Below are 288358 nucleotides of genomic sequence, written 5' to 3'. Positions count from 1 at the left end.
ATTAGCACGTTGTCTTATGGACCGTCTTCAGCACTTTCAGAGAAAATGCGAATAAAATATGTAAATTTAAAGAAAGATGTACGGAAACTGTAAAGGATGTATGCATACTATGGTGCCCGTAAAGTGACTTGTTCGGTTTACTTAGTTTTGTCGTGGCCACGACATAACTCGTGGGAATGTGATAATATGTCGTGGCCACGAGATATTAATTTGTGGGAACATCATATTAACTCGTGGGAACGTCATATTATGTCGTGGCCACGAGATCACTTTGTCGAGGTAAAGACATCCTTATGTCGTGGCCTTGAGATGCTATGTTGAGGGAACAACATCCATTTCTCATGGCCACAAGTTTAATGCGTAAACAAACCTGCGTGACCATAGCAACCCAGGATTATCAGAGACGGAATCATTAATATTTTATTTTGAATGAAGAAATTATTATATTATTTATACATATAACATTTATGCATTTACATTTTATGCATTTATGACATTTTATGTTAATGTCGAGCATTTACAGTATGCTATTATTTACAAAAGTATTCAGAATGTTAAGTAAAGAGATCGAAATTGAAGCAAAAAAATGAATATAAGCGAAATAAAAAATATATCCAATAATAATAGGCTAATAATAATAATGTACACATATTACGTGGGAAATATTATCAGTTAATGGACTTACAAGACTGTAGGATGGATAAAAAAAAGTTTTTATATTTTATTATGCACTTTGTCATATTTATTTATGATAAACTTCATTTGAATGCTGACGATCACATGTAATACAGCCTGGTAGCAAAAAAGTGTATGGTTAATATAATAATTACTTAATTCGAATTCGAATTCATTTTGTAAATTGCAATAGTATTTCACAGTATTAAAATTTTGTTGATCAAGGTAATGTAATTTTGCTAAGCATACAATACTGCTTAATGATTTGAAAATGAGTTACATCTAGAGATGTAGAGAAAATCCACTGATATCTGACAACCAAAACAAAGATCCTTGATTCATTAGCTTCTTTGTTTCGGAGTGATCAGGAAGGAATTGACAAATAAATATAGACCTACTGTTGAATTAATTCAAGTTTGAAATGCCAAAAAATCTGGGCGAGACCAAGCTGTTGTATAGGCCTTACTAGACTGACTCTTCGACATCTCTTGATGAGTGAAGAAACACCAAAATGTCAGTATTGTAGCAATAACTTGTCTGCAAAAATATGTTTTTGGTTTGCCTAGTTTTTAATGTCATGAGACAATGAAAGGCAAACTTTGAAAGACTTATTTTGTAAGATGGACCCATATATATGGCCACCTCACCTCGGCCAGATCATCCAGATGAAATTTGCCGCTGGCTCTGATGTTTGTATAATGGTTAAACATGAGATGTAATTTGTTCTGGGATAAATTTAATGGACAGTCTTTTGTCTCATTAATCTATTATTTGTTCCAGAGCAAATAGTTTGGCTGAGAGCAAAATCTCATTACGTTATATTTTCTGTAGCTTAACTTCAGTGCTGTATTTCAGAGCGCTGCCTTTTTACTTTGGACTGAATTACCTTTCAACTTTTATGATTGCTGTTGTTGTTGTTTATTAAATATGATATAATATTTGATAAAAATAATTGTAGTATTTAGTACTGGGAAAAAGTGTGTTTTCCTGATGGTAATTTCAGTTTCATTGTTCCACCATTAGATGGCGACAAGAGTTTTTATGAGTGAGTCAGCGGTAAAGACTTTCATATTGAAAGAGAGTGAAACATAAGTTATTTTTACTTTTAATTACAGCTTGTAACTGAGCAGCGCTGTCATTGGAAATCACCCTTAACAGATGAAAGGACAGTACGACAAAGATATCGCTTTCCTCCGTGGACATTAAAACTAATGTTAGATTGTGAAGATGAGATTGAGCTGAAGAATGAATGCTGTATCAGATGCAGGTAATCACACTCGCTCAGTCCATCTCTCTCTCATAATACTCAACTCTACATAATACAGTGAGCTTTTAGTATTACAATAAACTTTTAATGAAGTAACTGAAGCAGGCCCGGCGCCACAAGGGGGCAAAAGGGGGCAATGTCCCCTCAGATCTGACTTGTGCCCCCTCTGTTTCACTTTTGTATTCATGGTTAAAAATAAAATTTTCAACCTTTTGAGTTAAATAATAATTTAACCTTATCCCCATGGGATTTAGAATGTTCAGTGTTGTGACTCGTGACATTACTGCCAGATTCAAACGTCTTTCTCGTTTGTTGGCGCTGAGCCAGAGACGGAGGAGCTCAGCGCTGTCATATCACAACTATGCAGTGTTTTCAACCTCATAATGTTTATTTTAGATTTCATACATTTAAATAGGCTACACATAACCACTGGTAAAACAATAGCCTACATTTAGAGTCTGTGAAAGCAGCAAAAACAATCTATTCAAATATAATTTGCCGACGTGTGTTTTTCATATCAGATAAACACAGTGGAATTAGGCTTACTATAAAGTTTACTCTATTGTTATAAAGATTTTTAAACGACCAAACACACTCACTTACACATATTTGAGAATCGGAATATAAGATAATTGATGACATGGTAAGTTTGTGAATATTTCGAATAAAAAAGGAAAAACGAAATGAAGGATAGCCTACATCTGTTATACAGTGTTATTATTGTGGCTGCGGTGTTTCACGTGACAAATATGACGCGTTGCCATGGAAACATTAAGGGGGAATGTTCTAAAATAACTGTCGCCTTGAAAAAAATCTTACTCTCGGGAGTCATTTAGAATATTTTAAACTTAAGTGTGAAAGGGTTAATTATTCATAATAAATGATGCTGGCTTATCTTTTGTCGACTGTGTGATTTCCTGATGTGGGTATTAAGTCACATGGAAAATACAGTTGTTTAAATTTAAAGCAAGGGGCGTGGTTTTATCCAACCCCGCACCATTCGGTGTCCTTTGAGCAAATATCTGAACGTGTGATATTATCAGCAATTCAGTTTCAGCTAAAATGTGAATAATCATTAATATAATCTAAGTGATCTAACTGCAAAATTCAAAGAGAAAGAATGGCATGAAAGGTTAAGGAGATTCAGTGCCAAATCAAGGAGACTAGCTGCAGCTCTTCTAAAAAGGTAACGTTATAGGACATGATCTATCATCATTAAGTTACACTGTTTAAAATTTGCTGGTCTCTGGTTACCTGCAGTTGCATATGGAGTGTTTTAGGGAGCGCTGTATTTAAAAATCTGTCGTAGCAAAGCGAGATCTCAGTGTGTATTAATCATTGATGGTGTAATAAAATTAAGCCCCCTTAACAATTTCACATGCCCCCTCAGTCATTTCATCCTGCAGCCGGGCCTGAACTGAAGGTTTATTTGTTATTAGTGTAACGCTTGCTTGAGCGCTTGTGGGTGTTTTCGGGGCTTTAATTTAATATTTATTGAAATAAAACCCTCGAATACTGACAATCTCTTTTTCCCACTTTATTCTCTGGTTTACAAACTCCTCACTTCTCCCTTTTTCCGCCTTCCGCCCCGTCAGAATAAAAGTCCTCAAAACAACAGGCACTTTAACATGGGGCATTTCTAACACAAAAATACATTTTTTTAATTTTACCTCTTACACTACTTCCCCCTTATGAAAAGAAACGTCCTCATTTCCTGAAAGAAACACAACAAAATCATACATATGTAACAACGTAAGCTTTCCAAACCTTTGCAATTCCAACACAAAACACATTCAGGTACAAAAATAAAAAAATTAAAATATTCCAAAGTTTCAACAACAGTAAACTTTTACAACATACAAATAACAACTTAAATGTGTTATTGTTCTGACCTAATTTGACATTCTTCCAATGTGTTTTCTACCATACACTTCAAAATGCCATACTCTGAAACGTATTAGCAAATGGGAAGGAAAAACTATAGAGATAAATGAAAAAGTAAATAAAATAATTATAATTCCCTATAACGTATTGGAGGACACACCGAACGTCCTTACCTTGTTGTCATGCCCTCTGCTGGTTTTTCAAAAGAGATTTCTACTGGCAATGTAGCTCTAGACCCCTCAGACAGTTCATTCTGAACAGGAGGTAATGTACCATCCCTCTCTTGTACATGTTGTATGGGTCTTACAGACTTGGGCAAAGATGAATCTTGAAAAACATAAGGTCTGGACCCTGATAGCGCTGTAAGTGGAGGGCATCCACTTTGATGGGATATCAGAACTGGACGTGGTTCAGGGGACCACACAGAGCTGTAAGGTTTTAGCCGATTATAGTGAATCACTTTAGGATTTTGACCTAGGATCAAGCAGATCTAACACTTTATATGTCGCTCCAATGTCACCTGTGGATGAATCCAATATGCTCAAGACCCTGTATGGTCCAGTCCATTTTGGAGAGAGTTTGTGTCTTGACATAGCTGGAAGATCAACCCATACGAGATCATCAGGCTGATAAGCTGTATGGCGGATATGGCGGTCATAGTAATGCTTTTGCTGTGCTCCAGCTGTCTGGATATTGTCTGCAACAGTGGTGAAAGCAGAACGTAATCGACCAAGCATAGAATGTGCATATTCCTTTGGGGTTCCTGGGGTAGCTCTAGAAGTTGCTGTGGGAACACCCAGAAGAAAATCAGCAGGAAGGCGAGCTTCTCGGCCATGTGCTAAGAAGAAAGGCGTATGTTTGGTTGAGGAATGAACACTTGTATTGTAGGCAAATTCAACCTGTTTTAAGTGGTCATCCCATTCCCCACCTTTAGTATACAGATATTTTTACATTGGGAACACCATTGTATAATGTCCCTAGACATGTGGGGCCAGTAGCATCTCACTAGAGCACGTTGCAATGTCTTTTGTGCACTGAAATGTCTAGAGAGTGAATGACCATGCAAAATCTCAAACACGTTACGCTGCAGTGCAATTGGAACTACAACCTGCAGAATCTGTTCACCTGGCGGGGGTCTGACTCTTCGACAAAGGATATGATCTACAAAGGCTTGCCTTGCAAACTCTTTCCAGAAATGCCGAAATCCATTAGCAGCACCTTTGAGAGTTGCATATGGGGGTTGTTTCTGCGTTAACACCCATTCAGCTACAATGCTCAAAACAGGGTCAACTTCCTGAGCATGCATCATATCGTCATTATCCATACCCAGGCATGTAACACTGGAAAATGCAGAAAACGCAGAGTTTGAAGGCTCAAACCCAGAACCCACACCAGAAGAAACAGGCTGTGCAGAAGTAGGATGTGATTCGGCTACCTCAGTCTGCGTTGAAGTAGAAACAAAATGGACAAGCTTGATCTCCAAGTCATTGGAAACACTGCTCTCCCTGTCAGGTCGACGAGACAAGGCATCAGCTTTGGCATGTTTGTGACCATGTCGGTGCTCAATGGTCCAGTCATAGAGGTCAATCTCCAGAGCCCATCTTGCTCAGCGCCCCGTTGGATCACCATCCAAAACCATTCTTCTCAGATTAAGCAAAGGTTTGTGGTCAGTAATGATTCGAAAAGAATGACCCATGAGATATTGACGGAAGTGACGAATGGACCAAACAATAGCCCACAACTCCCTGTCATATGTTGACCATCGTTTCTCAGTAGGTGTCAAGATGTGGCTGCCATAAGCGATGACACTTTCTTTGTTGTCAGCATGCAGCTGAGATAGAACACACCCAATGGCTGTGTTAGAAGCATCTGTGAGGAGTAAAAGCTATTTTGAAAAATCTGGGTAAGAAAGAATTGGAGTATTTGTAAGTGCATGTCGCAGGGAATTGAAAGCTTCCTGTTCTAACTCAGTCCAAACAAACAACCTCGCTTTCTGAGTTAGAGCATGCAGTGGCTGTGACATTTGAGCAAAGCAGCGAATGAAATGCCTGTAATATAAACACAGGCCTAAGAAGGCTCGAACTTCTGTAGGATTTCCAGGAGTAGGCCACTCCTTAACCTTCTGAATGTTTTTTTCATCAGGCTGAAGACCAGCCGAAGACACAATATGGCCCAGAAATGTCACTTGCCGTTGAGCAAAAGAACATTTAGGTGGTTTCAGCTTTAAGTTTGCTGCTTTCAAACGCTGGAAGACCTCCCTCAAGTGTTGAATGTGCTCTGCAAAATTCTTGCTGTAGACAATGACATCGTCTAAATACACAAGACATGTTTTCCAGGAGAGACCCTGCAACACTAGCTGCATCAAATGTTGAAAAGTGGGCGGAGCATTGACAAGACATATTGGCATCACTGTAAACTGATATAAAGAATGACCAGTAGTGAAGGCTGTTTTTTGCTTGTCCGCCTCATTCAGCTGCACTTGCCAGTGCATCCAAGGTGTCATCTGTTCTTGGTAGAGGATGGGCGTCCTTAATGGTGACAGAATTAAGGCCCCTATAATCTACGCAAAAACGCCAGGTGCCATCTTTTTTCCGCACCATAACAACAGGTGCAGCCCAAGGGCTATGACTGACTTCCACAATACCTTTTGCCAACATGTCATCCACCTGTGATTGAATCACCTCTTGCATCTGAGGAGAAGTACAATAGGCACGTTTTTTAATGGGAACTGCATTGTCGGTATTGATTTTGTGTGTGACTATATTCGTACTACCAAAATCTGTAGTTCTGACTAAACAAATCACAATACTCATGCAACAGTGAGTGTAGTTTGTTCACCTGAGGGTCAGAAAGATTCCCACTCTGAACTTCAAATGGAAGAGGTGCCTGTGTAGAAGGGATGGACACATTACATACATAATCTGAGTGCTGAACAACATCATCTTGGTTTATTGGAGTGAATTCCCAGCTGCATACCTGGTTGCAGTACAAAGGGGTTGGATTCATGACTCACACTACAGTTTGACCATTTTCAGCTACTGTAAGAGTGCGTGCAACTGCAATACCATCCAACTTAGACAGATATGGCTCGAGCAACCCACTGTAACCATCTGCAAAACCTGCATTAACAGCAAATGGTATAAGCTGAGCTGTACAATGCATCTCACACTGGGGAGGAATGGTAGTAGTCACAGTAATTTGAGCTGTGCAATGTGCAGGGGCAAGTTGAGATGTGCTTAACAATTGTAAAGTCTGATCATAAAGACAACATAACCCCTTACCAACATTCAAGATAACCTCATGCTTCAGGAGAAAATCCCAACCATGTATGATACCCTGACTCACGTTTCTGATTACCTGAATGTCATTCTGTAATGTCAGTGCACCTAATCTCAGGTTAACAGTCACAGTTCCCAGAGTTTATAGATTCTGACCAGTTACAGATTTTGACAATAAAATTACCCTTTAGTGGTCTTTTGCACAATGAAGGAATTGCCATACGGGTAGTTTCATTAATGAATGAAATTCTAGAACCAGTATCTATCATGATGTGCATGTCAGTACCTTCAACAATGCCATTGATGTGTGCTGTACAAATGTCCTTCATGTTTGTAGCAGGACAGTGTTCAGTCTCTGGATGGCTGGTGTCTGTAGTTGTCATCTGTATTGAGTCGTGTGTGGCTGGTGATGAAGTAGCTGATGTGTGGCCCGCCGCATCAGCTAATGGAAGTTTCCCTAACGATAGCTGCGATGATCTGGATAGATAGTGGACCGTGGACCACTCTGATGATCCTGGCTGTGCTGCTGAGGTCTGTAATGATAGTCGTCAAAGGTGACACGCCTGTGATGAGGGCTTAGACTGCGTCTCTGTAATGACGAGTTGTTGGAAGCCATGGTGTCACGATGTTGTCCCTGTATGTAATCCATGTAGTGGTCGGTGTTGGCTGCAGTGGAGTATTTTGGAGAATAGTAATCCTCAAACCTCTCCCTGCGATGCGGTGATAAGTCCACTCTGTCATTATGCTGGTATGTGTTGTCTTGTTGTCTGTAAAGGTCTCTGCGACGGCTGGGAGATCTTCTGTAAAAGCCAGGTGATGGAGGACGAGCCTCAGGATGTTTGGTTGATAAACGATCATACGATGCACCCCATTCCGTGGCATATCTTGTTGGAATAACATGCCTTTTTGAACTATGACGATGTGGTGATGGGGTTTGATGAGATCGGCTGCGTTGATCATGCAGTTGCAGTTTCAATGCTGAGACATCCTTACTTAAATCTTTGACTGTGTTTGTAAAATCAACAACGGCTTGCTTCAAAAAAAGACTGTCAGTTTCAGAAATAACATTCACTGTCTGGGCCATCGAATTCTCTCTCACTGTAGACGAAACTGGCTGTACCAATCTGGCTGCTGTACGTGCCCGTTTAGCTTGGGTAGCAACTTGGAATGCGTCTTTGAACGTTTTTACACCCCTTTCATGGCATTTGATCTGGAGTTGTTGATCTAAACCCGCCAGAAATCGTGACAGTTTCATGTATTCTGATGCATTCTGTTCGAAATCAGGAAAAACTTATTTGACCAATCTACATATGTCTGCTGCATACACTTCCATTGGTTTCATTAGGCAATTTATGACGTGAATTTGGAAATGTTTGAAACGATGCTATGACATCCTTCTGGCCAAACGCCTCTTGTAATTCTTTTTTCGCTGATTTGAACGAGTGGTGAATTTCAGATGGAAAATTGTCCCAAACAATGAACAGTTCAGGTGGCAGTCTAGTAGGCAACTCTGCTGCTAACATTGCATCCAAATCAACACCACTATCTTTATAGCAAGCCTCTTGAATCACCTCATAACGACGAGCCCACAGCTGAAAGGACTCAGTGCCGTCGTTGTGAAATGGCGGCGGTAAAGGAATGTCTTTTGGGGAAGTTTGTGTGTGGCGCGGCCGCGAGGTATGAGCACTGTTCTCCCGCGACGCTTGGGCTTCCTCGTCCGACATCTCGCAAGTTTATTAACAGCACACCGATCTTAACGGAGTCTTGTTAGTATCACACAGATGTCCACGCCGCGCTTATGCAAAGCGTCGTCGAAAACAAAGCTTAAATAAAAAAAAAAGAAACTCGAATATCCGACGAAAACCACCGCTGCCACCAGTGTAACGCTTGCTTGAGCGCTTGTGGGTGTTTTCGGGGCTTTAATTTAATGTTTATAGAAATAAAACCCTCGAAGACTGACGAGCTCTTTTTCCCACTTTATTCTCTGACTGGTTCACAAACTCCTCACTTCTCCCTTTTTCCGCCTTCCGCCCCGTCAGAATAAAAGTCCTCATAACAACGGGCACTTTAACATGGGGCATTTCTAACACAAAAATAAAATGGTTTAATTTTAACTCTTACACTAGTTATAAAGTGTTATAAGTTAAAGTGTAATTTAAATGTTGAATTTACAATTTTTACAATTATTGTTACATTTGGATTTTTCTAATGAATCCAGCAATAAATTATTGTATTATTTAAAGTGGCATTTCTTGTCTTGTTATAATTGTATCTCCTACTATATTATAATGGGAAGTCAAATAATGAAAAATAATAGTCTCCAAACTATATAAAACTGACAGAAAGAGTGCTTTGTGCTTATTTGTTGCAGTCTTACATGATCTCAAGACTCTCATACATGTTAATATAATAATTTCTCCAGTCTTTCATGTTGGGAAAGAAGAAGTGATAGCTGTCTTAACCCATGAACAGCATCTCAGTATAGAGTGCATATACTCAAACAAGACAGTGGTTGATGGTGTTGACACTTCTCTTCCAGCTTGCCAAGGTCAACCATCTCATGTCTCTTTGCACTAGACGAGATATCCAACACTGCAGACATGTGCAGTTGTGTAATGTTCATTTTACATGGGTCTGGGGTCTTTTCCTTTTTACAGTATGCATTTTCGTCACACTTTATTAGCAACAAAATGTATGGAGTTTTCATTGTAACTATTGGTTTAACCATTATCTTGTGATCTGGTAATTTTCTTTTTCTTTTCCACAAAAATGCTAGTTAATGTTATCGCATTGGACAACATCTTATTGACTTTGCTCTCATAGGATATAACAACTTCACAATTTTTTTTCCCCTACATTAATTCTGGTGTCCAAGGTCAAAAATTAACAAGGAGCACCCGGACAGCAGAGTGACATTTTTGTAATGCATTTTTAAAAGAGTATTCAAACAGTCTTATAGATAGAAACTGGCAGCAGAAATTCACGCTCCAAATAGCAAGGTTTCTGGAATGAATTAGCAATTTTTTACATACAAACTGAACAATGATTCAGTTTTGAACTCATCAGCTCTCTCTCACTGCCGAAGAAGTCAGCTCTGCCGGGGGTGGAGGTCTGGTCCCTCTTTATTCCAGCTGATGATCTCACTCATGTAGGACCATGTCACTTCACTGCAGGCCTTTGCTTGTCAGTCACCAGCAAACATGTCATCTTTTGCTGTAGCTGATGGCTGCTGATGTTGCAGTATGTTGCATATACTTGTTGCATCTAATTCACAGTAATGCATATTTTCTAAAATATAAATTAGGCTGATCCAGCACAGCAACAAGAAAATTAAAAGTGCGTTTAATTATTATCCAGAGGCAAAGAAGCAAAAGCCACACAATTGATTGTATGTATTTTTGTAGATTAATAAAACCATTACTGTGATATTTCATGGGTTTCACATTATCATGATAATACAGTAGACTATTATTGTTTGTGTCGCTAGTCTTCTTGTGCCTCCGCAGGAAATTCATACAACATTGATATGAGATTAAAATGTCATAACTGGCAACCGCAGCACCTAGAATAGCAACTTCATGTCAACACTGGGGGAAAAAATAGAACAATAAAACACAATCTAGCATCAGGGCCTGAATCGAATGCTAGAAGATAATGCAGGCAAGTGTGAGAGAGCTTGGGGTGGATAGTGCGCTGGTTGTAGGCTGAGGGGGGGGGGTTGAATGCTGCAGTCCAATGCAGCCATTGGCAGTGTCTCATGGAATAGATTCAGCCTAAGAAAGAGTGGAGAATTTGAGCTGACATGTTCTTTTTTTCTGAATCGTATCATTCTGAAAACACTCACTGCTTGATGACGTAGAGAATATCTGCATGCAACTGTTGATGCTTATGTTGTACATCTTTATGATATGCAATTGTTTGCTGTGTGTGCATATGGCTGTTTACAGATTATTTTAACTTAATAAGAGCAATAATTGAATTAAAGTATCAAATTAATCAAGTTTTCATGCCATATCAGTTTTCAAGCAGTTTCTTTCTTCTGTATATGCCAGTGAGGCTTGGATGTTGACAGCTAATCTAAATAAGGCAGTTGAACCATCATATAATGTAAGAATGTCAGGTTTCATTGCAATTCTGACCCGAAGCCATGTAGAAATGTCATGTGGGAAAGTGTTTGTCTGCACCCTTTGAGAAGCGCTGCTATTGCTTCAAGGTAATTAGCAATAATGTTTGAACTGGGGTCGTTATAGTTATTGTTGAAATTTGAATAAAACTAAATGTCAGTAATGATTTAGTTCATCTATTTTGTTAGTCAAAATAATACATTAATCAGGTTATCCAGAGAAAAACCAAACACAAAACAACGAACAACAACAACAAAAACCCCACCAACAACATTTGGGACTGTTAGCCACACTTACAACAAAATAAAAGTAATTTATTTAAAAGAAAGATTTGTTAAAAAAGTAATTGTTTGTCGATACAACTTGGTTCGACATTTTGTTACCTGACAAATTAAAAATCAATTTGTGAGTTAAGTGTCAAAAAGAGTCCACATATTATCTGGTGCCACTGATGGCATGCTATAAATGTGTCTGATATAATATTGACTTACAGTGGGTATAGAAAAGAACCCCACCCCCACCCCGCCCCCCACTAAAAATAATCACATTTTGATGCTTTGCAGCCTGAAATGAAGATGGACACAGTTTTTGTTTAATCCAGCTGTATTTACTCAGAGTAACTTATAACATCCAAGTGAAAGAAAGAACACAAACCTGTCAAAAATAAATAAATATATAAAAAACAGTATCACTGAGTTGGAAAAAGCCCCTCCCCCTAAAAATGACTAAAAAATATTTTCAATGGCATACAAATTTTATTTTATTTTTCATTTTCAGCAATGAGGCAACAGTTACAGATATTTAATAATTTGATTTTAGAGTTTATTTAATGCTGCATCCTAAAACATCACTGAAGCCTTGGGTGTGAGTGCAGAGAAAACATAGGCTAATGAATGCATTAGCATTACATTATTGAGCAGTTCAGTTCTCTGCCATTTTCATAGGCCATCTACTCCAGAAGCTGACATGTTGGAACGCCTCCAAGACTTTAGCACCGTTTTGCTGATAGAGGCGGAAATCAGTGAGTTTGAAGTGAAATTCACATGCTAGATTTGCTTTTCCCCCGCCTCCAAAACTTTTTCTCTGAAAGATGTCAGACAAGATACACTGGAATACATTACAGTGATGTGCCATACCTTTTATTGAAGGCCCAAGGCTAACAATTTGGCTGGCCTGAAGCCAAAGCGTATTGTCTCTACCATGTCTGCCAGCCTCCAAGGAGATCAGCTTCCGCTGGACATACAAGACAGACTGTTATTTTGCTGCTTACTGACTGAGTTCAAATGATGCAAGAGGGACTAAGCCTGCACTTTTGCAGGAAAGGACGGTCCAAGATTGTTTTGCTTCCACCTTGACAAAAACATCAAACTTTTACAAATGTAAGCCCAGTAACACTACCTGCTATGTTAAAGCTGGGGCCTGGGTAAGTATTTATTTCAATGCTATGTTTAACTTCTATTGTTAATTATAATCTGTTTTTCGTTTGTTTCAGCAGCAATAAAGACTATAAAATCCAATACTGGTTTTACGAGGCTTTGTTTATATTTAAATAACCCAATGAATTTGGTAAAGCAATAAAGGGAAAAAATAAAAATAAAAAAAATAAACTGTGTAAACAAACTTTTACAATGTCAAATCAAATGCTTCAAAATAAGTGACAATGTGTAATGAACTTCTATTTTCACAAGTGTTAAACACACTTTAGGGAATTAAATTGGAAAAATGTACAAATGTACAATGTACAACTCAATAACCAGACCTTACACTTTTAGATTTCCCCACTGAAATAATCATTACATTCGGTAACAAAACTCACTTAAGTGGGCCCACATTCACGATCTCACTCACTCACACACCCTACGTTGCAGGCCTGAGGTTTCTCCAAGAACGCGACGGGTCCCGCGGTATGATGAAACGTTGCAATTTTGACAGCCTCAGCAGGCTCCAGCTCTCCCACGCAGCAACAGAGGAACTCCGGGCTTTTCTGGTCACCCAGAGCGCTATCTGTTGTGACGATATGTCCCTTGTTGACAGAGGAACTCCGGGCTTTTCCAGGTCACCCGCAGCGCTATCTGTTTCACGTTTCTCGAAGTTGAATGTCGATCCGACTCGTGCTAATAACCCCACGAGCACATGGAATGAACGTGCTATCCGTGAGTGTAATCTGGGCTAAAATGTCACCAATACTTGCTAAATAAAGGTGTTATTAGCAAAATACAAATCACTGATGAAGTATTCACTCTAGATATACAGGATTATCGTGTAGAACATCCTTTTTTTCCCGAATAACTTCATACGCAATTTCTCTTGTCTCTCCGTTCTCCTTCCTCCTTCTCCTCCCTCTCACATGATACGTGAGCACGTAAAATAAACCAATAAACATAATATAATAATATATATTAATTTATAACTATATGGATATACATGAAAACACTATAATGAAACAGTATAAAAATAAAATACACATTATAAATGTAAATAAACATATTAGGATCAAACCATAATTTAGCCTCTTTTTAGTCTCACCGGGCTACACTCTCCCCCTTCTAAATGTTTGAGGTCCTCATCAAACTTTTGGGCCTTTGGTGTTTAATTCTTTTCTTCTCATGTTGTCCACTGCATTTACTACAAGTAGCAAAAGAGTGGCAACAAACAGTGTTACAATTACTTCTCTTACCATCTGAAACAAAATTGCATTGCACTGGCATACCATGTGTAATAGTATACATTGGGCGGTTTGTAGCTTTACCCAACTCATCATAACTGAGTTTAACTACCGGCTTTATTTTCCTTTTAGACCTAATTTCTTTAGAAGGCTCTAGACTATTTGGACTCTTTTCACCATCAGGTTCTTCAGGAAAAGCCAAGGTGTTCCTTTCTACCACTGGAGTGTTAGGTCTTTCCACTTCTCCCATTGTTTCATTGACAAGACTTTGCCTTCTCAGATTTCCATCAATATTCTCCTGCCCAGGATCTTCAACAGTATGTGTTATTTTTCCCTCACTGTAGTCACAGCTCCTGAATGACTCAACCCCTACAGGAATGGACACCCGTGGCTGTGGTATAGATCTCAGATTCAGAGATTCCGAAGCTCTTCCAGGGTCTCCAGAGGTATGTATGCATCAACATCCTCATGATCTACAGATACTTCATCTTTTTCATAACTTCTTTCCACAGGCACATCGACTGTTCCCGTCTCACTGAGAAGATTTTGTTGATGGGTTTGGGATCTTGTCGCTGGAGATACTTTCTCTTCCTCTGTCTCTTCTGGCATTCTTACCAGGTATCCGATAGGCAGAAGATGATTTCTATGTACTGTCTTGACAGTTCCCTTGCCTTTCTCAGGTTTTACACGGTAGACAGGTAAGTTTGGCATCTTACTGATGACTACATACGGTAAGGAACTCCATTTGTTTCCTAGTTTGTTCTTTCCTGAAACTCCTAGATTTCTCATTAGCACTCGATCCCCTTCTTCAAGTACTTGATCTCGAACCCTCTTATCGTGGAGTCTTTTGTTCTTTTGATGGCTCCTGTCTGCAGCCTCTGCAGCTACTTGGTAGGCTTTTTTAAGGTCTGTCCTCAGCTTAGATACATATTTCTGGTAAGTTTTTTCTTCGCCTTCGGATGCAACAGAAAAACAGAGATCAACTGGGAGTCTTGCTTCTCGTCCAAACATGAGGACATAGGGCAAATATCCAGTCACATCATTTCTTGTACAGTTATAAGCATGTACTAATTGACTGACATGCTGACTCCACTTATGCTTCTGTGACTTGTAAAGAGTCCCAAGCATCGACAACAAAGTTCTGTTGAACCGTTCTGGCTGTGCATCTACTTGGGGATGGTATGGAGTCATTCTTGATTTTTGAATCCCCAACATCATCAGCAAATCATGGATTAACTTGCTTTTAAAGTCACAGCCTTGATCCGAATGTATATGTGCTGGTAATCCATAATGAACAAAGTTCTTTTCACATAACACTTTGGCTACCGTGAGAGCTTTTTGGTCTTTCGTCGGAAAAGCTTGAGCGTACCTAATGTAGTGATCAGTGACTACAAGGATATTAAACACTCCTTTGGAATCATGCTCCAGGGACAAGAAATCAATACAAACAAGATCCATAGGACCATTGCTGGTGATCTGCTTCAATGGTGCAGCTCTTTGGGGTTGTGTCTTATGAAGAATACACTTTCCACAATTCTTCACATACTGTTCAATTTCATTTGACATCTTCGGCCAATAGAAACAATCTCTTATTAAAGCAGTGGTCTTATCTACCCCTAGATGTCCAGTTTCATCATGCAGTGACTGTAAGACCATTAACCGATACTTCTTTGGTAAAACAAGCTGGAGACACTCTTCATGCTGTTGTCGCTGTACTACCCGGAATAATAAGCCTCTCCTTACAGTGAGTTTGGATCCCTCTTTCTGTAGTAGGTGTACTTCAGGATCCTTGTCTCTGGGCAGTGATGACAACTGCCCTTTTGACACAGCATGTCTTACTCGCGCAATAGCAGAGTCTTCTTCCTGAGCTTTTATTAAGTCATGAGTACTCAAATGCTCAAGAGAAGTCTAGTCTGGTAGGAAATGCATAACATTCAGGTAATACTTCAGGGGACACTCCCAGCATCTCTACACACTTTTGGATACACTTTTGGATACTCACTGTTTTGCACAGGGCCTTGACACCAGAAGGTGATATCTCTTGCCACTTTTGTTCTTTTGCAGTTGAAGAGAAATTTCGCGACAGAGCATCAGCATCAATGTTGTTATTTCCCGTTTTATACTGTATGTTGAAGTTGTATGTGGACAGTGCAGCTAACCACCTGTGACCAGCTGCATTGAGTTTTGCAGTGGTAAGTATGTAAGTAAGTGGGTTGTTGTCTGTTCTTACTGTAAATCTTGCCCCATACAAGTAGTCATGAAACTTGTCTACCACTGCCCACTTGAGTTCTAAAAATTCAAGTTGATGGACAGGGTAACGTTGTTCAGAGGGCTTCAACTTACGATTGGCAAATGCTATGGGCCTTAATCCTTCTGGGTTCTCCTGGTTTAAAACTGCTCCCAACCCATTCTGGCTGGCGTCTACATGCAGAATGTAGGGCTTGGTTGGATCAGCAAATGCCAACACAGGTGCATTAGTTAGACACTGAATGATCTTCTGAAATGCCTCTGTACATTCTTTCGTCCACCTATCCCCAAAGGCTTCAGACTCTTTGAAATACATCCCTTTGCTTTTTGCAGCTTTCTTACCATGTTGAGTAGGCAGATATCCCTTGGTAAGCTCAGTAAGGGGTCTGACTATAGCAGAATAATTAGCTATGAAACGCCTGTAGTAGCCACAGAATCCCAAGAATGATCTAAGGGATTTCAAGTCAATGGGTTGCTTCCAATTGGTCACAGCTTCAACCTAAGCTGGATTAGTGGCAATACCCCTAGGTTAACAGAATTGGCATTTGTCGAGTGAGAGTTTGAATCCACTTTCTTCCAGTCTATCGAGAACTTTTAACAGACGTTCCTCATGTTCTTCTAGTGTTTTGCCGAACACTATGAGATTGTCCAAGTACACAAGTACTTCCAGCAGATTCATGTCCCCTACGGCCTTCTCCATTAATCTCTGGAATGTAGCAGGGGCTCCAGAGATTCCTTGCGGCATCCTTTCGAACTGAAAGAACCCAAGCGGGCATATGAACGCGGTCTTGTCCTTGTCTTCATCAGCCATCTTGATCTGATAGTAACCGCTCCGTAGATCTAAAACAGAGAACCACTTGCTGCCTGTAAGACAGTCTAGCGCCTCGTCAATCCGTGGAACTGTATACTGATCAGGGATGGTTCTTGAATGTAGGGTCCTATAGTCGATACACATTCGCACCGTGCCATTCTTCTTCCTAGCCACAACAATGGGGGAAGCATATGGACTCCTTGACTCTGTGGTGATTCCAGTAGCCAACAACTCATGAAGATGGCGGCGTATATCATCAATGTCGGCAGGGGCCAGCCTGCGGGATCTCTCTCGAAATGGTGTGTTGTCATTCAGACGAATGTGGTGTTCCACTCCTTTAGCAGATCCCACATCCCATTCATGGAGTGAAAAGACATTTGGCCTCTCAGACAGTTTCTGTGATAACTTATCCTTCCAATATTTTGGAATTGTTGAATCTCCAAAATGAAAAAAGCATGGATCTATAGGTGATCCTCTTGCTGAATTGTCTTTCTCCACACTAGTAGCAACTTCAGTGGTGTATCCATGCGCTACTACTGAACCCACAGGAATACAGACTTCTTTCTTCGATATATTCCTTAGCAGTACAGGAAATCGGTTCACTTGTATGGCTGATGAGGGAATAATAGTAGGCTTTACGAGAACCTCAGCAGGACTACTTAAAGACGATGGTTGATCAACGACTAAGATACTCTTGTCAATGGATTGCATCACCTTGACTTTGCAAGTAGCTTGACACTCACGTCTTGGTGGAATTCGGACTGGACCTGGACCGGGCTATTGAATTTCAGCCACCACATCTTCTGAGTTTGTTTGTTCACTGAGTTTCATTGTGGGTGTCTTTGTGTTCGGAAGATTTATTGGCATTGTGCGAACAATGTCTACTCCAGCAGACTCTTTACAAAGCTGAGCTAATCTCTGGAACATACTGGCATTGGTACCGATGAGTAATGGAACCTGTTTGGGTCCATGAGGCTCTGGGCACACTAAGGACAATACACTGATGAACTGCTACACTCCTGTCAACTTCTCTGGAAATTGCAGCTCTACTTCAACATAGCCACGATAAGGGAAACTTGCGTCAATCAAACCCCATACAGCTAGTCCAGAAATGGGTTGAATTGGAGTATCAATCAGGTATTTATTATACCATTCCTCAAAAAAAAAAAAAATGGTAACCACCGATCCACTGTCCAGCAAAGATTGACAAGGTGTTCCATTTACTTTCACTGGAATTACAGAAGATGGTCCCACTAGTCCTTCAGGGATATGTGTGGTTGGTTTGACTTTAACTGCGCTTCTTTTCACAGAACAGTTGTGTTCCTCTACAGGAGCCTCCTCAATCCTTGGTTTTCCTCTTGCTTTTCGCAGAGATTGAATACGTTTCTGAATCATCTTCTTTTCATTTACAGGAGCTCTGCATTTTGAAGCAATGTGTCCGTCACCCCCACACCTGTAGCAGAAGTAATCTTCTGAGCTTTTAGGAGATTCAGCTACTTTTGACTGGGTGAACTGCACTGGACACGCTTGGTTTCCCGTTGGATTTGTCTCTTGCACCACATTAGTTGCTGGTTGTACAGCCAGCCCTTTCACTTGCTGTTTTTTCACTTCTTTCTTCAGAGCTTTTACTTCACAATTTTCATCATTGAACTCTGATACTTGATTGCTTTTCTGTTTCTTTCCAGAAATCACATCTTCCTTTGACTTGACTGTTAACTCTGCCACCATAGTTTGTAAGTCCTTGATCTCAGTTGCCAGCTCTTGAAAGGATGAGCCTTTGGAATTCTCACTTCCAATTTGCACTTGACGAACTGTCGGATTAGATTTTTGTCTTTCAGCTTCTCTTACCTCCTCTTCCCGAATCTCATGTAGTAGATCTAGGAAATCAGGTGGGTTATCCTTTCGTTCCCTTAGGCGTAACTGAAGCAACATGATGTCAGACTGGGTCGCTCCTCTGATGAGTTGCGCCAGACGTGCTTTTCCTGCCAGCTGGGCAGGTAGGCCTCCTCTTTGTATAACTCGGATCAAAATTTTCTCAAGTCTCCTCAGGAAATCTGACAAGCATTCCCCATAACGTTGTCGTAATGCTCTGAATGTGAAATATAGATCTTCACCCGACTCTGAACTTCCAAAAGCACTTTCAATAGCTGCGATGCTTCGGAGTTTGTAAACCTTACTGCTTGTATAATCTCCAAAGCTGGTCCTCGCAAACTCTCCACTATCCTTAACTTCTTTTCTTTTTCGGAACAATCACTTTCCTCTACCATGAGCATGGCTTGTTCCATCCAATTTTCTAAATTATCTTCTCCAGCAGGAGCTACAGCAAATCACCTACAGCTCTGATGTCGGGTGTAGAAGCATTCAACAACTTAGGCGAACTTGATTCTTGATTTTCTTCTCTTTGTCCAGATTCATCAGGCGAGACGAAACTTTCCCCTCCACCATCCAAAGCAGTAACCTCCATTCTATTAGCACTCAGGATCCATGGATCAGATCCATCAGCAGGCAATACATCAAGAGGGAGTCTCTCTGCATGCACTTTCTCACGACATTCACAGAGCACTATCAAAGACTGTGACTCTTGGTTATACATCCGTCCTCTCACTCTGACTTTTCCAAGGGCTTTGAGGGAATGCATAGTTTCTTCAAGCTTGGAAACATCTGTTTCTTCTGGAATTCCACTCACAATGATTGCATAATTTGGGTCAATGCCTTCACCTCGGCACCAACGTTTCAAATCAGGGATGGAGAAAGAAGTCCGAAAATGAGCCATAGTTAGATATGGGTCACTTAAACTGTCACTTGTACTATACCTTATAACTTAAAATTTGTTATATATTTTTTTCTTTCTTTGAATTACTATTGTTGCTGCTGAAATAATAAGGGAAATCTATCCCAGCGGTGCCTCCAATTTATGTAACCCCAGTAACACTACCTGCTATGTTAAAGCTGGGGCCTGGGTAAGTATTTATTTCAATGATATGTTTAACTTCTATTGTCAATTATAATCTGTTTCCGTTTGTTTCAGCAGCAATAAAGACTATAAAATCCAATACTGGTTTTACGAGGCTTTGTTTATATTTAAAAAAACCCAATGAATTAAGCAATAATGGGAAAAAATAAATAAAATAAACTGTGTAAACAAACTTTTACAATGTCAAATCAAATGCTTCAAAATAAGTGACAATGTGTAATGAACTTCTATTTTCACAAGTGTTAAACACACTTTAGGGAATTAAATTGGAAAAATGGACAAATGTACAATGTACAACTCAATAACCAGACCTTACACTTTTAGATTTCCCCACTGAAATAAGCATTACATTCAGTAACAAAACTCACTTAAGAGGGCCCACATTCACGATCTCACTCACTCACACACCCTACGTTGCAGGCCTGAGTTTTCTCCAAGAACGCGGCGGGTCCCGCGGTATGAAGAAATGTTGCAATTTTGACAGCCTCAGCAGGCTCCGGCTCTCCCACGCAGCAACAGAGGAACTCCGGGCTTTTCTGGTCACCCAGAGCGCTATCTGATGTGATGATATGTCCCTTGTTGACAGAGGAATTCCGGGCTTTCCAGGTCACCCGGAGCGCTATCTGTTTCACGTTTCTCGTTTTGAATGTCGATCCGACTCGTGCTAATAACCCCACGAGCACATGGAATGAACGTGCTATCCGCGAGTGTAATCTGGGCCAAAATTTCACCAATACTTGCTAAATAAAGGTGTTATTAGCAAAATACAAATCACTGATGAAGGATTCACTCTAGATATACGGGATTATCGTGTAGAACATTCTTTTTTTTCCGAATAACTTCATACGCAATTTCTCTCGTCTCTCCGTTCTCCTTCCTCCTTCTCATCCCTCTCACGTGATACGTGAGCACGTAAAATAAACCAATAAACATAATATAAAAATATATATAAATTCATAACTATATGCATATACATGAAAACACTATAATGAAACAGTATAAAAATAAAATACACATTATAAATGTAAATAAATATATTAGGATCAAACCATAATTTAGCCTCTTTTTAGTCTCACCGGGCTACACAAAAAACAACTCCGATGTAATATGCGCCTTGTGACAGAATGTCATTGAATCGGAACACACTAATACATGGAAACTGAGACAATGATTGTCACTCTAAACAATGAGCAATGACATTTGTTCATTTTAAAGAGAATCACATATTTTGCTCTTTTGTCCACTGTCCAGAGAAATATTAGATAATGCAGCATCTATCATTTCTGCAGAAAGGTGTACAGCTCTCGGGATCCTGTAGCCACAAGATAACAAATTCTGGGAATGAAGATTGCAGTGTCTGTGCTAAGAGATCTTTTATCTCACACCAAATCTGATTCAACTTTAACTGAACTTGTAAAATCTAACAGTCTCAAAAAAAAAAAAAAAAAAAAAAAAAGCACATTTGCTTTAGCCCATATCCTCTTGGGAAATGATTGGACACATATGCAAGTGCACTCACTGTCTGTTTCTTATGCTGGAGTGCATCTACTTTTTGGTTTCTTATAAAATGGATGTCACATGCACATGTCTGTGAGTTCACCAATACTCTGACCCCTGATAAGTCATTAATCGACAGTGTTGTAAACCGCAATGATTCTCAGTTTCTGAGAATCATCTCTCTTATTTTAGAATACATTTTTCAGGGTAGTAAATGAGCTGACTAGGCCTGTCGATAAATCAATTAATCGCACAATAAAAAAAAATATATATATAATTATGATACTTTCGGCTACTATAATTTTTTCCATTTTTATTTAAAAACTGTAACATGTCATGATGTGGGGTTAGTCTGGATGTCCCGGGAATAAAAAAATAATGTCTCGCTAGAGTGGCCAGCTTTGGGAAGCACCTTTCTTTTGCTTGTGAATGTTTGCGTCTCAAGTGATTTTGCATTGTACTTGCACAACTGCTTTATTTTAATACCGCATAGCATATTTTGCAAGTAACTTCATTGCCCTTTCTGTCGAAATGGGCCTACTTTTCGCTCGCTTCATTTGGCTTGCTCAGCAAAATATGTCTGTAGGTGTGTAGTTGCGTGTGTCAACGCGGCCAGTGAATAAACACACTCACACACACATGTTTTCTTTTTCCTTCCAAAGCGCTCGGGCAGTTGTGCTCCTGAGGTGTCGGTCGTTGCTAAGCATCCATCAGCTGCGATCTCCGTTACAACAAGGACATTTCAGTAATGTATTTCCACCACCGTAAAACCCTTGCTGTAACTCTGCTACAATATTTATTAACGAAGAAAAGTAAAAAACTCTGCAGTGTTTGGGTTCACCCCATTTTTCAAAAAACAACGGGGAATTTCACCCTGAGGGAAGCTGATTGGCTTGGTTCTTTTCACATGACCTGGTGCGCTTGCGTCATTCTGAAAAGCAGAGATGTTTTTCACGTCAATGCGGTGCAGACACGCCTGGAAAAAATGTGCGTGCGCGTTGTTACCACGTCGCTTCCATTATGAGCGTGCATACTACATTTGAAATAATGAACTTGAGCACAAAAAAGACGTGATATGTGAACGGCCCCTTCATCGGTCAAAATGTTTACTTTTGGTTAACGATTAAACAGTCAAAATGAGCATCCCTAACTGGCATATAAACATAATATAACATACAAAATGAATTAATTTTAAGCCACACAAAGTAAACATGTTGGTATTTCTTGCTCTGAATCTGTCATAAAATAAAATTAAAGTTTATTCATCTTTGAAAAGGTGTACCCCTGTATTATGCCATTATCATTATATTAGTTGAAACTGGTCTTAGAATGACAATATTATCGTTTGTCGCGATAATTTCTTGGACCATTTATCGTCCAGCAAAATTTGTTATCGTTACAGGCCTAGAGCTGACATTTCAGTAAATGACTCAGATTATAATGCATTCTTTGGACTGGGCACCACACAACATCTTAAACTGTCTGGATGATTGTGAGCGATGGAGATCAGCCACAAAGCACCAGAACTGACTCCACAACTAAAAATAGAGCATCACAAGCTTTGAAGACAATGCAATTAACTTGAGGTAAAAGTGAGAGATGCTGCAGCAAAGAGTTTGGATTCATAGTGCTTGCATTGTGTTGTTTAAAAGATAAATTATCTAGAGAGACAAACAGTTTAAAATGCTGGATCCACATCGGAAATTTGGGATTCATAATTTAAAAACCTGCAGGTATAGAGTTTTTAAAAACATATAATGTAAAATGAATAACAAATATTTAATTTTATGCACTATTTCAAGGTCACAAATCCAATAAGAAAATTTGTCCCTTTTGTATGGTGGCCGAGAGAGCTCAACGCACTGCAATTTAAGAAATGCATTCAAATAGAAAAAACACCAGCAAATAAAAAAAACATCTTCATCAGTTTGACAACACAAATGTTGCAAATCCTCACAACACATGCATATAACGAAACGCGCTGTAAATCCTCACAACACATACATATAACGAAACGTGCTGCAAAATCTCACAAAACATGCATATAACGAAACGCGCTGCAAAATCTCACAACACATGCATTAACGAAACGCGCTGCAAATCCTTCACAACACATGCAAATTAAGAAACGCTGCAAATCCTCACAACACCTGCATATAACGAAACACATTGCAAATCCTCACAGCACATGCAAATTAATTTGCACTGCAAATAGCACTGACCACGATGGAAATGTTTCAAGGAGACCCCAAAAAGTGTTGGACCCAGCTGGGATTTGCTTATCGTGCAGTGGCTACTGGTCAGTGGAGTTGTTGGTGAACTGAAAGGTGAGGTTTTTTTTAACACCCTGATTGCATGATTCCTTTATATGTTGGATATTATTCGCCTAAGTAAGCTGCATAATTACATGATTAAATGTAAAACGTTACTTAAGATGGCTAACATTAATATCTTCAGCTAAATATAATTTCAAGGTTAATGAAAATAAATTTGCAATGCTTCATTAATTGTTTCTTAATGTGCATGTGTTGTGAGGATTTGCAGCGCATTTCGTTATATGCATGTGTTGTGAGGATTTGCAGCATTTCTTAATTTGCATGTGTTGTGAAGGATTTGCAGCGCGTTTTGTTATATGCATGTGTTGTGAGGATTTGCAGGGCATTTCGTAATTTGCATGTGTTGTGAGGATTTGCAACACTTGTGCTGTCAACTGATGAAGATATTTTCTTCATTTGCTGGTGTTTTTTCAATTTGCATGTGTTTTCAAGTTGCAGTGTGTTGAGCTCTCTCGGCCACCGTACTTTTGTTTTTTTACCTAAACTCCACAAAAGCTCATGTTTTTGCTGAATAAATGCATTATATACAGTATATATATATATATATATATATATATATATATATATATATATATATATATATATATATATACTTACTGACTTACTATATAACTTACTGACCACAAATTTATATATTGTAGTGTATATAATACATATTATTGTTATTATTATATACATAAATATTATGTGATCCCTTTCTCTTATAATTTCCAGTTTGGCTGGAATCAAATTTTGAATAGGGAATTATTCAAAATTTGTTCTTCAAAACATCTGTCTCTTGCATCTGTGAAGAATGCCAGAAGACTGCAAATATTCTATTGGATCATACAAGATCTGTAACTGTCCCTGTGCATCTGACACCCACTTTCTTTGCATGTTAAATTATGCAGTGCGTATCTTTTATACTCTCATGAGCTAAAAGAACATAAGACATCTCAGACCTGATGGAGAGGGATGGGTGAGGAGAATTAGAACTGACGTGGCACTAATCGCTCTGTGAAAGGCTGTGAGCTCTGAGTGCTGCCCAGTTTACTAAAACATTTGCACTGCACTAGCCTCAAATTTACAGCAACATACTGTATGAGCATTACGCAAGAAACCCACCTAAGAAAGGTTGACATAACTGGGATATAGGACACAAAATTAGCTTGTTATTTGGTGAAACAGCATAGGGGGTGTACATATAAATTGTTTTAGTCTATGTGCTTGACAAGTTTGTTTTTATCATGATCCAGGTTAAACAAACCAAAGCTGAACCTAGGTTAGACAAGCCAACAGATTTAGGCTTGTCTCATGGCTTAATCAAACCAGTGTTTAGCTGTATTTCGTGTATTCAGTGTTCAGAAATTGTTAACAATTGTTTAAAGTATTATTATTATTATCATCATTATTATTATAGGTATTGTTCAGTATTTTATTTATTTATTTGTTTGTTTGTTTGTTTCCAGAGTTACTAGAGTACGTAATGGCAATATTTTGGTGAGCCAGAGGACATCAGGCCAGGGGCGCTGGACTGGGGGTAAAACCAGTACTGATTACCGGGGCCCCCAAAGGAAGAGAGGGCCCTTGAAAAGTCTGGAATATATATTTTTAAAGGGGGGGGTCCATTAGGACTGCCTATGCATAGGGCCCGGGATCTTGTGCAGCGCCCCTGCATCAGGCCAACCAAAAGATGACACAAATTACAGGAATTACATTTTTGGAATGGGTTTATTTATGCCTATTCACAGAGCTTGATGAGGAAGTGGAGATTAAAGGGGTGGTTCACGCAAAAAAAGCATTATTTTTCTCATAATTGACCTTAATTCCACACCGCTCTGTCCCTTCTCTGTGAAATACACTGATCATTTCCTGCTTTTATGAAGCCCCTCCCTCAGAAATAGGCGATGGACTATGATTGGTTTGCTAGCCCAGTGTGTTGTGATTGGCATCTTACTCCACCCTCACCTCAGAGGCATGTGCTCTGGTTGTATGGTAAACAAAGGCGTTGTTAATATTGCTTATCAGTTAAAGCCAAAATTGAGAAGCAGAGGATATTATTGAAGAGGATTGTGTAGAACCTGTGCAAGCACGGCTTTTAATGGTAGGCCTATGTTTTTGTTTGTTGTTGTCTTAACTTTTAGATATGCTTTTGTAATTGCTACTGCTTATAGTGGTTTTTAATATTTGCTTTTTATTCTGATTAAAGCTTTAATACAGTACAGCAACTGCACTGGTGTCCATGTTTAATGCTTCTTAACCGCTGCTTTAGAACATTGATTTTGGAACTTGTGAATCCATTAGAATCATTAGAAGACAGATTCACGATTCATATATGAATAGATTTTTAAGTGCACCAGTTTTCTCTTCTTCTTCTCTAAAGCAGCGCAGCATGGCCGCGCCCCTTTCCTGCCTTTTTCTGAGGGCGGGTTTATCAATTTTTGTGATGTCACGGACCCGTGAAGTAAGTTTTTGTAGTCCCTACGAGCCATTTTTGTAGGCATTAAAAAGCCAGAATTTTAGACAATATTTTCGTTTGCACTGGACTTTAAGCTTTGTAACTTTGTAGATATTGTTTATGCTCAAACAGCAACGTTACACACTAACTAAAGTTAAAAAAGTGAAATTGCAATCAAGCACCCCTTCAATGCATAAATACATTTAAGTCTGATTGCAGTTTCATAATGAATAATGGTTACGGTTGATCTGAAGAGGTTCAGCTGAAAACATTCATCCCCCCAAGATTTTACCAGCCCTGACATTATTACTAATAATGTAGTCATTTCACTACATACTGAAAGCCACAGAATACAAAGTTACTTACAAAGACCTTCTATAGAACAGCTAGCTACATAAATGCTATTTACCAAGTTGGTGAAGTCATCTGACATTTAAAAATCAGCCAGCCATGGAGATGGTGCAGACAGCAAGGCCTTTAAGGCATTCATGAGGGACAAGCTAATTATTTTCCATTACAAAGCAATAGCTGAGTTTGAATGCGGCTTGTTTAGTCTAGCAAATTAGTGAGCGAACGAGAGTTTGCGATTCAACATTCCACCCAAATTTTAATGCGACAATCACCAGTCAGCCAGCGGATGCTTTGTTTGCATGGGGAGCTAGGTACGTTTGAAGCGAACAAATTAATGGTTGCCAATTTATCTCTGTAAGTGAGAGAACACATTACTTTTTAGGGGTTTATTTTAAATTCTGCTTCTCCCTCACAGAGCCACAGAAAATACTTTGTGCTGTTTATAGCCAAACGAATAGAAACACGTCTCCACTACATCCATCTGAACATGGCATCCTACCTTTACAGCAATATAATGCCAGAGACAATAGAGCCCATTTCATTTGAACTCAAAATTACTTTTATTTGGCAAGTTAAGATTTCTTTTAAAGCGGAGTCATTGGAAGGGATTGAGGGTTAGACTGCAGTGGAAGAGTCAGCAGCGCTGGAATTATTGCCCTGTCAGATCACATCAGCAACAGAGGCATGGGGGTGGAGTGCCGACCAGTTCCCACTTCACTCGTCCTCTTCCTCATTCAGACTACTGCAAACTCTTTCACTCGCTCATTCTTTCACTCAGTAACTTTCACTTTATCATTCACTTTTTTCCTCTCTCCTTCTCTCCCTCTTGGTTTGTCTCCATTCAATTGCTTCTTTCACTCTCACACCGTTCTTTACACCCTTGTTCATGATACATTGACGTTCTTTGGCATTGATGCATTGTGGGTCTCAGCCACTTGCAATCAATATTATGTAAAGTCATGCTATACTGCAAAAATCTTCAGAATTGGTTCAGACTATTTGAACTGCAAACAGGATACAGAATTACAAATAGAATGTGGAATGCATGGATGTAGGTTTAAAATCAGCTGATTTATGATTATGATCATGTGACACTGAAGACTTGAATAATGACTGCTGAAAATTAATTATATATATAGTCATGACTGGACTGTGTTTTTTATTTTTTGCACCCACGTGAGCCAGTTTCTCCCTCATGTGTCCTTATTTGGTCGTTCCTGTTCCTGTTCTCATTATCCATTAATTAGTCATTCTGGTCACCTGTGTTCCTCCCAGTTGCCTCGTTAAGTCATGTATTTTGTTCCAGTCTTTGTGTTTCTCCTTTGTTGGGTCTACCAGTTGTGTACATGTGTCTTCCTTCCCTTCCAATTGTGGATTTTCCCCTGTGTGTTTAATTTAATAAAAATTTAAAATTAAATTAAGTTTCATTAATCCACGGCTCCTTTGTTCCTTCTTGCAGCATATCGTGTCAGAAGACCTGGCCAAAACAGTTAATTCTGCATGTTTTCCTCTCCGTTTGTTCTGCATTTTCCATTCAATGTTTTTTGTTTCCATATTGTTTCCTTTCCCATGGATTCCCTCGCTGCAAACTTCACCTACCTTGCCCATCATGACCTTTCCCAGAGCCTCTCGGATCGTCAGACAAGGTGCGAGAGCCAGCTACAACACCGGCCGCAAGGGAGAAAGCTGCAGACAATGAGACTGTGGAGAGGAGCTCCACCCCCTGAACTGTGACTGAGGGCAAGCTAATTACAGATCTGAGACTGTGAAACTCAGAGAGGGCTCCCGTTCCTGAGTTTAGCTCAGAGAAAGTTCCTGTTCCCATGTCTGGCCCAGAGAAGGCTCCTGTTCCACTTCCAACTCAGAGAGGGCTCCTGGTCCCAAGTTAAGCCCAGAGGCTCACAAATGAATGCCCACCTACCCTCTACTCCCTCTTCCAGCTCTGTCGTCTGGAATTCTCTCTGTTCGCCCTTGGTCCACCATCAATACAGTGGAAGCTCCGTGGGTCTGCCATACTGAATGGTCACAGTGGCTGCAGAATCCCTGGTCTCCGCCTCCAGCTTCTGAGCCCAGCAGCTCCACCATGTCTCCTATCTCCCTCCTCTCCGCCGTGGCCCATCAGTCCACTGGCTCCACCGGTCTCCCTTGTCCCTCTGCCTCTGTCAGGCTCCTCCATCCCTTCAACTTCTCCTTGATCCTCTGACACTCCAGCTCCACCGCGGCCTTCTGGATCCTCATTGTCACCCTGGCTCATCGGCTCTCCATCTTCACCTCGGGCTCCTCCACCACCTGCTCCGCCGCTTTTGTTCATTGTCACCCTGGCTCATCGGCTCTCCATCTTCACCTCGGGCTCCTCCACCACCTGCTCCGCCGCTATTGTTCAGCCCCCTGGAGTTATCAGCCCTTTCTCCTCCATGGCTCCTCCCTCCGTCGGCTCCACCCAGGGTTGCCATTATGGCTGTGGCCTGGGTCCCATTTGGCGCAGCATGCTCCAAGTCCCTCCTGTCGTCTCACTGGCTTCTTCCTCCATCTGATCCACCCTGGCTCCTCCTGTTTCCTCCTTGGCTCCTCCCTCCATTATCGTCACCTCCCTGGACTCTGTCTACCGGCTCCCTCCGTCCTCCTCCTGAACTTCCTCACATCCATCTTTCCCTCTGTTGGTTCCATAGTGTGAGGACGCGCCTTTCCAGGAGGGCGGTGAAATGTCAGGAAAGGACTGTCTTTATTGTGTTTTGCTCCCTGTGACCAAGTTTTTCCTTCATGTTCCCTTAACCTCAGTCAATCAGATTGTTTTCAAATGGAGGATATTCAAGACCACTGTTACCAGTAGCGGGTCTTGTCCATAAAGTTAGGTGGGGCAGATTCTGGGTAGTAGGATTAAATTATTCGGCAATGCAAAAGCAGCATTTTCAAATTTATCCACTCTGGGACCCGGTTTCAAAAAACATCGGTTTCACTCCAAAACTCCGGATCCGTATGGACGAAATGCCTATCCGATAAAAAAAATTGTGCATATTCACAGAAACGCGTCTCCGTGTGGATGGAAAAAAGTAAAAAAGAAAAATCGCGGAAACCCTTAATTTGTTGTTTCCCTCTCAAACGGCATTGGATTATTCAGGCGCCACTGATTGGTACAGCCTATCAGCAATTTCTTTCAGCTTTCCGCCAAAGACTTCATGACATTTGATTGAATTGAAGTACAGTACACACACACACACACATACACACACACACACACACACACACACACAAACACACACACAGAGTTGTCACACATAGATTGTGTATGTGAGAATGGTGTTATTCAGCTGAAAGTATTTTCTCCTGCCTTCGCCTGTATGTCAATGTGAGAGGAAGGGGCTTAATACTGTCACTCAAATGAGCTGAATTTTATTTTTCCTTCTTTGTACGCTGACCTAAACACAGCTGATTTGCTGATTTTCTTTAATCATTATTATTTTCTCTTCTTTGCTCTATGTTGCGTGTATAACACGGTCAAGTTCAGAGGTGTATCAGAACAATGCTATATTGCCTTGTTAGCTGAATTTTCTTTTCTGATATTACACATTAATGTAAACTGAGCATGTGCTTTGATGTTCTTGAGTGTGCGGTGTGTTTAACACAGTCAGGTTCAAATGTGGGTGCAAAAAATCCATTAAAACTCTAGCAGAGGTTTGTCAGAGCGTTGTCAATGTGCTATTGCCTTGTGGGAAGTGAGAAATACGGTGGCCGAGAGAGCTCAACATGCTGCAACTTAAGAAAACACAAATGCAAATTGAAAAAACACCAGCAAATGAATAAAACATCTTCATCAGTTTGACAACACAAGTGTTGCAAATCCTCAAAAAACATGCAAATAACGAAACGTGCTGCAAATCCTCACAACACATAAATTAACTAAACGTTCTGCAAATTCTCACAACACATGCATTAACGAAACGCGCTGCAAATCCTCACAACACATGCATATAACGAAATGCTGCAAATCGTCACAACACATGCAAATAAGAAATGTTGCAAATCCTCACAACACAAATATTTTTTGCAGAATGCTGAACACGTGTACAATTTATTATGGTTTCAGTTTATAAAGAGTTCTACGTTGTGGATGAATATTTTCATGTTCATATGGACAAGTTGCGCCTGACTGTTCCAGAACCGGTCGACCAACAAAAATCACTCCCAAAGCAAGACGTGTAATAGTCTGTGAGGTTGTAAAGAACTGCAATGCCTTTCTCACACTGGCTAATGTTAATGTTAATGTTAATTTTAATGAGTCCACCATCAGGAGAACACTAAGCAACCATGGTGTGCATGGCAGAGTTGCAAGGTGAAAGCCACTGATTTCCAAAAAGAAAATCACTGCAGGTCTGCAGCTTGCTAAAGATCATGTGGACAAGCCAGAGGACTATTGGAGAAATTTTTGTGGACAGATGAGACCAAAATATGATGTTCTGGACACATACTAAGAACACATACTTCCTGGGCCAGGATGACTTACCATCATTGATGGAACAATGAATTCTGAATTATACCAGCAAATTCAAAAGGAAAATGTCAGGACATCTGTCCAAGAACTGAGTCCCAAGAGAAACTGGGCCATGCAGCAAGACAACGTCCCCAAGCACACAAGTCATTCTACCAAAGAACGGTTAAAGATGAACAAAGTTAATGTTTTAGAATGAGTCAAATTTTGGACCTCAATCCAATTAAAATCTTGTGGAAGGACCTAAAGCAAGCAGTTCATAGTAGGAAACCCACTAATGTAGCTAAAATAGTTCTGTACTGAACAATGGGCTAAAACTCCTGCAAGATGTTGTGCAGGCCTGATCAGCAGTTACAAGAAACTTTAACCTGCAGTTACGCAGAACCTGATTTTACCAAGTGAGAAATGTTCCTGGGACAACATCATTATTGTCCCTGGAACAACATTGTGATTAACCAATCAGATTTGAAGAACCAGTTTATAGATTTTGTGAAGTTTATGCTTAAAACCACTGTTTGGTGCTTGTACATCAGTGTCATTCATCTATCATTTCTTCTGATTTTAGGGATTACTCGTGGTTAAGGTTAGGTTTAGGTGTAGGGATATGGTCAAGAATAAAATTATGGAGTAAAATGTTGTTCCAGGGTCAACAAAATATGTTGACCTAGGAACACATCTAACTCAGCAAAATCAGGACGTGCTGCAGTTACTGTTGCAAAAGGGGGTCAGACCAGATACTGAAAGCAACTATTCACATATAGTTTAATCGCACAGAGATATGTAACACTGGATATATATAAGCACATATATATATATATATATATATATACATATATATATATTCATTTATTATTTTTTTGGACTTTGGAACCATTAGAAATCAGTATACCTCTAATGTGGACAATATATTTTGTCACAGTAGTCTCTAGATTCTAACAGCAAGCTCACGGCACTTCCTTGACCCATTTTCTACATTTTTTTAGTTCACAAGACAGCAAGGTAATACATTCTCCATAACATTCCTGCTCTAAACCCCTGTGTGGATAAAAGTTACACGAAATTGAATTTACAAATGCTCTGTCTCCTGCTAACCTTTCTCTCACACTTGGGCCTACTGCTCTCACATTATGAGCTCTAAATGGCTCATGGCACACAGGGCACAGTCTACACATCACCTGTACACCATGGAGTACTGTGTTATTTTCTTTCTAGCAAGATATGTGACAGTAATGTGGTCTATTGAACGAGCTAATATGAACATTAAATTCTGCTCAAGAGATATGGAAATAAGTTCATAATCATACAGAGGGCAATGCGATGGTAATATCTGGAAAATAATTCTGCATGGCAAAAATCCATTAGTTGCTAACTTGGTGTCCGATGAAGGGGATTGTGGGATTGAGCAGACCTCCAGTTTTATTTAGCTTATAGCTGACTTCAATTCCTGACACAGAAAAACTTAAAAAAATAATAATAATGTAAATTCTTTAGTCTGACTGAAATCATACCAGTCAATCCACGTGTGAACTCTAGATTCCCCATAATCATGAGTGATTCCTATCTGTTATGTATTCTGTGAATCTCCCGTTTGACAACCCTGATGAGAAGTAAACGATCTATCTTATCTCAGTGGAGATGTCAGGGATACCACAAATGTGTTGATCGGTTCCTCATCACTGTGCTGTGCTGATTAGTAAGAGCTCTCAGCTAGATTCTGTAATTAAACACAGAGTGCCATGCGATAAACACAAGCTCTTTGCTGTATCTGAAGATCAGAGGCTGCAGTTATCGAGTTTAATGTAAATTGGAGCAAACTTGTATTCGCAGCAGGGTTTACCACTGGTTATGAGCAGATGGTGTAGTATGTGCAGCAGGTAAGAGGTCAGGGAGCTATTTATTTATGTAGCGACTGATGGGAGTGTTTAACAAATACACTAACTGCTGAAGTTCCTTTCATTTTTCTAATAATAGATTGTATTGAGATTTGTTGGCAGGCACTTTTTATCTAAAGTGACTTTAGATCACAGTCCTTCTAAAGAACTCTAATGTTAAGTAGCTTACTTCTAGGGTTATTAGACCAGATCCTTAACCACCAGGGTCACATTTACAAGCTGTAAGGCACCTAATCAGGCCTCCAATCACGGTCAAGGTAATGAGTGTCTGAACTGGACTGTAGTGGAGATAATGATGGAAGGGCTGAAGGTTTAATCGAGCATTAGGGTCAGTGATAAAGACAAGGAAAAATCTTATACATTTAGCTTAAATCACATGCAAGTTCTTGGAATCTGCTCTTTATACGTGTGATGTTTTAATATGGTTCTTATACCATTGTCAGGAAAAGTTTAATGACTCTAAACCGACTCTAAATTCTGTGTGTGTGTGTGTGTTCATATACATTTTCATATATAACAAATATAATGTTTAAAATAAAAACAAACTGAATGTGTATAACAATATAATAATAATATTAATAATAATAAAACATTTGTAATTAGGCTATTTTTAAGTTTTTGTGACACCACACCACATATCATTTTATAATTTTTTTTGTTTTGTTTTTTTAAATGGAAAAACCCTCTAGATTATCTACTTTGTTCTCCCTGTAGTTTTGCATGTTGATTACACTACATGACTTTCATTCGTTTTGGAAAGTTTTCGGATATTAATAAGCAGTTTTGTATTTACACTGACATTTTATATGAATTTTAATTCAGAAATTAAAAACACGCTCATCATAGAAGAGGATGCGTTCAAGTCTTTGTATGTATGAATTAAATTTTAATGTATTTTTAAATACATTACTAGATAGGCCACCGAAATGAATGTTTTTTTCCCATTAATGTAGTTAATGGAGCAATTTCTGGAGCTCTTGCAACCTTGATGAAAAGCGCTCATAGCTTGAAATTCCACTGACCTATAAGTAATTCTCTTTTGCCTCTGAATTTGCCTTTGAGAATAAGACCCCATTCTGAATGCCAGGGTGAGCCGAGCTCGCACTTCTCTATGACAGTTTCCCCTGGGAGCACTTTGACGCAATGACTTTCCAAATGAGCAAACTCTTCACACAGACGTACAAGCAGGCATCTCTTAAGGGGCCCGATCCGAAGTAAAACAAGGTGGAACCTAAAAGGAAAAGTAGATAAGTGCAATGAAACCCTGAGTTCCCTCTGTGACCGTCTGGAGGTGTGCAATGTTGAGGTCATGTAAGTATGTGTTTTGCCCTCTATTAATCACTGAATCACAGAGCTATTTCAAGTTTTGACAAATCCTGGGAGCAGCTGGTATTCATCTTCCAGGTCTGCTGCTTTCTAGACAGCATGCAGTTGCCCAGTTTCCTTTTTTTTCATCTCTTAATGTGTTCATTTCTAACCCTGGCCCATCTCAGTAAACAAAGGGCAGACTGGCCTGTGCCAGTGTCAGTGCAGCAATTCCCTTCTGCCCTGTTTTTCACTATTTTTAAATCACAGCTGAGTGGACCAGGTGGGAAGGATGACAGAAAAAAAAAACCTTTCACCATTACCGTCTGTGCATTTCAGAGGGCAAACATCCCCCACCGAATCCCCAAGGAAATAAAGGTGGTCTAGTCCTAGATACATTGTGAATATATTATTTATTTATTCCCCTTCCTCTCTAATTTGGCCTTTGTACATTAAATGCAATGTAATCATAAATAATAGAACTTCGCAATAAAATGGACATTACCTCCAAGTGTAACAGCTTATTGAACATTATTGAACATATAAAGATTAAGATCAATAACATGCATTTAAAAATTTCATCCTGGTTTTAAATGTATGCATGTTCCTCACACAAATCTCTTATATGACTTCTGAAGGCTTTGATAGCACATGATTCAGATAAACCATTTTAATGATATCTTGATGGTACTTTTTTTTTAATTATTATGGAGATTGATAGACCCAGTCCTCGTTCACTTCTTTTATTTGTAAAAGATAAAGCCAATATTCCCCAAACAATGGTCAAATGGGTCTGGGCCAACATCAGGGTGAGTAAATAATGATTTTCATTTATGAGTGTGCTTTTCTTTTAATAATTTGCAGCTGTGCTGAAATCACAAAGTTAATCTTCTGTCAGACAACTATAGCTATGTCACTGCATATTGTGCCGAGCATGGTGGGGGCTCCTGTTCTCACGTTCTAAAATGAATTCTATTAAAGGCATTTTTTCAACACTCCAAAGCATGCACAATGAAAATGAAAGGCGTTGTAAGTTCTTTCATTCGATGTAATAACACCACTTACTCACCACTTAAACTAAATTATTATGATGATTGCAGATACAAAACCAGCAGTGAGGTCCTAGTGGAAATTCTAATTTTGGATGATTCATTCAGAATTGCTATTCAAAGTTTTAATACACTGAGCCATGTTATTGAGACTGCTTGGTTATTGCTAAGCATTTCATTTAATCCAAATTAGCACAGTGTACCTGTACAAATTTAGTGTCCTGAAGGTGCATTGCGAGAGAGAGTCAAAAGTTACTGTCAAAGTTCAGTACCTGAAAAAAAAAGTACTTTCAAATAGATCGACACGTCACGTGCACAGGTCTACATGTTTTATTCACACAGCAGAAGGCATCAAAGTAATTTTACTGCTAACAGCAAGTTAGAAGTTTTGTGCTCCAAAATTTTCGTGGTACCTGTTGTGGCCTTGCTGTTGCCTGCTGCTATTAAAATTGCAGGGTAAACTTACTCTGGCTCTTACTGCAGGCTTGCCATACACTCTTTTACTTAAGTTACCCTCAGGTGCATGAGTTGTAGGGACTCTAAAAGGCCACAGACTCTGGCAGCTTTACAGATTACTATGAACTGAGTCTCTGAGTTTGACGAAAATACACTGGTGGCAGAGGCTCAACCTGCTTCAGTGCAGGGCCAGTTGATTATTCATGACCTCTGCAAATATCATCCAAATGCCAGAGAGCTTCAGTGGAGGGCACGGCCTTGTCACGCTTTGTAATTTTAGTAAAACAATTAAAAATAGAACTAAATAAAAGAAATATGTCTTTCAATACCCTTATGATATAGTTTTTGTATGATATTAAAAAAAGCTGTAACAAGTATATCTGAAAGTAATATGTTTTTAGTATGTGGTGATATTTGTAAATTGCCATTTCTTTTTCTTTTTCTTGTCTACCTTCCTTCACAACTATTGATGTTTTTGCAACAAAATATATATATATTTTAATGCATAGAATTAGGGGTGCACAACATTAAAGTTCTGTCAGATATGTGTTAAATGAACAGTGTAAAAAATTATTATTTAATTTATAAATTGAAAATGAAGGTAAAGCATTAAAAATATATTTTAAAATCATTTTAAATGCTGCAAGTCACAACATTATAATATACAATATAAAAATATTATAATCATTATGATGATCAGTATTCATGGATATTCATTTTGAGATTTTTTTAAAAAACACATTAAACAATGTTATTACATTGTTTAAATGTTTATTAAAATGAACTAGTGAGCGTTATATGACAGTGAAGGTAATTTGGATCCAGTATTCAGTATATTGAATGATATACATTCAGTTTCAAGTACAAATACAAATGTGTGTTTGTGTGTTTGTGTGTGTGTATGAAGAGTAGTGGCGCATTAAGTCTTTGTGGGGCCCTAGGCTAATGCAGCTTTTGGGTCCCTCCTACCCAGTAAACCCGTAAACTCCTGCAAAGTCCAAGGTTCCAGTAAACAATTCGAACAGTAAGTTCAAAACAACGCTAATACAGGAGAAAACATGGCCGATTCATCAGGTCAATTTCATCTCAGTCCAACTATTGCAAATAGTAAAAGGTAGAAAGTATGATTTCTAGCTGGATGTTGTGCTTACAGTTAATAATCACGTCTTTGCATTCAACCGAACTGATCTGCAGAAATCAAAACACAAGCCCCGAGCGACTAGGCGGCAGAGGATTCCGCTTAGTCTTAAAGCCCATGTTGCCCATTAGGATAACGCGGCCCAAATATATATATATATATATATTCCTGTTCCTTACGAAAAATATTGACACTGACATGACACAAGTAGTTTTTTAATTTCTTCCAAAGCAAGAAGTGTTAGAATGTAATGTAAGTGTGACCGAGACAGGATTAGGATTCATGTGCAGAGTAAACAAATTCCACAAATCTATAATCCAGTAATCAAAATCCATTGAACAGTTCCAGCAACCAACACAAGAATGAATTATCCAAAAGCAGAGTGCAAAAAGGGCGACAAGGTCAGACAAAAATTCAGCACACAGAATGTCAGAGTGCACATATGGAGCTCATACATATGGATGACTGTTAAGTCTGACATGTGCTGCTTTCCATGTTCATTTATTGCAGCTCATCCAATTGCTACTGCTTACAAGAAAGGTGGCTTACATGACATCAGGACATTTGAGCATCCAGGGAGGTCTATAATATCTGGAGAAATCTATCTGTTAACTTTACATGTGAAAAAGAAGAAGAAAAAAGATCATAATGGCAAGCTTTGAATGGTTTTCAGTGGAGTAAGATGCTTTTTTGTAGTTACAGCATCTGCCAGGACCAATCAAAGTCTTGCTAACGGGACAACACAATCATTAGTTATTGAAGGTGTTGTAAAGTGTAGTTGTAGCACATATACAGTTTTGTATTTATGCATAGAAACTGAAATGTAAATTATTAACACTGACAGCATCTAAAAAGGTTATTTTTGGCTTTCGAGATGCAAAAATAATTATCTTAAGTGAATAGAATTTGGAATAAATTGAATTCATATCTTTATTTAATTCTATTTAATTAATGAGCTTGATTAAATCTGTTCAATGCTATCATGTTTATTTAACACATTTATCTGATTTGAGATTATAATTCTGTACTGCATGATTTCTAGTGCCATAAATAAATTGTCATTATTTTTTAAGATTAATTAAGTTTATTTATTTATCCTCATCATTTAATTTTTATTTTGTTTTTTTGAGCGGCATCTGTGGGTAAAAAGACAAAAAAAATAAAATAATAATAATAAATGTATACATTAAAAGATTTCTATGTACAGTAATAGTGTGTTGTAAACAAAATTAGAGGTGTGGTAAGATGTCTTTATAATAATAAAACAAAAATATATTGATATAATTTTATAATTTTCTGAAACATGTCCATATACAAATATATTAACAAATGTACAAAAATGTATGTGTAAAAGTTACACACAAAGACTTTGTTCTTCTTTTGCTCTTCCAGAACCAGAGCTGTGATAACTGGGAGATTTTACTAAACATTCTGAACAGACATTTATGCTGAGGTAAAAAATAAATAAGTTAATAAATTTAAAAAAAAAAAATTAATAATAATAATAACAATAATCGGCATTGAAGAGATATAGCTATACAAAGCTATACACAAAGGTGAACTTATTATGAAAACAATGAGGTGTAAGAGTTACTAATACATTTAGCCATTATGGTTTTGTTCCTCTGAAATCGATCCCTAGATATGGCTTGTTTTTTCCACTATCACATCTTCAGGGAGTGAGCTGGCTCCTCTCTGAGCTAGTTTGGCAGCTGGCTGTCTAATTACTCCATTCCTAATGCGTGTACTCCACAAACACACAAGATTTACAAATGAGACACCTGTAATTGAAATTGAGCTCCATCAGGGATTTATACTGTACACCCATTTGTTTGATGTAGTCCTGGAGGAGATTTTTCTGCTCAGGCCTTGTGCAGTTCTGGGGAGGAACTCTCTTTAAACAAATATAATGCAAATATTCGACTCAATGTACAGAATCCAAGAAAGCACATCTGATGTGGCTCTGCTATTAAATTCTGGATCAGTATTAAAATAAATCATATATTGTTAAATGCTATAGACAGTATACAGTGGCATGGCTTTCCATATTCTTTTTTCTACTTCTGTATCTTCTTTATAGCTAAAAAGCTCTAAAGTCTTTGCACTGGCTCCCGGTCAGGTTCCGAGTTGATTTTAAAATCCTTATGCTCACATATAAGGCACTTCATGGTCTGGACCTTCAATATCGGTCTGTACGTTTAACTTTATATACACCCAAGCGTCATTTATGGTCCTCACAAGCGGGTTTATAGTTCCACAGACACGGTTGCAATCTGTAGGTGACAGGGCTTTCTCTTCCTGCGCTCCTAGGCTTTGGAATGCAATCAGAGATGCACAGAACTTAAGTATTTTTAATCTTTGAATTGGTTGTCATGTGTGTTGTATTTTTTATTTTATTTATTATGTAAAGCACCTTGAGAAACTGTTTTAAAGGTGCTATATAAAAATAAAGTTATTATTATTATTATTATTATTATAGCTACTCTAGATGGTATAAGATTTCTTTTTTTGTCATGCAAATGATGTCTTCAAATTAACTTTAAACTCATTCAGTTTCTTTTTTTTAGTGGAGACACTCAACTCTCTCTCACACACATAAAATTACTAGTTTAAATTATGTGATGTGCAACAAATATTAAGGTTTTATTTTATTTTTTTATTTGAATTTTTTACTGTATTTTTGAACAAATAAATGCAATCTTGGCTATTTATTTATTTTGTTTTATTTTTGTTTTATCACAGTTATATTGTAGTTTATTTTTATGCTGTATATATTTTAAATGTACCTGTGTTGTCCATGGTTTAGTTTTTTAGCCTGCTAGTGGATAATGATAAAAGTGGCCAATGGCTAATTCAATTGAATTAAGTTTGTGAATAAAGCATTTTTTAGATGTTCTGAAAGAACCTCACTTATTCAAAAGACCTTGTGAAATGGTCTATTCATCTAAGATTCATGGTAAAGATCCATTTAATTTTAATGTTTACCATGCACAGTCCAAATATCCTTTATTTTTCTTAAGAAAGCTTTTACCTCCATCCAGTTTTAGTTGTAATATTTTGATGTGAATCCAGCTGTGTGCCTCACTATGTGTGCTCTGATGACTGACGGAGGACTTTGTTTTACATACCACTTCATTCTAAAACACACAAGCGAACCACCTGCTTGGAAATCCTGCATTAATTATGCCAGTCTTCAAAGACGCAATAATGTGCATTTTGTTTAAAGCCATTGCCAGCCCGCTTGAGCAGCTAACACAAATGAGCTCTAATGATAATTGAGACAATCACAGTCTTCCTTTCTGGAAACGTAATGGCATGTTGAGATGAGATGTTACAACTTCTGTTACAAACTTCTGAATGGCTTCTCAGGTGAAGAATGGGTTGTGCTAGGCATTACGATTAATATCAGACATGTATAAAACATCAACTCTTCAAAAGTTTAGCTGGCCTACAATTTTTAATGTAATTACTATTAGTCATACTTTACGTTGAATTATTTTATTCCACATTTACATTACTGAGATTGTTTGATGGGTTCTCTGCCATTACTGTTATATAGAGTATAATGTAACTTTTTTTCCAGTTATTTAGACCAAAATTAGTTCCTACCAAGCAAGTTTAAGTAATATTTACTTAATGTAAATCTGCATTCGGCACTTTTATCAGCAATCATTTAGCATGAAATGAGTACTTCATCTGCAGACATAGGAATAATCTGATACAAGGTGGCATCCAATACTGTGGGATCAATCAAGAGAGAAAAACAGAGCAAAATCTAATGAAGTACAGTACTTTCATACAGCACTTTCTGCCCCCCACAGTCACGGCATTAGGCTGATTTATCTTTTACATTTTATTACACTGAAGTTTCTCCGATGCACTCTAACCAGAGGCCATTTATTATATTCCCATTACTTTTGATGCTAAAAAAAAAACTACGAAAATGACTGCAGTATGAGTACAGATTTATGAGCAAGCTGCTATTGCTAAACTAAAGATGACATCAGTGGATATTAAAATACTTAATACAGTAAAATTATCAGAGTGTTTTAGTTGTACTATTAAAGTAATTGAATTAAATTCCTTAACCGTGGAAAATGGTAATTGCATTCTGGGGTTAATAAGCTGCAGGAACATCAATATGCAAGATACCAGCAGTGGTGTAGTGGTGCCTGGAGTGGAAAAGTGGGCATACTCTCAATTTATGCTCCTATTTTTTTTTTTAGTGGCCCAGCAAAGGATGAATAGTAATTTGCAAATTGTTGAAATTTGAACCCTGACACAGGGCTGTTGCTATCATTCATTTCGTAGGACAGAATTTTCATATATAATATTTTTTTATTCCCCCCAGGTTTTATTATTGTTAGTAGTAGTAGTAGTATTTTCTTATCTCTTACTTTTAATTGGCTGAGAAAGCAAATACACAACTGGACAATAACCATTAATTTGTATTCTATAATATTCTTCCTATATTTCCTATAATGAAAATTTGTCATACTTTTTAAATTTTTATCACTGAATAAGGCAAAAGATATAGGCTATTTCGTAGTTTCTATAGCCAGTTGTGATAAATGAGCACTGCATTATTTAGGTGCATTTTCTTTTTTTAACTTGGAGATGATTTGAAAAACACATAAACCACATATTGTCGCAATCATGTGTTTGCTGTCTTCATGTCTCATCAGTCAAAACATTTCTTTTTATTAAGCTTAGCTACAGCTTAGCTTTTTCATTATCAACATGGATATTAAAATCACCAACAATTAAGACTTTATCTGCAGCCAGCACTAACTAATCTCAAATTCTTTGATAAAGTTTGTATGGGGGCCTATATACAGTAGCCAGTCCAAACGTCACAGGGGATTTATCATTAAATTCTATAACATGATAATATTCATATTCATAAAGCAGCATCGCAGAGATTGTTTACATTGATAGATGCACTACATACTGCAATGCAGTAATTTCACTGGAATGATTTATTTAGTACCATCTGTTATGTACAGTGTCACACATTTCGCGGTTGAGAACTGATGCAATTTACATATGACAGCAGCTACATAAGGAAACATTATCCCATGAAAATTAATTACATTTCAATGCAAATGAAGCTAACTTATAGAAAATTCAAATTTGAATATCAGACCATATTTTCACCACTCACTCCTCATCTATTTCCTCTCCCTCTCTTCAACCGGGTGCTGTTTTCCTCTCTGTAATGTAATTCAAGCTTGTTTGTTAAAGCTGTGTAAAATGTAAGAACTTTTATGTAAATAGGGCATAATTAAATGCATGTTTTACCTACGGCAACAGAAGAATTCCAAGTTAACCCTCTGGATACCATTATTATTTTTTTTGTGCAGATTAGAGGTCAGACAGCAGAAAGACTTCACCTCATTGCATTCATACATGAGTAAACACAAATAAGATACTTCCATTTTAATCCAAGCGAACTTGACAGTTTTTCACTCTGCCTTTATTTTGCCTTGCAGATGCAAATCAATTCCTAACAGCTTTCTGCAGCTCTGTTCACATACAACATGCTTGAATTGCAATATCTGAAGGGAAACCCATTCAAGAGGAACGGTGATATAAAATTACTCTTTACATGCCATCATCAACTAATGACCTTTTCATAGGAAGGATTTTTTAGGTTCTCCAGAGAACATCCCTAAAATAGAGCTTCTTATTAGATCATGTGTGCATAAATCTAAGGGCTCACTGCTTCTGCTAAAAGAGTCAGATGAGGAAGGAACTTTTTTTAGTGTCCTACTTAGTCATTGATGCACTAACGCCACATGCATTCTGCTGCAACCATGGCAGAGGGGAACATAAGCTGACTTCATTTGATGGTACATCTTAATACAAGTTAATATGTTATTAAATGGATCTCTTCTTCCAGCTATTCTTATCATATTTTCATTCATGCTGTATTCTATTGCCAGGATTTATCACAGGTCCTAGGGAGATAGACCTTCTTGATTGAAATGAGGTACCTGTTCTGATAATGCACACTATTCTTTTATCTCTGTTAAAGGAACACTCCACCGTTTTTTGAAATAGGGCTTATTCACATTATTTCCTACATTTAAATAGGTGGGCAAATGCATTTTTGCGTCAGTGCATGCATTGTTTTAGTTTGACTGGGTCGGCGTTAGCTTAGCTTAGCACAATGAATGGAATCCTTTGTTGCCAGCTAGCATGGCCTGAGTAAAAGTGATCAAAAAAATTAAAAAAACCCACCTAATTACTCCTTGTGGCCTGCGTATTCACAACGAGTACAAATAGCGATCCAGATTAACACTAGGCGATTTCCTAGGCAGATATTGACTTGGGACTATATTATGGGGAAGCACAGGCGAAGCACTGCTGCTTAGGCGAATCACTGCTACTTCGGCGCAGAGATATCACGCAACACATGAAATCCCACGACTTCCGTCAACATACCGCCGTGAATAGTAGCTGCCTGGCTATTTTCCTTACAGTACACGAATGGCGATGAACATGGCTGATTTTGAGAGAGACGAAGAGGGTGACTTCTCAGACAGTCAAGAACCAGAACCATACCTATTTGAACCAGAGTTTACAGAAGACGAGCTGCGTGCTTTGGAAATAGAACGACAGGAGGAGGAGGTTGCGATCGCTCGTGATGAGAGCCAACATGAACTGGTGGTGTGAATGTAGGGGAATATGCCAATCTATGCCGACGGAAATAGAGTGTCTATGCTGTAGAGAGTGGGACATGTTTTTGCCATTGATGACCAGGCTCAACACGTCAGATCAAGATGAGCGTGCCCGAAGTTGTGTCACATCTACAGAGGATTTCACGGCGCTGATCCATTCTGCAGTACTCAATTTTTTTTTCCGGTGTGACAAAGTGTACTGGAAAAAACGCCCCACGCCGAATGGACCAAATGGACAGCTGTCCACAGAGTAAGTGATTATTTTAATCATGACGCATGTATAGATCGACCCATATTATAGCTGTATTCACATAGAGTTGATGTTTTCACAGGCAATATAGGTTATATAGGAAGAGAAATAAAAGACAACTTACATGTGCACTTTGTTCTTCCTGTGTTTTCAAAGTAGTCCTCTGGTGCAAAATGTTCTTCGCAAACACGATACTGCTTTATTTTGTTGAGAGGCGTTGAACTACAGATCTCCAGAGCTGCTAGCCATTTATTTCTCAGTTCCACATTAGGTGGAATTCTGTGAAACATTACATTCGTGTATGTCCTTTGCTTGTTCTCACAACCTTTTGCTATGCAGGTAATAACCATGTTTGCTGTAACTTCTCAAAATAAATCATCCAAAAGCGAAGACACTCGGTGCAGGTCACGCCGGTATGTTCTTCTTCTTCTGTTTTTTTTGACGCGTTGCACGCCGGTATGTTGACGGAATTCGTGGGATTTCATGTGTTGCGTGATATCTCTGCACCGAAGTAGCAGTGCTTCGCTTAAGCAGCAGTGCTTCGCCTGTGCTTCCCCATAATATAGTCCCAAGTCAATATCTGCCTAGGAAATCGCCTAGTGTTAATCTGGATCGCTATTTGTACTCGTTGTGAATACGCAGGCCACAAGAAGTAATTAGGGTTTTTTTTTTTTGGTTTTTTTGATCACTTTTACTCAGGCCATGCTAGCTGGCAACAAAGGATTCCATTCATTGTGCTAAGCTAAGCTAACGCCGACCCAGTCAAACTAAAACAATGCATGCACTGACTCAAAAATGCATTTGCCCACCTATCTAAATGTAGGAAATAATGTGAATAAGCCCTATTTCAAAAAACGGTGGAGTGTTCCTTTAAGCAACACAGCAAATGAGAACAGTGTGGTACGCCTGGGATGTTTTATGGAGTGGGTTTTTATTTATCACATAGGATGACTGACAAAAGTATTCAGATCTTTAAGCAGATTATGAAGCAGATAAAGAAGTGTGTATACTGGTACGATGTATTGTCATATGGTGGAAAAAATGGTGATGAAATCCCATAGACCTGAATTTGAAAGAATCGTATTTAGAATATCATAAAGACATGGATGTGGCTTCTTTTCAGTAAAAACTACCCCAAAGGCATAACGAATGCCCTGACAACCACCTGGCACCAGGGATCATATTATTCTGATTTTAACAGTTTGTGTGACACATTTCAGAACAGACTTTTTTTGTGGATCTGTCAGAATGTGACACAGGCTTTGCAAAGAAGCTAAAGGATGAGGAATATATTGGACTTTAGCCCACAAGTAAGTGCTGTTGATCATTTCACATGCAAATAGGGCTTTTACAAATAAGGCACATCAGCAAAAAACAGCATGTTTCTTTCTAAGGGTCAGAGACAGTAGAACATGTTAATGAGAAAAACTTTTCTCTCTATTAAAACTATCTGACCAGGTTATTCCCTTTTTCAAGAGAAAGCAGGCCAAAATATCTACTTTGACATGAATTCTAAAACCATTTAAAATCACTAAAGTTTGTAATTCAGTTTTGATGAGTGGGTTTCAGAAAAAAAATGTTTTTTTTTCCAAACCTAATCCTTGAGGCACATATAAATATATTTAAATCTGATTGAATATTAACCCATTTTGTTAAATATGAAGATAACAAACCAAATACTTAAAGGGTTAGTTCACCCTGAAATGAAAATTAGCCTTTGTTTTACTCACCCTTGAGGCATCCTATGCAGGGGCGTGTCTAGAGCATTTTCAGTGGGGGGGCCATGCTGGGGCACTGCCTCCTAAATTCTACAGTATATTACATAAATCCTATTGATTTTATTTTATTTTTTTTAACTTGAATAAAGTTACTTGTAAACAAATGCAGTAATAAAGCACATTTTTGATTAATGTATTTTTTTGTCATCCCTGTCTATATCCATTAAGTTACATTTGAGAATAAATTATTTTTTTATTTTTTTCTTTGAAAGAAACTCCCTATATCTTTACTTCTTTTCATGGCTTGGCACTGCTCTCGTCCCTGCCTTAAAAAAAAAACCATGTATGTGTGTCTGTTATTCTCAATCTCAAAAAACAAATTTCAAATTGTGAATGAAATGCACAGAATGCATCCATGTCATTTCACGTGTAAATGACTAAGATAGGCCTGACAATTTAACTGACTATCTAACTGACTTACTCTCATGCATTAATAAGTAACGTGTCACCAGATAAATATTATTATGGAACATTCTGTGCATATTGTCATTTGGTGCAATCTTGCTATGTGGTCACTGTCACAAAATAAACTGATACAAAATATGCAAATCACCATGACTGTTTATTTTTTGATAGCGCCCAGCGTATTTTACTTTTATTGTGTTTTATTAAACGTTGACTAAACGATTGAAATCATTCGATTGAAATCAACCATGACCAACGCGAGTAGAGCCTGACAGGGTAAAAACATTGATCTGAGAAAACCATACAAACATAAACCATACATAAAGGCAAAAATAGATTTGTCAAGTCTGCCTAGGAAAAGCAATTATTATACCAGCAAACTCAAAATTGGATTAAAAATTAAACTAGGCTATAAATACTTGGATTATTATATTATTATGTTATTATATAGTGTTTATTTACTGATAGACAGTCAAAAAGACAAATTAATCAATATTTTATTTATAACAAGGTTTTGTTTATTTATAAAATAATAACACGCCACAGATCCTGAAGAAACAGTAACAAAAACACAGTGACAGAAATGTCAGAAATAGCGTATGGGGCTGTCACGTGATTAAGGAATGATTTGAACCCAAAGACTTGTCAGACAAGAGGTGAGTTAATCACAGACTGAAGATCCAGGTAAAGAATTAATTAATCTTTTCTGTTTCTTTATAGCATTTTAGTTTTGTATTGTTTGTAGTGTGATCATTGTTTGTGTTAGTACTAGATGTGTTGGGGAAGTAACACGTAACATTTTAATTACATTTTGCTAAAATGAACGAAATGACTCGAAAAAAAGATTCGTTCATTTTGCTGAACGCGACTCAAAAGTCCGAGTTGGTATAATGATCCGAGCTTCCCATCACTAGTGTCTCGACTTTCCACACTGGATAAAGTAAAAGTCCAAGTCCACGATGAGCGTTGTTTTTCTGACGACGCTGCACTTGGCCAATCGAATTTCCTCCTCTGGCCACCTCTGGCCACCACGTAGACCCGCCCCTGATCCTATGTGTATATGTCTTTATTCTTTGAGGCGAATCCAGTCGGAGTTATATTAAAAATGGTCCTGGCTATTCCAAGCTCTATCATTGCAATCAGTGGGTGTTTCTGTTGAAAATTCCACAAGATGACAAAAAATAGCAATAGGACATTAGTGGCAGAATAGGGGGCCCTTTTTCTGAATGATATGGGAGTTAGAGCTCCAGATTAAGCATGCCACTGGTCTCTCTTCATCTAATGTTAGATTAATTGCTATTCTGAAATAATTTAAGCACCTCATATTTTCTTTAAAAGCCATCATGGCAGAGCCCTGTTATATAGAGCAACCAAAAATGTCTGAACTCGCTATTATTTCTCCATGTTGCTAGATGCATATAATACATAATGTATTTCCTGTAATTGACTTGTTTATTTCCTAGATTCCACTTAATATTTGTTGACCTTCCAGCAGCAATGTCTTAATTATTGTGATTTCTTTTATCCTGTGTCAGATGTCAGTGAAGGGACATTTTGATGATCTGACAGCACTGCACCTCTGTAGAGAAACAAAGAACTAAAATGGCCAATTAGTCACTTTGATGACTATTTAAGGGGGGGGGGTTGGGGTAAATGTTAGACTCTGTTCCATGTTTGTGTATGTTTTGCTACCCATGTGTTCCCATGCTCATATTTGGTCCTTCCTGTTCCTGTCCCCATTGTGTTGATTTCATTCCAGGTGTTCCCTGTTTGTTTTCATTAGTCCCAGGTGTTTCTCGTCCTCCACTATTCAAGTCCTGTATGAATGGTGTTCCCTGTGTTCAGTCTAGCATCCGATGTTGTAAATATCTTCCCCAAAGTTCCTGTGTTTTGTATTCCTTTGTTTTCTCAAATTAAAGTCAAGTTCTGAACATTCTCCAGCGTCTCCTCGTTCCTTCCACCCTGTGAAGTGTGACAACTTTTATTTTTAATAATGACAAAATGTTGAAATTTACATTAATGTTAACAATTTGTGAAGTATTGTGTATTGAAACTTTTTGCCATTTTTTTCTGTTGGCGATTTTAATTATGATGTTTTCATACCCTACACTTTGCCCACCCACTTAAACATTTCTGGCTAGACCCCTGCATTTGAACAGTGCCTGATGCTGAGGTGGAGTTGGAGTGCATGTCTGAAAAGTCTCCTGTTTAATGTGGTCGTAAAGACGTTCTGCATCTAAATAAACACAGTTCTTGTCAAGAAAAAAGGGACAGAAGCAGCAATTGTGAATGGAGTGGCCAAACCTAGCTCCGCCCCTGCATTAATCGCGTGTGTTAACATGTTAATTTTTCAGAACTAATTATTATATTACATTTTTACCACATATTTTTGGTTTATTACAAAATTTATTTTATTCTGTGTTTTATTTTATTAGTCAAATGCTGGTGCGAGTGTTGTTTTTCTCAGTCACATGGCTTTCTCAGCTCAGGTGATCGGCTCAGCGAGTGAGATGGTGGATTTCCAAACATCACCAATTTTTTTTCCCATAGTAGCACAGCCCCATGATCTGGTGTTTGTTCCTAGAGCTGTTGGCCTAGAATGTTTAATGTATTCCTTCTCTGCAGGTTAGATGATCTCATTGTGTCAAAGTTGGGCTTTGAGCAGTCACACTAAAACTACCACCAAATGCAGCATGGTACTATTTTGGCTCTTTGCTCTCTCTCTCTATCTCTTTCTTTCTCTCTTGTTCTATATATCTAGAAGTCAACCCTTTTTTTTCCTGAAATGTTTTGCCGATGCAAGGCAGGCTCAGTGGTGGCAATATGAAAGAGTGCCTGCAGACCTGGCACGGAGAATTAATGGCGTGCCTGGACTAATGTATTGGCTCCTCACTTGGCAACCAGTGCTGGATGAGAGTCAGGAAGGGGGTGCAGAAGGCGCGGGCCGATATGATTGATGTCACAGATCATTGCAGAATTATACTGCAGTGTGGCTGTATGGCCAAGGAAATGTGGGACTCGCTCAGGGAAAATCACTGATGTGGATAAGAGATCAAAAAGGATTAATAGGGTCAAACAGGGATTCATGAGAGATTGCTACTGTCAAGAAGTATTTCTGATTCTGATTTAACTTCTCTTTTAACTCTTATAATATATCACCAATTATTATTCTAACATATCATCTAACATATAATCTGTATTACAATATATATTTATGATATATAATCTAATAAATAATCTTAGTCTTATTATTATTCTCTTATTGTTACTTTGAACAATAATAATTATTATTATAATAACCATAATAATAACTGAATACCTCTACAGTATCTCAAATGAAGACACAAAACAACTATAAATCATTATTATTAATAATAATTATACTAATATCTGAATATATTTACAGTATCATGCAGAATGCATATTTATTATAATAATAAAAATAACAACAACAACTGAATCCCTCTACAGTATCTCAAATATAAAGCTGAAAAACAAATTGTTTTTTAAATAATTAGTTTGTTATTATTATTATTATTATCATTCATTAAATGAAAAAATAGGTTTGTATATGGTTACATTGCTCACTGTAAAATTTGGAAATCAGATACGTTGTATTGTAAATGGAGAGCCAGAGCGTTGAAGATGCAGTTCTCTGAATGAGCTCTAGGGAGCAGCACCACACACTGTTCCACAGGTGCACACACTGCAGCACAATGCAGCAGCAGCAGCAGCAGCAGCAGCAGCAGCAGGTGAAACTACTCCCTCCCTCCACAAGCCTCTGCTCTGCAGCTCTCTTTCTCCATGTCCTTTCCCCCCTCACTTCCTCTATCATGTTATTTTCCTCTCTTCATACACCAGCACCATCCCTTAGTCGTTTCTTTTAACCTCTCCCTTTTTTTGTTTCATCATCTTTTTTTCTGTATCCTGCATTCCCTCTCTTTGGCTTGTCTTTGTGTGACATGAACATGTACAGTAACAGTAACATGCTTTAGGTGGTGATGTCATGGCTTGTTAATGCTCCGTGTGCAGAATTCCCTTCATAATTGATATTTTTCATACAGGTTAATACACTAAGGCCCAGTTTCACAGACAGGGCTTAACCTAAACCAGGATTTTGCCATAGCTCAATTAGGACATTTAAGTCATTTTTATTAACATGCCTTATAAAAAAGAATTACTGGTTTGCATCTTAAGACAAAACAAAGGCACTGACATGTTTAAGATCAACCAGTGCAAGTTTATTTCAGTTGAAACAACTCAGATTTACATTTTAGTCTAGGACTAGGCTTAAGCCTTGTCTGTGAAGCCAGGGGTAATTTTAGTAAGAAACTCATGCTAATAATTTATTTGCAAGAAGATGGGGCAAATAGATTTGTAGTCACTTTGTTGTTTTATTTTGGTTTTCTACTAAATAAAATGCCATTTAAAAGAACTATTTATAATTAATAATTTAAGAAACAGCAGAGACCAATTTATATTCCTGTTTCTGACTGTTTAACAAATCATCTTCACTGCTACACTTGAGAAAAAAAGGAGTTGTTTTGTCTAGCTTTATTTACTGTACCTTAAAGGTCCACATTCACACATGAATGAAGTAGACAGAAAGCATGGTGATGTTCACATGTTGTACTACAGTGGATGAAAACGTGCTCATTAATCACTGCTGTACAGAGTCCTCCCACCCAATGTCTCGGACTAAAAATACCAGCAGAGGCATCAGAGAATCACATTTGAAGAATGAGATGTCTATTGAAAAAGCTGCCGGAGAAGCTAATTACCTATTCAGGGCTGTCATTGCTAATCAACACTGCTTTATGACTGTCATTGTGCCATTCATACTGCTGGCTGTGCAGACATCACTGCTACCCATAAACACTGCGTAATGGTTTCATTTAATTGGGTCCTGAACTTTCAGCCAAACGCAGAGATAGAGAGTGATTTGCCTGAATAGGGTCTGATAAGAAATGCTTATGTGCAGGTGCGTTGCACATAAATGCTGGACTCATTCCAGGAAGGGACTCTGTGAATATAAATATTAAATCATACAGCAGTGCTGCCTTAATGGGACCGCTTAAGAGTTTGGAAGACAATCCATCTCAGTTGACACTGAGTCCAAGTTACACCTAAAAATAAAAAATAAAAATAATTTACATTTATGTGTTTTGGCAGAAGCTTTTTTCCAAAGTGGCTTACACTGCATTCAATGTATACAATTGATAATTTCTTACATTCCATGGGAATTAAAAAATGAGTTGAACACGAATTGTTCTTAGAGTGATATACATGCCATGGGTGTAGTGCATTGGAGAGATCATTCAGAAGTCCACATGATGTTGAATGCTGTCAAACAGCAGTCAGGACATAGTGAATGAGCAGATGAGAACTAAACGTAAGGTCATAAAGGTTAGTGGACTAGGGTGCAAAGCAATCACCCACACCCAAATGTGAAGGTGAATTTCTGGGACCTGAGAGTGATAAACCTTGAGAACAAAATGACCCTGACCATTTAACCTCTTTCATCAAAGATGACTCTGGTAAACTGTAATGTCCTGCATGTGATGAGAGTTCATATAACACTAGAGTGCAGTGTGAACAATGACACCAGCTGAAGTAAACATGATTGGATATGGTTCCATTGTTGTGTTTCACAAAGCGCAGTCTATTGGTTGTATACAATACGGTTAAACATTTTTGGGTAAGAAAGAGTTTTATTATGTTTTTTATCTTTTAAAGAAATTTATTTCTTGTTTATTTATTTGTTTATTCAGCAAGAATGCATTCAGTTGACCAAAGTTGACAGTAAAGACATTTCCAATTTTTGTTTTGTTTTTCATTTTTAAAAATTATTATTATATTTTATTATTATTATATTACATTTGTATTATATTTCTATAAATCAAAGAATCCTGAAAAAAGTGATGTGGTTTCCAGGAAAAACAACACAAAACAAACAAACAAACAACAACAAAACATTAAAACAACTGTATGTACAGTAGTTTTGTGCATTTTTGCCCCATAGGTAGATGAATAGAATTCACAATAGTATATATATACATTTCCCAATTACAGTTAATAGCTGTACATGTGCTTTTGTTGTTTATATAAAGTTGCTTTAAGCAGCACAACTGTTTTCAACATTGATAATAATACATGCAAATTGATTATTATGATATTAGAATTATTTCTGAAAGATCATGTGACACTTTTTTCACTTTTTTTTAAAGCCTGGAGTAATGATTACAAATTCAGATTTGAAAACATTTTTAAAATAGAAAACCTCTGTATTAAAATCTAATAATATTTCAAATAATAACAATATTTAATATTTGTTTTTTGTTGAAAGAAATACAGCCTTGGTAACTCACGCTAAGAAACTGCATCTTGATAGTAAAAAAACAGCATGGTTTTGCAGCGTACAGTGTCACAAACAGAATGAGATGATCCACCCAAAAAAAAAAGTTAATGAAAGATAGCTATGCAGTGGTATGACTGTGGCCTCCAGAGCGGAACCCGTTCAGGGTACCATGGCAGATCCGGGGACTCGGGAGGCTATGGCGGAGCAGCCTCTGAGGTCACGGCCCCAGCCCCCACCTCGGCCTCTATGGCTGGAGCCTTACCACCCTTCAAGTCTTCAAGTCATTCCACAGATTTTTAGTGGGGTTTGAGTCTGGGCTCTGACTAGGCCACACAAGGACACACAAGGACACATTTTTCTCCTTTAACCACTGTGTGCTCAGTTTTGCTGTGCTCTTTGGGTCTTTGTCATGTTGGAAGGTAAACTTTCTTCCTATTAACAACTTTTTGGCAGAGGACAGTCAGAATTTGACTGTATTTTGCCCCATCTATTTTTCCTTTTATCCTGACAAGTGCCCCCCATAATAAAATGATATTAGCACTTCCATGCTCTACTGTAGGAATGCTGTTATTTTGATGGTAAGCTGTATTTGATATCTGTCAGACATATCGTTTGGTTCTGAGGCCAAATAATTCAATTTTAGTCTCATCTGCCTCAGAATCTTCAAGGTGCTTTTTGTAAAAGCTCAGTCATGACTGCATGTGGCCTTTCTTGAGTGGCTTTTTTCTTGCAACCCTCCCATACAAGCCACATTTGTGCAAAATTTGTGATATTTTTGTCACATGCACACAATGACCAATCTTCTGAGTTGCTGTAGGCGTCTTGGTTGCCTCTCTGACAATATTCCACTTGGCTCTTTCATCCAGTTTGGAGTGACGTCCTGATCCAGGATCCTGATCAAATTGAAGGTGATTAGCTACACCTGACTGAGTTTACAAATCATTTTAGCAAGGGGGGTGATCCTTTTTCCAACTCAGTGATTCTGCGGTTATTTATTTATTTATTTATTTTCTGAAATGTTGGTGTTTTTCTCTTTGTTATACAGTAAGTTGGACTAAATACAGCTGTATAAAACAAAAACTGCAAAGCAACAGAATGGGATTATTTTAAAGGGGGTGATTCTTTTCTGTTCCCACAGAATGCATGCATGATGTGATAGGTTGAGTTTTTTTTTAATTTATAGACAAGTAAATGAATTTGCATATCTTTGGAAAAATTTGTTATGATGCACTTCAGATGATACAATGTTGAAATGCTTGTTGAACGTACAGTTAAATAGTAGTATTTATATATATATATATATATATATATATATATATATATATATATATATATATATATATATATATATATGTATATATATATATATATATATGTATATATATATATATATATATATATATATATATATATATATATATATATATACTACTATTTAACTGTACGTTAAATATATATATAATATGTATATATATATATATATAGTTTTTTAAATTTTTTTATTTATTACCAAAGTACTTCTAGCATACTTTTAAAAAATACATAAAAATTTAATTTAGTAAATTTTTTATGCATTTTAAGTAAGCATGTTAGGAGTACAATTGCACTATACATATAAATATATAATCTGAATTTCTAGTAAATTATTAATACATTTAAGAGTACTTATTTTTCACCTGGGTTTCCATGCTCTAGTGCTTTGTTTTTTTAGAAGATGCAGGTTTTTGGTGAAGTATAATGCAGATTCAGTGAATACAAATCATGCAAAATGTCTGACAGTATATATTTTATCATTAGTGATTTGAAGTGGTTCAGCAGAAGGGTGCCTTGATGATACAATATTCATGATATGCACCATCTACTCTAATAATAGGGCTCGACTACAAAGCTTAGTTTCATGTTTTGACCCTGATTCTGCATTGAATCAGCTCTTGCTTTTCACAAGAGCAAATAAACACATTATCATGCTGCTGTTCGAATAAACAGTGTTTTTGATACTGTATATGCATTTCTGCATTTGAATTGATACCAGTGTGTGTACGTACCCAGCAAACATGTCAGATTTTTAACCATGTGTATTTCTTTGTAGTAAAAAAGAAGCCATTACTTCAAACGAAGCAAAAGAAAATCTTGATTTACAGTCTGTAAAAAAATAATGAGCTGCCTAAGGGATGCACCTCTACAAAACAGAAAGAAAAGGCCCTTTCCTTGCAGACGTGGAGCCTTTTTTTCCTTGCGCATCATGAGGACAGTAACATTAATAGGAATCAAGGCAACAAAACAGCCAGAAAGTCACAAAGTTGATGCTTTACTCTTTTCTCTCTTATTATTATTATTATTATTATTATTATTATTATTATTATTATTATTATTATTATTATTATTATTATTATCTCTATTCTATTCAAAACAGAAAAAAATGTTTTTTAATGCCCTGGGAGAGAGTATACCCCAAATGTTCCCCAACTGAAGAGAAGTCTTAAAAAACTTCAGAGCTATGCAGTGATGCGGTACAAGCAGTCTTTAGGACAATATATATATATATATATATATATTTTTTTTTTTTCACATAGTGTTTAGTTGTGTCTTATTTCTAAATTGATGTTTTAGTTTTTTTCCATCCTTTTTTTCTCCAAATTATCATTTGCCTTAAGGGCTGCTGCAGATGGTATTTTTTTCTTCCTCTTCAATGAATTAAGAGAATTAATTAGAGGATTTCAATGTGAATGTGGGAAGAGATGTTTTTGTACTCCTTTCTGTGCTAGCACATGTCTGATGGCAAGTCATTAACTGCCAATCTAAAAATGTTGGAAAATTAGCTCTTTATTACTTCTATTACAAGTAAACTTTGTGGTTAAGAAAAGCTGATGGTCCGACACAGTTAGTTTGGGAATGCTTTGAGGTTCGATCAATTAACATTAGTTCATGCTATAGGAATCAACTAAAAAAACAGCATTTATTACACTAGATTAATGGTAATTATTTAATTATTATTTTTTGTTCATAAATCCTGTCCTAGTGATTTTTTACGTGAAACGGAAACAAACAAACAAACAAATAAACGTATTAGTAATCAGTTGCTAGTAACCCTAGTATACTCTTGATTATTGAATGCTCTAAAAATGTAAGTAAGTGCCTAATGTTAGCCAACTGAATCTTGTTAAATTCCATTATGATTCCATGCTTTTTGAATCCCATAATTTTTGGGATGCTGTTTGACCTGGACATTTCTTGGTGCTTCCAAAGTGTCATACATCTCATCAACATGAATGTCTCTCATCGTCTCGTTCTACTCTCATCCTCTCTCTCTCCTTCACCTCCGCTCTTGTGTGAGTCTGCTCAATATCTGCTCACAAGAATCTTGACAAGTGCTTTTGATTTTCTGCCAGTGCTTTAGAGAGTTGTAAGTTCATCTCCTTGCCTACAAAGATGACTCAAATGTGAGAAAGATTTCAAGGATGTAAGAGGACATTTATTTTAAAAGGGTATTTGCCCTGTGACTAGTTTCGCAATTAGTTTCAAGTGTTGTAGTTTAATGGTGGAATTCCTTCTAAGCTTATATGCTATAAACACACATTTTATATAATGATTAAAAAATAACCACTGTTTAGACCATTTTCTAATTAAATTATTCCATCCAGAACTATCATGAGTGGCCACTTTAATGTTTAATGGTGTTTATACAACAGATAGTTCATAATGTTGGTATAGATATGAAGTTCTAAAACTTTTTCTGTGGAATACAATATTTTTCATTTAATGTAGTCCACATAACTTGACTATATTCCAATACAAGTTCTAAAGCAATGTGTGAACATTATTCATAAGCAGTAACCTGTTAACTCTGTCTGAAACATTATAGGAGACATATTATACTCCTTTTTACAATATGCAATATAACGGTGCTTTCACACTAGCACTTTTGGTTCGCCCCCATGTTTGATTGACATCAGAGTTCGGTTCGTTTGGATGATGTCAACGCTGTCTTCCGAACTCGGGTGCGCACCTGTGGACCGTACTCGAGTTCGCTTAAAAAGGGTTATCTGGGGTTCGCTTCATGTGAACTCCGGAACGCTTCGCTGCTCATGTGAATGCAATCGTACCAAATCGCTGAAGTGAACTGCTATTAATGACATATTATTTGATAAAAATGTGTGTTTGTGTGCGTGACTGATGTGCTGCAAACATAAAGCTGTAGGCCTACAGGTGCTGGTCATATAATTAGAATATCATCAAAAAGTTGATTTATTTCACTAATTCCTTTCAAAAAGTGAAACTTCTATGTTATATTCATCCATTACACACAGGCTGATAAATTTCAAATGTTTATTTCTTTTAATTTTGATGTTTATAACTGACAACTAAGCAAAATCCCAAATTCAGTATCTCAGAAAATTAGAATATTGTGAAAAGGTTCAATATTGAAGATACCTGGTGCCACACTCTAATCAGCTAATTAACTCAAAACACCTGCAAAGCCTTTAAATGGTCTCTCAGTCTAGTTCTGTAGGCTACACAATCATGGGAAAGACTGCTGACTTGACAGTTGTCCAAAAGACGACCATTGACACAAGGAGGGCAAGACACAAAAGGTCATTGCAAAAGAGTCTGGCTGTTCACAGAGCTCTGTGTCCAAGCACATTAATAGAAAGGCGAAAGGAAGGAAAAGATGTGGTAGAGATAAAGTGTATAAGCAATAGGGATAACTGCACCCTGGAGAGGATTGTGAAACAAAACACATTCAAAAATGTGGGGGAGATTCACAAAGAGTGGACTGCAGCTGGAGTCAGTGCTTCAAGAGCCACTACGCACATACGTATGCAAGATACGGGTTTCAGCTGTCGCATTCCTTGTGTCAAGCCACTCTTGAACAACAGACAGCATCAGAAGCGTCTCGCTTCAAAAAGGAGTGGACTGCTGCTGAGTGGTCCAAAGTTTATGTTCTATGATGAAAGTAAATTTTGCATTTCCTTTGGAAATCAGTGTCCCAGAGTCTGGAGGAAGACAGGAGAGGCACACAATCCACGTTGCTTGAGTTCCAGTGTAAAGTTTTCACAGTCAGTAATGATTTGGGGTGCCATGTCATCTGTTGGTGTTGGTCCACTGTGTTTTCTGAGGTCCAAGGTCAACGCAGCCGTATACCAGGAAGTTTTAGAGCACTTCATGCTTCCTGCTGCTGACCAACTTTATGAAGATGCAGATTTAATTTTCCAACAGGACTTGGCACCTGCACACAGTGCCAAAGCTACCAGTACCTGGTTTAAGGACCATGGTATCCCTGTTCTTAATTGGCCAGCATAGAAAATCTATGGGGTATTGTGAAGAGGAAAATGCCATGTGCCAGACCCAACAATGCAGAAGAGCTGAAGGCCACTATCAGAACAACCTGGGATCTCATAACACCTGAGCAGTGCCACAGACTGATTGACTCCATGCCACACCGCATTGCTGCAGTATTTCAGGCAAAAGGAGCCCCAACTAAGTATTGAGTGCTGTACATGCTCATACTTTTCATGTTCATACTTTTCAGTTGGCCAAGATTTCTAAAAATCCTTTCTTTGTATTGGTCTTAAGTAATATTATTGTGGCATTTTGAGTCTTGTCTTGCTTGTTTTTGTGTTTGTCCTGTCTTGCCCAAACTCAGATTTCCTGACCACTGAATCCCACTGCCTGGAAGCAGCTCACCATTCTCACGTGTCAAGTCTCTGGTCTCGTGAGTCTCTACCTGGTGACTAGACTGGTGACATTTGAGTTTCACTTGAAGCTATGGGTTTTCTGTGTCTGCCTGGTCCTTCCTCTGGAGCTGCCTCCTCTGTGTTTGAGCCTGTGGTCATCTCGGACTTCTCCTGCCCGTATTGTGGTCTGCCCTGCCCCTCTGTTTGAACTTTCACTGCAAATTCCTCCAGCTGTTCCAGTCTACGTTTTGTTAATAAAATACCCTTGTCTGCTCATTCTGCATTTAGGTCCCATTTCTTGCAGATCCCTGACAGAATGAACCAGCCAACTTGGGACCCAGCAATGAGCATCCGTATTGTTCCTCCTAGTACTGCTAAGGGGAGACTGGAACTCCAACAGCAGGGCCGGGAGGTTTGTTCACTTGCCCAGTTTTTCTGGACCATGGCAAGGGGCTTGGAGTACCACTCTAAAGGAGGCTTTTAATCTCTGCTTGGATAATCCCCTACCACAATGGGAGATGGAGCAACTAAGAGGTATAGATTATTGGAAATTTTCTAAATATTTGCACCATCGCAAGGACTGGCAGATTCTTACACCCCCAGAGTCAGCCTGCAGGGACCATACCACCTTCCCTCCCATGCCAAGTCAAATTCAAGACCCTCTTCAGTCTCCTACATTAAAGTGTAGACTGAGGAGAAAGAGAGTGGTTAAGACTGCTGTACCTGTTTCCGAGTCCACTGAGTTAACCACTGTCAGTGCAGGAGCGATTACTACAGAGGACCCTAGGGCTATTCCAGTCTTCTCCAGTCATTCCTGAGTCAGTCTGCAGTGACCAACCTGTTCCTCTACCTATCCTGAGTCCAGTCCCAGATCATCTTCTGACTCCATAGAAGTGTAGGTCGAGAAGGAAGAGAGCTGCCCAGAACACTGCATCAGTAGCAGAGCCAGTTGAATCTGCTCTTGCCAGTCAGTCCAGAGCCGGTTGTGCCCACGCCAGTCAGTCCAGAGCCGGTCGGGCCCTTGCCAGAAGCGGCAAATCATGCACATTTGAGCCCTCAAAGATGTAAGAAGAGGAGGGTACACATTGTGCAGCCAAATGCTCTTTCAGAGGTCCCATGCACACTGCTCCAGGAGGGCCTGAGTCCAGAGTTTGCCAGTCCATTGACCCAGGAGGGTCCTAGTCAGGTGCCCCCGAGTTCAGTGGTTCCAAAGGACCTGATTCTGATGTGGCCTCCTCCAGTGGTCCAGGGGGACCTGACTCAGTTGGTCCTGTATTCAGTGGTTCCAGAGGTATACAGTCTGGAACCAACCCCTAACTGGTACTTCACCAGCTAAGGCTGTGTTGAAGGACCCTGAAACCGCACAGACTGAATTATTTCCAAGACCTGTTTTGTCCAAGGTGGACCGTTTAATCAGCACTGCTGCCTCAACAGAAACTGTTCTTGACCTGGCCATGGAGGTCATTCCAGAGCATCTCACTCTGCCCGTTATGGTAAAGGAGGCTACCTCAGAACAGCAAGCCAGTCCTGTTGTGCCCACTGAAACCAATCCTCTTTGTCATGTCATGCTTTCAGAAACTCTTCCTGTTCTGGACATGGAGGCTCTTCCTGAAGAGGCCATGGAGCCCTTGTCTGCTTGATTTGTTTTCACCTGATCCTTATGTCTACTGCTCTATATATTGGGTTCCCTTTCCTTGTGTCTCTGCTGGTTCGTTTTTGGTGTTTACTTGTCTCTTGGCCCAGAATTTACCCCTTTGATCTTGACCATTATTTTTGATCTCTTATCTAGTTATTTTATATCCTTTTATGTTTTTAGTTTGGTCTAGTTTAAAAGAAAGCGATTTTTTCTGTGCATTCTAATCTAGTTTTGTTTCTCATTTGATTTAGATTTTCATCTATTCTTGTTTAAGTGACTCCAGTTTTGGATCTTGTGTGTTTTTCTTTTTTTCTAACTCTTGGATTATATCATTGGGTAGCTTTGGTTTTCTTTTGCTTTGTTCTAATTTTGTTTTCAATTGTCTTATTGTTGTGGCATTTTGAGTCTTGTCTTGGTTGTTTTTGTGTTTGTCCTTTCTTTCCCAAACTCAGATTTCCTGGCCATTGAACCCCACTGACTGGAAGCAGCTCACCTCTCTCACGTGTCGAGTCTCTGGTCTCGTGAGTCTCTACCTGGCGACTAGACTGGAGACATTTGAGTTTCACTTGAAGCTACGGGTTTCCTGTGTCTGCCTGGTCCTTCCTCTGGAGCTGCCTCCTCTGTGCTTGAGCCCGTGGTCATCTCGGACTGTCTCGGTGGTCATCCCTCCTGCCCGTATTGTGGTCTGCCCTGCCCCTCTGTTTGAACTGTTTCACTGCAGATTCCTCCAGCTGTTCCAGTCTGTTTTGTTAATAAAATACCCTTGTCTGCTCATTCTGCATTTAGGTCCCATTTCTTGCAGATCCCTGACATTAAGGGGCAGTAATATAATAATACGATCCAATTGCCATGTCACCAAGTGTGCAAAATCAGATGTGCTCATTTTCTTAGAAGCTAGCAGAAAAAGGCTTACCAAAACAAAGTTACTGGGCTAATCTTTTTCACGCTTCCTTGGTTGGTAGATGCATCGCGGACCTGGTTATAGCAATTAAAACCTGGAAAAGTCCAATTTTCATGATATCACCTTTTAAGTCAATTGAAGATCTCTAAGTGAGTTGAACAGTTCAGTTCAGTGTTCCATTTCTCGAGTTTGACTCACGGAGTGATCCAGTCATAGTGGATTACAGTTCACTGGAGTCAGAATCAATAGAGTCATGTGGACTACTTTCATAATACAAGAATGTGTATAAGTAATGAAAGAATTACCTCTTCAGTCACTCTCCAGCTTTAATTCAGAAATATGACGTTTACATTAATAGCTTCAGTAGATTTTAATTACTTTAAAATAGCAGAATATTTTATAATAAATTATTCAATTTATTTCTGTGTAATTTATTCTGGTTTAAAAACAAAAAAAGATTTAAAACGTATTTTTGATGTAGTCACCTGCCCCAATGCAGTCTTCATAATGAAAAGATAAAGACATCAATTTGAAGATTCAAGAATGAAGTTAATCTCTGCAGCTGATAAACACACTCAAGTCAATGATATTACTTATTCAAAACAAAGGAAAGCAAATTGGACATTGATCATTACGCATGAGAAAAGAGATTAGTGATGTCTAAACACCAATAAACAAGATAAAGGACTTTACACTACTCACAAGGAATATCAAAATATTTCAAAAGCAAACAGAGCTGCAATTGTTCAAAAGGTAAAGAAACAAAATAGAAAAATCACTATGCACGTCACATCATATAATATAGACATTTTAATTGGCTCACTGAAATGCATTTTACATAGTTTGAAAGGATGAAATGCCATCGGCTTGCAAATAGTGCCATGTTTTCCAGGACAGCAAAGGTCACAAATAGTTGGCTCCATTTTCATTTGGGTTATTCATGAGGCTGTCATCTTGAGACATTTGCTCTCTCTAGATGGGCTTTTCATAAGTAATTTGCGTGTCTGACTCCTAAATAAAGGTGCAATGAGATTTTGCATGAATTACCTTTGCATGTTTGTTACAAAGGCTAGGACAATTTCAGCTCCATCTCCCTGCATTACAGTATAATCATTCAAATCTGCATCTAAAACATATATAATTTAATCCATCACTGCAACATGTAAAAGTCCTCAGCTGCTCCCTGTGTCCAAGGGAACCACTATTATGGTGAAAGGCACACAAGGGGGTGCATAACCAAGGTTGCGCAGCAATGCCATTACCTGTATTAGTTAGGATGGCAAAATAATTTGTATTTATAGAGAACCTGAAGTAGGTGTGTCTTAGAAACATGTTTTTTATCTTACAATAATAGTCTACTTAGTAGTTTAGTAGTAGGTGCAGTAGTATTTTATATCAGCTGTTCTCAAATACTTAAAATTCATGGTGGTTTCAAACCCATTTAGTTGTGTCTGTGCAGATATAATTGTTTTCCATTGCTAACTAAATCGCTGCTGATGGTTATAGATTGCTCTGTCTCCACTCTCTTCACATACACTGCTGCACTGCAACAAGTGCTTCACAGTACATCAGTAAAGTTTGATCAACTGTAACCATTTTATTTGAATGCATCACTCTTAAGCTTATCTATAGAACTAAAACCAGAAAACAGTGTTTCTGTGTGCAGGGGAACAGCGAGAGTATGAAAAATCTAAATAAAGCGAGAGTGGAGACCAAATCTCAGTGAGATTAAAATGATTTCCCATTCATCATATGACTCTCAACCTTACAATATCAAAACAACAATGCAACAAAAGCACCAAGGCTGCATTGATTTGATGAAAGAATACAGAAAACAATGGTATTGTGAAATATTATTGCAATTTAAAATAACTGTTTTCTATTTTGTACATTTTAAAATGCTATGTATTCCTGTGAAGGCAAAGCTAAATTTCAGTCCAGCCTTCAGTGTCACATGATCCTTCAGAAATCATTCTTATTTGGTGCTCAAGAAACATTTCTTATTATCAAAAGAACTTCCTGGCAAAGGCAGTGTAAATAAAATGAAAACATTTAATTGGCCACATGCTATGGACCAGAAGTCTGCAATGTGGCCATAATATTTGTCTATAAAATCAGACACCATGGGCATTTTTTATAAGGGTATTTATTTTATAATGATATTCCTTCACATATTTTGGGGAAAGCTCAGAATTTGTCATCACTGGCTTCACAGGCATGTAATTGTGTTGTAAGCTTACATTTTATTATTGATTTTTAGAGATTAAAGATAAGGATATTGGTAGAACATTGCTCTGCACTTTTATTACTTAGCTCATCGGTCTAATATTTTTTATAATGTTCGCAAATAATTATTCATTCATTTCCTAATACAATATTTCATACATTTTGACATGCCATTAGTCATAACAGGGGTTTGTGTTTCTCATGATCTGGTGTGGTGTGTGTTTAGGCTCTGTGTACACATGTTGTGCTGCTCTTGATCCCCATACCTCATCTCCTTGTGAAAAAGACAGGTCAGGATTGATCGCTGACTTCTGAAATGTCACCAGTGGTACTAAGATTTGAAACAAAACTTAAACCCAAGACCACAATGATGAAGTTTCCACTGGGTCCGAGCCCATGAGAGAGAGAAGTGAAGGGACATATATGTTGGCCTGGTTGATTGCTGAGCTGTCTCTTTTAGGTTGGGCTGTCAGGTTATGGAGGAGAGACTGGAGCAGGGATCTGTTCTGTCATCTTGCTCAGCCTGTCGTCATGCTTCATTAGCGGGGCCTGTCAGATGGCACTTGTAGGTCTCAGCTAATCACTGTAATGGTTGTTGGAGGCCTGACATTCGCTGTCTGACCACCACCTATATCCCCATGTGCCTACCTGATAAATGTTTGGATCCCGTGATCACTGATTTAAGACTTTCGTCATTTTTTATTGAGTCTTCCATGGACATGGTAAATATTACAGATTTACACGTACTGTCAGTTGATTAAGAATTTTAAATATGTTTTAATTACTTAATATTTTCAGTCTAATTTATTGGCCACTCACACAGCATTCTTCTTCTTCTATAAAATTTATTACAATTTGTTAATCTCCTTGATTTAAATAAAATATTATTTTTATTAATTGCACTCAATTCTTATTCTAATATTGTTATTTATTTATTATTAATATAAAAATAATATTAATTATTGTTATAATTTTTATTTTTATTACTGCTACTGCTCATAATAATAATAATAATAATGCAATGTTTTAATATTATTAATAAATAAACATGTTAATATTTTTTTATATATATATATATATATTTTAATTGTACCAAATTATGCATTCAACTGACAGCCCTAATTTGCACACACACACTACAGCTCTTTATCTGTTTAATTAAACTGATCTCTAATATAACGATTTGGGTTTGGCTTATGGGTTGATTTTGCAAAAATGTCATTTTCCCAGAAGACCTTGCTGCTGACTGAGACGGAGATGAAAAGTACTGGAGACTAGCTGCTCTGCTGTCTCAGCACCTCGTCGGTGAGCCAAGAGCCAACCCCCGCTATATATTATCGAACACAATATAATGACCAAAAGCAGCAGCAGTATTCGCTTAATCAATGCTTGCTCTCTTCTCCCAAAGGACTTGTTAGCTGTAAAATGCTCTTCTCCACTGTGGATGCTGTCCAGGGGCCGTGCTCTAATATCTGGGTGTCGCTGCAAGCTGGCCCCCACCACACTGACCCGATAAATAATTGCCGCACTGAGCCACGGTCTATTTTTAGGTGTGTTTGTGTGTGGTAGCAAAGGATAATTCTTTGGTTTTAGGACTATATTGGCTAGAATTAGAGAGAGAGAGAGAGAGCGAGAGAGAAAGCAAGTTTGGAAGGGAAGTGATTGAGGTCAGTTTGAACCCATTATGAAGAAACCCTGTCATCATCACACCAAAAAGAAAAGAAGTATGAGTAAATGTAGCAAAGACACCTTTGAGTTTGATGGCTTTAAAGCACACTAAAGAGAATGGACTGCTTGTGTTCATCTTGGACATTAAAATATAGGTGGGCAAGCTGCCTGGTCTGCCTCATGTAGATCTCTGGAGATTTACGGCTCCATAAAGCACCACTGTGGGGCTTTGCAATCTTTTAAATTACCTGACCATCAACAGTGGCTCTGTACTTAGTGTTCAGAGTGAGTGTTATAGATTTGTGGCCCGGGATCATTCATCAGGTAGACAGAGTGCTCCTGTTATCTGAGGAGGGTGGATTCCAGCCTTCCAACTTTGAAAATAATGCATGAAATGACAGCTTTTTACCTTGGGTCGAAAACGTCTCTAGGTTACGTATGTAACCCTAGTTCCTCGAGGGAACGAGACGCTGCGTCGAAGCGCTTTGGGGAACGCGTTCAGCGTACGCGACTCTGAATATCGTGTGTAATCAGTCCAATGGAAGGGCGTGACGTCACCGACGTGGTGACGTAAGCGACCAGGAAGCTATAAAAGCACGTGCCACGCAGCTGGCGTCAGCTTCGAGTACCAGCAAGCGCCGGCAGGGGTGCCGGGGGTATGGCTCCGAGACGCAGCGTCTCGTTCCCTCGAGGAACTAGGGTTACATACGTAACCTAGAGACGTTCCTCTTCAGGAACTCGAGCTGCGTCGAAGCGCTTTGGGGAACGAGTCCTAACGCCGCCAGACTACCAAACCCCTGCCTGGTGTGTATCCGAAGAGCACAGCTCAGGACAGGAGGACAGAAGCGCCTGGAGTGACTGGCATATCTAGGCCATAGAACCTAACAAATATAGAGGGCGTGGACCACCCCGCAGCGTTGCAGATGTCCAGCATGGATACACCTGCTAAGAAGGCCTTAGAGGCCGCCATACCCCGAGTAGAGTGAGCCTTGGCTCCCGACAGCGGGGGACGACCAGAGGACTCATAGGTGACGTTGATAGCCTCGACTATCCAACGACTAATAGTCTGCTTAGAAGCAGGAGAACCCCTCTTGGGGGGACCGTAGCACACAAGCAATTGGTCAGTTTTTCTCCACAGGGCAGCTCTGTGGACGTATGCGTCCAGTGCTCGAACCGGACACATACAGTTTAGCTTCGCCTGGTCGGGCTCCCGAAAGGGAGGAGGACAGAAGGCCTGCAGCACTACAGGTCGTGGTGTAACAGAGGGAACCTTGGGAACATATCCTGCTCGAGGGTATATGAACGCTTTAGTCATGCCTGGTGCAAACTCAAGATAAGAAGGGGCCATCGAGAGGGCCTGAAGATCTCCTACTCTCCGCAGAGAGGTAATAGCCAACAGAAAAGAGGTTTTAAGTGTGATATGTCTGTCTGAGATATCTTGAATAGGTTCAAACGGGGGTTTGCACATAGCCTCTAACACCACAACCAAGTCCCACGGGGGAATACGGGACCGTACTGGAGGTCTCGGCCTCAGTGCACCGCGGAGGAAACGTGTAACTAGGGGGTGTCTTCCCAGAGACTGACCGTCGAGAAGGGTGTGGTAGGCCGCAATGGCCGCCACGTAGACCTTCAGAGTAGAGTGGGTCAACCCTGCAGAGAGCCTAGCCTGTAGAAACTCCAGAACTGTACCAACTGGGCAGTTTGCTGGGTCTAGCTGGCGGTCTCTGCACCATGAAGTGAAAAGCTTCCACTTCAGGGCGTACAGTTTCCTCGTAGAGGGAGCTCTGGATTGGAGTAGGGTCTCCACAACCTCAGTTGAGAGACCAGCTGCTACCAGTTGTGCCCCCTCAGGGGCCACACCCACAGCTTCCACAACTCCGGGCGAGGGTGAATTATCGTGCCCTGCGCCTGTGAGAGTAGGTCTGTCCTGATCGGTATCTCCCACGGAGAGCCGTCGAGGAGCGAGACTAGATCTGAGAACCATACTCGGCCCGGCCAGAACGGGGCTACTAATAACAGACGGACCCCGTCCCGGCGTACTCTCGCCAGAACTCCCGGAAGCAGAGCGATAGGGGGAAAAGCGTACAGACGAAGCCTCGGCCAGGTCTGTACCATAGCGTCCAGTCCCAGAGGAGCTGGATGAACTAGAGAGAACCAGAGGGGACATTGTGACGTCTCCTGAGTCGCAAAAAGGTCTACTTGAGCCCTGCCAAACACTCTCCATATCTGATCTACCACCCGTGGGTGAAGTCTCCATTCCCCGGGCCCCGGCCCCTGCCTCGACAGTATGTCTGCTCCCATATTTAACTTCCCAGGAATATATACTGCTCTTAATGAGAGGAGTTTGTTCTGGGACCACACCAGGATCTGGTGCGCCAGCTTGTACAAAGGGCGCGAACGCAGACCGCCCTGGTGGTTGATGTAAGAGACCACTGATGTGTCGTCGGTGCGCACCAACACATGGTGACCTCTCAGGTCTGGGAGGAAGTGCTTCAGTGCACGATAAACTGCTAGCATTTCTAGACAATTGATATGCCACGTTAGATGGCGATCGCTCCACAGACCACGGGCAGGGTGGCCACTCATGACCGCACCCCAGCCGGTGAGGGACGCGTCCGTCGCTAGTGTCACACGGCGACAAGGAGCTCCCAGCACCGGGCCCTGATTCAAGAACCAAGGTTTCTTCCACATGTCTAAGGCACGGAGGCAGTGCCGCGTGACCTTGATAGTGCGAAGCGGATTGCCCCTCGGGGAAAATCCCTTGGTCTTGAGCCACCACTGTAGGGGTCTCATGTACAGCAGGCCAAGAGGTATCACGTTGGACGCAGCTGCCATCAGACCCAACAATCTCTGAAATTGTTTGACAGTGAGTGACTGGCCTTCTCTGACTCTCTTGACTGAGATGAGGATCGACTCGATACGAGCAGGGGACAATCGTGCCTGCATCGCGGTCGAATCCCATACTACGCCTAGATAGGTGGTTCTCTGAGCCGGAGAAAGTACACTCTTCTTGGCGTTCAGTCTCAAACCCAGCTCCCCCATATGTGCGAGAACGACATCTCGATGTCGAACCGCAATCTGCTCTGACTGAGCTAAAATCAACCAATCGTCGATATAATTGAGAATGCGGATGCCCTGCGTGCGCAGGGGGGCCAGAGCCGCATCTACACACTTTGTGAACGTGCGGGGTGAGAGTGCGAGGCCAAAGGGAAGTACTCGATATTGGTAGGCTTCGCCCCCGAAAGCGAACCTCAGAAACTTCCTGTGTTGAGGAAGGAGGGAGATATGAAAATATGCGTCTTTGAGATCTATCGTGACCAACCAGTCCTCGGACCTGATCTGAGCTACAACATGCTTGATTGTGAGCATTCTGAACTTCAGTCTCATAACTGAACGATTTAAGACCCTCAAGTCTATAATCGGACGCAGCCCCCCATCCTTCTTTGGAACTATGAAATACCGGCTGTAAAATCCGGACTCCCTGTCCTGAGGAGGGACCACCTCGATGGCCCCCTTCTCTAATAGGGTTTCCACTTCCTGTTCCAGACCCTGCCCAGGGCCCACTATCGTGTGAACGACCCCGTTGAATATAGGCGGCACGGAGCCGAACTGAATGCGGTAGCCTTTTTCTACTATATGCAGGACCCAACGAGATACATTTGGCAGTAGTTTCCACGCTGCTAAATAATCTACTAAGGGAATCAGTCTCTCGAGACTGACCTCTGGTGTAAGAGACCCCCGCAGGGGCGGCGAGCGTCCAAGCCCCGCTACGCGCACGGGCGGAGGATACTGAGAACGATGCTCGCCCGGGGCCGCTGCGCCCTGGAGCACTGGCAGGGTTGGCAGAACGACCCCTAGAGGGCACTGAGGTGGGACGGGCACCGTGGACTGCGGTGTGTACCGTTCTACCCCAGCGGAGGCTGCCCTCTGAAACCCCTGGCCATTGGCGTCAGGGTTTCTTGGCCGAGGACTTCTTAGCTTCGATAACCGCCCTTAAATCTAATTTGGGCTTAGAAGACCTCGGCCTAGAGCGTCGCTGAGACTCTCGTTCCCGACGCGGAGGAGCACGAGAGGCGACGCTCTGTTTCTGGGCCTCGCGGTGTGAGGAGCTAGGGTGCGGCTGGGGCATCTCCTTCCCAGATGCCCCGAGGGAGCGACGAGGGAGGAACTTATGGAACGCCGCCGCCTGTTTGCGGGCCTCCTGGAACCTGTCGACGACAGAATTAACTGCGTCGCCGAACAGGCCAGTCGGCTGGATCGGGGCGTCCATGAGGCAGACCCTGTCCCGTTCTTTCATATCGGACAGGGTCAACCATAAGTGCCTCTCCGCGGCCACCATAGCTGCCATGGACCGCCCAATCGCTCGGGCGGTCTCCTTGGTGGCGCGGAGGGAGAGATCAGCGGTCCTTCTTAATTCAGAAATATCATGGGACTTGATCTCCTCTCCCTCGTCTAGCTCCTTGAGCAGGTCGGCCTGGTACGCCTGTAACACCGCCATGGTGTGCAGACACGCACCAGCCTGACCTGCAGCCGCATACCCTTTGCCCACCAAAGCCGAAGTTGTTCTTAGTGGCTTTGAGGGCAATGAGACGATGCCGCGCCAGGGGACAGATAGCTCGCAAGCGTCTGTTCCACCCGGGGCATCGCTCTATAACCGTGCTCTCCCATCCCCACTACATTTCCGTAGTAATCAGACGAGGGGATGTAGAGGCGGGCCGAGAATGGACGTTTCCATGACCTGGCGATCTCATCATGCAGGTCGGGAAAAAATGGAAGGCCCCGGCTGGGAGGTGGCTGACTCGCGCGCAGGAAGCGTTCTTTCAGCTTGCTTCTCTGCGGTTCGGTAGACTTTTCGGCGGGCCAATCGATACTTAATTTGGCCACCGCGCGAGTAACCACCTCTAAGAGCTCCTCATACTGTAGCGAGTGGGGTGGCGAATCCCTATCGAGCGACTCCACATCGACCTCCTCGGAGGAAGAGAGGCGGAGCGTCGATCCCTCACCCTGAGTGGAAGGAACCGCTGTGCGTGCTTCCGACTCTAGGGATTGGGTGCCGGATCTGGCAGAAGTGGAAGGAGATAGGGACTGGCCCGTCTCCATTCCCTCTACCAGATCGACTTGCGAACCCCACGAGTGCAGCCGCCGTTCTGCCTCGGCAGAAGCGGGACCAGCACCGCGGGGAACGCTGGCGAAGGCCCCCTCCTCGAAGAGGGCCCTCCGGGAACGAAGCAGCCGCACCGACATTCGCTCACAGTGCGGGCAGTCGGCCCCCTCGAGAGCCGACTCAGCGTGCTTCGCAGAGGTGGAAAGAGTACAAAAATATTCTACTCAAGTAAAAGTACCATTACATTAATGAAATTTTACTTAAGTACAAGTAAAAGTACCAGTCTAAAAATCTACTCAAGTAAAAGTAAAAAGTAGCTCATTTAAAATTTACTCAGAGTAAAAATTACTTAGTTACATTTTAACAGTGGGAGGGAGTCAAAAATGGGACAGGCCAAGGGTGTCAAACTCAGTTCCTGGAGGGCCACAGTCCTGCACAGTTTAGATATAACCCTAATTAAACACACCTGATCCAGCTAATCTAATCATTTAGGTTTATTTGAAAACTACATGATATGTGTGCTGGAGCAGGGTTAGAACTAAACTCTGCAGGGCTACGGCCCTCCAGGAACTGAGTTTGACACCCCTGGGATAGGTCTATTAATCTCATACTAGTTGTTTTTAATTAAAAGAATCAGTTATTTAGAATAATAAAACATTTGGGCTGTTACCAGGCAAATTAGTATCAACAAACTCATCTTTTAATGCAGAGGAAATGCAGAATATTCATTGGAAGTGGCGTTTAGATGTATTACACTGTTTAGTGCAGGACAAGAATGCATTTAACCTGCAGTTACCAATGCATGAATAATGTTTTGATATACAAGACATAAAATGTTGAATACTCATTTGAAATGATAAGAAATTAATTATTTAAAAAAAATCAAAAGATACTTTAAATGTGAAATTAAAATGGCCAGTATGTGTCAGCAAGTCACTGTTAATAAGTGAGTCATTGCGATTGAACCGAATCATTTAAACGGTTGATTCATTCAGGAACGAAACACTGTCACGTTGCTCAGAGACGCAAAACTGTGCTTTGGTGGCTGTGTTTGGAATTATTTTCTGTTGTAGAAATAGAGCTAAAAAAGGCAATATGGTGTCTAAAACGCAAGTCTCTTAATTAACTTGTTTACTGAACTGTTATATATATGTATGTATATATTCATGATGATTTTTGGAGGAAAAGATGGCATTCTTTGTGTGATTTTGATTTAATATATGAAATTATATAAATATGTGAATTTTCTGCCCCTATATCTTCAATTTTGTGATCATTCTAAATGGATTTTAGGAGACTGAATCACACAGTGAAAGATCGCACTATAAATGCGCGCGCACATCATTAAAACAAAAATAGCACACTCCTCACCACTGTCTTTTTGGCTAATTTGTGCAAAACCTCATGCTAAAATGTCAAAGCTTCATTTTAACCACCAATGCAACGATGCAATTATTTAGCTTACCTCTACATTCTTGCGAAGGGTTGATGTCTTATCGAGATTTTATAAGCTGCTAGTTTGGTCTTCCTAGGCAAGTACAGCTTACACTGCATAATAGAGCATACATATGGCCCGGGGTTCACTTCATTTCCTTCGAGTTCAACTTCAGAATATGACAGGGTTTCGTTTTCAGCGGTGTCTGCACCACTAATGCCTGTTTTGTCCGTCTGCATCTTTCTTGTGATTTTAGCGCCAGTTTGCCCTCCTGCCCATTTACTGCCGTAGTTTCCAGGGAGCGATTTTTTTTTTTTTTTTTTTTTTTTTTTACTCAGTAATTAATGTGTTTTAAAATGTAGCGAAGTACAATACTTCAAACAAAATATACTTAAGTAAAAGTAAAATTACAGATTAAAAAAATTACTTTAAAAAGTATTAGTACACAAAAAAGCTACTCAATTACAGTAACGCGAGTAAATGTAATTCGTTACTTTCCACCTCTGGTGCTTCGAACCCAGGCAAACCATGCACAGGTTGTGTGTATCCCCACCCGTTATATATCTCGGGCAGGGAGGAACACACAGCCTATAACGCGATTTGGAATCGCCATCTGAGTGCTTAACTTTCGCCTTGCTTTTGGCATGTCTAGGAGCTCTTTTAACTGGACAGACAACAGTAAATAAGACTCACAAGACGGACAAATGACATTCACACACAGAGCGCTTGCTGAAAGACGCGAAGCTGACGCCAGCTGCGTGGCACGTGCTTTTATAGCTTCCTGGTCGCTTACGTCACCACGTCGGTGACGTCACGCCCTTCCATTGGACTGATTACACACGATATTCAGAGTCGCGTATGCTGAACGCGTTCCCCAAAGCGCTTCGACGCAGCTCGAGTTCCTGAAGAGGAACTCTTAAACTTCTCTTGAAAACTTTTGCCAGGGAAGCAAATGATAATTTCCTCCAAACCTGCTGATTCCAGTTTATTTCCAGCTCAAAGACTATGATATATGATAGCATGTAACTTATTTTAAGTTATTGTCATTTAATTTGAATCTTGAATTGACGGGGCACTGGAGATAACCCGGTCTTATGATTCTAACATCTGAAATTTGACAGGTTGTGGCTCAGAGGAATATGTATCACTTTAAAAGGCTAGTTCATCCAAAATGAAATGTGTCATAATTTACTCACCCTATAATGTCATTCTAAACTGTTTTTGGGTGAACAGTTTCTTTAAATCTTATAGATTTTAGGTTGCAATTTTACTTAGCTGCAATTTTAAACAAGCTAATAGATTAGTACAGTTAGAGATTTGGAGCAATGCAATCTGCATTAAAGACTTATAAAAGTTTTTATAAGATCTTAATCACAGGCACACTGCTTAATGACACTCAGCATTTAGATGCAATGCATTTGGCAGCAGTGCAAAATCTACATTCTCATCTTCAATATAAAAGACCTAAACACAGCTATTCATTAGTGTGGTATCATTTATTTACAGTAACTATCCTATTGGCAGATTAATGAATTGTTGGAACAAAGAAAACCAGCCACACTATTCAGGACGGCAGTTATTCACCTGCCTGCCACAAATAAAAATGGTGATCATTCTCATTTTATAATCACTATAATTGCAAATCTCTCACGCAGTTTCGATTAATGTAGTTATTTAAAAACAGTATTTCGCTTTTTCAAATAGAGAAATGGGAGGGAATGGGAGGGGTGTATTGCAAAATGGATTCATATTCACATAAAATACTAAAATCAAAAACAATTTGTGAAAAATAATATAGATTGCAACGGTTGGTGAAACTGTGTGACAGTATGTTTAGTATGTATTTAATTGGATCCATCTTAACTCTTTCCTTAAATTGTTCTTAAATATTAAGTAAATTTTCAAGAAGATATTGACTAGATAATATATGGATGGAAAACACTTTTAGATAAAAATATTCAAAAGTGTCAGTGGAGTTGGACCCTTTAAAAATGTATAATAATATACACTTTATGTACTAATATGTACCATTTTGGGACCGAATAAGGTTAAAAAATATACCTTTTGGCTTTTGTACCTAAGGGTACTGGCCAGTGACAGAAGCCTTTTTTTAAGTGTACATAAACATTGTGTATAAATAATATATTACAACTTTCTCCGTGGCTGCATTCATATGCACCTATTCTTTCAACTGTCACACTTTGCTATTTTTATCTAGGCATTTGTCATTTCTAATGTCTCTATCTGTTTTGAACTGTTTACTCATTACCACACATGGATTGTATATTTGAACATTTTAATAACTTCATGACTGGTCACATTGAAAATCTATAACAATTCTATTCTGAGGGCAATTCTGCATAGCTAAAATGTACGTCCTCCACATAGTGTACACCATGCAAATAAGTTTTTAAATAATTGCAAGGATGAAATGTTTTATTCCAATCTTGTGTGCATCAGATTCATGCAATGCAAAAAAAAAATAAAAAAATAAAATGGCTTGTGATAGAGTTATTCAAAGGATTGTCCTTGTGATGTACTTTTGGAATTAAAAAGCATCTGCTAAATGAAAAGTAATGCAAATAAATAAATGATATAAATGGCATAGTCATAAACAAGTCACATACTCTCTTGCAGCTGAGAGAGAGCAAGGAACTTTCCATATTTAGCCAGTGTCTTTAAAACACAGTCCTAGCCATGGCATATTCCTGATCTCAGAGCGCTTTAGCCACCCTTCATATTGACAGTGCAGTATCTGACCTTCAGCAACTTACCCAGAAGGCCCATTATGGGACTGAAGTGTGTCTGAAGGACACTATGAATAGGCAACCACATCTCCGCTCCCAGGAGTATGCCATACTTAATTACTCTCTCCGCACAGCATATGCTGCTGTCCTTTCTGCACTGACCCAAACCATTTCTGATCACCAGGAAGTTGCCACCAAATTCCCTGTGCACTTTCATCATCTCATGTGACTCGGTTCCTCCTTGCTAAGAACATGTCTGCCGACAGCTGTGCCGGTGCAGAGACCACACTCCCAAATCACCAGCTCTCGTGTAATGAGCCTGGCACTGGAATCCTCCAGACGACAAAAATGAGGAAAGGGAGGAAAATTAGTTTTACTGTACAACAACAAGGGGGAACACAAAGACAACTGATAATCATAAATAGCTTATTTTAGAGAATAGCTTTTATTTTAAATAATATCAGAATATGACTCGCATTATGTATTTGCAAGGAAATCATGCTGTGTTTTTAATAAAAAAGGATGGATGGATTCATGCATGCATGCATGTACTGTATATATGTATATGTATTATTCATTCATTCATTCATTCAGTTCTTTGTTTTTACAGAATGAATTGAATGTGGAAATTTGAAGTAGATAAAAATTATTTTCATGTGAAATTTTTACAGCTAGTACACAGAAAAAGATAGTGTACAAACAATTTTCAGAAATTGCTTGAACATATTGCAGTAAATTACTGAAAAATAAATTAGTGAAATTGGATTTACATATAAAACAGACTCCAGTAACTTCGATTCGAGCATTTTTTTTACAGTGTAGTTTCATTTGCAAATAGGAAATTATTAGGTAAAACTTAAGAATAAGATTCCATTAGTTAATGTTATTTAATGTATTAACACGAACAAACAATGAACAATACATTTATTACTTTATTTATTAATGAAAAGTCTGTTATTCATTGTTAGTTCATGCTAATTCTCAGTGTATTAACTAATGTTAAGCACATCTTTTGATCTGAATAATGCATTAGTAAATGTTGAAATTAGCATTAACTAAGATTTATAAATGCTGTAGAAGGATTGTTTTTGCTCAGTTTATGTTAACTAAAGTAGTTAACTAACAGTAACTAATGGAACCTTATTCTAAATAAGGTTTTAAAATTCTAAAGTCACTTTAAAGTTACCAATTATTGTATTAAATAGTTTTGAATTTATATATATATATATATATATATACATATATATATATATATATATATATATATATATATATATATATATATATATATATATATATATATATATATATATATATTGGTGCTTTGACACTTTTTAGTGTGTTCCAATGGAAAATGTGAGTTTAGGACATATGTAGATGATTAAAGTTTACTTTTTAAAACTTACCGATTTGGAAAAATGCTATTGGATGTGACTGAAAAAACATTCTGGACAACATTTTTTATTAATTTATTTATGCACATGGTAATTTTGCATACTAATTATTATAAAAAATAAAAATATTAAAAATAGACTTAAAATAAGTCTATTTTGGAAGTAGCATTCAGAATCCACTTATTAAAACATCTGATCTATACATGTGCTTAATTAGGAACAGCACAAATTAACAAATTAAATTGTTGATTAAGTTAGGGACATGTTACTAAGAGGAAAGGCGTTATCTATTTCAGAATCAGAATCAGAATCAGAATGAGCTTTATTGCCAGGTATGTTCACACATACGAGGAATTTGTTTTCGTGACAGAGCTCCGCAGTGCAACATAACAGCGACAGAACAAAAAACACAATAAGGAATAAAAAATACAAAAAAATACAAATAGGTGGGTAAGGATTGACAATATACAAATTGACAATGTATGGCAGGTATATTAAAAAGAGCATTTATGTATGTACATGTATATTATGTGGAAAAATTGTAACTGTACGCTAAGTATGTGTGTTTGGATAAATAAGTGTATGTGTATATAAATATAAATATAAGTAGTATAGTGTGTTCCATGTATGTACATGTATATTATGTGCAAAAGATTTACGTGTACGCTAAGTATGTGTGTTGGATAAAAAGTGTAGTGTATATAAATATAAATAGTGTAGTGTGTCCCACAGTTATTATCAGCTGTTCATAAGATGGATTGCCTGAGGGAAGAAACTTTTCCTGTGTCTGGTCGTTCTGGTGCTCAGTGCTCTGTAGCGTCGACCAGATGGCAACAGTTCAAAGAGGGAGTGTGCTGGATGTGAGGGGTCCAGAGTGATTTTAACAGCCCTTTTGCTCACTCTGGATAAGTACAGTTCTTGAATAGATGGGAGGGTTGTACCGATAATTCGCTCAGCAGTCCGGACTACCCTCTGTAGTCTTCTGAGGTCCGATTCGGAAGCTGAGCTGAACCAGACAGTTACTGAAGTGCAGAGGATGGATTCGATGATGGTGGAGTAGAACTGTTTCAGCAGATCCTGTGGCAGGTTAAACTTCCTCAGCTGGCGAAGGAAGTACAACCTCTGCTGGGCCTTTTTCACAATGGAGTCAATGTGAATGTCCCACTTCAGGTCCTGAGAGATAGTGGTGCCCAGGAACCTGAATGACTCCACTGCAGTCACAGTGCTGTTCATGATGGTGAGTGGGGGGAGTGCAGGGGGGTTTCTCCTGAAGTCCACGATCATCTCCACTGTTTTGAGCGTGTTAAGCTCCAGGTTGTTGAGACTGCACCAGACAGCCAGCTCTTTAACCTCCTGTCTGTAAGCAGACTCGTCACCGTCCTGAATGAGGCCGATGAGTGTGGTGTCATCTGCAAACTTCAGGAGCTTGACAGAGGGGTCCTTAGATGTGCAGTCATTAGTGTACAGGGAGAAGAGCAGTGGGGAGAGAACACAGCCCTGGGGAGCTCCGGTGCTGATTGTACGGGTGCTGGATGTGTATTTTCCCAGCCTCACTAGCTGCTGCCTGTCTGTCAGGAAGCTGTTGATCCACTGACAGACGGAGGTGGGCACGGAGAGCTGAGTTAGTTTGGGCAGGAGGAGGTTTGGGATGATCGTGTTGAAGGCAGAGCTGAAGTCCACAAACAGGATCCTCACATAGGTCCCCGGTCTGTCTAGGTGTTGCAGAACATAATGCAGTCCGATGTTTACTGCATCGTCCACAGACCTGTTTGCTCTGTAGGCAAACTGAAGAGGATCCAGCAAGGGTCCAGTGATGTCCTTCAGGTGGGCCAGCACCAGTTTTTCAAATGACTTCATGACTACAGACGTTAGAGCCACAGGCCTGTAGTCATTTAGTCCTGTAATTTTGGATTTCTTTGGGATGGGGATGATGGTGGAGCGTTTGAAGCATGAAGGGACTTCGCACAGCTCCAGCGATCTGTTGAAGATCTTTGTGAAGATGGGGGCCAGCTGGTCAGCACAGGATTTCAGACAGGCTGGTGTAACACAATCTGGGCCTGGTGCTTTTTTCCTTTTCTGCTTCCTGAAGACCTGGCGCACCGCATCCTCGCTGATCTGTATTGCAGGTGTGGGGGAGAGGGGGGATGCAGGAGGTGTGAATGGTGAGAGCGCTTGATTGGAGAGGTGTTCAGGGTGGGTTGCAGGAGTTGTGAGTGGTGTGAACAGTTGTTTGGAGAGGCATTCAGGGTTGGTTGCAGGAGTTGTGAATGGTGAGAGCGGTTGATTGGAGAGGTGATCAGGATGGGTTGCAGGAGCTGTTAATGGTGTGAATGGTTGTGTGGAGAGGCATTCAGGGTTGGTTGCAGGAGCTGTGAATGGTGTGAACGTTTGTTTGGAGAGGCATTCAGGGTTGGTTGCAGGAGTTGTTATTGGTGTGAACGGTTGTGTGGAGAGGTGTTCAGGGCAGGTGATGGGTGTTCTTTCAAACCTGCAATAAAACTCGTTCAGATCGTCTGCCAGTCGTTGATTTTCCACAGTGCTGGGGGGTGGTGTCTTGTAATTGGTGATCTTCTTTAGGCTTTTCCACACTGATGCGGAGTCGTTCGAAGTGAACTGAGTCCTTATTTTTTCAGAATAATTCCTCTTTGCCACTTTGATCTCCTTTTCCAGTGTGTATTTAGCCTGTTTATACAAGACATTGTCCCCCTTCACGTAAGCATCTTCTTTGGCCTGACGGAGCTGTCTGAGTTTTGCAGTGAACCACGGTTTGTCATTGTTGTAATTTAGTTGAGTCTTGGTAGGAATACACATATCCTCACAGAAACTGATATATGATGTTACGGTCTCTGTGAGTTCATCCAGATCGGTGGCAGCAGCTTCAAAAACACTCCAATCAGTGAGGTCAAAACAAGATTGTAAATCCTGCTCTGCTTCATTAGTCCATCTTTTTACAGTCCTTAATACAGGTTTAGCTGATTTTAGTTTCTGCCTGTAGGTCGGTATAAGATGAACCAGAAGGTGATCAGAACGTCCCAAAGCTGCTCGTGGAACAGAGTGAAATGCATCCTTTATTGTTGTGTAACAGTGATCCAATATATTACTGTCTCTTGTGGGACAAGTAACATGCTGTCTGTATTTTGGCAGTTCACGGGAGAGATTGGCTTTATTAAAGTCCCCAAGAATGATTAAAACAGAGTCTGGGTGTTGTTGTTCTGTCTCTGTGATCTGCTCAGCGAGTTTCTGTAAAGCTGAGCTCACGTGCGCTTGAGGAGGGATGTAAACACTAACCAGAATGAACGAATGAAACTCCCGCGGCGAATAGAACGGCTTGCAGTTAATGAAGAGCGTTTCGAGATTTGAGCAGCACGTCTTCTTTAACACAGTTACATCTGTACACCACCGTTCATTGATGTAAAAGCATGTCCCGCCGCCGCGCGATTTCCCCGTTGATTCTGCGTCGCGATCCGCTCTAAACAGCTGAAAGCCCGGCAGATGGAGCGCGCTGTCCGGTATGGTGTCATTCAGCCAAGTTTCCGTGAAACACAGAGCAGCAGAGTGGGAGAAATCTTTATTTGTCCGAGAGAGCAGAAGCAGTTCGTCCGTTTTGTTGGGTAGAGAGCGGAGATTTGCCAGATGGATGCTAGGCAACGGCGTTCGAAATCCGCGTTTTCTGAGTCTCACGAGCGCTCCCGCTCGCTTTCCCCGCCTGCGCGTCCTCTTGAAGCGTGTGATCAGGGCAGCCGCTCCGCCGACAAGAATGTCCAGCAAAACATCAGAATAGTCGAAAACCGGTGAAATATCGGGAGATGTGTGTTCCCGAATATCCAGCAATTCGTCCCTGGTGAAACTGATTGCAGGAATATAACTAAAGACAGGACAAACTAACAAAAACACAAAAACAACTGCAGAGCACGTCACGGAGGCAGCCATCCTGTATCGGCGCCACTCAGACCAATTAATTCTTTTATTAATTGTGCAGATATAATACAATGGGTGGTGCGCACCTAAGAAAACGGTATCTGTGCAGAGGCTTGTCTCCAGACATGTCCTCAATGGAGTTTCAGTAATTGTTCTTCCACTATACAAAAGGTTCTACATTAACCTTCCTCTTAGGCTACAGTTCAGTACGCACAATAAGGGGAAGTTTTCCGTAACAGTGTGTATGTTTCAATGTAATTAAATTAAGCTGAGATAAGCTTTCTGCTGTCAAGGATCTGTGTAATCTAGAATCATAAAGGATTAAAGCTAAACTCAAACCACTCAAAGTCAAGAATTCAAAGATGTGTGCTGATTGAATTGAATCTCTCTGCAGATCAGGGCACATCCAGATAATTTAAAATGTCATATTGTATGGAGGTTACACAAAAGAAAGTTTATTTTCCAATTAATATTTGTCCTTTTGTTTATTCAGGATACATAGATGAGTAGTTGAATCATTCATTCAACTGATTTGTTCAATGCATTGATTTGTTCAGGAACTTAACCAGTGTATATTTTTACAAATGGCATGGGGACATGCGTCACAGGTATTATCGTGATGTATGTCAGCAGCAAACACCAAATAATAAAACAAGGTAATATAGTAAGTGGTTGTGATACTTTTGTTTAAACAAGGTGTTATAGGAACTAAATGGCTAGATCTAAAGTCTAAGATTTCTTTGTGTGTGCAAACATAAGAAATGCCGTAATTTTGATGTTTTAAATGTCTCCAAACCCCTTAACAACTAACCTTCTGCTTCTGAATCCCATCAAGCTGTCTCATTTACCTCAATAAATTAATTGCACAAAAAATATAAAATGTTTTCTATTAGTATAACAATCCATGCAAGTAATGTTATATGGGCAGGTTTTAACTACTGCACTATTTTGTGCACTATTCTGCATTTTCTCCTCAATACTGTGCCACTTTTGAGATTTTACAGTGGCATGGATTTAATTAAATCATCTCTGCCTCTCAGAGTAAAGAAATATCTGACATTCAGCACTTTAGAAAGTCAACTTTAAAGATCTGCATCTTCAGATGATTGCTAAAAGCAATGCATTAGATTCAGCAATTTGACATAGCAGTCAATGGCAACTGTCAGTGAGTGTGGATATTGCTGACAGCTGTATTGTAACCACATCAATGCATTTGCGTCTGTGAATACTGGCTACATAGGGCCTTTTCAAAAGAATACATGAACTCAGGGTAATTATTCTGGACTGCATTACCTTGAATGTAAAGTGTATGTGATACATATAGAGAAGAAAAAAAACGTACATTTCGGAGATTAAAATATTTGAGCTGTCCTAAATGTCGACATGTATTTTCCTGATTAGCTTAGATCATAAATCCTGCCCAAGCCTGAGCTGCAGATGTCAGAAAGCAATCGCTGCACCACTGTGATACATAGACCAGCAATATATATATATATATATATATATATATATATATATATATATATATATATATTTATTTATTTTTTCCTATTTAATGAGAATAGAAGGTCAAAAGACAGTCAAAGGTCAAACCTGTCTATGATTCAGGAAATACACACACACACACACACACACACACACACACACACACACACACACACACACACACACACACACACACACACACACACACACAGACAAGGAGAAAGACGATAAGCAAGCCAAGCCTTTTTGTTGTTGTTTTTGTTTAATTTATTGCCACAGAACTTGCTTTGATCTGCACTCGAACCGATGAATATTTTAGCTGAAATTAGATGCTCTTTTTTTCTTAGATGAGACGGCTCCATCTTGTTTAGGTAAAGTCATTAGCATTAGTAAGGTTTAGGTAAGGCCATGTTGTGTTTCATAACAATGCTCTGTAGATGTGCACAATAATAGTTAAATATCTCAGAAATATTTCCAGTTGTCGTCTCTAAATGTGTGCATTACCATCTTATCTAACCTACATCAAAATATAGGTATTCTGTCGCTTGAACAGTTGTGTTCTCTATCTAGATGTGTGTTTGGGATACTAAGGGCAAATATTCTCCCGCTATGTTGAGCCTGTATTGATCAGTGAGTTTGGCGTCTGGTGAAGAGACTCTAGGCTGAGAACCTTGTGAAGTCATCAGTCATAGCAGAGGACACAGCAGCAAACAGGACACAGTAAACACCCAAACCCTCTGGAGATGAATGTCTCGGCTGGGCTGAAAGTCCCCTGGAGAGAGACAAAGAATTGCTTGGTACCCTGCATGTAATTCAGACTTCTTGGAAGTGAGTAAAGAAAGTGAAAGACAGCAGAAAATCAGCCAGGGAAATGTAAAGCATGTGAATCACCAATGTAGTAATTAACTTTAAATTGAACTATGCGATTTTTTGAACACTCCCACGTTGTCTTTTGAATCATACTTATGATATTCAAGTAGGAAATGACCTCGGTCCTGTCTTGGATGCCACATTTGGTATGCAGTTATGAATTGCCTGTATCTCTTCAGCTGTCATAGAATGTACTCCAGCTGTTCTGGGATGGACTTCAAAGATAACAATTTAATCTTTATTTTACTAGCACATTAAATGATTTAATACTTTATTAAATAAACATTTCTCTAGTGCTACATCTACTTCTAGTTGCCAGAAAAGGATGAGCTCATCCTGGTGAATCTTGAATGAAAATTAGATAGTAAGTAAATCAATTAAATTAATTCAGTTCTCCTTTTTATGTTCTGCAGAAGAAAGAAAGATTTGGAATAACATGAGGGTGAGTAAATCATAACAGAACCTTCACTTTTGGGTGAACTATCCATGCCTTGCAACAATGTGTAATGGGTAAACTTGATTTGATTTAATAAATAAGCCCAGGCATTTATTCATTTTATACCTTTGATTACATTGTTGTTGGGGTAAAATGTGTGGAAATTTTGCTGAATGGTTAATGGATCAAGTAAAGATTCTCTCTGAGGCAATGGTTGCTTGGGTTTTGGCCTCCAACAGACAGTGCACAACACATCAAGCACAAGTTTGTGACACATTGTTTTTCAGCTCCCCTCACTGTTCTCCATCTCATGAGTGAGTAAGGCAGTTGTGATCCTGCCTCATCAGTAGCACTAATGAGTTCTGAGTCCCTAGCTTGACCTAGTCTCATAAGATTACAGTCAACAGCTTTAACCAAATCCTTTCACTCAACTTCTGCGGGCTGATTTTCAACAGAGCCAGTCCAGTCCTTCAGCTTCCCTTAGAACTTTCATGTGCTCTTGTTTTTATTGTCACAGTAGGACATTAATTGTTGGAAGTGTCTCCATTTTACAATGAGATCTTGAAAATAAAAGGCATTGAATACTGCTGGTGGCTTAGTGGAAGGTCTTTTAAATATATTAGGGTGTTAGTGTGCAAACTGTAGATTACACAACAGTCTATGAAGTTGGAATTTAGTTTTTATTAACTATCAAATTAAATATCTCAGTGCAGCTAAACACGTAATTGAATAGCTTCCCACTGTGTCAGTGTTTTGATTGTGAAGAATTTGTAGTAGCCCTGGAACAGTAGAGGAAGCTTAATCTAAAACCAGCGTGAAAGTTCCCAAAAAATAGGCCTACTTTACAGGTTTCCAACAATAATGTACAACCCGAATTCCGGAAAAGTTGGGACGTTTTTTAAATTTTAATAAAATGAAAACTAAAGGAATTTCAAATCACACGAGCCAATATTTTATTCACAATAGAACATAGATAACGTAGCAAATGTTTAAACTGAGAAATTTTACACTTTTATCCACTTAATTAGCTAATTTAAAATTTAATGCCTGCTACAGGTCTCAAAAAAGTTAGCACGGGGGCAACAAATGGCTAAAAAAGCAAGCAGTTTTGAAAAGATTCAGCTGGGAGAACATCTAGTGATTAATTAAGTTAATTGATATCAGGTCTGTAACATGATTAGCTATAAAAGCTTTGTCTTAGAGAAGCAGAGTCTCTCAGAAGTAAAGATGGGCAGAGGCTCTCCAATCTGTGAAAGACTGCGTAAAAAAATTGTGGAAAACTTTAAAAACAATGTTCCTCAACGTCAAATTGCAAAGGCTTTGCAAATCTCATCATCTACAGTGCATAACATCATCAAAAGATTCAGAGAAACTGGAGAAATCTCTGTGCGTAAGGGACAAGGCCGGAGACCTTTATTGGATGCCCGTGGTCTTCGGGCTCTCAGACGACACTGCATCACTCATCGGCATGATTGTGTCAATGACATTACTAAATGGGCCCAGGAATACTTTCAGAAACCACTGTCGGTAAACACAATCCGCCGTGCCATCAGCAGATGCCAACTAAAGCTCTATCATGCAAAAAGGAAGCCATATGTGAACATGGTCCAGAAGCGCCGTCGTGTCCTGTGGGCCAAGGCTCATTTAAAATGGACTATTTCAAAGTGGAATAGTGTTTTATGGTCAGACGAGTCCAAATTTGACATTCTTGTTGGAAATCACGGACGCCGTGTCCTCCGGGCTAAAGAGGAGGGAGACCTTCCAGCATGTTATCAGCGTTCAGTTCAAAAGCCAGCATCTCTGATGGTATGGGGGTGCATAAGTGCATACGGTATGGGCAGCTTGCATGTTTTGGAAGGCTCTGTGAATGTTGAAAGGTATATAAAGGTTTTAGAGGAACATATGCTTCCCTCCAAACAACGTCTATTTCAGGGAAGGCCTTGTTTATTTCAGCAGGACAATGCAAAACCACATACTGCAGCTATAACAACAGCATGGCTTCGTCGTAGAAGAGTCCGGGTGCTAACCTGGCCTGCCTGCAGTCCAGATCTTTCACCTATAAAGAACATTTGGCGCATCATTAAACGAAAAATACGTCAAAGACGACCACGAACTCTTCAGCAGCTGGAAATCTATATAAGGCAAGAATGGGACCAAATTCCAACAGCAAAACTCCAGCAACTCATAGCCTCAATGCCCAGACGTCTTCAAACTGTTTTGAAAAGAAAAGGAGATGCTACACCATGGTAAACATGCCCCGTCCCAACTATTTTGAGACCTGTAGCAGAAATCAAAATTGAAATGAGCTCATTTTGTGCATAAAATTGTAAACTTTCTCAGTTTAAACATTTGCTATGTTATCTATGTTCTATTGTGAATAAAATATTGGCTCATGTGATTTGAAAGTCTTTCAGTTTTCATTTTATTCAAATTTAAAAAACGTCCCAACTTTTCCGGAATTCGGGTTGTACTTTTAAATGGGCATTTTCAATGTATATATATATATATATATATATATATATATATATATATATATATATATATATATATATATATATATACATACATGTATAAGCTTATAAATATATTCCCCTTTCTGGGGTATCTCTCTATACTGTGGAAGCCTGAATATTGTAAACACACAAGACATCACCTCAAGGACGACTGAGCTATTGCTCTTGGGTTGACCACCTCAAAAAAGCATTCACCTGCACAAAACTGAGAGGAATACCAATTAAGCAATTACCAGCAAAAAACTGTATTTGGCACCACAGTGCTGTTTGTTTGGAAGTGAGCTGATTGTACCTGTGCAGTGATGTGGGCAATTACCTAGTATTTTTTTTTTTCTTGTAATAATTTTCTCTCTAGCCAAATGTCTCTGGGGGTTATGGCAGAGTGCAAACGTGGGCCATTAAGAGCATGAAGGCTGGATGCAGATCAAGGTCAGCCCATCAAAGGCAAGAAGAACATACTGCTGTATATAAATCAGGAAATGGAGAATTTCTAAACATTTTATCTTAATTTACATGCTGAGCTAACTTTGACACACATTGTCAAATGGCATGTTTGCCATGCAGTGCTGCATATATTATAATTTACGAATGCCTCTGACTTGTTATTTTATCCCCTAGCCCCTCCACGCATGACAAAATGAAGGAATGAAAGCAGACAGTCAGGGAGGAAAACAAAAAATTGGTTAACAGCTGTCACAAACACGCCAGGTTCCTCCTCCACACAATCACGACGCACACCCTCACCTGAGTACTAATCACCACCACCTGATCCGCATCACCTTCATCCACCTCAGCACCACAAAAGCCACACACACGCACTCAGTCATTGTCCGGTCACGTTCGCGACAAGATCATTCCTGCGCTAACTATTAGGACTAACTCCTCTTTACCTTCTCTCCAAGGATAACCTCCGAAGTCTCTTCTTCCATCTTCTCTCCAAGGATTACCTCCAAGATCCTCCCAAAGACCCCACGGTACGTGTGTGTGGTACCCTCCTTCCCAGCACGGATCCCAGCACCCATCCACTCCTTACTTCCCGCTCCTCTGCTTGTGTCCATTTAATAAACTACATCTTTCATCTGTTACTCCTCTGTCTCCGAGTGATCCGTAACAGATGACCGGACCAGCACCGAGAGACACAAGCATGAGCCTCACGGATCCCTTCCAGGAATTAGTAGATGCACTCCGCCGTACACTTATGTCAGCACCTGCATCACCACCACCAGCGAGCACTTCCGCGGATCCTATCATCCCTCCTTCACCTGCCGTGCATGCCAGTCCCATGGCACGGCCAGCGCCCTACTCTGGTTCGGCGGAGGAATGCAGCGGATTCTTGCTTCAGTGTTCACTGGTCCTGGAGATGCAACCGCTCTCGTACCCTACGGATCGAGCCAAGGTAGCTTTCATTATCTCCCAGTTACAAGGCAAGGCTTTACAATGGGCAGACTCTCTCTGGACCCAGAATAATCCTGTAACCCAGTCGTATTCTAGCTTCATCGAACACTTCCGGGAGGTTTTCGGCAAACCTGCCTGGGACTCCTCTATAGGTGAGAGATTATACAACTTGAAACAAGGGAATATGTCTGTCAATGATTATGCCTTGCAGTTCAGGACTCTGGCGGCCTCTAGTGGATGGAACGAACAGGCCCTTCTCACTACCTATCGCCAAGGATTGGAGCCCAGAGTGCGGTTGCATCTCGCTGCATACGAGGATACCATCGGCCTCGAGCGATTCATCCAGCTGTCCATCCGCTTCGCCACTCGTATGCAGTCGTGCTTAGAAGAGAACCAGGGCCAGGCGCATTACTCCTCTCTGCTCTGCCGGCCAGAGAACGTCAGCTCCCCAGAACCAGCCAGCGAGCCCATGGTCGTGGACTCCTACCGCCTCACTATGGCGGAGCGTCAAAGACGGCTGGCCCAGAATCTTTGTCTGTACTGTGCAGCTCCGGGGCATACCATAGCTGGGTGCCCCGTCTGTCCTCCTCGTCCCATGGTGAGTGCCATCCTTCCTTCACGGTATTCTATGAAACCACTCACCACTGTTGTGACACTTACTGCGGCTGATGTGTCTCTTCCAGTTTCCGCACTCCTCGATTCTGGGTCAGCCGGCAACTTCATCTCCGGCGCCCTCTGCCGTCAACTCAGTCTCCCAACCTCGTCCACGGCGGCCGCTTACCAAATCCACACCATCACCGGCAGGCCGTTAAGCAAGAAGTATGTACGCCTCTGCGTGGGTCCAATCTCTCTCCAAACTGGACTCCTTCACCATTAGAACATTCATCTGCTGGTTCTGGAGGATTCCACCACTGACGTCATCCTATGGCGCCCGTGGTTGGAGCAGCATAACCCGGTAATCTCCTGGAAGACCGGAGAAATCCTGAAGTGGGGCGAAGCCTGCTTTCAATCCTGTATCTCCGGCTGTCCAGTTCCCGTGGAACGTCCCTCCGAATCACTACCAGTCTACACCACCTCTATTGAAAGCCCTGTCGTCAACCAATCCATCTCCATACCCCAGTGTTACGCCCCCTTCAGTGATGTTTTCTGCCCGAAGCGGGCCTCCAAGCTGCCTCCACACCGGCCATGGGACTGTGCCATAGATCTGCTGCCGGATGAACCAGTGCCTAGGGGACGGATCTATCCCCTATCCGTTCCCGAGGAGAAGGCCATGGAGGATTACATCAGGGAGGCGCTGGCTCAAGGATACATCCGCCCATCTACCTCCCCTGCTGCTTCGAGTTTCTTCTTCGTGGCCAAGAAGGATGGAGGTTTGCGGCCATGTATCGACTACAGAGCCCTGAATAAAATTACTCAGAAGTTTCGCTATCCTCTTCCCCTCGTCCCAGCGGCCCTAGAACATCTCCGTGGTGCCACTGTATTCTCCAAGTTGGACCTCCGCAGCGCGTATAACCTCATCCGGATACGCGAGGGGGACGAGTGGAAGACCGCCTTCATCACCCCTACTGGCCACTACGAGTACTGCGTGATGCCGTATGGGCTAGTAAACGCCCCCTCCGTATTCCAGGATTTCATGCATGAGGTGCTCCGGGATTTCCTCCATCAATTCGTCCTAGTGTATATCGATGACATCTTGATATATTCCCGGAGCCAGGCCGAACATCGACGCCACGTTGCGGAGGTCCTGCAACGCCTGAGGGACTTCCAGCTCTACCTAAAAGCGGAGAAGTGCTCATTCCATCAGCCCTCAGTGCAGTTCCTTGGCTATACCATCGACCGCAGTGGCATCCGGATGGACGAGGGGAAGGTAAGCGCCGTCCGGGATTGGCCCGTTCCTACCACCATCAAGGAACTACAGCGATTCCTGGGCTTCGCAAACTTCTACAGACGATTCATTCAGAACTTTAGTACCATCACCAGTCCGCTAACCAACCTCCTTCGTCAGAAGCCCAAGTTCCTGTCTTGGACTCCAGCCGCCACCGAAGCCTTCCAGGCCCTGAAGCTGGCCTTTATGACCGCCCCACTCCTCGTGCATCCTAACCCAGATTTACCATTCGTCGTGGAGGTGGACGCCTCTACCACCGGAGTGGGTGCGGTCCTGTCTCAGCAGCAGGGGACACCCAGCCGCCTCCATCCATGTGCCTTCTTCTCCAGGAAGCTCAACCCGGCGGAGGTGAACTACGACATTGGCAACAGGGAGCTACTTGCCATCAAGCTTGCCCTGGAGGAGTGGAGACATTGGCTGGAGGGAGCCAAACACCCCTTTCAAGTTCTCACTGACCATAAAAACCTGGAATACCTTAGGGCAGCCAAGAGACTCAACCCCAGACAAGCCCGCTGGGCGCTATTCTTCACCCGCTTCCGGTTCTCCATCACGTACCGCCCTGGGGCAAAGAATGTCAAGGCCGATGCTCTGTCCAGATGTTACTCACCCGAAGAGAGGTCTGAGAACCCCAAACCCATCCTCCCAGACAAAGTTATTGTTGCCCCTATCACTTGGTCTGCCGAAACCCTACCTCCAGCCGAAACTCCTGCCAACGCTCCGCCGGGTTGCCCACCAGAGCACCAGTACATCCCCAGGACACGTCGCACTCCTCTCATCCACGCCACCCATACATCACTTGGCACTGGTCACCCGGGGGTCAATGAAACCCTCTCGTTGCTACGGGAACGCTTCTGGTGGCCCAACATGGCCTCGGATGTCAGAAGGTACGTGAGTGGATGTAACAGCTGCGCCATGTCCAAGAGTCCTCGCCATCTACCATCTGGCAAACTCCATCCTCTGCCCGTCCCCAACCGCCCGTGGTCACACCTGGGAGTGGATTTCATGACCGACCTTCCTCCCTCTGACAATAACACATGTATTCTGATTGTTGTGGATAGATTTTCTAAAGCATGTCGTCTTCTTCCTCTGAAGGGTCTCCCCACTGCCATGGAAACGGCAGAACTGATGTTTAACCATGTCTTCAGGTACTTTGGCATCCCAGAGGACATAGTGTCGGATCGGGGCCCCCAATTCATCTCCCGGGTATGGAAAGCATTTCACTCCCTCCTAGGTGTGGCCATCAGCCTGTCCTCCGGCTACCACCTGCAGTCTAACGGGCAGACGGAAAGGAAGGTTCAGGAGATCGGTCGCTTCCTCCGTACCTTCTGTCACGGCCACCAGAACTCCTGGAACCAATTCCTGGGGTGGGCCGAGTACGCACAGAACTCCCTCCGTCAACCCACCACCGGACTCACACCCTTCCAGTGCGTACTCGGCTACCAGCCACCCCTGTTTCCCTGGTCTGGAGAGCCCTCTGACGTTCCCGCGGTCGACTATTGGTTCCGGGAGAGCGAGAGGGTCTGGGACGCGGCCCATCACCAACTTCTACGGGCGCTCCGTAGACGCAGGACGGCAGCCGACCTTCGCCGTTCCGAGGCCCCCCAGTACCAACCCGGTCAGAAGGTCTGGCTGTCTACCCGGGACATCCGCCTGTGTCTACCCTGCCATAAGCTTAGTCCCAGATTCATTGGCCCGTTCACTATCACTCAGCAGATCAATCCGGTCACCTACAAACTGCAACTTCCTCCCGAGTACCGGATTCACCCCACATTCCATGTCTCACTCCTGAAACCTCACCATCCTTCTGTTCTTCCCTCCACAGAACCTGGCGAGACGGAAGCCCCCCCTCCTCTCCTCCTAGATGACGGCGCAGCCTACTCGGTCAAGGACATCCTGGACTCCCGGCGGCGTGGTGGGCAGCTTGAGTATCTAGTGGACTGGGAAGGCTACGGTCCAGAGGAACGCTCCTGGGTCCCACGCAACGACATCTTGGACCCCTCCTTGCTGGATACCTTCCACTCTTCTCTCCAAGGATTACCTCCAAGATCCTCCCAAAGACCCCACGGTGCGTGTGTGTGGTACCCTCCTTCCCGGCACGGATCCCAGCACCCATCCACTCCTTCCTTCCCGTTCCTCTGCTTGTGTCCATTTAATAAACTACATCTTTCATCTGTTACTCCTCTGTCTCCGAGTGATCCGTAACAACAGCAAGGGGTCAAACTGTTATTGTAATAAAACTCTTTGATGTCTGGGGCTCTGTAGGTCGACACATAGAGGATGACACAAGACCTAATGCCTGAAACATTGTGTTTTATGCAAGATTACAAACCTAAAGTCTAAAACAAAAAATAAGATTTGACAATGCATAGCATTCTGACTTATCAATGTTTAATTCATGGAGCAGTGCCAGGAAACCAAAAAAGACTAGAGGAGAATTTAGTCAACAGTCTCCTTCAAATCATATTGTTGAGAGCTGGAACATTATGTCCACTCCACAGTACACCTAAATCTGAAAGACTCACACTTTTTAAGGCAGTCTTCATCATCTCAAAGACAAAACACAATATATTATGCATTGAATTTAATTAGTACATCAAATGCTGTTTTTGTTCATTTTCCCCCAGGCAATGCCTTATGAATACTTTAAGTCAAACAATTGTTATATTGTAGCAAAAAAGATATATTTAACAAACCAGTTGTGTTCAATGAAGTGACTGCTGAAATACAACATTAGAGAAATTAAAGACTAATGGTGGAAGCCGGATAGCTGGACTGAACTAATGGCTTCAAGCCATCTTCTGACAGGCCAAATATGAGGATATTGATTTGAATTTATAAGCAATTTGATAGATGCCCAATGCATGCCAGATTAGTAGCAAGAGTTTGATCACATTAGATGCAGTCCATTGATATACTTTGCAAAGACGTGTTTGTCCAAGACACCTGGAAAACACCATGTTCTTATTCAGAACTTGCTCTATCAGGTAATGATACCAGAACAGAATCATTTTCAGTTCTGGTATCTTTCAGTCTTTCAAATTAGTGTAGTTTGCAATTTTTCAGAAGTAATGATTTGTACGATCCAATTATTTTTATTGTATCAAGAATACACCCGCATCGGTTCTGACTGAATGAATGACTATTATGACTGTTATTAGTTAATAAGTTGAGTCACCACCTTTTTGTTGTTTTAGTTGTTGTGGTTTAGTGTTTTATTTAATTTAAATTTATTACTATTTGTGAACGTCTTTGTAAACACTTTTGCAAAAAAAGTTTATCTGAAATTATCTCATCTCATTTGGAAAGAGAATGCTGAGGGCATTAAATGCAATAAGACATGTATTTGTATTTGTTTATACTACATTTTTATTGTTTAGAAGTTCTAAAAGAATCATTAATTACACTGTTAAGGACCTGAAATCATTACGAGGAATCATTAAAGAGTAAAAAGAGTTAAAGAGATAAAGAGAGTTCACTGGAATTAAGAGGCCTAGCCAAACCTGTTAATTACAAAGCCGGTTTCCAATTAACTTTCATGACCAAAAACTCAGCAAAATATACATAGACGCGACTTGCTGAAAATGTCTAAAAATAGCATATCAGAAGGCAGACAACTTCTGTCTTTTCACCCAAAATAATTATAACTATGAATCTGTGTAGCTTTCGGTGACGTTGTATGTTATGTAGTGAGGCATATTTTTCCATGCAGAAAGACAGAAAGTGTTGGAGAGATAGAAATAGATAGAAGCTTCTGCCTGACTGGCTACACATCCATGCGGCCTGCCTGCTTCCCTGCACCAGCTGCACTTCCCTAATGCTCATCACTTATAGGGCAGCGCTTATCTTCCAATTACAATATTAGGAGGATGAAGGAGTGTTAGTTTGTTTGTGCTTGGCACATTTCAGATGAGGTGGGCTGCTCGTAGGCTGTAAGATGCAGCATCAAAGACTATGTTCTGGATTATGCAGAGACACCCATGGGCCTTTCTCTCAGCCCAGGCCACCCCCCCCCCCCCCCCCCCTCTGTGTAGGCCAGTCAAACACAGACACATGAAAAGCTTCTGCCCATCTTACATTTTGGATGAATGGATTTTTTGCCATTCACAAAGTATCTAGACCCTTTGTAGATAGTTTCATTGCCATCTAGTGCTTTCTGCATTGCTTGTCAGAAGGTTTGAAGCAAGGTTATGCACCATAATTGATCTGACAGTGCTTTTTTTTTATTTAAATGTAATTTGAATTCTGGGTAACACTTTCTATGAAGCCCGTATTTATAATACATTATAAATGTATTCTTAAGGCATTATAATGAATGCATAATGTATAATAAAAATCCTTATAATATGTTGTATCGTCTCATGAATATTCATAAAAACAGTTTTAATATATTATAATATTTACTTATTTGTGGTTATAGCTTTTAAGAGAATGATGATTTATAACACAATGAACACAGTGCATCCACTTTTAAAATGGATTATATTTCTCATAGTTATAATGTATTATAAGTCTCATATTTTGCCATTTTACTGATGCTTCTTTACTTAAAGCGGTCAAATACCGCTTACTGTATAAGTAGTAATAATAATAATAATAATAATAAATTATCTCAACCAGCCATAAGATCAGATGAATGTGCATTGAAGTATTTTCAATGTAACATCAGTTTGATTATTTTAGTGGTACCCTTTAGACAGCTGTTGATAAGTAACTCTGCAACTACATATCAACTAGCAGTCATCAGAGTATTAGTATGACTGCTACTGTAAATATGTGCTAACACTTTATTTTGATGGTCAACCAACAGATAAACTGACTATAAATGTCTTTGCAAGTACGTCAACTAATTCTACCATACTAGATTCAACCATTTTTGAGCATACTAATACTCCAATGAGAGTTAGTTGGCATGTAGTGGCAAAGTTGCTTATAGTCGATTGATTAAGGGGACCATCAAAATAAAATGTAACCATATAAAACATTGCATTTTTTTCAGTTGGATTATAAAACTCACATCAATTAATTAATATTAGCTCCAGAGGAAACACTCAAATAACACTCAACATCTAACCATTCACAAGCTGTAGTAAGATACTGTGCAGATCTTAAACAATGTCAAGATATGATACAGTCCATTATACTGTATATGAAGTAGACATAATATGGCGTTCATGTGTTATAAATAATCATACTCTTAAACTTATAAGCACAAATACGTAAGTATTATAATGCATCATAATTGTTGTTATGATTATTCATGAGTTGATATAACATATTATACGTTTTTTTATAATGCATTATGCATTCATTATAATGCCATAAGAATACCCTTATAATGTATTATAGAAAGTGTTACTGAATGCTGTTTCAGCTGAAGTATCAGGATGAAGGAAGTATAACTATAATGTAAAAATTAATATGAAAATGTCATTTTTAAACAGAAAAACAGAGACAGATGTCAAATGTTGGCTTGAAAATATATTTTTTGTCTTATTAAAAATCCTAAAAAACAATTGTAATAAATTAATTAATCAAATAAATGCAGATAAATGGTGAGAAATTCTCAAAAACATTCTCCCTCTGTAGCCCCCTAACCCCTGAAAGACTGTCTCTCACTACACAGCCTGTCCCAGGTAAAGAGTGTCAGGGTCCAGCCCTCAACCCTTGCCTGATGGATTGAGAAGTCCTCATCTTCTGATCTGCCCTGCAAATAGTTTCTCAGGACTTTTTTCTGGAGAGTCTGATAGATGATGCTTCCCGAGGAAGAGGAGGGAGAAAAAGAATATGTTACCATCTCAATTTCCCCTCCTTTTTCATTGTGATTGATTTCCCCTTAGAGGAATGGTGACAGATAGATGAAGTTATATCCCTTTCTGCTCGTCCTATTCGTTGCCCTCCAGAGATTCAATCAAAATTTTAAGCTCCCATATTTACGCTTCTTATCTCTCTTTTGAATTCACACATAAGTGGAGGCCATGAAGGGGCAAAGTGAACAGAATGAATGACATGAATTCTGATGCCACCACCATTACTGCAGTCAAATAATAACAATTACCATAATGTGCCTGTCAAGTGTTAATCTTTTCTTTAATTTAGTTTGATTTCTCATAAATCCACTGGGGTTTTCTTCAACTTCTGGTGGTTTTATATTCTAGGGGTTGATTTTTATTTTGTGTGTGCACATTAAAATGTCAATTTATTTTTGTCATTTTTACATTTTGTTTTTGTGAATACATTTTATGATTTTACCCATAGCCCAGATAAAAAAAATTCTTAAAATATGAAAATCCATCACAAAAGGTGGACAGAAATAGGAAAATGCTGTAATGCTGTTTACGGTAACAGCAGACTGCAGATGTCTTTCTATTCCCCATCAGAGCAGTCAAGCGAAACCAGTCCCTCATACTTTGTCCTATCAAGCCTGATGGCACACAAAGCTTACTGTCAGGCAGGGTTTTTTTTTTTTTTTGGTTCTGTTTGTCTATTAAAGGATATTCCACCTAAAAAAATAACAATTCTGTCATCATTTACTCGGCTTTGTTCATTTAAAACCTGCTTGATTTTCTTTTGCTCACTACAGGCCATCCAAGATGTAAAGGAGGTTTTAGTGAATAGGTGCCATCAGAATGAGCATCCAATCAGTTGATCAAAACAATACAATAATCCACACGTAATCTGCAGGACTACAGTCCATTAATTAACATCTTATGAAGCAAAAAGCTGTGTCTTTGCAAGAAACAAATCCATCAAGATGTTGACAAGATGACAAACTAGCCATTTAACTATGATATTGCTTTTTCCAGTCAGATAGTCATCTAAAAGTGGTCTAAATCAGGAAGGAAATATGCAGAGATCAAACAACAAATAAAACAAGTCTAAACAAATATGTTGATTGATTTTGATGTGAGAGGACAAAAGGGGATGGACTTCTTATTTATTTTATTTGTTTCTGAAGCATTATTGTGGATTATGGTCTCATATTTTGGGCAAAAAAAAGGTAAAATGCTTTAATGATTCATTTGTTTATTAAAACCACACAGCTTTTCACTACACAAGACGTTAATTCATCGTGTCGTGTCGATTACTTGTGTATTATTGTAATGTTTTTGTCAGTTGTTTGGGCTCTCATTCTGACGGCACCCATTTGTCGCAGAGGATCCAACTCATCTACATCTTGGATATCCTACATTTTCATATTTAGGTTAACTATTCCTTTAACCAGGAAAGCACTGCAGTCAGATCAGAATTTGTGAGAATCTTCAGAAATTCCCCTTTTATGAGGGTGAGTAAATATGCAGTTTTGGCTGAAATATTAATGTTTGTAATATTAATTGTGATTTTCCTCAATGAGAGGAGCAGGTTTTCTGCCTTCATCTTCTCTTTCATCTCTAACAATCAGCATCACTTCTTTCTCTGTATTTGGCTGTGAACAAATGCAGCTTGGTTTACTTAGGTCTGAAACTGTGATGCCACAGACTCAAGATCAGTATAAAGCACAGTTTATCTGCTGACGATTTTGGTTAGTTGCCTGTAATGTTAATTCTCTTCCTGACTCTGGAGACTTTGTGTATATCTTTAACCCCCTTGTCCTCTGTGTCATGGTAATGTAAAGCAGAGCAGAATGCAGCTTTGAGCTTTGTGCCCACATCTCTGCTCTCACTGTTTGCCTATGACCACAGTGTTTCCCTTACCAAAGTCGTTCATTAAATTCTGTTATTTATGCATAAGAGTATACAATTGTATTGATGAGAAAAATGAGGAAAAAACGGCAGCATTTGCTGAAAAAGAAAGCCAGTGGCACCTAGTTTTATGAGATCTGCAATTCCACAGCTTCTGAAAGATTGTCCAAGTGCAAAGTAGATCATTTAGATACAATTTAGATACTCAGAGCAAAAAGTCCTACTTTAGTGTGAGATACAGAGATCCATTAACATACATACTGAGTTTAATCTGCTCTCAATTAGATTCGATTCAGATCTGCAGGGTTTATTTTATTACTTACAGTTTTACTCTTTTATTCCAGTTTAGTTTGAAATTATTTTGCTTTATATCTGCTTTACACTATTTGTTGTTCCATAATTTGCCGTTAGCATTATATTCTAAGTTGGATGTGGAATATTTCTTCTTAATATCTCTGACATCCAATCATGAAGGTATTGTTTGACCGATAAGATGCAGAAGATGAGGCAAACCAACATACAGTATAAGGAAAGAGAAAAGAAATGATTGTTCATAGTCAAAGAAATCGCTTGGCAACGTAAGTGTGGAGGATAAAGGATGTTTTTAGCAATGCTAACATGTGTTCTGTAGATGTTCGATTATAAAAAGAGATAATTTACTGTTTGCATACCTATCTTAGAAAAAGTGTGAGAAATTAGTTTTCACTTTCACTCATCAATGCATTTAATGTGCTTAAAGTATATAAACCAACTTCTTGGGTGCTGCCATATTCACATTATGTAATACACCCACATCTTAATGAAATCAGAGCTGTGGATTTCCAAGTGTCCAAGTCATGTTCTTTTCCAAGTTTTCTAATCCAACAGAATACATATTTTTTAAATGATATTCTATTATTACAATATATATATATATATATATATATATATATATATATATATATATATATATATATATATATATATATATATATATATATATATATAGTGGTGGGCCGTTAACAGCGTTAACGTGCTGCGTTAACGTGTGACTCTTATCGGGCAATAAAAAAAATATCGCCGTTAATCTATTCTCAAAGTTGGGTTGGGAGCTGGGTCTATACTAAGCAAGCTATGATGACTTTCACCTTGATATTTTATATAACCGACTGGCTGAGGCCAGCCTAAAAAGATGCTCAGGACAGTTGACGGGCCGCTTATCTTTTTCATGTGTTTTTAAGCCTTACCGCTTGTAGATTTAAACATTAAAGCATCCAAAAACAAGACGCGGAAAAGCTGGTTACTCGCAGGCTGTGTTCTGTGAGCACGAGGAGAGAAAGCCGCGTATCACAGACAGCGACACTGAACCGAGCTCTCTTCTGCGAAGTTCTCCTCGAAGCCCCTCCTGCACCTGAACGAACAAATACAAATCGCAGTTTGAACAAACAAAAATATGTTAAAGAGCCCAATTCAGTACCGCGGTGTTCTGGTGTTCAGGGCCCACGCAGAGAAAGGCGTCTCAAAACACTTGAACATCGAATTTGCTTATTTTTGCTCTTGTGCCGACAAATACATACAAAATATGTCAAAATATCCACCTTGGAAATTATGCTCGAAAAAACTCGAAAAACTCGATTCCGAGGCGTTGGGAATCGAGAGTCGATTCCAAAGGTTGGAATCGATTCCATCAAGGGGAATCGACTCCTCTTTCAGAGTATTTTTCAGTTCAACAAAGCTTATCTATGGGAGTCTCTCTAACGGAAGGCTACATCCGACAAAGGCTGCACCAGAGACAGTTTATAAGAGACATGCTACTTCCTCAATCCTCAATACAACTATAAGGAAAACCCCTAACGGCAAAGATGGCGGTTGTGTGCACATGTCCCGCCCCTCCTGCTGGAAAGCCAATCATCTGCTTTTAAACAGTCAAGCCGGGAAACATTTAAGCCTATCGTCTAGTTGAAGTTAGGAGGAGATGAGCCCCTTTTCTAATGCACCAGCTTGATAAACCCCTTCTCAAAGACTTACTGTTTCTCAATTTTATTTGGGTAACAAACATATTCTGAATGCCTTCGGCAGAATTCGAATGAGCCATTTTAATCTAGATTAATCTAGATTAATCTAGATTAATCTAGATTAATTTCAAGATCACAGTGAGATTAATCTAGATTAAAAAAAATTAATCTATGACCACCACTAATATATATATATATATATATATATATATATAAACAGGTAACAAATCAAGTATTAAATTAAATTAAATGACTGTTCAAAAGTTTGAGGCTTTTGAGTTTTTTTTTTTTTTTTTAAGAAATAAATTCTTTTTTTTTCAGCAGGGATGCAATATCCAAAGTAACAGTAAAGACATTTATGATGTTACAAAAGTTTTATATTTTGAATAAATGCTGTCATTTTAAATTTTCTATTCAAAAAAGAATCCTCCAAAAAAAAAAAATAATAAAAAAAAAAAAAATAATAATATAATAATAATACACACCCGGAGCAGTGGGCAGCCATTTATGCTGCGGTGACCGGGGAGCATTTGGGGGTTCGGTGCCTTGCTCAAGAGCACCTCAGTCGTGGTATTGAAGGTGGAGAGAGAGCACTGTACATTAACCCCCCCACCTCAAACTCACAACCTTCTGGACTGCGAGTCCAGCTCTTTAACCATTAGGCCACAATTTCCCCACAATTACACAATATATTACAATAGAAAACAGTTATTTTAAATTATAATAATATTTCACATTATTGCTGTTGGTACTGTAATTTTGAGCAAATAAATGCAGCCTTGGTGAGCATAATTGCTTAAAACAAAATACTGACCACAACCTGTAGTATATTTCAAGGGTTTAGAATAGGTATTAAATGTCAGAAATTCAATCCAATAATATTACCTAAATAAAATGTTAAACAGAGCTCATTTGATGTGATCCTGGGTATTTAGTCATATATATCAGACTTTTTTCTTTTAGCCAACAAAAGACATCTGTAAATATTTAACAGCTATGCATGCAAAAATGAGACCCATAAACCTTATTTCATTTCATTTGATGTATTTAGATCTGTTTCTACCTGTAAACACTAACAAAATGATCCAGGGGCGTCATGCATTCATGATTTTTGAGGGGGCACATTTTTTTTGGGGGGGGGGGGGGGGGGGTATAAGTCATTCTACGAAAGCACTGTATAGGTGATATAGGCTTATTTTTATTTTTTATTTTTTTCCTTTTTATTCAAAACAATTCCAAACATGCTTAATATATCAGGAAATATCTTGTTTCTCAAATATGTGTAGGTAAACGCGTTTTGCACCTTTATAGATTGCTATTTGATCAATATATGGAAATGTAGTGTAATCTATTAACTACACATAAAAACCTGACTTTTTACTTAAGTGCCATATCATGCCATAAAATATTTTTAATACGACTGAATTTGCATTTAATGTAAATTTTAATAACAATATTGTAAGATACTTATTTTAACAATTTCATTTTACAGAGAGTAAAGAACATTTACATTATCAAAAAACATTTTCATTCAGTCTAGCCAGAGTTCAGGCACTCTCAAAAACTCCCATTAAAATCACTGAAGCACTTTATATTATGAAACGAATATCTTACTTACATTCGTACGCACATCTGCACTTTTTGTTGTTTCTGATGAGAGAATTCGCTAAATAATTCAGTCAGCGAGCAAGTGAACAAAACACTGCGTTTCAGTGATGACTCTTCTGGACGTCTCTGATTGGCCATTGCATCCATAAGCGCAACAGAATAGTTTCTGATTGGTTATCATGAAGCGTTGTACGAACGCGTCTGTCTCTGGCTCAGTGCCAGCCAGCGAACGCAGATTTGAATTTAGCAGCTGATGCTGTGCACTGAACGATCTAATCACACCGCTGTGATTGTACCAAATATATAAAAAATATTATTCTGCAATTTTTTTTTTTTCGTTTGGAAGCTGCATTTAAAATCCACTTGGCTCAGAAATCTGAGGGGGCATGTGCCCCCTCACTTCGAATGGGCACGACGCCTCTGAAATGATCCATAGGACAATCCTTTTCAAAGCCTCTTCTGTATGAAGTCGTGAGCTATTATTCAACATACTTCACACAATGTATAGCAAGTAAGTGATTCCTTCATTCTATATTTGAAGCCTTTGTATTTGTTTAGCACCCATGGGGTATATTAGCCGTCCTTCTGTCAGCCAGACACTATCTCAAAAAAAAAACATGCTATTGAAAGAGCCACAGACTTGTGGATCATTTATAACCTCCATAACTTGTCAAGACGTGGGGGCAGACAGGAGGGAGCAGACAAGCATTTCAAAATGAGGTGACGTCAGGGTTATCATATTCTTTTGAACTGCCCAACAAGTGAAGATTACTCATCGGAGAGTGATTCAGTCAGCATCAGCTCTTGTCTTTTCAGTCAAATAGCAATAGCTGTGACTGCAATTTATCAGTGTCCAACAGGAACTGAGCCTGTGGGCAAAAGAAGAGAGCATCTGTCTGTTAAGGATAAGAATAACCGATATTGAATAGCTAACTTCAACTCCCAGAGATGGCTGTCAGCATGATTGCTGTCTGTAATTCTTGGTGATAAGGCTATTTTTGGGTTTAGTAAGGGTGTTGGATGCATAAGTTTAGCACAATGGCAGCAGACAGTCACACACAATGAAGTCAGAAGAGTGTGTGATCACTGTTAACCCATTTAAACCCACCGGCAACTATAGTTGTCACAGTTTATAGTTGTCATTTTCCTTTTATAAGTATTTTTCTAGATGGTATCCATGTTTTATTTCTCAAAGACATGCAAACAAACAACCAAATAAAGGATTTCAAGAAGAAAAAAAATGGATTTACTTTCTTCCTGTCAAATGAGGCTGTCAAGTTTCTATCCCCACTTCCAGGATCATGGCGAAGGCAAACCATCTCAATAAAATAAAGTTTTTATGTAACTAATAAGTATTGTTTGTTACTCAGTCAAAAGTCCAAGCAAATGAGGGACATGGGGTATACTGAGTTAATAGGTTAATGAATCAAGGTTATTGGTCTTGTTTTCAGCTTTTTGCTTTCATAATATCCCACTTAAAACATAACTTAACCCTTTAACTGACATCTCTACTGTAAAGTAGACCTTCATTTGATAGGGAATAAATCTGTCAGGAGGAGATAAGAGAGCAATCTTTCCACAGCTCTACTGCCCCACTTCTGTGTCTTCTTTTGCCATGGAGGGTAGGAATTTCCAGTTTTCAAGTGACAGCAGCAGTTTACAAACTTCCGTCAGCCACACAAAAGGATGAATGAAAAGATAAAGAGCTAACGCATTGGGATTAATTGCTGTAGATGATCTTTTTCTCCCTTTCATGACATTATGTCTTGTAAGGGGCAAACTATTGAGCCCCCTTTGTCCAGTTGGATGCGTTTCATTCTAATTGGTCAAGGAACCTAATTCTTTTTATGACTAGTAGATTATGATTCCATTATAATGTTGAAGTTCAGACAAGTAATGAGTTTACATTTACGTTATTATATGAAATCCCCTACTACAGTCAGCCACTGAATAATATGGGCCTAAAAAATGTGTACAACTAATTTTCTTTCAGGTATACCTTTTTATTATACAGATATTTTCTTCATTCTATTTATTTTAATTTATTAATTTTCATTTAACTAACACACCTCTAAGAATGAAAATACCTGCATGTTCAATAATAAGTAAATAAAAAAGCAAACTATCATGGGTGTAACCTATACATGATTATTTAAATAATCATATATTTTAAAAGAATATTATTAATTTCATGAATATCAAGGACTTTTGTCAGGGTTAATCCATATGACCTAATCAATATGTGCCTATTCATAAAATATGTGATATTTTACACATTTACATCACAAATGGGGAAGTTGTGGTCTAATGATTAGTTGTGGCCTAATGGTTAGAGAGTTTGACTTCTAACCCTAAGGTTGTGGGTTCTAGCTTCGGCTGTCAATACCATGACAGAGGTGCCACTGAGCAAAGCACCGAGCCCCCAACTGCTATCCCGGTGCTGCAGCATAAATGGCTTCCCACTGCTCTGGGTGTGTGTTCACTGCTGTGTGTGTGCACTTTGGATGGGTTAAATGCAGACCACGAATTCTGAGTATGGGTCACCATACTTGGCTGTATGTCATGTCACTATTTTCTTTCTTTTCAAAGTATAGTATGCAAATATGTTTATGTAAATTTATAAAACCACTCTTACCTTCACTGCAGTACTCTTTGTAGGCTACTTATACTAAAACTGCTTAAATAAGGGTTCAGAACTTCAGACAAGTTCACCTAAAAATGGAAATTGTGTCATCATTGTGTCATCATCAAGTTGCAAACCTATGAGTTTCTTTCTTCTGTTGAGCAAAAAAGAAGATATTTTGCAGAACATTGGTAACCAAAAAGTTAAATGCATAATTTTCTTACAGGCATGTCTATTTTTAGCCTGGTAATAGCAAACTCTGCTACTTTGCTTTGCTTCGTAGACAGAGTCTGTAAGGGCATAATTGACAAGAGTTTACTTTATTGTCTGAAGTTTAAAATCATTGGTATACCCGTAAGCCAATCACATAACGTTTGGTTATGATGTGTGTTATGCGCTCAGCCACCTTGAACTTCCTCTGTAAACACAGGTATGCTGTGAAAACAAAACCATTGAGCGAGTTTTGCGGCCTCCTTAACCTGATCCTCCAGGAGAGCAGCCAAGGGGGACACAATCACAATTATTGCCTTGCCGGACTTTGTCCTCTCCAGTTTCTCGCTGACAATCGGTAACAGTTGATAAATTAAACTTTTCCCAAAACCCGTCGGGAGTAGGGCAACAACATCACCTCCATTCAAAATATGAAACAAACACTGTTCTTGTTCGTGCTTCAGTTGGCAAATGCTGGGAATATTATCCACAACAGAGCAAATAGCATCCTGTGTCTCCATATGCGTGGTCGTTTTCGATTTTCCTAACCTAAACTACAATCTTAAATTCGGCGCTTACGCTTAGTTAGCGTCTACGTCATGGTTCTCAGCCTGCCCTCTGTTCGTTGATTGGACGGCTGTTGCGGAGCTGAAGGAAATCTGGGAGATGGTTTGCTATCTCAGACTGAGTACAGAAGTGAACTGAAATTGAGCGGAAGTATGAAGTCTGACGTAGTCAGGCTAATCTTTTTTATTAATTTATTTGGTAAAATAAATGCAGAACATATTCAAATAGGACACTATTAATATGACTATATGCATGAAACCATTCAGAAAAAAATGGATTAAGTGAAGAATACTATCCGGTTTGATTAGAATGTACGATTGGAACATTTAAAGGGGTCATGACATGTTTTTTTATTTTTTTATTTATTATTTTCCTGTCACGGTGTGGTGTGGGAGAGAAGCACAAAACGAGGAAGATGATGAAACAAAGTCTTTAATAATCCACATAGGGGTTATCCATAGGGAGAAGGTAGAAACACAGATATACATTGACGAGACCGGACAAACCAAACACTGAACTGAATTCAATTTATAAGGCGAACATTACTGAGGGAAATGACAAGACACACCTGAACATAATGACACAATAAACATGGGACCCGGAACACATGAAGGGAAAACACAACATAATGAACCCAGGGGCGTGACAGTTCCCTGAGGTGTAATTATAATATTACTTTAGGTTTTTTGGATGAAAAACATTCAAATTTGAGTGATTTATGACCTTTTTCCACCCTGTTTCTCATCCTCTGACTAAAACAGTAGTTCTGGGGTGTTTTCCCTTTAAGAGGTCGATGTAACCAGACACTTTTATAACTGGCTAAAATCCATTACCGCTGTTACCATTTTAAAAATAGTTTTTACGTGAAATACATTACTTTCCGTTTGCAGCACCGTTGTAGGTTCCAGATCAGGTTACGGCCTGTTCTTTGAGCAAAAGTATTTTGGCAAAGCCAGTATCTTACTGTGATATGCTCTCAAAACATACTGAAATGTACTGAACACACATGTAAATTGAAACCGATTGAGCTCAGCCATCTTGTAGGACACCTCAATTCTCTAATTGCACCGTGAAGAGGCAAGGATCAAAGAGTGAGGAGGCTTACTGAGGAGTCATGGGCGGGGATACACAGGTGCATCCTTTGCGGAAGTGTTTTATCGACTAAACGTGACGCATGTATAAATGATCTTCTTCCTTCACATCTGCACCAAGTGCTAACCATGGCAGAAAATACAAACACCCATAAATGTGAGTATTAAGCATGAAGTTATTGTAAATGTGTGCTATGTTTTGACAGTGCCTTTAATTTCATTGTATAACATGTACTTTTAATCACAGTTTTAATTACTCTTATCTACGACTCTTGATTTTAATGGCTTATTGGTTAATAGAGAAGAATGACTTTAATGTAGGACAGTTGCAGAATTAAATCAACGCACAAGAAAATGAAAAACAAAAACTGTAATAGGCATACTATACAACAAATAAAAAGCAGTTAATAAGTGGCTATAATTCACTGTTAATAATAACTATATATATATATATATATATATATATATATATACGGACAAATGTGGTATTTTGTGGAGGTTGAAACTATTACAATATATAAAATATTAAATCTAATGTTCAAGAATCCAGGAATGCAAGCTAAATCCAGCTGTGTAGAGTCATCATAAATTGACGACTAAGGTTACGCTAAAGGGAGCAAGGATATATCATTTCACTTGATTCAATTCCTCAGAGGAAAGGAAGGAAACGAGGATGCATAAATAAGAATTTAGAAGCACCCATTGTGAACAGCTAAAGTACTCTTTCAGACACACTTGCTGCACGTCGACTGAACACCGGTGGGCGTGACAACGATGCAATGATCCAAAAATAGGAGTAGTTGTCTTGCTCCAGGTGATGTCACCTTGTCCCGCTGATTCAAAACAAGTTGTTTTATGAGGGTTATTAAATGCTTTTTTATGATGAGGAGGACATTTTAAGTTATGAAACTTAAATGGGTCATACAGAATGATGTTGATAAAGAGAACATTTTTTGATGTATTTGTTGTAATGAAATGGGTTTATGCAGTTTAATTTTAAAACAAAAACATTATTTTCCACATAATGTATATTATTGTTTTCCTCTATGCCCCGCCTTTCTGAAACATGTCGACTTTTACAAAGCTCAGCATTCTGAAAGGCGAGGTGTGCTCTGATTGACCAGCTGTCCAGTGCGTTGTTATTGGATGAATACCTCAAGCGTGTGACATATATATTGTGCCCCTTACTATGCTGTGATGCCATGTATCCCAGAGCGCAGAGACAAAAACATTAAAACCCATTATAAACGAGGCATTTGTAGCACCCAGTGGAGACATAATTACGGATTATAATGACAATACCAGCAGTTCTTAATTCCTTAATTGCATGTCTCTCTTTGTTAACACACCTGATTCAGATAATCAGCTTGTTAAAAGTGAGCGCTGAGCATGAACTGTGTGCCCATTGACATGGTCCCTTCATATTGTTCACTGCTCCCTACTCCCTGAGCAGGGGAAATCTGTTGAAGTTTACTTCACTTCGGAACATTAATTCAAGGATTTGCGCTACGCAACGTCTTCACACACTGACAAGTGTGACATCATATACCTCTTTAAATAAATACAATTTAAATTCACGACTCACACACTTCAATGCACTCTGAATGGAACATATACATTTGCTTCGAACTGGAATCATGGCGGAATATCCGGATATGAATCATCAGTGGCAAATCCTTTAAATATGTAAACATATGATACTTACAAACTGACCAATGTGGTAATGCGGGTCTTACGCAATACTGCCCATATAACAGTCGGCAGCGCATAGCGCTTGCGATCTCAGAGTTCCAATCAGGACCCTGATTCAACTATACCGACAGCAGCTTTGCTTGCAGGGTGGGAACCTCCAGGTTATAGAACCTGATAAATGCAGACGGCGAGGCCCATCCTGCCGCCATACATATATCCTGTAAGGAGATCCCACTAGACCACGCCCACGACGAGGCGACGCCTCTTGTGGAGTGTGCTCTGACGCCCAGTGGGCACTGAAGGCCCCTGGAAGCGTAAGCTAACGCTATGGCGTCAACTATCCATCTGGATAGGCTCTGTCTCGAAACAGCCATTCCCTTGGAACATCCACTGAATGAGACAAACAGCTGCTCAGTCTGTCTAAAGACAGCGGAGTGAGACACATTAGCTCTTAAAGCCCTAACGGGGCAAAGAAGACTCGAGTCTCCATCCTCTCCTTACACCGACAGGGCAGACAGGGAAATAACCTGAGCCCGAAACGGCGTGTTTGAGGGATTTCGGCACATAACCGTGCCTAGGTTTGAGTATGACCCTTGAGTCATTAGGCCCAAACTCCAAGCACGTCGGGCTCACCGAGAGCGCGTGCAGGTCACCCACACGCTTCACTGAAGTGAGAGCCAACAAGAACACTGTCTTGAATGACAGATGTTTGAGGCTAATCGTTTGGATAGAGAGGTCGAGAGGTCAAAACCGTCGAGAGGTCCCATACAGGGACTGACGGAGGTCTGGGAGGATTCAGCCTACTAGCTCCTCTAAGGAAGCGGATGACCAAATCGTTCCTTCCTATTGACTGACCGAGCGTTGTCTCAGAAAATGCTGCAATAGCCGCCACGTAAACTTTGAACGTGGAGGGGGCTCTGCCCTTATCCAACAGCTCCTGTAAGAAGGAGAGAACCTCCGTCACCTCACAACTAAGGGGCGAACGTCCCCGAGCTGTGCACCAGCTGGAGAATACTGACCGCTTTGAGGCATATAGCCATCGAGTCGACGGAGCTCTAGCCTGAGTGATAGTATTTAGCACTCCCACTGAGAGATCAGCGGGTAACCGATGAGCGCCCACACATGGAGGGACCACAACTCCGGTTGAGGGTGCCAAATCGAGCCCCTGGCCTGCAAGAGGAGGTCCCTCCTCAAGGGCACTGGCCACGGGGCAGTGTCTGCTAACTGCATCAAATCTGGAAACCATGGTTGGTTCTTCCAAAGTGGTGCTACAAGCAGTACTGAGCATCTTGTTTCCCTCACCCGTTCCATCACCTGCGGAAGGAGGAAGACGGGGGGGAAAGCATAGAGCGGGCAGTGCGGCCACCTTTGTGACAGCGCGCTTTCGCTCTTGGAAAAGAACGCAGGGCAGTGAGCGTTTTTGTGGGACGCGAAGAGGTCCACTTCCGCCCTGCCAAATCTCTCCCACAGCAGCTGGACTGTCTGTGGGTGTAGAGACCATTCGCCCGTGGGAATGTTGTTTCTGGACAGTCTGTCTGGACCCAGATTCTGTAGCTCAGGCACATGAACTGCTCTCAGCGAGCGCAAGTTGCGCTGAGCCCAAACCAGGAGGCGTTCCACCAACCTGTACAGGTTTCGGGACCTGAGACCGCCCTGGCGATTTATGTAGGACACCACAGACATGTTGTCCGAACGGACTAAGACGTGGTGGCCCTTGATTCGGGGACAAAAGCGCGTCAGCGCGTTCTCTACTGCCAGACAGTTGATATGTTGGAGCTTTTCCCGTTCTGCCCACAGGCCAAAGAACGGTCTGCCCTCGAGCAGCGCTCCCCATCACGAAGTGGAGGCATCCGTCGACACCATTTTCACTTTCGAGGAAGTCCCCAGGCTTACACCTAATTGGTACCAGTCGTTCGCTGTCCAGGGTTTCAAGGCTGTAACACAGCTCTGATTGACCTTGAGATGCAACTGACCGGATATCCACGCTCTGCGCGGTACTCGCGCTTTCAGCCAGAACTGCAAGGGGCGCATGCGGAGCAGGCCCAACTGAAGAACTGGTGATGCTGAGGCCATGAGACCTAGCATCTTCTGAAATTCTCTGAGCGAGAAGGTCGCGCCGCAGCGGAGAGAGCTCGCTGCGCGCTGAATGCCCAACTCGTGCTGTGGCGACAGCCGCGCCGTCACGGAGCGTGAGTCCAGAGCTATACCCAAAAACAAATCGTCTGACTGGGGTTCAGCGAACCCTTCGTCCAGTTGACACTGAGACCAAGTTTCTCGAGGTGATCGAGTAAAACGGCCCTGTGTTCCACGAGCTCTGATCGTGACTGAGCCAGAATCAGCCAGTCGTCCAAATAGTTCAGCACTCGCATGCCTCTGAGTCTGAGAGGAGCGAGTGCTGCGTCCATGCACTTCGTAAAAGTACGAGGAGCCATGGATGAGCCGAACGGCAGGACTGTATACTGGTATGTCTGGCCCTCGAAGGCGAATCTCAAGTATCGCCTGTGACGTGACGCTACCTGTATTTGTAAATACGCGTCCTTCAGATCTATCGACATGAACCAGTCTCCTCTGCGAATATGCGCGAGGAGTCTCCTGGTTGTAAGCATTTTGAAACTGCGTTTCGCCAATGCTTTGTTCAGCTGTCTTAGATCCAGTATGGGTCCGAGACCCCCGTCTTTCTTGGGCACTAGAAAGTATTTGCTGTACAGCCCCCCTTCGCTTTAAGTTAACTGTAACTGAGCAGAGGAGAGAGAGAGAGAATGCAAATCAGATTTCTAAATACTAGGCTGAAGCACAATGATCTATTTCAGCAGTGTTAGTGTCTAATTGGTTATTCTTAGCCATTCATTGTGGACAGTTATTTATCAGAGAAAAATAGTAGCAAACCCTACATTGCATGCAACAAAACATTTTTAAGACATGAGCTCTACTATAATTATCTTTTCCAAGTCAGGATACGAGATTAGAGCTCCAGCAGCTCTCCAAATTCAAGGGGTAGTAATGAAATGTGGCCTCAGTACTGCAATGATAGCGTGCTGCACATTTTAAGCACTTAGGCAATAAATGTAATTTTATTAATAAGATTCGGGAGGAGCGCGTCAGATACTTAGCCTAATCAACACAGGTGGACCATAATCAAGTAATCAATCCCATAGTATAAATATCGCTGACTTACCTCTATCCATTGACGGTTTATCAGCATCCCTCCTCCACCCCATCTCCTCAATTCAAGTTCACTTTATAAATAGACGGGGAAGGGGGGGGGGAGGGGGGGGGGGGTACTCTAGGTTCGGGCCATTCCCGAGCTCGGAGCCCTTCCCCGGACAGCACGCCAAATATGCATTCCATACCTCAGCTAATTATATGTAAGCGTGAACTATTGAAATCATGTAATCAGGTCTATAGGGGAACAAGCAAACCTCAAGCTCAAAGCATATCCTGAGTCATTGATAAGGAAGCAAATAAATGGGAGGCTCTTCACTGCGGTCAGAACAGCTTTATTCTAAGATCCATTTCTTTCCCGATCACGTCAGCCACCATCAGTCTGAGAATGGGTGTAGTGTTGAGTTAAGATGCTGGAATACAGGTTGCTCTCTTCCTGCAGTAATGAAATGATGGATACACAGAAAATGACTCATTCAGGGCTGATGGTGCAGATGATTGAAGGTCTCGGAGGGGCAGCGGTTAACACTCCTCTCGCCAGTATGAACCACCTGTCTAACTATTTGCTCATGTTCTCCTCTAGGTCATGCTGAAGAACTGCCTGGCTATTCTGCGTGCTGTGCTGTAAGCTGAGAAGTAAATTGTTTTACAGGTCCTGTAATGTGATTTAAAATCATAAATTGAAGTAATAAGTCATCCATAGCTGCTCAATTGCCTTTCAGAAACACAATTTTTCTCATAATGTATTCAGGCATTGAGTTATCACATACATAATGTCTGTTGCTGGTATTGAGTAACTCAGGAGCATTTTGAAAACGTTTAGAGGTTTTTTTAGGTCAAGAACAAAGTCATGAGCTAATCACTAAAAATCAACAGATAGAAAAGAAATAGAAAAGAGAAATATGTAAGTATTGAACAACCTGAAAGTCATTGATTAGGGCAACAAAAACTCTCGCTCTCTCTCTCTCCTTGTCTACCTAGCGAACTAGATTTAAGGGCACAATCCATATTTGCTGAAGCAAACATCACTTGTTTACCAGGAATTAGCAGTTTGAAACCACATGGATAAGCATATATACTTTTGCAATAAGTGCACTGATAATGATTTGTTTCATATAGCAGTTTACTTATATTTTTAGGACAGGAGCATAATCTCATTCTGAACTCTTCTGTCTGCAAATATTGAAATGGTTGGATTCATTTGAAAAGATGTTACAAAAGAAAATGCGGCGTGTAATTAAGGGGTCATGGCATTTAAGTTGAGTGAAAACTGCATACACTCACTGTTTTATTGAAGAGGTTCTGCTGGTTTGAATCTCTCCCTCCTCCAGGGTGGAACACGCAGAAATCGGGTTTTCTGGGCCCACAGCTGTAAGTGGCTGATAAGGCCGTAGGCAGAAAAGCCAATATTTTCACCCTGGCTGTGCAACTTATCCCCAATCCCTTTTATAGGGTGTGATAGGCTCTGTGTCCTCACATTAGTTCTTCATAGAGGAAAGCACAGGAGATAGAAGAGACAAGCATGCTGGTAAATTAACGCAACCAGCTCCAAATTACCACAGTTTAAGGAATCTTACAACTGCAGTCACTGTACTTTCAGCTGTGTTTTTACAGAGGTGGAAACACCTGAAACATCAATAATTCAGTAAGGAGTAGGGGACACTGGGGCTAGTAGTCACGTGGAAATAACAAAACTGAGAATGACTTATAAACTCTAATTCAGTTCCTGAATTTGAATTAAGGTTGCAACATGATGCAGAATGGCAGTTCAAAGTTGAATATTAGAAAATGAAAATGAAAATGATTAAAAATCATTTAAATTTGAAGGATTATAAGCCAGATAGACTGTACTTTACTCGAGTATCATTTTTGGGGAGTACTCATGACTTTCCTCAAGTAGGGAGGCAAATATTGTACTCTTTACCCAGCTTCATTTCTATCCATAACCGTAAGTACCCGTTACTTCTTTGGCCCCATCCACACAGAGACGGAGCTTACCCCAATCTGATCTTTTTTTCCCCCTCGTCTCAAGAAATAGCCGCATCCACACGAAACCACAAAACGATGTATTATACATGCCAGACCAGCATGTGGCGCTGTAATTCTGCCACAGAGATACACTTAAAACGGAGAACAAGACATGGACTTGCTCATAAACCTTGCGCGTGGTATAAATGAACCTGGAACAATACATTTATTAATCTGTGTTAATGTTAGTTCATAAAAAGAAAATCGTTCAGTGTTTGTTCATGTTTTTGTTGCTGTTACTTGACGTAGCGGTGTCTGATTAGGGGCGAGATGTGGGCTGATGACGTCATCGTTTCAGAAAATATACGGATTCGCCGTCCAGACGAAAACGCAAAGATGGTGTTTTCAAATTTATCCACTCTGGGACCCGGTTTAAAAAAAAACATCGGTTTCACTCTTCCAAAACACTGGATCCATCTGGACGAAATGCCTATCCAATAAAGAATTTGTGCGTATTCACAGAAACACGTCTCCGTGTGGACGGAAAAAGGAAAATCCTCAATTTGTTATTTCACTCTCAAAAGTGATTGGATTGTGCAGGCGCCACTGATTGGGACAGCCTATCAGCAATCACCTTCAGCTTTCCACCAAAGACATTTGATTGAATTGAAGTACAGTACACACACACACACACACATACCCACACACAGAGTTGTCAGACATAGATTGTATGTGTGAGAATGGTGTTATACAGCTGAAAGTATTTTCTCCTGCCTTTGCCTGTATGTCAATGTGAGAGGAACGGGCTTAATACTGTCACTCAAATAAGCTGAATTTAATTTTTCCTTCTTTGTACGCTGACCTAAACACAGTTGATTAGCTGATTTTCTTTAATCATTATTATTTTCTCTTCTTTGCTCTATGCTGCGTGTATGACACGGTCAGGTTCAAAGGTGTGTCAGAACATTGTTATATTGCCTTCTTTGCTGATTTAGGTTCATTGATGAAAAAAAAACAGAGAAACTCACATGTACACACAATTGTTAGCTGAATTTTCTTTACTGATATTACACATTAATGTAAGCTGAGCATTTGCTATGATGTTCTTGAGTGTGAAGTGTGTTTAACACAGTCATGTTCAAATGTGGGTGCAAAAAATCCATTAAAACACTAGCAGAAGTTTGTCAGAGCGTTGCCATTGTGTTATTGCCATGTGTGGCAAGTGATAAATGTTAAGTAAAGCAGCATGGTAAAAAGATGAAAATGACTTGATTTTACTTTCAATTCCTTTTACATTCTCCAAGGTTTTAACATTAACATTTTTCATAACTCCATGTAGGACATTTCTGTGCATAAATGTAAGCACTGTGGCAGTAGTAATGCAATATTTAGAAAATGTACTCTTGTACACTTGATACTCAAGTACTTTTAAAAACAAGTGTGACGAGTGGGGCGGGGCCGAGAGCCGTGGGAACAGGAGCGAGGCCGGTGGAGTGATTGGAAATGAGCGACACCTGCTCGACCCACCGGACTCGAGTCCCACAGAGGAGATGGAAGGATATAAAACCGGAGCGACGACAGTGACGGACGAGAGAGGACCAGGCCTGGGCTTTAATTGTGTTTGGTTTTTATTTGTGCGCGTCAGTCGTCTGTGAGGGGCTGATGCGCTGTTTTGTGTTTATTTTGTCATTAAAGTCTTAATTTGATTGTCCGCCGGTTCCCGCCTCCTTCTTCCCGATGATTATGAAGGTTTAATGCGTTACAACAAGTACTTCAGTACTTTTACTTAAAGCATTAGTTCACCCAAAAATGAAAATTATGTCATTAATATCTCACCCTCATGTCGTTCCAAACCAGTAAGACCTCCATTTATCTTCGGAACACAGTTTACGATATTTTAGATTTAGTCATTATCTGGCTCGGCTCGGTGTTCATCTTCAGTTCCTCCTTCACAGCAGTTCAGTCAGTGTACTGTTTGAGTAAATGAATTACTCCGGGATATTGGTTTGTTTGAACTCAGAGGGAGTGTTAGCCACATTAAAAAAGTTAACAGCTTAAGTAATTTGTGGATTAATGCGTATTGGAGACGAGAACCGTTTAAAACGATTCAGTTCGATTTGGTGAACTGGTTCAAAAAGATCTGGTTACATCGAATGATTCGTTCGCGAACCGGATATGACAAACTGCTTTGTTTTGAACTCTCTCACAACAGACACGGAAGAGAAGACAATGCTGAATAAAGTCGTAGTTTTTGCTATTTTTGGACCAAAATGTATTTTCGATGCTGACCCTCTGATGACACATGGACTACTTTGATGATGTTTTTCTTACCTTTCTGGACATGGACAGTATACCGTACACACAGTTTCAATGGAGGGACTGAGAGCTCTCGGACTAAATCTAAAATATCTTAAGCTGTGTTCCGAAGATAAATGGAGGTCTTACTGGTCTGGAACGACATGAGGGTGAGTTATTAATTACATTATTTTCATTTTTGGGTGAACCAACCCTTTAAGTAGACATCTTACTGTATTACTTTTACTTGTACTTGATTTAAATTTAGCAAGTGAACTAAAATGACAGCTTCACACAAAAACTAGACTAAAACTAAAATTAAAACAGACTGCCAAAAACAAAACTAGTCTGTGTTATACTTGATGCCAGTTACCGATCTCTGTCTGTTTGACCTGCCATGTGAACTAATGAAGCTTCGCATGGATCCCAATACCACAGTCGCTGCCAGTGTTGGGAAGGTTACTTTGGAAATGTAATAGGTTACAGATTACAAGTTACCCTGTTTAAAATGTAATAGTAGTGTAACTTTTTCAATTACTTTATTAATGTAACTAATTACTTTTGAGTACTTTTTGATTACTTTTCTAAATTTGTGAAAATTAAAGAATAATAAATAAAAGCATATACATCAACTTAAATACAGTTTATCTAATAAGAGTGTGACGTATTCTGTGTAATAAACTCCTGAAACATTGGTGTTTTTTTTAAACTGCTGTCTCTGTATATGATGATAGTTTTCTCAAAATAAGTAAAATGCACATGAAGTGACACAGAGCAGTTCTAGAAATTATGTTTATGTGCTCGTGTACTCCTATATTGAGGCAGCAGAGGTTGAAAACACTGCGAGCTTCAGTAGGCCTATGTGTAGTAAATGAAACCATGTCTTTGCCATTAATTTACAGGAGGGGCGGACTGGGAAAAAAATCAGACTGGAAAATTCAAACTCATACAAACAATTTCATGGACAAAACTATTTTTTTGTATGGACCTGACATAAAAAAGGTTTAAATCTTTAATTTGGGGACATGCAAAATAATTAAAAGTTCTCTCCTGAGCTGCACCTTCACTTCCATTTTTCTCTTCAGTCTCTTTATTTTGCCCTGTTATCCATCTCTCTCATGACTTTAATACTCAAGATTGAACAAAACTATACTTTACAATACAATACTCTACAATTCTACAATATCTTTATAGAAAAATCCTAATACTGTACACGAGTCATGTTTTTCCCTTACAAAAATTAACCTTGCTTTTATTAGCCTATATAAAAGTAAAACAACCTTGTTTTGTTTTTGTTTTTTTGCAAATGGATTTGTATTTATTTTTAAATAAATACATTTGTAAAATAATTTTACATTTTTGGTTACCACATTTAAACAATAGTAACCATTTTCTCTGGATTTATAGTTAAATATTAAAATGTAGATTTTTGTAAGGGTTGTGTTGTTGTCTGTCGTAGCTCCCCCTAAACCTATAAAAAAAATCTGAATTTTTTTCAGATAAATTCCTACAGTAACATTACAACTGATAATAATGATGTCCTTTATATAGTATTTTGAGTGATGACTGATGAGCAACGTGCTGCTGCTTGAATAAATAAATAAAAAAACAAAGACAAAAAAGCATCTTTACAGATGAAACTGACCTGAAACCCTGAACAGTAGTTCTGCTTCTCTGCTCCAGCTGTGCGCTTCCATAGTCTCTCTCTCTCTCTCTCTCTCTCTCTCTCTCTCGCATTGATTACTCGGAGTCTGATCCAAACCGTTTGGCGGAGGCGCGGAGAGCGCGCGAGTCATGACTAACAATTCATGATTTATTAGAGATTTAATTATCAAATGGCGGATTCGCAAATGATCGCTTTAGTACATTCGGCAGGCAATTATACAATAATGATATTAAATAGTGGGGTAAAATCGGCTGCCAGGCCACCGGGAATTGTCCCGGTTCTCCCGGTGTCCAGTCCGCGCCTGATTTCCACAGACACGCAGAATGTGCAAGTCATATATTGCATTTGTGGGGCTTAATATTCACAGACACTAGTCCATGTCATGTTTGATTCAAGTGTACTGACCTACTTTTGATTTAGTCATCCAAAATGTGGGATATTCCGTCTGCGTTAGGCATTCCGTTTTTATGACTGGATTCTACGAACCAGACTGTATTTCCGCATCCCGGAAATTCTTAGGGCGGTATGTCTCAGACGCAATTTGGGAAAGAAATCAGTTAAATCTGTATGTGGATGTGTGTAAATATTCAAATGTAATCCCATTTGTAATCGTTAAAAATTTCATAAGTAACTGTAATTTAATTACTCATTTTTTCGTAGTAACTGTAACTAATTACAGTTACAATAATTTTGTAATTAAATTACGTAACGGCGTAACATGTAACTAGTTACTCCCCAACACTGGTCGCTGCATTACATATAGATAGATAGATAGATAGATAGATAGATAGATAGATAGATAGATAGCTGGATAGATAGATAGATAGATAGATAGATAGATAGATAGATAGATAGATAGATAGATAGATAGATAGATAGATAGATAGATAGATAGATGGATGGATAGATATTTCCAGAAATAAATCAAGCTGTGTTCTGTCACTTCACTACCGAGGTATTTGCTCAAGCATCAGTTCTGGGCACATACCAACAACAACTTATCCAACTTACCTCTGCACCTACCTACACCACCAGCCCTTGTTTGGCATTCCTCGAGAAGTTTGATGGCTCTCCCTCGAAGTTTTTTACTCCAATACTCCAACAACCTATGCTGTATTCCACAGACGATAGTCACATCGGTTTTATCTGTTGAGCCATTGTCAACTGGTCGCTACCTGCCACCTTAAAAGAACTGCAATACTTTCTAGGATTTGCCTTCTATCTGAACTTCTATCGGAGATTCATTCGTAACTTCAGCACAGTGGCAGCTCCCAAGACTTCAATGATTAAGAAGGGTAGTCAATGCCTCGAATGGTCCTCAGCAGCCTGTTCAGCTTTCCAAACCCTCAAGGAGAGATTTACAACCGCACCCATCTGGTACCATCCCAACCCAGAATGAGAGTTCATTGTGGAAGTGGACGCATCCAGCACTGGCATTGGGGCAGTTCTTTGTCAACGACATGGTAACCCCCCTAAATTCTATCCCTGCGCCTTTTATTTCCGCAAACTCAGTCCCACCGAACAGAACTGCGATGTGGCCAACCAAGAACTTCTTGCCATGAAGGTCGCTTTTGAGGAATGGTGTCACTGGCTCGAGGGAGCCAAGCACCCCTTCACCCCACACTGGCCACCGCAAACTGGAATATCGTAAATCAGCAAAGAGACTCAATTGCAGACAGGCGAGATGGTCACTGTTCTTCACCAGATTCGACTTATCGACAATATCCTACCATCCAGGCTCTCAAAACACTAAGGTGGATGCCTTATCTCGACTCTATGAATCATCCACACTGTCTTCCAGTCAGAAATTCATCATTCCATCTACCATCATTATTGCACCCATTTAATGGGACATCATGACTGAGATCACAGACGTTCAAGGCACCGAACAACCTCCAGCCGAAAACCCCACCTAATCTCACATATGTACCACAAGCCCTACGACAAAGAGTTATTCAGCTAGTTCACTCAACTTCCAGCTCCGGACACCCAGGTATAGCAGCTACACTTCAATTATTAAATAATTGCTTCTGGTGGCCTACTCTACAAGCAGACACAATCACCTTTAGAGACTTTTCAACCTACCGGCTGGTCTCCTACAACCTTCACCCATCCCATAACTCCCCTGGTCTCACAAAGCCATTGACTTCGTAATAGATCTGCCAGCCTCACAGGGTCACACTACCATCCTCACAGTTATCGACCATTTTTCCAAAGCTTGTCGCCTGATCCCTCTACCCAAACTACCCACTGCTCTTGAGACAGCTGAGGTTCTCTGTAATTATGTGTTCAGGTTTTACGGCCTTCCTGAGGACATGGTCTCTGATCGGGCCCTCAATTCACCTCCCGAGTATGGTCAGCCTTCTGCCAAAAGTCAGTCTCACCTCCGGATATCACCCTTAGTCAAACAGTCAGGTGGAACGCCTCAATCAAGAACTCACTCGATTGCTCTGATCATACTGCCATCGCAATTAGTCCGACTGGAGCCACTACCTCTTATTGGCTGAGTATGCTCAGAACTCATTCCACTAACCTCCAACAGGTATCACCCCTTTCCAATGAATCCTGGGTTTCCAACCACCACTATTCCCATGGTCTGGGGAACCTTCAGAACTTCCGGCTGTTAACTCATGGCTGCAACACGTGGAATGGAGACTCAGGAGACATGGAATGAGGCTCATGTTGATCTCCAAAAAGCAGTTCATTGGACAAGGGAACAAGCTGATCACCATCGGTGCACCAATCCCAACTATCAGCTGGGTCAGTGAGTCTGGTTATCCAATCGGGATCTCTGTCTCTGGTTACCTTGCAAGAAGCTCAGTCCAAAGTACGCGGGTCCATTCAAAATTCTCAGACAAATAACTCCTGTTTCATTCTGTTTGGCTCTGCCTCCCCAGTATCATATCTCAACCACTTTTCATGTCTCTTTGCTCAAGCCCTCTGGTGGTCCGATAGGAGCGGAGGACCAGGAGGAGGTGGGTGACCAAAGGGTCCCTCCCATCACCATCGATGGCGAGTTCGGGATATTCTGGACTCTCATCACCGGGGCAGGATGATCCAGTACTTAGTGGACTGGAAGGGGTATGGTCTGGAGGAACAGTCCTGGGTCAGTGCAGAGGATATTTTGGATCCCGCTCTTACCACAGATTTTCACAGAGACCACCCGGATAGACCTGCCCCGAGACCCCGCAGAAGACCCTGGCATCATCTGCCTCTTTGTGTCAGGAGCCGCTTACAGGAAAGGGGCTCTGTCACAAATTTAGCCTCTGTGGCTCTTTCCGACCACCACCAGAGGGAACCATCACTGGAGTACTAGTCAAACTTTTCGGACTTCATTTCCCACAATGCCCCATGCCTGAGACTAATCACCTGCACAGGTGTTTCCCATTGCCCTGCCTATTTAAGTGGTGCCTTCCATGCTCTCATTGTGAAGTCTTGTTTTGCCATGCATTTCTGAGCATTTTCCCTGTGTTTGATTACCTTGACTGTTTACGACTGATTGCTGCCTACCTATTCTGACCCTGCCTGCCTTGTGGATTAATGCTATTGTTTGTCTGCCGCCTGCCTCTATCCTGATTACGAACTCTGTTTATGAATCTGCCCAGTCTGTGTTATACCTGATGCTAGTTACCGATTTCTTCCTGTTTGGCCTACCCTGTGAACTAATTAAGCTGCACATGGATCCCAACGCCACTGTCCCCGCATTACATAGATAGATAGATAGATAGATAGATAGATAGATAGATAGATAGATAGATAGATAGATAGATAGATAGATATTTGAAATGCCATCTAAAAAAATGTGTACTTTATATATATTTTGGTTAAATGTAAAATTAATAATTTATTTTTACAATTTATAGTTAAATTTTATAGTTATTAATATGCCTTATTAATAAGTTTACATTAAACTTTGGTGGACCATAGAAAATCACCTGTCATTTCTGTAATTATTGACTCGATCAATAGAGCTTTTGCCTGTATAATAATATGTGGCTGAGCTTGCTGAACTCATTCCAGAGACAATGTAATATATTGCACAGGACTGTGGGTATATGCCCTAATGACCTTCACTCCACTCATCCCGGACATGATCAATCTGTATGCGGGCAGTGATAGAGAGAAAAACATCTAATGAATGATATGGATCTGAGAAAATATTCCATTCAACCCCTCCGTGTGCCACATGAAATTTGACCTTAAAAATGATATTGATGTGGTCCTATTTAAAGAAACAAACAGCATTTGGGCAATCAGTGTCCTCTGATTAGTCAATTTATGTGAAGTAACACAGAAAGGTTAATTTTTTCGAAAAGTAAATTTTGCAGTTTTTGTCATGAAAACAAACAAACATAAAAAAGCAATTGAAACTTTCCAACAATGATGTAGGTGACAAAACTAACCACACACAAACACAATAAAAAGCTATTGTTTAACCATACATAAATTCATTAATCTTGCGCACACTTTTTTTCTAAAGTCCATCATCCACGCACATTACATTGGATGTGACCTAGAGGCTTAATTGCATTTGTTTCCCATGAGGCAGCACCATTACATCACATTATTCATTTAGCAGATACTTTCGTATTTAAAGTAATTTACAGTACATACTACATGGACAGTCTTCTTGGAGCATGTGAAGGTTAAGTGCTTTGCATAAGGGCAAAATGGTAGTATATGTTTGCAATATCAAGTGTTGATACTAAAAAAAAGGCTTTAACTATTTAAAGTAGTATATAAAGTATTTATAGAAAGGGCCAATTATATGTTGTATTAAGGAAAAGAAACAAAGTAGTATAAATAGGGATAATCCGCTATACCAGGATGAAATTATTAAGTAATTATACACATAATACTACATTGAGTTTTAATGTTTTGTTAGCTAAGCTGTGTTATCAGCTCTTACCAGTTGTTATCAGGGGATAACATACCTCGAAATGTGTGTGTGTGTGTGTGTGTGTGTATAGATATATACGACTTACGACTGTGCCATAGACTTAGTACCAGGTCAGACTCCGCCTAAGGGCAAGTTATATTCACTTTCTGTTCCAAAAAACGGAGGCTATGGAGAAATATATTTCTTATTCTCTGGCATCCAAGTTCATTCGTCCTTCCACATCTCCGGCGGGGGGTGGGGCTCCGCGACCGTGTATCGATTACCGGGGGCTGAACAACATCACGGTAAATAATACTTATCCTTTGCCATTGATGTCTTCAGCCTTCGAACGGTTACAGGGAGCATCCATTTTCGCATAATTGGATTTACATAATGCTTACCATTTGGTCCACATAAGGGAAGGCAATGAATGGAAGACCATTATTAATACCCCTAGGGAAACTTTGAATACTTGGTCATGCCCTTCGGGCTGTCCAACTCCCCAGCGGTCTTCCAAGCACTCTTCAATGACGTGCTGAGAGATATGGTTGACCAGTTCATATATGTTTATCTGGATGACACATTGATTTTTTTTCATCTTCTCTCCAGGATCATGTTCAGCATTTCAGACGAGTGCTTCAGAGGTTGCTAGAGAATGGGCTTTTTATCAAGGTGGAGAAATGTGTTTTTCATGCACAGTCTGTTCCTTTCCTAGGGTACATTGTCTTTTAAGGTTAGGGCTGTGATAGATTGGCCAAGTCCAGATTCCCGTAAGGCCCTACAGAGGTTTCTGGGGTTCGCCAATTCCTATTGGCATTTTATTGGCAATTACAGACAACAAGCCGCACCTCTGACTGCCTTGACTTCCCTCAGAACGACGTTCGGGTGGTCAGGTACAACTGAGGCTGTATTTGCCAAACTTAAGAGTAGCTTCGTTTTTGGCTACCATCCTCGTTGCCCCTGATCCATCGCGTCAGTTCGTGGAGGAGGTCGACACATCAGAGGTGAGGGTAGGAGCAGTACTTTCCCAACGTTCTTCCGCAGACAACAAGATGCATCCCTGCACATTTTTTTCTCATTGTTTATCACCTGCCTAAATTAACTATGACATTGGTAATTGAGAGTTGTTGGCAGTCAAGTTAGCACTGGAGGAATGGCGACATTGGTTAGAAGGCTCAGGGGTACTTTTTACTGTATTGACTGATCACAAGAACTTAGAATATATTCGAACTGCCAAAACACTCTAGGCAGGCTCGGTGGGCACTTTTTTGGTAGTTTTGACTTTTCTCTTTCATACCGCTTGGGTTCCAAAAACATCAAACCCGACTCTTTATCTTGTATTTCTGATCGTTCCGAATGCCCATCTACTCCCGAGTGTATTTTACCCGAGACTCTTATTGTCTCCACTCTCAGGTGGGAGGTCGAATCGAAGGTCATGAGGGCCTTAGAAGGGGTAACGCCTCCTCCCGACTGCCCACCAAATCGGTTATTTATGCCAGAGGGGTATCGGTCCGATGCCATTCAGTGGGGCCATTGTTCCAGCATAGCATGTCATCCAGGGGTTAATCGCACCACCTTTTTGGTAAAGCAACGATTCTGGTGGCCATCAATGACTCGTGACATCTGCAGTTTTGTCTTGGCTTGCTCAGTTTGTGCCACTGGTAAGACTTCCAATCGACCTCCAGATGGGTTACTTCAACCGCTGTCAGTTCCTTCAAAACCCTGGTCCCACATCGCTCTAGATTTTATTACCGCCCTCCCGCCCTCCCAGGGCAAGATGGTCATTTTGACCATCGTGGACCAGTTCTCGAAGGCTGCTCATTTTATTCCCTTGCCTAAATTAGTCTTTCGTCTCTCGTTTACATGGCCTCCTGACAGACATGGTTTCTGACAGGGGTCCCAAATTTGTGTCCAAATTTGGGCAATAATTTGGTAAATTACTGGGGGCGAGTGTCAGTTCATCTTTTGGGTTTCATCCGAAGTTGCGGTCCCCTCCACTCACGCCTTCATCTAGAGGTGGCGTCACACCTGGAGAAGAGACCGTGAGACTCTGCTCCAGGTGGGGTAGCGCACCAAGGCCAATGCCGATTGCCACCGGTCAAAGCCTCCCATATACGTTGTTGGTCAAAAAATGTGACTTTCTACTAAGAACATTCTGTTCCAATCCGTATCTAATAAATTGGCTCCTAAATTTATTGGCCCGTTCACTGTCACCAAAATCATTAGTCCGGTGGCAGTCCGCCTCAAACGTCCTCCTGTGTACAGGAGAATTCATCCTGCTTTTCATGTGTCAAAAATAAAACCTGTGTTTCATTCACATATTAACCTGCCGGTCCCGGTTCCTCCCCCGCCGCGTCTCGTAGATGGGGAACCCACTCATTCGGTTAACTGTATTCTGGATTCGACAAGAAGGGGACGCGGATTCCAATACTTGGTGGACTGGGAGGGTTACGGTCCGGAGGAGAGAAGTTGGGTTCCTGCTAGGGACATTCTGGATCACTCCCTGACCGACGATTACAATCGACATCGTTTGTATCATTCCTAGGGATAGGGGTACTGTCACGGTTCATGAATTCGCTGTCTCTCTCTCTGCTTGTTTAGTGTGCAGGTGTGTGTCTGTGGGCGTGGTCCTTGATCACAACTGATTAACAGCACCACCTGCGTCCCATTTTGTGTGTGTCTATTTAAGTGCAGTAACTGGTGTCTCATGTTGTCAGATCATTGTGGTTCTTCACTGTGTTCTGTTCTGTTTTGTTCTCCTGGTTGTGTTGGATCGTGGATTCCCCCTTCATTATTTGTCGAGTCTTCTTGTTCCCTGCACTGGAATCATGAGCACCTTCACTGGGATTATACAGCACCAGATCACCGAGGATCATCACTGTTGTCCACCGAGGTCCCTGCGTCACCCACCATCAGAGCTTGTGATCGTCGCCACTCTCCTTCTGTGTTTTGAGCTTCACTGTTGTCTGTTTGTCTGACCATCTTCATATCTTGTCATTAAACCGCCATGCACTTGCATCCTGTCTCTGAGTCATGATAAGAAGAATAGTACATCCAACATGTCTGCAAACAGTCCACTCATATACAGTGGATACAGTGATTTCATGTTTTGGTGTTTTGGTGATTATTAAAGCACATGACACATATATGACCCATCATACAAGACATAAAGCTGCCAGCGTGGCTCTGACAGTGCTTAAATCTGAAGACGGTGTGGAGTAAAGCTGTATTTTGGACCACTGGGAGTGTCTGGAAGGATCACACCACTAAACAATGTTGTCAGGGTCATGGTGTGTGCACCAGCAGAAGGAAACTAACAAGTCTAGTACAGTACATGAACCTGATGTCATAATTACTGTCTAAAAAACAATCATCCTGTTTTGGATGTGAAACATTACTGCTATATACCTGTTGATTTTACTTTGCTTGTTTGTTGCCCCCCTGCGATGCAGATGTGCGGACGGCATCATGCTAGGGGGACAAATAAGGCTAGGTTCAAATGATACAGCGATCATAAAACAGACAGCACAGCTAGAGCAGACCGCATTATAACTCTCAGTGCTGTTTCCTCCCCAATTCCAGTTTATGTTATTCATATTCCTCCAAATGCCACTTTTTTCTCTATGCCTTATGCCTTGATTTGCTGTCAAAACACATTTCACTCTCACTGAAGAATCATTCTGCATGTTGAGTTTTAGAGCATGTGCTCCCTCCACACTGACTCTACTCATGCCAGCTGCTTTAATGCTTCTTCCAGTAGTTTGACCATACGCATTTTTGTCTTTCTTGTCTAAGCTTCGCAACAACAGTTTCAGACCTGCGGAGGATTGTGAGCAAGGAATTGTAACAGGAAACATGAAAAAATCCTGAAAATGAACTCTGCTTCCCTAAGTTTTCTGTGTGTCAGCATAGTTTACATTACAATTTTATCTCTACATTTCTCAAGTAACTAAGTAAATGTAACGACACTGCTAACTTTTAGTAGTTCACTTTTAACACTTTATATTAATTAAACATTTGGCTTTTTTATTTAAATTTTTTTTATCTTGTTTGTTAACATTAGTCAATGCATATGTTATCATGAACTAACTATTGGGTATAATTTATTTTACGGTGCCCTTGTTATAGTATAATTAAAGATTTAAGTACTGAGTATTATTAATTAACAACATACACTACTTACTGCACTATAGGTTTAGGGTTATGGCATAATTTTCAATTATTACTATATTAAGTACATGGACTGTGTTACAAGGACAATGCAAAAAAAAAAAAAAAAAAAAAAAAATTTTATATATATATATATATATCATTATTTTATATATATATATATATATATATATATATATATATATATATATAATGACATAAATAATATTTATGTTAGGTTAGTTAATAAAAATATGTATTTTTATTGTTCATGTCAGTTCGCAGTTAATCAACTAATGTTAACAGATGCAAATTTTGATTTTAAAATGTATTGATAAATGTAGACTTTAAGATTAAAGATTAAAAATGCTGTACTGTATTGTTTATTAGCTCATGTTCACTAATGTTGTTAACTAATGTTAACAAAATAAACAGTTACTGTTTGTTTTTTTCGTTCTGATGGTTCGTGTGAATCTGATTCATTCACAGATGTCCCTGTGCATATTTATATATATTTTTTGTTGTTGTGGATATTCTGTTAAATTCTCCTATTTATCACTTTTTAGTAATGGTGTTTATTTGTTGTATTTAGGGTAAATTTATACTAATTTAAAATGACCCAGTTCTGTAAAATTTTGTCATCCTCATTATTTATGAGACTACCTGTATAAATACAGCAGTGACTATAAAACAAAACACACCATATGATACTTTTATATTAGCTTGTTAAAAACAAAAGCTTTTTATTTTGAGACAATCTAGAACAAGCTTAGAAAGGTATAGCTTAAAACTGACCTCACTAATGGTGATGCACTCCTGCCTAAGAGTGAATGAAAATGAGTACCCACAATGCACTTCAACATGGGCAGCCAATTTACCCTTAGAATGTAATGCTACAATATTTTTACATAAAGATATGGCCTTCTTAAATAATTTCAGTGTTGTTGTTTATTTGAGAAAAAAAGGAAAGGATAATTTAAGGGTAAAGTGAATATGTGTACTTAACATATTAAATCTACCTTTACATAGGACTTTGAATGAAATTCCACTAACCTTAATGAAACGAGTTAAGGTGAACATATCATTATTATTCAAATAGAAATGCATGACTGCATGTGTGTGCTACAACCACAGATATGGGTGTGGATCTGAATGTATTCTGTACTACTGCGGATTCTTGCCAGACTAATGGGTTGTTAAAATTATATTCCTACCCATGATCCTGCTGGCCAGCAGGGGACATTTCATTGTTTTTTCTGCTCAGTGAGGCTGACCTCAGTAATAGATTCTATTCAATGTAATACAAGAGAACCAAGTCTTTTTATCTGGAATTCCTTTCTTTTATTCCCCTGCAAAAATGATCTCCCTTTCCTTTAGACAGAGGGATGAGTGATGGACCTGCTTTTAACAAGCTGATCCAATCAACATTCAGCTGACTATTGCCCCTTACCACTTTCAGCGCAGGTAAAGCATTTGTCATGGACTGGTTGACATGCATTTTGACTTAAGCTTTCAATATCTCCAGTTATGGCTATTTTGGGATGATGTTGCTGACAGTTTGGGGAGTATATTTGCATCTAGTGTCAATTAGAGCAGTAATACAAGTGAATGATGATATCAGCCTCTGATAGCGATGCTGCAAGATGGAGCCATAGTTTATTGCTGTCGCTCATACATCATTTCACTGAGTGTGTATGTTTGTGCTTCGGAGTACGTGATGTTTCATTACGTAATTCTTTTTTTTTTTTTTGCATTCACGTTTAGCTTTATGTGCATGTCTGGGTCAGCAGTCAGAGCTCTGTCCATCTGTCATGTGCTCTGAGAGCAGCTTCTTGTGCATTTCCTTCAGTCTCTTTGGAATTCTCCAGTGCACATACTGTACATCAGCTGTGCATTCCCCAGAGGGGCATTTAATAATATTTTTGTATTTTGTATCTACAACATCAAGAGCAACACTTATTATTATTATTATTATTATGAATATCATCATCAATATAATTTAAGAAAATAATATATAATAATAATAATATAAAATAACTATTATATTATATCTGACTTAACATGCTAATAATTTTGCTATTATTATTATTATTATTATTATTATTAACAGTTTTCAATTTAATATAATAATAAAAATAAATACTAATATCAATATTTTAATGACAGGCATGCTAATAAAAAAAATGTTAATGGTGAGAATTGGTCCCTTAACCTATATTATATTATATTATATTATATTATATTATATTATATTATATTATATTATATTATATTATATTATATTATATTATATTATATTATATTATATTTAGTGGTGGTTGTTACAGTCGTAATTCTAATATATTACTACATATATTACAATAATTTTTATTATATTATACGTCATAATGCATTGTCCATCTATTAAGACGATATCTGTAAACACCACCACATGCTTTAATTTTTTGAAGAGCCACACACCATTTTACCACAAATGAAAATAGATGAAGCTCTTTGAGATCTGACTGGTCATATTTGCTCATTTAAAAGAAGAACACTTTCACAGTTGGCTCTCAATGAGAACAGTGGACGGCTGAACCATGCATTCCGGCTTCCCAAATGGTTGCCTAAATTGAATTCTGGAAATGGAATGATAATTAATGGCAATGAAAACAGATGGTGCCAGTTTATACTTGTATAATAACAACAGCCCAGATGCTGTAAAGCCATATTAATTTCAAGGGCAAATCACAGTAGTCTAATACTTAATGGATCAGCTTCAAACTGTTGGTCATCTTTCAATATTTCCCAAAGTCCAACATACAGTATATGGTCAAATATAAGCCCTTTTATAGTATTTCATTGATCCTTTTCATAAACGGTCACAGAGTTATTGTACATTTGCATCAGTTTCTTAAAGGGGTCATATGATGTTACTAAAAATAACATTATTTTGTGTATTTGGTGTAATGAAATGTGTTTATGTAGTTTAAGGTTCAAAACACATAATTTTCCACATACTGTACATTATTGTTTCTCCTCTATGCCCCACCTTCTGAAACAAATTGATTTGTACAAAGCTCATCGTTCCGAAAAGTAAGGTGTGCTCTGATTGGCCAGATATCCAGTGCATTGTGATTGGCCGAATGCCTCAAGCGTGTGACGGAAATGTTACACCCCTTAAAATGTCCCGGTGTTCTAACAAATAATGCTACCTGTCAGATTATGCTATCAACACTGTATTCCTCCTACTGTAAGAGTAGGTTTAGGGTTGGAGCAGGTGTACATGTTAATAAAGGATTTTGCATCTGAATTATGCTACCATCTGTTTTACTGGGAGGTAGCAAAATCTGACAGGGTAGCACAAATCGTCACAACACCGGGACGATGAGACTAAACCAAAAAGCCAATTACAGGCGCTTGTTGCATCCAGTGGGGACATAATTACAGATTATAATAGATTATTCTGTTTTTATGCATTGCGTTGCATCATGCCGCATAAACATAAAGCCATGTCTGCATTTGTGATCTGAGAAAGGACAAACAACAAGTACTACTCTACACTGCTCAAAACTCACGTTTGAATCATCAGTGGCAAATTCTTGAAATATGTAAATGTACTTACAGTCTGTGAGTCAGAACAGCCGACATTGTCTACTATCCCAGGATCAGGAAACAGTTCTCCATAAAATGAGTTGCACACATATGAATATTTGAGTTGAACTGTTCTGGAACAGGGTTGTAAATACAACTTAACCACTGATTTCTAGTCGTGTCCTCTTTTGGAAAGCCAAACAAGGTAGTTTCTTTTTCACAACGAAACACACAGGGTCTCCACGACATGGCTGCAATGGCAACAATACTACAGCAGCGAGAATCAAAGTTACGACTTCTTTCTTTGCCTGAACAGTTGGGCGGTGTGATATAAATCTTCCCACATTGTGACGTACTGTAGACATTTTGGGGAGTTTAAACTATGCATTTTAGGAGGGAGTGGTTGACTCTTAACTTTTATAAAGAATATCTGGGTTTGAGACTTTAGTCTTTGCAACTTTAGGGATCTTATCTATTCACAAACGGCTTGTAACATTCCAAAGAGAAAGGAAAACTTGAAATCGCATCATATGACCCCTTTAATTTGCATTGTCTGCTTTAAAAGGGCATGAATAAAAATCTCTGTTGAATAGTTGGCAATGTATCTGAATCAGTCAAACAAACAAATAAATAAATATAAATACAATTTCATTTATACAATATTTAATGCATATTAATATTTATACTTTCATTATAATCATATAGCTGTGCAGCTATTTAATTATTCATGTAGTATAAGCAAATTGCTGACATGTTGTATAACATTCAACCAAACTGTTTCACTGAATCACAGTGACTGCTTTTGTCTCAGAAAAACCAAAACATTAAAGGAAATATATTGGTTTAGTTCTGTTGCCATTGACAAGATTGTGTTTCATTAGTGCAACCCAGAAATATACTTATTCTGAATGCTATTCTGCATACTAATATGAATCATAAATAGAAAGAGGGGAGGCTGTGCAAAAAGGATGAAAAGGCTTAGACATGAAAAGGAATAGAAAGAAGAACCAATGAAGCATATTAAAAATCTGTGCTTTGTTTTTTAATAACCCATTTTTAGCTAAATTCTAGAATCGTAAATGTTTATTTTCCAGCAACTTTAAAATGAAAAATAATAGTCCTCATCAAAGTAGGAATGAATAATCACACTATATTATGCTGGCTTGTAACATAAGAAAAGTGTGCCCCAGATACGGCTGTGCTTTTCTACTATTGCATTTTTCAGGGGTGCAGAACTGTAATGCTGTTTCAACAGATGTAATTAATTCTGATTAGGCATGAAAGTGCAGAAAAAATTTCATTTGAATGCTTAGCTGAACTGATGACCTGGTGATAAAATATTTTCTTATGTATTTATAAGTAGAAGGAGACTTTGGAATGTTTATTTGGTAACCGAGTCCTATTATTTATTTGTTTGTATTTTTTTATTCATTTATGTTTATGAATTACTGTTTCAGAGGACAGAAGGAGGAAATTTGTCTGAGAAAGGAGTCACTACAGCTATTATCATAACCACAAAACAGCAGAAAACCTCAAAGACATACAGTAATAAACCCCTTACCAAGATTATCTGAAATCCCTTTATTCTGCTTAAAGGGGTCATATGATGCGATTATTTTTTTCCTTTTTCTTGGGAGTTTTACAAGCTCTTGGTGTATAAACAAGATCTGTAAGGTTGCAAAGACTAAAGTCTCAAATCCAAAGAGATATTCTTTATAAAAGTTAAGACTCGCACCCCCCCCCCCCCCCCAAATGGCTCATTTAAACACGCCTCCCACATCTACGTCACTGTGTGGGAAGATTTGCATAACACCGGCCAAATGTTCATTCAAAGGAAGAAGGCGTACCTTTTATTCTCACTTTTGCCGTCTGCGCCATTTCGTGAAGAAGCTGTTTGTTTCACTGTGAAAGTGAAACTACTTTGTTCAGCCTTACAAAAGAGCACAATATCCGCTTCGTCATGCCTAGAGCTGATCCAAGTTGGTCGCTGAGGGAATACATCAACTTGCATTGGCTCACCGGATCGGCTTTCACTGTGGACGAAGCGGAGTCCAGCCCGGGGTCGTCACATGTGGTTGCCACAACCCCCGGCTGCTCCTTCGTCAAATCCATCGGCTGTTCCTTGTTATAGCCGCTGGCTGCTGCTCACTCATGCCGCGGGCCGTTCCTTACTCAAGTCCCCGGCTGTTCCTCGCTCAAGCCGCTGGCTGCTGCTCACTCATGCCGCGGGCCGTTCCTTACTCAAGTCCCCGGCTGTTCCTCGCTCAAGCCGCCGGCTGCCGCTCACTCAAGCCGCGGACCGATCCTCACTCAAGCCGCCGGCTGCCGCTCACTCAAGCCGCAGACCGATCCTCACTCAAGTCCCCGGCTGTTCCTCACTCAAGCCGCCGGCTGCCGCTCACTCATGCCGCGGACCGATCCTCACTCAAGCCCCCAGCTGTTCCTCATTCAAGCCGCTGGTCATTCCTCAATCTTCGCAAGGACAGTCTGGCGCTTCTGACTCACGGTATGTAAATAGCCACTGATGATTCAAACTTAAATTTTGAGCAGTGTAGAGTAGGACCATTTGTTTGTCATTTCTTTAATCACAATAGCAGACATGGCTTATGTTTACACGGAACAATATGCAATGCAAAGTGTAAAAAGACAATATAAGTCATTTTAATCAGTAATTATGTTCCCACCGTATGCAACAACTGCCTCGTTTGTAATGGGTTTATTCTTTTTGTCCTGTCATGCCGGTGTTCTTACCGGGATACGCCATAACAGTATATTTTGAGGGGCGTAACATTTCCATCAGACGCTTGAAACACATGGCCAATCACAACGCACTGGATATCAAGCCAATCAGAGCACACCTCGCTTTTCAGAGTGATGAGCTTTGTAAAAATCAATGCGTTTCAGAAGTGGGGGCATAGAGGAGAAACAATAATGTACAATATGTGGAAAATAATGTGTTTTTTTAACCTTAAACTACATAAACACATTTTAGTACCATCAAATGACTCCTTTAAAAACGTTGTCAAGATAGTGTTTTTTAAAGATAGTGTTTTAATAAAATGGTATTCTGCCATTTTAGTGGCAGAATACACAGGCAACAGTAAGGTAATCTTAAGGCTCCGTAAGGCGGGTTGGATTTTCAATGAAAGTCGTGCGTTTTTATAACTCTGAAATTGAGACACACTGCAGGACTTGCTTTTGGGAGATTTGCTGTCCTTGAAATTAGTTTTTTTTTTTTTTGCTTTGGGTAAAAAGCATCAGATAAAAATTATCCAAGGTGTGTGACATGCACAGACACTCACTGTCTACTGACAACTGACTCTGTGTGATACACTGCAAAAACTGTCTATAGGCCATTTTTGTCACATTCTGAACAGACCAATTTCTTCTCATAAATTATATTAAGAACTTCTGAAATATTTATGTCCTTAGTCATTGAAAGAGCAATGAATCATCTATTTAAATATCTCAGAGAGACCAACTATGAAATATGGCCAAGCTGAGGCTCCCACTGAAATGTCTGGCCTCCACATTCAGTATTTAGTGGCTCCTGTCGTGACTTCTGATTAAAAGCAAAGGAGGATGTTTTAATGCAAAATAGACATGATTCATTTTAAGCTGAAAGCTGTGTTTCATCAATTATTTGTTTCAGTCTTAATTGGAATTTTGGCAAGAGAGAAAAAAAACACAAGCAACACATTGCGGAGAGAGTTATCACAATAATTCATGTGCTCTTGGTGAAAAAGAGAACTGGAGCCCAGAATTCTGAACAAACTTACATGATAACAAAAACATGAGGCAAAGGCTAGTTTTCCGTAACTTAGCTATCTGAAAATGAATGTGTCTGTGCATATGATATAGCAGCACGTCCTCTGTCTTTTAACAGTCTAACTAACTTGGAGCATGTGATGTAACAAGTGAGTTCTGTTCTATCCTCAGAGCATGATATAAGTTTTTTTTTTTTTTTTTATATATAAAGGTTTAAATAAGAAAAAAATTCTGTAAAACTTGCAGATTAATACAAGTTTTAGTGAGTGAGTGAAGTGACATTCAGCCAAGTATGGTGACCCATACTCGGAATTTGTGCTCTGCATTTAACCCATCCGAAGTGCACACACACAGAGCAGTGAACACACACACACACTGTGAGCACACACCCGGAGCAGTGGGCAGCCATTTATGCTGCGGCGCCCGGGGAGCAGTTGGGGGTTCGATGCCTTGCTCAAGGGCACCTAAGTCATGGTATTGAGGGTGGAGAGAGAACTGTACATGCACTCCCCCCACCCACAATTCCTGCCGGCCCAGGACTCGAACTCACAACCTTTCGATTGGTAGTCCGACTCTCTAACCATTAGGCCACAACTTCCCTTTTATACAGCTAAACCAGAGGTTCTCAGATTATATACTCAGAGTTATATATAATAATATAACTCATTTATAATATATATAATATATATATACATATATACATAAGAGAGAAAGAGAGAGAGAGAGAGAGAGAGAGAGAGTGAGAGAGAGAGAGAGAGAGAGAGAGAGAGAGAGAGAGTGAGAGAGAGAGAGAGAGAGAGCTTTTTATTTTTATTTCTGATGTGCAGGTTTAATATCTTTGTGCATCTGAGATTCTAATATACAGTCAATAAAGTTTGGCAATACAGGATCCAAATGCTATCAAGCTGCTCACTGATGCAGGTGAGCTAATAAAACACATTATTATACATCCACTGGCACAGAATGGCAAATTTAGTTGCTTTCATTGGATTAATGAGTGCTACCAAAGTAGTGGGTCCTGGGATGATACATATCAGGAGGATGAATTCCACCTCTAGCTCTCCAAATCACTGGATTGAGAGGGACTTCTTTGATTTTTTAATGTGCAACATTAATTGTGCATTAATGATGTTGATGTTATGATGTTTATTTTGATATGCCATATTGAAACGCTCAGCACAATTCAACCACTGCTTGCAACTTTTGCAAGTATCAAGCTTTCATGGATCAAGGAACAAATTATGTTTCACCTTAGAGAGTAAAATGTTTCTTTATAAGTATTTATATTTATAAGTATTTATGCCTGTATGGTAATATGAGTGTCTAATACAAGCCAGTTTGTCAGACAAATTTAATCTGTCTGAACTGCTTTCTCCATCATTGTATTCATTAAAGATAATATATTAAACAACCTCCATGGTTTAGTGTTTTCTTTTTATCTTGTTAAGCTGCCCTTGAATTTTCAGCAACTTTTTTTTTCATTTGCAGTTTTGTGAAGTGCCAGCATTCACAACACTAGACTTTGTGTCTTTGAGTGAAATTACAGAGGAGCCACCAAATTGATCTGAGCTGTGGCTTTCTCTGTTTCTTTATTGCCTTTAAAGCAAAGGTAGCAGTTTTTGGTACTAATTAAACTTACAACGCAGAGAGCAGCTCAAAAGTTAGCCGAGCCGAGAGAAGAAGAGGTCAGTGAGGGATGGTGAACGAGAACACTTAATTTCATGCATCGTGGCTCCCTTCAATAATGGAGCCGGCCGTATGGATTAGCGCCATCCACTTCTGTCAAAATTTACCACAAACTGACCCCAGAGACAATCCTGATAACTAAACTTGATACTACAGTTTCGACACAGTCTTTGACTTACAGTATTAATGTTAATGAGCTATCATTGTCTGTTCTGTGTGATGAATTTAATTACCTCCAGATGACCAAATGTTCTAAATAGCATAGTACTCATTATCTAAATATCAAGATGGAGAAAATAGCTCTGCCATAAAAGCATCTCTCTGACTAATTGGAGATTTTCCCCCAAATAGAGCCTTACCACTGAGACACTGTCCATATGTTCAGATATGGAGTAGAATTCTCCGGAGAGAGTCTCGCTGCTAACTAAATTAGCCTGAAATTCAAATCACTGCCTATTGAGTTGTGAAGGACAGTCAAAGCCCCGACTGTACCCATTCTGTGCATGTAGATAACAGAAGACATTGAACAATGAGCACTGGGTTTGCCCTCGCCAGGGGCGTCATGCACTCATTATTTCTGAGGGGGCACGAGTTGGGGGTGGGGTCGTCATGTGACACACAGCAGCCACAACAGCACTTCGGTTTTTAGAAACTTAATGTTATTAGAAACATTGCCAACAAGCTATACCATGAAACATCTCGATTCTCAACTTCATAGATTATGTTAGATAATATGCGATGGTCAAAGTAGCCTAATAATGTAATGTAGTAACTATGCATAAAAACCTGTATAGGTGTCATGCCATAACATATTTTTAATACGACTGACTTTGTATTAAATGTGAATTTAACACTGAAAGTTAATGTGAATAAAAACGTTGTAAGTTAGGCTACTAATCTTTCATTGCACTTTGTTGTTTCTGACAAGAGAATTTGCCAGAAAGAGGTATTCAGTCAGCAACCGAGTGAATGGAGCACCGGCATTTTAGCGATGACTCATCTGAACACCTCTGATTGGCCATTGCATTCATAAGCTCAACAGAATCTTGTGTGATTGGTTATAATGCGCAGTACTGTAAAAACACGTCTGTCTCTGACTCAGCGCCAGCCAGCGAATGCAGATCTGAATTTAGAAGCTGATGATAAGACTGTTCAGCAAGTCATATCATCAGCTGCTAAATTCAGAACTGCATTCATTGGCTGGCGTTCTCACACCTGTGTGATTGTATCAAATATAGAAAATATTAATTGGTTATTTTTTTGTCTTTTGGAAGCTGCATTCAAAATCCACTTGGCTCAAAAATCTGAGGGGGCACGTGCCCCCTCACTTTGAATAGGCATGACACCTCTGGCCCTCACTGACATGAGAGAGCATTAGATCAAGATTTCAAACTAAACTTAGTCCACATGAGTCATTCTTCTGCTTATTAACAGAGATATTCAACAGTTTTGTTACAAATGAATGAGTCACCGGCTATCTTGCATCTTGTCCTTAAACCAGCCTCGAAGCCATCGCATGGATGGATAACTATGTCACATTGTTTTTGTCTGTGTAGTTTAGATGATTTCAAGATGGCAAAACATAATTAGGTAAAAAAAAGAGCTGCATTATAAGATATCTATGGCAAGTTTTCATATTAAACTGTCAATGGAGGCAATCTGAATGCTAATATGGCAAATGTTAAATTGTCATAAACTCCCCACGTCCAATATCTGCATGATTGCATTGAAGATTTTACGTCACAAGCAAACAACTGCCAGCCCTTTAGCCAAAAAGCAACTGGGGCTTATCCACAATAGTCAAATATGTTCATTCTGCATGGATTATCCTTTCAACCACAAACACTTGTGAGAACACCCTCAATTCACCCTTTGCCAGGAGTTTGATTGACAGGCAATCTGACCAATCATAAAGCAGAATCTGCCATTATGTTCAACAAAAAAAAACAGACATAGAGTAGAACTTTGGTGGACTGGGACTTTTTAAAATTATGTGTACTAACTTTTAGTTAGTCTTTCTTTGGTTGAAACAATATACTGTATCTTCTGATGTTTATTCATGTTTATTTCACGCTATAACTAGTAAAGAAGAAGAGATTATCGGTTCACGTGCCACTTGAAATTAGGCGCTACAGCGATCTCACACTTTAAAGAACCACAAAATGGTATTTAAACTTTAATCATATTTAAAAGCTGAGACTTTGTTTCATACTAAAAGTAACCTGCTCTGTCTTGTTTGTCGGCACATTGTCAGTTTACTCTTTGATCCGCGATGTATTCTACACTACGTGAGAACATGATGTGTGGCGTTATGGCTTGTCAAATGGAGCAACAGTAATGGGGGGGGGGGCATCAACAAATAAATAAATAAATAATGCACAAGGCTTAATCATGGCTCATGCAACAAAATAAAACACACAGAATGTAAACACCATTCTGCAACTGAACCAAATCAATTGAAAGAGCTCTGCCGCTAACCATGATAATATTACTGTTCCCATCTCCATAGTTTGCTAAATTGATTGAACTATGCAAGGTATTAAACGTTCTCTATCGCTCTCCTCTGGGATCTGAGAAGATCATGTGTGAGGTCATAACCTGATAAAGGACAATAGAGTCAGACATGCAGCGTGTGGGATAAGCTTGCACAGATAAGCAGTCAACATGGAGCTGAAAGCACATGCATTTAAATACGTGCCCTAGATACCCAAATAAGTCTGCCTTAATTGCTGGAAATCATATTCAAAGCAGTCAGCTGGGGGATCCATACTGCTAACTCAGATAACTCTTTGACTTTTAATAATGCTAGAAGGTATCTCCGAGCATGGAGCTTTATTGAGTATCACATAAATCTTGTGCCCCCTGCATTATGACTACAGTAAGATGAGCCATTACATCTGTGTAGTACCTACGGCCAACAAGACCCAGTGATCTGAATATATCCATACTGAATAAAAATCACTTCTCAAATAGGTAGAAGGACTGCTGACTGATGATTTCCTTATTGTGTATGCAGTTTCTAAACATAAAAAATATCAAGGAGAGAAGGTGCAACATAATTATGCCATCAGGTACCTTCAGATATATATATATATATATATATATATATCTATATATATATATATATATATATAAATATATATCTATATATATATATATATATATAAATATATATATATACGTGTGTGTGTATATATATATATATATATATATATATATATATATATGTATGTATGTATATATATGTGACGAGTGGGGCGGGGCCGAGGGACATGGGAGCGAGGCCGGTGGAGTGATTGGAGATGAACTACACCTGTTCGACCCACCGGTCTCGAGGCCCATGGAGGAGATGGAAGGATATAAAACTGGAGCGACGACAGTGAAGGACGAGAGAGGACCAGGCCTGGGCTTTTAGTTGTGTTTTGGGTTTTAGTGCGTGCACCGGTCATCCGTGAGGGGCTGGTGCGCTGTTTTTGTGTTTATTTTGTTATTAAAATGTTTTTGATTGTCCGCCGGTTCCCGCCTTCTTCTTCCGGATGAATACAAAGGTTTTATTCATTACAGTGGTGCCGAAGCCCGGGAGAAGGAGGGACGCGCTGCTGAAGATCCCTCGCCGCTGTGGTGAATCCGCGGTGCCATCGAGCTGGTGAGGAGTGTGCCGCCATGGACGCTCGAGGCGGTGGGCTGGAGCGAGTTGCCGGGGACGGGCGAGCTCGCTACCGGCCGCCCACGATGTGGAGAGAAGGCTGCCGCCCGTGAGGGAGCGGAGGAGTCGGCGCCGTTCGCCAGGTGGCCGGAGCCTGCTGCCATCCGCCGGAACGGGGAGGAGCAGGGTACGGGGAGGAGCAGGGAACGGGGGACTCCTGCCGGCTGCCCAAAACCGGAGGAGCCGTCGCCGTCCACCGGGCGGCGGAGGAGTGTCGTGCCGTCCGCCGAGGGCCGTCCAGTGCCACCGCCAGGCACCGCGGAGGAGATCGCCCAGCTGGTGTAGGGCCTAGCTGCGGTGCGTCTGGGAACCGGCATTTTTTTTTTTTTTTTTCCTCTCTCCCCTCTCTCGTCTCTGTCGCTCCTCCTTCCATCTCCTTTTCTCTCGCCTCGTCTGTCCTACCCCCAGGTTCCCGCAGGTCCCCGTGAGCGGCCCCCCCGGAGGGGGGGAGTAGAGCGCAGTCTCGGGAGTACCCCCCGGCCTGCGAGGGGCGATGGGGGTATGTGACGAGTGGGGCGGGGCCGAGGGACATGGGAGCGAGGCCGGTGGAGTGATTGGAGATGAACTACACCTGTTCGACCCACCGGTCTCGAGGCCCATGGAGGAGATGGAAGGATATAAAACTGGAGCGATGACAGTGAAGGACGAGAGAGGACCAGGCCTGGGCTTTTAGTTGTGTTTTGGGTTTTATTTGCGCGCACCAGTCGTCCGTGAGGGGCTGGCGCGCTGTTTTTGTGTTTATTTTGTTATTAAAATGTTTTTGATTGTCCGCCGGTTCCCGCCTCCTTCTTCCCGATGATTATTAGAGTTGATATCATTACAATATATATATATATATATATATGTACATATACATATATATATATATATATATATATATATATATATATATATATATATGTACAGTATATATGCACATACAGCAAGGTTTTTTTTTACATTTTTACAAAATGCTCAATAAAGAATGTGATTCAGGTGTGCTTTTTTATTTTTTATTTATTGGTTATATATTCTATAGTATTTGTAAAATACATATATTTTGTACATTAGCCAATTTAATATATATATATTGCGAGACCCGTTGAAATCTATGAAATTTATATATATATATATTAATTTCATAGATTTCAACAAGTCTCGCAATCTCTACAACTAAAAAAAAAAAAAAAGTTTCCCACTTATAATTGACATTACAGTAGCATCAATGTAAATTCAGTTCATCAGTACAATCTTTCTGACATGAATTGAACACACCATTAGATTAAGGTCAGTTGATACAGACACAAAGCATTCATTTTTAACTACAATATATTTGTCATGAAAACCTCTGATTTGTCATTTGGATTCATGCGTTTTGACTTTCAATTGTTCTGCTGAATAGAGAATGATCACAACAGAAAAAAAGAAGGCAGAAGGACAGTGTTTAGCTTAGAATGCTATATTTTGTCAGCTCATGTCAACTACAAAGAGTAAATGCTGTGAAAATGTGTTTTGTTGGCTAGTTTGTTAAGTAATTAATTAGAGGTTTAGTCCTGCCATTCTACAGTACATCACGCTTGTGATGATTAATTGCAGCCCGTTACAAGATACAGCCGAGAGATCAGGAGCCCACATTAGCCAGTGTTTGAAAATGAGCAAAGCTGAGCAAACTTATTCATTTCCCTTCAGTGAGCAACAAAGGCACATCTGCAGCTGAAATCATTCCGCATGCAAGTAACTCATTGCACACAGATGCCGGCCCCTAGATTTGCTGTCATTGTGTATTTCTTTTTTGCGCCTGCGGTGTCTTCATTTGGGTTCTTTATTCATTTATCTTTCTTCTGTAAAAAATAATGATATTACTCGTAAGATTAAAATAAAATAAAAAGTTCCATGGTTGAGTAATTGTTTTAGACAGGTACCATTGTGTTTGTTCAAATGTTAGCATCTTTACAATGTGCAGAATGATGATTATAAAGTCTTCAGTGCTGAAACCCTGCAAGCAGTTCCAGCTAAAACAATTCACTTACTCTGAGCAGGTTTTTCTCCTAAAGATTACATCTTCAATTGTTTTCTTTCTCCCAGTGAAAGTGAGTCATTGTTAGTCTTAGACAGTAAAGTTATTGTGCTTTGTTCCAGAACCATGAACACCAGAAGCCTAAAGATCCATTAAATAGCAAAGACAATTGATAGTGCCGCCTTCTCTCTAAAACACAAACCCTATTTAGATATTGAAAGAATATTTGTCCCAGTCATACAAGATATGATCGATATTTCTGTACATTACCTCAGAACAAAGGCAGAGTTTAGAGCTGCATAGATTAGATGCAAGTTCTACAACAGTGCAACCTTTGCTGCAAGGTGGAAATCGATGCAGAATAGCCTGAAATTATTTCTGATATATTTACGGAAACCATATTCTCAACATTGTTGGTGTCTTTAATCATGTCAAAATCATTTACTCTAATCATGAGTGGTTGCTAAAAATGTAAGTAAAAAAATTTCACTTTTAATTTTTTTTTTTAAACATTCACTTTTATGATAATTTTTTTTGTGTGTGATTCAGTGTCCTGATCATTAAAAATAATAATACTTATGAGAAGCATATTATCAAAAAAAAAAAAAAAATATATATATATATATATATATATATATATATATATATATATATATATATATATATGGATAGTAACATGTAATTTAAAAAATATGATGATATAATAATTAATAACAACATAAAAAGAGAAATAAATGATTATAACATACATTTTATAACAATAAATAATAATATCAAAAATGTAATGAATAAATACTATATAGATATTCCCCCATGCATGTGTGTGTGTGTGTATATAAAATAGTAAAGCACTTTATTATTATTATTTTTTTATTCAGATGCCCAATAATAGTCAATAACAACAGAGACTGTGGAAAAGTACATAAAAACAATGTCAGCAAGAATGAAAGTTGTTATCAAGACCAAAATAGGCTTTTCAGTTATGTGTGAAAAATAAAATACTATTTATTTGTTTCTTAATACTGATAACAATACTGTTAATACATGGATTGTCTCAATAGATGGATGCAAAACGAAGAAAAATAATCACTAAACAGATAAATCTCTCTTTTATTTCTCAAAGCTGTCTGTGACAGAGTATCTCCATTGTGGACACATAATGCCTCATTTCTGCTGATAGCAAAGCTGCTTTTTTGACTCGTGTAATATTGCTGGGTCCTGGCCCGTTTCACACATGCTCAGGCTGAAGATTTGAGGCCTGAGTGACATTACGGCATGTATCAATCATCACTTGGAATTACCAGAGCTGTCAGTCAGCTCCCAACCCCCTTCTTCATGAACTTTCAAGGTGTCTGCAACATTCACCTGGAGCACAGGCTTCGGAAACATACCGCAACAGATACAGTGATCATAGAAAGTGGCAGAAAGAGCCTTTATTAGAAAAATGAAACTTTGACTTATATACATGTTTATATATCTTGTAACCCAGCACATGTCCTGCAACCACATTGTATTGATATTTCTCAAGTCACATATCAGACCTGTTCTTTTAATATGATCTATGTACACATAAAAAAGCAGAGAATGAAAAAAAATATATAATAATAATAATCTGAACACAATACGTTATGTTCCAAATGAAATGTACTTTAGAGAGAACAGGGGATATGTTTAAAACACCCCACTGAATTAGTACTTTCTCATGCAATTTTGTAATAGCAGAAATGATTTCATTAATGCAAATTTGTGTCAGCTTTATGTAAGCAATTACTTCAAACTTACATTAAAAAGTTCTTAAGACATTTCAGTATGCACACAGGTGATAATGCTTCATTATAAAAGAACATTTAGGCAGCAGGTCACATGGTTTCAGTGATAAATAGGTTATAGTCACATGACAATCGCTGCCCGCCCCAGTATAAAACGCTGTTCTAAAATAATTTCTACTTTTAACCACATAAAATATGGATGCAAAGCTCACAAGAACACAAGTGGTTCTCTTTTTTTTTTTTCATTTGAGTCCACTACGATCAAAATCGTCCGTTTCACAAGGAAGGCAGCGTCCTTTATTCTTTAATAAGTATTCCAGCAGCTCTGTGCTCAAACAAACTCAAACAACCAAACAAAGAATTAAAAAAGATACTTTCTGCCTCCTTTAAGGTCGGTACTCACTAAATCACTCTCTGTCCTTTATTTTGATTCACTATTAAAATAATCAAACATCAGAATTTCTGTTACTGGAAATGCATTAAAGAAATCAAAACCAGCATTTAAAAAAAAAAAAACTTAAGGTAAAAAGAAATAATCCTCACATAAGTAATGCAATGATAAAAATGGCATTACTGAAAGAGCCACACGACTGATAAGAGTGTTTCCGCATTGTTTCCAAGCTGCCAGTTTTGCCCCTGCAAACGTCTTCCTGAGGGTTATAAAGCAGCCTGAGAACGAAAGGGAGTGAGCTGCAGACGACACAGTCATGCATGAGGACTCTCGCTCCTGTCTTTAGCCACCTACCCCTTCTCACTGTGTCTTGTGCGGCTCTGGCAGATGTAATTTGAGCTGAGGTGATTTCTCCTTCAAACTACCTCGATGGGAACACAGCCAATGATGCAGTGACAGTAGAACAGCTTGCCTGGCAGCCGAAAGGGCCTATTGTTCTTACTACACTGCACTTGGCAAAATATCATTTCGGGAAAGAATGGAATTCAAATGGTCTTCCATGTGGATGCAGAATTGACTTAGAAGGAGATCCATTGTCATGTTTAGTAACGTCTCACATCCCTACTTCCATAGTTCACTTTTTGATATTCTGTCCTATGCCATCATAAAACTCGCCTCAAAGGGAAAGAAAATTGGTTTTGTATGTATCTTTTAGTCTAATGGGTTTTTATGAAAGACTAACTCGTGGTGATGGAGGCATCTCTGTTATCTGAAAAGACTTTTAAAGTGTAAATATTCAGCATACGGACTGAGCGCCTTTAGCCGCTGATCCAAAACGTCCCTCTCTTCACGATCCACGGATAAATGTAGAAAAACACACATCTCTGCTGAAAGAAGTGGAGCGTAACAAACGTGAAGGACAAAACAGATTAACCCTTAACTAGCGTTTAAGGTGTAACTGAGAAAGTACTCATTTTTTTTCTGACTTAAAAATCCTCCCTTACTGTATTTTAGAAACTGAACTACAGTGCTTTGCCTAGTCTAGCTCGTCTTATGGAAATAATCAGCATCTGAGCTACACATCTGTGTACTATTCTATGAGAGGTAAATAAAACCAAAAATATAATATAATATATATATTTTAATAAACTACAGATGGCTTTTGCATAGCCAAAAACTGCTACATAAAATAATTCCACCCAGTTCATCTGTATCCTGTTGCAATCAATACCTGACCTGTGTTGCTCCACCCGACTGCCTCCGATAACCTTCGACAAATACAGAACGGTGAAGTAAAAAGTACATTTTGGTTTTCAAGATGTTTCTGTGTAAAAATCCCAGAAGTTTGGCAGCCTAAACGATATGCCAGAGTGGTCGCAGAGCTTTGGTTCATGAGCAAGATGGATTCGTACCCTGCAGTCTCACAACGGCTCATATCTATGAACCAAAGAAGCCAGTTCTCCTCACATCGATCTGTAGGCATGCTTGATCCAAGCTCACCTTCAAGTGGATTGACAGTATTTACTTATCTGCCGCAATACCTGCAGTCCCAACACCCAGCCCTGAAATGTTCAAGCTTAAAAAACTGCAGGGCTACAATCCCTGATAACAAACTGCATGGAGACTCTGAAATCGGACATTTTGATGCAGACTTTGTGAGTCATTTTTTGTACACGCCATTACAGAAAATGAGTGCTACTGTACAGACCTGTGGAACCCCCACAAAAAATAGTTTACTCTGTATCATCATAACTTTCATGAATTATTTGAGTGTGAATTTACAAGCAAATTTACAAGTGTCATATATTCAAAATAGTTGTAAAGTCTTTGAGGAATTAAAAAAGCTCTATTCTTACAGCAAACCATAGATAATAGAGAAAATCAAGAAGACGTCATATCTTTGGAGGGATAGCAGGCCCGAATAGGACTTTTTTCTCTCTCTCTTTACAGGTTAAGTCTGGCCTTATATGTGACAGGTAAGACACAGAAAGCATAGCTGGTGATGTTTTCACCTGCCAATCGAGGAAGAGCAAGGATATTCACCTCGTCTCACAAAGGATACAAAATCAATGCAGATGGTGCTCTGTGATTAATACTAGAGGCTAATACCTTGCTTACTTCCCCAAAACAGCAGCTCTGCAACATAAATGATCATTTTCTTTCCATATATATGCTATATTTGCACCCTGTTACAAATAATGTGTGATCATAACATCATAACAAAAACATAGAAAGAGTTACAATTGAGTTGCATGCCATTATTATAATTCATGTTCATGTAATCAAAATACATTTTCCTTAAAGACCGGGGTTATTACAAGGGTGAAAAAATAACTGAAAAACAACTTGCAAAGAGTAAAAACAATGTATGGGATATATGATTACAAGACTTTGATATTTTACATGTGCATATGCACATTAGCTTCTTAAAGCAGCACTTCATATGATGAATAAGTTCATGATTATGATACTGATGACATATTCAAGATAAGTGTACAGTGAATTATGTCACATTATTGAGGAAGTTCAGAGAATGCAAGTCTGGAATGAGAGCGGAAGCTGCTAGAGCAGTCATACAACACGTTCATGTTGATACACATCCTGTTTTCCAACAAACATTGGAGTCGTAAACATAAAGATCATTTCAAAGATGGCTGAAAGATTCTCTCTAAACTATATGAAAGTCCTTGGACAACCATAGCGGATTGGAGGAAAACATGCCAAAATGCAATGTGAATGTGCCTTTAGGTGGTGTAGAGAAAAAGTTACACAAAATGACACAGAACCATCCTGAGGTATTTGATCTAATACACGATTTGGCTATGTGTTCTGATTCACATTGCATGGAGTTCATTGAGTGTGTCTGTACAGTATAAAGTTTAGTAATAGGTCTGCAGAACAAAGGTCTTGCGTGGTAGTCCTCAATGTGAATATGGTGTTGATCGTGTTACAGACTGCAACAGAAAACCAATGCTCTAGTTCAGACTTCAAGCTTCACAAGTGGCCCTCTTAATGAGTGAATTGCAACCGCGAAGCGAGGCTCCGTCAAACTACATTAAACAAAAGTCTTCGAGAGGTGATGTTCCGATTCGGTTTCACAGTGTACAGTGACAGATGGAAGTTTTGAATGAAATAAATGTGAGACAAACTTCCATTGCAAAAACTTCCCCACAATCTGGAAATGGAAGATCAACATAATATTCCCTGTTGAACAACCCACATACAGATCAAGTTTTCATTGCACAGATGTCCACCTTAGCTGTCTAACAAAATCACCTTAATGCAAGTATAACTTCAACTGAAATAAGACAAGAAAAGAAACACACATGCAAAAGAAATCTATTTCTGACGGTAATATAGAAGTTCTGTTTATAAAGCAGAGGTGGGTAGTTAACTAATGATTATTGTGCTACCAAATAAGATATAGAAGAGACTAAATTCTAAATAGGATTAGGATTAGATTAGAATGCCAAAAATCCCAAGTCTATAGTAATAAAAGCAAAAATGCAATTGCCGAGTGCCATGGATGAAATACCCTTGCTTGCCTTAGGATCAGGAACTTCCATGCTAGATCACATTTTATTGGCTTACACTTGACTAACTCTCTTTCTGCAGATACCTGCCCAGAAGAAACCTCTGGAAAGTGCTCGTATAAGAAGAGCGGTATCTCGGGTACTTAGTAGATGTAGGTGACTGTGGCATTCTAAGTGAGTAAATAGTTCAACTACACAAAAAAGCATTAAACATCTGACTCGAGACTAGGTATTTTCTTATACACTCGTCTATTGCTAAACTGCGAAGAGTTGAGAACCCGGGGAGCTGAGTATGCACTAGTCTTGTTGGCTACATAAGGCATTACATGCTCTGAAATATACATGTCATTGGGTATTCGACCGTCCCTGGAACAGTATGAAGTGGTGGACTTCACGGAGGACCTCAGATTGTTCTCGTTCCTAGTTTTGATGGGAGCCAACTGTTTGTAAATGTCAGAGGAGCTCCTGCCGTGGACCAAGCGAGTGTCATCCCGTACAGATTGCATGAAGGGGTTGTCCGAGGGGTAATCAGGGTAAAGTGACTTACTACGCTTGCTTTCCTCTAGGTTTCGGTTAAAGAACATGGACCTGCTGCCGAATAGTTTGTCAGCCTTGATGTTTAACATGTTTGCATAAGAGCTATCCTCCAGGAAGCGGTCCTTCTCCTTTAGGCTGACGCTCCGCACCGGCCGGTTCAGGTCAATTTCTTTGGGCTTCTCAAGCATGATGTTGTCAAAGGAGTGCTGACGGCTGAGCCTCAGTCTGTTCCTCCTCTGTACGTGTGGCCCATCTGTCTGAGGCCAGTAGTGGCTAAACATGTCATCGTGGTGCATGCCAGGGCTGATCATGGCCTCCTGCAGCATTTGGTCCTCACTGATGTCATACAGGTTGCCCATGTGGAGGCATGCCTCGCACCGGTTATACGGTGATCGTAGGGCAGTGTACGGCCCAGTGCTGTAGTTGGGTACCTTAGAAAGACAGCTCCGGCAATGAGTCTGTTTGAACCGGTCGTTGCTTTCGTGAGGACTGAGATTCTTCTCCTTCATGCTGTAGTGTTTGTTATAGATGCTTTCTGGCAGAAGATCTGATTCACTTTGATGTAGGGGGCTGCTGTTGAGATGTATGATGGGCTGGTCACATTTCCTGTAATTGTCATTGTGGTCTGAGTAAATTTCGCCAAAATCCAAATCATCAGTTGTCAGGCCTCTGCCTTCTCTGTAGTGTTGTGACTCTGAGTGCAGACTCAGCTCCCGGTCAGAATCTATGGTGTATATTTTCTCTCTGCCTGCTCCGCCCTCCTTTTTGTTTAAGTAGGACAGCTCTACTTCACTGCAATCCCTAGGGTATTTTGACGTCATCGATCTTTTTTTTAAGTTATCCTTGGCCTTCAGGTGCTTGTTATTTTCTGGATCCTTGTAGGAGTTTGCCCTGCTTGAGCAGTCAGAGATATCTGAGTGTGCTGTGTCCTCTGGCAGGTACCTCTGACTCTTCATGGACAAACGGGGATCTAGGGTATCAGACCCCTGAGTTTGACGCAAAGTATCCACAGATTTCTTCCACAGAGCTCGGGGTTTTGCATTGGTCTGGGATGTGTCTTCACTCACCGCCACCTCTACAGTATTAGGGTTTGATTCATTGAGGGTGAGGGGATGCTGACCTTGGAAGATGTAGTTGTTTAGATGATCCTTATGACGGTTTGCCAGATATGCCTGCAATTCACTGGAGTCTCCATAGATGTCCTTTTGGGCATAGCTACGATTGTCAGTGTAGATGAAGTTCCCTTTCTCTGCCATCATGTCCATGATCATGGGGCTTGCCGAATGCATGAACTCACCACCACGTTTAGGAGAGTTCATCCTGGAGCCGCTGAGGTTGGTCATATTAGTCATCTGCTTGGCAGACTTGATAAGCTTAAGCATGTTGGACTGTGGACTGAAGTCCAGGTCAGATGACTTTTTCTTCATGTCGATGTGAACACCATGAATGCAACTCCATATACCCTGTGGAAAAAAAGAGTGAATCAAGTTCAATATTCATACATTAACCATGATGTCTGTGACTTGCAAATGTACCCATCAGTGTGATCAAAGAGCGCTTATGAAGTTTTTAATTAGGGCATAGATAAAGCCAGTGACACAGATGCCTTCAAATTTAGAAACAAATTACCAAATTTCCTTTAAAAATTATCCTTTCCTCTTACAATCTCTGTGAATCTCTTTTCCCCAGTAAACACTTACATCAGTTATGCTCGAGATGTCCAATACCAGCATTTCAATACCTTAAAGATGCTAATCAGATGCACCATATTCTCTCACTGAGAGCATGTACACAATCCCATCAGGGATCAAAACTAAACAAAGACATACTGAGCTTTTGGCTATGCTAGAGATCATGCTGTCAAAACAGACTGCTGCACTCTCATTTTAACCTCCCTGGCCATGGAAAAAAATCTAAAATCTAATTTCTGACCAACTTTTCTTTCAAACACTGCCCATGTCAGGCTAAAGAGTGAGCTCAAATGCTAACTGGATTACCACTGACACTCTCAGAATTAAAATATTTCTGTCCCTAATGTCAAGGCTGATTCAGCAAACACCAAAATCAGTTTTTTTAACAGTGTCTCACAACCACTATGTGGTCTATTGCAGTAATATGGGGTGACAGCAAATTACCGCTTGATCTCAAAATAACGGGTGCAACATTTGTCCCAATGTGTTTTATTTTATTTATTTATTTTTTGCTTTTCATACTACTTTATACAGTATGCATATGATTACAGACCAGGCTTATGCACTAAATACATTTTATGCACTAATGCACTAAATGCACTAAATTCATTCTATACATGTAAAATGGAATCCTGCCCTGCCCAGAAGCTTACCCTGCTGATGGAGAAGAGAAGGCCAGGTTTGCCCGAGCAGATGCCAGTGAAGCAGTATCTGAGTCTCCAGTAGAACAGGTGCTCCCAGACAAAGGTAATGAGGCTGAGACCCATGGCAGTCGCCAGCATGTAGAACACTCCAGCCATGTTGTCCACATCCAGCTGGCTGCTCATTACCTCGTTCTTCTCATTGTGGCAGATCCCAGTCAGCCATTGAGCCTCCAACTCCTCCATCTCACCTGAGGAGAGACACACACACCCAGGCCCACGTCATCAATCAGCTCTGTCTCCCAGTGTGCAGGTGGGCTGCTCTACTACCGTCCAAAGACAAATCCTCCTGTTCCAAAACTCCCTTATGCCCTAACATGTCGAAGTGAGGATCAGTAAAATTTTACACTTCAACTTTATCCATATGTTAGCACCATATGAGATTTTTTTTCTCTTTCTCTACAAGGTGCAGCTGCCAGGAGGATAATTCTGTCATTTTTCATGCTGGCGTATAGCACTACTGTGAAGCACAGCGTATAGTATGGAGAGAGAAAATGCTGCAGATATCTATGAAGGAAGCACCCTGAAATAAAACTATGCTAAATAATTTAACAGATGGACATTGCTGATGGACATGAACACAACACATTCTAGTTCTGGCTTCAATGCACAGCATAAAAAACTCTTTAGGGTAGACATTTTCATTTATTCACTTAGCAGAAACTTTTATTGAAACAGATAAGATAAGAACTGACAGACATATTTTCAACATAGAGACAGTTGCACTCATAAATATGAATATGAATCATTAACACATAATGTGCCTATGTTTTCTAGCATGCACAACATTCTGGACTGCTGCTAGGCATGCAAGCACTTACCATCTCCAATAATAGCCAGAATGGCCAGATCCACCGAGCGTTTCCAGGCTGATCCTTTCTGCAGGGCGATGCCGTAGCCAGTGGTAGCAAAGATGTAACCACTACCAATGGTCACTAGTTTACACCCCTCATCCCTACCAGCCATGTAGTTCAGCACAGCTGCATCATATATGAAGGCATCCAGTTTGCTTGTGAAAAGAAAGAGCACATACACTATTCAGATAGCAAATAGAGAGGTTACATTTTCTGAGTCATTCTTATGCCTTAACACCACTGCCATGTCACCAAAAGCACTGAATGAATCATAACATATTTTATCTTTACAGCAATAAGGCAGATGCAGGGGCACAAGATAAAGGTGAGAGACAGAACTGTTTGCGACCAAACCAGAAGCAGTGGAGAGAAAACCCTATTTAATTGACTTTGGCCTAATGTTTTATGCCAGGGATTAGAAAATTTTAGATTTTTATTTTATTTTTTTTTTTGTACAAAATATATAGTAAGAAATAAAAAGGCTGCATACTTCACAGAACTGTTTGGTTGTAAAGTATTAGCCTGCATCCTGCCATTGTTCAATCTAACTTGTTCATTGGTGCTTGTGAGACACAATTCTAGTAATGCTCTTCTCTTTAACACTTCTTTGGAATAATATTTGTTCGGAGCAGTGCAGTAAATTAAAAACAAAAACAAATGTATCACATTATGTAAAAACACAATATGTACAGTCTTAACTATATAAATAAATTATTTTTTTAGTCCAGATTATATATATATATATATATATATATATGTGTGTGTGTGTGTGTGTGTGTGTGTGTGTGTGTTTGTTTGTTTGTTTTATTTTATTATTTTTTATTTTATGAAAAAAAAAATTAATAACAGACTGAAATGTAATATTATAAAACTCAACTCCACCCGAACCCCCTCCCCCCCCCATCATGGTCATTTCTTGACCATTTCTTTTCCTTTTTTTTATCATGCTAAACCCTAGATAGACAGTTGTAACTCAGCTGTAATGTAAGGAAGTTTATGCTTCTTCATTAGACAGCCATCATATGACCAGATCATGACTGAAATCATCTCTTAAATTTGTTTTAAACTGCAAAAATCTGACAAAAAATCATTCTGTGTGCACCCGACTTTAGACCCCACCAACACACTGACATTTGGAGCCAAGGTGGGCTGCTTGACAAACTCGATCTCTCTGTGGAAAAGCCTTTGTCTAAGACTCATTAGTCTGGTTGTCTGACATTTTCAAGAATGTCAAATGTAACTCAGGGATCACGCTGACATCCGTGATTTGTTCAATGATTCTTTTGTTAACGGTGGATCTGCAGTATGTGTAGTGATATGCCAAGCTGCGAGAAATGATGCAGTGCACTTCCAAAGGAAATCATCTACGCTTTATTAATATACTTTAAGGTAATTAAAAATGGTGCATATGTACCCATCTTCAAATATATAACGACACAGCCTTGCTGCAGTTCAGAGAGATAATGAAAGCTGTTTAAAGGGGTTATGTGATGTTGCTAAAAAGAACAATGTGTTTATAGGGCAGCAATACTGCTCTCTGGGAGCTGCAGCATAAATGGCACATAACATAAACCCACTGCTCAGGGTGTGTTTTCACTGCTGTGTGTGTGCACTTTGGCTGGGTTAAATGCAGACAAGGGCATAACTTTGGGTCTACCATTGGGGTGGTTAAACTCGCGGCATATTTATTAATTAATTTATTTGTTGAATAATTTTCTTGTGTAAAAGATAACATGCTAATTTGCATAATTTAATTATGCAATCCCCCCCAAAAAAACGGGTGACTGTATTGGAGCAAACAGCAACTTAAGTTACAATTCAGTGACATTGGTTCTACACAGTCCCTGGCACCCTCTGGCTTTACCTCATAGGACACTGGCAAACGCACATCTAGCCAGCCAACTCCAGTCAACAAAACAAATCATCAGCTAACTCAGTGTTTCTCAAACTTTTTCTGCCATTCCCCACTTCGGAGGTAGGAAAAGGGTTCCGAGCCCCACCCAATCACCCCAACAAAATGTTAATAAACTAGGCTTAAAGTTTAACTGTTAAAATGTGTTTTATCAACATCACATTTTAAAAACTGGACATCAAATAACAGCATTAAAAACTTTCAAATAGAGAAAATTAAAGTGGAATTATATTATCACTTTGCATGAAATAAGACTCAAAAGTAGATAAAAAAAAATTGTGATTGCATTTAGCCTCTAATAACATCAAATTCAGAAACTGAGAAAATATGGACTAACATTAGTTGTGCTTTGATTCATTTTGTCACTTTGCAAACTCCATGCAAAAAGAAAAAAAAAAAAAAATAATCTCAAATTGAGTCGGAGGTGGTAAATTCCTAATAATGTACGTATTTTTTTTTTTTAGGAATTTTAATAAGATAGATACGTTGCGCATACAGCTCAACTAACTTGATCGTTATAAAGGTGTTTGAACAACAAAACACATCCACTTGCACATATTTCACAATCGGAATATCAGATATATCCTGCTATAGCTAACAAATTTGTGAAATTTTGAATAAAAAAGGAAATAAAAGCAGATCAACAGTCATTCAGCGCCATTGTGGCTGCGGTGTGACAAGCAATGAATGATGCGTCTCCATGGGAACAATAGTGATACTACGATCAATAACGGTCGCCTTTAAAAAACTTTTAAACTTACTGTGAAAAGGTTAAGTAAGGCTTACATTTAAATATGTCTTTGTTTTCTTTTGAGTGTATGTTCAATAAATAAAGGAATTAAAAAGATGGGCACAAAACCTGTTTGTCATGTCTCTATTCCCCACACTTTGAGAAAGGTACCTCCGTTTGGTCAAGATTTTTCTTTACTTTTTTTTTTTTTTCTTTTTTCGGCTGGTGTCAACAAACAATGAAAAATCGTTATCTGGCTGCCTTTCAGTGTCCTTTTCATCTTTCCGTCAGCTTTCTACAACCATTCATCCCAGCGACTGCGCAAAATAGTGAACATGAACTTGGTAGAGAAAGCTGGTTGGTTAATACCAAGTAATCGGTGCGGTGGGCGGGGGGTACATTACAGATTATTTAAAATATGATACTATCTTTCTTGCTGGCAAATGAAATTAATAAAGAAAACGAACAAAAGTATTCATTCTGAATATTTCGTATTTATTTTAATCTGAATGATGTGATGATATTGGGGGGGTTATATTAGCTGGATCTGATTTTTGGGGGGGTCATGACCCCCGTAACCCCCGTTCAAATTACGCGCATGAATGCAGAGCATGAATTCTGAGTATAGGTCAACATAGTTGGCTGTATGTCACGTCACTGTAAACTTGCAAAGACTAAAGTTTCAAATCCAAAGAGATTTTCTTTATAAAAGTTAAGATTCAGCCATGCCCTCCTAAAACGCCTCATTTAACCACTGATGATTCAAACGTGAGTTTTGAGCAGTGTAGTGAGAAGTGCTTGTTGTTTGTCATTTCTCCGATCACAAATGCAGACATGATTTTATGTTAACGTGGCGTGATACAATGCAATGCATAAAAAGATAGTATAAGTCATTATAATCCATAATTATGTCCTCACTGGATGCAACAAATGCCTTATTTGTAATGGGCTTTATTGGTTTAGTGAGATTTTGCTACAGTACATCCCAGTAAAACAGATGGTAGCATAATTCAGATGCAAAATCTTTTATTAACTTGTACACCTGCTCCAACCCTAAACCTACCCTTGCAGTAGGAGGAATACAATGTTGATAGCATAATCTGACAGGTAGCATTATTTGTTAGAACACCGGGACATGCATCACAGTATGTTGAGAGGCGTAACATTTCTGTCACACACCAATCACAGCACACTAGATAGCTGGCCAATCAGAGCACACTTCACTTTTCAGAATGATTGTGTCAGATGTGAATGTGTTTTTTTAACCTTAAAACGCATAAACACATTTCATTACAGCAAATGTTTGCTTTAGTAACATTATATGAGCCCTTTAAAAAAACTATTGACTATTTGTAGCTTGATGATGGCCTGGATACTCATTTGTTTGTGTGTTGTACTGTTTGTGTTCCGCATAAGAAGGAAAGCCATAAAAATTTGTAAATAATAACAAAATCATATTTTTTGGGTTAACTATTCCTTTTATAATAACTATGCCATTTTAAAGAAGCACGGCCAACATTCAGTGTAAGGCAATTATATGCCAGCAAAAACAATGACTCATTCACTATTTCACCCATTCTGCTCAGACTGACAGGATAAACACAGTGAGAGTGTGCTGTACATACCCAGTCTTCAAGCTGACCAGTGCATCGTTCACCCCGGACTGATGGTACTTCACCATGTACTGGTGCATGTCGGGGTAATTCTTACGTATGTTCCTCTCTGTGCTGCCATTTGGAACCGTTCCAAAGCGGAAAGGAGGGGAGTAGGAGTAGGGACTCTGAAACTGCAAAGTAAAAAAAACAACAACAAAAAATCTCAATAAAGGCATAGCAGGAAATAAAACGCTTCCATGGCAATAAATAAAAACGATTAAAAAAACACTTGAAAATTTAGTTCTATCACTAACACTCTTAAAATGACTGCCTCTAATAAGAACCAATAAGTAGTTTACAACCCAAATCTTTTGAAGTTAACAAAGATCTTTTCTTACTCCAGTACTTTGGAAAACCTTCATACGGAAACCATATTGTACAGTAACAATAATAACTTTTTTAATCTCTTAAAGAGTAAAAGACAATTTAACAATCCTCTAGTTTTGATATTAAATACTTTGAAGAACCTTCATGGGCACATTAAGTTTAAAACTAATTATCAACATTGTGAAACATTTTGTACAAGTTCATTTTACACTAAATGGAGTATTAAAGAAATGTTTGAGAGGAGTTTGTTAATCTAATCCTGCCAATTTATGATGCAATTTTTTATGAACAGCTGCTTACTTTTTAAAATTCAAGTTCTTTATTAGCATATTTGCTTCCATGAAGAAAGTTTAACATCCATAGAACCTTCTGACTGCACAAAAAGGTTTCTTATAGTGGGAAAAGGTTTTTAGATGTTGTTAAAATGTTCTTCACAAAAAAAATGGTTGATTTAAAGGGATAGTTCACCCTAAAATCATAGTAATGTTATTAATAACTCACCCTCATGTAGTTCCAAACCAGTAAGACCTCCATTTATCTTCGGAACACAGTTTAAGATATTTTAGATTTAGTCCGAGAGCTGTCAGTCCCTCCATTGAAGCTGTGTGTACGGTATACTGTCCATGTCCAGAAACGTAAGAAAAACATCATCAAAGTAGTCCATGTGACATCAGAGGGTCAGTTAGAATATTTTGAAGTATTGAAAATACATTTTGGTCCAAATATAGCAAAAACTACGACTTTATTCAGCCTTGTTTTCTCTTCCGTGTCTGTTGTGAGAGAGTTCAAAACAAAGCAGTTTGTCATATCTGGTTCGCGAATGAATCATTCGATTTAATCGGATCTTTTTGAACCAGTTCACCAAATCGAACTGAATCGTTTTGAAACTGAAACGGTTCGCGTCTCCAATATGCATTAATCCACAAATGACTTACGCTGTTAACTTTTTTAATGTGGCTGACACTCCCTCTGAGTTCAAACAAACCAATATCCCAGAGTAATTCATGTACTCAAACAGTACACTAACTGAACTGCTGTGAAGAGAGAACTGAAGATGAACACCGAGCCGAGCCAGATAATGACTCGTTCACGAGTCAAGAACCGTTTCTGTCGGACTCGTCCGATTCGAGAACCGAGGCGCTGATTATACTGCGCATGTGTGATTCAGTGTGAAGCAGGCCGACACACAGAGCGTCAGAACCGAACTGATTCTTTTGGTGATTGATTCTGAACTGATTCTGTGCTAATGTTATGTGGCCAGGTAAACCGAAGGCTTGCAATCATCGCCAATGACGTCATTACGTCGAGCGGAAAAGAACCGGTGAACCGTTTTCTTCAACTGGTTTATTGAATCGAACTGTCAGAAAGAACTACTGGTGATCCGAAAACCGATGCAACCGGTTCTTGACTCGTGAACGAGTCATTATCTGGCTCGGCTCGGTGTTCATCTTCAGTTCTCTCTTCACAGCAGTTCAGTCAGTGTACTGTTTAACTACATGAATTACTCCGGGATATTGGTTTGTTTGAACTCATAGGGAGTGTCAGCCAAATTTAAAAAGGTAACAGCTCATTTGTGGATTAATGCGTATTGGAGACGCGAACCGATTCAGTTCGATTTGGTGAACTGGTTCAAAAAGATCCGGTTACATCGAATGATTCGTTCACAAACCAGATATGACAAACTGCTTTGATTTGAACTCTCTCACAACAGACACGAAAGAGAATACAATGCTGAATAAAGTCGTAGTTTTTGTTATTTTTGGACCAAAATGTATTTTCGATGCTTCAAAAAATTCTAACTAACCCTCTGATGTCACATGGACTACTTTGATGATGTTTTTCTTACCTTTCTGGACATGGACAGTATACTGTACACACAGTTTCAATGGAGGGACTGAGAGCTCTCGGACTAAATCTAAAATATCTTAAACTGTGTTCCAAAAATAAACGGAGGTCTTACAGGTTTGGAACAACATGAGGGTGAATTATTAATGACATAATTATGATTTTTGGGTGAACTATCCCTTTAAGAACTGTTCACTGAAAAGTCCTTTGAGGATCCCAGAATGGTTCTATGGCATTGCTACAAAATCCCCCTTTCGGAATGTTTTTTTCATTATTATTATTATTTTTTTTTCTTAAAGAGTGCACCATGACAATTATTTTGGCATAATTTTGATAAAATTTATTGCTAGCTTCATTAATACGTAGTCCAGGTGGGTATTTAGGGCTCGAATTGGATCTGAGTTAATATGTCGTTGATAAGGGCCTAACATCATTGGACTAAGTCCGGCAGCTTTGCTTAAGATTCTATTTTTATCCTTTCTTTAGACACTATTCTGCATCACTCATATGACCAATCTGCCAAAGAAAAGAATCACTTTGCCGGAAGACTGCAGATGTGTTTGAATGTGTTTCTTTATTGACTATTTGACCAGAGTTGTGGCTCTTTAATGTGTGGCTTTGCTGTGATGCACAGGCTGTGCTGTGAATGCAGGACCGGGGATCTTATTTTAATGAACTGGATGAACCATATGCATTTGCTTAAGTGTTTTAGCACACATGCTAATTTTCAACACCTGTCCATGGGAGGCTTTAAAAAAAAGAAAAAAGAACAGTATCAAACACTTCATCTTAAGCTATTTCCTCTTGCTCTTCATATCTTCTTCTTCCTTAAGCCCAAATAATACATTAATTCAACTCCCCTCTCGATTTTTATTTTAGAGAACTGACATTGCATGTCTTATTATAATACTTATATATACACTCCTATCTGGACTTGTATAGACTCTCTGTATTTTGGAGATGAAATTTCACATTACTACACTCTACACCAATCACAAATGCTGACCTTACAGTAAAACACACAAAAAAGTCCCATGACAGCTGAACGAGACAAATGATTCAACTTTAATAGAGCTTACTGCTACAAAACAGAGTTCATAATCTATGTGAAACAGCTTTAGGCTTTGTTTTATTTGTGATTGAAGAGATTCTTTTTAAACAGGATATTTTATACTTGCCAGGATGGGCTAGTAGTTCAGATTTGTACTTGTTTTGCGATAAATTAGATCTCCCACACAATAAATAAATAAAAATATATATTGTATTGTATTGTTTTATATTATATTACATTATAATATAAAAAGGCACTGGGTAGTCTGTCTTCTGTTTTCTCTTCACATACCAGTTCTGCAATGCAATGCATAGTACTTTTTAAAGCTTCCAAGCATGCAAATTGTTTTAAAGAAGGCTCAACCTCATCATCATCCGACACTCACAGCAGCATACTGGTGTGGTGCAGGATTCTCATGAAAGATTCTTGTGCATTCTCTGCCTGAAATAAATACTTATCAGTTGTGAAGTCTTTGTTTTCATGTAAAGGAGGAGCACTCATTAGTCTCGGATACAAGCCTTATGAACAAAACATTCAGCGCCCGACATAACTTCAAGCCTGCAAAGAAAACACTCTAGACTGCAGTAAATACTCAGCAGAGACTGCAACATCTTACCAAAGTTCAAACTACTTTGTCGAAACCACTGCCATCAGAGGCGTAGCTTTCATTAGATCTTTGGGAGACACACACACTTTGTCACATAATCAAGCAATAAATATACTTACATGACCTAAATGCAAAGTAAACTGCATATTACTGAATATTAGATAGATAGATAGATAGATAGATAGATAGATAGATAGATAGATAGATAGATAGATAGATAGATAGATAGATAGATAGATAGATAGATAGATAAAAAACAAAACAAAAACAACATAGTACATTTGTATACAAAAAAAACAAAAGTACATTTGAACGCTATAGTGTATAAATAATGTTTTACCTTTTTGTCGCTTAGACCTGTCAATTGGTCCGCAAATTCCTCCTGGATCATGAAGGCAGCCAGGTTGGCAGTGTAACTGGCCAGGAAGATGACAGCGAAGAAGGCCCAGATGGACACTATGAATTTACTGGTGGTGCCTTTGGGGTTTTGCACAGGCACAGAGTTGTTAAATACCAGGCCCCACAACAGCCACACTGCTTTCCCCATGGTGAAGGATGGTCCGTGGGGGTCTGCGGAAGGTGCATTTTCAATAACATCCTTCATTTGTGCCAAAGTATTTCTCAGTGATTTAATTTTGGAAATAACATTATCTCCCCTCTAGAGTACTTGCAGAGAATTAAGCCAACATACAGCACCCTACTGCTCAGCTGCTAATCTTCATATTCTTGAATAGTTCATCAGCCTTTTGTTTTCATAAAAGTGGGACTGCATGCAAGAGTTCACCATGAAACATTACAATAAATATACAGAAGCTAGAAACGGTTCTTTTGTAAGGTTGGTGTAGAAATTGACAGTTGATTTATCTTTAGATTGCTTTGACGTGCCTCCTTTTAGAAAAAGGACAAATCAAGACAAAGAGAGTAATGCTTTTTAGTGCCACATAACAAAGGCACTCCAAATGAGGCTACATGATTTAAATCTGATCCACTTGAATCAAATGAAAATGAATTGAACTTTATTGAACTAACTCGGAGCCTGAAACCACTCAGCGCCGAACATGGTGAAATTAAGTATAAATTAAGCCTATATGTTTCACAAAAGAACAGGGGATTTGTGGTGCAGATGTGAGACACTATCAGAGCAGGGCAAGGATTTTCAAGTGTGCCTGAATCTGAAAGACTGACTGCATTGCGGGGAAACGGAGGAGGAACCGTGGAGGGAGGGAGGGAGTGAGTAGCTGAGAGAGCTAGTTACGTACCTTTGCCCTGAGCGAGGTTCCTGTTGAAGCCCAGTGGGCTGATGTACTCAAACATGAAGACAGCCATCGCAGTCACCAGCAGCAGCATCACAAACATCATCACCCACACAGACGCGCTGAAGGGCTCTGCAGCGAAGGAGGAGCGAGAAACAGGTAGATCAGGAAAAAAAGTCACAGTCAGTGACTATCATCCAGGCATTCTGCGTGATATGTGACTATAGACAAGATGAAGAGATTAAAGAGCTTTACTGTGGGAAACAAATGCGAAAATGGCGAGTGTCCATAGGGGAAGTTTCTCAGAGCCTGTAATTACTGGCCTTATGCTAATTAAATAATGGCTTGCTGATCTAGTGCCATCAAGCATATGAATCTAAAAGCGACCCACTTCAGTGGATTGGTGGGCGACTCTATCGGCCTGTCGGATCTGCGGTTTGATTGGTGGGAAGACTTCAATATTGTGACAGGTGGAAATAAGACTTGCCCTCACGGTCGTCAAGAAACCGGCTGCTGTGCCCTACAGATAGTTACCTAAAAACGCTGATGGAGAGACGGTTCCGTTGCTACGGGATACCATCACACTAATCCCTGTTTCCACGAAGGGGACAGAGAAATCGATGACCTCTGAACGCTCCTCATTGATTGTCAGGGAGCCCACGGCCATGACTGCTTTTTTGTTCACCACCTGCGGAAGGAGACGAGATGACACAGAGGTTTAGTCAAAAGCTGCAAGTTTTTATACAAAGTTTTTATACAGAACACCTGGGACATTTCAATTGATTTTTGCAGCCAAATGAAAACTGAGTTGCAGCATTTCACTCTCTCTAGAGCCAAATTGCACAAATATCTACATCCTTTTTTCCAATTTTACATTTGATATCAGGCTTTGACTGTTACAAAATTACCAGTGGAGAGCGCGCAAGAGCAACTTTATTTAATCTAATTTTGTTTAGCTCCATAAATGGAAAATCAGCATTCGATAACAAATCGCATCGGCAGATTTGGCTATTGAAATCTTCTCACCTCTCCCACCATGCCATTCCACACGTTGTTGATCTTCTTCCCGTGCTTCCCGTTGGTCACTAGATAAAGGTCATAGGTGAACTTCACATTCCGAGCGATTTTCTTGAGGATGTCGATGCAGAATCCTTTGCAGCACTTTTTAATGTACGTTCCTCCTCCCTCAGTGGTGTTGCTGATGGATAGAGCACATTAATCACAGTTCAACTTAAAGCAAAATATCTGAATCATGATGTCAGGACCATTTCACGCTTAGCTGACTGATGAATTTTCTGGATTGTTCCATGCATAGGAAATAATATATATGGCAGTATTGCAAGTTTTGTGCTTTAAATATGGGAATGTATGCCTAAATTATTCCGATGTCTAAGTCAGCAATAATAATAATAATAATATATATCTATATATATATATATCTATTATATATATATATAAATAATCTTTTTTTTAAGAAAGAAATACTTTTATTCAGCAAAGAAGCACTAAATTGATTAATAGTGAAAGTAAAGACTTACAGTACATTGTTACTAAAAAATATATTTCAACTAAATTTTGTTTTATATTAATGAAAGAAACCTGAAAATTGCATCACTTTTTCCACAAAAATATTGAGCAGTAATGTTTTCAACATTGACAATAATGTTTCTTGAGCACTAATTCAGCATATTATACTGATTTCTAAAGGATCATGTAGACTGGAGTAAAGGCTTCTAAAAAAATCAGCTTGGCCATCACAGAAATAAATTGCATTTTAAAGTATATTCAAATGTAAAAAAAAAAATATCACAATATTGCTGTTTTTACCGTATCAAATAAATGCAGCCTGGCGATCATAAGATCAAAAACTTTTAAAAATCATACCGACCTCAACATTTGAATGGTAATGTAGAAGGAAACTTTAACCCAATTGATGAAAGAAATGTTAATGACCACAAACACTTATCAGTAAACTAAAACTGACAGAATGGCCTTTTGGCATTTTTAAACAAAGTGCTCTCTCTGGACCGTAATGTATCAATTTGACAGATTTAAAAGTATATTTATTGTCACAACCTAAATGTTTGAGGAATAAATCTGAGCACAGATGTTAGTCTCTGATTTCATGACAACACATATCACACAATATGTCAGTTTGTTACTTTATGTTTGTAAATCACACAAAAAAAGGTTAGGCACAAATAACATTTTAATCTCACCAGAAACATGAAATTATGAACAACATGATTGTTGTTATTTTTGTAGACCTCCTTTAAGGCAGTTAGTATACAGTATACTGCATGTGTGAACTAACTTCATGTGATTTTCACTGCATGTACACCGTAAGCAATCTCTGTGTGAACAGAGCAGGATTAAGCACTCAGAAGAGGAGTCACAATTGTATTAGCTGCAGTGTGTCTAAAGCATATTTTGGACAGCAGCCTGCTTGCGCAAACCATTCGCTAGCTGGGATTACAGTACAGTAGGTATAGTGTGCTGAAGCATGAACGATAAAGCCTTTCGCTGCTGGCAGTGGAGAAATTTCTTAATTACAATGAATAATAGGTCTTTCCCTTGAGAGCCTCTCAGGGAGCCATCAAGGGAGTGCCAAACCTCTGGTGAAAATTGCAGTCGGCTGGAGATTTCTGATGCCTCATAAAGACCACCGCCAATCTGTGCCGACTTAATTGCAGAGGGGTTCCTGTTTTCACGAGCGAGAATGAAGACAATTCTATTTACAAGGCAATCAAGATGATCATTTCATTTGGACTGAGGGAAAGTGTCCTGTTTTTAAACATAGTCAGGAGGGGTTGACTGGAGTAGACCTGCATAACTCCAGCTTACATTACGTCAAGTGTTCATACACTTAACTTTTATTTATTTCTCAGCAGAATTTATCCTAGAGTACTACCTCACCCAAATATAGTCCTGTTTACACATAGTATTAAAATCTGGGTGCTCCAATCCCAAGCAGTTTGCCAGATACATTAATGTTTATACCCAGCAAGGACTAGGAGTGGCACTTTTATAAAATGCACCAATTTACAATTTAATTAATTATCAATTTTATTAACTTAAGAATAAAAACGTAAGTAAACAAATCATTTTATTTTTATATTTATTTTATTCTTTATTGTTACATTGAACTACATACAGTATTTTAAACAAGCCAATATTTGATTTATTCAACTTTAAATTTTTTAATTGTTTTATATTATTATAATTTACTTAGGCCAACTTACGCCAAATGAATAAAGAAAAACATTTGGCAAAAGGAAAAAACAAATGCAAAGTTGCAATTTAAATTATTTAATGATTTTTTTTTTCTTTATTGTTACATTTAATTACATATTTAAACAACAATCAGATTAACCGTTTTAAATGTCAATTATTATTATTACTTTTTTTTTTTTTTAGATTTGTGCATATTTTGTTTATATGCAGAGATCGTTACACTGAGTCAGGAATGAGCAAAACTTTTGGTTTTGTCCAAGACAGTTTACAGAACACTTATTACAGGGACACTCCCCCTGGAGTAGCCTGGGGTTAAGTGCTTTGCTCAAGGGCAGAATGGTAGTGGTTAATGGACTGTCCCTTGTTGGGTTTAAACCTATAACCTTTTTGTTAACAGGATCTTTAACTCACTCACAAAAGTCACTCTGGGGGAGGCATGTTCTGGACATAATTATGAGAGACTGGTGTGAATATAGAACACTCTCCAATTAGCAGACAGTTGTTCAAAGTAGCTAAGCTTATAGAGAAAAGTGTACTTTAGAAAAGAAAAAAAATGACAGGGTTGCAGACAGGACAAGAGCTGCATTAGTAATCATGCCACCATCTGTGAGTGGAGCATATCCACTGCAGAGTTCAGACAGACAACACTTAAATTAGCCAAGCCACCTGGGAACCTCATTTAACTTTTAGATTGAAGCTAATTAAAACTCGGCTCTCTATGTTCTTTAAACAGATCAACAATAAGAATAAAACACTTATGAGTGTACTTTGTCTCCACAGATTTCTCCCATGCACGCCAATTCCTGCTTCTCGCTGTGACCTATTTTTGCTATCGCCATGTATTTGATGTAGTCCCAATGTAGCCCCAGATGCAGTCTGCATGCAACAACTTTAAATAGTTTTTCAGAGACCTCAATATGATGCAAATACTTCCATTATGTCTTACCAGAGAAAGTGCATGTGCACTGTGTAAGCCTTCATTACTGGAGATGCCAAAGGTTGAACAAAACAAAACAAAAAAATCTTTGAAAAATTACCCCACTTAAGAAAATTATTATTAAAATAAAAATAACTGCACCTCAAAATATGTGCATTGCATAAGCCTTCATTACTAGGGAAACAAAAGTCTGAAATATAACATAAAATGACATAAAATACAAAATATTCTGTTTATCAAAATGATTAAAATAAAATAAAAAATTCTACAACATTTAGAAGTGAATTTTCACATTTAATCACAAAATAATTTGCCTGATTATCCTAGCTGCTCCATAACCTGTACCTGAACAAAATAAATGAGTCTACAATGCAGATACAGTCTACAAATGAAAAGCTGAGCTATGAAGTTTGTTTACTGTTATTATGTTAGATAAAAAGCTAATTGTAAATCCAGCCGAGCACTGATCTCATGAAAGCAGAGGAGTGTTTTTGGCAGCAAGAAGTGGCTGCATGCCTTCTGACTGCAGAAATGAATAAACTTTCCTGTCTCCACAATGAGAGAGACACACATTCGACTGCCTAAGCAAAATCCAGTTTAAAATCAATCTCTTCCCCTCTGTGCTGGCTATGACGCACACAACGAATTCCCCCGGCTCCTGCAGAGGTTCTATTCAAACTCTCACAAGGCAGAAACCATATTATTACAGAGTCTTCCTCCCGTTTTGATACCCAGCGGCAATAAGAGCGGCTCTCCTATGTCACCAGACCACTGCCTTTACTACACCAATTACATTCTCATGAAGACACACTGTCTGCTATGTTTGTTTCTTCATTTAGAGATTTTTTTTTTGTGGCAGGCAATTCTGATCACTTGCCAAGACTACATAAAGTGTGAAAATCTAGGAGTTAAATCTAAGAGGTAAGTAGTGATAGTCTGAGCTGATAGAGCTGACAACAGGCTTCAGATATCTGAATCCTGACATTTGCTTTTAAAGAACAAATATCTTAGTGGCTCATCAGAGTGATCCTCAGCAGCAGCTAAAGTAGAGGGTAAAACGACAGCTGAGGATACCAGATGAGCTGCTGTTCACACATCATCATATTTATCTCTGACAAAGATCAGACAAGAGTCTTAGACTGTCTGTCTGTCAGACTGGGCCAAAAAGTTGAATCTATACACAAATACAGTTCACTTTTTGGGGGGGCTTTAAGTAATTTGTTCAACCATCAAAATGAAAATTCTTTCATCTTTTAACTACTGTATCTTTATTTCATTCCAAACCTACTGACTTTCTTCTTTCATTAAAAAAAAGGAGAAATTTTTAAAGATCTACTTATTTTGAGGTCATACTTTTTATTTAAAGGAACACTCCGACTTTTTGGGACTTTAGCTTATTCACAGTATCCCCCAGAGTTAGATAAGTCCATACATACCTTTTTTATTTCTGTGCGTTCTTTAAGTGTTATTTGACGCACCCACCGCAAGCCTAGCTTAGCACAAAGACTGGATGTAAATGGATACTGGTAGCAGAGTAATCCCAATAAGTGACAAAATAATGCAAACATTTTCCTATTTACATGTTGTGATCTGTATAGTCACAGTGTGTACAAATAACAAGGCTATATGAGACAGAGACCATTTTTAATCGTATAAATACTGGGAACTATATTCTCACTAGGCGTAGGAGCACAGCTAACGTTACTTGGGCGGAGTGGCTACTTGGGCGGAGTGATTAGCGCAGCACCCGAGACGTGCCGTGGTGAGGAGAAGAGAGTTCGCTCAGAGTTGGAGTAATAGAGTCAGCAATTACTAGATAGTAGATTTATAGTGTACAATCATGTGTGTTCGCTGTATTGTAAAGAACTGCGACAATAAACAGGGGAGACCAGGTATTACTATGATGTTTCATAGAATTCCAACCACAAACGCTGACCTGATGAATCGATAGCTACTTGTTCTGGAAATAGATCCAAACACACCTGTAAACACCATCACGAAGTATTTCGTTTTCTCTGAACATTTTACTGTAGACGACTATTTTGAAAAAATGCAAGTTGCCACACGGACCATGAAACGTGTGCTACAGGATACAGCCATCCCATCGATAATAAAGTCAGGACAAATTAGATCACCTGTTACTGCGGTAAGTGTTCCGTTATGTTTTGAGATGACTAACATTAGCCATACTGTAACAGTGCCATGCTAATGTAATATAACCTTAGTAGTGACACTATTACGTGAATAGGGGGTCCGTGTATCAGTGTATCCCCTTTATTGTTATTATTGTGACACACTGTATGCAATGGCTATACTACAATTTCATTGAACTATGAATGATCATTATAACAAAATCAATTACTTGGTGGACAGCTCACTCGGCATGGGACGTTTCTTCCTGTTGATCTTGTCACAATGGGAAAAAAAAGACAACTGCCGGGTGTATTAGGGCAGAGAAATCTTTCGTGGTAGTGACGCAAATATTTTGATTGTCATCAAGCCTTGACATTGATGGCAATACCCGGTCCCATTCATTACAACAAAGGCACTCGGTTTCTGTCGGCATAGGTTGGCATGTTCCACATTTACACCACCAGTCCGTGTTCGTTCTGATTCTCCCTTCGTCTTACAGCTTCCAAAGTTTGTAACTCCTCGTCTGTGTATTCTGGCTCAAAACTATATGGTTCTGGATCTTGGTTTGATACACAGTAAAATTCCTCAGAAATTTACTCAAGTAAGAGTATAAAGTACCCATCTTTAAATATACTCCGAAAAGTATTAGTTACCCCAAAAAATTACTCAAGTAAATGTAACGAAGTAAATGTAACTCGTTACTACCCACCTCTGCTCTGGGGGATACTGTGAATAAGCTAAAGTCCCAAAAAGTCGGAGTGTTCCTTTAATATAAAATCAAATAAATACCCTCATGCCTTCTCCAAACCTAAATGATGATATTAATAATAACATGATAATAATAATTATTATTACAATTTAAAATAGTTTTCTAATGTAATACATAAAAAAATGTAATTTATTCTTTTGATCCAAAGCTGAATTTTCATACTCTAGTATGAATACTCCTGTCTTCTGTGTCACGTGATCCTTCAGAAATCATTTGAATATGCCGATTTCTTATTAGCTGTCTTTTTTTTTTAAACAGACTCAAACATGTAAACTACTATTCATAAGGGGTCTGTACAATAAAAAAAGATAATAATAATAATAATAATAATTGTATTCAGCATTAATTTGAATACTGTGTTCAGCATTGATAAGAAATGTTTCTTCAGCACCAAATCAGCATATAAGAATGATTTTTGAAGGATCGTGTGACATTAAAGACTGGGGTAATGACTGCTGATAAATCAGTTTTGCCATCACAAGAATATATTAACAATATTTCATAGTATTACTGTTTTTACTGTAACTTTAGAAAAGGCTTTTTTTATTTTAGAAAATGTATTTTTTAGAAAAAACTTTTGGGTCTCTCTTGGTCAACAAGCATCTAAACCTCAGTTAACACCTGTAAAATCCAATTCAGTGTCAAGCGGACAGTAACACTACAATACTTATTGTAGTCATGCAGTCAACAACCCTCAATATATATCAAACACTCTTTAAGAGTTCTCTAACATCACTCTACGCACCTCTCTAGGGTCAGAAAGTCAAACATCCATCGGTTTGAGAGTGATTCTTTCAGGAGATGTGTGAGTGATAGAGAAGGTGAGCAGCAAGCCTTACTCTTTGATGTGTTTGCGACAGGGCACAGAGTTTCTCATGCAGGTGCCTGTCCGGCGCTCCACATTCTCCACGATGACAAAAGGCTTCTCCTCTAGAGTTACAATGTTCAGGTGATTGTCGTCTGTCTCTGCATCACCAAAAGAGTTGAAGCGAGGCCACACAGGAAATTTCAAAGTCAAACTCTGGTTCTCCCATTTGCCCATCTGGAAATAAATTGAAAAGAGGAGTGTCACATTATTGCTCAATAGCTTACTGGCATTATTCTTTTACTTTGCCAACACATCAATGTACACAGTAACAACAGCGACAGAGAAAAAAAAAGAAAAGAAAAAAAAAATAGGTGCTCATAATTGTAATAAAATAAAATAAAAATCGAACTAAAATTAAAATATTAATAAAAAAAATATTGAAACACTTTTTAAGTGTGAAATGTGAAAATGTAAAACGTGTGAATGTGAAATAAATTCTTCAAATTATTTCACACATTTATAATAGTGAGAGAGAAGGTGTGACTCTGTCTCAACCTCACCAGTGTCACACTAACACAGATTTGTTTTTCCTTTGGATGCCATGTTTGTCTGTCTCTGTCTTCTATGGCTAGACTGTGATCACTAAGCATGTATTTGCTGAGGATCCATCCCTGCTTTGTATCTTTCGCTCTCTCTCTCTCTATCTCAGTCCCAGAAAGCAAGGTGTTTGGATAAAGCAATGCTTAAGAGCAAATCATATCAGGTTCACACAGGCCAGGCAAACACATTCATCAAACAGTGCCACATAACACAGTCCCTGTGTCTGAATAAGGAAAAATGTTAAAAAAAAAAAAGTTTACAATTGATGTCATGTAATGTAATAAAGGGAAGTGGGAAGTCGTGGCCTAGTGGTTAGAGAGTTTGATTCCTAACCCTAGGGTTGTGGGTTTGAGTCTTGGGCCGGCAATACCATGACTTAGGTTCCCTTGAGCAAGGCACCGAGCCCCCAACTGCTCCCCGGGCGCCGCAGCATAAATGGCTGCCCTCTGCCCCGGGTGTGTGTTCATGGTTTGTGTGTGTGCACTTTGGATGGGCTAAATACAGAGCATTAATTCTGAGTATGGGTCACCATACTTGGCTGTTTGTCACGTCACTTTTTTTTCTTCACTTTTAAAGAAACAAAAAATAAAACAAAAATAAATTATATTAATCAAATAGTGCCACATATAGTAACATATAGATACAGAGTTTCCTTTATCAGCAGCACAAAATGAAATGTAATACTTAAATACTGCCATCCCTACTTATGTACATAATTCGAAAGTGTTAATATAATGCTTAAATACTTCATTAAACAGTACACCAGCAGTTCCCAGATGATATCCGGAACAGTGCCATTCTGAGGAACAAGAAAAAAAAAAAAGAAACCTGAAAAACACATGACAGTCATGACCAAATCTTCCTAAGAGGGTCAGGTCAGTGCACTGAAGAGAGATGAGCTGTGATCGGGGGGACCGGGGTCTTTCTGTAGCTGCAGTACTGCTAACCAGTGACACAGGACATTTGAGTTAATGCTGTTAATCCTATCAGCAAGCTTTAGGAGGAAGCCGTAATCGCGTTCCTCCTACCCCTGATGAACCGAAGACTGAGGACGTCTCCGACACCGCCAGTGTTTCCTTTATCAGCAGCACAGCCTCCGATTCATCCACAACCTTATTAGAGTCAAAGTGCCTTTCTTTTTGAGTTTCCCCCCACCAAATTTCTCCAACGCTTCTTGTTCTACTGTGTGAAAAATTAATTTCATTAATCTGTCTCATTTGGTTTGATGGTACATTTCTTCTGTCAAGCACTATGGGTAAAAATGGCTCACCAAGCTTATCTGTCTCAACTGAAGACAAAGTAACTACTTGCAGTTTCTGTCGACTCCAGATTCACCATCCTAAAAGTATGATTTATGAATAGTATGTTTTCAGATTACTTTCTTTATTGAAAATAAAACGACATGACCCCTCTTGTACTGTCAGTTGTTTACAGAGATTACGTGCAGACCTTTTAGTAACGCTGAAGTAAAGCCGTGTTATATTCAGGCACAATTGTCTCTTTGTGTGTCCACAGCGATGCTTATGAATGTGTGGCAGGACACATATGTTGCTGTACGTGCTGATGATGGAGCGATAGGCCACAAGCAGTTGAATAATTCAGTGTGTTTTGGAAGGGTGGGCTGATGTCAGCGAGCTCACCAATGAAACAGAGCACAAATGCTAAGAACAACAGAGCGCTTCCTAGAGTTGAAACTGCACCAAGCCATTAATTCTTAATGGAACAGGATTCAGAAATTGCTAAACCTAGCTCAAGTCTCTTTTTTCATTCTTATCGTACTTTATCTCCACCGTCTCATGTGTAGAACATCTCTCTATCTCTCTGTTGCTTTCATTCTGCTCACTTTTGGTCTTTGGCTCAGCTCTCTCTCTGTTTTTCATCGTTATTTGGAAAAGTTTGAGCATTTGTTTTTGAAATCGTTGCTCTTGAAACTTCACAGTATGCATTCATTGCAAATGCACACACATACTTACATTGTAAATATACACAGACATGGAACGTCTGAAGTCTTTCAGACTGAATATAAACAGTATGACATGAACAAGAGTATTGTTATTCTGTGCCAAAATATTCAACAAACAAAAGCGAAATCAACAAGATGCAATTATTAAGTAACTAACATTAATTACTAAATAAACAGCACTTGACCAGACAAAGGTCAGAGGTGCCCTTGAGCAAGACACCAAACCCTCAACTGCTCCCCGGGCGCTGCAACAAAAAAATGGCTGCCCACTGCTCTGGGTGTGTGTTCATGATGTTTGTGTGTATTCACTGGTGTGTGTGCACTTTGGATGGGATAAATACAGAGCACTAATTCCGAGTATGGGTCACCACCAGTGCTTAATTTGTAAATTGCGAGGTCCCGGAACAAAGCGGGGTAACGGATCCGGCATGTGATTACAGGAGGAAGAGGTAACGGAACACTCGCACAATCACATTGCTGGACCAGTTTAAGTGATATTAAGAGCGTGCACCAGTTGGATTTAGTCTGTAAGGTCATGAATAACATGGAAATGCCATGCGATTTAAAAAAAAAACAATTTCCAGAACTAAAAACGTTTTGAAAAATTTGTGGAATTTTATTTTTCAAATCTCTGTGTAATATTTATCAGGTCCTAAATTTCTGTGGGTGTAGCTATATCGCATGGTTTTAATAATTCTCGCAGCATTCAAGTTTATAATGAGGGAAATTCCTGCATTTATTCAACATAGATTTGAATAATAAAATAAATCAACACAAACTATTAGATTAAATCAGTCATTCGAACCCAGTCTTCGAATCCACGAACTCTCTCGGAGCGCACTTCTCATCAGCGCATCTCGCCTGCACTACAGCGACCTGCTGCACGCTGCGATACAAGACTCACTCGCATTTCGATCGGAACAGCTGACAGAACTGTCACTTGACTAATCAGATAATTGTTGCATTGTCACAAAAATTTATAATTTGAACACCTTTTAAGTATTTTAAGCCATTTGGTGCTCGCGCGCTCCACATGCTGTATTATGTGCCCTCACATTCACATCCAAAGCCTGCGAGTATAATATACGAGTTATTGATATTAATATACGAGATGTCTGATTGATTTTACACTCTGCTAAAATACAGGGGGGGAAAGAAAGAAAAGGCAGAAAAATCAATAATCACGATTTTTTGATCAATTTTGCGATTTCGATTTTAATCACGATTTTGACACACACAGACATGCTTTACAGTCATAAATGCATTCAGTATAAATTTTAAACATATTTCCAAAGGAAAACCAATGAGAGCTTTATCAAATGTCTCTAGAACAGACATAAGTCAAAATAATCAGTAAAGATGTAAAACAAAATGTCTAGACATATGGAAAAAATAAAAAATAAATAAAATAAAACCGTGTTCAGGGATTCTTTTTTTTTTTTGCCATGCATTGGTCATAGAGCTCACTGTAGCGGTGCCTCAGGTGATATATGTTTTGCCCAATATATTTATTGCCCAAGGGTCACACGTACTCCATCTGCAGTGCGTATACAGTAAGTTGTACGCGGTTCAGAAGCAGCAAGGAGAGCGCATTATTGTAATGTGAAAGCACATTTAAATAATGCGCAAGCGTGAATCTATCCACTCGCACCAGTGATGCGTGGGTCAATGTATTAATAACCCGCACCCAACCGACGTTTTCAACTAACCCGCCCGCAACTCGGACTGAAAAAATAAATATATATATATATATTGTACCCGACCCGCTTCCTTTCCCGCATTTTTAAAAAGCAGTAAATGCTCATCATAGCGTCATTGGGCCATAGGAACGTAGGCAAGACTAACTAGGCAAAAAAAAAAAAAACGTAATATATTATAATTTTGTCAAAAAATCGTCAGTAAGCTCATAATTTGTACTAAAATAGTCTAGTCTGGCTATGTCTATTTGTATGTTTCTGCAAAGTCAGCAGACATTGAGGCTCGGGTTTGTTCTGATCAGAGCTCGTGAGCGGAGAGCGCATTTCTGAATATCCCGATCCGCTCGCTCATTCCGTGGGGTCTCGCTCAACCCAGAATGGCCTGCTGGTTCGAAAATATGCAAGGAGTCATTTTATTGTTTAGTAATAAACTGTGTCGCTGCAAAGATGAAGTTGACAATGCAGACTCACCATGAACGCCAGATAGAAATGCACATTTCATATGGATTACATCATCAGAGAGTAGCCCATTTATTTTGGTTTTAATATTTTCATTTAAAAGTAGACATTTCAAGCTTTCTGTAATATATAGTCTATATTTCTCAAATCTGTGAGGCACACGCTGAGTTTAGTTCACATGCAATGCAAGTGATCCTGCCGGCGCCTTATTACATTGTCTGCTAGGCTATCAACTGATTGCTAAAACATTGATCAAAATTAAGATACAATTTATACAAAACAAAAATCTTTTAAAATTAGTTTTCTATAAAACAAAACTTAATGAAGTCGTCAAAATCATGTTTTGCTCTCCATGCAGTCTTCTTTGCCGCCTCCATCTCTACGTGCAGACTGGGCTTGTGCGTCATCTTCATGCCAGTTATTCAGCCAATAAAGTGTAGGCCTATGTAGTTCAAAAATGTGTCTAGTACTTATATAAATGACAAAGGTTTAATTGGCATTTTTATTTCAAAGGACCCGACCGACCGACCTCGACCCGAATATCATTAAAAATATTTTTGGATGACTCGTAAAAAAGTGGGCACTCCTGCACCTGAACGAACAAATACAAATCGCAGTTTAAACATGCATACAGAAAAAAAGATGTAAAAGTTCATAATTCAGCACCTGCGCAAGTGTTCTGTGTGCATGAAGAGACATGTCTCAAAGAATAAATGTGGAATTTGCCTCTTCATGCTCTTGTACTGACAAATACATACAAAATAATGTCAAAATACCAGTCTTGGAGAGTATCCTTGAAAAAACTTTCAGCTATGTCTAAAGTGAAAGTAAACAGTGGAGAAAGAAATCGGATGTCTATCATTATAATGGACATATTGTCTCTTAAAGTGACCACGCCTATCATCATCGGATTTGCAACGGTGTCAGGCAGCTGATGTGTAGACAGTAGCCAAAGCATGACACCTCGCTCTTTATTCAACCAAATTGTAGTAACGCGACACTTTACATTCTCAGCAAACATAACGGCGTTGTAACGATGGGAAAAGTAATTAATTAGATTACTCCGTTACTGAAAATTAAACTCCGTTAGTAACACCGTTATACTTAAACGCTGTTACTCCCAACATTGGCGGTGAGGGCGTACAGCAGGATGGGGTCTGACTGTCAACACCACAATGACAGAAGTGGTCTGCCAATGGAGTACCAATGTCCCACCCACATCTCCTGTCTTTACTGTTGGAGATGAACAGCCGTCAGTAGTGTCATCTTTCAAATATCTGGGGAGTTTTCTCTCTGAGGATAGTGGCATCGACAATGAAATCCAGAGCCTCCAGCTGCCTTTGGGAGTCTTCGATGTAGAGTCTTTCATAATAAGAACCTTCATCCTTCCACAAAGGTGGCTGTATACCAAGCGGTCTGTCACCACCCTTCTTTATAGCTGTGAAGCATGGGAAACCTACTGCCGTCACATCAAGTCCTTAGAGCACTTCCACATAAGCTGCCTTTAGCGCATTCTGAGAATTACTTGGCGTAATCATGTGCCTCACACTGAAATACTTAAAAAGAATAACTGCAGAAGTATTGAGGCCATTACTACCCAGCGTCAACTGCAGTGGTTCGGGCATGTGATAAGGATGCCCCTATGTCAGCTGCCCCGCAGAGTACTATATGGCCAGTTACATCATGGTCGATGCTCAGCTGGGGGTCCGGAGAAGCGCTATTAGGATCAGATGAAGAACGCCTTGAGAAAGTGTAAGATCAGACCTGAGGATCTGGAAGATGTTGCTGCTGACTGCACCATCTGGCGACAGCTATGTGGAGATGGGGTTCGTACACTAGAGATGGAGAGGACAACCAGAAGACAGCAAAAGCAAGCCAGGAGAAATGCAGCCAGAGCTGCCAGTGTGACCACCACCACCATCACGTACATATGTCCCACCTGCAATAGAGCTTGTGGGTCCAGGATAGGACTGTTCAGCCATCAAATATCTCACCGTTAAAGGCGTGGACTTCATCAACGGATTTCGATGGACAACCGAAGAAGAAGTATATATATATATATATATATACACTTTCTCTTTTGTGTGAAAGTTGTTTGCTTTTAAGAACAAAGCGAAAGAGAGTGAATATTCAACCATCCATAAACCAAGAAGACACTTTAAAAGGAAGGAACTTGTAAAGCAGAAAGAGAAAAAGACAAAGAAATTGGATACATTAAAATGATGAAGAAAGGCTCTTGTGTTCCAGAAACTAAGTAATGACAGTGTTTGAGCCACTTAAAATCTAATCAAACAACACAGGCAATGTAGCGCCTGTGATCAAAACAGCCCCATCCCGCCACATGCAAAGCAAGCCGCCTGCGCCTATGCATTTCAATGACCTCATTAGATAAATATAATTAAAAGGGAGCTTTGTGATGCAATGGAGCAGAGAATCCAAATTAAGATGCTTAATTTCATCTTCATTGTATTACTGCTCTTAATAGAGAAGCAAGTTTATTTTCTCATTTTATTCGACTTCAGTTGCGTTTAGAATAACAGTAAAAAGAGGCTCTAGTGGATACAGGAACAAACTAATCTGTGACCACTTGATTTGAGGGGCCCCAATGGTTGCAGATGTTGTGAAGACAGTTTATTAGAATAAGTATTTTATTAAGTATTTCAATTAATGATGAAAGTCCTAGGAAAATGGAAAATGTATTAAGAAGTTGAGTGAGACTAACAGCACTGCACTGACAGTAAACTCACTGCTTTTGACAGATAATCTAGATTAAACGTGAGGTAGATACTAAACCAGTGCCTTAGGAAATGTCAATATACCACAAGTTGGGAAAGATGCTACAGATCATCTATTGTGAATGCAGTGTAGCTGTTTTGCCAAGCAATAGTTTGATATATCGAACCTTGTTTACGTACTGTCAGACAGGGTACTTACTGATGTCAGCTGACAGCTAATGAACAACTGCCATATCACCAAATGTTTGTAAAAACAATACATTTTCTGTACACTCAAACAGACATGTTTTTTTTTTTATGATAATGTGCTTGTCTTGCTGATAAGACGTTCCCTGACAGTGTTTATTGTTTCACCCACTATGAACCCCTGCAGAAACACACACAGGAAAAACGAATTTTGTGAGGAAACAGAGCTACATACATTTCTCAGTCATTTTATTTTATTAAAGACAATCAAAATAAATCTATAAAAATCTTTTAATTTATAATTGTATTTATTATTTTAGTGTTTTATAAATTATTTTGATGATTTAATATTGTATTTTATATTATAAGATTTTTTTATTATTATTATTAATGTAACCCTCAAAGTCTCAGGTATTTCTTTTGAATAAATCATTACTTTAATTGTGACCATTAAACAGTTATCTTTTACTGTATATCCTATAAATGTGTACAATAATTGTTTTTAATATTGTTTATTATTTTTTTAACCCTATTTTAAAAACTACATATTTATATAAAGTAAAGTAAAATCAAATCAAATCAAATCAAATCAAATCAAATAAAATCAAATCAAACCTAGTATTGCCAGTGAGTTCAGTCATATACTTTGCAGTGTATATATTGCACCACTGACCCATAGTGCATGCAGCACATATGGAACGATCTAATCTAACATCCTCTAACCTTCACTGGGAACTATTTATTAGGTGCTGGATGGCTAGAAAAGTCATTAGCACTTTACCACAGGGATAGGAAATTAGCATTTTAATTGTTTGCGCGCTGTGCTTTTCCATGGTCACAGTGCAAAAAGAGTTTGTGCTTTTACATCTCAACCTGCTTCTATTCCAATCAACATCTGCCCCCTTCAGGAGTGATTACTTGAGTGTCACACAATATCAGAGCGCTCTTGCTTCACCTACAAGCCCTGGGAGGATGAAGAAAGGCTTGTGACAAGCCTTCATAGATGCTTTACCCTCAAAAGTGACAGAGAGGAATTGAGTTGAATGAGAACGCCTTCGCCAGGTGAAAACAGTATAATGCCCATCCTGGAGACTTGCTTGCAGAGAGCTATTAATAAGATAAAACGCTCCATGTCTAATTTGGTTGAGGAGGTATAATTAATGACTCCTGTGCAGAGGGGAGGGGTTGTGTGTACACTGAGCACTAACCAAACAGCTAGCTTGAAAGCGGCTGACACTCAGCAACGTGTCTGCTGCTGCCCACTCAAAATTCCACATAAGTAGAGCTGCGGCTTGCTGCAGAGTATTGACCTTGGATACTTCACTCTATATATTTCTACAAGCATCATTTATTACCAGGGCCAAAAGATGCTTAAGTGAATTATGATATGGGTATTGAGTACTGATGTGGGAGTCGTACCCTGAGGGTTGATTAATTGTTCATATCAATGCTGCAGAACAGTGGAGCACCTGACAAAAATGAAAATCTGTTCACTGACATGGCCCTGGTAGTAGAGCGATGGACAGAGATGCCCATGAGAATATACTGCTCAAACTTTCTTAAAGGAACAGTATACCTAAATATGAAAATATTAATAAATTAATAAATTAAATAAGTATCATTTGGAAATAAAGTATTTACATTTTAAATAATACTATTTAAATAATATTTAATTTGAAATTAATAAATATTTATAATTTTTAAAATGTATTAAACCATTTTAAATAAAAAACAAAATATTGCAATAAAATAGATACTGAAAACAGAGAAGTCAATAGTAATTTAAATCAATTGATAACTACAACACAACACATTTTGTTGTGTTTGTCACAAAAATCAATGTACACATTCAGAATACTATGGGAAATATTGACAACTTTTTTCATCCTTTAATGGTATAATAATGGTATCCTTTAATTTTAAGCTTGAAAGCCTTACTTCCCCTTTCACTTACACTGCGTGGAATAAATAAGTCCAGAACATTCTTCAAAATTATGATAATCATTTTGTATTCCAAAGAAGTAATAAAGTCATACAGAGACATGAGTGTGCATAAATGACGACAGATCATTCATTATGAGCCAACTATTCTTGTGATTTGAATGGCCAGCAATTAAAGAGAGGGAGGAAAAACTCATAGGTTTATGTGGTGCACATTGTTCAGCCCATTAAGGGAGCAATTATATTCTTTTTTGTTTGTAAAAGTCTGTCTGGGTTGTCTGTGTGGGCAGCAGTTGTTCTGTTGAAGTCCCATGTGGATCCAAGATCCAGCATTCAGCCAACATGAGACAATGACAACAGATTTTCTGGCTGCCAATCAGAGCTGAGGGCAAGTTTAATCACAGAGGCTGGATCTGTAATTAGCCTTTGCAGAAAACCAAACTCCTCCGTAACTTCGGAGGAGGATGGATTTGCTTTAAGCGTGAGATGTTGATTATTTATAGTTCAATAGCGGTAGCAGAGCTGGACTGAGTAGCATGGGATTTCTGTGTGACTGAGACATTATTAAGATGGGAGAGAGTGAGAGAGAGAGAGAGACAGAGAGAGAGAGAGAGAGAGAGAGAGAGAGAGATAGGGGGGGAAGCAAGATAAACAGAGGAATATAAGAAACAGGGCTTTAATGTGCGTCATGAGGTGCTGCTGCGCAGTTGTTTTCATCAAAGCCTCTGGTCATGATTTACAGTGACCCGCTTTTTAATTAAAAGCAGCAACACTGTTTGTTTAATTGCCTCTCGGCCACAGTTTTGCCACAGAGTCACCCATATTGCAAATACAACGACCTGCTCGGTTTTAGATTGTCATTTGAGTCTATTTACTGAATCTCAAACCTGGTTGATCCACTGGGGTTATGCTTCATCTGACGCCAGCCAGCTCCCTGTCTAAATTCAGATGAGACCAGTCTTCCCTGAGGATTTTAGGCAAATCTGTGTTTCATAGACATATTTTGAGATTTTAATCCTGCCTCAATCAAACATGTTTGTGTTTTTCTCATACAACCTCGGGTGAAAATTACAGAGCAATTTAACTACTGTTTTTCAGTAACTTGGAGGTCCTCTGAGAAACTGAATCCCATTTGTTTAAAATAGCATGTGATTGTGATAAACATATTATTATTTTTTTCACATTGCTTCTCTTCATTTATGTTGACCTTGCCAAATCCTGTTACAAATACTCTCCAAACAGCACATTTAAATGCCATTATTTATGCACCATCATGTCACTCTAAACACATGACATGATAAAAAATAAATAGATATATAATATAATGTAACATATATATATATATATATATATATCCTTTTTTTTCGCAGTATTTTAATTTGTAACTACAATTTAATTTTTTTTAATGTTTTTGATTATTTTAATCATGATTTTTTATTTTTTTTTTTTTTTTCATTACATAATGACTGAAAAGAAGAAGGAAAAATAAAAGCATAATCTCACACAATCTGCGTGATACACTGAGTGTTCACACATATTAAACATTCCATCCCACCATCGAATAAAAGTCCTGGCACTGTTCAATGATGACTCAACATTTTAATGAAGTTGTGTGATTTTTTTAGGGCCGCCTAAATTGAAAGGGAACACAGTGGCGAAAAATGAAGGCTGGCTTTCAAGGTGACAACAGTACAGTTTATATGCTATAGTACAGAGCTTGTATTCACCCTCTCTCTCTCTGTGTGTGTGAAAAAAGACAGGAAGAAGAATGGAAGCAGGACAGCAGCTTATTTCTTGTGACTATGAGCCAGGCCAATTCTCCACAGGTCTCCAGTAGGTCACACAAATAGGAGGACCACTTTAAGAGGGCCAACATTCCATTACTCGGTCGGGCAGTAGTATCAAAATAATCAGCGATAGCCAGATTTATGGGCAATATCAAGAGGACGCCCTGAACAGAGATGAGTAGGACAGAGCTGACCCCCTCAGAAGGGATTACTGATGGGAAGCTACGGCCCCTGAGTAAATTACACAACACAAACAATTTGCCACACGCCCGCCAAGGCCGAGAGCAAAGGGAGCGAGGGGGAGAGCGAAAGTGACAGACAAAGAAAGAATGAAAAGGATTTCTGCATAATGTTTGAGGAGATGAAGGGCACTTTCAGCTCATCAGTAGTCAAAAACACCTCTGTTGCCCTCCCCTAATGCCTTGCACCATTCTTAAACCATTCAATGCCTCCATTCTAAAATAAAAGCCATTTGTGCAAACACTTATTCACCAGAAGAAAGCTGTAGTCTCGAGACGGCTGCCTTCTAATTCTTTCTCCTGCAGACGTCTTGTTTAAGTGAAATCCCCTTCTGATGGCTTCATTTTGAACACGTCTTCTCCCCGTACAGACAGACAGACAGCTGTGTGGTGAACGGCTGGTCACACCTGCATTACACTGCCTAAATGTTTGCACTCGTTCTTCTAGGCTTGTTTGCCGAGGCAGAGAGCACCAGTAATTACACAGTATGAAAAAGCTGTTTAAGGATCAAGTTTCAGCTCTCCAGAGGATCACATGCTTGACATTATTACGGATACAGCGGAGTACTGGAAAACAGCTAGAATACTTTTCATTGAGATCCTTTAGGTCTACTAAGAAAAGGGTAAATTTAATTTTGAAGAATGTAATTTCATTATTTGACAAAACTGTCAAAAATTGAAAGAACATATGTAGTTTTCATTTTTTTTATAATAAAGATGTTTACATTATTCAGAGAAACTGATAAAAAAATCCAAAACAAAACATTGTAACACAGCATTTTGAAATAACATAACATATACTGTAAAATGAAAAAATAAATAAATAATCAATACGTGGCATTATAAGTGCCAATAATTGGCAACAGAACTAATAGATGGTCTGATTATTAAGGGCACACATTTTTTTCTAGTTTCAAAGTAACAAAAGAAAAGAGAACCAATAGTAGAAGGGAATGAATGGATAGGCACAGTTAAATGACCCAAAAAGCTATCTTCTTAAATGACTGCATTAGTCCAACCCTTTTTGTTCTTTTCAAACCTGGGCTTGGTGTGACATAGTGGTCACATTATGGGCTGAAAACAAAAGGTCAATTTCCACTGTAACAGGCGTAGCTCTATGCTGTAGGGTGGGCCATAGGGCTCCCACGGTAGGGCTGACAGGCCCTCACTTAACCTCATCTTACTCTAGGGCAGATGTATCAGTTAAATATTTCATAAAATGCCAGCCACAGCAAGAGGATCTGTTGTGTTGCCATCCTCCTATAAAGTTATCTTTCCTGTGACGGCACGGTGAACATTGAATGGAGGAATGAGAGTTTCTGCTATCAGACCAAGCACTTCAATGTTGACCATGACAACATGCAGCGAGTCTTGACCGTCCCATCAGTCAAACTCTGTTGATTTGATAGGGCATTAAATTAGGCAGCAGACAAGCACATCATCAAGTGTATCTCCACAGCAGAATGCAGTGGCTATGAAGGGCAGAGCTGTGAGTGTCAGGGTAGTGAGGGATGGAGACGGAGAGGGGCACGGCCGTAAGTATGACGGACAGCGGAGGTGAAGAGAAACACACCAGGCTTACTAAAGAGAATTACACCTTATCTCTGCTGGATGAGTTAAAGCCAGTGCAGGCAGCTCCCAACCTCCTCCTTTTCTACTGCTTATTCTCACATGTTCTGTCTTTGTATTTTTCTCCTTGCTTCATTCTGGCTCCTGGCTCATCAGTTTGTTTGTGCTTTTATTCCTTTTTAGTAATTTTTTTTTTTTTTTCATTTTTAAAATTTGGTCTCCTCCCTGTTTCTCTCCCCTTTCTTTCTTTCTTTCTTTCTTTCTTTCTTTCTTTCTTTCTTTCTTTCTTTCTTTCTCTCTTTTAGTTCCAGTGGCAAATTAGTTTTCACTGGCATAACAAATACCGTATTTGACTTATTTTGCGTTGATTTGGCAAAAAAAATAATAATAATTATATATATATATATATATATATATATATATATATATATATATATATATATACTGTATATCAAAACATATCTACTGTACAGTGCAAAAACTACTGATCACGGTTTACTGGAGTATGTTTTACAAGAAAAATTTTATTTAAGTTTTTCTGTCAAAATGTACACTGATTTTTTTTCAATGTTTATCAACAAATAAAATATACAAATAAAAACAAACAAAAAATTGTCATTAAAATAATATAAAATTAGAAATCAATTACAATGTAACGAATTTTATTTTTAGTTATTATGTTTCAAATATATTAATTATGAGTTATAAAAAATAATAATTAATAATAAATAAATAAATAAATAATATATATGTCAGTCGCTGGTGTATATTTTGAGCAATAGCCAAAAAAACATTGTATGGGTCAAAATTATAGATTTTTCTTTTATGCCAAAAATCATTAGGATATTAAGTAAAGATCATGTTCAATGAAGATATTTTGTAAATTTCCTACTGCAAATATATTAAAACTTAATTTTTGATTAGTAATATGTATTGCTAAGAACTTCATTTGGACAATTTTAAAGGCGATTTTCTCAGTATTTACATTTTTTTGTACCCTCAGAATATAGATTTTCAAATAGTTGCATCTCGGCCAAATATTGTCCTATCCTAACAAATCATACATCAATGCAAAGCATATTTTGTCAGCTTTCAGATGCTAGATGTTATATAAATCTCAATTTTGAAAAAAGACTGGTTTTGTGGTCCAGGGTCACATATGTCTTCCTTTATTTCTTTCCTGTTATGAGAGAGCTGTGGCACAATCATTTTCCACTGTGAGAAGGCAAAAATGACAGAGAGATCCATTTCACAGTGACATAGCTTACAACAATAACCTTCAACAGAATCAGTTCCAAAAAAATCCAGAGGGTATCCCACCACCTCTAACTTAGTGAGCATTAAATATTTCTTTTCTATGTGTGTGTATATGACAGGAAAAGCCAGAAAGAAAGAAATGCAGTATGTTGACTGTTACTTGACCGGCAATTATGACCCTCAGAGTCTCAAGTCTTTCCTCCATCTAGCGGTCAATCCTCTGTCATGGAGGGATCACTCAGATAAATATCTCTCTCGGCTAAGGTGCTCACAGGTTCAGCGCTATGGCCCCATTCAGCAGCTTTGTCAATAAATACAATTCTGAGGGCAAACTGTAGCGAGCCACAGTCCAGCAGATCTCGTTCATCAGATTTTGATTAACTCAAGGTTCAGATGATTTCCAAGCTCACTGACTGCAATAATACCTGCACTTTGAGCCACAGGGACGAGCTTACGGATGTTTGCTTCAAACACACTTTTTAAGCATTGAAACGGTCGGCAGCCAAATATAGCAAATAACTAGATATTAGTAGTCAGAACACTGTGATGACACAGCGTGCATGGACTAAAGTGTGAATTCATGAATATGTAAGTGCAAAGCTCAGATTATAATGTTAATTATTTACTAACTTGGCTACGTATGATTCCGAGACACTTTGTACATCACAGACTGTTGGTTTTAGGATTCACACTGAGATCAACTCTGTTATGTGGGCAGTGTGTGCCACAAAAACACACACACACCACTGCCCTTGTAAGACTGGAGTGAATGGCCATGTCGCCCCTGACTGTACCAGTCACTTCCAGGCATTGAAGAGGCCCATCAGCAGCCAAGATGCTCAGACTTCATCTGTTTTAATCAGCCGATCATGTTCTCCTCCTGGCTCTCCATGAGAGCACTTCTCTCCCGCTTGGCGTCAAAACAAAAACACGGCATATCTCAACCACCCCCCAAACAATCAGCCCATAGAGGCCTCTGACTGGCCTCATCAAGCCTCGGGTTCTGGAGCCGTCTTCATCGCTCCTTCATCTCTAATTGGCATTCAGACCAGCTCTCAACACAGCAGCTGGAGCAGGGTCTTGCCAGCACTGTCTGTTTGGCTTGAATGCAGAATGATTGGTGGTTTTGTGATGCAGAGACTTTTTTTGTCCATTTCATGTTACACTGCCCTACGTAGACTTGAGCATTTATGTCAAAGGCTGCTTACCCCAAGCAGCCAATATATATATATATATATATATATATGCAAATACAAAAATGTATTATAGAAAACAAATACTAAAGCTTACTTATCTTTTATTTATGTTTTAGGTGAATTATAAATGATATACTGTAGTATTACATATTTATTATAGGTTTTATTTAAAACACTTTATATATATAAAAACTGATTAAATTTTAGAAAAAAAAATGTGTTACACACACACAAACACACACACACACACACACAAACACACATACACACACACACACACACACACACACACACACACACACACACACACACACACACACACATACATACTGTATATATAAATATACACTACCTGTCAAAATTTATGAATAATTACTTTTTTACTTTTTCAAAGACATCTCTTATTCTCATCAAGACAGGATTGGATTAAATATATTAAAAACAATACTACAAATTAAAATAACTGTTTCTAATTGAACATACTGTACAGACATACAGTACAGAACAAAAGTTTGGACACACCTTCTCATTCAAAGAGTTTTCTTTATTTTCATGACTATGAAGATTGTAGAGTCACACTGAAGGCATCAAGGGCTATTTGACCAAGAAGGAGAGTGATGGGGTGCTGCGCCAGATGACCTGGCCTCCACAGTCACCGGACCTGAACCCAATCGAGATAGTTTAGGGGTGAGCTGGACCGCAGACAGAAGGCAAAAGGGCCAACAAGTGCTAAGTATCTCTCGGGGAACTCCTTCAAGACTGTTGGAAGACCATTTCAGGTGACTACCTCTTGAAGCTCATCAAGAGAATGCCAAGAGTGTGCAAAGCAGTAATCAAAGCAAAAGGTGGCTACTTTGAAGAACCTAGAATATGACATATTTTCAGTTGTTTCACACTTTTTTGTTATGTATATAATTCCATATATAATTCCACATGTGTTAATTCATAGTTTTGATGCCTTCAGTGTGACTCCACAATTTTCAGAGTCATGAAAATAAAGAAAACTCTTTGAATGAGAAGGTGTGTCCAAACTTTTGGTCTGTACTGTATATATATATATATATATATATATATATACACGTAATTTATTCTTGTGATGGCAGTGAAGCTTAATTTAAGCAGCCTTTATTCCAATCATCAGTGTCACGTGATTCTTCAAAAAATAATTCTAATATGTTCTTTCAACAACATAAAAAATGTTTTATTATGATTATGATTATGATTATTATTTTCCTGTTGGCTTAATATTTCTTTGCAACTTTTCTTTGCATCCCCAATAATACAAAAAAGCACTGTGCCAATAAGACTGTACAGCAATCCTATCTGACAATATTTTACCATGGTACTGCAATATATAACATCACACAGAATGACTATCTAAACTACTATCTGTTTATTTTTTTATGCTGATTTTTTTTATACAACCATGCTGTCAGTACAAGAAAAAAAAAAAATATATATATATATAAAATTTTATTTATTTATTTATTTATTTTCTTTTAAGAAGGAAAAGGTAATGGTTATGACACTAGTGTCCATTGCACTTAAAACACAATGAACCTAGTGTATTGCATAATGACTGTAAACTTGTCATGGTTGTGGTTTTCTTTTAAAACTGTGACTGGATGGAGAGCGGAGCAAGTACTTCAGCAATCTACTATGACACAGTTGTCAAAATACTGTGTGTACTCATGATGAGCAAAGCAGCGAATCAACACTTTTCCGTACACTTCATTTTTGCATCTATTTTGCTGTTTTAATGAATGCACAAAAAAAAAAAACAAAGCTTGAGAAATAAGAAACTCAAAGGCGACAGACATTCCCAACTGTGACGTGATTACACCAAAACCGTTCCAGTCACAATAAGATCAGTTGAAACAAACAGAGAACAACCAGATGCTTGTGTCTGGAAGAGCTGCCCAGACATAACTTGCAGACTAATCACAATCACATACTTGGTAAATGAAAACAACGGTAAAATTTGTGTAAACTGCTTTCGTGGCAGCCTCTAGTGTTGTGTATCATTAATAAAAAAAAATTCACACATAGACACAGGCCTATTATTTACAGCCAAAACCTACTATTGTATTACATCTTTTTATATCTAGCTGTAGCTTGAAAGGACGCTGATACAAATTTACAAGCATTTCCTAGTGCTCTAGTGGAGAACACATCCGATTTCTCGACTGCTGCTACACCTGACTGAAACTGCAGCACTATAAGTAGAAAAGGTTTTGGCAGAGACAAAACAAATGCATATATTATTAACTTCAAGTTCATTTCTGGTGACATAAGCAACAGCAACAGTTGGTGATGCGGCAAAGTCATTTCAGTTCTGAATGTTGTACTTTATACACACATTTCTGTTTCCAGTCTGCATATTTATGCATCATTACAAAATGAATTGCTTTTAATTTTGAGCAACCCTTCTGAACTGATCTTATTTTATCCTTAATGAGTGGGGTTGCATCTAGGTTGTTTGTTAGATTGATAGTTGCATCATACGTTTGATAATGTTAAAAAACACACACACACTAAAGTTCCAGTGACAACTGCCTTTGTATTTGTATTTTATGTCCTTTACCCAATATAGGAACACCATTTAAGGCATTTACAGGTTTAAACATTATAGGTGCAAGATCAATGTCATTCTTTGTAGTATCTGCACTCAGTTACTGCCATTACTGCAGACTTTGCAAAAGTGCAATATGCTTTACGACGTGCTGCACACTAATGGCCACGTAGATTTGTCATCAGGGCAAGGTGTGAGATATTGCTTTGGTTCAACAGGGCTGTAAATCTGTCCCATGCTTTTGTCTTTGCTCTGCCTGCAGTTCACACTGATGAATAGGCTTTGTCAGATTAATATCAACATAGTGTGGTGTCAAACTGCATTACACTGCAGTTACATTCCTTAGAGTTATGCATTTGACATGTAACTCAAGCCCCCCCCCCCCCCCCCTTCTGCTGTCCTCCTCCATGAAGCTGCACCCCTGCGAGCAGCATATTTTCAATCCATTGAGATGCAACCCAAATGAGTAGTAAGTTACTCTGCCGTGTGGTTGCCAAGTTTGTGTGGTTATTTCCTACTAAATTGTGATTCTTTTCCGGACAATTGTAATCCCGTGTTTTCTGTCATCATTTATCGTTCATCGTTTCCAAAACTCTGTCCAAAATATGTGACAGGACACAGCCAGAGTGACAACCAGTTCAACATTATTTCCTCTTTAATCAACTTCAACGAGAGGCTGGACATGGAATTAATTGATGTAATTACTTTCATGTGGATTTCATTTGGCACCATAGCAGCTTGATCTTTGCAACTGTCAGCTCCCTGATAAAACGAGGGAGTGTTAGGTTTGCACATGGCCACTGGGAAGTGTAGACTGCAAAGTGTCAAAGGTTATTTTTAGATTTACTGAGGCCCAATAATTGAGCCTTCTGCCATTTGTTGTCCCATCACAAGAGTCAGAGCCCATCCAGAAATCTGGAGTGCTGGAGTAAAAAAAAAAAGACTTGACACGGCCTGGTATCTCTCACAAAAACTTTAAAATAGTAGTTTTTTTTTTTTAACCAATCAAAAGTTTAAGGTCAGTAAGATTTTTTTTTATATTTCTCAAACACTTATGCTCACCAAGGCTGCACTTGTCTGATCCAAAAAAAAAAACATTAAAAAGGGTATAATATTATCACAATTTCAATTTTATCAGTTTTGAAAACATTTCTGCTTTTTACAAAAAAAATTTTGTTGAAACAGAAATCTTTTGTAAACTTTTTTGTAACTTTATAAATATATGTACAGTACTGTAACTTTAGATCAATTTAATGCATAACCTTTCTCAGTAGAAGTATACATTTCTTTCAAGAAGTTACGGACCCCAAACCTTTCACCAATACTAAATATTGATATAACAATCCTTTAGTACCATGACATATACTGTATCATAGCACCATAGTACCATGACGTATTGACAAATACACCACAGTAACAGTATAATACACGTTGCACTACGTCATGTTTCAGTGAGGTGCAGCACAATATCATAATTGCATCGATAACTGCGAGTGAGAAAGAGACTGAGTGTGTGAAGGAGAGAGAGTTAATCTGCGGTATCAGTTTCAATCCAGTGCTGCATCTCATTGAATCAGTTCTGACCATGCTGAGAAATACTGGTTTCAGAGTTTACGCTTATCTGAATGACCTACTTCTTCATGTACTGAACTGTAAAAAATTATGTAAATCATCAGATAGATAAATATAAACATCAAAGAAAATAATGCAAAAAATTAATTTATGATTGTATTGGCATAGCTCTAAAGGATCTAAGCCTGGTTTATTCCATAAAATCGTTAAGTGGAATTGAAGTGATAGCACTGCGTTTCTGAAGGCACATTGGATGAATAGATGTGCCTGTAATATAGCAAATAATGTTAAAAGTCACATGCTTTCACCTAAACAGTCAAGCTATGATTTAGAATTTTTGAAAAATGTATTTTATACTGTACATACATTTTATTAATGTTATCAAACTGAGTTTAAATTTGAGTTTAATATTAAATTTATTGATGGTGTATAATAATGAAAAAATTATTCTTCGCACTTTTTGTTCAGCTAATATTTTCTCCGCAATGAAATCTAATGTTTCGAAGAATAACGCAAACACGGTGAAACATTAAGTTTAAAGTGCTGTGTGCTATACTTACAAAAAAGTCTCAAGGACTAATTTGGTCCTATTTACTTGATACAAATTACTTTTGGAAACAAATTGTTTTGAAGACACTGAGGAGAATTTGGACAATGAATGTTATTGCCACCTATTACATTCTGCCTTAAACACTAATACTACAATATCTAGTCCCAAATGAGCTGAACAACATGGGATGCATTTTATAATAGACTGATGAAACTCTTAAAGTTTAACGGACAGTCGAAACAGCATGAAAAATAATACAGAGCTGCTGTAATAGAGCCCAATAAAAAACTAAAGATCCTAAACACCTCTGGGATCTAATTTAGTGTGTTTTATCTTGCTTATATACAAACCTAATATCGTATCTGCAAAACAACCATCATTTATTGAACCATATAATGTTATAGTAAGACAGATACCAGTACACAGGTTCCCCTCCAAATAACACAATGTCTTGAAGATGTTTTAATATTATTGATGATTGCCACGCTCTCCTAACAAGAGATCAGAAGGCCTGATTGAAGCAAATCTGTCTTTTGCCGCATGGATGTGTACTCATGAAGAAAACCTGTCTCTCAGTGCAACCCTTATTCTGTCAATTAGACTTTCAGCGATATTGATTTGCAGAGCGAACTCCACAAATCAATTGCTCCCATTGTTTTGCCATTCCAATTATTCCTCCCGCACTGTTTTCATTGAACCACATTCCCTACTAAAACAGAAAAAATTACGGACACACTCATCCACTAATTCACCTGTGTGTGTTCCCATTCATGTTTGGTCTGAGACTGGATTGCGGTCTAGAAGGAAAGATCTGCTCTAATTACACCTCAGAATTTGCAAACTCTGGCAGTGTGTGTCTGAGGTAATTACCGCACTGACACACTTTTACACCGTTCCAGGGTGTAATTAAGATCATGGATTCATACTGTAGGTACTAATATTGTATGAGCAGTTGTTAATGATGCTTTGCTTGGAGGAGTTATAATGAAATTATAATGGCACAGTTAAGAACGTCAGTTGTTTTCGGCGGTGGCACGGATCGTCCTTACCTTTTCCCACTCTCTTTCCTTGTTCAGCACGATCACAACCAGTTTGGGATACACCTGGTAACCGTCCTCGGTGAAGGACAAATCTCTGCCATCCCAAGTCACGTTCATCATGTACCTAGAGAAAGCAAAAACCTCAGTCAGGTGGCACAAATCTTATCTGCTGCAGTAGGCACGAAAAGAACTTTTCAGCCCAATGATGTTCATTCTATACCTAAAACATCAAAATAACATATGAAGATCATTTTCAACACGCAAACAGACAAAAAGAGGAATTAATGAGCCATCTGAAGACTAATGACTGACCTAAATCAGACGTCACACATTAAGCGAAGATGAAAAATTATTATGAGTTATTATAAGTATCCAATGAAATCTACATGAATCACTACTATTCTTTCTTTTGTCTCCATCTTCAAAGAAATAGAAAGAGAGCACATAGATGTAGAACAGAAAGAAACTAGTCTAAAGGAAACATTCTGGTTTCAATAGAAGCTCTTTATCATTAGTGGCATTAGATTACCACAAAAATTAATTCTGACTAGTTCCTTAGTTTCTTTTTATGTATTTATTTATTTATCTATTTGGATACAGTGGAAAAGTAAACGGGAAAGTAAAGCTGATATTCTTGTGGAATTTTAACAAGTTGTCCAAAGACCACAAGGTGGTGCTAGCGGGTCCACTAAATATAAATATATAATATTTATTTTATTTTTTAATTTTGAAAAACTCAAAATCAAATCTTCTTCTTCTCTCTTTCTCACAACATTAAGGGTGTTGATAAAACCAGATGGGCATTTTTTTGGGGGGAAAGTAAAACCCAAGTAAATAGAGTCTGGATTCTTCTCTTTTCATAATGCCACCCTGTTCTTGTCATATCACTTTAAAAGCGATAAACCGAGGAACACATTGTGTTGCCATCCCAGTTTTCACATGATGTCGTCAGGCATCCCTCAGAGACCCGAGTGGCAAAACACTGGCTGACACAAACCCATCAGACTGCCCTTCTTCCTCAGTAATTATGACCCAGCCATTTTAACAAACCCTGCGGCACAGGTATGGCCTGGTGTTAAGTTTTATACTGCAGTACTGCCAGGTGAGCAGAATTAAAAGTGTGGCATGTTGATTGATTTATGAAACCGGGCGTCTAGTGACTGAATGGCAGTGCAGCTTGTTGAATTGATTGGGGTCCCATTTAGAGTGAGAAGCGAAGGCCCACTCAACCTAGATATATTGCTGAATCCAATTACATTAGACTGTAGGAGAGGAAGAGAATCGATAAGCTCCGCTCTCCTCCACTACATGACATGTTTCCATTCACACTGGGCTTCCTTATATACTTTAAAACTTCTTATATATTTTACACCTCACCCAGTTCCCTGTTCTGTGACCTGTGGATCACTACACTGGTCACACCTGCAGAGCCCCTTTTACCAATTACTGAGGAAAGCTATCTATCTATCGCACAACAATATATTATTAACCTATGTAGTACATAATGAAAAAATATAATGAGGAATTTTATTTATATTTTTTTTACTTTTTTCCCCCCTCGGAACACAAAATGAGAAAATAGGTTGATATGAAATTGTCAAAGCAGTTGTTTTTCAGACACAAAAAAAAGAAAAGTAAAAAAAGAAAAAGAAACCATAGAGCTTGCACACTAACCAATGCCTTGTATATATAAATTATTACTATAATTTTAAAGTCTAAAATAGTTAATATAGTTAATAAAATAGTTTTTTTTTTTATCATAGGCCTGCCAAAAAAATGCACAATGGACTGCCCTGCCATGCCCTACACCAGCACGACAACTAGAGCCGACCCAACCTAACAGACCTTCCATGAACACCTTCCAAGAACCCCAACTCACTTCTCCCTAAAGGCCGGAACACACCAAGCACACAAAGCTGTGCTGAAATACACTGTACAGACTACAGCAGACGGCAAACTAACACGTGCGTTCTGCGCATGCCTGAGAGGAACGAGCTGTTAATATCAGCAGCTATTAATAGTATATGTTTGTCATTCAAAGGGAGAAACCAAAACGATATACAAGATATATATATATATATATACCAAAAATATATACGAGATAAACGCAGATATAAGAAATTTAAACAAAGCAGCGCTTGCGTAGCATTTTAAATATCAGTAACATTAATAACTTTAATAGTATTAAGCAGCTCATGTTGTTATGAAAACATTTGCATATTCGAATGATTGGGAAAGATCACGTAACATTTAAAAAGCCTTCTGTCTGTACTGGCTTTATTCACATGGTACCCGTTTTTATCACTGTTGCTTTAATTCGTGGCACTGACTCGTTCGCTAAACTGAACATCCAATCAGAGCTCTGACTCTCTCCGACACGCTGAATCGGGCAAACTGCCGCCGATGTGAGCTCGATGAGAGCCGAAGAGAGGAACACACCAAACAAACTGTTGATGGCAAACGGCCGATCGATGGCTTGGTGTGTCCCAGGCTTAATGAAATTAAAGCACATACCAACCCCGTACCCACGCTTGCTCACTGTGAACCCTTCATCAAAGTCCTCATTATAGCAGGTGTGCCCGAAAGGGCTGCACAGCTGCTCTGGGATCATCCAGATTAAAATAGGTGGGTGGTACAACTGGCCTGCAAATTTTCACAGTACTTTATATGTGGTCACACTGAAGGAAGCAGCTGCACTTCAACCAGTGGAGTGTGGTCAAATATAACAGTTCCTCGTTAGGCATTTATAGTAACGGGGTTGACACTAATGAGGGCAGGCAAGCTGTTCCCTATGCGACATATAGAATATTTCAGTCATTAGAGAAGCAAGAAAATGTTCCTACTTGAAGTTAGTTAATTTGCGGGGAGTCTGCACTTCTCGAGCCGAACCCACTGCCATGACGGAATGTGTAAATGCAACTCCGAACGTGATATACAAACTAATCCAATAGTTTTTCTGACACGGGTATCTGTGCAATGCTCAATCAATGTCATAAGAGAGCATCGCATCTGTACAACAATACCAGGACAGCTGGGACTGTGGAGGTCTTTTCACCTGGGGCTCTAGGTCTTTCTATGGAAAATATCGAATAACTTTTGACTTGCATCATATTTCCAGGTCCTTAGCATTAAAAAGTTTTACTTTTTAGTCATTATGCTAAGTTCAGTTATATATCCTCTACAAACCCTTCCTCCACTGGCAAGTCAGCAATTAAGCCAAAATATTAAAAACAATGACCAGAGAGGGTTTTGACCGCCTAGTTTTCTGAGGTCTGGGCCACTCTTTAAAAAACAATGCTTTATTCACCATAGGGAGGACGTCAGAGGTTCAAGACTGTTATTTAAACCCAGCTCTTCATAATGCTTCCCATTGTGCAGCTGCCTGCCAGCTTAAATCGCTTTAATGTGCTGTGATGGCCATATAAAAGTATTATTTCTACAGGAGCTCATATTTCCCTTCACTCCAAAACACAAAAGCTTTGAGGAGATGGTATGGCTCGGGTCCTTTAAGGCCAAGGTGCCAAAGACTTTGCTGCTAACCATCCCCAGGATAGAATGACCTGTTGCCACTGCCTGGAAATGCTTAGCCCACTCCAGCTCATATTCCAGCATTATAACTGCCATAAGTCATATTAAATTTTGTCCATGAGAGTTCAAAGTAATAGCGGTGACTCCTGTGGCATTGCCCTCTGTGAAATGGTGTTTTGTTGGGGGTGGTCAGATTGGCTCACGTCTCAATGGGAGTGTTTAAAGTGTCCTTTATTTCAGAAATATAGGGTTGCAGAGAGCACAGCTGACAGCTACCCTTGGTCCCCAACACCAGGGAGGAGGAACACTGGACTCGCCGTGCCTCTCCCCTGTTGACAGGTCTTTTCCGTATTCGTCACTGATATATGAAAGCTAAATTTTGCTACGGTCTGCTTTTCACAGCACTTCGAATGACAGTCTTAAATCTGTCATAAAGGAAACTTTTGCTTGGCGACCTCATTTTTCACCCAGTTTTCTGACACTCAATTTTAACAAGAGCATGAAATGCAGAGAGAGGTTAACTTGCCAGTTTTTTATTTTATTATATTTTTATTTTTTAAAGTAAAATGCTGTGCCAAATATATTCCCTGCATTCACAGCTTATATATTGATATGATTTTCTGTAATTTTCTGCACAAACAAAATTAGCAATAATTATTATTATTAAGATTATGAGAAAAAATAATTCTAAATATATAATTTAAAATAAATAAATAATTGTATTTAGCAAGGACACATTAAATTAATCAAAAAAGTAATACAAAATTAAAAAAATAGTAAAGACAGTTTCAAAAGACTGTTTCAAATAAATGCCTTTCTTTTGAACTTCTATTAATCAAAGTTTATACAAAAATATATATAAACTTTCAACTTTCAATACTGATACTAACAAGAAATGTTTCATGAGCCACATTAAAATATATATGAACATTCATTATATTTCATATTAAAAAAATGTATTGATATTTTCTTTACTGATTTCAAATTATGTCAAAAAATACAACTTTAGAGGCACTTTGACAGCCTATTTTTAAAAGATTCAAAAACAATATAATCATATCTGTAAAGACATTCTATATTCTATACTTCTATCATAAAATCTATCTTTAGAATATCAAACACAGTAACTGTCAGTGTTGGGCAAGTTACTCTGGAAATGTAATCAAATTACTGATTACGGATTACTTTCAAAAATTATCACGTTACTGTTCTGAATACTTTATTTCAAAAGTTTAATTAGTTACATTACTAGTTACGTTAATTTCTCCATGAAATTTATGAAATCCCAGCATACACACTCCCGATAAATATTTGTTATTAAAGCATCAACATTCACAGAACACTGTTATTTTTAACTAAAGCAAACATAGGTTGCTGCGTGCATAGTTTTGTAAAAAGAGGGCCGGCAAAGAGCCCTGCATTTATAATCTCTAAAAGACATCTCAGTTCATCTCAATCTCACAAATCTCTGTTATAACATAATAAATATATGTATAATGAATCTTTCATAATGTCTACAATTCGTGAGTCATAATGAGAGGATTCGTGAGCATGCAAATTTCAGCACTGTATTGCTCAATTCTGCAAACACGTGTGTAGCCTACAGTATATTTATGTATATAAATGTATATACAGTATACATTTATTTGTTTTAAATATTTTATTTTTTAGATATTTCCATTTTACGGCAGTCCCATGCATCAATTTTATCCCGCACACACACGAGTGTCTACACGCTCGCACCAGCATCTTGTTCAACGTCGCACTCTGTTGCATCGGGTCTCAGGAGCAGGTCTCTAATCTACTAAATGCACTTGACTCGACAGTGTGTGTGCTACATCCTTTTTACAATCTCTAGATTATAAAACACTGCATTCTGTCAGCAATGTAACGTGGCAGTAACATATAGAGACCTCAGCTTTCAACTATACTCTAATTACTCTAACAAAGTAATGCGTTACAGCCCAACACTGTTAAGTGTATCATTAGAAAGCTAGTGCATAAAACTTCAAATGTGTTTCTGGGTCAAAGTGATTTAAAATGATGGAGTAGTGAGTCTAAATCTAACAAAATTAAAATCTAATATTTACAGAAATATTTTGACTTGGCTATTTTGTGGGAATTATCAATCCAAGAACATGAATATTTTCAAAGAATCCGATAACCTCCGTAGATCTGATGATGTGCATGCCTAAAAAGTCTAAATACAAAAAAGACCCCATGCAGTCAAGCCTCTGGCCAAGCCTTTGACCATCTGTGCTGAGATTATCAGGATTAATGTACCCTAGACACCAGGGTGAAAGTGTAACTCAAGCAACACCGCTCCATTACAAATGGGGCAATTCAGCATGTCTGCTCAGCACTGGCAGGTACCACAGAGGCATATGGGTGAGACAGACTAAGGACTGGCAGCATGCAAGCAGGAGCAAAAGCAACAAAAGCACTCTGGCTCATCACGAGCACTTTACATTTGGAGAGCTCTCCAAGTGTAGCAAAGTCTCCATGTTGTTCTGCCCTGTGTAAAACATTATTCATTAAAAGCACCGGAGTGCTGCACTGTGCCGTCCCGAGAGAGTTTGAGAAGCGTAGCAGTACCCACCTCTGGGTGTCTGACCAGTGCTCTGAAGCTCCCTGAAAACCTCACTTAGCATTTCCCGTCTGCCCCCTCACTATTAGCTTACTCAAGAATGCAGCTCATGCTGTGAAACATATTAGCAGTGTGTAACAATACATTTTGCATATGCCTGACCCATGCCTGTTTCTTACAGACCTCTTGGGTTGCTTTTTCCACCCCCTAGTTTACATTTTCCACCTGACTGACCAAAAACTGTATTTGCTCACATAAAGTCTTGTTTCCACTTTTTAAGTGCACGAACAAGACCAACTTGTGACTTATGTTTTTTGTTAAAACAAAGTATAAGCTTTCAAGGCAGGTCTATTTTATCAGGACATTCAAACAAAAAAAAAAAGTTTTGATGCTCTTTAATGTGTTACATCTCATGTGATTTGTGTTTAAACTGTGGAAAAATGGCAATGAGATAACAACTTATCACCACATTTATCTCATGAAAGTTAACCAATGTACAAAGGTAAAAAAATGAACAGTCCTTGTTTGCTTAAGAAATTAATATATATATATATATATATATATATATATATATATATATATATATATATATATATATATATATATATATATATATATATATATATATATATATAGGGACCTGTCAGAGCCCTCAAGGCCCTCAGACAGGGGCTAAGCTATTGAAATTTTTTATTTTTTTTCAAATTTAGATGACAAACTTTTAAATATAATTTTTTTATGAAAAGATATGATTTCTACGGTGACGCATTGCTGCCTCAAACATAGTATTTTTTTTCCACTCACATTTTTGTCTTAAAAACGAGATGTCATTTTAACATCATCTTTTCTCGTTAAAACAACATCTTTTCTCGTAATAACGAGATGTTTTCTCATTAAAGCAACATATTTTTCTCGTAATAACGTCATATTATGTCATAAAAATGATATGTTTTCCCGTTATTATAGATATGGTACATTATGTGAGCGATAAGCGACCGCGCTGCTGTCGCCACAGTCTGACATAAACGAGGATCTGCACGCTGCTGAAATTATTTAAATACTACACTGTTTTAAATGTATTCTGAAATGTATGAAATACATGAAATGTATTCTGTCTACAATATAGTGCTATCCAATAGGCCTAACTGCACTCAGAACCATTACTCAGTTAGGCCATGATCAGATCAAAACAGTTATTATTGAATAATTGACTCTTGGCTTATTATTTGATTTAACAACAAATCAAAATACAAAAAAAAAAAAGAAAGAGAGATCTTCTAACAGCCTTATAATAATAATAATAATTATTATTATTATTATTATTATTATTATTATTATTTCGTTCTGTTTGGGGTAAATGAAATGAAAATGAAAATTAAGCTAGATTTTTCATATTTTTTGTTAGTGGGTTAAAAATTGAGATTGCTATTTGTGCATGGGTGGCCCTAAAAACGCTACTTTTTCACTCAGCCTTTATTTACTTTATTAAACTTACTTTTGTTTTTTACTTAATTAAATTTACTTTCTTCACTGTCTATCCCATCACACAGAATAAGAGTTCACCTCATGTACTACTCTGCAAATTAGTCACAATAACGTTTCTTCATACTGTCTGGCTGTTGTATAGGCTATAATCCTTACAAATATACATCTCGTATAAATTACAACACTACTCTGTTCGGCGGCGCCGGCGTGATCTCTGTGGGATACATTGTGATAACATAGGAATGCGATGCACGGCTTGTTTCAGCTAAATATATAATTTAATAATATATAATCACTAATACGTAATTAATATATAATCAGACTCAGGTATTAAAGCTGTTTACGCTTGTGAAACAAATATTAAAGCTTAAGCCCATTTGTTTACCCACAAACAAAAATAGGCCTACTAAAAATCGATCTTAATTTTCGTTTGCCCATTTTCAAAAAGAGCAAAATAATAATAATAATAATGATTATTATTATTATCATTATTATTAGTCTATTATTATTGTTATTATTAGCCTATTAGAAAATTTCTTTATTTTTGTAAAAAAAAAAATGTGTGTTTCGATTTGTTGTTAAATCAAACTTTAGTCATTCAAATAAAGAAATATTAAGCCGAGAGTCGATTATTCAAAAATAATCATTTATTATGTGCAGTTATTGGATAGCACTATACTGTAGACAGATTGGAGATGTTTTCTAAAAAATATGCCACTACGATTAAAACCATTATATTAAAATACATTTAAAACAGTGTAGTATTTAAATAATTTCAGCAGCGTGCAGATCCTCGTTTATGTCAGACTGTGGCAACAGCAGGGCGGACAGTCGCTTATCACTCACAAAATGTACCATATCTATAATATAATATCGTTTTTATGACATAATATGACGTTATTACGAGAAAAATATGGTGTTTTAACGAGAAATTATGTCATTTTAACTAGATAATTATATTGTTTTTACAACATAACATCTGGTTTTTATGAGAAAAGATGTCATTATAACTAGAGAACATCTCCTTATTACGAGAAAAGATGTCATTTTAATGAGAAAAGACATAATTGAGTGGAAAAAGATTATGTCTCTGGCAGCAACGCGTCACCGTAGAATTCATTATTTCACAATCATCATCTAAATAAAATAAATACAATTTATGTCCAAATAAACTCTTCAAATCTGCCTATTTAGTGAATATGTTAAAATAACTTTTTCTAATCTTCTCCATATCAGAATCTTTCCGTCTAGTGTTTGTGGCTCTGTGATTGTTGGTCCAGCTGTGAAATTACAGAAGGCCAAGCAATAGTAAACCAATGAGAGTGTAATTTTAAATGACAGAGAAAACTGACCAATCATATCTTTCCTCTAAATGGGTGAGCCTTGTTATCACTAACTTTATTACAAGTTCCGCCCGGTGCCCACTGTGGGATCTCTCCCTGTGTTTCATCCGAAAGGGCTCATCCCTATACCCTAATCCCTTTTAAAGGGTTTACCCTCCAGAGTGAGAGCTTCGAAGTTTTGAATGGTATAGGGGACCAAAAAACTGTTTCTGAAGTGCCCTTTCCGACAGGCGTCATCATCATGCAAAGAATATGGACAAAAGGATCATGGGAGCCCGAAGTATCCATCAGTTGTACATCAGTTGTACCTTCATTCCGAAGGGTTCTTTGAAGTGGCCAGTTTTGAGCACTTCGGTTTGAAACGACCGTTCAATATGGCGGCCATGATTGTTTTCACTCCAAATTGTTCTTCAGAGGGTAATATATTGGAACGCACCGTTTATTTAAAATATATATATATAAACTGATAAAATGTACCATTTAGGTACTAATATGTACCTTTAAGGGGTAAATAGGGTATAAAGGTGTACCTTTTGAAAAAGTACCACCCTAGTGACAGCTTTTGTATTTTTTTTTTTTGTACTTCTGCGAGTGTGTGATATTTGCATTATATTTTTTCAATTGTATTCATTAAACTTTGTTTGGAATCTTTAAAGATCACTTGGAATTTAATGACAGCCAACTAGAGACATATTAGGTCTATCATTAAAAAACTGAGACTTTTTTGCAAATGCCCTGTATGCCCTATGTTTCTAACAGAGACCTCTTGGGTTGTTTTTTCTACCTTTTCCTTTTTCCACTTGACTGATCAAAAACTGTGTTTTCCCACACAAACAGCCCTCTTGTTTCCACTTTTAAAGTGCAGGAACTGGATGGACAGGCTGTTGACAGAAAGCACTAACATACAGTACCACTGACACTTGGATAATAGCCCAGCTCTCATCTTTCACTCACTTGTGTAATGCGCTGGGTGGCAACTTGGTTTTTTCCAATTGCCCATAGCAGCTGGTTTTGGCCTCTGGGATGTCCCCAAACTCTTCCAACATAGCTGCAGCTGCCGTGGTTATAATCCCAAGCCCATCACGAACCCTTGCCTCAAGAGGATAGTCCCAGTCATCATAGGATACAGAGATCATTCCAGAGGGGAATGGATCTGGAGTGATGTCTGGGTTGCCCGTGGTCGAGCTGGGCACAATCCAGATGTACCCGAAACCGGTCAGGCCCAGTGATCGGGCCTCTTCCAAGATTGAACCCGCTTCATCCTTTGAGCAGTACAAGAGGATGACTGGAGACTGCACCTTCTTCAGCTGGATCTGGGTCCTGGAGTCCCCATCTACGACGTCCAGGGTGATGGTGTGCTGGAGGTCCCAACCGACAAAGCTGTTGTCAACTGTGGTCTTCAGGATGGCAATAAAATCCTGGTAGCCTGGAAACTTACTGGTCACTATGGAGAATTCATGCCAGTCGTACTCTTCCATGATGTTGAGCATGAGCAGCGCCTCCTGTTGGATAGAGGCCCCGAACTGGAAGAATGTAGATTTTACATCCTGTTGAACAAAGAAAAACAAAAGAACAGTCATAACATGATAAATATAGGTTTTCAGCTGTCAGCATTAGGGATGTACAATATACTATATCCGGTACCAGTTTAGTTGTCGGCCTATTTATATATACAGTTTACCTTTGCTTTCATCTAAAATTCACTTACAATTAATCTTTATAAACATTTTAAAACTATTTAATCATAATATTATTAGAATTTTAATATTAGTGCATCCCTAATAAACGTCAAACTAAAAACAGTTAAACAGTTGAAATTAAATAATTCCCTCACATGCACTAGAACAGCCAGAATAGAAGAATTTGAAAGCTCTGAACTCAATATTACAGAGTGACAGAGTTAACAAAACTTAATAAGATTCTTTATTAAAATGTAACGAGACAAAAAGTAAAGAGAAGAGCTTTTTTGGTTCTTTAACTCCTTTGAGATCCATCTGATATGTGCAGCTCTGGCCTTGATGAACTCTGTGATTGTCTTATCATGATGCACTGAGCCATTTTTTTCTGGCTGAGCAGATTCAATCCCCATGTGTCTTTAGAACTATTCCCTGAGGCACAAAGGACACTATCGTTTTTAGATTCATACTCGAGTTTAAACTTTTCACTCATTTTTTGAGTGATCGAAGCTTGTATAAGGAATGCGACAAGCTTTCATTAAGCTTCTCAGTCTTGTGGATGCTATTTTTCCCATCACCATTTCAGTGTCAAACCAATTACTGCAGCCTCATAAATGGTCAATGAAAGGTAGCCAATGACTGAACACAGATGTAAGATGAGGCATCTGTCTTTGTGTGCATGTGTGAAAGATGTCTGTAGGAAACAACACATTGTGAGTCTGTGTATGTTAGGAAGAGAAACGATTCACTTGTTTCTTTTCGCTATTTTGGGAAGCTTGGCTTGACATTGCCAATTTCACACACTGGGGAAACTAAAAGACACTGGTGCTACAAAGCAAACACAAGATAACTGTGGATAGCACTTCACACATGCCTCCACGGCACAAATGAACACAAATCTTACCAAAACCGTTATGCTACTTTTCCATGACCAACCATCTGGCCTCCCAGACAACACTCAGCCACGTAAATATCTTCAAATGCCATTTCAGATCTTCTGCTGGCCTTTGTCAATCTTTTCATTCGATGCCAGCCCAATATAACACATTCATTAAAGCTGCTTCTGATAGCTGCAGTGATTATCTTCTGTTTTTGTGATGGAAAGTTAATGAAATACAGGATCCATGCTGGAGATGCTTGATTGAGTCTTTGTAATAAATGTTTATTGGTTAGTTGGTGGGCTGGTAATGGCAACTTTTTCTGCACCTGTGTCCAGTTTTTCTGCGAGATTTAATAAAATGTTACGCTCTTTGGGTGGAAATATTTTGATCATTTGGTCATTCTCAGATCCAAACTTTTGACAGGTACTATAAACAAAACTATAAATATTATTATTAAAAACACATCAAGTGATGTTTTTTTTAATAACAATAAAAATAAACCTATAAGTCTTATCTATCTATCTATTGATTAATGACAGAACTAAAAAAAATTGTAAAAATACAAATACTGTGACCTAAATTTCACAGAAAATGCATCTGCATAGCATTTTTAGACAATTTAATTTGAAATAAATATTTAAATGACATTGCTGAGGCTCAAATGACACCTAGTTAAACTTAATGAAACAATGGCTTTTGCAATCAAATACTGTTGTGCAACAGTGGCACTGTTTTGTGAAGCGGCCCCTGTGAGACTAGACAAATTTGCTTAAGTGATGGATGGACGACAAGACAGTCCCAATTTATTTTTCACTGCCTCACCTTGGAAAGATTTTAAATATTTCTCAAAGGTTATCATGATGTTATCTTAAAGTGGCACCGTTTTGAGTGGCAATTTCTTTTCAGATCTGGGGATGTCAATGAATATGCAGCAGATTATATTACATTTATGGAATAATGGCCTAAATTTTACTCAGCTTGAGCTGCCCACTCCCCAAAGTTGTCTGTCAACTCTTGAAGTGCAGGGTTAAGAAAATATGACCCTCATTATAATGGGTCTACTGGGCGCAGTGTGTGTGGGGTGCATGTAGACAGTGCAGATGAACTCAGGAGATGATGGAAACAGAGGGAGGGAGTAATTGTTTCATGTTAAAAACAATGTGGTCTCTTTCTGCAACAAGGATGAAACCAATAATTATAAAGTGAGAGCCAGGAAAAGAAATAAAAGAGTAATTGTAATTGAGTAAAAAATAAGATAATTTATACATCAGCACAGTTTGATTTGTACAAATATATTGTGTGATAATATATAAGCCACAACTGCAGCATGAAAAGTATGATTCATAAAGTACATTTCTAAAGATTTTGCATTGTTGCCTAAATGTAATTTCACAGCCAAGCACCAAGTGTGACATGAAATGCATGTGTAATCAGCTTCAGAGGTGTGAAAGAAGATTTGTATGCACTTGACTGGAGCATAGCAATACTAGTTTTTAATTTCCTAACCGCTTTCCCGAGGATCTCCACCATCCTTGTCTGCTGCAGAGCTTTCTCAATGCCATTTTCGTCATATAACAGGATACAATTATCATCCAGAAGCGATAAAGCTATAATGTTTGCTCAGAAATAGGAACCATGCTGTATCTTATTTCGAAGCAATTGTACTAGTGTTGCAACTAGTGTTTTTTCTCTAATTGTGATGCAAACAATTCTTTATTGTGAGCTCCAAGCTTCACAGCACCACATCAAAAACAATTTTTTTTTTACATTTTAAAACGTGTACTTGCACTGTTTTAAATCTAAAAGCAGCCGCCAAACTTGACAGACCGAATGTGTTATTTCTGAGAAAACCAAATGTAATGAATTGAGGTGCATCTGAGGTGCTCTTTTGACATCTCAACAGCATGAGCTCTCAGACACATTGGAGGTATTTAGAGAACTCTGTTCAGAAACAATAGCTAAGATGTTCAAATTAGAGCACCTAGCAGCAAGAACAAGTGGCCACAATTTCTCTAAAGCCTTGTTTGATGAACCATCATGCCTGTTATTTTGATTAGACCTCCAATATGAGGAGACATGATCCGCCAATATAGGTTGGCATCAGTGACTGAACAAGCAACAAGAGCGCATGTATATAATCTACAGTAAGTATACTATTTTGTATGTGAGTGAGTGTGTGGGTAATCTGAAGTGCTTCAGAGGACTGCCTCAGGGGTGGCCGGTGTTATCCCCACAGCTCATGTCATTGCCAGCAGCGAAGCAAACACGGCACAGTTAGTCTAATAACACAGAAGAGCCACACAGCGCAAATGCAATCTCAGCACCCAGCCTGGCTCCACTTCGTTAATTTGTGACTTTGTAAACTCTATAAATTGTCAATTCAGTTTTGATGGAGTGGTATGCCAAAAAGTAGCATAATCGTGTTGCTGCTAATGCCCATTTTTTTGCACAGTTTTTCAAAGGCTCGGTCTCAAGAGCTGCTTCCTGAGTTCATTTTTAGTGTGAGCTCTTAGTGAATAAAGCAAATGAGTGGAGCCAAAGGAAGAAAGGGAGAGAAAGAGCAACGCTGATATACACAGAGCAGTACTGTAGTTAAAAAGACAGAGCTAAACTTCACAATCTGTCGTACTTATGCTGAATAAATTCTGTCCCAAATATGAAACTGCAGGGCTTCCGGCATTTTTGACAAAAATGTATTTCTATGACTTGTCCTGCCATTCATGAGTAGTACTGCATGAGTACTATATTTTTGAACTCAATATATGGAATGAAAATGCTTACATAATTATACTTATTTGTGTACAAAAGCCAGAGATAAAAGCTAGAGATTTAAATTCAGCTCAGTGGAGGATTTGGCTTTAACATACAAACTTGGAAATTCAGTGTAAAGTTCTATTACCATTCATTCCTTTCATTAATTTAATATCTTTTAACATTTTTAAAGGTCTAGAAACCATTTTTTTTTTCTTATTGAATTGTGAGGTTTTACATAACAGTGGAAAACATGAAACAATTTGTCCTGGCTTTAGAAAGTTGGAGGAAAATACAGTATTTGAATAATAATGCAGTATTACAGTTGTTCTCAAACTTTCTGACTCCAAGGCCCTCATCAATATGCAAAGGCCCCATGATTTTTCTAGTTATTTATGATTCATTGGATAATGATTAAGAATTTGTAAGATATATATTATTTTTATTCTTTACAGTTTTTACCTGATTAAATATTTAAGTGCTTTGCATTAGAAAAATGTACATTCATTATAAAGATCAGTGGGTAACACTTTATTTTAGGGTCTCTTAATTAGTTGCTTAATAGCTTGCATATTACTAGAATATTAGCCATTTATTAGTAATAATTAAGCACAAATGAATGTCTTATTCTACATGACCTTATTCTACAGTACATCCCTAATCCTACCCAATACCTAAATTTAACAACTGTCTTACTTACTATTAATAAACAGCAAATTAAGAATTTATGCGAGAGATGCTTTTCACAGAGAGAAATAAGATGTTTCGAGATTAATAGTTTGAATTAAGCTGAATAAAAATGAACTATGCTTTTATAAAAAAATATATATATAAAAAACACTGGTGCCTCAGCTCCTTTTCACTGTGTTTTTTTAAACCAAAATCAGTGTAGTAATCAGGTGGAAACCAATGACTGTTTGGTTAATTCTCCACACCCCCTGGAGACTGAACATTTACCCTCCCTATGATTTGGAATCTCACTAAATTCCTTGTGAATGCACTTTGCAGGACACTTTCAGGTAAACATACCCAGAGACAGAGCACTGCACTGCAGCACCACCGTCACTAGTTACACCACTCCACAGGATCACAGTCTTTCTCTGTTTTCCATTCATTCAATTTCCTTTTTCTTTTCTTATTCATTCTCTCCTTTCATCCTCTGTCTACTTCTCTGTTTTACTTCTTTCAGTACCCTCTCTCTGGGCTCTGCCTGAGTGTCCTTCCTAAACCCACCTTATCAGCACATGTGATTGATGAAAAAGGTGAACGTGTGCAGAAATTCAATTATACTGACATGCTGGTGACAGAGGGAGTGAGATGGGGGAGGGGGAGCGGAGAAAGAGAAACAGAGAAAGACAGAAGAAAGAGCACTGCAGTGAAACGCCACTCACAGAAGTCCAATTAGCTCTCCTGTGAACAAAAGACGTGATTATTTTCTTTAAGATCATGTCTAAAAAAAACTTCCGATAAAAAGGTTCATCACTTTGGTTTATCACTTTGTGTCACAACTAGGAAAGAAGCATTATTTATGATCCTATTGGAACAGATTATTTTGAATATTTAATGAAATTCCTTCTTGATGGTTCAGCAAAAAAAGAGGGGGAAAAGATAGAGAAGATGGGTGGAGGTATAATGAAGGGGGTCTGTAAAGCCCTGGATGCTGCGCTCTGAGTAATGACTATGCCACTGTTTCATGAAGTGTTCATTACATAACTGTCATGTGTTTCTCAAAGACAGATTTTGCTGAATTTCCCCACAGCCTTGAGGCATGCGACTGACAGCTGCTTCAGACAATAAGGTGCTCACCTCACATTACAAGTGAAACACAGTTTACTAACCACATTACCAACGACAAAAACCAGACTGACAAACCATCAATGGTTCTGTGTTTCATCAACATAATCCACTCTGACCTCAAAGGAAAAATGGAGTAACCAAGGACAAAAACATCATTTTTAAACTGATTTGATATTAATTTTCCCATTTTTCCAATTTCTGAATAAGACCTGATCTTTGTTGGAAACTGTCAGGAGATCTATAGGTTATATTTTACCTCAAACAAGTGACGGTAATGAATGATCACAGTGGTTTCCTCTTACAGCAAACCCCCAAAAAGACCTTAACTTAACACTTAGATTGAGCCTGCACTTTAAACATCCCAAGCTCAATCAATTAATACAAGCTGGGGGTACAGCATACAATAATTAGGAAACATGGTTAGGTCATATGGATGAACAGCTACTGTCTCATTGATATGTTCGAAAAGAGAGGCAACACGAGGCAAAAGACGCTCTTTGATGGGTGAGAGAGTTTAAAAATAGCAGACGGCTCAAGTTTGTTCATCTACACGCTCACTGAGCTTGCATTCACAACTGTCTTTTTGTTACTGCTGCTGTTTTTCCTGTCAGGACTTTATAACAAGCACCAAAACCCCACAGGAGCAAGCTGACAAAGGCAGATAAACTTTCTCCGAGCACAGATAGTCTCGCTCTCTGCCTCTCTCTGTGGGCACTGCCCCACTCCTGTCAGAAAATTCCTGAGGACGTTCCCTTCAGAGTCCTTTATGTTTACATCATCAGATTACTAATCACATTACAAGTGCTGTCATTCTGAGAAGAGCTGCCTGTTTGCACTCTATCTGACTTGTTGTCAGATCATGTCATGATCTGTGACGCAGCCCGTCCAGGAATATGATGATCCACAAAGCATACAGGTGGTCAGAAAGATCAGTGTCACGACGGCTGGTAATCATTTGATGTGGCAGGGTATGTAACAGAGAGCAGGCATCTTTTTTTTCTGAAATGACCTGATGATTCAATAGAAAGCATTATATGGCAGAACGGCAACGTCAAAATTTCCTGCTGATTTTAATACAGATGCAATGGAGCTTTCATAATTGATTCATTTTATTGGTGTTCAAAAGCAATTAAGAAGCACAGCAGGCAGGTATATAAAAATGCTGTCATTGTTTAGGCCGTTTGTAAACCAAAATAAAAAATTTTCTCGAGGATAGCTAATTTTCTGAATTGTTTTCAATTTTTTCTTCAAACCAGGAGCATGCTGATCATCTTTTTTACACTGAATGCTTGGGTGTTTTTTCTCAACAACGAAAGATGAAGAATGCATGCATCGCTCATCACTTTCACTTTTTAGTCAGCTGACCAATCACAGTGAAGGAGGGGCGGGACTAATTCCACACCGACCAACCATCACACGCTGCTTGTACAATGACAGAACAACAATAGAGAAGTTGCCTGTCTCCAAGTATTCATACCTTTACCAGATGGAATTGCTGGACTACCACAATATTATTATGAAAAATGTAAAAGTTGTGGAAAAGGAGATGTTAAGCAGAATATCCACGCTCCTCTTTTCTTTAATGGTGACCAAAGGTGTAAAGCAAGCTTTTCTGTTAGGAATGACTTTTAGAGATTTTAGACTGTTCCAGTGTTTATTAATATTTTGAACTAGCTTTTAATGTCATATTTGTAGTTTTCATTCTAATTTAAGTATACATTTTAGTAATTTTGTTAAATGCTTTTGCTATTTTATTAGATTTTTATATTTTTATTTAGCTGAAGTGAAATTTATTTCAGTTTTAGTAATTTTAGTAATTGGTCTTATTTTACTTCAGTTAGTTGCCAAAGCAAAATTTCTAAATTCCATTGAAGTTTTAAGTTTTTTTTTTCAATAATATTTTACCATATTTCAGCTTTAATTAAATCAACAAAAGTATTGTTAATTTGTATTGTATTGTATTTGTATTTTTATTTGTATTGTTAATACTTTTGTCTCAGTTTACAATAACAACACTTGTCTGTTACTAGACTAACTTTGTTAATACACAAAGCTATTGCATTGTTTAGAATGTCTTGGAATATAACACATGACTCATATGAATGACTTTTTATGCTTTTATGGCACTTTTTTGTCCTTGTTGGAGTGGATCATTCTTTGAAACAATTCCTGTTTTGCTTCACGGAAGGAAAAAAGTCATACAGGTTTGAACAAAATGGATGTGAGTAAATGACAGAATTTTAATTTTATGGACAAACTTTGCCTTTAAGCAGCGGTTAATGCGGTTCGTGAGTGCAAGAGAGAGAGAGAGAGAGAGAGAGATAGAGAGAGTAGCACTGCATTACAGGATTGGCATTTAATCACATCCAAAAGGAGCCAAATAATTAACATTACAGCTTTACATTATTGTCTTCTGCAGTTTTCTTTGTCATTTTTCCTTAGCATGCATTCATTTATTCAGTAGACAGAGAGCACACACATCTAGACTAAATCAGATTATGTATGCAGCGGCTCCGGGCAGGGCCCGAGTTATGTTCTGCCCTGTGGTTTGTGCTGTGTCCATTTGCACTGCAGGAAAAACTTCAGCTGCAAACATCACAAACTTTTTAAAACCACTCAAGTAGATGCCATATTTAATCGACTTCAAAACAAAATTAAAATAGGATGAAGAAAAACACTGTTCCCGCTTTCCTCACATGGCAGGTGCAGGGGGAACACGACCAGCCCATGTTAAGCGCTCACATTTCATTTTGATTGGCTGCCAGCAAACAGTAGAGAGTAACTGGCACTTGTTATACTTCAGCAGACAAACGGCACTCCTGGGAGATGTCAGTCAGGCACACTCCAGTGACGTAACCATCCAGAGCTACTGAACCTGAAACCAAGCAGCTCACCGAAATGCATCTGTTCACACATAGACACACACACACTCACATATGAATGCCACACTTCAGCGGCAGATTAATATAACGTTGAATTTCAAGTAGACTTTATCAGTGATTTCCCCCCAGCAAATAAACACACTTGTAAAGAAGTTCTTAAATCACAGGATCCAATAAAATACAGTCACAGTACAAAGAGTCATCATACACTGAGAAGTATCTGTTTTAGAAACTATTTTCACTCAGAAAGTACATTTCCCAAACAATTACAAAGAACTGGCGAGTACTACTGAAATAAATGTGAAATGTTGAAGTAGAACTGAAGGGGGGAAAAACTGTTTTACAGTTTTAGTTGACTTAATTTAGTACTTCAGCTTATTTTATTTCAGTTAAACATTTTACTGTTTTATTTCCAATATTTAATTTCAGTTATGGTTTCATTAATAATAATTTCATTTCAGCTTCATCCAAATTAACATAAACTGTTTTTAATCATTTTAGTTTACAATAACTAGACTGAATTAAACAGAGATTTACTTCTTCTGAGGAAAAAGACTCTCATGGTAATCTCACACCTGCCTCATGAATGATGCTCAGATTTTCAATATAAACTCAAGAATTTCTCTTCACGATTGTTACAAGAACAAATTACGTAAGCAATGCTATTCAAGAATATATTTCTCAGTTTTATAAACAGTTTGAGTGTATTTGTATTTCTATTAAGGTATTTTAGATAAAACATCTGCGAGCAAGTGATGCATTGAACTCCATAAGAGCATAAGAACTCCACTCAGACTCTTTAATATCACAATTGATTCTCAATTCTGCAATGAAACGGAGAGCAAATAGAGCCTTTTGTGTAACACTCCTGCTTAACAGCCCTCTGTGATGCTAATAGATGCTAATAATCTCATTCATTATATCCCATCATCTTAGTCAGGAGACTCTGGCTAAATAGAAAAAGCGGCCAAATGAAACTGCTGCAGACTCGCAATTCTCTCCTTGACAGTCATTGTGCGAGAATTGTATTTCTTTCTATTGGAGTTTACACAAATTTAAAAAATAAAATAAAATAAAAATAATATATTATGTGACTTTAAACTCAATTCTGAAGAAGTGAGACAATAAAAATGGGAAAATGTGGTTTGTGCTGTTCAGACAAATCAGGCGAAAACAGAGATGGAGTAGCTTTGTGTCAACAGCTCAGCCGGGCACATCTGTCTTAATATAGCCATGTGTTCAGCATTAGATTTCCTCTGCCACACACAGACAAACTCCTTCTGTAACCAAGGCAAAAGTTTTTGTGAACTTTCCTAAGGACAAGAATAAACAGCCAAAGTGTCACAATTGACCGGCCCTCTATTGACTCTGTGGCTCATTTTCTGCTGGGTGCCCACTCTCTGTGTACTCATCAGCTTGACTGGCAGGATGTCTGGTTCGCTCTCAACCAATCAGCGTCTGTGCCGGAGCAGACGTTTGGTCTGCTTAGACAGCACCTGAGGGTAATCTGATGTCAGAGACGTGCTGGGACCAAAAAACAGCTTGGGACATGTGGGTCGAATGTTAACTATTGCATGCTCTATTATTTCATTCACATACAGTATTGAATTTCACTGTATTTTGCGGTTGTTTTTACATTTCAAACTCAGAAAAAAAGGTCACTGAAGTTTCATCATTCACCATTATGTAAAGCACTTTGAAATGGGGTTTATTGTACTGAATGGGTACATACGGACAGTTCACATAAATGAACAGGTAAAAAAAAAAAAACTTCAGGAATTAATAAAAAAGGAGTCCCTATGCACTATATATTATAAATTGGTGTTTTCTACTTGTATGCGTGCTATTTAGTGTAAATTCAGTAAAGTATAGATTTATTAATGCAACCCAAATTGAGATTCAATTCATTTAATTAAAATTTACACTATTAGAAAGTTCAAAACAATGAAATATTTGAAATATTATAAAAGTTTTTTTAAGGTCACTTTTGAGCAAGTTAATACATGTTTGCTGAATAAAAGTAGTAATTCCTTTATAAAAAAAAATAAAAATCTTACTAACCAAACCACAGTAGTGTTTATTTAAAAGGCTATTAGCATCAACATAATTAAAAGTAGTTTAGCTAACTACTTCTAAAGAAGTTGTTTTACTGTAGTCTACTGTACCTGCTTTTTTAAATATAATTTAATTGTAACAGCGTTGAGTTTGAAACATGGAAAAATCTTCTTGCATCCATTAAACAGAAGCTGTTGATGAACACATTTTACTCTGGTTTCAGAGACTGTATTTATGAAGCCTAAAAGTAGGACCTCCAATTTCAGACATAGTTCATAATTAAAGTCATGTTTTTTTTTTTTACTGCAGCCTGGTGTTTTTTTTTTTTTTTTTTTTTACCAATCTAATTGGACTAGAATCAACACATTCAATACTATGTCAGATTAAAAATAGCATGACCTTTAAAAAAGATGAAAAAGGCCTCTACATATAAACATTAAAAGACTTCTCTAAATCCATGAGTTTTGCAAATGCATCTAGAAATGTCTTTGCTCGGATGCTTGTGAATTACAGCAGTCTGACATCTGTGCATCGCTCATAAAATTCATCAAATCAAAGGTCTGCTACAAACGGCCCCCTCTGGCATTAAACGTGAGGGCATGACCAGAGAAATATAAACATTTAGTAACAGTAAATTGAAGTGCTTATATAAGGCAGTGTGAGCCATCTGTGATCTGCACTGCTGAAGGAGGGAAGTGTAACTGGGTCAGCCGCGTCGTCCTGTCCTCTATAGCACTTTAGCTTGCGGCTGAGAGCCAGCACCACTTCAATGTACAGGTGAAGGTGAAATGCTGTCTGTGTGCACAAAGATCTTCGCCATCGCCCAAATATTGGGGCTAAAGTGCACTAAAACACTCAAAAATGAAAACAGCCAAATAACATTACAAGGAAACAAGTCGCCATTATGCTGAAATGGCAAGACAAATAATACATGGCTTTATTATTATTTAATGTTTCTTCTCATTTGCTTAATTCACATCAAAAGGCTGAAGAGAACACAGCAAAAGTTGCTGACCTACTTTCACTCCTTTAAAGTTTCCAATCCCCCTTTTGAGAAGGCTGTGGAACGGTGCGCTGGTAAAGCTTTCGCTGCATGAGAACAGAGGAGGAGCGGCAGGCTCAAGCTGTTCTTTAAGAGCTGTGCTCCACAGAGAGGGCTCACCTGCTCACACACAGAGATCAGATGCCCGGTCTCACCAAAACTACCAATATCCCAGTCACCCTCCATACTCCCTCGCACACATAATTAGTGAGCTGTCTCCTTAGGCCTGGGACACACTAGATGATTTCCAAATCTTAACCGATTTTAAAACTTTGGGAGTCTACAGAGACCGTTTCAATTGATTTCTAGTTTTCTAATTATCTGAACGCACACCATAGAGGATCCGGCCGGACCGCGAGACCACACACCTGTCAAATGTAGGAAAGATTAACACAAGATCTCATGGAGACTCGCAAGATCAAACGTGACTTCAGAAGAAAAACCAATGGAGGACAACTGACGTGGTCAACTGGCTCTCCTGGGGCACATTCTGTGTTACAGCGAAAAACAAAGGGAAAAAAAGAATATGGGTGATATTCTTTCTCGATACTCCACTTTTGTGGAATGTTTGTAGCAACCAATTTTCATCTATAGAGGCAGATAACATCTAGAAGGTGATGCTCGCTCGCTCTCATTGGCTATTGCAGGTGTCACATCAGAGGCAGCCCGATCAAATATGACTGGTATTTATTATTTGGGATCATGGGGGCTCAGATGCACCCCTACTTTAAGGATTGTAAACATGCTTGTGACGCAAAGGTCATTATTATTTGGGATCATGGAGGCTCAGATGCACCCCTACTTTAAGGATTGTAAACATGCTTGTGAAGCAAAGGCTGTTCTAAAAGGTAGGTAGCATAATTGTGCTGCCTCTTAAGATACCTCATTGCCTTTAAGAAAATGGAAGCTCAAACGGGCTGATCTGGAATCTCCTCTTTGTGACGTTGTAAAGAGAAATGTTACCTCCCCTTTCTCTGCTTTGCCCGTCCAAATATTTACATATAATTCAGTCGCAATGTCAGCAAAGGCGTTACAAACAGACTTTTATGATATGGATTCGACAGCACCGGCACAAACAGTGAGTAACCCTGTTCATTAATGCCTGATCTGTGATCAGTGATTTCTGATGTGTAGTAGTGATGTGTCGTTCTTGAACGATTCGTTCATTTTGAACGAATCTTTAATGTGACTCGGGAAGAACGAGTCGTCTCGGGAAGTGATTCGTTCAGTCGCGCATGCGCATTATTCTATAGGTTCTGTTCTAGTAGTAGTGATTCACCATACATGTCTATGGATTCACCTGTCAGTCAATGGAGTCTTGAGCTGGAAAGAGAATTGATTAGTTCATAGTTCGGGTCTATCGGGTTTTTGACTCGTTCCTTAATCACGTGACAGCCCCATACGCTAACCCAATGCAGTCTGAGCCGGAAAGAGAATTGATTAGTTCATAGTTCGGGTCTTTCGGGTTTTTGACTCGTTCCTTAATCACGTGACAGCCACATACGCTAAAACCAATGCAATATGAGCCGGAAAGAGAATTGATTAGTTCATAGTTCGGGTCTATCGGGTTTTTGACTCGTTCCTTAATCACGTGACAGCCACATACGCTAAAACCAATGCAATATGAGCCGGAAAGAGAACTGATTAGTTCATCTCATGAGTCTTCGGGTCGGGTCGAGTCATTCCTTAATCACGTGACAGCCCCGTACGCTAAAACCATAGACAGTAAAAGAATGCAGTATTGAGTCGGAGAGAGAATTGATTAGTTAATCTTTCGGTTCTTCGGGTTGTTCGTTCTTTTGTCCCGTGATGTGACAACATTGGCTAGAGTAATTATTAAATCAGATTGTCTGTATAAACCATACTTTTGTAACATATGACACTTTATAAACATTAAAAAACACTGTGTACATACTTTTGAATTGTTGTTTATTGTTTATTTTTGTGCCATTAAAGCTTTGTAACAAAGAGGACAACTATTCCAAAATAAATCAAAATAATAAAAAAGTATAATAAAGATAAAACTAAAAGATAATAAAGCCACAGGGTCTAATAACCTTAACAAATGAACTTTAAAAGTACAATATAAAAAAAGAAAAAAAAGAAAAACTAAATATTGCACAACAAGCTTTGCTTTTTTTATATAATAATTTAAAATGAATACATTTTAAAATAAATAACACTTTTGTGCCAAAATAAAAACTTTATATCAAAGAGTATAACTATTCCCCAAATAATTTTAAACCATTTAAATAAAAATAAATGAAAATGAAGAGATACTAAAGCTACGGAGCCTTATAACAATAACAAATTACCTTTAAAATCACAACAACAACAAAAATATTGCACAACAAGCTAGTCTTTTTCTAAATAAATAAAAATAAATAAGCTTTAAAATACACACTGTGGCTATATTTTTAGGACTTGCTTTAAGGCATGTTTGCATAAAAAAAAACAAGCTCCCTGACCTTGGATGGGCTGAGTCTGTTTCTTCTATCTGAGATAATCTGCCCAGTTTTAGAAAAAATTCTTTCAGATGGCACAGATGTGGCCACAATGCAAAGTCTTGTCTTTGTGACTTCAGAAAGGCTTTTGTATACTGGTGAACATCTCCTCCACCAGGCCAGAGGGTCTGATGTGCGGGGTAAGAGTGGCTCTGCAAGGTAGGCCTGCACCTTTATAGCATCTGAGGTCTTAGAAGAGGTAGCAGAAGGCCTCAACCTTGCTACCCTCTCGTCAAAGTCTTCCCAAAACATGGCCCCTGCACTGGCAGTAGCACCAGGATCTGAAGTATCCTCCTCACTCTGAGCTGGGTTAAAACTGTTAAAGCTGAAGTTATCATAACCTTAATGTTTTAAACTAACATTAATAATTCAAATTCAAAATTTTATTTGCTTTTAATGTATATGTCATTATGTCCTTTTTTGAGCAATCTTCTTATACATATATTACACCAATATGTCAAGTCTGCCTAGGAAAAGCAATTATTATACTAGCAAACTCAAAATTGGAGTAAAAATGAACAAACTAGTATAAATACTTTTTATTGTAAGCTTGAATTATTATATTATTATATAGTCTAGTGTTTATTTACCGATAGACAGTCAAAAAGACAAATTAATCAATATTTTATTTATAACAGGGTTTTATTTATTTATAAAATAATAACAAAACACAGATCCTCAACAAACAGTAACAAAAACACAGTGACAGAAATAGCGTATGGGTCTGTCACGTGATTAAGGAAAGAGTCAAACTCGACCCGAGACCCGAAAGACTCATGAGATGAACTAATCAATTCTCTTTCCCGCTCAAGACTGCGTTAGTTTGCGTATGGGTCTGTCACGTGATTAAGGAACGAGTCAAACTCGACCCGAGACCCGAAAGACTCATGAGATGAACTAATCCAGTGTTCGAATTGAGGGGGGGCTGGGGGGGTCCGGGACCCCCCATAAGCATCAAGGGACCCCCCATAAGGCCCAAAAAAATGACCTTGGGGGGTCCCCTGGTTTTTCATTAAAACTAAAATAGAAACAATATTTGACATAGCCCTATCTATCTATTTTTTACCAAAGTATTGCGCTGCCGCTCCATAGACTGTAAAAAGTGCCGCTCCCATAAAAAGCTACTTCAAATTAGATGTGCATCTGAAAATACGCTCAAGTGCGCCACACGCTGTTTTCTGAAGGAATTTACAGACTGCGGGCGCGACGTCGCTGTGTGATTGGCTGACAGAGTGATCCTTCGTCATTATTTTACCTCACGATAATGGTAAGATAATATTTCTTTGTTTTATGATTGTTTGGTACACCTAATTTATTGCTACTGAATAAGTGTTTATCTTAGAATCAGAGAGTCACTTATAATCTTGGTCTGTCAATAGTTGTTTTTTTTTATCTTATGATGCTAGCTCACTATCGGCTTGTTAGTTGTAATTAGCCATCTAACGTAATTCTGAGAAAAATAGAATCTTGTTTGGAGCTAGCATTGCACCCATTCTGAATTAAACAAATCATTTTAAATCTAGTAACCTTAACTGCTCAAAAACAGTGTTAATTTAATTAAGGACATTATTACTGATGAAAATGTTCATCAGGTGAAGGCTTTTTTTGTGTCAACGATGATAAAGCAGGGTTGCTAACTCTCACGAATTGTGCGTGAGACACACATGCATTGATTATTACGCCGAAGACAAACATGCAGATCAACCGTTTTTGTTATGAATTGTATCCTATTTTCCATTATTATGTATAGCCTAATACAATTAGTGTAGTATTTAAGGTTAAGTGGAGAAAAGGATTTTAAATTCAATGCAAAGAGGCAAATTAAAGTCATTTTGTGGCCAGAAAAATAATAATTTCCATTTGCAATGCCATTGTTTACCCACTCTAATAAATATACATACTCTAGTTGCTCAAAAGAGTATTGCAGGTCATAACTGCTTACTTATTTTTAGGTTTTGCATTTAAATAAATATTTAGACATGATCAAACACTAGATTATACATTTTAAAAAGATACTCGTATAAGCACACACAAGTGAATATTAATTAATGCAAGAAAATACTGAGTTTAACCCAAGAAAAGTAAGTACAGTAGGCCTATTCATGTGAATTGATAGTGAATCAAGAGATCAAAATTGATTAATGGTCATCAGCATCGTAATCGTATCAAATTATTTCTATTTTTCCCTCTTGTAGAAACACTATTGTGACAAAACATATATTTAAACATATACTCTCATTCACCACTATAGAAGTTTACCCAACTATGACAACTTCTGCTTGAAAATATGAAAGGGTTATGTAACTACATTCAAGATAAATTAGTTTTTTTAATGAAATAAAATGCCTACATGTGCACTGTTCAAAGTATATCACCATTAATAACCTTAATAAGTAGCATGAATAACATGGAGTGCTTTCTTAAATATATTCACAGTAATGACAACAAATATAATATTACAACTTACATCTTACATTATTTTCTCAGATATGGACAAGGGAAAGAAGAGAAGAGCCATCTTGTTATTTCATAGATTTTTATTTAATTTTACATAGTAAATGCTCAGCTGCAAAAACATGTTATGAAACACACAAAGTAAATTAAATTCACAAGTAAAGTAAAGTAAATTATATTATTATATGAAATAAATAAATACAAATATGTATATTATTAGTTGTTTTTTTGGGGGGGGGGTTGGGGGACCCCCCAAGAGCTTTGACTCAATTCGAACACTGAACTAATCAATTCTCTTTCCGGCTCAAGACTGCGTTAGTTTTGCGTATGTGGCTGTCACGTGATTAAGGAACGAGTCAAACTCGACCCGAGACCCGAGAGACTCATGAGATGAACTAATCAATTCTCTTTCCGGCTCAAGACTGCGTTAGTTTGCGTATGGGTCTGTCACGTGATTAAGGAACGAGTCAAACTCGACCCGAGACCCGAAAGACTCATGAGATGAACTAATCAATTCTCTTTCCGACTCAAGACTGCGTTAGTTTTGCGTATGTGGCTGTCACGTGATTAAGGAATGACTTAAACCCGAGGACTCTTGTCAGATAAGAGGTGAAGTGAGCTAATCACAGACTGAAGACCCAGGTAAAGAATGAATTTTTTTTTCTGTATCTTATAGCATTTTAGTTTTGTATTGTTTTTAGTGGGATCAACGTTTGCGTAAGTACTAGATGTGTTGGGGAAGTAACACATAACATTTTCATTACATTTTGCTAAAATGAACGAAATGACTCGAAAAAAGATTCGTTCATTTTGCTGAACGAGACTCAAAAGTCCGAGTCGGTAAAATGATCCGAACTTCCCATCACTAATGTGTAGTTAATCATTCAAGTTTACACAGACTTTCTTTCTAAATCGTTTAATACTGTTTATGCATCAGTGAATTAAGCCAGTGACTAAACGATCAACTTCACGTTGTTTCTCTTAGTAGAATGAAACAAATCTGTTATTTAAATTGTGATTTAACTACAGAGAGCGATCAAAGAACTCTCCCTTTTTTCGGAGCTGTCACACATCGCGAGTATATCTGCACACTTGCCCAAACTGCCGTTACAATGAATGACGCTGTTATGCTGCACAACGGAGCTCTTACTGTATTCATGTGTTTGCTGTTAGTTGTGGTGAAAGCATTTTGTGAGAGAAAACGTGTTGCAATAATGACAAGATGACTGCATTCACGCGATAAACAGACTCTGTCTACTCAATGCTGCTCATCACTGCAGCCTTTCATGTGATGGGAAAAGATCGAAAAAATAATTATATAATCAACAAATCCACGATTCGTTAATCTCGACAGCTGTAGTATATATATATATATATATATATATATATATATATATTTATTTGAGAGGGGTTTCACATGTAATGCGCATTTCGAATGCAAAGATGTCAGCCAATCACAACAGTTGTCGTTTACTCGGAGTCTCACAGCAGACACGCCCCTTCAAACAAAGCATACAAGCCAGAGGGCTAATATCAGGATATAAAAAATGCTTTTTATTTCTAAATTTTAAATGTAAAAATCATACTAACAATATAAGTACACCTAAGGAAACATTAAAAAGCATTTAAAGAAAAGGAAATAATCCATGTCATGGGACCTTTAAGCATTAAATTCTATTAATATATCACATCTATATTACATTATTAATAAATTTAAAATTATAATATTCATTATTTGTATATATTTTGAAACGCATTAAAATGTCAAACAGATATTTAAAATTGTATACTAATTCACAAGTTCACACATATTGTGGATCCATTCAGTCAGGATGCTTCCAGAAGGCAACTGTTCATGTAGGCAGGAGGCATTGAGGCGATACACTAGATTTTGGAACAAGGCCAGAGCCAGAAAAGTCAGAGAATATGAGAGACAATGCTGACAAATATGATTTTTTAAAATTTTTTACATTTAACAGTTTTTCTCAGTCGCTTTGGTACATTTCTCAAATCAGAAATGAAATTCTCAAAACTACTTGTACAACCTCCACATCATCTAGTCATTTATACACATCATAAAACTAGTTTCTCATTCTTTTGAACAAGTTGCGATTGCTTTTGTACATTCATGAAATTGATTATGTACAATTATCTGCGGTTTCCTACATTATCATTTGCTAATGTCATATCGCTCAAAATGTATTATATAGTTTTCTGTGCAACAGTCTTACCGCTCAAAACATCTAGTCTTTAGTTCATCATATAAGTCATTAAATGCAAAATGGTTAATCTAGTTGTCATAAACTGCCAAGCACACTTTTTATTTTTATTTTTACAAATTATTATTAGACTTTTTGTCAATTTGGCATGAATTATGCAAGTAAATCTTGACTAATGAAGAGAATGTAGATGAACCAATGATAAACCATTTCTCTGAAATAGCTCAAAGGTTCATCTCATGAATCTTCAGTTGGAAAGCTTATACTGTATAGACTGAGGACAACACAAGAGTTACACATTCTGACAATTGACTTATTTTCATCTTTGTGCCCATATTTCTTTTTCCTTTTCTATATCACAATGACATTGTAAAGGTTTTTTTTTTGGCCAGACCACTAGTAAAAGTGTAACTGGGAATTCTATCCAGTCTCTTTCAATCAATACCCCACATACAGTTATGTGTAAATGTGTACGTTTGAAATGGATATATGGCATACATAAGCATATGGCGTACTGTTCAACACAGTAGTTTACGTCAGAACATCCCTCTAGAGTACACTGTTATATTGACAACATGACTAAGCAATTTGACTGTCTTATCCTTAAACTATGACACAAGGACTTGTCATTCTGATGGCACTGACATGTTCATTGACACAGATATTCATTTTTGAGAGATGAACTAAGGATTTTGAGCAAGAGACATGGCTTTTGAAGGTAATCCATTGTATTTTGCTATTTGTACGAGTTGTTTTGAGAAATGCACTTACTGTTTTGCAAATCTCAAGGATGATTCGAGAAATGTACCAAAGCAACTGAGAAAAACTGTAATATCAGCTATAATAAATTAAAATGCTGCCTCTGAAGGCAGCTGTTTATGTAGGTAATGGGCAGCAAAGCAGCACACTAGGGTTTGGAATAAAGCCAAAGACAGTAGGGATAAGAGACAGAGAGAAGAAGAGTGACCAAGCACACGTGTGTCCTTGTACACTAATGAACATTGTCACTGGATGGGGATGGCAAACAGAGCTGAACAGACAACATTTGCTTCTCATGACTAAAGGATCTGACATGGCCCTGTGCTACATGCTCAGCTCTTTGTAATGCTGTGTTAGCAAAGAGATTATCACAGATGCTCGGCACAGCCCTATAAATGATAGCGTGATGCAGGAGAGGGATAGAAAAGTAGAAAAACATGCCTCCTAATTTGCAAATCAAAAAAATGCGAGTCAGATATTTATAGCCCAAACAGCCTGAGGAGATCTACCCCATTTTTTTCTACTCTCCACTTTCTTTTTTGTTGCCCATTGGCATCTAAAACTCACATCCGACGTTTGTTGATAGGTACAAACTTGCAGTACACCCATGGAGACCCACCCTGACCTCGCAACAGAAGTTTGGCCGTGGTGTCAGACGCTTCTGTCTCGCTGAGCAGTCCTGGCATATGCAAGCTGGCAGAAACAACATCCACAACAACAGGCATGACAACAGAAGACAGGGCTCCCCCTGAGTCAACTTCATGACATAAACCCCTATACAAAGCACGCAATTATAGGTGAACTTCTAAGGGGACATGTCCAGCGCTCTTCTATGTAATGCATCAGACACTGGCCGAGGGGGCGGTGAGTCACACGGGCACCACGCAGTCAGCAGAGCGTGCATGTACATGGCACAGATTAGGGATCAGTTAAACACAGAGGTTTCTTGGGGTCAAACTATCTGTGTATATATGGAGGATCTGGTTGAATGCTTCAGTCAGTCGATGTTGTATAGAACAAGAGTCTATATCAGGCATAGGCAGAGCATGTGTAAGGCTGGGGAAGGCTTAGCCTTGGGGCAAAAATGCCACTAAATTGTAAAAATACCCCTGCACAAACAAATTAAATCGATAACATATGTTACTAACAAAGCGTAAAATGAATATAAAGTGTAGACTGCTGCATTGAATTAAGATTTGCTGATGTTGCACGTATTTCATTTTAGGCGTTTTTACAGTGTTGCGCATTATAACCAATCACACACTATTCTGTTGAGCTTAGGAATACAATGGTTAATCAGAGGCGCTCAGATGAGTCATCGCTGAAACTCATCAGCTTTGTTGAATACAAAATCAGTTGTGTATAAAGTACGGCTCGTGGATGAATTTCAAATTTCAAACAGTTTGTCTGTTAACATATATTACATGTAGCCCACCATGCATAATTTACCAACTACACCGTTACACAATGTCAACTCAAGGTGACAGCACTAGATTTTAGGCAAGATGTAGCAGTAAAGCTTGTTAAAAGGGAAAGTGATTGAAAGCAGCATACAGCCAAGTATGGTGACCCATACTCAGAATTTGTGCTCTGCATTTAACCCATCCAAAGTGCACACACACAAACCATGAACACACACCCAGAGCAGTGGGGATTCGATGCCTTGCTCAAGGGTACCTAAGTCATGGTGTTGCCAGCCTGAGACTTGAACCCACAACCCTAGGGTTAGGAGTCAAACTCTCTAACCACTAAGCCACATCTTCCTGAGGAGCTGCTTCAAGCCAATTACACTTCAGTTTCATTTTAAAGAAACCCACTTCTGAAGTAACAAGACACACTGCATTGCATTGGCCAGAAATCGAACCCATGTCTCCCATGTGGGAGGCAATAATTCTACCACTGAACCACCAAAGCTTAGGGTTTGCAGTAAACCAGTTAGGTGAAAGGCTATCTGGTGGTCATAGGTGAAACCAGGACTGCTATGTGAGGCAATGAGAAGTGTTGGGTCGGCAAATAGACGAGGCCTTCTAGGGCGCTTTATCTTGCCCCTCAGCAACGTCCCCAGCTATCAGTACTGTCAAAAGTGTAAATGTGTGTGTGAATGTGTGCATATGTGTTTGTCAGCTACAGCAATCAAAACCAGCCCTGAATGCAACTCACATACAACCTGACTTGAGCATAGGGAGACAGAGAGAATATGAATCAGTCAGAGATTTGACACGCACAATATTTCAGTCAATCTTACACCACCTGTTCCTGTGGTTTTACCTCATTAGTGCATATTGTTTACCCTGCCAAATGCTCCTTTCCTTCAACCCCACACTTCTTCTTGAGTCAGGCCAATATAGAGCCATCAAAATGCTGTTCCTTCTCTCTTTCTCACACACACACACATCCTCACGCTCTCTCACTAGAACCCTTTCAAACACTATACTGGTGTTTGAACCTTTTAAAACGAAAAAGATGATATCAACAAGTCTTCACAAAATCAGAGTTTTCTCAGGAATTCCTGTGGATTTTTCCTCAAGACTCCCTTTCATTTGACAGCACAGCATCCTGTATGATTGAGTAAGGTGATGGTAAGTGACAGGGCTTTCTATATAACAGGAAAGCAAACAGACTGGAGGTCCAGAGCGGGTTGATTATTAGAGTGGGGAGCTGTAACTTACATGGGCCGAGTCAGAGCTCTGAGACAGCAGCACTAAATAAAGAAGCCTGCTGGCTCAGAGCCCTATGTTCTCCAGGACTGTGTCATATGTCAAATTATTTGTGAAGAGAAGTATAGAATGTGACGTCACTTACCACATACACAAGAATACAGTGTAGATTGCTCCTCTGAGGTTTATTTGCTGTTGAGTAGCTTTAGCTTAAGGTGGTAGCTGTGTTTTGAGACATGGCTTGTTTCTAGATAGCCCAACATGATTATTAGCTGGTCATTAGACCAGGGCCAGGTTTCCCAATAACAATTGATCTTAGCACTTAAGATCATTTTAGTTTTTTATTGTTTCACATGCGTTTCCCAATAATGCACTTAACACAATTGTAAGTAGCCATGTTTTAAGGGCTACTCAGGAGTCGCTATCCATTTGTCAAGTGCTGAAATGTCATCTAATAGAATGGATCGTAATTGTAGTACACGCTCATTTATTGAAATGTTAACCTAATGCTGCGTTCCTGACAACTATATAATAGTTCCTGATATAATAACTATAATGCAATACTAAATTTATATCATATTATATTTACATGATAATATATAATATACTTCATATAAATATATATATATATATATATATATATATATATTAGTACTATATAATATGTTATCTATATAGAGACGTTATTTCATTGTCTTATACATTGCTGTTTTTTGTGCAAGTCAGCAAGTCATTGACAGATCAACCCCCCCCCCCCCCCCAATTTAAATTATTTCATTTATAAATTCATTTAAAATAACATCAACAATTAAAAAAGGAGTAATAAAGTGTACAATAAAGTACAATAAAATCCTTATAATCACATTGCACTTGAATAAAGTTAAAGGTGCAATCTGCTGATTGTCCTGCAGGTGACATAAATCTGTCTTCCTACGATGCACTTAGGGCTTTACGATTACTCCAGAGCACTCATAGATCTACGATGATTTTTAAGTGCTACTTAGGTTACGATGCTTTTGGGAAACAGACCGTAATATTATGATCAGTTGTACGACCGTTTTTACAAACTTCTTAGGCTTACAAAGCTTTTGGGAAACACAGTCCAAGGGTGTCCCATCCTGCTCCTGGAGCTTCACTGTACTACAGAGTTTAACTCTAACCCCAATTAAACAAACCTGAACCAGCAAATCAAGGTCTTTAAACTTCCTAAAAACTCTGCAGGGCATTGGTATAGGAGCAGGTTTGCACCATTGTAATAGACAAGTTATTGACATCTCAGTCCAGCTTATACCATCTAAAACCAACTAATGTCCATCCTAGACTATCTAAAGACCACCTTGCACCAGCTAATGACAATCCTAGACTCACTAATTTACATCTTTAGCCAAACAACAAAAATAAGACTGATTATCACTTGTTAGCTACATGGTCAGACTAGTTTTTAAGACAGTCTTTACATAGTGGTTGTGCTCATGTTACTGGTCCTGGTAATGACCATTTAAGACCAGCTAATGACTTAATCCTAAACCATTGACCAAATGACAAACCATTTTTCCATGTGTATGAATGTTAGAGAAACATGAAGAACTCATCTGACAGGGTTCAATAATCAATTACAAACAAACACACAGTAGATCCAGTAGATCTCAGTGGACTATCAGGCAGCTTAGGAGACTTGCTCTCCCTAACAGAGATTTACAAATAAATAGACTCTGGGGATAAGAGTAATTGCCAGGTGAAAGCTTATGAAAGATTTTTAAAATGGCTACACACACACACACACACTGATCAATAAAAAAGCAGCTTACAGCCAGGGGAAGTCTCTAATACTGACAAATGATGAAAGTGACTCAATTGTACTCCAGCTCAACTTCACATTTAAGTTCATAATTCACATCATGTACTAACATTCACAAGCACTTAAATTCACACTTAATACGGTAGAGATTGATTTGCACTCATAAATAAGTAATAACGCTGGTAAGATGAATCTAACAGGCAGTGAGTCATGTTTACAGATGGATACAGTGCTTTGGATTCAACACACCACCTGAGATTTTCTCTGAGGGGTCTGGAAGGTTTGTACCACAATGAATCACACTGTCCTGAACACCTGCCCCATTATAACTCAGGTATTTGAAATTAAAGCGCTTTACCACCACGAAAGGCAAAAGGACAAAAACTAATTTTGACAGCAACATTACTCAAACTCTACAACCGATATATAACGTTCTCTGGAGAAAGTTGTTGTGCATGGCTTTTTGGAGTGGCAAACACTTTCAGGACACTGTTGGGAACGTTACTTTAAAAAAGTAATTAGTTATAGTTACTCACTACTTGTTCCAAAAAGTAACTGAGTTAGTAACTGAATTACTCTATAATAAAAGTAACTCGTTACCAGGGAAAGTAACTATTTGCGTTACTGTAAAAAAAAAAAATACATTAAAAAAAAAAAATTGCTATATGTCAAAGAATTTGTATTTTTTTTTAGCAGTTTTCACAAGTTGAAATGAGTAGAACAGACAGGTGTTCGTACATAACTTTCAATATTTATAGCACGTCAACAGACAGCAAGAGTTTTATCCTGCACTTTGAGTATTATCAAAGTGTTTTTGGCCACTAGCTTTGTAGATGCGTGTCACACATTACATGTAGGCTACACATTACATGCACGTTCTTGCCTTTGACTACAATGAATTTGAAGTAGTGCTTATATCTCCACCTTGAAAATACCAACTTTTCATCGGATTGCTCCTGACTCGCCATTTCTGCTGCTGCTGCGAATCTTTGTGTAGCTGTTGCGTGTGTGTCTGTGTGTGTTTGGCGCCGCTGGCGCGTGTCCCTGCATGTGTTTAAAAACACTGGCTCTGATTGGCTACAATGAAACACATGACGCTGCCTTAGCCAATCATAATCACTTATCTCGTTAATAACCCACCTGCTCAGTCGCTGTGAGCCAGGGGTGCGTTCGGATTGCATAGTTCATTAAATCAATGCATAGTAACGCACCGCATTTAACGTTAAGTAATGTTAACGGCGTTGTAACAACGGGAAAAGTAATTGGTTAAATTACCCCGTTACTGAAAAAATAACGTCGTTACCTAACACAGTTCTTTTAAACGCCGTTATTCCAAACACTGTTCAGGATATTATTTTTTTGAAGAGGTACATGAGATTACAGAGGGTGTACATTAGAATGAGGGAAAGTGAACTGAAGAAACTGAAGATCAATGTGATTTGCTGGAGGGAAGCAGGTGGGGACGAAATTTGGACTTGGAAGGGAAATATTCTTTCTGGCTTTATCTCACAGAGCATACGGTCAATGATTCACAGCTCACTGCATCTTCCAATTACAGTTTCAGCCCAGCAATCACAGCAAACCCCAGTGTGATTTGATCTCTCTGGAAGATCCCTTCAGTTGGGGCCAGCCCATATGCATCAAAGCTTTCTGGAAATATGGAAAGGACTTGGCTTTGAAGGAGAGTGAGACAATCTCTAGATCCCACCCACATTCACATAATACTGAAAAGTGCTAAGGGAGATGATCGCTTTATCACAACAATGTTGATCCAATTAAATTATCGCTTCCATCTGCCTCGTCCAGCAAGAGGATAAGAGTGTGCACCTGTAAGCTGATTTTCGCTAGCCAGTTGGTTTCCAGGCCTGACAGCAGCTTCACACTATACAAAGTAAATAATTAGTGCTGTCAGTCGATTCAGATTCAATTAAGTATACATGATATGCCAATAAATTTAATTAATTTAAATAAAGATTAATTTAATATATCAATATTTTTGCCATCAAAATGACCTTTTTCAGCATCTTTGCCATCCAGTGTTTCACACTTCAGTCCACTAGTTGGCAGACATGTATGCATCTTTTGTGTGTGTGTGTGTGTGTGTGTAGAAAGATCAGAAGCAGCAGGAGAACATCTCTGTCATCTACTGGACTGTAGTGTAAAGCGCTTTATGGTATTAATGGCACATTTTTACAGTTAAAATTGCTTAAATATCAGGTTGTTATTTAACTAGAACCAATTGGAATGTGTGGAAAATGATCAGCAAGTCACACTGACTTTTTTATTTATTTTTTTATCGCTTTATTAAATGTTGAAGTAAAATCCCATCATTGTAGTGATTTCACTCAATCAGATATTCATCAAATTATCTATTTATGTTTAGCACAGAAAAATTAAAATTTTCTAAAAGTTTTGGGCCAACATCACTTTAAAGGGGTCATGTGATGTTGCTAGAAATAACATTATTTGGTGTAATGAAATGTGTTCATCCAGTTTAAGGTTCAAAAAACGATATTGTTTCTCCTCTATGCCCCGCCTTTCTGAAACGCATCAATTTTTGCAAAGCTCATCGTTCTGAAAAGCGAGGGGTACTCTTTTTGGTCAGTTATCCAGTGCATTGTGATTGGAATCCTCGAGCCATACTGACATGCCTGGTGTGACAAGACAAAAACATTAAAACCCATTATAAGGCGGGGAAAGTCGTGGCCTAATGGTTAGAGAGTCGGACTCCCAATCGAAAGGTTGTGAGTTCAAGTCCCGGGCCGGCAGGAATTGTGGGTGGGGGGAGTACATGTACAGTTCTCTCTCCACCTTCAATACCACGACTTAGGTGCCCTTGAGCAAGGCATCGAACCCCCAACTGCTCCCCGGGCGCCGCAGCATAAATGGCTGCCCACTGCTCCGGGTGTGTGCTCACAGTGTGTGTGTGTGTGTTCACTGCTCTGTGTGTGTGCATTTCGGATGGGTTAAATGCAGAGCACAAAGGACTAGCTATTATAACATTTATTGTTTTTTAAATGAGTTTTATAATTAATTGCAACAAAAGTAACATATTGACAGCCCCACTAAAAGTGTGCAGTTTCAGTGCAATTTCTGAACTTTAAAATTACTTCTGGTCATAAAACTTCAGTCTTATAAAAGTTCAGTCTTAGAAAATAATATTTTTGATGCTAAACATATTCTAGGTAACCTGACAAAACATTTTTTGACACTGTAAACAGGCCCAGAATTTCGTTTGCACCCTTGCTATGGTGTAAATCAATAGTGAAGCAGAGTGAAAGAGTCGTAAATGAATCGTAATCCCATTCCCACAGGACTGTTAAGAGTGCCATGCTCTATATAGCGCGAGTCATTGCACAAAGCTGTATCTGCTGCGTGCGGCTGGGATCAGGTTTACAGCTTACCTGGATTCCCTGTGTCAGTCCCATGGGTAGCGTGAACAGATTTCCTCCAAGCAGCCCGTAATGGTTGGGTAAGCGAGATTTGATTTCACAGTTTGGCAAATCTGTGCAATCTGTGATCAATGGTGACAAAATGAGTGGGTGTATTCATTTATATGATTCTTACGTGTTAAATTATAGTAATAATAGTAATAGTGTCACTCATCATTCACATTCAGACATGAAACTCTTCAATGGGTTTATATGAAATATCTATATTCAGGTACAGTGAAGCGTAAGTAATTACAGACCAACTACAATCAAAACAAGTGTCAATGCTTCTTTAATTCCTGTATGAATCTTCTTAAAACTGTCGTTTAATTCTGTCTCCAATGTTGTGATCAACTGCATCTTTTAAGCCCACCACAGGTCTGAAATTCTCTTTCAGGGGGTTTGATCTGATGTAGATCATTTGATGGCATGCCTAATTTATCTTCGCTCACCTCCCTCTGGAAATTCAATCACCCTGGATCGATTTTAGGTTTGCCAGCAAGGATCTAAAAACAGCTCTCTCTCTTCTGCCACTGATAGATCAGTCCCTGAGGTAGTCCCGGTCTGGACCGCACATCCACTCCATTGTCTCTCTCCCCTCCTTCAAGCACTAGGTCAACGTCATTTTATCTTTTCATCTCCTCATGATGTACTCTTTCTCTTGCTTGAAACGTTGGAGAGGGCCTGTTCTGTCATTCTCATAGCTCTGCACCAGTCTATTCACATCAAACATACAACAAGTCTTTGAACTTCTTAATCCTAATCCCGAAATATGATAGGAATACCATAATCAGAGAAAAATATTATTTCTTACTACATTTTATTTGTTGCATCACACATTACATAAAGAATGGCTTATTTACGGCATAAAAATCTAGGAAATCTATAGAGCAATGAAACTTTTTAAAATCCTTTTTTTTATCTAACTGCAAAGAATCTATTATTTACAAAGTAATAATACTTTTTAATTTGATATTTTTTATAATGTTTTATTTAAAAATATATATATTTTTAGTAAATAAGGTTAAAAATATAGTGCCTCACACACCCAAATCAACAGTAAGTTCATGGCATGAAAGTAAAATATAAACAATAAAAATAAAAATAAATGTTTTTGCATCATCACCAAAACAATTTAATGAGGAATGTTTCGGTCACCTGACCTTCCTCAAGCTTACAAAATAGACAAAGTGCAAGTAATTTTAAGAACACATAATTTTAAGCACAATCAGTTATTAGTAATAAGAGTCACCACAGAAAAAAATTGCATACAAAATTTTAAAAAGTGATTTATAGAGAGAGAGAGAGAGAGCAGGCCCAGCTCACAGGGTTTGTGAATACACACTTTTCACTCTAGCCTATTTAATAGCACTATTCAACACTCTGCTTAAATAAGAGATACATCAAGGACATAAATGCTCAACTGTAGGCTAGTCAAACAATCAAATGAATGATATATTTTTGAATTCTGTACATTTTAGAAGCTGTCTTTAAAAGTACAGACTACGGTATACGACTGTCTTTGAGAGCTCCCTGTGGCCTCATATGACTATGAGTACTTTTAGGAAGTCTTTCATGATCAAAAACATCATCAGTTTAAAGCACACTGGAGAAAGAGTGCTCACACTAATTTTGAGGTTCTTTTAATTGTGATAAGAAGCCGTTGCTCTGTAGATTTAAATTTCTTGTGGTCAAATTAACAAACAGAGCTACTTTTCAGCATAAAAAACAGCCTCAGCACTGTTCTTGACATTCTGTTTGTTTGGAGACTGTTTGCTGAATCCAAAGACTGCAATAACATCCCACCCCACCCCCACCCTAAAGCGTGCCCGTCTCTCCGCTAGGACCTTGGGTTCCTATTCTTCCACAAGGCTGCCTCGCAATGCAAGGCTGACTGCGCTACAGACTGCCTTTTATTTTAGCCTGAAGGCTCTTTATAATTTCCCAAAACTTGGTTGCTTATGAGTTGTTCCTCCATTTCCTGCCTTTCTTGCTTGCAGTAAACAGAAAAAAATCTCCAAGTTATACAGATGAGACACCCAAGCATTATCTTCTTAGGCACTATGTGCTCAGACAAGGAGGTCAATTGTTCAGATTGAGCTAACCTCATCAAATGAGATATGACAGTCGCTCCTGTGAGAACAATCAACATCAGGCAAACTTGTCCACCCACGGATCCTTCGCTCTATTCAGTGAGGTTACAGGAAGTAGTGTTGAGGTTGACAGGAAGAAAATGTGGTATAACAATGCATTCATGTAACAGTTTTGACAGGCCACCTAAATGAAGCTATTGATGAGTCACACAGTAAGGCCCTGCTGAATCACTCATACTGTGACTGACACGGGGTCAATGGGTCTCACAAAAAAAAACAAGTTGAGTTAAAACATTTTGACAGACAATCTTACATTAAAACATGAAGATAGTTTTAAAGTGAGTCCCTGTTCCACTACACTTTATATTCACTATAGGTTTGTGAAGAAATAGGCCTATGTGTTTAGAGAATATATGTTTCGTTTTAAGATAGAGTTTTAAAGGTTTTTTTAAAATATACAGATAAATATGATTAAATTATGATTAAAAAAATATATATATTTATATGATTATGTTACAATAAAAACAATACTTTTTATAATAACAATAACAACATAAGTTTTTCACTTTGCATCATATGTGCTGGATGTAAACCTACATTTCATTTTCAGATAATGTTTTAAAGTTCTATTAAATAAATAATTAAGAAGAAAATTATATTATTATTATTATTATTTTACTACACTACTTCAATAAACGAGAATTATAATTATAAAAATACAATCATTTCATTCATTAAAATAAAAATGTAAACAGTACACTACTTCAGTAAACAACAACAACAGAAGTACAGGTGCATCTCAATAAATTAGAATGTAGTGGAAAAGTTCATTTATTTCAGTAATTCAACTCAAATTTTGAAACTCGTGTATTAAATAAATTCAGTGCAAACATACTGAAGTAGTTTAAGTCACTGGTTCTTTTAATTGTGATGATTTTGGCTCACATTTAACAAAACTCAAAACCTCAACAAATTAGAATAAGGTGACATAGCAATTAGCTAATCAACTCAAAACACCTGCAAAGGTTTCCTGGGCCTTCAGAATGGTCTCTCAGTTTGGTTCACTAGGCTACACAATCATGGGGAAGACTGCTGATCTGACAGTTGTCCAGAAGACAATCACTGACACCCTTCACAAGGAGGGTAACCACAAACATTCATTGTCAGAGAAGCTGGCTGTTCACAGAGTGCTGTATCCAAGCATGTTAACAGAAAGTTGAGTGGAAGGAAAGTGTGGAAGAAAAAGATGCACAACCAACCGAGAGAACCACAGCCTTATGAGGATTGTCAAGCGAAATCAATTCAAGAATTTGAGTGAACTTCACAGGGAATGGACTGAGGATGAGGTCAAGGCATCAAGAGCCACCACACACAGACGTGTCAAGGAATTTGGCTACAGTTGTTGTATTCCTCTTGTTAAGTCACTCCTGAACCACAGACAACTTCAGGGGCATCTTACCTGGGGTAAGAGAAGAACTGGACTGTTGCCCAGTGGTCCAAAGTCCTCTTTTCAGATGAGAGCGAGATTTGTATTTCATTTGGAAACCAAGGTCCTAGAGTCTGGAGGAAGGGTGGAGAAGCTCATAGCCCAAGTTGCTTGAAGTCCAGTGTTAGGTTTCCACAGTCTGTGATGATTTGGGGTGCAATGTCATCTGCTGGTGTTGGTCCATTGTGTTTTTTGAAAACCAAAGTCACTGCACCCGTTTACCAAGAAATTTTGGAGCACTTCATGTTTCCTTCTGCTGAGCAGCTTTTTGAAGATTGTCTTTTTGGCTATTGTCAAAAGGAAAATTAGAAACAAGAGACCAAAAAATGCAGATGAGCTGAAGGCCACGGTCAAAGAAACCTGGGTTTCTATAACACCTCAGCAGTGCCACAAACTGATTACCTCCATGCCACGCCGAATTGAGGCAGTAATTAAAGCAAAAGAAGCCCCTACCAAGTATTGAGTACATTTACAGTTATTATTTTTTTTTTTGGTCTTATGAAGTATTTAAATCTGAGTTTTTTTTTTTTTATGTGAGCCAAAATCATCACGATTAAAAGAACCAAAGACTTAGACTATTTCAGTCTGTGTGCACTGAATTTATTTAATACACAAGTTTGACAATTGTTGAATTGTTGAATTACTGAAATGAACTTTTCCACGACATTCTAATTTATTGAGATGCACCTGTAGTAGTAGTGCTGATTGCAAAAAAAAAAAAAATAATATATATATATATATATATATATATATATATATATATATATATATACACACACAATATAACTGGACCTAAAAATAAAGTGTGACCATATTATTTTATAATAATATTAATATTTTTAATATAAATATAATTTTTAGGCTTGTAGTAAACCTACCTTTTTCATTTTCAAGTACAGTCTAGTTGTTGTAGCACTCTCATAAAAAGATTCCTCATCACACTGGATGATATTGATCTCACACATACAGTTGGCACAACTGCATTCTGATTATGAGAGATGCGCAGCATACAGTAGGATGCACAGTGAACTCAGCTCATGCTCATGCCACCCCTTCGAACAGCAAGTGTTACATGCATTTTTCATGAACAAGCCTTTTTTATTGACACACCAGTGAGCAGAATACCCACTGGTCCCTCTCGAGCAGACATGCGCTTGCGCTATGTATACACAATGTTTCCTTAAATATTTATGGATGATCTTAATCCTTCCCATTGAGTGGCCACTGAGCACTGATCGGCTGGGCAACCAAATCTCATGTCATGGTTGTTAACTGCAACAGGCTAACTGGAATGAAGCCTAGGCCCCCAGGCAGGGCAGCGTGGGGTGGTAGGGGGGCGAGCTCATTACTGCGCATTTATAGAAACTGAGGGTGAATGCCTTTGACTCGACACACTCAGAATTTCTTCCAAACTGGGCCACGAAAGAGTGGACGAGAGAAGATCTTCCAGCGCAACGCAGCTAGCTAAGTTACATACACTATAATGAAGCTAAAAGGCACAATCAAGCGAAATGCTCGACTGGTTTTACCTGTGAATAAATATGTGCTCAATCTTTCTGACCTCCTTTTCTCACTTCCTTTCCAACTTTACCTCCTTCCTCTCTGCTTCAGAGCTATTTCTGACTCCCTCAGTCATGTGCCTGCTTTAAGGAGGACAAGGGCGCTGAAGATGACCACTTACTACAGAGCTGAAACTCTCCTTGCTATGAGCTGGTGTACGTGCATTTGGGGCTGTCAGTTATGCATTGAAAAATACAGTGATTAATTAGTCTGGCGATGGCTAATAAAGATGAGGCCTTGCGTGCCGAGGCCTCTATGGTCAAGGTACTGCAATCATTAACCTTGCCTGTTGCTGTATCGCATCTCGAGCAGCGCCAAAAGGGCATAAAACAGCTTTAATAGCAATAAGCGGGTGAAAATGTGTTCGCAGAGGAGGCTATAATTAGGAAATCACTAAGAAGCCCCTCTAAATGGGAAGCAATTGTTACTGATGTTCTGCATATCAGCTGCGAATCATATTAAACAACTACATGAAATAAATTCTAAGTGCAGAAAGAGTTTCCAACCTGTCCTCCAACCAATACGCTCGTATAGGTCGTTTGTCCAAATCCCTGAAAAACGACCCATCAGAGCGTATACTACACTTGCGCCCCCATCGGCAAAAGGTCGTTTTCATATTAATGTTTTGTACTCTTTTATTTGCACTCTGATTTGTGTTTCGTGTAGCTCAGTTGGTAGATTGTTGTGTTATTCCTTGATATGTAATCATGCTATCATGGGTTTGATCCCAGGGAAGGGACGTGCATGAAAATGTATATGCTCAATAAATCATAATTTAGCATGATTTCTGTGAGGGTTAGGTTTAGGGGTGGGGTTAGGTGTGGTCATTCGAATGAATAAGCCACCTAGTAAAATATGTAGGAAATACTGTGAGATCGGTGTTAAAAGCCCACACATTGAATTTAAATAAACGTGCATTTTGATTGGTAATGACATAATTCATCATTTCATGACGACAGATGCAACGCGATACTGTCATTATTTTTATGCATGCTAGATGGCGCTTAACATTAAAACGTGAATATAGGTCGTAATAAGGTGCTTGCACAAACGACCTATATGGTCGTTTTTTGTTGGAGGACAGGCTCAGAGTTTCTTTAAATAATGGAAGAAAAAACTGAGGAGTTCAAACTGTAATGGCTGGCAAAGCATCAGACAGATGCGACAGAGCTATGGCTTAGGTCCTGTGATTATTAATAGTGCTATTCGGAAAGGAGATTCTATTATTAATAATAAATTGTAATCCTCTAAATTACAGATAAAACCACTGCATTTATTATATTTTTTATACAATGGCCCAAGCGGTCCGGGTTTGGCTGGTTAGCATGGCCCCATTAGCCCTTGATGAAGATGGCTTTCCCTGTTAAAGAAACCAGCATATGCTGGTTAGGTATGTTTTGAAGCATGGCAGCTGGTTTGAGCTGGTTTAAGCAAAATAAAAGATTTTACAAGTTTCGCATTGTTTGACATAATTACATCTTGACTGTTTAGATTATAATATATTTTTAGATTAGGGAAAACAATGAAATAAAACAATAAAATAATCTAAATATTTATAAAGCAAAATAAAAAATTAAATAAGAAATCAACACATGGAGCACAAATGTGCCCAAAGTTAAAGAAATATTAAATTAACATTACACTAAATTGATCAAAAGTGACAGTAGAGACATTTGTAAATGTTACAAAAGATTTTATATCAAAGAAGAGTTTGCACAAATATTAACTATCACTACTCTTTTCATCATTGGTAAAAAGTAATACACATTCAAGCACCAAATCAGCATATTAAAATGATTTCTGTAGGATGAAGACTGGTGTAATGACTGCTGAAAATGCAGCTTTGCCATCACAGGAATAAATTGCATTTTAAATAATGTAAAACGCAGTGCTGCAGCACAGCAGACCCAAGCGAAGCGGCTCGCGTGCTTATTGGCTGTGCTGCGGCAACTGCAGCAACCTATGGTGAGGCGGCGGAGAGTAACGAACCAATGGGGGCGCTTCGCGCCCATTGGACGTCAGAGCGCGCCAAAATAGGCATGGCTGGAACTATATAAGCCACCGCTTCACCATAGGGATCAGATTTCATCTCCTTCAGCGATCTCACCTGCACTTCGCTGTCTTCTCCGGAGAAGCCTCTACACGCCGTCGAAAAGCCTCTCAGCGGGATAGCACTGCAACGCAGATCTGAGGACGCCGGCTCGTGCTTCATCTCGACGCCGCCTTCCTGCTGCGCCATCCGGCGTCACTATATTCTTTTCAAAGCTAGTGTGTTTGCCGCTGCATCACACTTTTTTCCTCCAGAATTCGAGGCGTTGTTTCAAATGCCTCGGGCCTGCGCTTCCTGCCGAGGCCCTCTGCCCAGCGAGGACCGCCACATCATCTGTGTCTCCTGCCTGGGCCGCGAGCATGCTGAGAGCGCACTCTTCAAGGGCGGCTGCCCTGAGTGCGACGACATGGCTATATCGACCCTGCGGGCTCGATTAGCTCAAACCAGCCACGATGCTCCACCCGCTCCGCCTCTTCTCTCTCAAGTGCCGCGTAAGAAACGCCGCGATCAGAAAATGCCTGAGCATACTGCTACACGCGAGCTCACGCCGGAACACTCCCCGCGTGCCTCGCCCGCTCTCTCTCCTTCGCCTGTCCTCTTCGTGGACGAGCAGCGCCAGTCCCTGCTCACCAGCGCCCCCTTCTCCTTCGGAGCGCCTGAGGCGGAAGAGGACAGACACGACAGACTTTCTCTCGCCGCGTCCAGTAGTGAGGAATGGTCGGGCTCCATTGCGGACCCCCCCCCCCCCCCCCCCTCTACAGCACCCAGCTGCACCGGACAACGCGCCGATATCGACGCGGAGCTTACTCGCGTGCTTACAAGGGCTGTCAGCGACCTTCAGCTCGACTGGTCTCCTCCAGACGAGCCCGCTAAAAGCAGGCTGGATGAATGGTTCCTGCAGGGGCGCCCTTCGGCCCCTCCGCAAAGAAACGCCCCCTTCTTCCCGGAAGTTCACAATGAACTCACGAAGTCGTGGAAAGCCCCATTCTCCGCACGCTTGAAGACTTCTGTCTCGTCAGCGCTCTCCTCTGTCGACGGCGCCCGAGACCACGGTTACGAGAGCCTCCCCCCTCTCGAGGAGGCTATTGCTGCACACCTCTGCCCGCCCTCAGCCGCTGGATGGCGGTCGAAGCCTGTGCATCCATCCAAGCCGTGCCGCACCACCTCAGCTCTCGCTGGCCGAGCTTACACCTCCGCTGGTCAAGCTGCTTCGGCTCTACACACCATGGCTGTGCTGCAGGTTTTTCAGGCCAGACTTCTCCGTAACCTGGACGAGTCTGCCCCAGATACCTATGACTTTAAAGATCTCCGCAGCGCTACTGATCTAGCCCTGCGTGCGACAAAGACCACAGCACAAGCGATCGGCCGAAGCATGGCAAGCCTCGCTGTTTTAGAGCGACACCTCTGGCTCACGCTCACGGAGATGAAAGACGCCGACAAATCCGCCTTTCTCGACTCTCCTATCTCGCCTTCCGGCCTCTTTGGCCAGTCGGTTAAGGGTTTCGCTGAACGCTTCACTGAGGCTCAGAAAACGTCACAGGCAATGAGACACTTCCTGCCGAAGAAATGCGCCGCCCCCTCAGACCTCGAAGCCATCGCAGCCAGACTCACAGTCTCGCCCAGCGACCAAAACCCAGCACCGCTCTCGCTCTACGAGCCGCAAACCGCCAGAGAGACGGGGACCTCGGCCCAGGATTGTGCTGAACCCCGAGCCTCCGAAGCCCTCCTGACCTTCGGGCTGAAAAGACAGTGGTTAAGTCCCGCTGCGGCCGGACCACCACACAAGAAACCTCACATGCTTCCTCCAATCCCCTCACTAAAGGCGGTTGGAGATGTCTATACTGCAGTAAACGAGCCTGTTACAATGCACGCACGCCTGCACACAAACGCCGTTTTCACGGCGACCTCAATAAAGCACAAAAAGAGCTTTTTCTATGTAGGCAGTGTGCCCACTACACAGTACGCACCCCTACATGTATACACACTCCCCCAAGTGTCACAAAGACTCACTCGGGTCTCCTTTCATGCCCACCTTCCCGCTCGCGCCGGAGGTGCTCTAAATGTAGCGCGCGTGCCCACTTCTCAGTGCGCAACCCTGCAAATAAGCGCTGTCACCACAGTGTCACAAGCACAGCATACTCGAGCTACTGGTCCCCTCATAACAGGCGGCCAGTGCCCGAAGCACATTCAACCCATAGCCGCACGAGCCGCTGCATGGCAGGCCATCCCCGGCATATCAAATTGGGTTTTGAATATAATAAAACGAGGTTACTCGCTCCAGTTCGCTCGCAGACCGCCGCGCTTTCGCGCCGTGGTCGAAACGAAAGTGAAAAGCGAAATGACACACGTCCTTCGCGCCGAACTGATAAACCTTCTTGCAAAAGGGGCGATAGAAACTGTCCCCCCTGCGCAGCGCGAGTCAGGCTTTTACAGCCGCTACTTCCTCGTACCAAAAAAGGATGGCGGTCTCAGACCCATCCTAGATCTCAGACGTTTGAACAAAGCGCTTATGACGCGATCGTTCAAAATGTTAACTACCAAACAAATACTCGCGCAAATTCGCCCGAGGGATTGGTTTTTCTCAGTGGATCTGAAAGACGCTTACTTTCACATTCAAATAGCACCCCATCACAGGCCATTCTTGAGATTCGCCTTCGAGGGGCAGACTTATCAGTACATGGTTCTTCCATTCGGCCTCTCCGTAGCGCCCCGTACGTTTACACGGTGCATGGATGCCGCTCTCGCACCCCTGAGAATGCGGGGAGTGCGAGTATTGAACTACCTCGACGACTGGCTAGTTTTAGCCCATTCCGAGGAACTACTGACGACACACAGATCCTGGATCCTCAGCCATTTAGAATGCCTGGGTCTCACGATCAACACTGTCAAGAGCGCTCTGTCTCCCAGCCAGAGGATTTCCTTTTTGGGGATAGACATAGACTCTGTGACATGTACAGCGCGTCTGACGTCACAGCGCGCTCTCACTATTCAGCATTTAGCCGTGTCGTTCAAAGCCGGGTCTCTTTACCCGCTCAAACGATTTCAGGAAATGCTAGGTCTGATGGCATCAGCCTCTGCGGTTCTCAAACTGGGCCTGCTGCGCATGCGCCCACTACAGCGCTGGCTGAGGGACCGTGTTCCAGCGCGTGCCTGGATTTCCGGCCGCGCGCGCATCAGGGTGACCCACGGCTGCATCACAGCTCTGGCCCCTTGGAAAATAGCCAACTGGTATCAGTTAGGCGTAAGCACGGGCGCTGTCTCGAAATGGAAAGTAGTCTCGACAGATGCATCCAACCTCGGTTGGGGCGCCCTGTACGAGGGCAGGTCTGCCTCCGGCCTCTGGTCGAGCCCGGAGCGACTGTTACACATAAACTGTCTGGAGATGATAGCGGTCGAACTATCCCTGAAAGCTTTCCTCCCATTTTTAAAGGGCCACTACGTTCTGGTCAGATCAGACAGCATGTCAGTGGTGGCCTACATAAATCGCCAGGGTGGTGTCAGGTCAGAAACCTTGCACACCCTGACCGAGCGTCTTCTGACATGGGCACATTACAATCTGCGCTCGCTAAAGGCAGCGCATGTACCTGGCATCCTGAACCGGGGCCCGGACATGCTTTCCAGGGCGAATGTTCCCCCTGGGGAGTGGTCTCTTCACCCACAGACGGTTCAGTTGATGTGGAGCATCTTCGGCAGGGCAGAGGTCGACCTCTTCGCCTCAGAAGACAACGCTCATTGCCCAATATATTTTTCAAAGAGCAGGGACGCGCTGGCCCTCGATTGGCCCAGACGCCCGCTTTATGCCTTCCCACCGGTCGCGATGCTACCGCAGGTCATCGATCGGGTCAGGAAGAGCAGATGTGCTATGCTGCTAGTAGCCCCACTCTGGACGACCCAACCTTGGTTCTCCGAGCTGATGCAGCTGTCCAGTACAGCCCCATGGCCAATACCGCTGCGGAAAGATCTCCTCACGCAGCTGAAGGGCGCGCTCTGGCATCCCCACCCCGAACTTTGGGCCCTTCATGTATGGCCCCTCAACGGGTACCCGGGAACCTCCCTGAGGGAGTGTTAAAGACCATTACGGAAGCCAGAGCGCCCTCAACCAGGCGCCTATACGCGCAGAAATGGTCAGTGTTCTCCACCTGGTGCGGGACACGGAACCTAGACCCTCACTTATGTGACGTGACGGAGATACTCTCCTTCCTACAGGAGCGTTTAGATGCGGGCAGATCCCCGTCTACGCTCAAAGTGTATGTGGCAGCCATTGCAGCTTCTCATGCTCCGGTGGCCGGCCTATCACTGGGAAAAAAATGAACTGGTCATTCGTTTCCTTAAGGGAGCTCGTCGGATGAACCCTCCCCGACCCCCTTCAATCCCTTCCTGGGACCTGTCTACGGTCCTAGAGGCCTTAAAGGGCCCCCCTTTTGAACCGCTTCAGTCTGTCGATATGAAGCTTCTTTCGTTCAAAACCGCTTTTATACTGGCTCTGGCCTCAGTCAAGCGAGTGGGGGATTTACATGCGCTATCTGTAAGCGCTGACTGTCTCGAGTTTGGGCCTAATGACTCCAGAGTCATTCTCAGACCAAGACACGGCTATGTCCCCAAGGTGCTCTCAACACCGTTCAGAGCGCAGGTCATCTCGCTGTCAGCCCTTTCCTCGCAAAGCGACGAAAGCAACGCGAGCTTCATCTGCCCCGTCAGGGCTCTTAAAACCTATATTGCGCGCTCCGCCTTATTCAGGAGGTCGGACCAGCTCTTCATATGCTTTGGTGGGCGCACCCGAGGTCTCGCCACCACGAAGCAAAGCCTATCGCGATGGATAGTAGACACTATCTCGCTGGCTTACAAATCTAAGGGCCTTCACTGCCCGTTCGGCATCAGAGCCCATTCCACCCGAGGTATGGCCTCGTCATGGGCGTGGTCCTGCGGGATACCACTGGATGATATCTGTGCGGCGGCAGGCTGGGCCTCTCCGTCCACATTTATTAGATTCTATAATCTGCAAGTCCCTGCCCTGCAGGCCAGGGTACTTTCTATATAGACGTGCTAAGCCTTATCACGTCCCCCTTTTTTCGTTCCCTGTATAAAGCTCACTAAGGTTGGCTGTTGGGACTGGGATTTCTCCTGCTATAAAGCCCCGAGCTCTCGCCTCGGGCTGTGACAGGTCGAAGTTCCCGAGCACGCACTGCGTTTTACATTGTGTTCCCATAGCGTAAGCTAGCTTACGCAGTACGAGAGTACTCTCGAAAGGGAACGTACTCAGTTACTAACGTAACCTCGGTTCCCTGAGATGAGGGAACGAGTACTGCGTAACCTGCCGTGCTATGTGCTCGGACCGGGTGATCGCTTCAGTCGATTTAAAACCTGATCCCTATGGTGAAGCGGTGGCTTATATAGTTCCAGCCACGCCTATTTTGGCGCGCTCTGACGTCCAATGGGCGCGAAGCGCCCCCATTGGTTCGTTACTCTCCGCCGCCTCACCATAGGTTGCTGCAGTTGCCGCAGCACAGCCAATAAGCGCGCGAGCCGCTTCGCTTGGGTCTGCTGTGCTGCAGCACTGCGTTTTACATTATTTAAAAATTAAGGATAATTTTTGGCTTCATATTCTCGAGAAAAGGGGACCTTTTCCCATAGCGTAAGCTAGCTTACGCAGTACTCGTTCCCTCATCTCAGGGAACCGAGGTTACGTTAGTAACCGAGTACGTTTTTTGATCACATAAATGCAGACTTGGTGATATTAACAATATCACAGATTCCAAACTCTTGAAAAGCAGTATGTATACCCCCCCCCCCCCCCACCAAAAAAACAACAACCATTAAGATGAATGGAAGAATGATGAAATGGATCATTTTCACCAGGTATTATAGACCTCCTTGCAATTGCATAGCGACATAGACTCCAGTTAAGAGTCAATATAAAAATTAATCAGTGGCATCTTATGAGTTTAAAGTAATTCATAGGGCTTTATTATGGCAGTATTTTCTTTTTTAAATCAAACTGTCTTTTTTAAAACCATTTAACCATTTGTGCTGTTTTTATGACTACAATGTCTTCTCGGATAATGTTTTTTTTTTTTAATGGTTAAATGGTCGTAAAGGAAAGAAAAAACACTAAATAATACTTAAATAATCAGTCTGAATGCGGTAAGAGCACATACAAAGCCAAACACTAAAACATACTAAATGTGTTCTCCTCAGACCTTTTTGTTCCTACATATTCAATGAATGTTCAAACAAACCTCCGTTATCTGAAACAAATCTGGCCTGATAATGGATTGGTGTTTCAATACCAGAGCTGATCTGCTGCATCATGAGCTCTTCACACCAACACAGCTTTGTTCTCAGATACCATCTCACAGGCTTCAGGGGCTTCTCTTGTTGTATTGCAAATCAATTTCCATGTCATCAAGTGTGAAATACTGGTGACGTACAGTGTTTGGCTATATCTGTGGGAACCACACACAACCCAGCAAGGTCTTATCACTTTGTTTAGCACAACCTTAGACCCAGGGAGTGTGTCCTATGCAGAGGAGGTTTGTTTTAATGCTTGTATTTGCTGTTTTAGTAGATTGTGCTTCTGAAAGGACCCCAGATGCTGTTGCCACGCTCCCCATGCCAGGGTGGACATATGCGGGCTGCCTTTGGCACGGCTGTCACAAGCTCCAGCGCTGCTCTGAGCTAATGTGCCAGGGCCAGTCACCATTAGCACAAACACACACACACATACCCACCAATGCTGCCTGGTGCAGGCTGCCTGGGATCAACCTGCTCCAAATATCCAGCGACGTTACCTTGAGCATGTGTGCAGAGGAATGCAAGGAAAACACAAATAGAAATAATATGCATACACACACACACACACACAGAGAGCTGTGGGATGTTTGAGCAGAAGTGTGTGCATCAGCAGTAAGGCGTCCTTGTTTCAGTCCTGTGGGCTGATTTACCCCTCCTCATACATTCAGTCAGAGAAAGAGAGAGAGAGAGAGAGAGAGAGAGGAGGAGGACGACGAGAGGGAAAGTGAGTGATGAAAGAGGAGGAAGAGACAGACTTGCGCATGGTTACTTGGATAAGTGGGCCAGTGCTGCAGCGTAAGACATCAGCATTCAGACGGCATAGCGGAGCAGTGTTTGACTCTCTCACACTCACATACACTGCATAGCACAGCCACGTTGAACAGAGGCAGACTCGCTTGCTTATGGCTGCTGATTATCTTTCTTATACACACACAGAGCCCAGCGAAACAGACCAGGACCAAAGATTGAGAGACAGAGTGAATGAGAGAGAGAAAGCAGGGCCCTCTGGTGGTCAAACATAAGTGCTGCTGATCTTATTACTTCCACAAAAAAAACACAAAAAATGAATCAATTTTAAAATATTGTAATGTTAACACTAAGTAATGAGCTTAATATTTACTTTTAATATGTAAGATTTATAATATCTAAGATAATATTTAATATTTAAGATTTTTTTTCTTTTTTAGTAAACGTAGTGCACACAATAGTGAAAAGTGTACAATATTAAACTACATAGTAAAGTTTGTGGTCAAACTTTAAGTTGGCTTGAAAAAGCCTGGCCAGAAAGTTTGAAAAATTTAGAAAGTTTGAAAAGTTTAAAAAGATTTAAAAGTTTGAAAAATTTAGAAAGTTTGAAAAGTTTAAAAAGATTTAAAAGTTTGAAAAGTAAAGAAGTTTAAAAAAGAAAGTGATTAACATATTGCTAGCATTAAAAGCAAGTGACTACCATGTCATTAGCATGATTAGCAAAGTTGCTAGAATGTTACTAGCATGATTAGCAAGTGACTAGTAGGTTACTAGCATGTTTGTAGCATGATTAGCAAGTGACTAACATGTTGCTAGCATGATTAGCATTTTTTTGCTTACATGTTTCTATCATGATTAGCATGTTGCTACCATGTTTCTATCATGATTAGCATGCGGCTAGCATGTCTCTAGCATGATTAGCAAGTTGCTAGCATGTTTCTAGTATGTTGCTAGCATGTTACTAGCATGTCCCTAGCATGATTAGCATGTTGCTATCATGTTTCTAGCATGATTAGCATGTCACTAGCATGTCTCTAGCATGATTAGCATGTTTCTAGCATTTTTCTAGTATTATTAGCAAGTGACTAGCATGTTTGTAGCATGTTTGTAGCATGATTAGCAAATGACTAGCATGTCGTTAGCATGTTCCTAGCATGTTCCTAGCATTTTTAGCATGTTGCTAGCATGTTTCTAACATGATTAGCATGTCGCTAGCATGTTGCTAGCATGATTAGCATGTTGTTAACATGTTTCTAGCATGATTAGCATGTGGCTAGCATGTCTTTAACATGATTAGCATGTTGCTAGCATGTTTCTAGCATTTTTCTAGCATGATTAGCAAGTTACTAGCATGTCGCTAGCATGTTTGTAGCATGATTACCATGTCGCTAGCATGTTACTAGCATGTTCCTAGCATGATTAGCATGTTGCTAGCATTTTTCTAACATGATTAGCATGTTGCTAGCATGTTCCTAGCATGATAAGCATGTTGCTAACATGTTTATAGCTTGATTTGCATGTTGCTAGCATTGTCGCTAACATGTTGCTAGCATGATTAGCATATTGCTAGCATGTTTCTAGCATGATTAGCATGTCTGTAACATGTAGCTAGCATAAGTAGCAAGTGTTTACCAAGCTGTTAGCATGACTACCATTTCTCTAGCATGTTGCTAGCATGAATAGCATGTCTGTAGCATGTTTCTAGCATGTTTTAGCATGATTAACAAAGTGACTAGCATTTTGTTAGCATGATTAGCAAAGTGACTTTTATTTTGTTAGCATGATTAGCAAGTGACTAGCATGTTTCTAGCATGACTAGCAAGTGACTAGCATGTTGCTAGCATGACTAGCAAGTGACTAGCATGATTCTATGCTAATCCAGGTAAAAACAGTTGATTCATATAGAAACCAGCTAAGACCAGTGTGACAGTGGCCAAAACCACTTTAAAACCATGTTTAAAGCATGTTTCTAACCTGATTATCAAGTTACTAACATGTTGTTAACATGTTTCTATGATAATCTAGCTAAAACCAGTTGATTCAGTAAAGAAAACCAGCTAAGACCAGCTAAGGCCAGAGTGACAGTGGCCAAAACCACTTTAAACCATGTTAGAAGTATGTTTCTAGTCTGATTAGCCAGTTACTAACATGTTGTTAAAATGTTTCTATTCTAATCCAGCTAAAACCAGTTGATTCAGTAAAGAAAACCAGCTAAAACTAGCTAAGACCACCTAAGGCCAGGGTGACAGTGGCCAAAACCGCATTAAAACCATGTTAAAAGCATGTTTCTAGCCTGATTAGTGAGTAACTAGCATGTTGTTTTCATTTTTCTATACTAAACCAGCTAAAACCAGTTTATTCAGTAAAGAAAACCAGCTAAAACTAGCCAAGACCACATAAGGCCAGCATGACAGTGGCCAAAACCACTTTAAAACCATGTTAAAGGCATGTTTCTAGCCTGATTAGTGAGTAACTAGCATGTTGTTAGCATGTTTCTATGTTAATCCTGCCAAAACCAGCTAAAACCAGTGGATTCAGTAAAAAACTGCTAAAACCCAGCTAAGACCAGCGTGAGAGTGGTCAAAACCACTTAAAAACCAGCTTGGGAGACTAGCCAAAACAACTGATCATCTTAGGCTGGTTTTAGCTGTATTCTCAGTAGAGAGTTTGCTATGGTAGTAGACAGCTTAAATACATTATAAGTATTATTTTGTAAAAGTTTGTACCCCCTCAATGAAAGTCTATGGGATTTAAGGTGGTTTTGGTAGTCTGGTTTACGAAAACCATAAGCCGGATCAGTTAGAAAAGATATAGCAACCCGAGTCAGACCAGTCTGAAGGTCTGACCCGAGTTTGGTGGTTCTAGCTTGAAAGCTCTAGGAGGAGATAGTGTTTAAAATTTGGCTCAGAAGAATAATAATAAGATTAAATAGTAGATCAGTAAGTTGGCTTTTTCAAGCCAACTTAATCAAGGAATTAATGGATATTATTTATTATTTTTTAATAAGTAATATATATATATATATATATATATATATGAACACAAATGAACATATATATATATATATATATATATATATATATACATTTTATAGTAATAATATTAATACTGTGCAAATATGATGACAGTTAACATGTACCACAATAAATAACAGCTCTTTGATGTAGGCAGACAAACAATGCATTGTAAATCCATTCATAACCCAGCGTGCCTCACAAATGAACATTTAGATAATGGATGCACCACATGTCAGTATCATTTAGATTATTGGATGATATTGCTTATTAAAAAACATTAAATAATATTCATTACTTCCTTGATTTAAAATTGTACACCTTTTACTATTGTGTGCACTACGTTTACTAAAAGAGTTGACATCTCTTAAATATTAAATATTATCTTAAATATTATAAATCTTACATATTAAAATGAAATATTAAGCTCATTACTTAGTGTTAACATTCAAATGTTAACATTTAAAAATTTAGCAGTAAACTATTACAACCCGAATTCCGGAAAAGTTGGGACGTTTTTTAAATTTTAATAAAATGAAAACTAAAAGACTTTCAAATCACATGAGCCAATATTTTATTCACAATAGAACATAGATAACATAGCAAATGTTTAAACTGAGAAAGTTTACAATTTTATGCACAAAATTAGCTCATTTCAATTTTGATTTCTGCTACAGGTCTCAAAATAGTTGGGACGGGGCATGTTTACCATGGTGTAGCATCTCCTTTTTTTTCAAAACCATTTTCGAAGACGTCTGGGCATTGAGACTATGAGTTGCTGGAGTTTTGCTGTTGGAATTTGGTCCCATTCTTGCCTTATATAGATTTCCAGCTGCTGAAGAGTTCGTGGTCGTCTTTGACGTATTTTTCGTTTAATGATGCGCCAAATGTTCTCTATAGGTGAAAGATCTGGACTGCAGGCAGGCCAGGTTAGCACCCGGACTCTTCTACGACGAAGCCATGCTGTTGTTATAGCTGCAGTATGTGGTTTTGCATTGTCCTGCTGAAATAAACAAGGCCTTCCCTGAAATAGACGTTGTTTGGAGGGAAGCATATGTTGCTCTAAAACCTTTATATACCTTTCAGCATTCACAGAGCCTTCCAAAACATGCAAGCTGCCCATACCGTATGCACTTATGCACCCCCATACCATCAGAGATGCTGGCTTTTGAACTGAACGCTGATAACATGCTGGAAGGTCTCCCTCCTCTTTAGCCCGGAGGACACGGCGTCCGTGATTTCCAACAAGAATGTCAAATTTGGACTCGTCTGACCATAAAACACTATTACACTTTGAAATAGTCCATTTTAAATGAGCCCTGGCCCACAGGACACGACGGCGCTTCTGGACCATGTTCACATATGGCTTCCTTTTTGCATGATAGAGCTTTAGTTGGCATCTGCTGATGGCACGGTGGATTGTGTTTACCGACAGTGGTTTCTGAAAGTATTCCTGGGCCCATTTAGTAATGTCATTGACACAATCATGCCGATGAGTGATGCAGTGTCGTCTGAGAGCCCGAAGACCACGGGCATCCAATAAAGGTCTCCGGCCTTGTCCCTTACGCACAGAGATTTCTCCAGTTTCTCTGAATCTTTTGATGATGTTATGCACTGTAGATGATGAGATTTGCAAAGCCTTTGCAATTTGACGTTGAGGAACATTGTTTTTAAAGTTTTCCACAATTTTTTTACGCAGTCTTTCACAGATTGGAGAGCCTCTGCCCATCTTTACTTCTGAGAGACTCTGCTTCTCTAAGACAAAGCTTTTATAGCTAATCATGTTACAGACCTGATATCAATTAACTTAATTAATCACTAGATGTTCTCCCAGCTGAATCTTTTCAAAACTGCTTGCTTTTTTAGCCATTTGTTGCCCCCGTGCCAACTTTTTTGAGACCTGTAGCAGGCATTAAATTTTAAATGAGCTAATTAAGTGGATAAAAGTGTAAAATTTCTCAGTTTAAACATTTGCTACGTTATCTATGTTCTATTGTGAATAAAATATTGGCTCATGTGATTTGAAATTCCTTTAGTTTTCATTTTATTAAAATTTAAAAAACGTCCCAACTTTTCCGGAAGTCGGGTTGTAATTGCAATATAACTTACAAGGATTTCTGTTCAAAACATATTTACATCATAAAGTTTATTATATATACATATATATATATATATATATATATATATATATATATATATATATATATATATATATATATATATATATATATATATATATACACACACACACATATATATATATATATATATATATATATATATATATATATAAATATATATATTTATATACACAGTATATTATAATTTTTATTATATTTAATATTATTTTAATGTTGTTTTAATAATATTATTAATGAATATTAAAATTAAAATGTTAACATTAAACTAATAATGTAATAAGAATCTTTTAGTACATTACAATGTTGTGACTAGTTTTTACAAATAATACTTTTATTTCTATTCTATATTATTGGCCATTTACAATATGAAAATGTCTCATGTCAGAATGTATATAACATTTATTCTTAAACTATACACACACTTTAAAGATTTTTACACTCATGTAGAAAAGCTGTTGCCATGAGATGCACTTAAAAAGTCTCAGTCAAAAGCTCAGTTTCTTTTTAAACCTGACTTATTGTCAGGTTTATTATTAAGTGTAAAAATGAGCATCATTTTCTTCAGACAACATCCAGATTTATTGACTTGGAGTCAATGCATCAATCGCAACATGAGGTCTGGCATGAAAGACTATAGATCTCCCTCCCGGTGTCAGGGTACTGATAGTGCTCAGCTCATATTGGATTTGATTGGATTTGTTGCTCATTTATGTCAGAGGTGTCAGCCGCACTGTAACAGCAATCCTCTGATTATTGTGCCTCACTGCATGCCAGATGACCAGAGAGAACATAAATCAGAGCTTTGTAATTGAAACATTGTCCTCAGGAGCAGCCTGTGAGCTGAGGGAAGGAAATGCTGGGAGCTTGTGTTTGTCATCTTTTGGGGGTTACTGCCATTTGTATAACACTGACAGAAGAGAAATTACAAAAAAAATATATATACACATAAATATATATATATATACATATATAACACTTCAGTGTCAACTAACCATTTAGCCACAGCTCCAAAATGATCTGAAACACTGCAGATCATCAAAACCTGAGAGCTCTTCACTTCAAGGTTCTTCTCTTGGTCTCTTGAACTTGCCCTGCTTTGGTCGTCGGGGTTTACATTATCATACATGCAGGCATGCTGGGATTGGTAGCTAAAGGAGTCTCTGACCGGTGTTTCTGTGGCGACCCTGGTGGAACAAGTCTAGAGTGTTTAATAAAAACAGTTATTTTAAATTCAAACTGGCCAATTAATGAAGCTACTTGGACAGGAAGGAGAGACGCCCCCCATCTTTCAAGTATCAGCATTTATTTATAGTGGACATCTCAGCAGAGTTGGAGAACGTTTCCTTTGACCTGCAGGGACATCATTAGTACAACATAAAACAGTGAGCACATAGCAAGCAGCGCTAGCAACATGTGCCACTTGCATGGTGCTAGTAATACCAAGGTTATGAGTTTGATTCCCAAGGAATGCAAATTCTGCTCAAAATGTATGACTTGCAATGACTGTAATGCACTCTGGATCAAATTACCTGTCATATCCATCAATTAGTGATACAACATTATTAAAAGATGGAAACTGGAAATGGAAAAGATGGAAACTGTTCAAATGTTTGTGATTAGTAAGATTTTTATTTATTAATACTTTTATTCAGAAAGGGTGCACTAAATTGATTAAAAGTGACAGTAAAGACATTTATAAAGTTACAAAATAATACAATTTCAAATAAATGTTGTGCTTTTAAACATTCTATCAAAAATACTTTTTCGGTTTTCCTGAGCAAATCAGTTTATTAGAATGATAGAAGGATCATGTGACACTAATGACTGGATTAATGTCTGCTAAGAAATCAGCATTGTCATCACATGAATAAATTACATTTAGAGGGTTAATTACATATTTAAAATATATTGAAATAGAATATATTTATTGTTCCTGCTGACAATCATAAATCATATTTATACACACATACTTAAGCACTTTACTGTTTTTCTTTTTTTGTTTTTCATTGTTGTCTATCTTTTATAATTCAATTGCTTATTCTATGTGTCATGTGTTTGACTATGTACAGTTCTACAGTATGTTCCTATTTATTCCTGGAGCCTCTTGGTCAGGTCATGTTTGTAAATGAGAAGTGGTTCTCAATCAGTTTACCTGGATAGATAAAGGAATAAAAAAAATAAAAATAAAATATATTTTGCAAAATTACTGTTTTTCTTGTTTTATGTTCTTGTCTTACAGTCCCTAAACCTTGAACATGTATAACTGCTATACCAAAGCATGTTCTCTAGCAACAATGATCTTTAAATTTTTCAGGACAATTTTATAGCATTTTTTGTTCATACAGCATATGCAGAGACAGTTTGGGCTCATGAGCTTTTGGTTTGATATACAACTGTCTGCTCAGAGTTTGTGGCTTCCATGAGATGGTCCTCACTGCAGATAACAAGATCCAGGGGGCGTGGTTGGATTCAGATCCAACTCCTCCCACCTTACCTGTTTCAACCCCCTGATTCCTAAACCCACCCACCTCCACCCCTAAACCTACCAATCTTCCAGAGCTCCACCCCCTAGATGTGGATCCAACCACGCCCCCTGGATCTTGTGTTCTGTAGTAAGGGGCTACTGGCTTCAATGACAAAAACAAAAACCTTGAATGATCATGGTATTCTGTCACATTTGCTTGTCCCAATCCTCCTGTTACGGATGAGATTGGCTCACGCTGCTGGAAAGACAAAAGCAACAGCAGCTAAATAAAAAAAATCAATAGACTTTACATGATATATTGAGATGGAATTTTGTTCTCCTGATGGTAGGGACTCCTAATAGAAATCTCTTGCATTTCCTGCAATTTCATTTGGAAAGAGTTCAGAAAGTCTGTCCCACCACAGAAAACTAAAATGAAGAGTGTCATTTTAAAAGGACCCAGACAGCTCCAGAAAAAGGGAAACAATGACTAATTGAGACGGTTATTAAAGTGTTCAGACACCAAAGGCTTAGCAAGCAGTCTGCAGACATTCAAACTGATCTTTTTATAGCAAGTTCTCTCTTTGTGATCGAACGTCAATGCAGCAAACATGCTCAAAATGAATGTGAGTTGAAAAGTGCAGAAGTATCAAAGCTCTCACACATTTACACAGATGTAATACAATCCCTCAACTCTTTTTTTCAGCAGGGCATGTAGGTAGGCAACAAAACTCCAGCTGTTTTCAATGGGAGAATTATTTAGAAGGCAAGAATTGCAAAATAAAGCAAGTCAGCAAAACGACTCTCCGGCTTTTGATTTGGCTGGCCTCAGATACAGCATGTGCTTGCCGTGTGAATGGCGTAAGCACATGAGAGAGTAAAAAGAGGAAAGACAGTCGGAGACAGTGACAGAGAGAATTGGAGGTTGATCCAGCTGTGTTGATAATGGATGAAAAGCAGCAGCTGGAAGCGGTTATCACCCCGCACCCAGTTCCCAGATGAGATCCATCACTCACACGCACACGTATGCACACATGCATCAGCCCCTTATAAACACATTATCAATGATATTCTCTCACGTTAGCAGCCAGTGAAAGCAACCAATAAATGCTCAAAAAACCATCAGGGGCTGCATAGAGCATGATGAATGCAAAGAGAAAGAGAGAGAAAGGTGCAAGGGAGAAACTAAACCTTGGCTTTGTTTCCAAAAAAAAACAGCAGTTAGAAAAAGGAACATAGAATAAAAATGAGAGTGAGAGCAGTGGTGGGAAAACAAAACAGAGATGGGGTGGGCAGTAACTGCACTGCAGCAAGCTGCACACAACTTCTCCCTGCTCAGGTTATTCAACTAGACATGGGAATGTGGGAATGGGGTAGCAGATGCAGCAGAAGGGATGGGACTAGTACAGAAATCTATTCTGGTTGCAACTAAATTTCCAGGTTTTTTACCTTAATTTTACTGGTTAGTTACTAAAGAGACACAATTTAAAATAATGTCAACTGATGCGATCACTTCAGATAAGAGGTTAAGGGTAAGATTATGTAAATTATATGTGTAGATTTTCCCTTTACTCCCCTCTTCCATTTAAAGGGGATACCCCAGGATATGTGTAGAAAAAAACAGAGAAACTGTATATTCTGCACAAAGAAAAAAAAATAACTATTAACTGGATTAAAAAAGAAAACTGGGTCATTTGATTGAAAAACGTGGTACATATGATACACATGAAAGCCCAACTCCAACTGAAACTGGACATTATTATACAAAGCTTTACACTTGACATATATCTTGATCACTGAAATGAACTCATCAGTATGGAGTTTGGACCCATTTCCCGTTGTCCCTTTTATTTGACCATTTCAACATTCTTTTGATTTGTTTTTGATGTCCTTTGCTACATCCCGTGTGCTAGTGGACCACTGCTATTGTCAAGGAATGTTTAGTTCACTGTTCAGGATTAAATGAATGACAGCCAGTCTGAATCATTTATTTACTAATCAGGGGTGTGTTTCCCAAAAGGACTGCTAGCAAACTATGATTGATGCTGCGAGTGTGTACACGAGAGGTGGCGGTTGTCTGGATGCTTTTAATCCTTAGTGTAAAGTTTGGGAACATTTGTTTGTACAATGTGGATGACATCAGTCTTGTGTTTGGTTAAGCTGAAGCTAGACAAACATTGTCACTTACTTATCATGGTTTTTCGCCAAGATGTTCAGGGAGATTATTACTGGACATTTCACTTGCATTGCTGTTTCAGTCTGTATATCTATGCAAATATTCATATTTATTTGTATAGCACTTTTCACAATACACTTTGTTTCAATGCAGCTTTGCAGAACATGCATGTATATTACAACGCTAAATGTATGCTAGTAAACTAATCGCTACATGCCATTATTACTTATTTCCTTCATTTCAAAATGTGTGTGCTTAGTTCTCATATTCATACAATCACAAATCTATTAATTAGCTGAAGTAATTACTCCATCATCTGTGCGATGTCATCAATGATGGTTAGATTTTATTAAACCAACAAGGATCAAATGACAGTCTTCACGAAACAGTTGTGTTTAGCTAGTTAATTTCTACATAAAACACTATGGTAGCTAAGAGTGGTCTCTGAGGGTAAATGCACCCAATACTGATTCACTTCTTGAGTTTAACTCACTGATTCGATGATTCGGGTTAACAGCTCATTAGAGGAGAAAATTAACAGTGAATATTGACTTTCAGTCTGTTTCCCACACTAAGCTTTTGTGAGTCTTCAGAAGATTTGGATTATAGTTTTACCATGCGTTTATGATTCCTTTCTGAAAATTAAAATCTCAGTTTCTATTCATTGTATCTGCATAGAAAATTAAGATTAACATGGTTGATTGAATTTCATCTATTATGTTTTTCAAATGAAATAAAGTCATACAGGTTAGGATCAACATGAGTGTGAGTAAATGATGACAGAAATGTCATTTTGGTTGAAATATCCCTCCAACACATTCCCTTGGTATACATAAGGCAAATATTTGCTATAAGGTTTGATATATGTTCTTAGAAATCCCATCAGATACAAAGCGTCTAGATAAATCAATAACAGCATTGATTTCAAGGGCAAGCATGCACATGTCCATAAATAATAAAACTCCAGTGGCAGTGGAATCTGTAGCAGTGGGTGACCAGGAGCTGTCCGTGGTCCTGAAAACAGCTCCCTATAGGAAACACAGGGCTCCATAAGTCTCAACAGGGGTAATGGGGGGGGAAAAGAATGATCAATACTACTTATCAGTCACCTGGCCATAACTAGAGCTGAGACCCAGAGCCTATTCTCCCAATACATGATTGATTAAGCTCTAAGAACAACGATACACACCAATGTTCCCTTTACAGCGGAACTGTGTTGCATGCATAAATAACAGTTTGGCTCAAACTGAACAAAAGCACTGCTTGTGCAGGGAGCCAGTGAGAGGCATCAAAGCGCTGGAGGAGGAGGAGGCTTTGTTGTATCATGTGAATGAGGTCCATGTTCTGGAACATGTTATATTCCTCCACAGGGGTTTGTTGAATCTCTAGAAGTTACTGTTTTAACAGTGTCTGAATTTTCCTTCGCTTGCGGAGATAAACTTTGCAGAGCGCAGCATAAATCAGCCGCACGACAGTATGGCACTGTCAACAAGTACTATCTCCCTCCTCATTCAAGCTACTTTTGTCATTTACATCTCCGCTATACCTCCATTAATGTAATATAAAAAGGGAGTGAACTGAGATAATCCCCTGCAGATATACTGTACACAAATGGGATTTGAGTGTCACTCCTGTTCGCAAAGTGCTGACTTGTGAACGATGTAAAACTTCTGACAAGCTCCAATATCCTGTCCATCATGTTCAGCAAAGGTTGCCACTCATCAGAGGTCACATCTGCTAATTGGTGAATGAGATAAATAGTCTCACGTGTGCATAACATGCAGAGTAGTTTCATTATGTGTGAAAACTTGGTGGAAAGCTGGTCACTGTAATTGTGATAAGAAATTTTCATACCGTTACATCTCTATCTGGGAGGTTTACAGGTTTATTGTTTTTAACTTGCAGAATTCCCTGTGAAAATACACTACACATAATCCACCATGGATGGTGAGCTGTATTGGATTTCCACCAGACATTTTGGTTGGTGTTGAGGCCAAATAAGGTTGGGGTCAATTTTAGTCTCATCTGCCTCAGAATCTTCAAGGTGCTCAGTTGTGACTGCATGTGGCCTTTCTTGAGGAGTGGGTTTTTTCTTGCAACCCTCCCATACAAGCCACATTTGTGCAGAATTTATGATTTTGTTGTCACATGCACACAATGTCCACTTTTTGTCATAAACTCCTGAAACTGCTTCAGAGTTGCTGTAGGCCTCTCTGTTGCCTCTCTGCAAAGTTTCCTCCTGGCTCTTTCATCCAGTTTTTTGACATAATGTCTAAATGTTGGTGTTATTATTTTTTACTTAGATGTTATAAGTTGCACTGAGTAAATTAAGCTGGATAAAATGAAGATACAAATATGGCTATCTTCATTTCAGGGTGCAAAGCCACAAAATGTGATTATTTTAAAGGGGGGTGATTCTTTTCTATACCCACTGTATATAAAAAATGAACTGAAAAAAATTCTGAAATCACTATTAAAAAAATGAATGGGGAAAAATACTTCCAGAACCACTGCCAGAAAAAAAGTAGAATGTAGGTATGCACCATTTCTGAAATAGCTCTTGTCTTAATTTTTTCTGATTGAATACTCTGTTGAACTGAGAAATGCAGCAGCTTATGATTACAAAATGAGCTGTGAACAGTGTCACATGTTGAGTTTAAAGGGATAGTTCAAAGTAAATCGAAAAATCATCATTTACAAACCGACTTCCATTGTTGAGGGAAACATAAACAGAGAGCCGTTTTCCTCTCTTTCTCTTCGGATGACCACACCCTCTGTTCCAGCATATATCATGTCTAGCCAGCATTTTACACCCCTGCTGTTAGCACTGACTAAGCTGTGTTTCTCTCCCCATTCATTAACAGCTACACAACAGCACTCCCACTGAACATCACACACACACACACACACAAACACACGCGCACACACACACACACACACACACACACACACACTTGTCTGCTTTGCAGTCTGAATGGGAACTCTCCATAGATATAATGGTTTTTATACTGTGTAAGCTTTATTTTATATCCCCTACACTAACCCTACACCTAAACCCTACTCCTCACACAAAACTACAGACATTTTTACATTTAAAAAAATGCATTCTGTATCATTTATAAGCTTGTTTACCTATGGAGACCTCAATTTAGGTCCCTACAGTGACACGAGTCTGTCTGTTTGCATTCAGGTTTCAGTCCCCACCAGAAAAAAAAAAGTACACACACACACAAGCAAAGCAGGGGTTCACAAACATGGCCAGTCACCTCATCAACCCACAACATTTTCTCATACCAACATTCAATTACCCCCGCGATAGGACTCTCTTTGACCTGCATGCACACTAGCAGATGCAAGACTTAATGAGATATTATGAGGCTGTTGATTTAGCATTATCTATATTACAGCACGTTTGTCCGATGCTGGCTGCCAGGTAACTAAATCCAATATCTGCCAATAGACAATTTCTAACATCTAGCACCTAGATGATGAATAAATTACCCCTTGGTCCTACATTGATTGTCTTTAAAATGACAAACTACCCACTGATGCCCTCCATAGTCTCCTATAAATGGAGACTGTGTTTGGTCTTACAGTAGCAGATCAAAAGATATCCACAAGGGTTTTACTGCATTAACAGTAATTAGGTGGGATTATTAAAAAGGGGTGGATGGAATATTTTTGGTGCAGCGAGCACAACCTGCTCTTCTTCTTGCTCCATTTTAAGGACATCAGGGGTGATGTATGCAGCCTCCAGGGTTTTGCGAGGTACATTTCACACTTTCACCTTCAAGAACGTGTGACTTTGTTCTCAATATTGGCCTGAAAGCTTATGTTGTCATCTAACACCACTAATTATTTGCTAACAACACTATGACTTATAAACAACACTGAATATATCTGCATATATCTATAGCTTATAAAGCACTTATTAATGACTCAACCCTAAAAATGTAGCGAAACAAAATGAAAGAGAATTAAAAATCATTTAATCATCCTCATGCTTTTCCAGTCTCTTCCTCACACAAATCTGTCATGTGGTTTCAGAAGAATTGGAATAAAACACATGATCATTTACTCCACTTTTATGAAACTATTATGGTGCTTTATGAAATCATGAAGCTTAACGTCCCCACTTCTCACTCATTTTCATAATACTGAAAATGTAGCCAGGATATGAATTCAGAAATTCATCTTTACCCAATAAAGAATGAAAATCTTACAGGTTTGGAACAACATGAATGTGAATAAATAATGTTTAAAATAAAAATTCATTTTTTGGAGAACTACGCCTTTTTATTCAATGAGAGCTACAAATATTTGGTATTAAAATAATTAAATTTATTAAGAGTGAGTAATGCAATATTCATTCCTAGAGTTCCCACCTTAGGCCTTGGTTATAATTGCAAAAATACAGCACATTTTAGGAGGAGCTGTTAAATTATAGATCTATCAGAGAGCCCAAATGATGTTTTAAAATATTGATGGTTTTTGCTAGCAGGATGGTGAAGTTTGTATGGCAAATTGCAGGTAAATTAATAATAAACATCAGCGAAATGTTCAGCTGAGTGCAAATAGCATCCAAGATCTAAGCAATAGGACCTCTGTCATCTCTACCCTCGGGCTGATATCAGAATATAGAGTTTAACACGGTAAATCAGCAATAATAATACGTCATTTTGTGAAGATTACATCTGATCTTGATTGCCCCCTGGGCAGCACTGTTGGCAATGTCTGCATCTGATTGTGCTGAAAGAATGTGACGAAAAGTCTGATTTGAGCAGATGGTGATTTGGATACAGGAGAAGGGAGGCTGGCAGTGGTTCTGCTTGTCCTGCACCTCATATTGGCTGGAAAGATATGAGAGGAACAAGTCTTTTAGACAGTACCAATGAGCGCTTGGGGACTATGGCATTTCTCTCCACTAAGACTATTTGGAAACAGACATGCAACAGTAGCTGCACAATGGGCTACAGTCGGAAAAATGCTACACTGATTCTTGAGTACTGGGACAAGAGTTTACAAAAAGTTAATCTATCAAGGAATTATTTTGCTTTAAAATAATGTTTTTAGATACTCTAGATATGTTAGATATGAATATACTCCTAGATATGCTTGGGTATCTCCTGCTTCTTACATTTTCTCACAAAATTCTAAAAATTTAAAATATTATAAACCGAAATTCAGACCATAATTGTACAAATAATATTTAATCTATGTATATATATATATATATATATATATATATATATATATATATATATATATACAGGATGGATGGATGGATGGATGGATGATGGATGGATAGATACTATAGAATAATTGACGATTTATAAAAATATACATTTATGTATGAAAATATATAATATATTGTAATAGCCTGAGATGGTTCAAATTGCATTAAAATCATTTAAGCGATAATCTTTGAATAATTTGGAAATATTATTACTTTTTTTTTAAACTAATGTCAGGTTATAAGAACATTTTAGTAAGAACAGTTTTGTTCCAAAATAAGTGGTTCATATTTAAAAAACCCACACCAAAAATAACTGGATTGAATGGGTAGGGGAAAAATGGTTGACGACCTTCAGTTATTTCAGCAGAAGGACCCATAAAATGAACAAAGGCTTTTAACATAGATACGGCAACGCCAGGACACACTGTTGTAGTTTAAGCCTGCTGCAGCACAAATAGTCCTACACTCTTGGCTAAAAACAGCTTTGAATGAACATATAAGCTACATCTTTCCTCATTATTAGTCAGGGCCACGACCGCACATTTCTCCCTCTCTTGGTCACACGCACAAAATAGAAAAGAGATTATGCACCCCACTGCCACATCAGCTTCTTTTCCTCCTTCGTAAATTCACTTTTATTCCCTCATTGTGTCTAAAGAGAGAGCCAGTCAGCTGAAGTCAGCCATAAGCAGCGAAAAAAGGGTACAGCAAGAATTCATACAGCTCTTCCTAAAGGGCCATGTCAATGCGTCGTATGTCCCCAAGATACAAATCTTCCTCTAGCACAACCCTCTTGTTTCCCCTCTTAATATTGTCATCTTTGATATGGCTAGAGGAATGGAAACGAACATTTTTATAATTTAAAAGTGCAAGGCTTGTAATTAGTTTTGAATGAGAGGAATATGTGACCCCGTTCATTTTAAGATTAAAGTGCACTGGACAGTTTATGATGCAGAAAAAAAAACTGATGTATTAATCAGGCAAAGTACAGCAGTGGGGCATGTCAGTCTCAAAGTCCCGCATTTTCTTGTCTGGAGACGTTCCAGAGGCTTCAGAGAAATACAGGGCTCTCTTTATTTATTTACAGCCCCACATATTTGAGAGCGATTGAGCTGCTCTTGTGCCGCGGATGTGAGTGTAATGTTAAAAGTGGATATAAGGGACAGTATGATTTATATTCCCAGAGCCCATTCCCTGAGTCCCTTGGCAGCATTTTACAGTGACGGTGACGTCCTTTAAACTCCATTTACAATGGCTCCCAAAAAAACGTGTGCAAAGCAGTCCCTACGGTACACAGATGCTTCCTACCCAGGGCACATCGTCAAAGGGTTTGCTGGAAGACAACTAGATTAATTATAATAGGTATCCTGTGCAAAAAAATGCCATCAGCATTCAGAACAAGCAACCTTTTGTACCTCTTCTGCAGCATGCCCTTGTTTTAATCAATGCTGCTGTCACAAGACTTGGAGGCTGAAATATATGAATGGCCATCTCTTCATTACCATCATGAAAACAAACTGTATCAATATCGCATCATGGTTAAAGACGACCTAAAAAAGGTAGAGGGGGTTATCTGAATGTAGTCTATCGCTCTAATAATTTGCAGACTGTGTCATGGTAGAAAGTCTGATAGGAATGTTAGAATTTCATCTCTTTTGAGGGAGGTCTTCCAGAACATGTTTGATATAAGGTCTAAAGCCTACAGGGCAAGGTAAAAATAACCACTGCCCAATTAATTTGAGTAATTCTGATATGTAATCTCAAAATCCCAAAACTGGTATTTTACAAGTGCCTTTTTCAGTGGCCGCTTAAACATTTTTTTTGTATTATTCACAAAACTTAATTGTTTGGGCCCTGTTTAAGTTAATATTTTCAAAAATTAACTGAATTAGCAGGCTCTATGTTTCAATTAAGAACAACACAAACAGAACAGTGCGGAGAGAGAACTTCTTCGAGTGTGTTCACAAAAAACAGTCCATTTTCCATTGTTGGTAGTGTAGCAATGTATGAAGCACAGCTCACACAGAAGTGACTTTTCAAAATCCGTCAGTTTTCTGTTGGTCAGCAAATGTGAACGCAGCTGTAGTGAATCAAAAACATGAAATGTGAGCAGTGTATCCCAATTTAAAAACAAACGACTCTTGTGTATCAGTCTTTAAGCAAATCAGAAACATACAGAGTGAACAGTCGCCTGATTCACAAACGACTCTTATCAACTGGTTCTTTTTAAGCAAATTACAAATTACAAAAAAAAACAAAAAAAAAAACAGGATGGTCATGGTCGTCTGGTTTACAAACAAATGTGTAAAAAAACTGTGTAGCCTAATTCACACACACACACACACACACACACACACACACACACACACAAAACTAAAAGATATTCAACACAACTATTATATCACAAACAAATAACTCTAATGAACAATGTTGCCCTGATTCATGAACAAATTACTCATATGAGACTTTTTAAGCAAATTACAAATTACAAAAAAAAAACAAAAAAAAACAGGATGGTCATGGTCATGATCATGATCGTCTGGTTTACAAACAAATGTGTAAAAAAACTGTGTAGCCTAATTCACACACACACACACACACACACACAAAACTAAAAGATATTCAACACAACTATTATATCACAAACAAATAACTCTAATGAACAATGTTTCCCTGATTCATGAACAAATAACTCATATGAGACTTTTTAAGCAATCAAAGTCATAAAGTGTGATCAGTGTTGGACAATTCATAAACATCAAAAAGATGATTAACTAATATAAACATGTTTTTTTTCTATATAAAGTAAAGCATTATATGCATGTTAAATAGACCAAATAAACAAATGAATCCAAACTGAATCAGTGTGGGATTGGAATCAGAAAATTCTGAACCATTGATTTAGAATCAAATTGAATTGGGAAATTTGCATATACACATATATCAGTACCCAATCTAATAGCTAGTTCAGTTGAGTCATATGGACCTGGTGGATTTAGGAGGGTCTGATGCAGGTGGTGGGCTGCATCTGGGTGGACTGGCAGTTTATGCTCTGTAGATTGAAGCCTGGACTAACAAGTTCTGGCAGAGATGTCAGAGTAAGAGTAATCGACAAGCTGTTTTCACAAGGTCGGCCCCGCCATGAGGCCAGACAACCTTGAAGATAAGAACAAATCCTTCAGCAACAAACGACCACCCACCTCATCAGGCAGGGGCTATATGGTACAATACAGAGAATCGATACCAGGCAAGAGATGGAGTAATGACTCTCCAGGGCATGGACCAAATCTGCGGCAAACCTCTAAACAGCAAAAAGATGAAAGGGAAAAGAAAGAATGCGATATTGCAGAGGTCTTCTAAATGCTTCATTTAGCAGCATTGGCTGGACGCTTCCAAGATAGTCTATGAAACGCCGGGCAGGAGACCACCACTCTGTTCCCATCTGTGCTCTCCAGTCATTCCCTATACGCACCACAGCCTTTATCTTGACTACGCCACCATCTCAATGAAGCAGGAGAGCAGCCTGCAGAATCAGCCTGCCACCCTTGAATGACTCTTCTGGCGCCTCATTGATTTTGTAATTCTCATGGTTTCCCTGGCAAAACTCCCAGTTTAAAGCAATCATCACTGGCTTTTAGTGAGGCAGCCTACAGTAGGAGGAGGTACAGAGTCATGTGGCTTAGCACACTTTACTGCAGTGACTAATGATTCAGGAATAACGTGGGCCTCTGACTATCCCAAACTGAAAAGAGGACATCAGATAGACAGCCGCTTCTGAAGAGCCTGCAGGCGGACTCGGGTGATGCAAGTCTATGTATGGCTTCGATGATAAAAAAAAAAAAGAAAGAGGGGGTGGCATGTGGAGTGACATTTCAGTGGATGGGAATATGTGAGAGAATTGTGGTGTGTATGCAAGGCATTTATTTTTGCCGCTTAAAAAGGAATAGTTCACCCAAAAGTGAAAGTTGTGTCATCATTTATTCGCCATCATGGTGCTTTACTTTTCCAATACTTTGTTTTGGAAAAAGTTATGTCCTTATTCACTGTTAATCCAACCCTCTCATGAGATGTTAATCACTGTGACCAGATTCATTGAGTCAATAAGTATGTTTACATGTATTTAAAGTTCAGTTATTTTTCATGTAAATGCTTGTAATTCTGAAATTGTACCAATGGAGTGCTTGCAAAGTTTAGTTTCATCCCGCATATAATACTATATATTAATTGGACTACAGTTGGCCTTGATGTTGTGTGCTGGCTCTAAAAGAAACGGCAGACATAATATGTATTCAATCCCTCAGATATTTGAGACTGTAGCTTGACCCCACTAGCTACAATGTACTAAATTATAACTGTGCTTGTAAACCTTACTTTAAATAAGCTGAACTTAAGAAAATATTTTGTTTGATTTGTGAATGAATCATTTAGATGTTGTTTTGTTTCTAATCTATGAAATGAATTAATTAAAATCTATTACAAGTATGATTCAGCACAAACTGGGCATTGTTTCTTCACTCATGAATATGAATAACAACTTTTAAAAAATGTATTTTCATTATTATATGGCTTTCACGGTTATCTTCTGTGTAGGAGCGAGGAGCGAGGAGACGTAGGGGTTGCAGGGAAACAGTCTTTAATAAAAAAAAAACAAAAGGGTATCACAGGGCAGGAATGAACACAAAGGTAGCACTTGTATAGATGAAAAACACCATACAGGGAACACGGGACAGACAACACTATAAATACAGGGATAAATGAGGGATATAGACAAGACACATCTGAACCAATTGAACATAATTCACATGGTTAATATTTTTTGAGAAATCATGATAGTTTTTTTTCTGGATTGCTTGATGAATAAAAAGTTCAGAATAACAACATTTATTTGAAACTGATTTAGTTTTTGACTCTACTAAAGCATTAAAAATACCATAATATGTTTGCAGATATTTAATAATCATGCTAAGTTAACATACTTGTTTATCTGAAAAACAATGCTACAGTCAGTTTTTCGCCTTTGAAAATGTGCTTTCTGGGCCGGAATATCAGTCTCTGTTTAGGTTTGTGAAACCCGGCCACTGCCAGTTTACCCAACTGTATTTGCCAGTTGTCGGAAAACACAGCGTATTTCATTCCATTCATCGTTAAGTGTGCTCGTTCCTGTTGGTGTCGTCAATCTGGCAACCTGCGTGTGTCTAGCCTGTGGAGGAGGGGCCATGGGAAAGAAACCCTTTCCAATATTTTGAATTTGGACTGCAATACCTAGTACAACCACTCTGTGTCGATCCTACATAAAGCACCTTTAATACATCCTAGCTTAGTAAAAGTATACATTTAATTCATAAAAATGTTATCCTCCAAACCTCTGAAATATAATGCATACTACAGAGCATGATCCATAAGAACTACATTAATGGTGCTATAAAGGTGCTTTTGAGTAATTTTTGAAGCTTGAGAGCTCCCATTCACTTCAGTAATTTAAAATGTAATACAGGTTCGAAACAATGTGAAGGTAAGTAAATGATGACAGAATTTACATTTTAGATGAACTATAGCTTTAATGAATAAAATAAGGGTGTGTAATCAGATCAGTCAACAGATGCTGAGGAGACATTTGGTTGACAGACTGGAGGAGGAATATGAACTCCCTCAGGGGTGAAACCATGGACCGCTCTGAACCTCAAAACCTCAAAAGTTGGGTCAGTCAGTCAGTGAAGTGTCACAGCCCAACACACCAGCCCGATCACTTTGTGAGACAAGAGAGAGCTTTATGTCGCCCTGATGGAGCCATTACCAATCCTCTTTTAAACCCTGCAGAGAAACACAAGCAAACGACACACATACAGTAAGACTCACTGTTATGCCAATGACCCCCTCTACCTGCTAGACGGCCCTAGTATCAGCCACTTTAGTTTAAGAGCCACGGGTCTGCCCATATTCAGAGCCAGAGAGGAGATGGGAGCTGGCACTGTCCAAGAACCATTAATAATTACACAGTATAAGAGAGAAAAGGAGCCCACAGGGCACACACACACTCCAAAATACACACAGATAAACACAGCACTCCGCTTTATACACACCCCCTCACAAACTCACAAAACACACATGCCACCTCACAGCCTGCGAGCGACAGATAGAGTCTCCCCCATTCATCATCGAGGCCAGGCAGGGCCGCACACTTTACTGCATGGGTAAGGTGATTTTTTTCTAGGGCCAGAGGAGTGAAAACATCATTCTCGTCATTTGCACCACCTACGAAACAAATGGCAGACTCTGTCGCCACAGATACTGCGCCGCACTGACTTCCACCTGCAGATAAAAGTGTAAGAAACATGATAAAAAGTAAAAACAAGATTGAAAGACTTGCTGCTTTGCTTCATACACCCCCATAATCTTTGCAGAATGCTAAGGTCCTCTGCAGTGTACAGAACAAGCAAGACAGAAGAAGAGTGCAGGACCCGTCCTTGATAAGTTTTCAATGGCTGTTTGGCTGCGGAATTACAATACAGAGCTTGCTGTGCATAAAAACCTTCCGCAAGCCTTAATAAACAGTCACTCAGCTTCAGATTTTCTTAAAGTGATGATTACTGCACCACTGCTAAGTGGTCAAGGCTTGACTGGCTAGCACAGCTTTCGAAGGCCCTGCTGGTGAATGCTGTAAATACACCATTTAGACACAAGTGTCTTTCTCCATTCAATAACTAGCCATGTTTCTTATTTTAATTATTATTTAATTAAATATGATTTACTATTAATTATTATTAATTTCTAATTTCTACTAATAATATGGACTGTTTAATGGGTTAAAAATAATTAACACCGTAAATTAAATAAATGAGGTAGTGTGATAATTTATAGTTTAGACCTATTAATTGTTAAATTCAATTATTAAATTCAGTTATTTATAAACTGCTGTTTGACATTTTCAGGTCAGTAAGATTATTATTTTTGTAAGGAAATATTACAAATGTAATACTTTTATTCAGCAAGGATGTATTAAATTGATAAAGTATGAAAGTGAAGACGTTCAAAATGTTACATAAGTTTCATATTTCAAATCAACTTTTTTAGTAATCAAAGAATCCTGAAAAAAGTATCAAGGTTTCCACAAAAATATAGTTTTCATAGTTTTCAACACTAGTAATTAAAAGAAATGTTTCTTGAGCAGCAAATCGTCATATTAGAATGATTTCTGAAGGATCATGTGACACTGAAGACTGGAGAAATGATGCTGAAATTTCAGATTTTCCATCACAGGAATACATAACATTTAAAAATATATATTTAAATAATAAATTGCTATTTTAAATTGTAATAATATTTCACAAAATCACTGTAGTATAAAAAAAAATCCCAAACCCTAAACTTTTAGAAGTCTAGAGTATAAGACGTCAAGGCTTGACTGATCTTAGTATATAGAGAGATTTTAGTTCAAAGTACATTTACATGTACCCAATTTGTTGCATTAACAGCTCGGGTAATTGCCTCAAAAACAACTGTGTCTGTAGCTGGGCGACAATGAACAAAGATGGCAGCTTTCCAACTGCATACTACTAGAAATTCAAGCCCAGCAGTTGCCAATAAATAAATGGGAATGCTTACCGAAAACTTTGTCAAGGTATTGCAGACCTCCTGTGGTTGAAGCTCTCCTCACATGAGGTCTGGAAGAATCAAGGCAATATGTACAAAAAGAGTTCTTTCATCAAGAGAAAAACCTTGTCTTTTACAGAAAGCTTCACTCAAAACAGAGCAGCTGTGAGCATTCGTCAGTGGCAGACACCTTCAGCCCATGAAGAACAATCTATTCCAGCCGTCAGATGCATCTGGAGGTGTGTTGACCTCACTCATAATTAATTGGCCAGGAATGGCAGGTTTAGGCTGGCTGACGTTAGAGAAGCATGAGGGACACACATGGGATGCACAGGGATGCACACACACTCACACAATCAGTGGAAGCCATTGCATTGTCTCATTGTAGTAGTGTAGCACACTCACAATGAGCTAATCAGGTGCCTGAAACTAAAGAAACACAGATGAATAATGGCTCAGGTGACTGGTTTCGTCCAGTTGGACACAACTCCTGTGGGATGACAGTAGTAATGGGCCCATTTGGAGAACATTGCTTATAGGGTGTATTGTAGGATAGAGGGGTGAAGGCAAACAAGAATCATAGGTAGGATGTGTCAGGGCAAACAGCATGATGGATTTAGTTCAATTATTGGCTGATGAAAACAACATTCTCAGTACAGATGAGCTCTTGGTCTCTCTCTCTTTATAATGACAAACAAATTAAATTGTGGAGTATGGATTTCCCATTGGCACTGGATCGATGCATGGTCTTGTCACCATGACAAAACCATTCAAATGGCAAATGTTTGATAGTGGCACATATGCAAGCAGACCAGCAGGTCAGTTCAGTCACAGCAAAACTGCATAAACACGGAGTAGAAATTCTGTCTGCCTTAATGCATTTGTCTGTTCCCACTGGTGTTCCAGTGGATGTGCAGTATTAGTCAAAGGTTTGAACACATCTACTCATCACATTTTCATCATTACTTTTCTTCTACATTTTAGAACATTTGTGAAATTATGATAACAAATGGAAATATGGGAAATGCAGAAAAAAAAAACATACAAATCAAAAGACTTCTGACTTCGGTCTCCAGGCTTCTGGTAATTTATACTGTAGCCTGTTTCATCTTGTATTTTTTATTCTTTAAAACATCACTCTTTTTCTACACTACAGCTTTATAAATCTGAAATTTAAAATTTTATTCAGTTTTTCAAAGAAAACAAGGACTAGACGTACAATAAAATGAGTATATAAATCATTCTTAAAAAAAAAAACTTTCTAGAAAAAACCTTTTAAATTGATGATTAAAATATATTTAAATATATAAATAAATCAAAACATTTTTAAAATAAATAAATACATTCACATTTATATATTTAGCAGACACTTTTATCCAAAGCAACTTACAAAACTAGAACAAAAGCAATTCATCAGAGCAACAATAATTGTAATATAGTAATCTTTTTAGACAAATAAAATGAATGAATTAATGTAAATAAATAATGTATTTATAGAAATAATAAATTTATTTAAATATGAATTATTTTTTTAATAAACAAATTGCAATTCAAGTGCCACACCTTTAAAAATTAACCTTAGAAATGTAAAAAAAAAAATAAAAAAGTTAAATTAAAAGAAGGAAAATGCTGATGTGGCTAGCAAGCTAGTGGGCTTGCTGTCTTGTGATATGTTGAGCAGGTGTTACATGTGTGCAAGGGACACACTCAGGCAGCCATGCACGGTCATCAATCAAAACCCTGTCCGCACAAGCACCAACACACATCACAAAAAAATAAACGATGAGACTCTGTTCAATGAGAGGCAGCAAATGTTAGTACTCTTATATCAATAAGTTCAGCTGAGCTGAGGCATTTCTGAATGCATTATGCAGGAACGTTTCAAAGGGACCGTAAGTTGATTCTTCGCAGCAGGCTTTCTGATTACAGCCTGTAACTGGAGCAAATGAAATCCTCAGAGAGCTACAATAACCACATTTCATTTTGTTTACAATATGACACTGGTTCTAGATAACTCCACACAAATGTCGTCAATGAACAAATGCAGAATGCTTAGGAGCGCACGACACAGCAAGCTTGACAAAAGAGAGGGTCGGAACAGCCTCCCACAGACATCTTTAGACTAAACCTATCAAGCCTTTTCTCCACAATGACTTGGCAGTTCACTCTGTAATGCTCTCTAAACTAAATTACAGACATTACAATCATTTGATGGGCTGTTTTATTTTAAGCAGGTCCCTACGCAATGAGGTCACATCCCGTCTTATACCGTCTCTGTGGTTAATTTATCTTTATAAGCTGAAACGTCTCCTGATTCTCAAAAGCCACTATGAAATATTGGGAATAGTGTGGATCAGAGTCGGCACCGAGACATTTCGTCTTGATCCGCTAATGAGGGACCTCATCAAAGATAAACTGGGGTCATGTGATGGAATATGAACAAGGCCGTTTCTTTTTTGACACTGTAATATGGATTTCTAAGCAGATCTGTTACACCTTGACTTTCATAGGGCATTTACGCCAAAGTTCAGCATGCAGTCTGAATCCAAAACTGAGCATTAGATCTGTTGTTCCCCTCATTCCACTTTCATCCAGTAATGTCTGCAGGTTAGAGGTGATGACACAAGTCAGGCTGCCAGAGATAACCTCTTCTTCTCCAAGTTCTCCAAGTTTTCTCTACTTTTTTCATCATTGTTAATGGACTTTGGTCTGATCATCAGTGCAAGGGTGCCATAGAGTGATTGACATGCTAGAAGCAGCGAGGAGCTAAGGAATCCAAACAGGTCCATGTGTTGGAAAAAGAGATAAGAGAGAGTGTGTTGAAAGGCACAGGGGGGGGTCCCCCGGGGGAACTCGATGGGCTGCCACAGAGGAGGAGAACATCTGACAAAAGTCAGGCAGAGAGAGCAGAGATACCGGAGAGCTGAGAATTCACTTACTTTTCTTTTTAACAAAGGAAGGATTGGGACTGAAATCAGCCTGGGACCTATACCAGCCTAATAGAAAACTATTACCTTCTGTATTATGTAGCTAAAATATATAGATGTTCAATGTACAGTTATTTGATCATTTATGATGCAGAAGCAGTGTAATTAAAGTGTACAATAAGCAATGAATTGCTATTAAAGGAATTGTTCTGTCATTTACTCACCCTCTTTTCATTTCCAAACCAGTATGACTTTATTTCTTCCAATGAACCGAGAAAATATATAACGTAAAGTAACATTTACATCAGGAATGCTAAAGAAAATAGCTCTAGAAAGGAGTATTTTGCTAAATATATGCACAATTACTTATATTCTTACTTAACTTGTTGTCTTTATAATGTCATGTATGTTTGAATAAATCTATTTATTTCAAATGTTTATATTTCTGCAACAAATTACAGTAGAAATAAAATTGTAATATTATTTATTAATATAAAGTCTTATTATTATAAATTAAAATGTTTATATACTAACCAGTTTGAGTGTTTATTAAATACGTTTTATTAATGAATTCATTATTTGAAAAATTATGAATTTCGGCTAAATTAACTTAAATTTCGGTTTTGGTGTTTTTGTAAAAAAAAATGATTAGCATCATTACATACAATTGGTGTGCTATATTTCAAGACTTCTGAAATCATATGAAAGCTTTGGGGAATGCACCAATATTAAATGATGTCTTATACCAATAAACTGATAATAATTTTCGCATTATGGCTGATAACATGTTTAATTGTGTTATTAAATTATAAGTGTTATTAAAGGTACAGGTTGTAGGACCTGCCACTAGAGGGTGCACTATCAAAACAATAACAATTGCGTGGTTTGATGACGCTAAGAAGGAGTGTGGAATGATGGGATTTGTTGTCTTCTACCCAATCGCTGACAGCCATCAATCAGACGGAAAGATAAATCATGGATTTAACACAAGTTCAACGATTTGTGCGAGTAGATTACATACCAAGTCAATGCAAAGACGTGATCAGACTATGGATCAGACGCGTCCTCGTGCGGGTCTAGAGATGCGATGCCCTGCGTTTGGCGTGTATGCCCCATAATACTAATCTTGTTGATCGTTATAATAGCATACGTTTTCTGTAAAGATACGAATCAAAACAACTCACCTGTTGAGTAAAACACAAGCGAGATCTCTTTCTAATTGAAGTTTGTCGCGAAGCTACTTCCGCATTTGTCAACGACACTGTTGTCATGTGGTTTCTACGTCAGTAAAGGTGGTAACAAAGGGTAATTAACGTCATTGACAGGCGACTGCACTGCCCCGTGTCACTGTTTAGAATGGGAATTTTCCCATGATTTACAAGTAGTTGAAAACATTAGAGATATTGTTAGTAATCAGCTGGACAAAATATATAACACTAGCCTAATGATTTTTGGTAATTTTACTGCAAATATCTATAAAAATTTTCCTTTAAAGATTAACTTTAAGTGAGTGTTAAATGATGACAAAGGTAATCTAAATGTAGGGGGGGGGGGTAAATACTGTACATCTCTTATAGCTTTGTATGACAAACATTTAAATTATTATTCACAGATAATCGTCCACTCCAGAGTATTGTTAACCACAAAATAACATTGAGTCATTCATTTGAAAATAAAAATCAAATCAGTAAAAAATAAATAAAAGTGTTTCAAGCAACAGGAGGAATTTCTGGGTCTTTCTAAATGAATCCCAAGTTATATTGCTCACACAGGTTTAACAATTAATCCTGGGCATTCATAATTCAATGTTTCTCACTGTTCTTCTCTATACCCTGTAAGCGGAGAAAGAATTACTATCAAGACATCAACATGAACCTGCGAGACACGGGCACAAGGCTATGACTGGCTATGAGGAAACAGCAAGGTTTAACGTGAAAGCATTATGACATGTCATTCGCTTATTTTGTTATAACCTTAAGCGCTTCATCAGTAGCCTGTGAGCAATATGTGAGTCAGACATGCATAGAAAGAGAGAGATGTATGTGAGAACATGTCATCATGACAAGGGCATATTGGAGCTCTGCTGAAATGGAAAATCGTTATGCATGTTTTATCGAACTGAAAAATATATATACGCACACAGGCAATTATTACATTACAACCTAGCAGAGCTCCACCGTGTCCTTTCTGGGATGTCATGTCCTCACATACATCTTCCTCTGTCTTTGCATGTCTGATAAATACATGACTCTCAAGCTGCCAAATGTGCAAATGATATGTCATAATGCCCTTAGACTATAAGCCTTGCTGATATATAAATCACCAAGCCTGCATTTATTTGAACATTAATATAGTTAAAACAGTAATATTGTGAAAATTTTAAAATTACCATTATCGATTTGAATACATTTTATATGGTAAAGCTGAAAATTAAACTGCAGTCTTCAGTGTCACATGATTCTTCGGAAACATTTCTTATTATTAGCAGTGTTGAAAACAGTTGTGCTGCTTAATATTTATTTTTAATTTTTTTGTTATTGTTTTTTTGGGTGGGAGGGGACTATTATACTTTTTTCAGGATTCTTTGATGGATGGAAAGTTTAATAGAAACTGAAAGTCTTTTTTGGGTACAATATCTTTTCACAAAATTCTGGTAGCAGACATGGGATAAATGGTTTTAGTAAAGGAAAGAAAATTTGCAAATATATTACATTTTCTTCTGGTTTAGCTGCACTGAACTTGTGAACAGGTCTTTACACGAAGGTGCCACGTTAATAGCCATGACAAGCAGCTATTGCCTGGCTAAAGGGAATGTCACGTGGATTTTAATTAAAAAGTAAGTTAACTCACATGTCCATAGGCAGAGATTCAGTGACACCATTAACCTTACACACACTTACATCTGACCCTGCTCAGTCCCGGTTCTCCACTACAGGCAGACAAAAAAAAAAACAAAAAAAAAAAAACAGATCAAACATATCCGGTTTTTAAAATGTCATGTGTAGCGCATTTTTTACAGTCTATGATTAGACCGTTTGTTTTTTATTTTATTCTTTGCCATCTTATCCATTAGAGGGCACTCTAAACGTATTGTAGCGTAGGCCCATGACCAAATCAAACAAATAAGAGCTAGTAGCCAGGCACGTCTGTGCGCTCCGAACATGTGTAACTTCTCCACCGCGGGGGAACATTGTAAATAAAAAGAGAGCCGCACTTGATCCAGATCAAGTTGATAGACTGGTGTTTCTTCCAAACAACATTAAGAAATGAATTAGGTTAGGCTATATGCCTTACTCCTGCTTCTGTTTAAGTTGTCACGTTATTGTTTGTGCCTGTTCTAAATCATTTTTGTTTTTGTTTTTTCATTTAGCCTAATGTTGTGGGATATGCATAGTGGCACTTCATATAAGTTGATATTCTAAGTTGATAACCTGCTGTTTCAAACATTAAGTAAAAAAATAATAATAATCCAGACAGTCCTGTTTATGACTCACTGTTAATAAATTTGTGATTGAATCTCCATTAGGCTATGGCGTTTTTTTTTTTTTTTTTTCACGGGGAGGGAAGAGGGGTAGATATTTGAATATATTGCATGATAGTCGATATTTGCTCGAATTTGATTTTTCTCAAAAGTGATATACACTCACCAGTCACTTTATTAGGTACACCTGTTCAATTGCTTGGTAACACAAATTGCTAATCAGCCAATCACATGGCAGCAACTCAATGCATTTAGGCATCTAGATGTGGTGAAGACGACTTGCTGAAGTTCAAACCGAGCATCAGAATGGGGAAGAAAAGGGATTTAAGTGACTTTGGACATGAGATGGTTGTTGGTGCCAGACGGGCTGATCTGAGTATTTCAAAAACTGCTGATCTCCTGGGATTTTCACACACAACCATCTCTAGGGTTTACAGAAAATGGTCCAAAAAAGAGAAAATATCCAGTGAGCAGCAGGTGTGTGGACCAAAATGCCTTGTTAATGTCAGAGGCCAGAGGAGAATGGGCAGACTGGTTAGAGATGATAGAAAGGCAACAGTAACTCAAATAACCACTCGTTACAACCAAGGTATGCACAATACCATCTTTGAACGCACAACACATCAAACCCTGAAGCAGATGGGCTACAGCAGCAGAAGACCACACCGGGTGACACTCCTGTCAGCTAAGAACAGGAAATGGGGTCTACAATTAGCACAGGCTCACCAAAATTGGACAATAGAAGATTGGAAAAAAAAATTTCATGGTCTGATGAGTCTCAATTTCTGCTGCAACATTCAGATGGTCGGGTCAGAATTTGGCATAAAGAAGATAAAAGAATGGATCCATCCTGCCTTGTCTCAATGGTTCGTTTAGGCTGGTGGTGATGGTGTAATTTTGTGGGGGATATTTTGTTGACACACTTTGGGCCCCTTGGTACCAATTGAGCATCGTTTAAATGCCGCAGCCTACCTGAGTATTGTTGCTGACCATGTCCATCCCTTTATGACTCCAGTGTACCCATTTTCTGATGGCTACTTCCAGCAGGATAATGTTCCAATTCACAAAGCTCAAATCATCTCAGACTGGTTTCTTGAACATGACAATGAGTTCAGTTTACTCAAATGACCTCCACAGTCAAGAGATCTCAATCAAATAGAGCAGCTTTGGGATGTGGTGGAACTAGGACTGGGTACCGAACTTCGATGCCTTTATGGTATCGAACAAAAAACTTTGATACTATGAGTATCGAAAAACTATTATCTTTCGGTGCAAAGTTTTGGTTCCAAAAGCCAAGCGGCCATTTTTTTTACTTTATTTTTGCCAAGCCGCTCTGTCTGTGTGAGCTTGTAGCATACGTGCATGTAAGGACCCAAATTTGCCGTGATTGGCTGTCCACCACCATGTGACGTGACGGGGAGGATTTTTGAAGATACTCGCAGTCATACAACACAAGTGTAGTTGTTTTTTCTCAAAACGTTTCCGTTTTATAATGCCAAAGAGGTCTAAAGTGTGGCTACACTTTATAAAAGTGGATGCCGAGTCAGCAAAGTGCAACATATGCGATAAGAGTATTGCAACCAATTTAATAAAGCATTTGTTTGGATGAGTGTGTTGCCCTCCCTCCCTGTTTAGTTTGGTCTACTCCATTGTGTATCTTAAAACACGCCCCCTTTCACGTTGTCTAAATAACAGAGAGAGAGAGAGAGACAAATTTATCCAGTACAGCAAATGAGCAGCTGGCCACTGTATACGTTCACTTAAAACATAACCAACTGTGTTTAAGAAAATACTTGCAGAGACAATTATTTTGAGATAATTGTGTGTGTATGTGTTCATTCAGAAGTTACCATACGCGAAAGATGAATTCATTCTCTGTACGCGCATTGTCTGAAATGCTGCTCGCAGCGCGTGCTTTGAATGAGTGCGCGCAAGCTCAGAACGCGCAAATTGTTTAAAACGCTTGAATCAGCAAGATTTAGAAACAAGTGCTGACGATCAACTACGATCCGTTTCACCCCTTCAAGCGAGTGAACAACGCAAATCAAGTTAGGAATTTTACATCACTATTCACGATGGCCCGTCGGACTGAAAAACACAATAACCCCTGGACGTGGGGCTAACGATTTTGCAAGCCCTGCACCTCAGATCTATCCAGTTTGTGAAACACTGGTTTCCACACTGGTTTTGTTAAACAAAATTAATTATTATTTTAAAAGATTGACTCAAAAGAATCATAGGTTCAGTAATCGGATCATGAATTTGTATTAACGAGCCAAAGATGATCTATTATTGAACATCTCAAATGAATAAAGGGGGCGTTTGCGTTATGATGTGGTGGGCTGCTGTGAGCCAGAAAGTCCAGGGACACTTTTTGGTACCAGTCCGCCCCTAAATTTCACTACTTAAACCGAATGCATCCCTATGATGTTGAATTCCACTTTATGTGTGTTAGCTTGTGCTGCTAGTCGGTTGCTGTAGCGTTAGCACTGTTATTTCCCCCTTCACATTAGCCTCTGCACCGGTCTACCCTGATGTTAGGAATAGGAAGACAATACCAATTTGTGTTGATGTCGAAATGGATTTTAAAACATATGGTATCGAAAAAAGTATCGTTAGGAACCGGTATCGAAACTGAGGTATCGAAATTGGCACCGGATCCAAAGATTTTGAACAATACCCAGCCCTGGGTGGAACGGGAGATTCGCATCATGGATGTGCAGCAAACAAATCTGCAGAAACTGTGTGATGCTATCATGTTAACCTTTTGAGCGGTATGGTCCCACATTAGAGGCTGACATTTTTTTGGGAATCCCGCGGGATTGGGAACAGAATCACTATTAATTGTCAAATTGTTAATTGGAAAAAATGTCATCGGGAGTGGGCGGGACCGGGAATACACTTTGATCCCCAACTTTATACACAAATATAGCCTACCTTTAAAAGGTAAAAGGTAAAAGTAATTTACAGTGCTACTTTATCTGTATCTGATTTTGAAAGAGCAGAAATGATAATGAACGAGCAGAAATCTGTAAGAAATGCATCGATCTGTAGATAAAATAACTGATGAAAATGAACTGTTATTTTCATCACAAACAAAATTTGCACAGCAGAAAGCAGGAATTATGCCTTTTAATGCTGACAATGTTGTTAGTTTGGTATGTGACGCTGTGCTATTGTAAAATAATTAAAGTGAACAAGATACAGTTTCTGCCATCTGGGTCATGTGAAATCTGGGTCATACTTCAAAGTAGTGAAATGTCTACATTCAAAAGAAAAATAAATACAAAATTTAAAAAAAATAAAAAACGTGTGGGTTAGCATGGATGATTTACATGAAATTTATTGTGTGTGCAATGCATATTGTTCATTATTAAGATGGCTTTCAGTTCACTAAAATAACAAAACAAAAAAAATACATTTAAAATATTTATTTTACTAAAGTGGGCATGCTGTTATCTGTAGCCTACAATATTTTTATTTATTTTTTTAACTGTATCTGCCAAATTCAAACTGTTGGCTGGCGCTGAGCCAGAGAGAGACGTGCACTGCTCTTGTCATATTATCACAACTATGCAGTGTAATTAACCACATAATGCATATTTTAGGTTTCAGACATTTAAATACACATAAACACTAGTAAAACAATATACTTAGAGTTACACGTATATGTCTATGGAAGCAACAATAACAATCCATTCAAATTTAATTTGCAGATGTGTTTTATTCATATTAGATACACATAGTGTAAGTAACTATAAAGTTCACTCTATTTTTCACCCAGTGAAGAGTAGGGGGGCAGTTCTGTAGGCAAAAAGGGGTCCAACCCGGTGTACCTAGCAAGGTGTACCTAATAAAGTGGCTTTATTGGTGTGTGTATATATATATATATATATATATATATATATATATATATATATATATATATATATATATATATCTTTCTATAACAAGTGAACATGCATAGTCTAGGCTGTATGTACCTACAGTCAATTTTGACCCACATTGTGGTAAATCTCAAGTGTGAAGCTCATCTTTCCACCTCAGAAACTGAGTAATGTGGGAAGCCGTTATTAATCAGACACATAATCACTCTTTTCAGCTACAGTGAACAGCTTCTTTCAAATTCTTTTTCATTTATTCTTCACGCAGCATACTTTAGCATCTTACAATATTTCTTATTACTGATGAACATTGTCACTCTACCGATGAAGTAAACTCTTTGACGTTTTCCCCTCAAGGTTCTGTACATCTTCAAGGACACTTTATAAACCAGAACGCCTCTACACTTTCCTTTCTAAGGAAGGCTGTCACGACTCGCGCATGCTCCCATGCTGAAAGTCTTTGGTTTTTGTTGCGCACAAAAACAAGTCATGGTTTCAGAAACAAGAATTTCATCGAATCTAAACCAGAGTCTGATGTTTATCCCCTACATCCCTGACAACTAAGCACAGCTATGTTCATTTACATCAGCAAACAGCACTATTTCAAGACCTCGACTGCTGCCTCCAGCATAACAAAAATGCATTTCCCTTCACCTCCTGAGATTAGCGACCTAACTGTGGAAGTCTCTGGAGCTCAGAAAGTCCGCTGCCTCATTTGTCAAAGCTGACCCTGAAAAACTCAGCTGTTTTGTCATTTATCTTTGCTACTTTTGGACCTATTTTAAGGCATGTCCATGTATTGAGAACGAAGGAACATGGGAAGAAGTAGAACAAAAACTAGTTTACTCTCAAGGCGTGAGACAATTTTAGAAAGTATCATAGGTTCAGGAGAAAAAAATAAGACTGAGCAAACATTGATGGTCACGATCCCAAATTGACCTTTTTATGCTAATGTATGTATACACACACATATATATACATATATTACATGGTCACACTCTGAGAAAAAAAAAGCAGGAAAAAAAAGAACTTAAATTGCTTCAGGCCATTCATAATTAAGCACAGCGAACCTCCTGTTGAGCACAAAACAGGTCAATATCTTGCTATCGATTAAGATGTTAAGTCTCTGTTAATCAATTATCCAATCAAAACCCTCAAGCACACACTTTTGTAAGACATTTGCATAATAATTCTGTTTGGATAATCTCTATTAAATTCAGCCTCTAGTGCCTGGAGCAACTGTAGATCAATGTAAAAAAGGTTTGCTCATGATGCTTAACAGCTTCAGGACTGAAAAGCTTTCTGTCCACAGTTAATCTTTAGCTTGAAAAGTCACCTTGAATGGTTCTCTATTAACAATTTAGCGAAGCCTCCATAGGTTTGGCTCAGTACATTATGTACATGTGAGTGTTCTTATGAATAAGTGGACCTATTCCAGACTCCAGAGCAGGTTCAACATCCTTAACATCAATAGCCTGAGCTCGAGAGAGAACAATGCCACTCAATGCCGTTCCTTTATCTACACAGGGATACGGCTTCAATCTTCCTCAAGAATATGCCTTGCTTTTGTGAGCAATTAACAATCAACAATCTTGTAACTTTCACTGGGCCATCGTACATAAAAAGTTTTTCTAATGAAAGCATGGAGCAAAAAGAAAAAGATATTTAATTCATGCCATCCACTTCCATTTTCTGTCTTTGATCACACTTCACTGCATCTGACAAGGAACTGTACCAATACAGAGGAGTGTATTCTGATGTAACTGCGTTCGCTGCATGAGCACTGCAGTGCTTCTCGAATCGGCTGAGGACAAGCAAGTCCAGAAGAATGCTTTATTCATTTTGCAGTCGCATTAAGCAGAACAGTGTGACGTGTGGATGCAGTCCTCCCCTGCCAAAAATACAGTATCAGGCACTAAAAAGTTTGATGCAAAGCATACATACATTTTCTGGCACATAGTAATGTGAAGTCTGATTGCTTGTCGCACTCTGTTTGGAAGCATTTCAGTCTCTGCTTGGACTCGGATGATTGTTTTTCTACAGTACTTTTGCATTCCAATAGTGGCAATAATATCATATTCATTAAAAGGATAGTTCACTCAAAACTGAAAACATTTGCTTAGCCTCATGTCGTTCAAAACCTGACTTTATTTTATTGGTGAACACAAAACGTCCCTAGACAAACAAAGTGAATGAGAATGGGGATGTCAAGCATCAGAATTACAAAAACAAAAGACACCATAAAAGTAGTTCAAACAACTCATGCACTATTTTCCAAATCTTCTGAAGTCATACAACAGCTTTGTGTGAGAAAAAGACAAAAAAGACCGAAAAACATTGGGATCTGCCCTAGCTCTCCTTGTTGTATTCATGTTTGATTTGTGAATTAATAGTTATTTTGTGTCTGAACCTTTTGGTGAATCATTGATTCAGTTCACAAATCTGATCTAAATGATTTGCTCACAATTTTGACTGATCTGGTCACAGTGATACACAACTTTAGAAGATTGCCAGTGAATCAGAGAATGGAACAAATTGAATATAGTAAGGCTTCAGATGAATTTTATAAATATATATATATATATATATATATATATATATATATATATATATATAAAGAGAGAGAGAGAGAGAGAGAGAGAGAGATTTTTATATTTAATATATAAATATATAAATATATAAAAAATATAAATATAATGCACTTTCAATAATATAATCCCCTTTTATGAAACGTTAGCATTTTTTAAGCTTAAAAGCTCTGCTTTCCATTTATTGTTACTGCATGGCAAAGAGCAAGAATACAATTACTGAAAGTGTAAATTTGGTGTTCCACAGAAGAAATATTTTTTTTATTGAGTATTTATAAGGGTATAAATTTATAAGGGTGAGTAAAGTTTATTTTTGAATTAAGTGATTCAAATCAGAACTCATACCATGAAATGCATTTACAGTACACTGTAACCATATAGTGTTCATATGCTGTGTAAAGCACTGTAACACTGTTACAGTGAGAGAGTAAAGAAATCAAATTAACATTGTGTGCCCTTAACCAGGCCAAATAAGAACTCTGCAGCTGCCAGAAAAACATCTGCCTCATGCCTCACCCTTCACAGCTGCATTGACCTGTCTTTAATTAATGAGCCAAGCTTCATAACACAGTGAATTCATTGTCATTTTCAAGCCCGTCCTGTCCTTTCAGCCTGTCTTACGTAAGATTACAGTTTGGCTGTTAAGGTCTGCTGTTAGCAAGTGGCCCAATGTGTGATTACACCCTCCAATGGATTTGTCCTTACATAAGAGAGCATATAGCTGTGGGGTCAATCTCTCAGCTAGACCTTTGTTGTCTAATAAATGTCACAGGCTTCATTTACCTCATAATTGATGGTAAATAATTTGCAGCATTTAACGAATGAAACAACAGACGACTAGCCTGTGACCCTAGATTGCTTTTGTGCAAACTACCTTGTCTTCATAACATCCTTCATTAATAGTGACATCAGCAAAGTCTGAACCGCAGCGTTTCCAGGCGTCAATGGCACATTTCCAGCATAAAGTGCAGCATACAGCTGCTTGGGAATCTTTCAGCTGCAGGACTGCAGCAAACTTGTTCGATCCTATTTACCATATCATATAAAAAGATAGTTGTTGAATCAGATATCACAATGATAGCACTAGCAAAACCAAATGTGTCTGCAAAAATAATGATTACCATTTTTTATAACAATTTAGTTTTTAAACAGGCTGCCACTGGTTGGACAGACAGTCCCGCCCCGAATCTCATGCCATTCGTTGAACCAACATTGCTGTATAAATCCACAAATCACTTACTAACAGCTGTCTCTGCATCTTGCTAAGAAAAGAGGGAGTATTTTAATACTGGAAAAAAATGTAACATATAAAGTAACACGTGCAGTATGCCATATCCCAGTGAATACATCTCTATTTCTCAAATATTATATTAGTTGAATAAATAAAGGCTGTTTTCAGAATCGTTCCAAATAACAACTGTTTATGCCTCCAGGAGGGAATAAATGAAAACATGGCATTAATCTATGAAACTGTATTCGATTGTTTTTCCATTCAATTCAATTCAGCCAAGTGCTTCCTTGCTGATTTTATACGGTTTAATTTGCAACAAAACACAGCTTGGACTCAAATTATTGCCAAGCTGAGGCCTATGAGCATCAAAATTAGCTCTGCAATTACTTTTAATTGCAAAATGAATTAATTGGGGCTGTTAATACACTATTCCTTGTGCTTTCTGAACACTGACCTTACATTCAATATAAATAGACCATAAATTGACTAGATTCACAAGCTCTGTAGAATTCAACCCAATAAAGAGATCTGTTCTTAGATCTAGAAATGAAAAACTTGTTTTTGAGAAAAACTGCGCTGTCTAAAGCTTTTCTGAGTAAACGTGGTATCAGCCATCTTAACAGTGAACACTACTCAGCAGACACTAACTCTCACCTAAATGTTGTTGCTCAAAGGTTGTTCGTTTATAGTTTAAGATACATAACGGAGTTGATTTCTCAAATAAATACTGTTAAAATCTCATGTAAAATCAAAAGCAAATTAGACAATTGTTGATATACTCTAAGAATGAAGAACTGTAATGTTGATGTACAGTATCTCAGATTATTAGGTTTAGCAAGAATTTGATCATAAATGTTTGAAATCTTTTACTTTTGATTAAAGACTTTGATATCTTGGCAAATATTAGCAAAATGGGTCTCATTCCCTAACCATGTGTAGGCACATATTTGTGCGTAAATCTTATTTTTTTGAACATTTGTTACAGAGAAACAGGCTCATATTTAAATTACTCTTTTATTCAATTTTAAATAAACCAAATATACTTCAATAGCTAAAGTCTCAATTTGTTCTTCATACAGTTTCTTCATATAGAGATTTTAAAGAGATTTTCCTGTGGGAAGGTGCTTCCTTTCATCATTACTTTCCAGCACCGCTGTGCAAAGCCTTATTGTCTTGGAAATAGCAGTTATCTAATTAAATACTTTTTCTTGCTCTCCTTTCCATTGAAGCCAGGCACACAAGAAAGCACAACTATAATCAAGAGAGTGTCGTAACACTTGTCCCACGGACATTTGCTGTGATTGATGAGTTCCATACCCTTTGTTCAAGCCACCATCTCTTTAAAGTAAAGAACAATAATAGGCAGCCTGTTTAACTCCTCAAAGGTAACAGCTAGAGACAATTTGCTGGACACTGAACATCTGTGTGAGGTTTAAGGCACATACTGTAAGTGGGATCCCATCTACAACTGTACCATTTCAGAAGGGAATAGTTGTGCATGTACCTAAACACTAGTTACATCATTATAAAGCCCAGAAGAGACTCAGGGGATCAGGACATTAGCATTTGAGGAGATATTTGCATTCTCTGCTGTGTCGCTTTACAATAGCACAATTATTTTGTACAGAAGGGTGGCTCAGAATCGTTTCGGATGAATACAACTGGGGCGTTTCATTGGACACTAGAGCTGCAACTAACGATTATTTTTTTCTGTCGACTAATCTAACGATTATTTTTTCGATTAGTCGACTACTCTAAGGATTATTTTTATTACAATAAATAATTAATCTAATGTTCTTTTTTTTTGATTAGCTAAAGAATCCTTTGGATAACTTTACAAAAAAATATAAGTACAACTTCTAATATAATACTTCAACCTTTATTCATTTTCAACCAATGTGGTTGAAGTTTTTACAGTATACAAAAATAAAGAGGCAAAGAAATAAATTTTACTATGGTAAATATGAGTTTACGATAGCGCTAATAATTAAACCACAGTAGCCACAAATTTACAGTTGTCTGAGACAGTTGTTCTTTAGCATCACAAACCATAAAATGTAGTCAGGGTTCTGCTATGGTTTAGCATGGTTTCCAGAGATCTGGAGCTGATTCGAGGTAGCTCGGTGGTTTGTGACTGTTGTCTCGCAGCGCTGTCTTTTAAGGGGCTGTTCACATATTGCGTCTTTTGCGCGCTCAAGTTCGTTATTTCCAATGTAGGCGCGCGGTATGTGCTAATAATGGAAACGACGCGCACGCGAAAACAGGCACGTCCGCACCACATCGAGTTGAAAACAACTTTTCAGAATGCCGCAAGCGCACCGCGGGTCAACTAACCACTCAGTTTCATCTTTTCCCGTAACAACGTTGAAAGCTCGGCTAAGATGAAGGAACTGCTGATCATAGCTGTATATGGATTGCCATTTTGAAATAAATGTTGTAGCAGAGCTACTGCAAGCGATTTTTAGTGCTGCAAATCCATTTATCCTTTGCTGAAATTTCTGCATCTTCATGGAGAGAGCGCGTCATGGTTGCTTAGCAATGGCAGACATCCCAGGGGTGCAACTGCCCGAGCGCTTTGGAAAAAAGGAGAAAGCGGCGCGACTATCGTTTTCCACGCGTTTTTAGGCGTGATATGTGAACGGCCCCTTACGCATGTTCGAAACCCGCGCCAACACAGACTTACTTTATTTTTTATTTTATCCTTACTTCAGCCGCTACGGGTGATCATACCAATAACTTGTAATCTTTACAAGAATATCAGAATCATGCAATGAGCAAGTCTGCGTTTATTAGACACTTGATAATATCACATCAGTTTGTACTTTTAGAATCGCAGAATCTGCTGCGGTCGTTCCATCACATATGCAGTAGAGACCTGAACCAGGAAGTTGGTCACACGGTAACCAGTTAAACCGTAGCACCGGAGAGCGCCAGGATGTTTTCCTCTGAGGTGCTTGTTCATCGCAGTTGTGCTGCTGTGGTACACCATATCGGTTTTACAAAGGGAACAAAGGGCCATTTTATTTGGCCTCTGTTTGAAGTATTCCCATACTTTTGATAACAGTGGACTCTGTTTTTGTGATAGAATGCAACTTTCTCCATTTCCAGTATGCCATTACGTGAGATGTAAACAGTGTGACGCGTCGTTGCAGCACTATTGGACACACCTGCAAATTGTGCACATGAGGCTAGATTAGCACTAGTGTTCGACTGATATATCGCCATGGCTGTTATTTGGCATTTGTCAAATATCGGCTTTGGCCGGTAAGTTTTTCTGCTTGGCCAATGTGTTCAAGGCGAGACTTTTGTTTTGACTGCGCTGAGAGTGGCAGCGCCTCTCTTGTTCGTCGTCGTCGTTAACAGTTCTTTCTAATATGGATAGAAGTCTGTCTAATAATCAGATCGAACGGTTAAACAAAGTAATTAATGTATACAGAAAGTATTATAACAATTGTTTTTATATAAGGCCTACTAGTAATAGAAAGGCAAACATTATAATACTTTCTCATTGCCATCAGCAGTAAGTAAATACTTTTTCTTAAATATTAATAATAATAGTTTAAAAACATCATATCAGCTTTATATCGGGTATTAGCCCCCCTGCTTTCCACGATATCGGCATCGGCTGTCAATAAACACATATCGGCTGAGCACTAATAAGCACTCGCTGAAATCACAAATAGAGTGAACAGTAATCAACACAATGAGGATACACAAAAGCCTCTATATAAGGGGACTGATATCACTTTGATCCCACTACTAGAAGTAGAAAACCAATATGGCGGTCTTGAAAAAAGCTGTGACATCACAATGGCCTCATTTATGTTAATTAATAATTTAACTGAAAATCTCCACCCTGTGGTGGTTCCCTCATCTACGGCAACAGCAGGTTATTAGTTGTAAGATGGCAGCAAGTTAATATGTTATGTAATTATGTTTCATAAGTTCTACGTTCATAACTGCTCTCTTATTTGTGAACAGTAAACATTAGTGCTGTGCTTGTTCACAGCAGGTCTTTGTTAATGCATTTTCATATAAACAACATAAATCACTCAAAGGATATGATTCAAAGGACCCAGTTCAGAACTCAAAAGTGTAATAAGGTCTGTAGCAAAATGTTACAGTTAGGTTTGTTTAAACGTTTCTTGGTTAACATCAAAAGGCTGGTTAGTATGGCCCAGTAGGCCCCTGCTGGTAGATACCATAACTACACAATGAATGTTGAATAAATATTTCTTATTATTGTGTAGATTGCATCACAATTTTATTCTGATTTTGCACCTAATCAGAATATTAGAATGATTTTTGAAGGATCATGTGATACTGGAGACTGGAGTAATGATGCTGAAAATTGTACTCTGTGTCAACTTGCAAATAGTAGGTTGTCTAGAGAATTACATTAAAGCGTCAGGAAAGATAAGCCAGGCAGTGAGAGAGTGACAGAAGTAAAACTAACATACCTAATAATATTTCAGAATGACTATTATCATTTGAAATTATAAGATAGGTCCCGGGCTGATTTTTCAGTCCATCCCCACACCATGGTGTGCTCTTGCATGCACTACATGCTTCTCCATGTTGACGAGTCCCTCCTCCAAACGGACAGCACTTGAAGGCTATTGAGGGTTGTATCTCATCCAAAAAAGAACATAATGATCAGCAGACTCCCTAAACAACAAGTCCATGAACATCTTAAGTGCTCTACTTGCCTTAAAGGAAAACGCCACCGTTTTTTCCAACTATAATGTATGGTGTTAAGAGCACTTCACAGAACTTCGACCTCGGTGCAGTAATATCATCACTCCAGAAACTCCTCACTTTGGTTTGTATTGACGGAAGTTAGAGGGAGTGGGAGAGGGGGAGTTTTCAGGAGTGATGATATTACCGCAACGAGGTCGAAGTGCTGTGAAGTGCTCTTCCACCATACATTATACAACCCGAATTCCGGAAAAGTTGGGACGTTTTTTAAATTTTTTATAAAATGAAAACTAAAAGACTTTCAAATCACATGAGCCAATATTTTATTCACAATAGAACATAGATAACATAGCAAATGTTTAAACTGAGAAAGTTTACAATTTTATGCACAAAATGAGCTCATTTCTATTTTGATTTCTGCTACAGGTCTCAAAATAGTTGGGACGGGGCATGTTTACCATGGTGTAGCATCTCCTTTTCTTTTCAAAACAGTTTGAAGACGTCTGGGCATTGAGGCTATGAGTTGCTGGAGTTTTGCTGTTGGAATTTGGTCCCATTCTTGCCTTATATAGATTTCCAGCTGCTGAAGAGTTCGTGGTCGTCTTTGACGTATTTTCCGTTTAATGATGCGCCAAATGTTCTCTATAGGTGAAAGATCTGGACTGCAGGCAGGCCAGGTTAGCACCCGGACTCTTCTACGACGAAGCCATGCTGTTGTTATAGCTGCAGTATGTGGTTTTGCATTGTCCTGCTGAAATAAACAAGGCCTTCCCTGAAATAGACGTTGTTTGGAGGGAAGCATATGTTGCTCTAAAACCTTTATATACCTTTCAGCATTCACAGAGCCTTCCAAAACATGCAAGCTGCCCATACAGTATGCACTTATGCACCCCCATACCATCAGAGATGCTGGCTTTTAAACTGAACGCTGATAACATGCTGGAAGGTCTCCCTCCTCTTTAGCCCGGAGGACACGGCATCCGTGATTTACAACAAGAATGTCAAATTTGGACTCGTCTGACCATAAAACACTATTACACTTTGAAATAGTCCAATTTAAATGAGCCTTGGCCCACAGGACACAACGGCGCTTCTGGACCATGTTCACATATGGCTTCCTTTTTGCATGATAGAGCTTTAGTTGGCATCTGCTGATGGCACGGCGGATTGTGTTTACCGACAGTGGTTTCTGAAAGTATTCCTGGGCCCATTTAGTAATGTCATTGACACAATCATGCCGATGAGTGATGCAGTGTCGTCTGAGAGCCCGAAGACCACGGGCATCCAATAAAGGTCTCTGGCCTTGTCCCTTACGCACAGAGATTTCTCCAGTTTCTCTGAATCTTTTGATGATGTTATGCACTGTAGATGATGAGATTTGCAAAGCCTTTGCAATTTGACGTTGAGGAACATTGTTTTTAAAGTTTTCCACAATTTTTTTACGCAGTCTTTCACAGATTGGAGAGCCTCTGCCCATCTTTACTTCTGAGAGACTCTGCTTCTCTAAGACAAAGCTTTTATAGCTAATCATGTTACAGACCTGATATCAATTAACTTAATTAATCACTAGATGTTCTCCCAGCTGAATCTTTTCAAAACTGCTTGCTTTTTTAGCCATTTGTTGCCCCCGTGCCAACTTTTTTGAGACCTGTAGCAGGCATTAAATTTTAAATGAGCTAATTAAGTGTATAAAAGTGTAAAATTTCTCAGTTTAAACATTTGCTACGTTATCTATGTTCTATTGTGAATAAAATATTGGCTCATGTGATTTGAAATTCCTTTAGTTTTCCATTTTATTAAAATTTAAAAAACGTCCCAACTTTTCCGGAATTCGGGTTGTAGTTATAATTTTTTTATCCGCTTAGAAAATCGCCACCTGTTACCTTTTGATCCAGCCACCTGTTACCTTTGAAGTTACCTTCACCTTTTTAACGCAATTTGAGTGTCATAGAAAACATTCATGTGACAGTTCATCTCAGGTTTTGTTGCTGATTTGAAATATATATTAAATATGAGTGTGTCAAGTCTGCAAGCATTATTACCGTGCATGCACTTGCATTAACTCTGAGTCTGCACGCTCTGCTTCTACAGCAGAGAGAGAGAGAGAGAGAGAGAGATCACTTTTTTTATATATAAAATTCGGACCCAACCCGGACCCGGCTGATCATTTAAAATATAGACCCGAACCCGTATGGGTCCCGGGTCGACAGGTCTCGGGTGCACTGTGAAGACCTCTACTCCAAAGGACATTACAGTGCCCCCTTTTTTCTTAGTGTGAAGAACATTTAAAAAATGTAAAAAAAAAAAAAAAAACTTTATCCACTTTAAAAACCTTTTGAGGAATAGAAAGATTCCATGTCTCATCATGGAACTATAGATGCCAATGAAGAGCCTTTACTTTTATGAGTGTAGGATTGTTATTTGGGTTCCAGCTAACCATGCTCAAAGCACAAATATCTGCACAGTTGATATCAGATGTACTAAAGGAGTTATTTAAAAGCCACACGTAACTGGCAAAGTTTAAAACCCTTGTTTTAGTACTGTGGTTGACTGACAGATGAGGATGCATCAAGTCAGATTAGTGTTTACAAATACAATGTGGTCACTTTCATTTTCGACTACTTCTGAAAATATGTTGAATCATCTGAAAGGATCTTCATACCAGTGTCAAGATAGCAAAGACCTACGTCTGAACCACAGTGTGCATATAGTGAATCTACTTGGAATCTATTAGGAGTATATAAATGGATAAGCACTTTAGAATTCATATATCCACACTAGAAAGACAGATCACTGCATTTCCCTGTCAATGATGGAGGAGAGAAAGAACTAAATTGTCTAAATGGCCATCTCCATTGTATGCTGCCTCTCTTGGCACCTGCGTATATAAAATGACAATCATGTGTCTTAAATCAATTCCCTCAGGCTGAACATATATGGGAAAGCAGCCTAAAAACATCTATAAGGCAGTCAGTTGATCTTTGGCTGTAACTAACCGAGAACGTGCCTGCGCATTGGCCACATTCAGTTGGAGGCAGCACTTCAAATATAAAACAAAGGATCCCCTGACACATGCCAATGATCCCTATGTTTATTGGGCACAAATCCTGCTGCATGGGCACTAAATGAAGCAAGATCTGACCAGCGGCCCAACAATAATTACCACATGTATGCTTTCTTGTCTCCTGAAGAACGAAAAAGCCTTGAGCTGCCATTAATTTCGACTGGTCTCTCCTAACCAATAAAGGCAAGAATCAAATCACATGACATGAATTGTCAATCATTTAACTTGAATTGAATTTAAAATGCACACAAAATAACAAATAAGGCATATTTGAAGAGCTGTAGCATATAGGGATTTCATAATGCTACCATAACGTAGGTGTATGTAAACCATGCAAAGTTCACACCAACATGTAACTGGTAGTATAAATTCTCATTCTAGCAATATACAGTTTAAAATGTATGCACATGATGTATTTATTCAACAAAATAAGACTAAACTATCCCTGTAAGTCAACAGTGCAGACAGGTATCTCCTTAAAGTGATACTCCACCCCAACATGAACATTTTGTCATTAATCACTTACCCCAATGTCGTTCCAAACCCATAAAATCTTCATTCGTCTCGGAACACAATTTAAGATTTTTTGGATGATATTTGTGTCTCTCCATATCACAGTATGCTGCGTATGCTCTTCTGTATCAACCGTGCCACAAGAATGTGCTGTTTTCTTTCAAATCAAGGCTAAATACACATAGAAACAGTGCATCCCTGTGGCACAGCTGATACAGAACAGCATAAGCAGCATACGGTGATAAGGAGAGACACTGAGACTGTTGACAAAGGAAATGTTGAAAAGTTTTTTTTTTCTTCGCTTACAAAAAGTCGCTTCATAACTTTACAGTTGATCCACTGATGGCAGATGGACTATTTTGAAGATGCTTATCATACTTTTCTGGACCTTGACAGTGTAACTTACTTGGCAGTCTATGGGACAGTCACAAGCCTCCCGGTTTTCATCCAAAATATCTTAAATTGTGTTCCAAAGATGAACTAAGCTTTTACGGGTTTGTAACGACATGGGGGTAAAGTGATTAATGACAAAATTTTCATTTTGGTGGAGTATCCCTTTAAGGATCAACACAAAGTGCTTTAGAATGTCTTAATGTACCACTGAAGAAAATCTCCTTAGAATGAGTTTTCAAAATGTTGCTTCATTTGATACAGCCACATCCCGAGATGAAAAGCAAGTAAACATATTTAACTGCAGCAGCAAGTGCTCATGAGTGCTCTTGAAACTCAATGCAAGTCTGCAACAAGATTTTATAGTGAGTGGGGATTCAGATGCACGGTTAGTGATCGGTTATGAAAATGGAACAAAGTCAACAGAGTGGCAAATAATTTTATCACCTTTCTAAGTTTACCATCTTAAATTGTAACAAAAACTGATCTCAGATCTGATTGGGGGGGGGGGGGGGTTCATCTTTTTTGCTGTTCAACTTAGTGTTGCATCATTACAGATGTGATTGAAATTATGATGGTTTAATATAAAGAGGTAAAGAGGTATTTGTTATCAGGTTCAGTAAAGTGATTACTCCAGCTTTTTTGATGAAGCATATGTCGTGAAATAACTCCATATGGTAATTTGTCAGGGGAACAGTTAAGGCACGATTGCATGTTGCACTAATGACATTATTTTACATCATTGTCATTACTAAACCACATTAAGGTGCACATTTTTACCCACTGAACTCATTTTGTGATCTCAATAATATTTCGATCTCATCTTCTGCTCCAGATATGGAGTAACCAAATTTGTAAAGCACTATAGTATTCAATGTACCCGGCTCCAGGTGAGCTTATGACTGACCTTATCTGCCATGATCATGGACGAGCCGCCATGGATGCCCAGAATGGGTATCAACGTCTGAGAGGAAATAAAATCCAAAATCTGGGCGATGGCTTCCTGGTCCGTGCCGTCCCCAAACACCACCCCATGGATTTTAGTCCCAGACATGAGATCGCACACATGGGTAATGATGCTTTTGGGGTCCGTTTCATTCACCAGCAGGGTCACCACGTTGACGTCAATGGGATCATCTTTGCTCCACAGAGCCCGTACATCTCTTTCAGAGATGTAGCGTGTTTGACCCAGGATCACGGCAATGTTCAGTATGGGCACTTTCTCTGCCGCATGTGAGATGTTGAAGAGGGTAAGGAGAGCTGGAAGAGTCAGAAGAATCAACCTGGAAAACCCCATAGTGCTCAACTTCATTCCCTGCAGAGGAAAAACACAAAGATAATAGAGGCTGTTGGTGATATAATGCATTTAGAGGTTTGTGAAATATGACTCCAGATCTCATGCAACATTGCTTAATAATTAGCCTATTTTACTTCAGAATTACATTACCTGAAATACCTATTTAGTAACATATACATTTCACATTCAATCCATTGGAGTTACACAACTACTTTGAGAAGCGCAGGATTTTTTAATCTAATTTTGGAATTTAGGCAATGAATAGCTAGCAATGAGCAAATGATGAATATTATATGTGACACTGGATCTGAGCAGCAAGCAGGGCAGAAGAGAGTGGAGCTGACATCGTCACATGAAGAGTCTTGGAATGACTGAGCAGAGGAAGCTCACAGGCCCTCCGCTACTGTGGCCAGCATGTATACACAAACAGATGCATTGTAAAGCAAGGGATAAAACTGCAGAGAAACAGCATATGGCGCAGGGGCTGTTGGAGCCTGCGATTCTCATGAAGAACAATACATCATCACCATTTTTAAAGACAAATGAATGAGCAAGCTAGATTAAGCAGTTTCGGTTGATAAGAATTCAGTAGAGCAATTGAACATGAATGGTTGATTTGTTTCAATGCAGTTGAGCAGAGATAGGTGAAAATATCATGCTTTGTGTGATTGGATCAAGGCTTGTCTCTAGAGACTAAGACTCAAAGTTTTTTTTCTCTATGCATTTTTAGATTACGTGCTAATCTTTACAGTGATTTAATAATTGTTACATATATACAGATGTTTAAATATAGCAGAGCATGCTAGTTTTTTTGTCTTTAAATCAATGTTTTGAGACACAACATGACATTTTGTCCAACACAAACACTGTTTCATCATGTTTTTGAGTGGTTGCAAGAATCTCCAACGTTCACGCTTTGAAAGTACTGATAATTTAATAAATAAATTATGAACCATGTGAGTCACATGATGTGACAAACATTAATGAATGTGGAGCTGAGATTTTACGGACTTTGGCTGGAGGCCAACCTTTGACAAGTGCATTTTACTTGTATATGATCTTTTATTTTAATGTAATTAATTAGAGAGTGGGGGAGGGAGTATATTTTATGAAGATTTTGCTGTTTGCGTGAATAAAACTGGCCTCATTTGTTATTTTAGGCAAATGCGATACCAGTGTTCTTACAACGTGACAGGGAGCTTGACATGGGAAATATATCTAGAGCAATATTGCTTCTGATAGCTCATTAATTTCCTCAAAACAACAACTATGCAAGTGCGCCCCCTATTGACTCGTCAGGTTTTGCGTTCTTATCTGGAACCTCTACGACACTAAATTCAAAGAAAAAAATACGCATCAGAACTTTACAACAGAAGCAACTAAGGAGGTCAATCATATCCATTTTGACAGAAAAGAAGCAACATTTACAATCCCGCTGTTTAATGAAAAATAAAACCAGCGTCAGGCTATGTTTTAACAAGAAAAGTAGGCTAACCTGATGAAGTTGGATCAACAACTGGACCTAAAATCCGCATTCATCTGTTACATCAAAGCAAGCAGAGAAAAGTCCTCTATCATGTTAAACCTTTCAAAAAATGACACGTTTATCTTTCTTCTTCTCTTTTTGTTTTCATCTGGCCTCGTTAATTAGTAAATGTCCTCGTTTTATTCAGCAAAAGCGAAGCGCATTCCTGAGGGAAAATCTTCAGATTTGCTTCTCACATGATCACGACACGAGTTTTCATACAGGTAAAACAAGAGCGTTTTTTTACATAACTCTATAAAACACAACTTGCTATTTAAAACCCCATAGCCTATCCTAACATTATAAAGTATCAAATCCGGTTTCCTCTTTTTAATGCCTCTGTTTAAACGCCGCGTTTTCCTCCATCAAATTGATTAAATTGAAACTGAATGGTTAGACTTAATTTGTCCTACAATTATTTATTTATTTATTTATTTATTTTTTATAAGACCAAATCGTAATGGACCAAGCAAATTTTAACAAAGGGATACAGAAAGAAAAAGAAACACAATAATACTCACAGCATCCCCCTTTCACAAAGCTCCAAAGATGTTGAATGGGATGACATTGCAACAGTCCTCCTCTCACCAGCCAGGTTGGAAATACGGATAATTATTTCCACCGACGAATCATTTAAGTTCAACCACAGAACCATATGAGTCAAATTAATCCAGGGGTTTGCATGTTTACGAATCATCCATGACTCTTCCTCGATAAACAGAAGCGAGAGACACGCACGCTGGGAAATGAATCCGCAAGAAATTGGGACTGAATCTGCAAGCAGGACCACAGGACCGTCTCACGGTCCTCTTTGCCCACGGTCTCTCTGGATGCCGTTACACATCCAAGGTGAAAATGAGAATTACACCCTGTTTCCGAGCAAGACACCCCCTAAGAAGAACCAGTTTTTAGTGCGACGGTCTTCAAATCTTGTGAGTCAGTCATCGGTTTTAAACACACGAGTCTTTAAATGTCATGCCAATTCTCACTTGACGTAACTTAGCCTAGGCATAATCGTAAAAGTTACTAGACTAAATATTCATAAACTCGCAGGATGTGGATTATTAATGCACCTCGGTTCGGTTTTGTGGAGCTTTTACCTGTCGCAAGCGTGGTTCTTCTGCTTTTTCAGTGATCTGAATCATTTTGGTGAGAAATTGCCTCTCGGTGACGTCTGACAACAATTCCAGAGCTGAACTTCACTGCGGAAACCACTGCGCTCATCATTGCCATGTACAGTGAGCGCTGCTCGGACATCAGGGGCTCGTCCGCGCGGATGCTGCTCTCACACACGTTATTCTCATCTGACCGCTCATTACGTGCTCGATTTCGAAGCGTTTCTACTGCATTCTTTCACCACTGTCTTAGATGAGATGAGGGAACCTCGAGCTTTTCATCTCCACTCGTTCACACTGTAAATAAGCGTTCAGACTGGCTCAATACGCACTTACGCTTTGATCCGTACATTTGCGCGTCTAGTTGCATAAATCAAACTAATCATGTTAAATGTAAGGTAGAAAGAAAGAAAGAAAGAAAGAAAGAAAGAAAGAAAGAAAGAAAGAAAGAAAAAGAAATCACCTAAAAAATTAAGTGATAATTAAGTGGTGGTATATTGGTTATGATAGATAGATGATAGATGATAGATAGCCTACTATTACTTACATTTTCCATAAAATTACAACATACAAATTTTGAAGGCAAGCAAACCCCAAAAGTCTGTAGATGTGACAAAGCTTCTAAAAAAGATAATGAGGATGGAAGCAATAAATTATTCTTGACTATATTTCTCTATTGCCTTTTCCTAACAGCAGATGCTCCCTTCAAGAATTGCACTCAAACAGTACCATATGAGGACATGCTACCTGTCTATTTTAGCATCATAATCCCTTCTGAATAATTTCAGTAAATGTGACTTGCACTATATATTGTATATTTGATTCAAACCACACATTCAAAACACAGGCATGAGTCATAGGATAGCTCTTTGTGTGATTTCACCAGGTTCCGTGGGAAGGAC

At 38.9% G+C, this 288358-nt stretch overlaps 1 protein-coding gene across 1 annotated transcript; it reads right to left on the bottom strand.

Moving 5' to 3' along the window:
- Nucleotides 1-138798: 138798 nt before the first annotated feature.
- On the bottom strand, nucleotides 138799-287771 carry LOC132149076 (glutamate receptor ionotropic, NMDA 2A-like). Its single transcript, XM_059557994.1, has 13 exons — nucleotides 286863-287771; nucleotides 284427-284834; nucleotides 195944-196536; nucleotides 186056-186170; nucleotides 164715-164917; nucleotides 157829-158000; nucleotides 157337-157490; nucleotides 156809-156934; nucleotides 155890-156119; nucleotides 151690-151850; nucleotides 147390-147577; nucleotides 146521-146759; nucleotides 138799-145639 (listed from the first exon to the last, which is right to left on the bottom strand). The coding sequence occupies exons 2-13, from the start codon at nucleotides 284829-284831 to the stop codon at nucleotides 143846-143848; spliced, it is 4380 nt and encodes a 1459-aa protein (XP_059413977.1). The 5' UTR covers nucleotides 284832-284834; nucleotides 286863-287771; the 3' UTR covers nucleotides 138799-143845.
- Between the last annotated feature and the right edge of the window lie 587 nt (nucleotides 287772-288358).

The sequence above is a fragment of the Carassius carassius genome, chromosome 9, assembly GCF_963082965.1.
Source record: "Carassius carassius chromosome 9, fCarCar2.1, whole genome shotgun sequence".
Classification (NCBI taxonomy): domain Eukaryota; kingdom Metazoa; phylum Chordata; class Actinopteri; order Cypriniformes; family Cyprinidae; genus Carassius; species Carassius carassius.
This window is presented reverse-complemented; position numbering and strand designations above follow the sequence as displayed.

Coding starts and splice junctions, on each gene's coding strand:
- LOC132149076 (XM_059557994.1), bottom strand. CDS start 284,831: ATGAAGTTGAGCACTATGGGGTTTTCCAGGTTGATTCTTCTGACTCTT. Junction 186,171..195,943: donor CCACCCAGCGCATTACACAA/GTGAGTGAAAGA, acceptor TGCTTTCTCTAG/GTACATGATGAACGTGACTT. Junction 146,760..147,389: donor TCTGGCTATTATTGGAGATG/GTAAGTGCTTGC, acceptor GTCTCTCCTCAG/GTGAGATGGAGGAGTTGGAG.